Here is a 239,771-nt window from a genome sequence, read left to right as displayed (position 1 = left end):
TGTGGGGTTTATTTCGTAATGTATTTCAACCATCCGAATCCTCTATCTTTTAGGTTGTCTCTCAAATATCATGTCTACCAAAATTCACTCAAATTTAAAACTGTATTCACCTATTTTCTTTACTACAAATAAATGTCTTATTGGTTTTCGATTTGTCTATTTCTTTATTTTTTATTTTTGCAAAAGATGATCTATGAATGATATTCTAAAAGATGGATGGTTCGGATCATTAAAATACATTACGGAATGAGCCTCATCATTTTTCTCCTTTTATATACCTGTATTTATTTCCGATTCTTAATTCTTCTTGATTTTTTTTACTTCATTCAAACTTAAATGCAAATAGTAACCAACTTCTCTTGTCCTTTACTTTGACAGGCAAGATATTGACATATGTACTAAATCATCAATGAGGAAAATTGTATACGGATTTGATATGTCTAGCATTATTGAGATAAAATAGGGCTGTGCCCAGTAAATCTGTACAAAATAGTCTGTACGTGGAAACACATAAAAGGTTGAAGAGCTTACCATTTTTAAGAGGAGGGAAGAGAATAAAAAAGAGAGAAAAATGCTAACGAGATTCTCTTAGAGTAAATTTTTTTACCATTTAATAGTTTAACGTTAATTTCTATATTAATATTATAAAATATTGTGCTAAAAACACAAAAAAACTAAAAGTCCACCAAAAATTTTATTTTTAAAAAAGTCTTATAAGCATTTCTCTTAACGTGGATGGATTAGCATTATTTGCAAGTCGGTAGGCATGAAGCCCAAAAAGGAGCTGCAAAACAAAGGCACGTTTTAACTCTTTTATCATAATGAATGATCATGCACTTGTTGTGCCGATGACATGATTGATGAAATGGACAAAATCAAATTCGTTGAATTTAATTTTATTAGGGTTAGTCGGCAATCTTAGACATGTAAGAAAGTAAGGGCATATTTGGTACTCTATTTGAATACTATTTTTTAAATTAAAAAACACTTTTCAAGTTTTAGGTCTTAAAAACTTATTTGGTATGACTCAAAACTAAACTCAAAACTAATTTAAACACATTAAAAGTGATTTTTTAGAGTTTTTAAACTTAAAATCCTTTTTTTTCTTTTTTTTCTTTTTTCTCCTTTCTCTCTACCCCTCTCACTCCGAATCTCTCTCTTTTCTTCTTTCTTTACATTTTTTTTTTTATTTTAGAAAAACTAATGAAAATAGCTTGAAAACTTTGAGTTTTAATCAAAATGACAAAAATGTGTTGTGAGTGAATAATACTAAGAATGACTTTTCAGAATAAAAATATTATTGTTGTTAAAAGTGAACAGTAATATGAGTGTTTAGTTAAAACTCAATTTTTTTCCTTCTTTCTCACTCCTCTGGTCCACTCTCTTCTTTCTTCTTTATCTCTCCCCTCTATCTCTTTATCTCCTTTGATCCTCTCTCTTTCGTTCTTTCCTTCTCTCTCATATTTCTCCCACTCCTGCGACTTCTCTCTTTGATCTTTTTAACCACTTCAAGTTTTAAGATTTAAAAGTTTTAAATCTTATATCAAACAAAATTTTAAATCTTAAAGAAAATTGTGTTTTTTTAAATAATGCTTCTGAAAAGTATTTAGAGAAACGATAAATTTTTTTGAATATGACACCGAACGGACCATAAAACATCTTGTCAATATTATATTAATAAAGTATTTTAAAAACATTGACTAAACAGCGGATTTTAATCTTGGAATAATAGATGGCGACTCCAAAACTATGTGAATCACACGCTTCGAGTCCCTTCAACAACCATCACTGTTGTAGATGCACGCGGGGTGGGCTATAGTAATATGGGAGTGGCAACAGTGCAAGTGGCGATCCCGGGCTCCACCTAAGCTAGCTAGCTACACAAAAATAGTGATTTACAAAACATTAATTTAACTACATGAGAAATGCAATTATAATTAACTTAATTAGTTTAAGAGAAATATTAAAGAAACACTCTTAAAAGTGCGATTCTTTATGAATTTTCTGTTACCTTTTTTTTTTTTTGCATAATATTTTATAATGTTGGCATGATAATTGACGTCAAACTTTGAGGTGTCAAAAAGTCCATAAAGAGTTTTACTTTAAGAGAGTCTCCTTAGTACTTCTCTTAGTTTGATTAGCATTACCTAAAAGCTGTCTTAATTTTTTTTTTGAAAACAAAATGTTTAGGGAAGGGGAAGGGTACGATATCTTATTTCAAGGACAGGTCATACCACAAGTCTTTTTCAAAACTTACAAAAAGATCTTAGCTCCTTTTTTTTTTTTTTTTTAGTTTTTATAAATCGCCCACCACAAAAAAATTGTCTGCAGCGAAACTCGCTAAAGACTATCTTAATCACTAAAATAGAAATGCTAAGGAAACTCTTTCAAAAGTGAAACTCTATATGAACTCTTTGCCAATTCGTGTTTTAGCACACTGTTTTTTGTAACGTTGGCCGGAAATTGACGTTAAGCTGTGAGATGACAGAGAGTTTATGAAGAGTCTCACTTTAAAAGAATATCTTAATATTTTTCTTACTAGAAAATAACACATGCATTGCAATTTGCACACACTCGTATGTGAGAAATTGACAAAAGATCTTCGAGGTTCCTAATTACTTTTTAGGACCACTTTATAGTTTATACTTGAGTTATCTCAATGATCTAATGGACCACTGAAGTGACCAAACTTAATCCTGTGAATTGATCTTGTTTGAGAGGCTTTGAAACTATCTTCTTGTTTCCAACTCTCAACTAATTATGCCCTAATCGCACTTGCGGCCGAGATTGTTTGTTATACGAACGTACAGAGGGTACCGTTATATTAGCACAGCTATAATGATCTAATAGTTCAAATCACTATTATTAATTACGCAAACACATCTTTAATTGCTAAATTAACATAATTTAACGATCCAGACAACAATTGCACGAGAAAATTCCTCTCGACATTGTACAATTATGTGGTGTGCTACGCACACATTTCTTGGATTATTATTATTATTTTTTATCTAATTACTTCCTGTATTACTAAATCAAGATAATTTTGTTGATCTGACGGTTCAAATGGTGATTGCCAGGTGCCAGCTAATGGCTATTGGTTGTAGGGGACTATAGGAATAGTAGCACAAGTATGATGCTTCAATAATCAGCAATGTTTTTTTATGCATTATTGAGTACAAATAGAGAGAGCGACTCTTTACGCAATGAAAATGTTGCTCTTTTATGATCAAAATGTCATTGATTTGAGTTGTAGAAATAGTTTATTTGCAAAGCAAGCTAAGGTTGCGTACAACAAACCTTCCTCCTCCGACCCTTGTAAAGCAGAGATCCTTATAAGTTTGGGATCCTCTTTTATTGGATGCACGTAGAAAGTACAGGAACCGGCGGACCGCGCCGTCCTTGGAACATAGGATTGACCCGTGTCTAAACAATGTGTGGGGACTAGGGATACTCCCTGTTTTCCATCTGACAGGTTGGGGTTCTTGGTTTATCAGATAGCCCTTCACTTTAAGGACAAGAGCCAGCTTCATTCCACTTCGTCTCAACAATTTTGAACCATACAACACACACACACACTTGGGCGTAGAGAGGAATGAGAGGGATCCACCATCTTCCATAAATCACAGAATGAGTTCAGTGAACTCAATTGTCAGTTTCACTGGTGATTTGTTGGGTGAATGGACGCGGTTGTAGCTGTTAGATTGACGAGTTCATCTTTTTTTTTAATGTTTCAATTTATCATAATCAGTTGAGTTTGCGTCAGCATGATAGTTTTAAATGCCAAGTCTGTACATGCTAACTATCACTTAAGTTAACACCGTTTTATACGCTAGATTGACGAGTTCATCGTTCTTTAGTGCAATATAAGTTCTTCATAATCTATTGCATTTTGTCTAACACAACAGTTTAAACAATCACTTTTGCACGGTAGTCCTTAAGTAAGAACATAATCGTAGCCGTTAGATGGATGAGTTCATCACTATCTAACTATCTATTCGTGTTGGACTATATGGTTCAATAATTGGTTACACCAAGACAGAAATAGATCTCTTGGTTGGATAAAGTGGTGATACTATCTTGTTACCTCCAATAAGAGAGAACAAAATACTAAATAACATTATACTTTATGTATGTTGTACTAAATAAATCTCACATTGCCATTTCCATACATGCAGTTTGGAATTTAGGCATAATGTATGACACTACAAGATATTTACGCATTTTTTGATGACGTTATTAGAAGAAAGCGTTTTCAGATAATAAAAAAGTATTTTGTTGCGACATGTGACAAAATAAAAAAGTGCTTCTAAATTATAAAAGAATTTATTTGTGCTGGCTGAAGAAATAACTCTTCTTCAGAAGTGACTTGGAATTTTAAGAAAACATTTGTTGTGCTTCCAATAAACATGCTTCTAACAAATCACTTATGAGCATAAGTATTTCTTAGACAAACACTTGCACCATGTTAGGGATTACAGACTTGTTTGGAATTACTTTTAAAATGATTGAAACTTCTTTTAATGAAATTATTTTTTGAACCAATTTTTATAAAAATGCAAGTAAATCTTATAAAAACACTTGAAGTGCTTTTGGAACCCAAAAATATTTTCTTCTTAACGCGCTTTTAGTTATTTTAAAAGCACTTCCAAACGAGCCCTACTTATAGAAGGGCTAAAGCAACTTATGGAAATCCAAAAGGCTTCTACCTACATTTGGAAGAAAACTTGAAGAGCTTATGAATCATAAAAAAAAGCGATTTATGGAGAAGCACTTGCCGTGTGCTTATTTCATTGAAGCACTAAAGAAAAAGAACCAAATTCATAGTTTGGGCTTTAAACCGGGCTTCGAAATTACAATTGCGCGTCATGATAACCATCCGAAACCCAACAATGTTGGCCCAGACACTTTGATGGGCTCATTCCGGTCTAATATTTTATATAAAAGCCCACGGTAATTGCCGTCAACTTTTCCAAAAGGAGAGATTTTTTAAAAAAGAAAACTAATAAAAAATATTTGAAAATTTTAAATTTTAATGATGAAGGAGAAATAGAAGGTAAAAATAAATAGTACAAAGATTGTTATTTTACGTAAAAATATGATTTTTTTATTAAAATAAACAGTATTCTTTCAAATGAATCAGAGCTGGACACACTGAGCATCCACAATCCGACAACAAAAATCTCTCTCTCCGTCACAGAGCTCGACCTCCGAGTGCTCCGCTTACACAGAGAGAGAGAGAGAGAGGGAGACGACGCCGTTTTGTCACTGAAATTAGGGTTGTGTGTGTGTGTGTGTGGGTGGGTGGGTGTCTCTGCAGCTAAAACCCTAGAATTTTTGTTTATTCTCCTCTCGAATTTGCTAAAACCCTAGAATTTTTGTTTATTCTCCTCTCGAATTTGCTTTCCCTGAGCTTTTAGGGTTTATGCGATGCTGCAAAAGATAAGAAATTGGGTAATTAAAGAGGAATTGGAGGAGTAGATATGTGTTAGTCTCTGGTTCTGGGTTTGAAGTGAGTTTATTGGGGTTTTTCTGTGAGAGAAATTGATGGAAGGGGGAAGGAGAATCTCTGCGAGTCCTCGGCCTTGTAACGGTAGGAGGGTGGTGGCAAAGAAACGACCTCGTATTGGTGGGGTTGATGGGTTCGTCAACAGCGTTAAGAAGCTTCAGAGGCGCGAAATCAGCTCCAAGCGCGACCGTGCTTTCACTATGAGCGATGCCCAAGAGAGGTTTCGCAATATTCGCCTCCAGGTACTGTCTCTATCTTTGAATTGTTTATTTATTTAATGGAAGGAAAGCTTGGGGCTTTGATGCTTTTTTACCTGTTATGTTTGGTTCAATGGTTTTGATTTAATTCGAAAACCAAAACTAAGTAATGGGTTTTTGTTGATAAGTTATTAGGATGCTAGATCCTCTCACAAAACTTAAAAAAAAAGGGGTTTTTGCTATGATTTTTTTGCATTTTTAGCTTAATTTTGATTGATCTTTCTGCTAGCTGTTAAGAAATGGATTTACTTTGTCAAGTTCCCTAGCAGAAAATCCTCCCCGTGGCATTCAATCAGCATAAACGTACTTATGCTTCTGTATTCGTGTGTGTGAATGTTTTAGTTAAAACTTCCTGATAAGTTTGGGCTAATGCGTCCTTTATTCATGTGAGGTTCTTACCATCAAATTTGTAGTGCCATGAGTAGTTGTTCCGGGTCCATGTCGTGTTACTAATGCCAACACTTGAAAGCATTCTGTATAAAGAAGCACAACGATGCAGTAAGGAAGTTTTGAGTTTCAAGATTGGTGTTTTGAATTTGTGCTGTCTAGTTGTCTCATTTTATTGTGTACACATGCATTTGAACTATGAGTGGAATTTTTTTTTACTTGCGGTGTTAGTGCGTGTCTGCAAAACCTAATTTCTGTTTGTCATGATATTTGGATGCATAGGAGGAATATGATACACATGATCCGAAAGGTCATTGTGCCATGGTTCTGCCTTTCCTGCGAAAGAGGTCCAAAATTATTGAAATTGTAGCAGCACGTGACATTGTGTTTGCCCTTGCACAGTCTGGTGTTTGTGCAGCTTTTAGCCGAGGTAGTAGCTGTATTATCTGTATTTCTGATCTTATATTACATGCACTAGTCTTATAACCTATAAATGTTTGAAAAAAGGGAATATGTAATGTTTATATTGTTGTATGCAGAAACCAACCAGAGAATATGCTTTCTGAATGTCAGTCCTGATGAAGTGATAAGAAGCTTGTTTTACAATAAAAACAATGACTCACTTATCACTGTCTCGGTTTATGCTTCAGACAACTTCAGTTCTTTGAAATGCAGAAGCACAAGGATTGAGTAAGTAAAATTTCTCCACTCTCCCCCCTTCATTCTAGACACACAGAAAAGGAAAGGAAGTTCAAAAGAAACAACAGTGTAGTTGTCCCAATTTACTTCCATCTTCTCTTATTTCTTTCTGAATATTCTGTCAAATTGTATGATCCAGATACATACGAAGGGGTAAACCAGATGCTGGATTTGCTCTTTTTGAATCCGAGTCACTGAAATGGCCTGGTTTTGTAGAGTTCGATGATGTAAATGGGAAGGTTCTTACTTATTCTGCACAGGATAGGTAAATATCTTATCGGTATTTGTTTTTAATACACTATTGTCTTCTTGATTTGATTTACCTTCCTTATGCTTCTATATTGTTACCAGTATATACAAGGTGTTTGATCTGAAAAACTATACAATGTTGTACTCCATATCGGATAAGCATGTCCAAGAGATTAAGATCAGGTAAGCTTAGTTTGGACGCCTCTTCTTCTTAAACGTGTGTGTGTGGCCACACACTCGCACTAGTGGTGGTTTATGCGTTTGGTTTTCCTTTTGTTATTGCTTAGTGGACATTTATGTTGCTTTTGTTTTCCAATTTTTCTTTTGTTTCTGTTACAGTCCTGGGATCATGCTGTTGATTTTTACTAAAGCTAGCAGTCATGTTCCTCTTAAGATTCTGTCTATAGAGGATGGTACTGTTCTCAAATCCTTTAACCATCTCCTTCATCGGAATAAGAAGGTGGATTTCATTGAACAGTTCAACGAGAAGCTTCTTGTAAAGCAAGAAAATGAGAACCTTCAAATTCTTGATGTGAGGACTTTCTTGATATCTTGCAGAAGTACTATAATTTATTCATTTGGATTTACCCGTCTGACTGCTATCATATGTAGGTTCGCAATTTTGAGATGACAGAAGTAAGCAGAACTCAATTCATGACCCCATCAGCCTTCATATTTCTATATGAGAATCAGTTATTCTTGACGTTTCGGAATCGAACAGTGGCTGTTTGGAACTTTAGAGGAGAACTTGTGACTTCATTTGAGGATCATCTTTTGTGGCATCCCGACTGCAATACCAATAACATATATATTACTAGTGACCAGGATCTTATTATTTCTTACTGCAAGGCTGATTCTGATGATCCATTGTCGGAAGGAAATGGTAAAGTTGTTTTTTGCCTTACTACCAATATCTAGTCTGATCTTGGGCTATCCACCACTGGATCACCTTTGGAGATCTAATTGGATGGAGGGTCCATTATGTCTTTGGATCTCTAACGGTGTTTGCATCTCTTGCAGCCGGATCCATCAATATCAGCAATATCTTGACTGGAAAATGCCTTGCTAAGATAAGAGCAACCAACAACGCTGAAAAAGCATGCATTTGTAGTGGTGAGGCTTGTGGCAGCAGTTGCAAATCGAAGAAGCGGTCCCTTTCCTCCCGAATTAGGAGTACAGTTGCAGAAGCCTTGGAAGACATTACTGCCCTCTTCTACGACGAAGAGCGCAACGAGATCTACACGGGCAATAGGCTCGGTCTAGTTCACGTATGGTCTAACTAATTGTTTCTCCGAGTTTATTCTCCATGTCCATTAGATTCTTTCTTGGTCTTCTAGACGTTTGAATTGATCTCGCTGCCCCCCACTGCAACAACTCCCTAGAAATGCACCATAAATTCACTCTTGTACCCTTAATCCCTTTGTTTTACCTGAAATCCGATTTCTTTCCTCGTGTCTGTTGAGCTTGAGACTTCTTGTACCCTTTATCTCTTAGTTTTACCTGAATTCCGAATTCTTTCACGTTGGTGTAATATAAATGTAGAATTGAGTTTGCCTCGGTCCTTCATACGCTCTTTTATGTCTAATTTTCGGCACTCTTTTATCTAACTGCACTCTTTTAACTCATTACTTTCCTTTTGGACTGTTCTTACAACAATTATTGGTACAATAAAAGGAAACCTAATGAAAATAGCTTGAAAACTTTGAATTTTAATCAAAATGACAAAAATGTGTTGTAAGTGAATAGTATAAGGAGTGATTTTTTAGAATAAAAATATCGTTACTGTTAAAAGTGAACGGTACTAGAAATGTTTCGTTAAGATTTCTATAAATGGAGCTGGAAATGTTAGGAAGTGGAATTGGTGTGACCACATGGACATGGCACAGCTACCTCGCTTTTCCCTACCTTTTTCTGAGAGGAATGGCTTTGTGCTAAGGAAGTGGAGTTGGTGTGAACACTTTACATGGATTAGAAGGCTCGCAATAACCAATCAAGCGTCATATGGAAATACCAAGGCATGAGTATGAGTGGACCGGCAGCTTTACGATTTGCCAACCGAAGGTCCCTTTGAGAAGCTCGTGCTACTTCAGCAGCACCACTCATTTACAACAATTTATGGCCCCGTTTGCGATTACTTTTGTAGAAGCACTTCTGGTCGCAAGAGCTTTTGATGAAAGCATACTGAGATTTTACAAAAACTCGATTATTTTCAAAAAATACTTGAAAATGTTTTTTGGAAGATGTCGGACCTGTTTGAAAGTGCTTCTCTAATAATTTTTTTGTTCATAAGTGATTAGAATGATAGCGCGTTTATTAGAAGAATATTTTATAAAAATGTAAATACTTTATGGATAAGCGCCTGACATATAAGTCATTTCAAGTATTTTTTACAATTGAAAATACTTCTTTTTTTCATGTCAAACATCGTCAAAAATGTTTTTGGTAGTTTAAGTTTATGAGTTATTTTGAAAGTGCTTTTAAAATGACTAGAAACATTTTTAGAAAGTGTTTTTGGATTTCAAAAGTAGTGTAGTGAAATGTTTGTGGGTTTCAAAAGCACTTGAAGTGCTTTGTAGAAGAAGCACATAAACTAGCTATGTGCTTCACTTTAAGTGCTTTTTAATTCACCGTCTTTTTGCTAAGAATTGATTTAAAAGATATTTTTACTAAACACGTTTTCTATTATTTTAAAAATAATTTCAAATGAATACTTAATTATTTTAAAAACACTTCCAAATAATTTGATCCTTGCAATTAGTCCTTTTATTCGAAAGCACTTTTAATTTTTCCGTCCAAACGGCGGTGGCCCCATATAGGCGTCTTCTTCGTGCCACCTGTTGTGCGTGACAACATATGCAACATTCGTCCAGAGGTGATGACAATAAAGGACGAGAGAGAATTCGAGTTGTTAGTGATATGGGAAACGGAGTCGTTTCGTCCTGTATGTTGGAACTTAATTGCAGCAAAACGAATTATAAAATATTTCTTTCCTTTCGGAAACAAGTTCCTCTTTTTATTCTTGTCCTTGAAGTTTCTAAGCAACACGACACGAGCTGCATGTGATATGCGGAATGAGAAACCAAGTGGCGGTAGCTTTTGGAAATTCCCCTCATGTTGGGATGCCTTTCTCATTCTTTTTTATTTATTTGATCACGGTTAAATCACGTTAATATTTTATATTTTTATTATTTTTTATCTTGTTATTTCTATTAAAAAATTAATATAAAATGTTAACGTGACTTAACCGTGATCACATAACATAAGAGAGGATGAAAATGATACCCAAACAAGAGAGCAGACAATCTACCTCTATTTCCAACCCAAAAACATGGAAAGAAAAAGTTAAAAATAAAATAATAATTAAATAAAACAATTACATTACTCGATTTTCACTTTGATTCTTTGTGATCTTGTTAGTTATTACATTGTCATTAAATACTGTTTAGTTTGGGTTTGAAGTCAAGTCCTAATCATAAAAAAACAGATAAATCAATTTAATACATGGAATCCAATGGGGGTAAAGTAATATGCAACTACCACCATGCCATCTAGTTTTCTTTTAACAATTTTAGACATGCAGCGGCATTTGGTAGACTGGATGAAATAAGATATAATTAATTAAAATTGATTTGAGTTCAGTTTGTTATTTGTTGTGTGACATAATGGGTTACCAATTCAAAATAGAGTAAGTTATCTAACATATCATTTATACGTAAGTTACAAGTCATTGCCAATCCAATCTTCTTCCTAAGGCCGAACCACATTCAACCCATCAAACGGGGGCGTAGGACTTTGCTTGCTAAATAAACAAGACTACAAGACTAAAAATGAGTACTCCTATTTGAATCACATCTACAAATCACATGATTCACGTCTCATTTTCAACATATATGAAGTTCACATCTATTAAAGTAGTAAACACATTTCCATGCCACACGCGGTGTTTGTGTCAATGATGCAACAATATATGACAAGAAAGTTATACATGTCAATCGTATCAGTGATATCGAACGTTTCAATGCTATTAGACGTACGTCATGGAAGCTAAATTATTTCAAAAACTCGATAAGTGTCTTAGTACAAAAATGAAAAAATACCGTAAGACATATCTTTTTCTTATTTATACGATGACATGTGAAATACCGACTTTGAATACCGAGTACTTGAAAAAATCTGTCGGCACGAAAGTGCTACAACTAACATTATTCTAAAAAAAAATCAAACATGCTAACAATTGAAATGAAAGTGACTAAAGTGAAAAAAGTAAAGGAAAGTTAAGGAAGGAAAAAAGCCCGCAGGAAAAAGAAGGTGGAGGGAGAGCGTGAGAGGTACGCGAGCGGAGGACAAGTAGTACTATCCAATTCCAATCCGCCACAAAGATGTGTTGGATTTTCGTTCAACAAGCAACAGCAATCAAGGCGGTGTCTTTATTTCTACAAGTCTTGTGTGTTGCATTGCAGCTACGAGCTAGCTAACTACACGGATAGAGAGAGTGAAAGAGACGACTGAGAGATTCAGACGCTCCTCCTGCTCCTCCTCCTCCTGCTGCTGCATTCGCCGTTTGAGCTCACAGTCTCTCACTCGCAGTCCTGCTCGCTCTCGGATCTCTCAGGCTGAAGGGTAGACATTGGCTGTTACGTTTTGTTGTTACTATTTTAGTTTTCGATTTCGATTTTTTTTGAATTTTTGGTTTGATTTGGTTTTGACATCAATGAAGTGCGAATGAAATGAATTGAATCGAATTTATTTGATATTGCGATGTATTGTTCTTGAGATGTTTGGTGAGATTAGGAATGATTGGTTTGGTTTGTGAGTTTTCTAGATCTGCATTTCAACTGCGGAAATTTATAGTATATGAAATTAAATGCTCAAGTTACAGCTGAGTTTCGATCGAAAAAGAAATATGTTTCAAGTGAATTTTGGTATTTTTGAGCAATGATTTTGATATGGATAAGCAATGTACGACTGTGATTGCATTTCTGAGTCTGAGAAGGATATTTTCATGGTGTTTTTATTCCTTTTCAGATACAATTAGTTTGAATTTCGGGTTGTCGGTGCGTCTACGCCTTACCAGAATCTGCACTTGTGCAGCATAAAAGTTGCTACATTTTAGCAGCCTCGGCACAAACTCTCTGTCTCTACTCAGTTAAAGATGGAGGCGGAAATTGATGCTGGTACACCCTTGGACTACGCTGAATTTCAGATTTTTCCGTCCCAGAACAGGTTAGGTTCTCGCCTTTTGGTAAATTTTGTATTGGATCATAAAAATTTATTCTTTCTGTATATACTAGTGCGTTAGCAAAATTGCAACGAACTTTACAAAACCTTTGATCTTCACCTTAACTAGAATGGGTTTGTGGAGATATGATTCGATGAAAAATTCAAAATGTCCATGAAAGTGATTACTTTTATTTGTGGTTTGCTTCACTAATGTGTTGGGGGATGGTCTAGGTATGAGGCCCTTGTTTCCAGTGGCAGAGAAGTGGAAAAGTTAGCAGGTGGGGCACTTGAACCGTTGTTGCCACATTTTCCGGAAGTAAGTGAATTGCATTGCAAGGGATCAAATGCTAACCTCACACTCCGACTTCCTAAAAGCCTGCATGGTGCTGCCTGGTTCACGAAATCAACTTTAACCAGGTTTTAAACACTAATGTTTCTTTTTTCTTGTCTCTTTATCTTCAGTTTAATTATCCATTTTATTTCCTGATACACAAATTGTTTTGCTTCATCACAGATTCCTGCAAATTACTGGTTCACCAGACGTAATGCATACCATTACTGCTACTGAAGGAGAAATATCTCAGTTGGAAGAAGCCAAAAAGTTTCATGTTTCTTTATATGGCCAGGTTCCTTCTCCCGTCTTTCAAGATTGATGTTTGAAGGCGTATGGTTTAATAAATATTCCGGTATCCGGCAACTAATGTGTGTGATTTTTATCAACAGCCTGAAGCTGAGATTGCATCATCAGATGCTTCAAAGTATGTCCTTTTAATTCTTCATTTAAGATTACATTTGAGTTGCATCAGCATGACACTATAGGAATTTGTGCTGTCAGGAACGAACTTTTGCGGGCACTGGACTTGAGGCTCACTGCATTAAGAAGGGAATTAACGACCGCTATTGAAAAGGCTTGTCATTCCTCGTTCAACTCTAAAGAGATTTCAAATGTAGCAAACTTTTCTCAACATTTTGGAACAACAGATTTCAGGTAAGGTAGTCACTTAGATTAATAGAAAGGGCACTGGTATTTTAGCTTCTTAGTTGCTCTGAAAGAATCCGTTGTTTGAAGATTTATCTGCTAAATGTTCTTACAAAGTCAGTATCGTGGTGAAAACGCAGGAATACTCTGTTCAAGATTTTAGAACAGTATCAACAAGGCAAGAGTGGTGATCCTCAAAATGATGACAAGTTGGGTAATTTTGGAGATGATAATGTTGAGACAGATGGGAGTGCTCAGATATCTAAGCCAATGAATTTCTCTACACCAGTAAAATATAGTGTTTCGCCTGCAAAAGCTGCCCAGGTTGAGCGACAGAGTTCAACTGAAAGTGGGGAGTCTTCTGAGTCAAGTGACGAGGAGCAAACATCTGCAGAAAGAAGTCGGAGTCTTATGAGAAGTGCCGCACCTAGAAGGTCAGCATCTCCAATGCGGAGGATTCAAATAGGAAGAACTGGGTCACGCAGAGCTGCTGCCTTAACCATTAAGAGCCTCAATTACTTTCCTTCTAGGGAAAAGCCTTTGTCAGAAGAGGGTGAACCTGAACACTCAAACAAGAAATCTGAGAGCAATGCACGAAGGATGAGTGTTCAAGATGCAATTAGTCTTTTCGAAAGCAAACAAAGAGATCAAGCTGCTGTGGATGCTCAAAAAAGGAGCTCGTTAACAAATATCTCTGTGAGTACAAATAAAGCTGTATTAAGAAGATGGAGCTCAGGTTTTGGGGAAACTTCCACCCAAAGTCAATCTGAAATTGCCTCTGGAGACAGTGGTCCAGTGACTTCAAATGATATAAAGAATGGTAAGGTGCCAACATCTTCAGAAGAAATGAAACCAGAGTCTGATCTTTTACCCACAGATCAAAGTACTATTGAAGCTCCTAAACCGGCGGTTAACGAAGGAAGATTTGAGAAAAATTTATCTAGTCCAATTGATACTGAAGCAGACTCTACTATAACTCCGGGAGAGAAAAGTAATAAAAAATCAATAGCTTCAATGGAATGGAGTCAAGAAAGGGAAGCAGAATTGAACCAAATGCTGATGAAAATGATGGAAACTAAACCTGTTAAGCCTGTGAAGCCTGTTAAATCTACAAAGCCTCAAGCTACCAGAAATCAAAGCCTTCCTTCTGAACAGAGAGGTGGCTTTTATGACCACTATAAGGAGAAGAGAGATGAAAAACTACGAGGTGAGAATTCTAGAAGGCGAGCAGAGAAAGAAGCACAATTTAAAGCAATGCAGCGAATTCTTGATGAAAGGAAAGCCGAAATGTCCACTGCAAAGGCGAATGATATTGATAAAAAAGGTGCTACGCAGAAGCCCCAAAAATCAGTTGGAAAAGTATCTCAACCTGCAAATCCTAGAAAGGAAAATGCAAAGCCTTCTGTTACAAAGAAGGCTTCACCTAGAACATCACCTATACCTGCTACACGCAAGTCGTGGCCATCAACACCAACACCGAGAGCCACAGGGGCATCGCCAGCTAGAACTCCTGTTGGGGTTACCAGCACTACCCCGACCCGTCAAAAACCCAAGCCAACACCACCCGGTGCTAAAGTGGAAAGACCCCCACAGCGACAGAGGAATGTGAAGGAATCTGTGATTACTAAAGACAGGAGCTCGAAGGGAGTAAATGAGAAGCAGCAGCAAGCAGTGAAAAAGAGTGGTAAAACAACAAAACCTAAAGTAGTGACAACCTCTGGTGATTATTCTGATATAATTCCAGCAAAGCACAACAAGGTGACCAAGAAAAGCAGTGTAGTGCCAGTGGAATCAAAACCATTTCTTCGGAAGGGTACTCGAACGAGCCCAGGTGTAGTTCCTGTCATTAACAAGACAAGAAATTCTCCTCAATCGGAGGAATCTTTGAGAAACAGCACAAATATTATTGAAACTCAAGAGGATGAGGTGATTGGTAGTGCTTTTGATCCTGTGAGTCAGCATCAAGAGCCAGATATTGTGTCAGTCGGCCTTTCAAATGATGCTGTGGAACCTGAAGCTCTGGTAAATGATAGCCTGATGTGTAGTGAGACACAACATGTTGACCAAGTTTCTCCTGATCGTAATGATGACTTGAAAAATGTTGCAGAATCGTCATTGCAAGTTCAAGCTGAAGAAGAATCAACCATCTCCCCAAGTGCTTGGGTGGAAATAGAGGAGCATCAGGCCATGTCCCCATGTAACGACTCATCTCAAGTAACCACTTCAGCCAATGTTGCACCAGCTGGACTGTCAAGTCCCCGTGTCCGCCATTCTTTATCCCAGATGCTGCAAGAAGAAAGTAACGAACCAGATAATATTGAGTGGGGAAATGCTGAAAATCCTCCTGCTATTGTGTTCCAAAAGGATGCACCAAAAGGATTGAAGAGGCTCTTAAAATTTGCTCGGAAAAGCAAGGGAGATGCCAATTCGACTGGTTGGTCTAGTCCGTCAGTTTTCTCTGAAGGAGAGGATGATGCTGACAGTGTACTCAGAAAGTCTTCGGTTCATACAAGGAAGTATGAACCGTACTCTAGTAAGTTTCCTGCCTTCATTAGAATTCCGTCCTGCCTTTGTCTTTTTTCTTTTGCTCCTTTCCTCCCTTCCTCGCTAACCCTTGCTTTAATTTGTTGTGAAAGCAGATAGTTGACAAAAGCAGATTGTATTTCGTATTGTAGTAGAGAAAAGTTAGATGGTTGGATGTTCTTTTTTTGCTCATGTTATTAATCATTTTGGATTTGTGCATGCAGCTCAATCAAATATTAGCAGATTTGACGGGCAGAGTTCACATAAGTCACAAGAGAATCACAATGCAGCTGCAGGACCTGCAACTAAAGGTTGTCTTTCCACGTGACGAGCAACACAGTATCGTTTTCTATGATTTATTTATTTTCCTGCAAATTTTTTCTACACCTGCATACAGAATTTCTACGCGCCATTTCTAATTCGCTTGATTAAGATTCCAATACTGTCTACTATCTGTGTTTCAGCCGCAACAAGGTCATTCTTCTCTCTTTCAGCGTTTAGGGGCAGCAAACCAAATGAGATGAAGTTTCGCTAATGCTGGAGACTCATGTCGAGTACTGGAGTCGGATTCTTCGAAACTTTCTATTCTTCCTTTACCGTCGTTATAGCATGCATGATGCATTCATCCACATGCAGAGACAAGGGACCGTCCCTATACTTCTGGCATTTCTTTTTTCTTCTTTCCTGTCGTAAAACTTTGTTTCCAGGTCTTTTGTACATGCAATATATGCCCTTGTTCTGTTCTTTTCAGAGATTTAAACAGACCCCTGTTCATAACCCTTATGCTTAAGATGTCAGGCAACTACAGATCGATACATGTCATGTCGATTCGAGTCGATTTTATTTATTCTAGGACGAAGTTGCTTCATAATGTATCCAGTTTCAAGTCTGTAAACTTTGCGTATATTGGCATCAATACGAATGCTTTGTGACAAAGAATGCCTCTAAATAACACAGGAACATGCTAACTCCGTCGTCACCATTTTGCTTGCTCCATGAGCATTTCAAGGCTGCATAGCAATTGGGTTTTCTTGTAAAAAAGAGAGGTGTCACGCGAATTAGTACGAAAAAGAGAGAGACAAGTACTACGAAGAAGGGGAGAGAGAAGAGAGAGAACAAAAGAAAGATTCAGGGGTAAAATTGTAAATGAAAAATAATTAAAAATACAATCACGAAATAATGTAAATAATGTGATGTTGCTGATAATTAATTAATAGGTAACTAATTCCTAAACCATTTTCACACATTTCTCTTGTCATTCAATTTACTTTTGCTAAACGAAGAGTTACTTGTTCAGAAAACAAGTTTTTTAATTTTATATGGGATAATTTTTTCTATTTTTTTAATTTTTATGAAAACATCGATGGTACGAGGGATATTTTATTGATAACGAAAAAAAAAAGTTACACTTAGTCAGGGGGACATAAACCTTACCCCTCATAATGCCAAGAAAAGGAGAAAAACAACTTTGAGTAAGAAAGGGGGACATAAACCTTACCCTCTAGAAATGAAAACAAAAACGATACAAGGGAGGGGGAGACATGAAACCTAACCCTTCTAAGGCTAAACCTAAAAGAAAAATACAATGAAACAATAGGATGAAATTTGACAAAATCATACAACAAACTTACTCAAAGTACAAAACAAAGCTAAACATATTCAACAATTACATGATACATTTTAAGCACTATCCTATTCAGCAACTGTGAAAGAAGAATGCTCCATGGCATGTTTACCAGCAAAGAACCAAGCACAATCCAAAACCCCGTGAAGAATCCAACTCCTAAGCTCACGTAGAACCACCCATCTTCTAGTAAACGGTATCCACCTCCTCCGTCTTTCTCAACTGTTGGTGGCGGTATCACCCCATTTGCGCTGCAATTCTTGTTGAGTGGAGCTCCGCATAGTTCGTTGCCGACGAAGCTAGACTGATCAAGGCTCTGCAACTGAGTGCTTTCTGGAATTCGTCCCGTCAAATTGTTGTAGGATAAGTTCAAGTGACTCAAAAATGTCAAATTCTTCATGCTTGGAGGAATTTCACCATGAAGTTGGTTCATGGAAAAATCGAGAGATTCTAACCGTTCCATATTACCAATCTTTGAAGGAATTCTTCCTGTGAAACGATTATTCGATAAATTGAGCGACTGCAATATGAGGAGGCTGGTAAGTTCTTCAGGGATCTCTCCATACATAAAGTTGCACGAAAGATCCATGCTCTTTACATATTTCAGAATCTTGGTATATTCCACTTCTACCCCTTTCGTTACCAAGATTTCATTCTCTGGAACTGTATAAGGCTCATCAAAAACACTAATGCCAAATAGTGGTGACTGAAATGATTCTGACAAATTAGCCATGGCGCTCAAATTGTGGAAGCATCTCGGTAACGTTCCAGAGAGTTTATTACGTGCAAGGTCCAATATCTGGAGACTTTTCAAATAACAAATTTCAAAAGGAATGTCTCCTTCAAACTCATTTGAACGAAGGTTAAGAACGTTCAACCATGGAAGGCTTTTACCCATCCATATTGGTATGCTTCCGACAAACCCATTTCCACCAAGGTCAACAATTGACAACATGGTACAGTTCTGTAGGGAATGTGGCAATTCTCCGTACAGGTGATTATTGCGCAAGTGCAGCGAATCCAGCTGTTGCAAGTATCCTATGGACACTGGGACATTCCCAGTTAGGTAGTTGTTTACCATATTTAGGAATCCCAAGTCTTGCCAACTCATCCAACAGTCGGGTACTTTTCCAGTGAGAAGATTGTTCCCGAGATGAAGAACATAAAGTTGCTTTGGTTCATCTGGCCTATCACAGAAGAAGTGGAAAACAGATCCAGAAAATGATGAATTGGAAAGATCTAGCCAAAATAATGAGGTGGGAATAATAGGCAATGCACCAGTGAATTGGTTAGAACCAAGATCAACTGTTGAACCAGGAGCAGCAACTATATTTTGAATTTCCCCGTACAATTGGTTGTGAGAGAGATTCAGATAACCTAATTGGGAAGTTAAGTTCCAAAACCAAGTTGGAATAGTACTTGAAATTCCTGTACCAGATAAGCTTAGATATGTTAACTGCGTTTGTGTCTGAAGCCACATTGGCCATTCAGGTCCCAGGTGCCATGAATCCAATTGCAAATTTTCAAGTTGAAAAGGAGGAAGCCAATCTCGACTGGTTTTCAGAGTAAATGAGTTTCCTTTTGCAATGAAATGCTTCAATTTTGTAAGGTTACTAAAAGAAACTTCCGACACCGTACCTTTGAACGAATTAGAAGATATATCCAAATATGTTAGCATTTTAAGTTGACCAATAACTTCTATGAAAGTTCCATTAAACTGATTTCCAGATATGTCTAGTTCTACTAAACTTGACAGGTCTCCTAGGGACATTGGAATCGGACCTGATATTGAATTACCTGAAAGATCCAAGTGCCTTAAACTTTTAAGGTTGCCAATGGAACTCGATACTTCACCACGTAAGGCATTGCGAGAAAGATGTAAGGACTCGAGATTGTTCAAGCTGTACAACCATTCAGGTATGGTAGAATTGAATTTGTTCATCCCGAGATTAAGAGCTGTAAGACCAGTCATATTCTGAATACTGCTTGGAAGTTGTCCTGTAAGTTGATTGGCTTCTAGACTCAATTCAAGGAATTTTTGGTTAAACAACCATTTGGGAATTGGATCAAGACTAATAGAATTGTTTGACAAATCAATTTCCCTCAGAGATGTGATATTCTGTGAAATGCTAGGAATTGGACCTTGGAAACCACAAAAACTGAGATGAAGAGAAACTAGATTTTTAAGACTGAAAACCCATCTCGGCATCAAAGAATAAAAAATATTGAGAGAAAGATCAAGGACGACCAAGGAAGTAAAATTTGGGCTGGGTAGATGGGGAATTTGATCAAGTTCACAATCAGACATATCTAACTCTACCAAAGAAGGGAGCATGTTTGTAACTTGCAACCAGTCAGATGCTTTTCTAAGATTTATAGAACTCAAGTCCAAGTGTTTCAGCTGAGAAAGACCAGAAATCCACTGAAGGTTTTCAACCTTCAGATCGTTAAAACTGAGATTGAGATAACGTAGACTGGAGAGATTTCCTAGTTTATGAGGAATTACTCCATCAAACAATGAGTATCCAAGATTAAGGTGTGTTAAACTTGTCATAGAACCAAAGAAACTAGGAATTTGTGTTGAGAAGCCATTGTTGCTTAGGTCCAAGTAGTTGAGATGCTTTAAACTGAGCAAAGAAGGATTTATCTTACCACTGAAGAAAGAGTCGGAACCCCAATCAGAGTCGGAACTATTAAGGTGCAGCTCGTGGATGTGGCCGGTTATGTGATCACAAACAACTCCTGTCCAACGGCAACAGTCTGAACCTTCGTCTGCAACCCACGACGAAAGCTGATTGGCAGGGTCCTCGAGATCTTGCTTGAACATCAGAAGCGCTTGTCTTTCGCTTTCTTTGCAAAGCGGAGGCCAACAGGGAATTCCATTGCATAAACCAATACTGAAAGTAATGGTTGCAATGGCTAGAACCCTGATTAGTAGTAAAACAACTCTCATGCTTCTCTCCATAAAGTTCTAGTGTATGAAGCAGGTGATGTGTATGAGCAATGAACCATCAGAGTAGTGCTAGCTATATATACTAGGGAGCCTCACTTTTTCTAAACCATCCTCTACGGCATGAGACTGCATTTTCAAAATCGATGCACATCAATGAGAGTAGCAGTCGGACTCACTCTAGGAATCTTGGACAGAAGTTTCATAGATGATAAGATTGATTAAACTAATGTCGTATCATGTAATGACAAATTAAAAGCAAGCTACACATCTAAAAACAAACAAGGAAACTGAAAAATAAACAAAGGCCGGCAATGAGGCTGTTCTTCACGACAGGACCGACAGTAACATATAATGTAATGACAAATTACAAGCAAGCTACACATCTAAAAACAAACAAGGAAACTGAAAAATAAACAAAGGCCGGCAATGAGGTTGTTCTTCACGGCAGGACCGATAGTAACATCTAAATTAAAAAGGTAAATTACATTTTACCCCCTCATCTTTCGGTGTAATTACAACCTTATACAATATTTTAAAAACATTTCAATCTCATACATTTAGTATTATTTTTTTTTAATTTCATACAACTGTTAAAAAATTTGTTAAGTTAACCGTTAACTGATAACGTGGCAGATATGTTTAGTAATCACAAACATCTATAGAGACGGACCCCACTTGGAATTGGGAATCGTCGGTCCTTCAAAAGGTCTTTGAGTGTTGGAAGTGTAACACAAATAGAGATGAAAAGTTAATTTCTTTAATGGATGTGATATTTACTGGGATATGACACCCTAATGCAAAGAGAAATGTAGATTCACTTGATTCATGGACTCTCTGTCATCACATAAAGTTGGTACGAGAATGGACATTAAATGGTGAGATGTCAAAGTTCATGGAGGCTCCAATTTAAGAGAATCCCCTTAGCATTTCTCAAGTGTAAATGAAGGTAAAATTTGTGATGCTTTCTGTAACAGCATCTCCAAAGGAGTTAGCAAAACCTTTTTTTTTTTTAAAGTGTTCTGTGCTAAATCATGTGGCACTTTAATGCAATTTTCCAATAATATAAAATCGCCAACTGTTCATCAAATTCAACACGAACAAAAAAGGATTTAAGCATCAAATGTTGAAATAGATTTCCTTCTCGATGATCACAGCTTAGGAGTAAGTGGCAAACTCGCAATAACAAAGTAGCTTATAGAATTGGACATCAAATTGTCTTTTGAAGGCAAATGTGCATGCATGGAAATAAATCCAATATCGTGGTCGGCACAACTAATAGGTAAATGCAGCATTTCTGACAATCATTGTTGAAGAAGCAATATCATAGTAAAAACTGAAAAGAAAAGGCTGATTTTGAAGAATTTACCTTGTGTAGGCGGAGAACAACGAATGGTACAAACGTCAAAGAAAAGTAAAGCGGAAATGTTTTCCTAATTATAGCTGATGTAGCCCGTGTATTCTGAGGTAAACAAGAATTTGTATCTGGATGAATAACCGAACAAGAAAATATGGACAGATACTCTTCCAACTTTATACAGTCAGATTTTGTTCTCTCAAACAAATAATAAGATAGTGAGGCAATATTAACAGGGCGGCCCAGTCTTCTGGATAAATTCTTGATGAGATATTGACAAGCTCTCAGGACGCATCACAAAATCGGGTCGATCTTGGACTAACGTAAATCTGACTGTGAATCACACAAACGCACAAGAATACAAAGATATATCGTGATTCACCTCAAGTTGGGGCTACGTCCACATTGGTATCCGTTCAGTTTTACTATGTAAATGTGTGGATTACAATACAATGTACAAGCAAGGCAACTCTCCACTGCTCTCCCCCCTAAGTTATTTTTTTTTTTTGAAACCAAGATCCATATCATAAAAAAGCCTACCGAGAGGCAAACAACATAACAATACTAAGCAGTGTCAAGGGATAACCACAACGACCCCTCCACCAAGTAGAGGCGTCACCCCCAGCACCACCATGACCCATTAATGAGGGCAAGGTAATCCGTCATTGTTCAATACATAGACCAACGAAGATGGGGGCCTAACGACCCAAACGACATCACTCATCTCCGTAAAACCAATCGATGCAATCTTGTGAGCCACACCATTAGCAGACCGTGGCACCCAAGACCATCGACAATCAATGAAATCCCCCCCCAACTGTTTAACCCTAGCCAGCATCGGGTAAGCCTCCCAACTACCCATTGACAGCGAGGTAGACAGACATTTAATCGCATCCAGAGAGTCGGATTCCAGAATTACATACCTTACACCCAGCTCTGCACCTAGTCTGCACCCGTGCAACAACGCATAAGCCTCCGCTGCTGCAGCAGAAGGAGCAGTAATAGGATGCTGCGCAGCAGCCACGAACTTATTCTCCATGTCCCTCACAATTAATCCAGCAAAACCCATCTTTGAAGCCTTGGACCAGCTAGCATCCACATTAATCTTCACAAAAGGGTAGGCCGGAGCACACCATCTCGAAACCTGAGAGTTCCTCATGCCGTCACCCCTTCCACTATCCCCAGCCTTTGCCATTGCACCAAAAAACGAGCTCACCGCCGCAGAGACATCAGCCAGGACCTTTAACGGGTTAATGGGCACCCCTTTGAAAATAAAATCACAGCGAGCCTTCCATATGCACCAACAGGTAAAAACAATATAAGATTGTCTCCATATTATATCTCCAGAGTTGCAAAAATTCGGAGAGAAAACCCCCTGAAGCCAGTCCGACCAAGAAGGAAGAGAAAGACGATCCATTTTATAACCCAAAGCCCCTCCAAACCAGATTGGCTCAACCCAAGAGCAGGAAAGGAAAATGTGCTCAATAGTTTCATCATGGCAGCAGCAAATAGGACAATTAGAGGTTTGAGAGGACCTTCGTCGGAACAGTGCATCCCGAGTAGGAAGACAATTGTGAACAGAAAGCCACAAGAAATGCCGCAACTTGGGGGGCACCTCCAGCTTCCAAATCCCCTTCCAAAACGCTTTGGGAACCCCACGAACAGAAGGCCGGCGCAAATCCCTTCTCGCCAGCGATCTTCCTTGCATCCATCTGTATCCCGACTTGACCGAATAAGAGCCGTTCTTACTCATATCCCAGATAAGCCTATCTTTACGACTTAAATCTCCAAGAGGCGTCGCCTCAATAGCCTGCATAGCCTCCCCCGATATGAAAGGCTGTAAAAAGTTAATATTCCACCGCCCCGACTCCGGATAGATAAGTGCACTGACCCTTAAACTGGGAGTAACCGTAACCTGGCCAACCGGCACCGGGTGTCCAAGGGGCAAGGATGGAAGCCACCTATCCTGCCACACCCGCACCTCCTGACCACCCAAAATCTGCCAATGGGAGCCCTCCCTAATCAAGTCCCTGCCACAGATGAGGCTGCTCCACGCCCAAGAGGCCCTCCCACCCTTCTTCGCCTCCCAGATTGAGCTATGTGGAAAATACCGAGCCTTAATCACCTTAGCCCACAGCGAATCCGGTTCCGTGATTAAGCGCCAGCACTGTTTAGCAAGCAGAGCATCATTAAAATCCTGAAAATTTCTGAAGCCTAAACCACCCATGTCTTTTGGCAAACCCAAAACCTCCTTTGAAACCCAGTGAATCTTGTGGGCTCCCTCCTTGCATCCCCACTAAAACCCAGTCACCAGCGCATCCAATTCCTTACAAACAGCGGCTGGGAATTTGAAAATGCACATTGGGTATGCCGGGATAGCTTGGATAACAGCCTTAATTAAAACCTCTTTACCGGCACGGGACAGAGTATTTTGTTTCCACCCTTGAAGCTTTTCCATAACTCTTCCTTTCACATAAGCAAGACCACGCTTTTTCGACCGACCCCATATGGTAGGGACCCCCAAATATGTTCCCGGATTGATTACAACCTTCATACCAAGGGCGTTCCCCATCTGATCAGCATTCACCTTCGGAACATTAGCCCTAAAAAATACACTGGATTTCTCCAAATTGACCTTCTGCCCCGACGCGACACAGAAATTGTCCAGCAGATGTCTCAAATTCCGGCAGTTTTTCATATCAGCCCGCAAAAACAGAAGGGTATCATCCGCAAAGAAGAGGTGAGAAATCACTGGTCCGGAACCACCCATCTTAACACCTTCCAATCTACCTTGGTCAACCGCACCCTGAATCAGCTTGGATAGAACTTCCCCCATCAAAATAAATAGATAAGGAGAAAGAGGATCCCCCTGTCGGAGACCCCGCGAGGGAGCAAAAGACTTCCCAGCCTGCCCATTTAGGAGAACAACGAACTTCACAGATGAAATACACCCATTAATTAGCGATCTCCAGCTACTGCAAAAACCCATTCTTTCCATAACCGCATCCAAAAAGTCCCATTCAACCCTATCATACGCCTTCTGCATATCAAGTTTAATCCCCATTTCAAATCTATTCCGAGCTTTCCTTCCCTTCAGATAATGAAACATCTCATGGGCTATGCCAATACAATCCTGAATTTGTCTACCCGCCACAAAAGCATTCTGAGAAGGAGAGATGATTTTGGGTAACAATACCTTCAACCGGTTAGCAAGAATCTTTGACAGAATTTTGTACGAGTAGTTGCACAGGCTAATCGGCCTGAATTGTGACACAACTTCCGGGTTCGGGACTTTGGGAATCAGCACCACATGAGTCTGATTTATCAAACTCGAACCCGCAGCATCCTGAATCAAATCTCTAACCAAAGCCGAAACACCCTCCCTCACAATCTCCCAATATGTCTGATAAAAGATCCCCTGGAAACCGTCGGGGCCAGGAGCCTTAAGCCCTCCCATATTCCCAGCCGCCGCCTTTATCTCCTCCTCCGTGACTGGTGCAATTAGCGCCTCATTCATTTCTGGCGAGACCGAGGGATTCATGCAATCTAGCAGCGACCCCCAGTTACGATCCCCTGCCGAGCTAAAAACTGAAATGAAGTGATTATCCACCAATTGGCGCACCTTAGCCGGATTCTCCACCCAGTTCCCATTCTCATCCCTAAGCTTCACTATCTTATTTCTTCTTCGCCTCTGAAGGGTTGAAGAGTGAAAAAACTGAGTGTTGGCATCCCCCTCCCTCAACCATTTTACCCTCGATCGCTGGCACCAATAACTCTCCTCTTGGAGTCTTAATTCATCAATCCGCCGAGAAATCTCCCTTATCTCATCATAGTTTGGACCCCAGTCCCGCTGGAGCAAATCTAACTGGGAAAGAAGATCATGGATCCTATTCCCTCGCCCCATAAACTTATTGCGATTCCACCTGCTTAAACGATAACGGCAATCGTTTAAAGATCTCACCCACCTATTCACAGGGCTGCCATTATGCCGCCTATCCCAGCACTGTTCCACCAAATTCTTACACTCTTCCTCCGAGACCCAATACGCCTCAAACCTAAATATCTTCCTTCATTTCTGCCCTTCAATATTAGAAATAAGAATAACTGGGCAGTGGTCTGATGCTAAGACCGTTTCATGCATAACTTAGGCGTTCGGCCAGAGTTGCTGCCACTTTTCATTCGCCATAACCCTGTCTAACCTCTCCTCCACCCAATCCCTTTTTCTCAATCCTCTCCACGTAAAGGCCGGCCCATTGAAACCCAAATCCATCAGCTGGGAGGAAGACAGAAACTCTTCTAAGAACCTTGGCCTGTTGTACAGAACCTCAACACCACCAGACTTCTCATGATCCCACAGGAATTCGTTGAAATCCCCGCCACAAATCCAAGGAATGTCCGTTGGGGTAAAGTGGTTAACCATCCATTCCCAAAACAGATTTTTTTCAACTCTATACGGCGTTCCGTACACCCCCGTAATCCGACTCCAATGCGTTTGCCCTTTAATTTTCATCACAGCATCAATAATATTCTTGGACGAAAAGATAATATTAACCTCCAGATTGTCCTCCCACCACAAACTCAATCCTCCAGAAACTCCAACTGGCGAAACATCAAAGCCATGAACATAACCCAATCTCCTTCTCACCCCTAGAATTCTATGATCTTTCATCTTAGTCTCCGATAAAAAGATCATAGAGGGTCTCTTTTTTCGAATAAGCCCATGGAGAGCCCTGACTGTCGTGTCCGACCCAAGCCCACGACAGTTCCAGAAGATATAACTCATGGCTGGCCTGCGGCTGTTGAAGGCCAGCCGCCACCGCCCCGAGCCCACTTGCCCGCCTTCCGTGTCACCATCCTACCTTTATCTAAATCCGACCCCCCTTCCATTACATCCTGTCTTCCAGTATTCTCACTTATTTCTTCCTTATTTTCCTCCGCCGTACGGTTCACGCTTTCCATCGTTATCCCTCCCTCCTTGCTGTTTAACTTCCTTCCTATCTCTTCCGCCCTACCTTGGCAGTTCTCCTCCGTAACCGGGCCCTTGAGTTTCTTCTGTGGAGCTTGGGTTAGCATCAAATCCTGTGCATCCCCACATCTTTTACTGCCCCAGAGTGGGTCATTACCCTGGACGGACAGAGTATCATTGCCCTCCTGAACATCGCCCGATTGTCCTTCACCAACTGTTTTGATGCTTTCCATTTCAGAGCAGGAAGACGAATCCTCTCCCTCCCCCCGCATTCTTCTACGCCATTTTTTTTATCTGTGCCACGACTCTTAGATGCTCCCCCAGTCTCAATGGTTTGATTGCGCTCCCTTCTTTGTAAGTTTGACATCCCTAATCTATCTTGATTCTGTGCAGACGTGAAGGCCGGTCCGCGCACCGCCCCGGCCTGCCGGCGTTCCCCCCTGCCCACACACTCCACTCTCTTTGGTATCACCACCTCTCTTATCGGCGGCGCCTTAATCCACTCTCCATATGCTACCTCCCCTTCTCCAGACATCTCAGCGGAGCATTCTGTATTGATATGCCCAATCCGTCCACACTTGTAGCAAAAATCTTGAAGCCGTTCATACCGAAATTCCACCCAGGTTTCCTTATTTGACTCCCTTCGAATCCAGCATCCCTTAAATAAAGGCTTCTCCGTATCAACTGAGATTCTTACTCGGACAAAACCACGAGCGTGTCCGGGATCCTCCATGGCTATAAATTCCCCAGCTTCTTTGATTACACGCCGAACATTCTCAACAGATGCTAAGCCTAGCGGAATTCCCCTTATTTGAATCCAAAATGGAACAGCATTCAACTCCAGCTCCTCTAAGGCGAGCTCCGGAGGCCATTTCACGACTGAGAATACCTTCTTCATCACTGCCCAGGGGACCTGCTCAATGATCTTTGAAGCCACATGTTCATCTTTGACCGATATAATAAAGACATTCTCCCTTACCCATTTTATTTCCACCTCACCCAATTCTTTCCAAGCCGCTCTAAGAATATTCCTGACTCCCCATTTGTTCACTGGTTTCAGCGTAAAGACCTTCCCAACCAATTTAACTCCCTGCTCCATAGTGGATAACTCCAGTGTTTGGTTCAGTTGAACCACCAGTTCCTCCACCCCACTAGTCGCCATCACACTGTAACACCACTGCCCCACACTCCCAACCTGAGACGTAGAAAAACCTGTACTTTCTGTAAACAACCTCAGACCACCCTTATAAGCCCCCCAGATACCAGCTGAATTCTTTCTTCAACTCTGCCACATAGTCAACACATCGATAGAATCCTCATAAAAGCAACCAATCAACCAAACTAGAAGGTGGTACGCCACTCCTCCCACTCGCTGACACCCCCACTCCCCAACCAAAGGATCGGAATTATCCCCCCTGCTATAATCACAGGTCTCAAAATAGCAATGGCATCAAAAGTCTCAAAAGCATTGTATTACCTTTCGACCGAACCTACTCATCCATCAGCCTCATTCTTCTCTCAGAGGCTTAGACAATTAAGCAGGAAGGCAAATCTTGTGAATCAAAGCTGGGAAAAAACTAACCTTGTGAACAGGAAGGCGAGGAGCAGAACGAAGCCGAACATAATCAAACCCAAGCTTCAGAGAACTGATCAGACCTTTGGTATCCAGGATTTGAAGGGTGCAAACCCAGCTGGAAACAACCAGATGAAAACAACAATTAAGAGGCCACAGCCGAGACAGAACCTTGATCGGTGATGATTTTTATTGTTTCAAGGGTATCAACTCAGGCGGAAACGGAGCTGTGAGAGACCAGCTGAAACAATACAACTCGAAGATAATGGGCAAAACAGAAATTCCAGCACTCTTTTTAGCCCCCAAAATCCAACGAAACCACCCACTCATACACACACACACATACACACACCCTCAAATGGATCACCCAAAACATTCCTTACTCGGGTCACCCCAGCATCCCCACCACCCTCGAGACGGAATTTTATCAGAATTTGAAACCCCACCCCATTCCACCTACAGACCCATCCCCACAACCCAGACAGAAGACTTTATAATCCCCAACCCATCCACAACGCCCACCCCAGCACCCCCCGAAGAGAGAGTCTCCCTCAATTTATAACCCCCAACACACCCCAGTCCCCCACGAAGAGAGAGTCACCCTAAAATTGAGAAGCCCCACCCCTTGCCGTCACCCTAAACCCTTACATCACCCTCCCTACTACCTACCCGTATGATAGAAACCCACTGCCCCATATAAAATCACCACAGCTGAAGCCCCAAAACACACAGATCCTACAGATCCAAACTGACAGAAGCCAACCCCCCAATCAGATCAGCGCAACATCCCCTGCATCCTTCGTGGGGTAGATCGACCTAGGTTGAAAAGCCCCAATCCCGATCCGTCACCCTAGGCCCTCTCTCCACCAACCTTCCTGCTTCCAGAGACTCAGTTGCCCACCACCCAGTAGATCAAAGCCCACGATCTTGACCTGAAGAGCACATAACAGAGATCGAAATAATCCGTAACCACACGCACAGTGGCGGAACTCACGAAGGAGGAAGCACTCTCACACCAGGAGAGAGGAAGCACTCGTTTGGTCCGTTAGTTCTGTATGAACTAAAGTTCATTCATATTCCGATTCCAGAACATTTAGGTAAACAGCTTCAACAGTAATCTGATTGTGACTCCTTCTCAATCCAATTCCTTCTCAATTCAATTCCTCCTCAATCAAATTCCTCTATTTTGATTACGGTTACGTAAACGCGCCAAAAGTGTGTAGGCAAATGCTAGTTATTGGATTAAGATTCTCTTTCCCCACTAATTTTTCTCCCTTTTTTTCTCTTTTTCTTTCAATGGTCAGGATTGTGTTGATTTCATAAAGTTAAAGAGAGAAAAAAGAAAGAGCGAGCGGAGGGGAAAGGACTCTCACTTTAAGTTGCACAAAGCAGGAGATGGAATTCAGCCTTTAGAATTGAGGACTCACATGGATTGGAATGATGGAGGATGGGCTACTACGAGCCATGGAAGATGGATTACTTGAAGTTCGGGTACGTGTATTTTTTTTCCTCTTGTTTTATAAGGGGAAAGGTGATGGTCATTACTTATTTCTTATGGGCAAGATGGTAATCATGTTTGAAACATTCTGTGTCTTGGAAATGAGATCATTAATATGTAATTTTATTCAGAAGGATTTAATGATGTCCATGTAAATTCAAGTTGCTATGCTGAAGAGCATTTGATGGATTCAAATTAGTTGTAACTGCTGTAACAGGTGACATTGACAGTCCACATTTGCCTTTTCTGAAAAGTCCTACAGTTGGGGAAAAACATTGAAACCATGGATGTATTCAAAATATTGCTTGGCCAAGAGAAATGTTAGTTGCTCTGAAAGAATCCATTGTTTGAAGATTTATCTGCTAAATGTTCTTACAAAGCCAGTATCCTGGTGAAAACGCAGGAATACTCTGTTCAAGATTTTAGAACAGTATCAACAAGGCAAGAGTGGTGATCCTCAAAACGATGACAAGTTGGGTAATTTTGGAGAAATGAAACCAGAGTCTGATCTTTTACCCACATATCAAAGTACTATTGAAGCTCCTCAACTGGCAGTTAACGAAGGAAGATTTGAGAAAAATTTATCTAGTCCAATTGATACTGAAGCAGACTCTACTAGAACTCTGGGAGAGAATAGTAATCGAAAATCAATAGCTTCAATGCAATGGAGTCAAGAAAGGGAAGCAGAATTGAACCAAATGCTGATGAAAATGATGGAAACTAAACCTGTTAAGCCTCTGAAGCCTGTTAACTCTACAAAGCCTCAAGCTACCGGAAATCAAAGCCTTCCTTCTGAACAGAGAGGTGGCTTTTATGACCACTACAAGGAGAAGAGAGATGAAAAACTACGAGGTGAGAATTCTAGAAAGCGAGCAGAGAAAGAAGCACAATTTAAAGCAATGCAGCGAATTCTTGGTGAAAGGAAAGCCGAAATGTCCTCTACAAAGGCGAATGATATTGATAAAAAACGTGCTACGCAGAAGCCGCAGAAATCAGTTGGAAAAGTATCTCAACCTGCAAATCCTAGAGAGGAAAATGCAAAGCCTTCTGTTACAAAGAAGGCTTCTCCTAGAACATCACCCATGCCTGCCACACGCAAGTCGTGGCCATCAACACCAACACGGAGAGCCACAGGGGCATCGCCTGCTAGAACTCCTGTTGGGGTTACCAGCACTACCCCAACCTGTCAAAAACCGAAGCCAACACCACCCAGCGCTATAGTGGAAAGACCCCCACAGCAACAGAGGAATGTGAAGGAATCTGTCATTACTAATGACATGAGCTCGAAGGGAGTAAATGAGAAGCAGCAGCAAGCAGGGAAAAGAGTGGTGAAACAACAAAACCAAAAGTAGTGACAACCTCTGATGATTATTCTGATATAATTCCAGCAAAGCACAACTAGATGACCAAGAAAAGCAGTGTAGTACCAGTGGAATCAAAACCATTTGTTTGGAAGGGCAGTGATTGTGCGCAGTGCCGAGATGGATACTGAAGGTGAGGGAGAGAAAGATGAAGCTCAGAGGACGAAGATGATGGTGAAGTCCTCGTGATGGCTATGTGTATATATGTATGGGTGCGTGTGTGTGTTCTTGTCGAAGAAAAGAGCACCGAGAGGGAGAGAGATAGAAATGAGACAGAGACAGAGCTTGGGGAGAAGAAGAGAAGAGAGAGAGAGAGAGAGGTGAAAGGCTTGGACCCGGGGAACAACAAACAAAAGGTGGGCCCCTTGGGCATACCTATTAAGATCCAAAAACAATTTTAAAAGAGAAATATCTAGCCCAAGATGCAAATTTCACAAAAATACCCTTTTCGTTTCGATAAAATCGGGACAAATTGTTACATCAGTTCACCTTTGTTTATGCAAGCACTTCATCTATTAAAAGAAGAGACCTATGGGCTGACTTTATTACTCTGCGCTCATAAACACAAGTTCCATGGATGGCTATTGGCGATTTCAATGCTATCCTGGGTGCCCACGAGCAGATGGGAGGAGGCAGACTGTCTCAAACTTCCTGCGCTGAGTTTAGTAACATGTCTTACTCTTGTAACTTTACTCACTTGAACACTTCTGGGGCAGCTTTTACATGGTTGGAGGTTTCGTGGTCGCACAGAAAGAGGGTTGGATCGTTCTTTGTGTGATATAAGTTGGTTTGATTCTTGGCCTCACTCTAAATGCATAGCGTTGCCAAAGGTAGTCTTAGATCATAACCCTCTTATCTTTTCTGGTTCAAGAGTTTTGAGTAGTGGTCATCTTGTCGAGACTGTAACTTAGTGTTGGAGGAATACAGTTGCCTATGGTTGTCATATGTTTATCATTCTGCAAAAATTGAAAGCTTTACAAATTGTTTGCTGTCCAATGGAACTTTTCAGTTTTTGGTGATGTCCATAATAGAGTGGCTGATCCTCGGCATAAACTCTCTATGATTCAACAGAGAATCTCAACTGAGGGTATCAATAATGATCTTTTCGAAGAGGAGATTGTCGCCAAGATTACAGTAATTGAGTCTCTTAAAATGCAAGAGGCCTTTTGGAAAGATAGAGCTCATGTTAAGTGGTTGACTGAAGAGGATATAAATTCTTCTTTCTTTCATGCCTATGCTTGTATTAAATCCTCCAGCTCTTGTATCAGTTGTATTCTTGATGGAGATAATCTTCTTACTCATCCGCAGGCAATTGAGAACCATATTGTTAATTTCTATCAGACTTTGTTCGGTTCTTCTTTCACTCCTTCAGGTATTGATGAGGTTTGTGAGATCATTCGGCCAATGGTTACTGATTCTGAAAATGATCTTTTATCTGCATTACCTATTGATGAGGAAATTAAGGAGACATTTTTCTCTTTAAGTGCTTCTAGTACGCCCAGGCCAGGTGCTTTTCCAGGTTTTTTCTATTACCATTGTTGGGATATTGTTGGCTTTGATGTTATTCAATTTGTGAAGCAATTCTTTCAATCGAATTGGTTATACCCTAATGCCAATAGTAATTTCTTGGTTCTGATACCGTAGGTGGAAAATGTTATTTCTATTACCCAATTTAGACCTATTGCTTTGGCAAATTTTCTTTTCTAGATTATTCCCAAAATTTTGGTAGTTTGTCTTTCTCATGTTGTTCAACGCATTATTTCTCCTCAACAAGCTACTTTCATACCTGGGCGACGTATCACAGATTGTATTGTCCTTGTTTTAGAATGTTTCAATGTGCTTGACAAAAAATCTCGTGGTGGAAATATGGGAGTCAAAGTTGATATAGCTAAGGCTTTTTATACTATAGATTGGTCCTTTCTACTCCGGGTGCTTACTAACTTTGGGTTTTCCACTTGTTTTATGGACTGGGTTTCTACTATCTTAAGATCTACTAAATTGTCCATCATAATCAATAGTTCCCCGCATGGTTTTTTTCTCTTGTTCTCGAGGAGTGCGCCAAGGGGATCCTCTCTCTCCGTTACTTTTTTGTCTAGCTGAGGAGGTTATATCAAGGAGTCTGAGTCTTCTCCAACTTGATGGGCTTACTAAGCCAATTTTTGCTCCAAGATGTTGTATCTCTCCTTCTCATGTTCTTTATGCAGATGACTTAATCATTTTCTGTCGAAGTGATGATGCCACATTGCGTAATTTGCAAGGTTTTTTGGATAGATATAGTAGGCCCTCTGGTCAATTTATCAATAAGGCAAAAAGTACTTTCTACTTGGGGCTCTACTTCAAGGCACCGCAACGTTGTGGTTGAGAGTTACTTGGGATTCAAAGAAGGCAAAGTACCATTTGTCTATTTAGGAGTTCCAATCTTTTGTGGCAAGCCTAAGAGGTGTCATCTTCAAGCCTTGGCAGATAAAGCTAAAGCTAATAAGTTAACAGGTTGGAAGGGGAAACTTTTATCTATGGCAGGAATAATTCAACTCATTCAATCAGTTTTTCAGAGTATGCTTTTGCATAGTTTTTCTGTTTATCAGTGGCCTTCTTCCTTGCTGAGGTCTTTTTTGCGATGTGCTCGCAACTTTATATGGTCTAGTGATGTGACCTCTAAGATGATTGTTACCGTTTCCTGGCGTCAGATATGTTCTCCGAAGAATGAGGGTAGTTTGGGATTGTGTGATCTTTACTCTCTAAATACTACAGCTTTCTTAAAGCTTGGATGGGTTATTATTACTTCTGATTCTCCTTGGAGTGTTTATTTTCGAGAACGATTCCAGCTACATGGTCGTTTATATTCTTGTAGTCACAAGCGGTCTTCTATATGGCTTGGTATTAAATCCATTCTCATATCTTGTTTCAGAATCGTCGTTGGGTGATTGGAAATGGTTTTAGTACTTCTCTTTGGGTTGATAAATGGTTGGATATGCCTATTATGGACGGCGTTGGTGCAATTGGGATTGCTCATTCTCTATCTCGTACTAAGGTCTAAAAAACTATTCGTATGGGAAAATAGGTTATTCATTCTATTTTTTCTTCTACTTTTCTTGACCTAGCTAAAGAGATTTTAGAAATGCCTCTTCCGATTGATGAGGACAAGGACATGTTAATTTGGGAAGCTTCTACATCTAGAGTCTTTTCGTTTTCTGATAGTTATGAAATTGTTCGTCATTGATTTCCTGTTAAGAATTGGGCTTCCATTATTTGGCGTCCTTTCATTCCACCTCGCTACTCTATTTTAGTTTGGAAGATTCTTTTCAAAAAGCTCCCAACGAAGAATCAACTTCAACAACGGGGCATTCCGCTGGTTCCAATATGCCAACTATGTTACAAGTATTCTGAATCTATTGATCACTTATTTTTTAGTTGTGAATTTGTACAACGTGCTTGGTGTTGGCTAGCTTCCTAATTTGGCACTACTTTTCCACCTACGGGCTCCGTCTCTGATTTATGGCTTGCTTTTGTCTCAAAGCGGTTTTCTCCACAATTTCGCAATGTCTGGCTAGCTTCAGGATTTTTCTTGCTATTGGCTATTTGGAAGATGCATAACAAAGTGAAGTTTGAAAGTAAACCTTCTTCCTTCTCACGCCTTTGCCGTTCCACCTCGGCCTGGATTAGGCAGGTTGGAGTTCTCACCCCTGGTCATGTACGAGGCATTTTGGATAGGCAACTTTTTGTCTCTCTTGGAATCTTGGCTAAGTCTTATAAAGCTCTTTTTATAGTCCCTGTTCTTTGGCATCCCCCTCATTTTTCTTGGGTCAAAGTGAATACTGATGGCCTTGCTAAAGGTAACTCGGGTCATGCGGCTTGTGGCGGGGTTTTTCGAGATTTTGCGGGCTATTTTCTTGGTGGTTTCTCTGTAAGCTTTAGGTATCGTACTTCTTTCTATGCGGAGCTCCATGCTGTCATCCTTGCTGTGGAATTGGCTCACGCACAAGGTTGGAAAAATCTATGGCTTGAAAGTGACTCTTCTAGCGTGATATCCTGTTTCGCTTTTGGATCATTCTCTCATCCTTGGTCACTCCAGACATGCTAGAACAATTGTATTCTCCGATTACAAAACATGGTTTTCTGTTGCTCTCATACATTTCGAGAAGGGAATGCTGTTGCTGACAAATTAGCCAATTTAGGGCTTCTCTCATCTTCACTTATTTGGCATTCCGCTCCCCCTATAGAGATTCTTCCTCTTCTGCATTCATATTTCTTGGGCATGCCAGCCTACAGGTTTGTCTCATTTTCTTGATGTGTGATTTCCCTTTTCTACCTAATCTTTTTGGATTTCTTTTTTCGTTTTGCAGCTTGTCTTGCAGATTCTTACCTTTTAAGGTTTATAGAGGGGTTTGGGTATATGTCCACCCAATCTATTCTTGTATTTTCTTTTTCAAGAAGGGTATGGTCTATGTCTCCCCTTTTTTTTTTTTTTTTTTTTTCCTGTATTCTCTTTTTCAAAAGGGGTAAGGTGTATGTCCCTCCTCTTTGTATTTCGTTTTTCTTGTTCTATGAGGGGTAACGTTTATGTCCCCCATGACTAGGTGTAACCTAACAATAAATTTACCTCTGTCTACAAAAAAAAAAAAAAAAAAAAAAAAGTGAGGGAGAACAAAAGAAAGATCGAGGGGCAAAATTGTAAATGAAAAATAATTAAAACTACAACCACTAAATAATGTGAACAACGTGATTTTGCTGATAATTAATTAATAGGTTACTAATCCCTAATCCATATTCACGCATTTCTCATGTCATTCAATTTACTTCTGTTGAATGAAGAGTTACTTTTTCAGAAAACAAATCTTTTAATTTTATATGGGATAAATTTTTTATTTTTTATTTTTTAAGAAAACCTCGACGGTACAAGGGATATTTTATTGATAACGAAAAAAAAGTTACACCTAGTCAGGGGGGGACATAAACCTTGCCCTTCATAATGCCAAGAAAAGGAGAAAAACAACATTGAGTAAGAAGGGGGGACATAAACCTTACCCTTCACAATGCCAAGAAAAGGAGAAAAATAACATTGAGTAAGAAGGGCGGACATAAACCTTACCCTTCTAGAAATGAAAACAAAAACGATACAAGGGAGGACATTAAACCTAATCCCTCTAAAGCCAAACCTGAAAGAAAAATACAACGAAACCAAGAGGATGAAATTTGACAAAATCATACAACACAACCATACTGGCATATTTGTCACAGCAAGGAAAATGCTAACAAACTTACTAAAAGTACAAAACAAAGCTAAACATATTCAACAATTACATGATACATTTTAAGCATTATCCTATTCAGCAACTGTGAAAGAAGAATGCTCCATGGCATGTTTACCAACAAAGAACCAAGCACAATCCAAAACCCCGTGAAGAATCCAACTCCCAAGCTCAAGTAGAACCACTCATCTTCAAGTAAACAGTATCCTCCTCTTCCGTCTTGCTCAACTGTCGGTGGCGGTATCACCCCATTTGAGCTGCAATTCTTGTTGAGTGGAGCTCCGCATAGTTTGTTGCCGACGAAGCTAGACTGATCAAGGCTCTGCAGCTGAGTGCTTTCTGGAATTCGTCCCGTCAAATTGTTGTAGGACAAGTTTAAGTGACTCAGAAATGTCAAATTCGTCATGCTTGGAGGAATTTCACCATCAAGTTGGTTCATGGAAAAATCAAGAGATTCTAACCGTGCCATATTACCAATCTTTGAAGGAATTCTTGCGGTGAAGCGATTATTCGATAAATTGAGTGACTGCAATGCGAGGAGGCCAGTAAGCTCTTCAGGGATCTCTCCATACATAAAGTTGCATGAAAGGTCCATGCCTTTTACGAATCCCAGAATCTTGGTATATTCCATTTCTATCCCTTTCGTTACCAAGATTGCATTCTCTGGAACCATTTCCTCATCTCTACCCCAAAAACTACTTGCACAAAATGACTCTGAAAAATTAGCCAAGGCGCTCAAATTGTGGAAGCATCTCGGTATCATTCCTGAGAGTTTGTTATGTGCAAGGTCCAATATCTGGAGACTTTTTAAATAACAAACTTCATTGGGAATGTCTCCTTCAAACTTATTTGAACGAAGGTTAAGAACATGCAACCCTGAAAGGCTTTTCCCTATCCATATTGGTATGCTTCCGAAAAACTCATTGTCACTGAGATCAATAGTTGACAACCTGGTACAGTTTTGTAGGGAAGGTGGCAATTCTCCGTACAAGTGATTATTACGCAAGTGCAGCGATTGCAGCTTGTGCAAGTATCCCATAGACATTGGGACATTCCCAGTTAGGTGATTGTTTTCTAAATTTAGGAATCCCAATGATGGCCAATTCATCCAACAGTCGGGTACTTTTCCAGTGAGAAGATTGTTCCCGAGATGAAGAATATAAAGTAGGTATGGTTCATCCCTCCTACCACAGAAAAAGTGTAAAACAGATCCAGAAAATGATGAATTGGAAAGATCTAGCCAAAATAATGTGGTGGGAACAATAGGCAATGCACCAGTGAATTGGTTAGAACCAAGATCAACTACTGAATGACGAGCAACAACTATATTTTGAATCTTCCCATACAATTGATTGTGAGAGAGATTCAGATGACCTAATTGGGAAGTTAAGTTCCAAAACCAAGTTGGAATAGTACTTGAAATTCCTGTACCAGATAAGCTTAGATCTGTTAACTGCGTTTGTGTCTGAAGCCACATTGGCCATTCAGGTCCCATATGCCATGAATCCAATCGTAATCTTTCAAGTTGAAAAGGAGGAAGCCAATCTCGACTGGTTTTCAGAGTAAACGAGTTTCCTTTTGCAATGAAATGCTTCAATTTTGCAAGGTTACTAAAAGAAACTTCTGACACCACACCTTCGAACGAATTATAAGATATATCCAAATCTGTTAGCATTTTGAGTTTACCAATAACTTCTATGAAAGTTCCATTAAACTGATTTCCAGAAATGTCTAGTTCTACTAAACTTGACAGGTTTCCAAGGGACATTGGAATGGGACCTGATATTGAATTACCTGAAAGATCAAAGTGCCTTAAACTTTTAAGGTTTCCAATGGAACTCGATATTTCACCACGTAAGGCATTGTGAGAAAGAAGTAAAGACTCAAGATTGTTCAAGCTATACAACCATTCAGGTATGGTGGAATTGAATTCGTTCCCCCTGAGATTAAGAGTTGTAAGACCAGTCATATTCTGAATACAGCTTGGAAGTTGTCCTGTAAGTTGATTGGCTTCTAGATTCAATTTCAGGAATTTTTGGTTAAACAACCATTTGGGAATCGGATCAAGACTAATAGAATTGTTTGACAAATCCATTTCCCTCAAAGATGTGATATTCAGTGAAATGCTAGGAATTGGACCTTGGAAACCACAACCACTAAGATAAAGAGAAACTAGATTTTTAAGACTGAAAACCCACCTCGGCATCAAAGAATTAAAACTGTTGAAAGAAAGATCCAGGACGACCAGGGAAGTAAAATTTGTGGTGGGTAAAGGGGAAATTTGATCAACTCCACAACCAGACATATCTAACTCTACCAAAGAAGGGAGCATGTTTGTAACTTGCAACCAGTCAAATGCTTTGCTAAGATCTACAGAACTCAAGTCCAAGTGTTTTAACAGAGAAAGACCAGAAATCCACTGAAGGTTCTCTACCTTTAGATCGTTAAAACTGAGATTGAGATAACGTAGACTGGAGAGATTTCCTAGTTTATGAGGAATTACTCCATCAAACAATGAGTATCCAAGATTAAGATGTGTTAAACTTGTCATAGAACCAAAGAAACTAGGAATTTGTGTTGAGAAGCCATTGTTGCTTAGGTCCAAGTAGTTGAGATACTTTAAACTGAGCAAAGAAGGATTTATCTTACCACCGAAGAAAGAGTCGGAACCCCAATCAGAGTCGGAACTATTAAGGTGCAGCTCGTGGATGTGGCCGGTTATGTGATCACAAACAACTCGTGTCCAACGGCAACAGTCTGAACCTTCGTCTGCAACCCACGACGAAAGCTGTTTGGCAGGGTCCTCGAGATCTTGCTTGAACATCAGAAGTGCTTGTCTTTCGCTTTCTTTGCAAAGCGGAGGCCAACCGGGAATTCCATTGCATAAACCAATACTGAAAGTAATGGTTGCAACGGCTAGAACCCTGATTAGTAGTAAAACAACTCTCATGCTTCTCTCCATAAAGTTCTAGTGTATGAAGCAGGTGATGTGTATGAGCAATGAACCATCCAGAGTAGTGCTAGCTATATATACTAGGGAGCCTCACTTTTTCTAAACCATCCTCTACGGCATGAGACTGCATTTTCAAAATCGATGCACATCAATGAGAGTAGCACTCGGACTCACTCTAGGAATCTTGGACAGAAGTTTCATAGATGATAAGATTGATTAAACTAATGTCGTATCAGGTAATGACAAATTAAAAGCAAGCTACACATCTAAAAACAAACAAGGAAACTGAAAAATAAACAAAGGCCGGCAATGAGGCTGTTCTTCACGACAGGACCGACAGTAACATATAATGTAATGACAAATTACAAGCAAGCTACACATCTAAAAACAAACAAGGAAACTGAAAAATAAACAAAGGCCGGCAATGAGGTTGTTCTTCACGGCAGGACCGATAGTAACATATAAATTAAAAAGGTAAATTACATTTTACCCCCTCATCTTTCGGTGTAATTACAATCTCATACAATATTTTTAAAACATTTCAATCTCATACATTTAGTATTATTTTTTTTAAATTTCATACAACTGTTAAAAAGTCTGTTAAATTAACCGTTAACTGATAACGTGACAAATATGTTTAGTAATCACAAACATGTATAGAGACGGACCCCACTTGGAATTGGGAATCGTCGGTCCTTCAAAAGGTCTTTGAGTGTTGGAAGTGTAACACAAATAGAGATGAAAAGTTAATTTCTTTAATGGATGTGATATTTACTGGGATATGACACCATAATGCAAAGAGAAATGTAGATTCACTTGATTCATGGACTCTCTGTCATCACACAAAGTTGGTACGAGAATAGACATTAAATGGTGAGATGTCAAAGTCCATGGAGGCTCCACTTTAAGAGAATCCCCTTAACATTTCTCAAGTGCAAATGAACGTAAAATTTGTGATGCTTTCTATAACAGCATCTCCAAAGGAGTTAGCAAAATCCTTTTTTTTAAAAGTGTTCTGTGCTAAATCATGTGGCACTTTAATGCAATTTTCCAATAATATAAAATCGCCAACTGTTCATCAAATTCAACACGAACAATAATGCAATTTTCCAATAATATAAAATCCCCAACTGTTCATCAAATTCAACACGAACAAAAAAGGATTTAAGCATCAAATGTTGAAATAGATTTCCTTCTCGATAATCACAGCTTAGGAGTAAGTGGCACGGTAGGAAAACAGCACCTCTGCGTTCATAATATCTGGAAGCAGGGACGGTTTACTAAAACTGAAAGAGCAGATATTGCGCCTGCAAACCAATATTCAAGCTTGTCAAGATTTCTAAGAGGAAGCGATTAATAAGGTGAGAGCAGGAGCCTCCATGATCTAAATGGAAGAAAAGTTGAAAATTGCTGTCAAGATTTTCCTTTGAAAAGAGAGAGAAAAAAAAAACAAAAAAAAAGAAAAAAGAACAGAGAATCCTACATATGAGTAAAAATGCAATGCAATAACCCCAAGTCTGCAGAACATTCCTTTTAAGAGTGAAAAAGTTAGATCTTAGCTCAAGATAGTTGCAAACTCGCAATAACAAAGTAGCTTATAGAATTGGACATCAAATTGTCTTTTGAAGGCAAATGTGCATGCATGGAAATAAATCCAATATCGTGGTCGGCACAACTAATAGGTAAATGCAGCATTTCTGACAATCATTGTTGAAGAAGCAATATCATAGTAAAAACTGAAAAGAAAAGGCTGATTTTGAAGAATTTACCTTGTGTAGGCGGAGAACAACGAATGGTACAAACGTCAAAGAAAAGTAAAGCGGAAATGTTTTCCTAATTATAGCTGATGTAGCCCGTGTATTCTCAGGTAAACAAGAATTTGTATCTGGATGAATAACCGAACAAGAAAATATGGACAGATACTCTTCCAACTTTATACAGTCAGATTTTGTTCTCTCAAACAAATAATAAGATAGTGAGGCAATATTAACAGGGCGGCCCAGTCTTCTGGATAAATTCTTGATGAGATATTGACAAGCTCTGAGGACGCATCACAAAATCGGGTCGATCTTGGACTAACGTAAATCTGACTGTGAATCACACAAACGCACAAGAATACAAAGATATATCGTGATTCACCTCAAGTTGGGGCTACGTCCACATTGGTATCCGTTCAGTTTTACTATGTAAATGTGTGGATTACAATGTACAAGCAAGGCAACTCTCGACTGCTCTACCCCCTAAGTGAGGGTGGGGGAGCCCTTTTATAGAATAAGGGTTTCCTTCCCTCTTACATGAATCATGGGCTAAGTAAAGAAGCCCAAATACCGAGGCCCAATATATGGTACAACATGAGTCCCCCAAGTCTTCAATGAAGAGAGTCTTTTGGTTGGAGAGTGGAGACTTCAAATTCAATCCATGTGCTAGCCAAAGTGACTAGATATTGTCCAGAACCAGTACTCGACATCAGGCGGTGCTCAAAGTGAAGCAATACTCAGCTAGAGGTAGCACACATTGCAAGGTTGCTTGGCTAGAGGCAATGCTCTCGGTGAGGCGGTTGCTCAGCTGGGGGCTATGCTCGTTGCGAGACGGCTCGGCTCGTAGCGTTCCTTGTTGCGAGTATGCACTTGACGTCAACGTGCACTCATTATGAGTTAACTTCTTGATATTACTCGGGTCTGCTTGTCGGGTTCACATATTGGGTCTATGTGTAGGGTCCGCGGATTGGGTCCACACGTAGGATCTTTGAGGCGGGACCATATGTAGGGACATTGAGTTGGGTCCGTGAGTCGAGGTCCGAGCTCATGGTGTCCAAGCTTATGGGTGTCCAATCTCGTAAGTGCTCGAACGAATAGGTGTCTGAGCTCGCAGATGTTTGAACACATAGGTGTCCAAATAAGCAAGTGTCCAAGCAAGTGGGTGTCCAGTCAAATAAGAGGTCATTGTTCGGACTAAATCTTTGACACCATGAGCATGTGGCTCAGTGGTCTATAAGTTGGTAGGCTTCTTTAATTAGTAACAATGTTGATCAATAGAGCTAATTGCTCAATAATTCCTGACAATAAATGACAGTATATGTATGAACGCATAATGAATAAATCAAATTAGTTTGGCAAGGCAAAATATTGTACTATGTGCCTACTACAAATAAATAATTTATTAAGTTGTGTGGTAAATCACATGTTGCATAAGTGACATAGTTAAAGGCAATCACATTGCACTAGGCAGCTGGTTAAGGTTGCACAAATAAATGCCTATTTAAACATGTGTGATGCGACTAGGATTAGTGAAATCCGAGGATTTGGGAAGCATTCATAGCATAAGACAATCTCCAAAGAAGATGTCAAATATGTCAAATAAGATTAAAAGACATTCAAGTATTCTCCAATGGATATGTCATACATGATGTGGCATGTGAGTCATTTGACTCCTTACTTTCTAGTTGCCTTTTTTGATAGCAAACAAATAAGGATTCAAATATATTTAATTTAATTTTTTAATGCATGGATCCCATTAACAACCAATAGAATACAAACTAAAACTAATTTTGATTATTTTTTAATAGTTAATGTAACTCTAGGCCTGATAAAATAATAAAATAAATATTTAACACAACCATTGAAAAATAAGAAGATTTCGTAGTTGTATTTAATTTGCCACATCAACCATCAAATAAAATTTTGATATACTATATTTAACATATCATTTAAAAATGCTCTAATAATCTTAAACCACATGAATGTTGGGACAATGCTCTAATAATCTTAAACCATATAACTTTGCATTGTGGATTGTGTACCGTGGCCTAACAGTGAAAGAGCGAAAATATGTGATGTGGTCAAACTTCCACTTGGGGAATAGTCATTAGTCATGGTAAAGTTGCATTATAGTGACAAGCATGGACGCATACGGTATGTGGTGTTAGTAGCCCGTGCCACGTGGCATATCGTAATAATGATGTGACGAAAGATTATCATCATAATAAAATATTTAAATACACATATATATGTATATTTGTATTGTGTAGTGTGCCATGAGTCAGGTCAAGACAATCATTTAAATAATAGAACTTTGTGTGATGCGTTCGACTTTGCTGATCATGTGCTAAATATCACAAAACAATAAAATAATAAAATATTAAATAAATAATTTGAGATCGTATTGTGTCATCAATATAATAGTTTCAAGTAATCAGCCTATTACACAAAGGAAAAACATGAAAAAAGAAAGTAGAAAAGTAGAAGACATAATACTTGAGCATCTAGCAGAAATAGTAAATTTTTAGAAAAAAAAAAAAAATAAATCGTCTTCCAGATTTAATCGATAAAAGTTATATTATAATTCAAGACAAAGATAAAGTACATAGTTTGTTTACAAATCAAAACGAAGTGCTGCTATAATCCGCAACAACTAGGAATCATTTCCACGTAAAGATACTCAAATTTGACGGCACATCGAACAACCATCAAGCAAAGCAAAATACACCATGTGCTAACACGAAACTAAAACAAAAGGAGGATTAGATATCGAAAATTTTTCATAAGGCATCAATTGACAAAATGCTTCTTAATGTGGTCTTCCAAAAAATGAATGCAGCTCCAAAACACCTTAGAAATCTTTATCACCCCAGTCTTCCTAAATAGAAGCATAAATGGAAAGGATAGCTCCCTAATTTTGCAATAGAAACTGTACCAAAGAATATCAGGCTCCAAAGTCCCTGACTTTTCCTTGGTATAAATCTGTACATTGCAAGTTTAATTCCAACGAAACAAATACGCGTGTAAAGTAGAAGGCATCAACGCTCCATTTATTGCTTTACAATCATCTGAAGTTGCTGACACAATGCCTAAAATATTCAAGACTCAAAGATTTTTCATATAAATAGAACACCTCACCAAAACAATAACCGGGGTTGTGGTATTTGAATCAAGCAGGCAGATGCTTTGCAAGGCTGACCTTGATGACCTGAGGAGCATGCTCAGATGCAACAAGGGCAGGGTCGAGCTTTGACTTTCGTTCATTGTAGGTTTTCACATTATTATCGAACCAGCTGGCTACTTGGGAACCATCGGAAGGTATCGGTATCGTATCATCGGCGATGGCAGCGGCACTTGAAGTAAGTAGAATTGTTATTATCATCAGAGATGCATAAATGAACATGCATGTCGTGTGTCCGGCCATCATTCTCTTTCTTGACGCACAATATATTAAAAGAATTTATGGTCGAAAACTATACAAAAACAATCTAAACTTTTCTGAAATCTCAAATCTACGTTTTTCAGCTTTATTCTACTGATTAGCTAGAGAAGTAGGTTTATTGGTTGTTTATGAATAAATAATACCACAATCCATGATTATAGGATTGACCCAAAATATGTGAGGTTAGACAGCTCTAGCTCTCGCACATGTTGATTTTTAATGGCAGATACGTTTCAGATTCTAAGGCTTTCTCCCTAATATTTTAGGGCTCTCTTGAGAGCTAATTGTATTACCTACTAAAAAAATGCATATCCAGAATTAAAAGTAGTTTAAGACAGTAATAATCCATAACATTGTTGCACCATAGGGAGGGGAGCGAGAAACATTTTTAGCAGGGGCAACCTTACGCTCCAGTTATACTTGAGGAAAAAAAAATTAAGATAGTAGAATATCTTCTATAATCTCATTGCTTTTTTTTTTTCCTCAAATTTCATTAGGTCAACTTGTATGCATTTTTTTTTTCACAATGATCGGTTATTATTATACATATTATTTAGAAATTTCAACGGATCAATTAAAGTACTTAAATATAATAAATTCAAGTTATATATGTCTTTTACTTTATATTTATTTGAAGAAGCGTGAATAATATGATACATATATTCCCTGCCCTTATGTAAGCATTATATATTTTTTTTTCCTTCGCACAAAACTTTAATAAGTAGCAGGCCATCCCATTGAGCCTTAGCTGCCTCCATCCTTATGCACCATTATAGTGTGCTCAGAGGTAGCAACGTTTATAAAAAACGTAAGATTTTGAATAATCATCAGTATAGATGCAAGTGGTAGATTTTCTTGCTAGATATAATCTCTGTTTAATTTATTGTGTCCTATGCTCAAATTCTCCTATGTTTTTTTAGTGTAACTTAGAGTAATAATATCGCTTGTAATAACTAAAGAATTATATAATAATCCTGTACTAATTCTAAAGTAATTCCTTAATAATTAATCTTCTTGGAAATATATAGGTTTGTTGTCTTTGTTGGTATTAATTTCTTTTGTCTCGGCCTTTACATTGATGCCAGTTCAATTATCGCCAAAGACTCATTTGAACCACATTATTGTTTGTCTATTTTGAGGCTTAGCTTAGTTCTCACCTCCATAATATAAATAATATCATTTGTTAAAAAAAAAAAAAAAGATGATGTGGAAGTTATATGACTGATTGATAACGTAGCATATACTAATCTTTATTAATTAATAACATCCTTTTTGTCAACGAAAAGAGGTTGAAAAGACAAATTAGTCTTCTATCACACAAAAAAATTGATGGGCAATAATGTAATTTTACAAGTCCAAATTTTACTGTTTTTTATTGAAGTCTCACCTACAGGTGATGTTAAAATACCACCAATATTACAAAAAAAAAAAAAAACAAAAAAAAAAAACCAAAAGTAGAAACCCCCCACTCCCCCCACATTCTCTCTCCCTCCCTCTCTCATTCTCATTTTCTAAAAAAATGTGTTCATACACAAAAATAGCGTGTTTACCAACCGGAGTTGGAATGAAATGAAAGGGAATCATTCCCTATTGAAGGGATTCCAGTGTTAACTAAAATTTTAGGGAATAAAAAACACATGGGGCCCATCTAAAATCCGGAATCACACTCCGGAAATTCTCGGATTTGGATTCTTAGGAGAGACCTGGTATTTGGATTCCTGGAGAAACTCTTCATCCGGATTCTAACTTTTATACCGAAACGACCCTCATGATTTTTGGCTAATCCGAAAGTACCCCAACAACTTCACCTTTCCAACCCATCACAGAGTCCTGCAATTTCATCTTTATCAACTCACGGTGAGCTCCAAAGGCAATGGCGGTGCAAACAAATACAAAACCACATACAATGATACAAATCAAAACAATCATGAGAATCAAGTTTCTAACAAAACCCAGAATGATAGAGAGATATGCGTTCCTTCGCACCTCTGTTAGAACCAAAGAGGACGGAGAACTTTTTTTTTTTCCCTGAAGACGGAGACCGTCCTGTTTTGAGAACCAGAGAGGGGGTTGACCTCTTTTCTTCTTACTACTTATTGCAATTTATTTTTCTCTTTAATAAATTATTTTATGAAATGTTTTTTTTATTCTTAAAATCAAATAGAGATAGATGTGCTTCTACAGGGTACTAAAATGTAAAAATATTTGCTCTTTGATCTTAACTCCTAACTAAAATGTTATTAAAAATAAATATAGGATAAAATAAAACAAAAAACAGTAAGGGCATTTCAGTAATCTTATTGATTTATATTCCGATTCATGTGAATTAGTAAACAACTTATATGAACTAAAGTTCATTTATACTCCGATTCCAGAACATTTAGGTAAACAGCTTCAACAGTAATCTGATTCTGACTCCTTCTCAATCCAATTCCTTCTCAATTCAATTCATCCTCAATCAAATTCCTCTATTTTGATTACGGTTACGTAAACGCGCCAAAAGTGTGTAGGCAAATGCTAGTTATTGGATTAAGATTCTCTTTCCCCACTAATTTTTCTCCCCTTTTTTCTCTTTTTCTTTCAATGGTCAGGATTGTGTTGATTTCATAAAGTTAAAGAGAGAAAAAAGAAAGAGCGAGCGGAGGGGAAAGGACTCTCACTTTAAGTTGCACAAAGCAGGAGATGGAATTCAGCCTTTAGAATTGAGGACTCACATGGATTGGAATGATGGAGGATGGGCTACTACGAGCCATGGAAGATGGATTACTTGAAGTTCGGGTACGTGTATTTTTTTTCCTCTTGTTTTATAAGGGGAAAGGTGATGGTCATTACTTATTTCTTATGGGCAAGATGGTAATCATGTTTGAAACATTCTGTGTCTTGGAAATGAGATCATTAATATGTAATTTTATTCAGAAGGATTTAATGATGTCCATGTAAATTCAAGTTGCTATGCCGAAGAGCATTTGATGGATTCAAATTAGTTGTAACTGCTGTAACAGGTGACATTGACAGTCCACATTTGCCTTTTCTGAAAAGTCCTACAGTTGGGGAAAAACATTGAAACCATGGATGTATTCAAAATATTGCTTGGCCAAGAGAAATGTTAGTTGCTCTGAAAGAATCCATTGTTTGAAGATTTATCTGCTAAATGTTCTTACAAAGTCAGTATCGTGGTGAAAATGCAGGAATACTCTGTTCAAGATTTTAGAACAGTATCAACAATGCAAGAGTGGTGATCCTCAAAATGATGACAAGTTGGGTAATTTTGGAGAAATGAAACCAGAGTCTGATCTTTTGCCCACAGATCAAAGTACTATTGAAGCTCCTCATCTGGCAGTTAACGAAGGAAGATTTGAGAAAAATTTATCTAGTCCAATTGATACTGAAGCAGACTCTACTAGAACTCTGGGAGAGAATAGTAATCGAAAATCAATAGCTTCAATGCAATGGAGTCAAGAAAGGGAAGCAGAATTGAACCAAATGCTGATGAAAATGATGGAAACTAACCTGTTAAGCCTCTGAAGCCTGTTAAATCTACAAAGCCTCAAGCAACCAGAAATCAAAGCCTTCCTTCTGAACAGAGAGGTGGCTTTTATGACCACTACAAGGAGAAGAGATGAAAAACTACGAGGTGAGAATTCTAGAAAGCGAGCAGAGAAAGAAGCACAATTTAAAGCAATGCAGCGAATTCTTGATGAAAGGAAAGCCGAAATGTCCTCTACAAAGGCGAATGATATTGATAAAAAAGGTGCTACGCAGAAGCCGCAAAAATCTGTTGGAAAAGTATCTCAACCTGCAAATCCTAGAGAGGAAAATGCAAAGCCTTCTGTTACAAAGAAGGCTTCTCCTAGAACATCATCCATGCCTCCTACACGCAAGTCGTGGCCATCAACACCAGCACCGAGAGCCACGGGCATCGCCAACTAGAACTCCTGTTGGGGTTACCAGCACTACCCCGACCCGTCAAAAACCCAAGCCAACACCACCCAGCGCTAAAGTGGAAAGACCCCTACAGCAACAGAGGAATGTGAAGGAATCTGTCATTACTAATGACATGAGCTCGAAGGGAGTAAGTGAAAAGCAGCAGCAAGCAGGGAAAAGAGTGGTGAAACAACAAAACCAAAAGTAGTGACAACCTCTGATGATTATTCTGATATAATTCCAGCAAAGCACAACTAGATGACCAAGAAAAGCAGTGTAGTACCAGTGGAATCAAAACCATTTGTTTGGAAGGGCAGTGATTGTGCGCAGTGCCGAGATGGATACTGAAGGTGAGGGAGAGAAAGATGAAGCTCAGAGGATGAAGATGATGGTGAAGTCCTCGTGATGGCTATGTGTATATATGTATGGGTGCGTGTGTGTGTTCTTGTCGAAGAAAAGAGCACCGAGAGGGAGAGAGATAGAAATGAGACAGAGACAGAGCTTGGGGAGAAGAAGAGAAGAGAGAGAGAGAGAGAGAGGTGAAAGGCTTGGACCCGGGGAACAACAAACAAAAGGTGGGCCCCTTGGGCATACTTATTAAGACCCAAAAACAATTTTAAAAGAGAAATATCTAGCCCAAGATGCAAATTTCATAAAAATACCCTTTTCGTTTCGATAAAATCGGGACAAATTGTTACATCAGTTCACCTTTGTTTATGCAAGCACTTCATCTATTAAAAGAAGAGACCTATGGGCTGACTTTATTACTCTGCGCTCATAAACACAAGTTCCATGGATGGCTATTGGCGATTTCAATGCTATCCTGGGTGCCCACGAGCAGATGGGAGGAGGCAGACTGTCTCAAACTTCCTGCGCTGAGTTTAGTAATATGTCTTACTCTTGTAACTTTACTCACTTGAACACTTCTGGGGCAGCTTTTACATGGTTGGAGGTTTCGTGGTCGCACAGAAAGAGGGTTGGATCGTTCTTTGTGTGATATAAGTTGGTTTGATTCTTGGCCTCACTCTAAATGCATAGCGTTGCCAAAGGTAGTCTTAGATCATAACCCTCTTATCTTTTCTGGTTCAAGAGTTTTGAGTAGTGGTCATCTTGTCGAGACTGTAACTTAGTGTTGGAGGAATACAGTTGCCTATGGTTGTCATATGTTTATCATTCTGCAAAAATTGAAAGCTTTACAAATTGTTTGCTGTCCAATGGAACTTTTCAGTTTTTGGTGATGTCCATAATAGAGTGGCTGATCCTCGGCATAAACTCTCTATGATTCAACAGAGAATCTCAACTGAGGGTATCAATAATGATCTTTTCGAAGAGGAGATTGTCGCCAAGATTACAGTAATTGAGTCTCTTAAAATGCAAGAGGCCTTTTGGAAAGATAGAGCTCATGTTAAGTGGTTGACTGAAGAGGATATAAATTCTTCTTTCTTTCATGCCTATGCTTGTATTAAATCCTCCAGCTCTTGTATCAGTTGTATTCTTGATGGAGATAATCTTCTTACTCATCCGCAGGCAATTGAGAACCATATTGTTAATTTCTATCAGACTTTGTTCGGTTCTTCTTTCACTCCTTCAGGTATTGATGAGGTTTGTGAGATCATTCGGCCAATGGTTACTGATTCTGAAAATGATCTTTTATCTGCATTACCTATTGATGAGGAAATTAAGAAGACATTTTTCTCTTTAAGTGCTTCTAGTACACCCAGGCCAGATGCTTTTCCAAGTTTTTTCTATTACCATTGTTGGGATATTGTTGGCTTTGATGTTATTCAATTTGTGAAGCAATTCTGTCAATCGAATTGGTTATACCCTAATGCCAATAGTAATTTCTTGGTTCTGATACCGTAGATGGAAAATGTTATTTCCATTACCCAATTTAGACCTATTGCTTTGGCAAATTTTCTTTTCTAGATTGTTCCCAAAATTTTGGTAGTTCGTCTTTCTCATGTTGTTCAACGCATTATTTCTCCTCAACAAGCTACTTTCATACCTGGGCGACCTATCACAGATTGTATTGTCCTTGTTTTAGAATGTTTCAATGTGCTTGACAAAAAATCTCGTGGTGGTAATATGGGAGTTAAAGTTGATATAGCTAAGGCTTTTGATACTATAGATTGGTCATTTCTACTCCGGGTACTTTGGGTTTTCCACTTGTTTTATGGACTGGGTTTCTACTATCTTAAGATCTACTAAATTGTCCATCTTAATCAATAGTTCCTCGCATGGTTTTTTCTCTTTTTCTCGAGGAGTGCGCCAAGGGGATCCTCTCTCTCCGTTACTTTTTTGTCTAGCTGAGGAGGTTATATCAAGGAGTCTGAGTCTTCTCCAACTTGATGGGCTTACTAAGCCAATTTTTGCCCCAAGATGTTGTATCTCTCCTTCTCATGTTCTCTATGCAGATGACTTATTCATTTTCTGTCGAAGTGATGGTGCCACATTGCGTAATTTGCAAGGTTTTTTGGATAGATATAGCAGGCCTTCTGGTCAATTTATCAATAAGGCAAAAAGTACTTTCTACTTGGGCTCTACTTCAAGGCACCGCAAAGTTGTGGTTGAGAGTTACTTGGGATTCAAAGAAGGCAAAGTACCATTTGTCTATTTAGGAGTTCCAATCTTTTGTGGCAAGCCTAAGAGGTGTCATCTTCAAGCCTTGGCAGATAAATCTAAAGCTAATAAGTTAACAGGTTGGAAGGGGAAACTTTTATCTATGGCAGGAATAATTCAACTCATTCAATCAGTTTTTCAGAGTATGCTTTTGCATAGTTTTTCTGTTTATCAGTGGCCTTCTTCCTTGCTGAGGTCTTTTTCGCGATGTGCTCGCAACTTTATATGGTCTGGTGATGTGACCTCTAAGAAGATTGTTACCGTTTCTTGGCGTCTATGTGCTCCGAAGAATGAGGGTAGTTTGGGATTGTGTGATCTTTACTCTCTAAATACTACAGCTCTCTTAAAGCTTGGATGGGTTATTATTACTTCTGATTCTCCTTGCCGTGTTTATTTTCGAGAACGATTCCAGCTACATGGTCGTTTATATTCTTGTAGTTACAAGCGATCTTCTATATGGCCTAGTATTAAATCCATTCTTCATATCTTGTTTTAGAATCGTCGTTGGGTGATTGGAAATGGTTTTAGTACTTCTCTTTGGGTTGATAAATGGTTGGATATGCCTATTATGGATGGCGTTGGTGCAACTGAGATTGCTCATTCTCTATCTCGTACTAAGGTCTAAAAAATTATTCGTATGGGAAAATAGGTTTTTTCTTCTACTTTTCTTGACCTAGCTAAAGAGATTTTAGAAATGCCTCTTCCGATTGATGAGGACAAGGACATGTTAATTTGGGAAGCTTTTACATCTGGAGTCTTTTCGTTTTCTGATAGCTACGAAATTGTTCGTCATTGATTTCCTATTAAGAATTGGGCTTCCATTATTTGGCATCCTTTCATTCCACCTTGCTACTCTATTTTAGTTTGGAAGATTCTTTTCAAAAAGCTCCCAATGAAGAATCAACTTCAACAACGGGGCATTCCGCTGGTTCCAATATGCCAACTATGTTACAAGTATTCTGAATCTATTGATCACTTATTTTTTAGTTGTGAATTTGCACAACGTGCTTGGTGTTGGCTAGCTACCCAATTTGGCACTACTTTTCCACCTACGGGCTCTGTCTCTGATTTATGACTTGCTTTTGTCTCAAGGTGGTTTTCTCCACAACTTCGCAATGTCTGGCTAGCTTCAGGATTTTTCTTGCTAATGGCTATTTGGAAGATGCATAACAAAGTCAAGTTTGAAAGTAAACCTTCTTCCTTCTCACGCCTTTGCCGTTCCACCTTGGCTTGGATTAGGCAGGTTGGAGTTCTCACCCTTGGTCATGCGCGAGGTATTTTGGATAGGCAACTTTTAGTCTCTCTTGGAATCTTGGCTAAGGCTTGTAAAGCTCTTTTTATAGTCCCTGTTCTTTGGCATCCCCCTCATTTTTCTTGGGTCAAAGTGAATACTGATGGCCTTGCTAAAGGTAACTCGGGTCATGCGGCTTGTGGCGGGGTTTTCTGAGATTCTGCTGGCTATTTTCTTGGTGGTTTCTCCGTAAGCTTAGGGTATCATACTTCTTTCTATGCGGAGCTCCATGCTGTGGAATTGGCTCACGCACAGGGTTGGCAAAATCTATGGCTTGAAAGTGACTCTTCTAGTGTGATATCCTGTTTCGCTTCTGGATCCTTCTCTCCTCCTTGGTCACTCCAGACACGCTAGAACAATTGTATTCTCTGATTGCAAAACATGGTTTTCCGTTGCCCTCATACATTTCAAGAAGGGAATGCTGTTGCTGACAAATTAGCCAATTTAGGGCTTCTCTCATCTACACTTATTTGGCATTCTGCTCCCCCAATCTTCCTCTTCTGCACTCATATTTCTTGGGCATGCCAGCCTACAGGTTTGTCTCATTTTCTTGATGTGTGATTTCCCTTTTCTACCTAATCTTTTTGGATTTTCTTTTTCATTTTGCAGCTTGTCTAGCAGATTCTTACCTTTTAAGGTTTATAGAGGCGTTTGGGTATATGTCCACCCAATCTATTCTTGTATTTTCTTTTTCAAGAAGGGTATGGTCTATGTCTCCCCCTTTTTTTCCTGTATTTTCTTTTTCAAAAGGGGTAAGGTGTATGTCCTCCCCTCTTTGTATTTCGTTTTTCTTGTTCTATGAGGGGTAATGCTTATGTACTTATGCTGAATGAAGAGTTACTTTTTCAGAAAACAAATCTTTTAATTTTATATGGGATAAATTTTTTATTTTTTAAGAAAACCTTGACGGTACAAGGGATATTTTATTGATAACGAAAAACAAGTTACACCTAGTCAGGGGGGACATAAACCTTACCCTTCATAATGCCAAGAAAAGGAGAAAAACAACATTGAGTAAGAAGGGGGGACATAAACCTTACCCTTCTAGAAACGAAAACAAAACCGATACAAGGGAGGACATTAAACCTAATCCCTCTAAAGCCAAACCTGAAAGAAAAATACAATGAAACAAGAGGATGAAATTTGACAAAATCATACAACACAACCATACTGGCATATTCTTCACAGCAAGGAAAATGCTAACAAACTTACTCAAAGTACAAAACAAAGCTAAACATATTCAACAATTACATGATACATTTTAAGCACTATCCTATTTAGCAACTGTGAAAGAAGAATGCTCCATGGCATGTTTACCAACAAAGAACCAAGCACAATCCAAAACCCCGTGAAGAATCCAACTCCCAAGCTCAAGTAGAACCACTCATCTTCAAGTAAACGGTATCCTCCTCTTCCGTCTTGCTCAACTGTCGGTGGCGGTATCACCCCATTTGAGCTGCAATTCTTGTTGAGTGGAGCTCCGCATAGTTTGTTGCCGACGAAGCTAGACTGATCAAGGCTCTGCAGCTGAGTGCTTTCTGGAATTCGTCCCGTCAAATTGTTGTAGGACAAGTTTAAGTGACTCAGAAATGTCAAATTCGTCATGCTTGGAGGAATTTCACCATCAAGTTGGTTCATGGAAAAATCAAGAGATTCTAACTGTGCCATATTACCAATCTTTGAAGGAATTCTTGCGGTGAAGCGATTATTCGATAAATTGAGTGACTGCAATGCGAGGAGGCCAGTAAGCTCTTCAGGGATTTCTCCATACATAAAGTTGCATGAAAGGTCCATGCCTTTTACGAATCCCAGAATCTTGGTATATTCCATTTCTATCCCTTTCGTTACCAAGATTGCATTCTCTGAAACCATTTCCTCATCTATACCCCAAAAACTACTTGCATAAAATGACTCTGAAAAATTAGCCAAGGCGCTCAAATTGTGGAAGCATCTCGGTATCATTCCTGAGAGTTTGTTATGTGCAAGGTCCAATATCTGGAGACTTTTTAAATAACAAACTTCATTGGGAATGTCTCCTTCAAACTTATTTGAACGAAGGTTAAGAACATGCAACCCTGAAAGGCTTTTCCCTATCCATATTGGTATGCTTCCGAAAAACCCATTCTCACTAAGATCAATAGTTGACAACCTCGTACAGTTTTGTAGGGAAGGTGGCAATTCTCCGTACAGGTGATTATTGCGCAAGTGCAGTGATTGCAGCTTGTGCAAGTATCCCATAGACATTGGGACATTCCCAGTTAGGTGGTTGTTTTCTAAATTTAGGAATCCCAATGATGGCCAATTCATCCAACAGTCGGGTACTTTTCCAGTGAGAAGATTGTTCCCGAGATGAAGAATAGAAAGTAGGTATGGTTCATCCCTCCTACCACAGAAAAAGTGTAAAACAGATCCAGAAAATGATGAATTGGAAAGATCTAGCCAAAATAATGTGGTGGGAACAATAGGCAATGCACCAGTGAATTGGTTAGAACCAAGATCAACTACTGAATCAAGAAAAGCAATTATATTTTGAATCTCCCCGAACAATTGATTGTGAGAGAGATTCAGATACTGTACTTGAAAAGTTAAGTTCCAAAACCAAGTTGGAATAGTACTTGAAATTCCTGTACCAGATAAGCTTAGATATGTTAACTGCATTTGTGTCTGAAGCCACATTGGCCATTCAGGTCCCAGATGCCATGAATCCAATCGTAAACTTTCAAGTTGAAAAGGAGGAAGCCAATCTCGACTGGTTTTCAGAGTAAATGAGTTTCCTTTTGCAATGAAATGCTTCAATTTTGCAAGGTTACTAAAAGAAACTTCCGACACCACACCTTCGAACGAATTATAAGATATATCCAAATCTGTTAGCATTTTGAGTTTACCAATAACTTCTATGAAACTTCCATTAAACTGATTTCCAGATATGTCTAGTTCTACTAAACTTGACAGGTTTCCTAGGGACATTGGAATCGGACCTGATATTGAATTACCTGAAAGATCCAAGTGCCTTAAACTTTTAAGGTTTCCAATGGAACTCGATATTTCACCACGTAAGGCATTGTGAGAAAGAAGTAAGGACTCAAGATTGTTCAAGCTATACAACCATTCAGGTATGGTGGAATTGAATTCGTTCCCCTTGAGATTAAGAGCTGTAAGACCAGTCATATTCTGAATACTGCTTGGAAGTTGTCCTGTAAGTTGATTGGCTTCTAGATTCAATTTCAGGAATTTTTGGTTAAACAACCATTTGGGAATCGGATCAAGACTAATAGAATTGTTTGACAAATCCATTTCCCTCAAAGATGTGATATTCTGTGAAATGCTAGGAATTGGACCTTGGAAACCACAACCACTAAGATGAAGAGAAACTAGATTTTTAAGACTGAAAACCCACCTCAGCATCAAAGAATTAAAACTGTTGAAAGAAAGATCAAGGACGACTAGGGAAGTAAAATTTGTGGTGGGTAAAGGGGGGATTTGATCAACTCCACAACCAGACATATCTAACTCTACCAAAGAAGGGAGCATGTTTGTAACTTGCAACCAGTCAGATGCTTTGCTAAGATCCACAGAACTCAAGTCCAAGTGTTTTAACAGAGAAAGACCAGAAATCCACTGAAGGTTCTCTACCTTCAGACTGGGACCATAGATATTACTGATATTGAGATAGCGTAGACTGGAGAGATTTCCCAGTTTATGAGGAATTACTCCACCAAACGCTGAGTTTCCAAGATTAAGGTGTGTTAAACTTGTCATAGAACCAAAGAAACTAGGAATTTGTGTTATGAATTCATTGTTGCTTAGGTCCAAGTAGTTGAGATGCTTTAAACTGAGCAGAGAAGAATTTATCTTACCACTGAAGAAAGAGTTGGAATGCCAATCAGAGTAGGAACTATTAAGGTGCAGCTCGTGGATGTGGCCGGTTATGTGATCACAGACAACTCCTGTCCAACTGCAACAGTCTGAACCTTCTTCTGCAACCCACGACGAAAGCCGATTAGCAGGGTCCTCGAGATCTTGCTTGAACATCAGAAGTGCTTGTCTTTCGCTTTTTTTGCAAAGCGGAGGCCAACCGGGAATTCCATTGCATAAACCAATACTGAAAGTAATGGTTGCAATAGCTAGAACCCTGATTAGTAGTAAAACAACTCTCATGCTTCTCTCCATAAAGTTTTAGCGTATGAAGTAGGTGATGTGTATGAGCAATGAACCATCGAGAGTAGTGCTAGCTATATATACTAGGGAGCCTCACTTTTTCTAAACCACCCTCTACGGCATGAGATTGAGACCGCATCTTCTAACACATCAATGAGAGTAGCAGTCGGATAGTCTTGGAATCTTTGACAAAAGTTTCATTGATGATAAGATGGAATAATTACTTTCTTTGACTGGTCGGTCCTTCGAATACGTTGTATAGATAAAGATGAAAAATTAATGGACAAAACTTGGCTGTTGCAAAAATCAGCAGCAGCTCCTACTGCTGGCAAATCACAGATGGACATGTTTTCAATTTGTGATTAAAAAATCAATTACTTGGACATGTGTCCATTTGTGATTGGTCAGCCACAGAAGCTACGACTGATTTTTAGCATGTCACATCCCGACCCGGGCTCCACCACATCCCGGGTTCAACTCCACCGTTGCACGATATTGTCCTCTTTGTGTTTCTAGTAGGAGCAACATGATCGAGTTTGGTGGTTCCACACTTCGCACGTACCTAGTTGCAGAGAATTGTGTTGATTGACTTCCACCTTATTAATAAACAACTTATAAAAAGAAAAAAAGAAAGTGGAGCACTAGGAAGTGGGATGAGGCTTGTCTTCCACTGGTGGCCTTAGTGGCTTGGAAATGGGTTGCCACTTGTTGAAGGCAAGAGACGGAAACAAGAAGAAAAGAAAGAAAAGAAAAGAAAACGAAGGGGGTGCCCACTTTGAAAAATGGAATTGGGATGTCTTCCACTTGCGGCAAGTGGTTGGAGAAAAAATGATTGCCTTTTGTTGAAGGCAATACACGGTGAGACAGAAAGCAAGTGAAGAGAAGCGGAGAGCAACATATGGCAGAGGAGGATGGAAGCAGTACAGCAGAAAGAAGCATGCTCCTCTCTTTGAGGAGAAGATCGGAGAGCTCAGCAGGAATAATTCTTGTAAAAAAGGGTTGTCTCTTTCTTTGATTCTTCATGGATAATTTCTTATGTTTTAAGACAAGTATGTATAACTAATTTCTTTTTGCTAGAGTGAGACCGTGAGTCTCAACATGATTACGTAGATTTCTCTTTTAATTGCTTAAGTGTTGTTACATGCTTGCTTTGATATTTTCAATCACCGAATTAAACTATTTATGTGCCTTGATGCTTGATTACCATTAGGATGATTAGAAAAGTCATCAGATGCAATTTTGAACAAATATCACGTTAAAATTGATTATGCTTCTTGTGATTGAGGATTGTAATTTTTCCTAAGGTAAATATCATACTCTTAGGGATTACATGGTTTATCACAAGGAATTTCAACAAGATTAATGAATCACTCATGTTTATATTTAATTCAAATGTCATGGATGAATTGCATGTAGTGGTATGCGTTTTAGCTTGAATGTCACAAGTAAAACTACACAAGGAAAACCCAACCTTCAAAGCATGTGTGTTTTCAATTACTTAAGCAATTGAAAGAGCTACGCAGGAGTGTTGTTGATAAAGGTTGAACTTTAGTGCCTTGTCAATCTAATTTTCTTCATTTATCTCTATTATCTTGAGTTTCTAAATTTATTTGTTTTGTTTAGTTGGATCATTATTTCTATAAGCCAATTACCATTTTAGATATTTGTTTAAGTCAAGCAGAGTAAGATTTAGTTTTGTCAAATTAGTGCAATTCTTAGAGTCAATTAAGTCAAATAATCCAAAAACTCGTAAACTGTTTATACCAGTCCCTGAGGAGATTGACATTGCTTGAGCCATTCTATACTACAAAAACTTGTTCTCTTGCAAGAATTTTCTATGGTTTAACCCTTGTTTTATAGGTGGTAAAATCTTTATGAGATAGCTCCCTAATTTTTGTAATAGAAACTCTAACAATGAATATCAGGCTCCAAAGGCCCTGACTTTTTCTTGGCATAAATATGTACATTGCAAGTTTAATTCCAACGAGACAAATACACATGTAAAGGAAAAGGCATCAATGCTACATGTACTGCTTTACAATCATCTCAAGTTGTTGACACAATGCCTTAAAGATTTTCATATATAAATAGAACACCTCACCAAAACAATAACCGAGGTTGTGATATTTGAATCAAGCAGGCAGATGCTTTGCAAGGATGCCTTCAATATCATCTCATATTCCCGTACTACTGTCGGCAGGATCCACCAGTGCCCCCGTGTGTCAGGCCCTTTCCTTAAAGAGGTCGAGGGGTTTCTGGTCGAACCCGCCCAACCCAAAACTAAGAAGAACCGAACCTGACAGACACATATTTTTCCTCTTTTTCTTATATGTTAAAATGGTTCTTGAATATGGTTAGCAGCGGTATTTGCAAAGAAAGGCGATGTTAACTCTCATGTATATGTTCAATGATTAGATTCGATTGAATACCATTTTCTTGGGATGTAGAGCTGGGTGATGATTCCCTCGTCGTTTTGCATCTTATTGATTAAGATTATAACGTAGAAACCAAAATCAAACAAACATGGATACATATATGAGAATTTACACGAATAGGCAAGGATTTTAAAGATTCGGAATGTAATGAAGACAGGAAAACATGCTTATATGGCTAACAAGATCAAAGAAATTGCAAAAAACAGCAAATAGGGAAAATTACACAACATGGGTATTTCCTAAAACTCCATCATGTTTTCAATTTAAATTTCTCTGGGCATACAAAATGGAGCTTATGGAATGAAGAGTAGAATTATTTCCTTTGCCAGACCCAAAGTGGTTGCAAAAGCTTGAAAACCCACATGCCACTCCTAACAAAATCGAATCGCCAAACGAAAGGAAACCCATTAAACCACATTCCAATTCAACCAAAATTCAAAATTCACCTCAAATTAGATCAACAGAAAGAGAAACAGGGGAAACCCCAAATGCAACAGGATAGAAAAACAGCGGGGGTGGGGAGAGAGAGATATTAGAATGAGTGAGTCGACAAAATTTGAAAGTTTCAGTGAACTCGCGGCTCCCCTTCGACTCGTTGCATCAATAGGATTCGAAGATTCTGGAAATAAAAATTACTGAACGGCCATAAACTCAATTAAATAAAATTCTCAAAATTTCGTATAATATCCATGAACGAATGCTCACAAAAGATGAATAACACATAAATATAAACATTAAAAAAATGAAAAATACCTCAACAGAACAGATGGGCGATAGTTATAAACTATTGGCCTGGAAATAGTTGACAAACTACAACCCCATGTCCATGATGTCAACACTGTCGATGTCATCACCTGAAAAGGTATGTATTATATGTTTGTTAATTTCTACAACTAAAATCAAAATCAAATACCAACATACTTCCTCATGTGTTATGTTTTGCGAAAACTCAAATGAAAATGTACAAAAAAAACATAATTATACAGTAGCAACTCTTCATAGAATTCTTCCTCTATCTCCTCCACTTGTTGACCATGATGTCTGCTTCCATATATTGAGCTCAATTCTTCAGAGCTCGATGAGAGACTAAACCTTTGATGTGGAGGCAGTCCAGCAATAGCATAAGCAACAGCTGCAGCAGCCGCATCTTGCGCGGGAACCTGCTCGAGAAGGTAAACAACGCATGAATACATTTAGGACAGAAAATAAACGTTTATTTTAACCCTGTACCAATCAGCTAAATTTCGCAGTAAGCAAAACATTTTCATTCCCTACTTAACAGTGAATTAACTACGACTGCCAGAATAATAAGCATTGTTCTTAAAATGATACTTATTAAACTTAACCTTCTTAATTAACACGAAACCGCAGATAATCTACCAAACCAAACTGTTATTCAGTATATAAAGCAAAATACACACGCTTGGAACAAACATTTCAAATTATATATCTAATCACACAATTTCAATTCGCTTTTACTCCGAAACAATCGACTTTCACACAACTAAACACTAACCGCATCGAATTGGAGGGCTTAAAAGCTGCATTACGTGCAAAAACTGAAATTTCAATCACCTTGGGGCGAGCAGAAGCACAAGGAAGAAGGCCGAGCGACCTGGCACACCTAATGGAGCTCAGAATCTTCTCGCCGACCTTTGACAAATCCATCGCACCACCTTGGAACAGCAAAAAGGGGACCGAGAACGAAACCCCAGAGCTTTCAGTGCCCTCGCTCAAATGGCCATCGAACATAAACGGATTGACCAAAATGCTGCCGAAGGGAGATAGATTCAGCTGCATTTAAATTCGAACAATGGAAAATGACTAAGCCAATTTTCAATCACTTAAAATTAGATCGAGAGAGAGAGAGAGTATACTGTCTAGATAAAAAAAAAATCAAGCAATCACGATTTTCCTAGAGTTGGGGAAAGCAAAGAGCAGGGAGAAATAAGGAGAAGCCCTCCGGATACCCAAAAAAGGAAACGATTTCTAGGGTTTGATGAGGTGTGCAGGCTGTCGGACTTGTTGAATAAGTGGCCAAGTGGCCATACTTTAGAATTAACAAATAAAAAGGGGAAACATCTTTCCTTGTTTTGGGGAGGAAAAGAGGGAAAATACCTTTGCTTTTTGAAAATGTTTTGGTTCCCTTCACCACCCGTGAGCTTCGGTTTTGGCATAAAAACTAGAGAAAAGAAAGAGTTCTTTCTTTGTAGAGAAAAAGGGAGTGAGAGCTCATTGTTCGGCTGAGAAGAAAAGAGCTCCTTTTGCAGAGAGCAAGGAGAGTTGCAGAGAGCCCAAAAGGAAGAAGAAGCTGCTGCTTTATTTGGTTAGTAATCATCCACTAAAGTAGTTGTTGTTGTAATAGCTTTGAGCTATATGTATAGAGAAGAAATTATTCTTTATATTTCTTCCTCTATTTGTTTCTTTGGTGTATGAGAGCTATTGGGTGTATTGGGTTATTTGGGCTGTGAGATTGCCAACACTTTGTAAACTCCCATTTGGTTGATAGTGGATTATTGGGTGAGCTCCTACTGCTCCGAGGACGTACTCCAGTTACACTGACTGTTGAGGAACCTCGTTAAAATCTTGGTGTCTGTATATTTTTGTTCTTGCATTTTCATTTGATAAATTTCCTGTGGGTTAGCTTGAGTTGGTTCCGCGTGGTTTGGTGCTATCCTAGCACAACAATTGGTATCAGAGCACTGGTTGCTCTTGGGTACTGTCTAATTGCCAAAAATGTCAGACGTGCAAGATGAGAATCCTTTTGGAAGCAGCTCCGGGTTTGCAAGAACTACGGTGCAAAATGCAAAGTTCGAAGTGGAAAAGTTTGATGGCACAAACAACTTCGGGATGTGGCAATGTGAGGTTAAAGATGTGTTGGCTCAACAAGATCTTCTTGCCGCCTTGGGAGAGAAGCCTGAAGCTATGTCGAAACTGGAATGGGAGAAATTAAATTTGTGGGCTTGCTCTTCAATTCGGTTGTGCCTTGCAAAAACTCAGAAGTATTTTGTGATGCGGGAGACTTTGGCAAGTGTGTTGTGGCAAAAATTGGAAGATAAGTATATGACGAAGAGTGCAGAGAACCGGCTACACTTGAAGAAAAAGCTCTACCGCTTCCAATACAAAGAAGGTACAAAAATGATTAGACACCTTGATGCTTTTAATAAGTTGATTGCCGACTTGTTAAATTTAGATGAGGATATTAAGGATGAAGATAAGGCCTTAATATTGTTGAATTCCTTGCCGGACTCTTATGAGCATTTTGTTACCACTATTATGCATGGTAAAGAAACTGTGAAATTTGAAGATGTGTCAAATGCCTTGATGAATTATGAAATGAGGCATAGAGATAAAAATCATGATAGTACCTCTGAAGCTTTATTTGTTAGAGGTAGATCATCGGAGAGGAGATCCTCTTCTAGCAGGAAAAAATCACAGTCTCGACCTAGAGGAAACTCTAAAGGTAGAAAACCTTTGGAAAAGGATGAATGTGCCTTTTGTCGTAATAAGGGCCATTGGAAGAAAGATTGTCCTAGATTGAAGACCAAAGGCAAAGAAAGTTCTGAAGCTAATGTTGCTGAGGTTGAAACAGATTTTTCTGATTTTGCTTTAACCACTTCCTCATCATTTGATTGTGCTACTAAGTGGGTGTTGGATATGGGTTGTACTCATCATATGACTCCTCACAAGGATTGGTTTTCAAGCTTGAAAGAGTTTGATGGCGGTGTTGTGTTCATGGGAGATGACAATCCTTGCACAACAAAAGGGATTGGTACAGTTCGTTTGAAGTTGCATGATGGCATGGTTAAAGAGTTGACAGGTGTTCGGTATGTACCGAATTTGAAGAAAAATCTTATTTCTTTGGGAACTTTGGAAGCCAAGGGCTTCAGGTTTCATTCAGATGGGCAGACATTGAAGGTGACTTATGGTGCACTTGTTGTGATGAAAGCTCCTCGATGTGGCCATTTGTATTTATTGCAAGGAAGCACTGTGACAGGTGAAGCATCTGTAGTCTCAGAAAATATGGGCACATCCGATTCTGATACTACTAGACTGTGGCATATGAGATTAGGCCATGCCGGTGAGAAAGCTCTACAAGGGCTTGTGAAACAAGGTCTTCTAAAAGGTGCCACGACTTGTAAGCTTGATTTCTGTGAGCATTGTGTCTTGGGGAAGCAAACTAGAGTGAAGTTTGGTACTGCTGTACATCAGACGAAGGGCATTCTTGATTATGTGCATTCAGATGTTTGGGGTCCTACAAAGACTCCCTCTTTGAGTGGTAGACATTGGTTCGTGACCTTTGTTGATGATTATTCAAGAAGGTCTTGGGTCTACACTATGAAGCACAAGAGTGAGGTGTTGAGCATTTTCTTGGGTTGGAAGAAAATGGTTGAGAACCAGACTGGGAGAAAGATTAAGATTTTGAGATCGGATAATGGTGGTGAATACACATCCGACCCTTTCTTTAAAGTTTGCAAAGAAGAAGGGATTGTAAGACATTTTAGTGTCCGGGGAACTCCACAACAAAATGGAGTTGCAGAAAGATTGAATCGAACCTTGCTTGAGAAGGTTAGATGCATGTTGTCTCAGTCGGGTTTGAGCAAGTCGTTTTGGGCAGAGGCAGTTACTTATGCATGTCACATCATCAACCGATTACCCTCAGCTGCTGTTCAGGGTAAGACGCCAATGGAGGTATGGACTGGAAAACCTTCTACTGATTATGATTATATTCGTATTTTTGGTTCACCTGCTTATTTTCATGTAACTGAAAATAAACTTGATCCTAGAGCCAAAAAAGCTATCTTTCTTGGTTTTAGTAGTGGTGTCAAAGGTTACAGGTTATGGTGCCCGGAGATGAAGAAACTTGTAATCAGCAGAGATGTGACATTTGATGAAGAAAATATGTTCAGAGACTCTGAAAAGAATGTGAAAGATGTCCAACAGGTGGAGCTTGAGAAAGTTGCCTCTAGTACTTCAAATCCTATTTCCGCTGATGTCGAAGCCACTACAAGTGAAGAAGTGGAAGACCATGAGGATGTTGAAGAAGTTGAACTTGAAGATTCTATTCAAGTTGAAGAGCAAGTTTCACCTCAAGAGTCTATTGCTAAGAACAGAAGAAAAAGACAAATTACCAAGCCAGCTCGGTATAGTGACTATGTTGCTTTTGCTCTTCCTATTATCACTGATGAGATTCCATCCAATTTTGAGGAAGCCATTGAGAGTGAGGAAAAGGAGAAGTGGTGCAATGCCATGGGCGACAAGATGAATTCTCTCATGAAAAACAAGACTTGGGAGTTAGCTAAATTGCCTAAGGGTAAGAAAGCTATTGGTTGCAAATGAGTGTATGCCAAGAAGGAAGATACTGATGAGAAAAGCAATGTGAGATTCAAAGCAAGATTAGTTGCTAAAGGGTATGCACAAAAGGAGGGCATTGACTACAATGAAATATTTTCTCCAGTTGTGAAGCACTCCTCAATTCGTATTATGTTAGCTCTTGTTGCACAATATGATCTTGAGCTTGTGCAACTCGATGTGAAGACGGCTTTCCTACATGGTGATTTGAATGAAGAGATCTATATGTGTCAACCGGATGGGTATAAAGTGAAAGGGAAAGAGAATTTGTTTTGCAAGTTGAAGAAATCACTTTATGGCTTGAAGCAATCTCCAAGACAATGGTATTTGAGGTTTGATAAATTTATGAGAGACCAAAATTATTCTAGAAGTCAATATGATCATTGTGTGTACTTCAAGAAGTTGCAAGATGGGTCTTTCATTTATTTGTTGATATATGTTGATGATATGTTGATTGCCTCAAAGAATGTTGAAGAGATTGAGAAATTGAAGAAGCAAATGAAAAATGAGTTCGAGATGAAGGATCTTGGTGAAGCAAAGAAGATCCTTGGCATGGAGATCACTAGAGACAGAGAGAAAGGTTTGGTATGCTTGAATCAAAGACACTACCTTGAGAAGTTGATTCAGAAGTTTGGAGTTCATGACTCAACCAAACCGGTTAGTACCCCTTTGGCTCCTCATTTTAAATTGAGTTCTCTACAATGTCCTAAAACTGATCAAGAGAAGCTACAAATGAAAAATATACCATATGCAAATTTGGTTGGTAGTTTGATGTATGCAATGGTATGCTCTAGACCGGATATTGCTCATGCAGTTGGCATGGTGAGTCGATATATGCATAATCCTGGTAAAGAGCATTGGAATGCAGCTAAGTGGATATTGAGATATCTCCATGGTACTCGAGACGTTGGTTTATGCTTTGAGAGAGATGACTCTGGTATTGGTCATTTTGCAGCTGGTTATGTTGATTCAGATTATGCAGGTGATCTGGATGGAAGGAAGTCTACTACAGGCTATGTGTTTACTATGGCTAAAGGGCCAGTTTGTTGGAGGTCCATTTTGCAGTCGTCTGTTGCCTTGTCTACTACAGAGGCTGAATATATGGCAGTTGCTGAAGCTATAAAGGAGGCCATTTGGATACATGGGCTGATTAGAGATTTGGGGGTTGATCAGAAGCAGGTGGAGGTGCATTGTGATAGTCAGAGTGCCATTTATTTGGCTAAGTATCAGGTTCATCATGCGAGGACCAAGCACATAGATGTGCGTTATCACTTTGTTCGTGAAGTTGTTGGTGAAGGAGAAATCATTCTCCAGAAGATTCCAACTAAAGACAACCCTGCTGATATGTTGACTAAGGTTGTTGGTGTAGCCAAGTTTGTTCATTGCTTGAACTTGGCTCACATTTTGCCTATATAAAGAAGGCGTTGAGCAGTAGGAGTTTTGGAGCATTTGGCTCGGCATGAGTTGTTCTCTTGCTAGTGATTGGGAGTGATGTTGTGTGTTAATTGTGTTGTTTGGCTTATCATGGCGTTTTTCGGAACTTGGCCAAGGTGGAGATTGTTGAATAAGTGGCCAAGTGGCCATACTTTAGAATTAACAAATAAAAAGGGGAAACATCTTTCCTTGTTTTGGGGAGGAAAAGAGGGAAAAGACCTTTGCTTTTTGAAAATGTTTTGGTTCCCTTCACCACCCGTGAGCTTCGGTTTTGGCATAAAAACTAGAGAAAAGAAAGAGTTCTTTCTTTGTAGAGAAAAAGGGAGTGAGAGCTCATTGTTCGGCTGAGAAGAAAAGAGCTCCTTTTGCAGAGAGCAAGGAGAGTTGCAGAGAGCCCAAAAGGAAGAAGAAGCTGCTGCTTTATTTGGTTAGTAATCATCCACCAAAGTAGTTGTTGTTGTAATAGCTTTGAGCTATATGTATAGAGAAGAAATTATTCTTTATATTTCTTCCTCTATTTGTTTCTTTGGTGTATGAGAGCTATTGGATGTATTGGGTTATTTGGGCTGTGAGATTGCCAACACTTTGTAAACTCCCATTTGGTTGATAGTGGATTATTGGGTGAGCTCCTACTGCTCCGAGGACGTACTCCAGTTACACTGACTGTTGAGGAACCTCGTTAAAATCTTGGTGTTTGTATATTTTTGTTCTTGCATTTTCATTTGATAAATTTCCTGTGGGTTAGCTTGAGTTGGTTCCGCGTGGTTTGGTGCTATCCTAGCACAACAAGACTTGCTGTGGAGTTTTTTTTTCCGAAGCTATGGCTGCGAAATGGAGGCGCGGCCAGGGTTTTTCGCATAAATATATAACCTTTCATAACTAATCAAAAGCTTACAAATGTCAAGTAAGAACATACTCAAAATAATGAATTTCACGGTACATATTTCAATTAACAAACCACAAATAAAGTGGAATTCAAATTGATAAACCGGCAGAGGAAAATGCATTAACATTTTCATGCCATCCGCCTTGATGACAACATTCATGGGTATGAGATTTTATAGAAACAGATAGTGAAATGAGGGAGAAAATACAGTTGCTTCTATTTTGAAGTAGGATTTACACAACTTGTTCAGTCTGCAATTTACCTGTCCAGTCTATAGTGCGTGTGTGTCTTCTTAAGCTCACCATTGTTGATTCCCAGCTCAGTGCAAAGAGCTCACTTGCCTGCCTGGCTTTTCTGATGACGTATCGCGATAATCCTTCAATAAGCCAAGCAAATTATGTTGTTGCAAATGTGTATTTCACTTTCAAGTGAGAATGACTTGACAATTAAATTGTCATAAACCAAATACATCAAACTATTAAATAATTTGGAACAATGCCTTTTAAACCATGAATATTTACTGTGGGGAAATTAGAAGTTGAAATAAGCGGAAAACAACATAGGTAAGAGGAAAAAATTCAAAGAATGTTGTGATCAAAATAAGAACTCGGTTGAAAGTTCAACAGAAAGATCAATGGAAAATGCACTCACATACCAACTTGAAAGAAAACGTAGTGTTGAATGATTGTGCTAGGAATAGAAAAATGTAAACTATATATATAAAGTTACACAGAAAGTGAAGATTTACCTAACAGCAAAGCAAACAGAATACAACTGGAGTTACTGCAAGAGTGACAGAGAGGGAGAGAGATGAAAGATGAGTGAATAGTTAAAGCTATAATTTTTCTTAGCATGTCCTACAAACTGAATTATTTAGCTATCACATTGACATACTTGAAATGAACACTATGCAGAAACGTGCTATTAAAAATAAGAGATGCAATACCACCAAAATCCATGATCATTATCCAAAACTCCAAAGTAAACATAAAATCAAATTAACACCTCTCTATTTCTAATCTCTCTATTTCTGATATTTTATATTGTGATAAGGTTTAAACTAAATAATGGTTTCACCAAAATTTAATAATAAAAGCACGGTAGAAGTTTAACATGAGAGAAGTCATTCCATGCTACAGAGGAAGAAGCACCAATTTTGTACTATTTTTATTGTCAATACAAAGTATGAAGACAAATTTTTAGGGGCATGTTTTCACACAAATTCCTTCTGCAAGCATCCTACATAAGCCCTACTGCATTAGCGCAATCATTTAAGGCAAATATATTATAGTTAATCCAAAAAGAAGTAATTACAAAGATTCTTAACAAATTAGCCATCAAGAGAAGGCCATGCATTAAACAAAAGATCAAAACTCGAAAGCATACACGATATAGCAAATGAAGATCAAAATTACCTATGACTCCTTCAGCGAAATTACCTATGAGCTCACAATAACCAATCAACCTCACTAAATTGATTCTTACAGCGAACACGGCCAATCGCTTCCACTTTGAACTTAAACTCCTTCTCATGCCAAATTCCCCACTACAAAGCTCATGCAGCAATTAGAACAAAAATAGTATAGTATCCCAAAATCCACGAAAAATCTAACAAATTTAACTAACTCCCCAAACAAAAGGTCTCAAATTTCCCAACTGGGTTCTTAGTGAACATGATTATAAAGGGGATTTTGTTTGCATATATTGCACTAAATACTAACCTTTTAAAGCATAAATAAATGCGAAAACGAAATATTACCTTTTATTCAGTAACTGACCTTTCCTTTTTTTGTCTTTATTTACCAACTGGGTTCCCCAGGCTAAAGGTTTCAAGTATATTTCAACATCCGTCTCTGCTTGGTTTTCTCTGTGGGCCGCCACTCCCAGCCGGGCTGTAGCGGTGATCGTCCCAGCTGCTGGAGAAGCAGTGCTGGGCTCTGGCGGAGGGTTTTGAGTTGGCAACCAGGTCAGGGTGGCTTTGGTGGTTAATGGGTTTGGATGGGGCCATCGCGTATAGAGAGGAAAAAAATGATTGCCTGCTTCTGAACAACTGGGTTGTTCTGAATGGCCCCGTCAAGTACCCCAAGCATCCATTTTTCTTGTACCTGCATCACCATGATCAAGCTCTCCTATAACCGCAGCAATTCCCCCAAGCTTGTTCAAATCTGACCCTAAATAATTAAAAAAAAAAAAAATTCAACACAAAAAGGAAAGGTCAGTACCTATGATTCGAGTTCACTCTGCTCAAGGTCACCGACGCTGTTAAGGTTATTCATCATTGCTCGATCACTCTTGTTAATTTTCTTTTTCGTTTCGTTTTGTTTCGGCTTTTCTTTAACAGCGTAGGCACACAAAACCAATCAAATTCATTCACCTACTTTACGCAACAAAAGCATGAATATTTTGTTTCAGATTTCAATCCCAAAAAACAGAACCAGTCAAATTCATTCACCAATTGATGCACAAAGCACACAACTTTGAAACTCAATCCCTATTATTGCACACAAATTCCTGACTTTTAACACAAAACCCACCTCCAATTCCACATAGCAAAAACTGGGCAATCAATAATTTCAATCATAACTAAAACTTTAACACAATTATAACCGAGACAACTCTAATCACATATTACAAAGTTTAAAAATAAAAAAAAAGATCGATAGATAGAAAGTGGATGTACCTGTAATACGGAACTGGCTAAAGTACACAAAGATTTGTGCTTTGCTGCTCAAAATTGTAGAGTGAGAGAGAGAGAAAGTATCCAAAACCAAAATCATATCAGGGTTGAGAATTTGGAATTTATTAGAATTAAGGATCCATTAATACAACTATGCCTCGGTCCAATACTATTTTTTTCATTCGGCCTAAAATAGAACTACGACTCAGTCCAATACAACCATCCCGCAAATAACCCAATGGCAGATTTGTAAAAAAGTGAAATCAAACCCAATTCATTGTTTGGCTGAACAGTGCAGTTGGATTTTCTACTGTAAAGTAATTAGCAAAAATTGCATGCGCAATGTTACGGGTTTTAAAAGCATGTAAATGATACTATTGCTTGCAGACACACAAAAGATCACAGACTGTTGTTTTATTTACGTGCAAAGAAGGTTAGACCAACAAAGTTCTTGTGGCTTTGGATCAACAATAGTACCAACATATAATGAAACATTGTTCTATTTACATGCAATTTTCTATTTATTTACCTTCAGAAAATTAGAATGATAATAAAAATGCTTAAAACTATTCAAAGATCATATGCCAGCTTGAAATTATATATATTGAAACTTAGTTTTGAGTTGGCACTGTTTATTTATAGTGAGCGGGCGGAAATGCCCTTAGTTTCTTCTCTATTCCCCTTTCTCTTGCCTCCTTGGTACAGCAAAATGACAGTTTAGTCCATCTTGGCCATGCGTCTATCAGCGTTGAAGCCGCTGCTTCGACGATGTCTTCTCGATTTTTCTTTCGGTTTCCACTTCTCTCTTACAAATCTCTGCTTTTGTCCCTTTTGAACTAGCCCTCCCTCGCTCTCAATTTCCTCCCCTTCACTGATAATCTGAAACCAATGATACTCAGAGTTCCCTATCACCCAACTCCATTCGAAAACCTTCTTGGAGCGACTTCTCCTCACCAAGCAGCCACTGTGCTCCAAATCTTTCCAGTTGAAATTCCTCTTCTTTACCCGTCCATGTTGAATTTCACATCAACATTGGAATCGAGTTTTCCGACAATTCCGGCGACTTTCTAACTAATATTATATGCATTGTTTATGTTGTAGTATCCAAGATAACTACAGAAGTACGTAGAACCCTACTATGGTTGCATCTTTCTAACTAATGTCATTTTCTGTAGCTTTCTTCCTTGCTTTCGGATTTAGGACTTAACATCCGTGAAGCACATGTCTTCTCGACAACCGATGGCTACTCTTTAGATGTATTTGTGGTGGATGGATGGATGGTCTGTTGAGGTAGTTTTCTTTTACTATGTAACGTGTTTATCGTCATTCACTGTGTATTGGGTTTTGTTTTCCAATTACAGGAGTTCTTTCATCCTTATTGTATCTTTTGTCAATAATTTTAGTTGTTTTCATACATGCCATGCTTTAATCATTAGTCAGTGGATTTTACCTCTTAAATTTCTCTGATAATGGGGATGGTTTCGATGACATCTTTCGAGGATACCAATAAGCAAAGCCATTTAATTGATCAAATTGGGTGTGAAAAATCAAATTTTGGCTATGGTTGAGGTAAACATGAAAAGAGAGTGACAGAACACACACGAATTCTCTTCTATGGATGTTTCCTGACTCCAAATGCATTTATGCGTATTTTAGTCCTTGCTAATTAAGATTTCTGGTTTATCTTCCCTGCACTTTATATTTTTGTACTTTTTTTTTTTCAAAATCTAATGAAGCTAAAAACCCAACTATTCAGACTTTCAAAATTCAATAATAGTATAGAAAATAAGAAACAACCGACCTTTTCTATATGAAACCTCAATAGCACGTTCATAAGCATGTGAAGCTCAATTTTGCTTGCAACTATTAGAAGGCTAAGAGTTAAAGGAATTCAAGTTTCATATAAAACCATTCTCTCTCTCTCTCTCTCTCTCTCTCTCTCTCTCTCTCTCTCTCTCTCTCTCTCTCTCTCTCTCTCTCTCTCTCTCTCTGCATTGGTTTGTTACGTCTGTCTACTTTGCTTTCACTTACCCTTCTCTTTTCCCTTATCAATAAAATTTTTAATGATTGCAATTGTTAAATGTTACCAGGGTGAAAAAGGGATCACCGATTTGAAATCAGCACTTCAAGTAAACATAAGAAAGAGATTTTTTTTGCACAAAGTTGAAAAGGATTTAGCAGCTGTGACGGACTAATTTTTGGAAACGTAGACGAGCATATTCACCTAGGGTGAGTGGACTCTTCTGCTTTTGCTTTTTCTTTTGCTTCTCTTTTCATTCCCTTATGATTTCGAATCTCCCTATGCCTATGGTTGGGATATTATGTCCAATGAGCTTATAATTCGAAAGTTCCCAATATTTGGTCTCTGGATAATTGAATTTGGAAGCATTATACATGTTTGTATTTGAATAAAATTGTAGCAATTGTGAGTGATATAATTCATGTCCTTGGAAGAGATCTTATTATAGTTTTTTCAAAGCTTTGGGACTTTCATATCATGTGGGGTATTTGGAAAATCTGTACATGGAAGTGACCTTTTTTTGGTTTTTCACAAAGATTTGGGGACATTAATATCACTTTCTCATATGGTTCTTTACTAATAAGAATCTGTAGTGTAGGGTATTTGATAAGCATCACAATGGATTCATTTGACATCTAATCTCTCACCTTAACCCCATTGTATTACATCTATATGAATAGCTATGTGATATATTATACAAATACTATCTTTTGTTTCTTATTGAACATAAATATGTAAATAAATTTTGATATGGACGTAAATAGATTTTAATATATTTCACATGTTTAACACAATTTTAAAACCCGTGGGCTCAATTGCTAGTTGAAAAACTAAACTTTGAATTCAAAACAATTTACATGTGGAATAATTTGAAATGCCTCAAAACGTTATCATGATCCAATTGTATACGAAAGGCTATCCAGCTATTGCCAAGAAGTACACTGTCAATGATCCTTCACTATTCATGGTAAGGAACACCAGATACAACTAATGAAACTCCAACGCAGATACATCACCAGCAACATCATCATGTTGCCGTACAATAATACTTGTGAACTTTATCTCCAGATCAAAATCAACTTTAAAACTATCTTTGTTTAATTTGTTCGGTATATCAGAAGTAGCCATATTTCTGAAATCCTGTAGTAAAGCATAGTCGTTTTCCAGAGTTCAACAACACAATACCCATCTCGTGATAATAGTCAGTTTCTGAAAAAATTGCTAAACCGTCTTTCAAATTCAATCGTCAAACGTTATATTGTAACCCAAGACAAAGATAAAGTATATAGTTTGTTTACAAATCAAAACAAAATGCTGCTATAATCTCCAACAACTATGAATCATTTCCACATAATGATACTCAAATTTGACGGCACATCGAATAACCATCAAGCAAAGCAAAATATGCCATGTGCTAACACGAAACTAAAACAAAAGGAGGATTAAATATCGAAAATTTTCCATAAGGCATCAATCAACAAAATGCTTCTTAATGTGGTTGTCCAAGAAATGAATGCAGCTCCAAAACAACTCAGCAAACACCTTAGAAATCTTTATCACCCCAATCTTACTAAATAGAAGCATAAATGGACAGGATAGCTCCCTAATTTTGTAATAGAAACTCTAACAAAGAATATCAGGCTCCAAAGGCCCTGACCTTTCCTTGGCATAAATCTGTACATTCCAAGTTTAATTCCAACGAAACAAATACGCATGTACAGTAAAAGACATCAACGCTACATGTACTGCTTTACAATCATCTCAAGTTGCTGATACAATGCCTAAAATATTCAAGACTCAAAGATTTTCATATAAATAGAACACCTCACCAAGACAATAACCGAGGCTGTGGTATTTGGATCAAGCAGGCAGATGCTTTGCAAGGCTGCCTTCAATATCATCTCATATTCCCATTTCATTTTTTCTATACGATACAATAAACTGTTCAAATTCAGTTCATGTGGAATTGGGGAAAAGAAAAGGTTCAAAACTCTAATCATCCAAATAGAACCTATTATGTTAAAATGGTTCTTGAATATAGTCAGCAGCGGTATTTGCAAAGAAACCCGATGTTAACTCTCATGTATACATTCAACAATTAGATTCAATTGAATACCATTTTCTTGGGATGTAGAGCTGGGTGATGATTCCCTCCTCGTTTTGCGTCTTGTTGATTCAGATTATAACCAAGAAACCAAAATCAAACAAACATAGAAACATATATGAGGATTTACACGACTAGGCAAGGATTTTAAAGATTCGGAATGTAATGAAGAGAGGAAAACATGCTTATATGGCTAACAAGATCAAAGAAATTGCAAAAAACAAATGGGGAAAATTGCAGAACATGGGTATTTCCTAAAACTCCATCACGTTTTCATTTCAAATTTTTCTGGGCATACAAAATGAAGCTAATGGAATGAAGAGTAGAATTATTACCTTTGCCAGACCCAAAGTGGTTGCAAAAGCTTGAAAAACCACATGCCAATCCTAACAAAATTGAATCGACAAACCAAAAGAAACCCATTAAACCCACATTCCAATTCAACCAAAATTCAAACTTCACCTCAAATTAGATCAACAGAAAGTGAAACAGGGGAAAACCCAAATGCAACAGGATAGAAAAACAGGGGGGAGAGAGAGAGAGATTACAATGAGTGAGTTTTTCAAAAGCAGATTGTATTTCATATTGTAGACATAAATCGCAAGAGAAAGAACATATATATCTGCTTATAAAGATATTATAAGCAGATTGTATTTCACATTGTAGCAGATTGTATTCATATTGTAGTAGAAAAGTTAGATGGTTGGACGTTCATTTTTACCTCATGCTAATAATCATTTTGGATTTGTGCATGCAGCTCAATCAAATATTAGCAGATTTGACGGCCAGAATTCACATAAGTCGTAGGAGAACCGCGATGCAGCTGCAGGACCTGCAACTAAAGGTTGTCTTTCCACGTCATGAGTACACATAGTATTGTTTTCTATGACTTAATTATTTTCCTACTAATTTTTTCTACACCTGCATACAGAATTTCTACGTGCCATTTCTAATTCGCTTGATTAAGATTCCAATACTGTCTACTATCTGTGTTTCAGCTGCAACAAGGTCATTCTTCTCTCTTTCAGCGTTTAGGGGTAGCAAGCCAAATGAGATGAAGTTTCGCTATACTGAAGTACTGGAGTCAGATTCTTCAAAACTTTCTATTCTTCCTTCACCGTCGTTGTAGCATGCATGATGCATTCATCCTCACGCAGAGACCAGGGATCGTCCCTATACTTCTGACATTTCTTTTTTCATCTTTCATGTCGTAAAACTTTGTTTGCCGGTCTTTTGTACATGCAATAAATGCCCTTGTTCTGTTCTTTTCAGAGATTTAAACAGACCCCTGTTCTTAACCCTTATGCTTAGGATGTCAAGCAACTACAGACCGATACATATCGAGGCGAGTCGAGTCGGTTTTATTTATTCGAGGAACAAAGTTGCTTCATAATGTATCCAGTTTCAATTTGTGAAAGAGAATGCCTCTAAATAACATAGGAACCATTTTGCTTGCTCCACGAGCATTTCAAAGCTGCATAGCAATTGGGTTTTCTCGTAGAAGAGAGAGGTGTCACGTGAATTAGTACGAAGAAGAGAGAGAGAGAAGTACTGCAAAGAAGGGGAGAGAAAAGAGAGAGAACAAAAGAAAGATCAAGGGTAAAATTGTAAATGAAAAATATTTAAAAATACAACCACAAAATAATGTGAATAATGTGAGTTTGCTGATAATTAATTAATAGGTAACTAATCCCTAACTATTTTCACACATTTCCCATGTCATTCAATTTACTTTTGCTGAATGAAGAGTTACTTGTTCAGAAAATAAATCTTTTAATTTTATATGGGATTATTTTTTGTATTTTTTATTTTTTAAGAAAACCTCGACGGTACGAGGGGTATTTTATTGATAACAAAAACAAAAGTTACACCTAGTCAGGGGGGGACATAAACCTTACCCCTCGTAATGCCAAGAAAAGGAAAAAAAAACAACATTGAGTAAGAAGGGGGGACATAAACCTTACCCCTCTAGAAACGAAAACAAAAACGATACAAGGAAGGGGGATATGAAACCTAACCCTTCTAAAGCCAAACCTGAAAGACAAATACAATGAAAGAAGAGGATGAAATTTGACAAAATCATACAACACAACCATACTGGTATATTCATCACAGCAGATAAAATTCCAACTGACTTACTAAAAGTACAAAACAAAGCTAAACATATTCAACAATTACATGATAAATTTTAAGCACTATCTTATTCAGCAACTGTGAAAGAAGAATGCTCCATGGCATGTTTACCAACAAAGAACCAAGCACAATCCAAAACCCCGTAAAGAATCCAACTCCCAAGCTCACGTAGAACCACTCATCTTCGAGTAAACGGTATCCTCCTCCTCCAAGTTGCTCAACTGTTGGTGGCAGTATCACCCCATTTGCGCTGCAATTCTTGATGAGTGGAGCTCCACATAGTTCGTTGCCGATAAAGCTAGACTGATCAAGGCTCTGTAGCTGAGTGCTTTCCGGAATTCGTCCCGTCAAATTGTTGTAGGACAAGTTTAAGTGACTCAGAAATGTCAAATTCGTCATGCTTGGAGGAATTTCACCATCAAGTTGGTTAATGGAAAAATCGAGAGATTCTAACCGTGCCATATTACCAATTTTTGAAGGAATTCTTCTGGTGAAGCGATTATTCGATAAATTGAGTGACTGCAATGCGAGGAGGCCGGTAAGTTCTTCAGGGATCTCTCCATACATAAAGTTGCATGAAAGATCCATGATCTTTACAAATTTCAGAATCTTGGTATATTCCACTTCTATCCCTTTCGTTACCAAGATTGCCTTCTCTGGAATTTTATAATCATACTCCTCAAGCGCCCCAAGCACTGTTGGCGAAAAGGATTCTGACAAATCAGCCATGGCGCTCAAATTGTGAAAGCATCTCGGTATCGTTCCAGAGAGTTTATTACGTGCAAGGTCCAATATCTGGAGAAATTTCAAACAACAAATTTCAGAAGGAATGTCTCCTTCAAACTCATTCGAACGAAGGTTAAGAATGCTCAACGTTGAAAGGCTTTTACCCATCCATATTGGTATGCTTCCGACAAACCCATTTCCACTAAGGTCCAGAACTGACAACGAGGTATTCTGTAGGGAATGTGGCAATTCTCCGTACAGGTGATTATTGCGCAAGTGCAGCGAATCCAGCTGTTGCAAGTATCCTATGGACACTGGGACATTCCCAGTTAGGTAGTTGTTTTCTAAATTTAGGAATACCAAGTTTTGCCAACTCATCCAACAGTCGGGTACTTTTCCAGTGAGATGATTGTTCCCGAGATAAAGAATATAAAGTTGCTTTGGTTCATCTGGCCTATCACATAAGAAGTGGAAAACAGATCCAGAAAATGATGAAGTGGAAAGATCTAGCATATATAATGAGGTGGGAACAATAGGCAATGCACCAGTGAAATTGTTAGAACTAAGATCAACCACTGAATATGGAGCAACAGATATATTTTGAATCTGCCCATACAACCGATTGTGAGAGAGATTCAGATAGCCTAATTGGGAAGTTAAGTTCCAAAACCAAGTTGGAATAGTACTTGAAATTCCTGTACCAGATAAGCTTAGATCTGTTAACTGCGTTTGTGTCTGAAGCCACATTGGCCATTCAGGTCTCAGATGCCACGAATCCAACTTCAAACTTTCAAGTAGAAAAGGAGGAACCCAATCTCGACTAGTTTTCAGAGTAAACGAGTTTCCTTTTGCAATGAAATGCTTCAATTTTGTAAGGTTACTAAAAGAAACTTCCGACACCACACCTTCGAACGAATTATAAGATATATCCAAATATGTTAGCATTTTGAGTTGACCAATAACTTCTATGAAAGTTCCATTAAACTGATTTCCAAATATGTCTAGTTCTACTAAGCTTGACAGGTTTCCCAAGGACATTGGAATGGGACCTGACATTGAATTACCTGAAAGATCAAAGTGCCTTAAACTTTTAAGGTTTCCTAGGGACATTGGAATGGGACCTGACATTGAATTACCTGAAAGATCAAAGTGCCTTAAACTTTTAAGGTTTCCTAGGGACATTGGAATGGGACCTGATATTGAATTACCTGAAAGATCAAAGTGCCTTAAACTTTTAAGGTTTCCAATGGAACTCGATATTTCACCACGTAAGGCATTGCTAGAAAGAATCAAGGACTTGAGATTGTTCAAGCTACACAGCCATTCAGGTATGGTAGAATTGAATTCGTTCTCCCCGAGATTAAGAGCTGTAAGACCAGTCATATTCTGAATACTACTTGGAAGTTGTCCTGTAAGTTGATTGTATTCTAGACTCAATTCACGGAATTTTTTGTTAAACAACCATTTGGGAATTGGATCAAGACTAATAGAATTGAATGACAAATCAATTCCCCTCAAAGATGTGATATTCTGTGAAATGCTAGGAATTGGACCTTGGAAACCACAACCAATGAGACGAAGAGAAACTAGATTTTTAAGACTGAAAACCCACCTCGGCATCAAAGAATTAAAACTGTTGAAAGAAAGATCAAGGACAACTAGGGAAGTAAAATTTGGGGTGGGTAGAGGGGGAATTTGATCAAGTTCACAACGGGACACATCTAACTCTACCAAAGAAGGGAGCATGTTTGTAACTTGCAACCAGTCTGATGCTTTGCTAAGATTTACAAATCTCAAGTCCAAGTGTTTCAGCAGAGAAAGACCAGAAATCCACTGAAGGTTCTTTACCTTCAGATTGGATCCAGAGGAACTACTGAGATTGAGATAGCGTAGACTAGAGAGATTTCCTAGTTTATGAGGAATTACTCCACCAAACATTGAGTGTCCAAGATTAAGGTGTGTTAAACTTGTCATAGAACCAAAGAAACTAGGAATTTGTGTTCCCAGGAAATAATTTCCACTCATGTCCAAGAAGTTGAGATGCTTTAAACTGAGCAAAGAAGGATTTATCTTACCACCGAAAATAGAGCTGAAATCCCAATCAGAGTAGGAACTATCAAGGTGCAGCTCGTGGATGTGACCGGTTATGTGATCACATACGACTCCTGTCCAACTGCAACAGTCTGAACCTTCTTCTGCAACCCACGATGAAAGCCGATTGGTAGGATCCTCGAGATCTTGCTTGAACATCAGAAGTGCTTGTCTTTCGCTTTCTTTGCAAAGCGGAGGCCAACCGGGAGTTCCATTGCATAAACCAATACTGAAAGTAATGGTCGCAATAGCTAGAACCCTGATTAGTAGTAAAACAACTCTCATGCTTCTCTCCATAAAGTTTTAGTGTATGAAGTAGGTGATGTGTATGAGCAATGAACCATCCAGAGTAGTGCTAGCTATATATACTAGGGAGCCTCACCTTTTCTAAACCATCATCTACGACATAGCACTATGTGGATGCAAATTTCTTCCTCCTTGATCTTGGAAAAAATTGCACCTACAAAATAAATAACCCCTTAGGTCAAGGCCAAGAGCCTCACGCACCTACGATGAATTGGGGGGGGGGGGAGGTTTGGCCGAAGAACATTCGATGCCAAAATTAGAATTTATAGAGAAAAGTGTTTGAGAGTTTTGGATAATTTTAGCAAGAGTGAAGACCTAGGTTTTTAGAGAAAAGTAGGGCATGGCCGGTCCTCTATGGAAAAAGAGTGGCCGGCCCTTTATGTGTTTTTTGGGTGTTATTTGGTGATTTAATTAGCAATTAATATATTAATTGCCTAATTAAAAGGAATGTTTTTTGGGAGGTTATGGAATGAAAGCTTAATTGATTAGCTAAAAGAGGTAAAAGTATATGGAATGAAATAGGTTTTGGGAAGGGAAATTTTATTTAAACCCATCTAACCTATTTCTACACCAACTTACTCTTTGCACCCATTTGATTTTTAACTAAACTATTAATATATCTTTAAACTCAAATTTAATACCTAATATACCCTCATAAACCCAATTCAATATGTGGATTTATTTTTACACCCATTTGATTTTTAGAAGCTAAATTTGATGTGTTTAGACCTAAGTTATTTGCATGGTTTTCCACAACACAAAGCTGATAATTCAATTGTTACCTGCAAGAACTTAAAGATGGTTATTAAGACGTGGATCGAGGAACTTAAAGATCAACCATGGTCCAGAGAGAAAAAAAGCAAATGATCAACCTGCTTTTAACTGGGCATTAGACAACAAACTCGTTAACAAAGTGGATCTCTACCTGCTGCCACAGGCAGCATTCCCAACTGGAGGATTATATTTTAAGAACAAGACGTGGGTGCGAGAAACTAAAGGGATGCATGTTATAATTCACAATAATTATATCCTGGGTTTTGAGAAGAAGATAAAACGCTTCCATGGTTATGATCTATGGCTGGTCGATGATCACGCGGATGAGTCTCCTCGTGGGAGAATATGAGATTGAATGACATGATCAATATTTGTTTCCATAGAAGCTCTGTATCGATGCCCCCAGGAAATGCTTCCTTACGAATTCGTGTGACCTTCGAGCCCGGTGGGTTTTCGTAACAGACTTGAAATGGGAAGGGAATGTGGTTTTCACTTTAGAACCGCAAGAAAGGAGCATAGAGTTTGACTTCTCTCAGTTGTTTGCCAATTCAACCAGTTACTGGGTCCTTTCACACCGGACATTTTTCATCGTTGGATGCTTTCGTTGTTGTTTTAGCGGAAGGTAGGATGCTTTCGTTGTATTTGTTGAAAAAAATTACGGTAAATAACTTCTACTCTCTACAAAATTGAAATCAAACAACAAAAATTTCATAAATTGAGTCATATCTTGGTTGGGGGATTCAAAACTTCAAAATCACCATCCATCAATAAAAAAAACTTATTTTTCTCTATGAGAGCTATTAGGATTTTAGTCAGAATAAACGTAGGATAAATAAAGAGTGATCGTAGGGTTTAATTATAGTGTTTGGGTTTATTGATAAATTTGAGTTTTATTATTGATTTCATTTTGTACTTAATAATAATTATGCAATAGGGTAAAATAGACAATTAATATTTAAAATTTAAATTGGGTGTAAAAAGATGTTAGATGGGTTTAAATAGAATTTCCCTTTTGGGAATTACCTTGTAAAAGGGATTTGATGAGATGGATTTTAAATTATTACATCTTTTGGGCATTTTTGACTTGGTTGAGGGATAATTACCAACTGCTCGCTTGTAGGAATCCTAGTATGCCTCAAGGGTATTTTTGTCCTCTTTTATTCAAAAATCCACGTATCGCCTTGTGATTATTTTTGGCTCCACACACTAGACATAGCACGTTTTCTAAACCATCCTCTACGACATGAGCACTTTTTCTAAACCATCCTCTACGACATCCTCTACGACATGAGCACGTTCTCTAAACCACCCTCTACGGCATGAGATTGAGACACGAGCACTTTTTCTAAACCATCCTCTACAACACGAGCACTTTTTCTAAACCACCCTCTACGGCATGAGATTGAGACACCTCTACGGCATGAGATTGAGACACGAGCACTTTTTCTAAACCATCCTCTACAACACGAGCACTTTTTCTAAACCATCCTCTACAACACGAGCACTTTTTCTAAACCACCCTCTACGGCATGAGATTGAGACATGAGCACTTTTTCCTTTTTCTAAACCATCCTCTACAACACGAGCACTTTTTCTAAACCACCCTCTACGGCATGAGATTGAGACATGAGCACTTTTTCTAAACCATCCTCTACAACACGAGCACTTTTTCTAAACCACCCTCTACGGCATGAGATTGAGACATGAGCACTTTTTCTAAACCATCCTCTACAACACGAGCACTTTTTCTAAACCACCCTCTACGGCATGAGATTGAGACATGAGCACTTTTTCTAAACCACCCTCTACGGCATGAGATTGAGACACGAGCACTTTTTCTAAACCATCCTCTACAACACGAGCACTTTTTCTAAACCACCCTCAACGGCATGAGATTGAGACCGCGTTTTTTTAACGCATCAATGAAAGTAGCAGTCGGACAGAGTCTTGGAATCCTTGACAAAAGTTTAATAGATGATAAGATGGAATAATTACTTTCTTTGAATGGTTGGTCCTTCAAATACGTTGTATTGATAAAGATGAAAAATTAATTTCTTTGATTGATGTGATATGTATTGAGATATAATATTCCTACCTTTACAGGGCGTCAAACAGGTACATGTGCAAGTATAAAGGGTAATACATTTTCCCTTTTTATGTTTTGGTACAATTGCAACCTTATACAATATGTTTATAATATTTCAATGTCATACATTTAGTTATAATTAGAAAAAGTGTTGACGCTTTGCTGCGGGCGTTGACTGTGTTAGTCGCAACAGACATGAATAGTTTCCATGGCACATCCCGATCCTGATATTCCCTGAATACCAAGATAGGCACGTGCTGGCCGACACCCGAGGGTGACGAAAACCATTTATTGAGTGCATATGCTGAAAACAAGGGATAGATAAGGCTTATAAATATAAAAGAATAATGAATATGCATTTAAGGAACGTGTTTAGAGCATACAACTAACTAGAACATTAAAGGAAATAATATAAAATTAAATGAATAAAAGAATGGGTCCTACGTCGAGAGGACTTAAAGATGCCAATGTGGAAGTACCTTGACGCCAGGATTGTGTGCTTCGATTCTAAATCCCGAAGGGGTCGCAAAACAAACATAAGTGAATTATATATATATATATATATATATAAACGTTTATTTTAACCGTGTACCAATCAGCTAAATTTCGCAGTAAGCACAACATTTTCATTCCTTACTTAACAATGAATTAACTACGACTGCCAGATTAATACACATTGTTCTTAAAATGATACTTATTAAACTTAACCTTCTTAATTAACATGAAACCGTAGATAATCTACCAAACCAAACTGTTATTCAGTATATAAAGCAAAATACCCACGCTTGGAACAAACATTTCAAATTATATGATCTAATTACACAATTTCAACTCGCTTTTACTCCAACAATCGACTTTCACACAACTAAACACTAACTGCATCGAATTGGAGGGCTTAAAAGCTGCATTATGTGCAAAAACTGAAATTTCAATCACCTCGGGGTGATCAGAAGCAAACTGAAGAAGGCCGAGCGACCTGGCACACCTAATGGAGCTCAGAATCTTCTCGCCGACCTTTGACAAATCCATCGCACCACCTTGGAACAGCAAAAAGGGGGCCAAGAACGAAACCCCAGAGCTCTCAGTGGCCTCGCTCAAATGGCCATTGAACACAAACGGATTCGCCAAAACGCTGCCAAAGGGAGATAGATTCACCTGCATTTCAATTCGAACCATGGAAAATGACTAACCCAATTTTCAATCACTTAAAATTAGATCGAGAGAGAGAGAGAGAGAGTATACGGTCTAGATAAAAAAAAAATCAAGCAATCACGATTTTCCTAGGGTTGGGGAAAGCAAAGAGCAGGGAGAAATAAGGAGAAGCCCTCAGGATACCCAAAAAAGGAAACGATTTCTAGGGTTTGATGAGGTGTGCAGGCTGTCGGACTTGCTGTGGAGTTTTTTTTCCCGAAGCTATGGCTGCGAAATGAAGGCGCGGCCAGGGTTTTTCGCATAAATATATAACCTTTCATAACTAATCAATAGCTTACAAATGTCAAGTAAGAACATACTCAATATAATGAATTTCGCGGTACATATTTCAATTAACAAACCACAAATAAAGTGGAATTCAAATTGATAAACTGTCAGACGAAAATGCATTAACATTTTCATGCCATCCGCCTTGATGGCAACATTCATGGGTATGAGATTTTATAGAAACAGATGGTGAAATGAGGGAGAAAATAACAAAGAATGTTCATCCTTTTTCAACCAGAAGAGCAATCCAAAAACAAAAACAAAAACAAAAAACAGAGCTAAAAAAGAACCCATCTTTCAGTTTTAGCCCTTTGACACCATTGAAAAAACATTACAATAAAATTTTGGAACTTTATGATTTCTAGACAAATTTTAATAAAAAAAAAAAAAGTAGAAATATGAATCCAAACAACCTCCAATGGATGCGCTAATAGGATCGTCCAATCAACCACCAAATACTTCCAAAGATTATAGTTGAAGTGACTTTGAGGCATTTAAGGTAAGATTTTTGTAGTGTTGTCAGCCAATATTTGTAACATAATTTTGTTCTCTTACATATTATCCAAATAGCAGATGTGTACTATTTTAATATAATAGCAACACATTGCTTACAACTAAAAAAGACAGATTAGACAAATATACAGGTACACCATCATGTAATTTAAAATCATAATAAACAGAACCTGAAATACATCACTACAAACACAACTAAAGAAAATGAAATATTCCCCATTCGGTGGCCAAGAAAACCAAAACCAAGTAAAGAACTTTTTTTCCATAAGAAAATGATGTAGTAAAGCATAGTCGTTTTCCAGAGTTCAACAACACAATACCCAAGCGTATAAGATTTAAGATACTCAGATCCAAATTGAAGATGAATTGACCCATTAAATGAATACCAATCTTCACACATTTGTATACTGACCAATAAAACCATACTTCATACACTATCCATGCAACCGAGGCAATGACTTTGACTGCTAAGGCATCTGAGAACTTCAATTCAACCAGAACCCCGTCGCTTCTTCTGTTTCGGGTTCTTCATATTCCTCTCCTTTGGAGACACTTTCCCCATCTATAAATCTTCACCTAAGCAGGCATAAGCTATCAAATCTGAAACGTAAGATTTCAATCTTTAGCTTCCGAACCAAGAAATTAAAGCTGAACAAAAAAAAAAAAAAACACAAAAAACCAGAATAAAATTGCTAACTAAATATCGAATTCTAACGACGTATTACCTTTTTACCGTTTGAAATCGCCCCCAATCCTTTTCCTAGTGCAATACCTAAAAACCAAAACCACAAACAGAAAACTCATCAGAAACCCTAGATTATCCAAATTTAAAGAGACCCATAGCCCCCAGCTAGTCCAATCCACAAAAAAATCATAAACCAAGCAAAAAATTAAAGAAATCTCATAACTTCCATAAAAAATCAAAGCAAAAACCAGAGAAGCTACATCTGCGAGGAGAGGAAGAGAATGATACCTCACCGGACGTTGGGGGTGGCCCGAGTTGACCGAAATCGACAAAACCTTGCACGATTTCATCGTTGTATGGCAAACTTAAGACGAATTGAAGTTTGATGAGAAGAAGCAGAGGAACTGCGATAGAGAGAGAGAGGGAGAGAGAGAGAGAGAGAGAACTCGAGAGCTCTGTTGCAGTTGCCATCGCAGTGTCGAGGCACTGAAGGCGAAGGAATTGATTTGCAGTATGAAGGGAAACAAACAGGTTAACCTTCCATATCTAGAGAATTGTTCAAAATACAGTTGCTTCTATTTTGAAGTAGGATTTACACAACTTGTTCAGTCTGCAATTTACCTGTCCAGTCTATAGTGCGTGTGTGTCTTCTTAAGCTCACCATTGTTGATTCCCAGCTCAGTGCAAAGAGCTCACTTGCCTGCCTGGCTTTTCTGATGACGTATCGCGATAATCCTTCAATAAGCCAAGCAAATTATGTTGTTGTAAATGTGTATTTCTCTTTCAAGTGAGAATGACTTGACAATTAAATTGTCATAAACCAAATACATCAAACTATTAAATAATTTGGAACAATGCCCTTTAAACCATGAACATTTACTGTGGAGAAATTAGAAGTTGAAATAAGCAGAAAACGACATAGGTAAGAGGAGAAAGTTCAACAGAAAGATCAATGGAAAATGCACTCACATACCAACTTTAAAGAAAACGTAGTGTTGAATGATTGTGCTAGGAATAGAAAAATGTAAACTATATATATAACGTTCCATAGAAAGTGAAGATTTACCTATAGAATGGTAACAGCAAAGCAAACAGAATACAACTGGAGTTACTGCAAGAGTGACAGAGAGGAAGAGAGATGAAAGATGAGTGAATAGTTAAAGCTATAATTTTTCTTAGCATGTCCTACAAACTGAATTATTTAGCTATCACATTGACATGCTTGAAATGAACACTATGCAGAAACGTGCTATTAAAAATAAGAGATGCAATACCACCAAAATCCATGATCATTATCCAAAACTCCAAAGTAAACATAAAATCAAATTAACACCTCTCTATTTCTAATCTCTTTCCCTGATATTTTATATTGTGATAAGGTTTAAACTAAATAATGGTTTCACCAAAATTTAATAATAAAAGCACGGTAGAAGTTTAACATGAGAGAAGTCATTCCATGCTACAGAGGAAGAAGCACCAATTTTGTACTATTTTTATTGTCAATACAAAGTATGAAGACAAATTTTTAGGGTACATGTTTTCACAGAAATTCCTTCTGCAAGCATCCTACAAAAGCCCTACTGCATTAGCGCATTCATTTAAGGCAAATATATTATAGTTAATCCAAAAAGAAGAAGTAATTACAAAGATTCTTAACAAATTAGCCATCAAGAGAAGGTCATGCATTAAACAAAAGATCAAAACTCGAAAGCATACACGATATAGCAAATGAAGATCAAAATTACCTATGACTCCTTCAGCGAAATTACCTATGAGCTCACAATAACCAAGCAACCTCACTAAATTGATTCTTACAGTGAACACGGCCAATCACTTCCACTTTGACCTTAAACTCCTTCTCATGCCAAATTCCCCACTACAAAGCTCATGCAGCAATTAGAACAAAAATAGTATAGTATCCCAAAATCCATGAAAAATCTAACAAATTTAACTAACTCCCCAAACAAAAGGTCTCAAATTTCCCAACTGGGTTCTTAGTGAACATGATTATATAGGGGATTTTGTTTGCATATATTGCACTAATACTAACCTTTTAAAGCATAAATAAATGCGAAAACGAAATATTACCTTTTATTCAGTAACTGACCTTTCCTTTTTTTGTCTTTATTTACCAACTGGGTTCCCCAGGCTAAAGGTTTCAAGTATATTTCAACATCCGTCTCTGCTTGGTTTTCTCTGTGGGCCGCCTCTCCGAGCCGGGCTGTAGCGGTGATCGTCCTAGCTGCTGGAGAAGCAGTGCTGGGCTCTGGCGGAGGGTTTTGAGTCGGCAAACTGGTCAGGGTGGCTTTGGTGGTTAATGGGTTTCGATGGGCCATCGCGTATAGAGAGGCAAAAAAATGATTGCCTGCTTCTGAACAACTGGGTTGTTCTGAATGGCCCCGTCAAGTACCCCAAGCATCCATTTTTCTTGTACCTGCATCACCATAATCAAGCTCTCCTATAACCGCAGCAATTCCCCCAAGCTTGTTCAAATCTGACCCTAAATCATTAAAAAAATAAATAATTCAACATAAAAAGAAAAGGTCAGTACCTATGATTCGAGTTCACTCTGCTCAGGGTCACCGACACTGTTAAGGTTATTCATCATTGCTCGATCACTCTTGTTAATTTTCTTTTTCGTATCGTTTTGTTTCGGCTTTTCTTTAACAGCGTAGGCACACAAAACCAATCAAATTCATTCACCTACTTACGCAACAAAAGCATGAATATTTTGTTTCAGATTTCAATCCCAAAAAAACAGAACCAGTCAAATTCATTCACCAATTGATGCACAAAGCACACAACTTTGAAACTCAATCCCTATTATTGCACACAAATTCTTTGACTTTTAACACAAAACCCACCTCCAATTCACAATAGCAAAAACTGGGCAATCAATAATTTCAATCCTAACTAAAACTTTAACACAATTATAACCGAGACAACTCCAATCACATACTACAAAAGTTTAAAAAAAAAAAAAAAAAAAAAAAAAAAAGATAGAAAGTGGATGTACCTGTAATACGGAACTGACTGAAGAACACAAAGATTTGTGCTTTGCTGCTCAAATTTGTAGAGTGATAGAGAGAAAGCACCCAAAGCCAAATTCATATCAGGGTTGAGAATTTGGAATTTATTAGAACTAGGGATCCATTAGTAGAACTATGCCTCAGTCCAATACAACTATCCCGCAAATAACTCAATGGCAGATTTGTAAAAAAGTGAAATCAAACCCAATTCATTGTTTTGTTGAACAGTGCAATTGGATTTTCTACTTTAAAGTAATTAGCAAAAATTACATGAGCAATGTTACGTTTTTAAAAGCATTTAAATGACACTATTGCTTGCATACACAAAAGATCACAGACCGTTGTATTATTTACGTGCAAAAAAGATTAGACCAACAAAGTTCTTGTGGCTTTGGATCAACGATAGTACCAACACATTATGAAACATTGTTCTATTTACATGCAATTTTTCTATTTATTTACCTTCAGAAAATTAGAATGATAATAAAAATGCTTAAAACTATTCAAAGATCATATGCCAGCTTGAAATTATATATACCGAAACTCAGTTTTTAGTTTTCCTGTTCCCTTGCCTCCTTGGTACAGCGAAATGACAGTTTTGTCCATCTTGGTCACGCGTCTATCAGTTGAAGCCTCTGCTTCGACGATGTCTTCTCGATTTTTCTTTCGGTTTCCACTTCTCTCTCACAAATCTCTGCTTCTGTCCCTTTCGAACTAGCCCTCCCTCGCTCTCAATTTCCTCCCCTTCACCGATCATCTGAAACCAATGATACTCAGAGTTCCCCATCACCGAACTCCATTAGAAAACCTTCTGGAGCGACTTCTCCTCACCAAGCAGCCACTGTGCTCCAGATCTTTCCAGTTGAAATTCCTCTTCTTCACCCTTCCATGTTGAATTTCACATCAACATTGGAATCAAGTTTTTTGACGATTCCGGCGACGCCCACCATCGAGGTTAGTCTAAAGGGATTCTTATCTTATAGCTGTATTGCATGTTAAAATCTGTTTCGAAATTGTGATTTAATAAAATTAAGCTTTAGAAAAAATTTCATGATTTTGTCTAATTGAATTTAAGGATTAATTTTTTATTTATTAATGTTCTGGGTTTGTTGGGGGGAGGGGGGTTTTGAATGTGATGTACAGAACTTGGTTGCACGGACTACACCCCAGAGATTAGCCACGGGGTGTTGGTTGAATTGGCCGAACACATAAAGGAATTACAGAAGACAAAGTCTGTTCATGATACTTTGAGCATCCGGTAGTTTTCTACTTTGGTTAATTGGTCACATTTTATTTAGGTCCTAGAAAGATTGGGAGGTTTATGAGATATGTATTTGTGCAGGATAAAGCTTTGGATGCTTTAGCAATTGAGGACAAGAAAAGGCAATACGCTGCTGCAGAGAACTATCTAAAAGATGTATTGCATTCAGCTTTAGCCACTTTAGAGTAATGTACCACTAGACTTTTGTTATATGATTGTGTCTGTAAAACTGTGCAGTTTTGTTTGCATTATTAAAGAACTGGTAGATCAAACTCCAACAGGGTATTAACAGGGCTTACTTGATTCAATGAGTGTGAAAGTTTTGAGTTTTGAAGAAGCAGAGGAGGAGAGTTGTTTACCAAACAACATTATCCATGTATTAGGATGTTCATTCCTTTGTACCGAAAAAGAAATTACAAAAGTTGCTACTTCTCTCTTAGTGATTAAGTTTGAGTTGGATGCTTATTAGTGCGTTGGTTCTTCTATAATTGTATTTCTAGTGGTTGACTGTCATTCATGTTTTATGGTTCTCCATCAGATGTTTTTGTGTCTAGAGTCTAGACTCTAAACACAATGGCACCTCAATACAGTAAGCTTGGGTATTAAATATAATTGTCAGGAGACGTATTGGAAGAGTTCTTTGTCATTATAATTTCTTTCGTTTAATATAAAGTTATAAGTCTATAGCCTTCAAATTCTGAGATAAGTGGAAAATGAATTTAAGGGTAGCTGTAGACTATTCAGTGCATTTGATACATATATTATATGCATTGTTTATGTTGTAGGATCCAAGATAACTGCAGAAGTACGTAGAACCATACTATGGTCGCATCTTTGTAACTAATGTCATTTTTTGTAGCTTTCTTCCTTGCTTTCGGATTTAGGACTTAGCATCCGTGAAGCACATGTCTTCTCGACAACCGATGGCTACTCTTTAGATGTATTTGTGGTGGATGGATGGATGGTCTGTTGAGGTAGTTTTCTTTTACTATGTAACGTGTTTATCGTCATTCACTGTGTATAAGGTTTTGTTTTCCATTTACAGGAGTTCTTTTATCCTTATTGTATCTTTTGTCAATAATTTTAGTTGTTTTCATACATGCCATGCTTTAATCATTAGTCAGTGGATTTTACCTCTTTAATTTCTCTGATAATGGGGATGGTTTCGATGACATCTTTCGAGGATACCAATAAGCAAAGCCATTTAATTGATCAAATTGGGTGTGAAAAATCAAATTTTGGCTATGGTTGAGGTAAACATGAACAGAGAGTGACAGAACACACACGCATTCTCTTCTATGGATGTTTCCTGACTCCAAATGCTTTTATGCGTATTTTAGTTCTTGCTAATTAAGATTCGTGGTTTATCTTCCCTGCACTTTATATTTTTGTACTTTTTTTTTTTCAAAATCTAATGAAGCTAAAAACCCAACTATTCAGACTTTCAAAATTCAATAATAGTATACAAAATAAGAAACAGCTGACCTTTTCTATATGAAACCTCAATAGCACGTTCATAGCATGTGAACCTCAATTTTGCTTGCATCTATTAGAAGGCTAAGAGTTAAGGGAATTCAAGTTTCATATAAAACCATTCTCTCCCTCTCTCTCTCTCTCTCTCTCTCTCTCTCTCTCTCTCTCTCTCTCTGCATTGGTCTGTTACGTCTGTCTACTTTGCTTTTACTTACCCTTCTCTTTTCCCTTATCAATAAAATTTTTACTGATTGCAATTGTTAAATGTTACCAGGGTGAGAAAGGGATCACCGATTTGAAATCAGCACTTCAAGTAAACATAAGAAAGAGATTTTTTTTGCACAAAGTTGAAAAGGATTTAGCAGCTGTGACGGACTAATTTTTGGAAACGTAGACGAGCATATTCACCTAGGGTGAGTGGACTCTTCTGCTTTTGCTTTTTCTTTATTTCGAATCTCCCTATGCCTATGGTTGGGATATTATGTCCAATGAGCTTATAATTCGAATGTTCCCAATATTTGGTCTCTGGATAATTGAATCTGGAAGCATTATACATGTTTGTATTTGAATAAAATTGTAGCAATTGTGAGTGATATAATTCATGTCCTTGGAAGAGATCTTATTATAGTTTTTTCAAAGCTTTGGGACTTTCATATCATGTGGGGTATTTAGAAAACCTGTACTTGGAAGTGACCTTTTTATGTTTTTTCTCAAAGATTTGGGACATTAATATCACTTTCTCATATGGTTCTTTACTATGATTTCAGCTGCAGAACCGCGATGCAGCTCAATAAAAAATTATCGTTTTCTATGATTTTTTCTTTTCGTGCAAATTTTTTCTACACCTGCGTACATAATTTCAACGCACCATTTCTAATTCGCTTGATTAAGATTCCAATACTCTCTTCTATCTGTGTTTCAGCTGCAACAAGGTCATTCTTCTCTCTTTCAGCATTTAGGGGCAGCAAACCAAATGAGATGAAGTTCGCTAATGCTAGAGACTCGTAGAGTACCGGAGTCAGATTCTGCAAAACTTTCTATTCATCCACACGCAGAGACTAGGGACCGTCCCTATACTTCTGGCATTTCTTTTTTCTTCTTTCCTGTCGTAAAACTTTGTTTCCGGGTCTTTTGTACATGCAATATATGCCCTTGTTCTGTTATTTTCAGAGATTTAAACAGACCCCTGTTCTTAACCCTTATGCTTAGGATGTCAAGCAACTACAGATCGATACATGTCGAGTTGAGTCGATTTTATTTATTCTAGGAACAAAGTTGCTTCATAATGTATCCAGTTTCAAGTATGTAAACTTTGCGTATATTGGCATCAATACGAATGCTTTGTGACAGAGAATGCCTCTAAATAGCATAGGAACATGCTAACTCCATCGTCACCATTTTGCTTGCTCCACGAGCATTTCAAAGCTGCGTAGCAATTGGGTTTTCTCGTAGAAGAGAGGGAGAGAAGTACTGCGAAGAAGAAGGGGGAGAGAAGAGAGGGAACAAAAGAAAGATCGAGAGGTAAATTGTAAATGAAAAATAATTAAAAATACCACCACTAAATAATGTGAATAATGTAAGTTTGCTGAAAATTAATTAACAGGTAACTAATTCCTAAACCATTTTCACATATTTCTCATGTCATTCAATTTACTTTTGCTGAAAGAAGAGTTACTTGTTCAGAAAATAAGTATTTTAATTTTATATAGGATAGTTTTTCTATTTTTTAATTTTTAAGAAAACCTCGACGGTACGAGAGATATTTTATTGATAACGAAAAAAAAAGTTACACCTAGTTATGGGGGGACATAAACCTTACCCCTCGTAATGGTAGGAAAAGGAGAAAAACAACATTGAGTAAGAAGGGGGGACAAAAACCTTACCCTTCTAGAAACAAAAACAAAAACTGATACAAATGAGGGGGGACATGAAACCTAATCCCTCTAAAGTCAAACCTAAAAGAAAAATACAAGGAAACAAGAGGATGAAATTTGACAAAATCATACAACACAACCATACTAGCATATTCGTCACAGCAAGGAAAATGCCAACAAACTTGCTCAAAGTACAAAACAAAACTAAACATATTCAACAATTACATGATATATTTTAAGCACTATCCTATTCAGCAACTGTGAAAGAAGAATGCTCCATGGCATGTTTACCAGCAAAGAACCAAGCACAATCCAAAACCCCGTGAAGAATCCAACTCCCAAGCTCACGTAGAACCACTCGTCTTTGAGTAAACGGTATCCTCCTCCTCTGTCTTGCTCAACTGTTGGTGGCGGTATCACCCCATTTGCGCTGCAATTCTTGTTGAGTGGAGCTCCGCAGAGTTCATTGCCGACGAAGCTAGACGAATCAAGGCTCTGCAGCTGAGTGCTTTCCGGAATTCGTCCCGTCAAATTGTTGTAGGACAAGTTTAAGTGACTCAGAAATGTCAAATTCGTCATGCTTGGAGGAATTTCACCATCAAGTTGGTTCATGGAAAAATCGAGAGATTCTAACCGTGCCATAGTACCAAGCTTTGAAGAAATTCTTCCGGTGAAGCAATTATTTGATAAATTGAGTGACTGCAATGCGAGGAGGTCGGTAAGTTCTTCAGGGATCTCTCCATGCATAAAGTTGCATGAAAGATCCATGCTTTTTACAAATTTCAGAATCTTGGTATATTCCATTTCTATCCCTTTCGTTACCACTATAGAAGCCTCAACAGAAGAATTAATCATAAACATTGTTGGCCAAAAGGATTCTGACAAATCAGCCATGGCGCTCAAATTGTGGAAGCATTTCGGTGTCGTTCCAGAGAGTTTATTATGTGCAAGGTCCAATATCTGGAGACTTTTCAGATAACAAATTTCAGAAGGAATGTCTCCTTCAAACTCATTCGAACGAAGGTTAAGAACGTTCAAACTTGAAAGGCTTTTACCCATCCATATTGGTATGCTTCCGACAAACCCATTTCCACCAAGGTCAACAACTGACAACATGGTACAGTTTTGTAGGGAATTTGGCAATTCTCCGTACAGGTGATTATTGCGCAAGTGCAGCGATCCCAGTGTTTGCAAGTATCCCAAAGACATTGGGACATTCCCAGTTAGGTGGTTGTTTTCTAAGTTTAGGGCTCGCAAGTATTGCCAACTCATCCAACAGTCGGGTACTTTTCCAGTGAGAAGATTGTTCCCGAGATGAAGAATAGAAAGTTGCTTTGGTTCTTCCAGCCTATCACAGAAGAAGTGGAAAATAGATCCAGAAAATGATGAATTGGAAAGATCTAGCAAATATAATGAGGTGGGAACAATAGGCAATGCACCAGTGAATTGGTTAGAACCAAGATCAACTACTGAAACAGGAGCAGCAACTATATTTTGAATGTCTCCATACAATTGGTTGTGAGAGAGATTCAGATAACTTAATTGGAATGTTAAGTTCCAAAACCAAGTTGGAATAGTACTTGAAATTCCTGTACCAGATAAGCTTAGATCTGTTAATTGTGTTTGTGTCTGAAGCCACATTGGCCATTCAGGTCCCAGATGCCATGAATCCAATCGTAAACTTTCAAGTTGAAAAGGAGGAAGCCAATCTCGACTGGTTTTCAGAGTAAGTGAGTTTCCGTTTGCAATGAAATGCTTCAATTTTGTAAGGTTACTAAAAGAAACTTTTGACACCTCACCTTCGAACGAATTATAAGATATATCCAAATCTGTTAGCATTTTGAGTTTACCAATAACTTCTATAAAAGTTCCATTAAACTGATTTCCAGATATGTCTAGTTCTACTAAGCTTGACAGGTTTCCTAGGGATATTGGAATGGGACCTGATATTGAATTACCTGAAAGATCAAAGTGCCTTAAACTTTTAAGGTTTCCAATGGAACTCGATATTTCACCACGTAAGGCATTGCGAGAAAGAAGTAAGGACTCGAGATTATTCAAGCTATACAACCATTCAGGTATGGTAGAATTGAAGTTGTTCCACCCGAGATTAAGAGCTGTAAGACCAATCATATTCTGAATACTGCTTGGAAGTTGTCCGGTAATATAATTGTATGACAAATCAATCTCCCTCAAAGATGTGATATTCTGTGAAATGCTAGGAATTGGACCTCGGAAATCACAACCGGTGAGACGAAGAGAAACTAGATTTTTAATACTGAAAACCCACCTCGGCATCAAAGAATTAAAACTGTTGTCAGAAAGATCAAGGACGACCAGGGAAGTAAAATTTATGGTGGGTAGAGGGGGAGTTTGATGAAGTTGACAATTGGACATATCTAACTCTACCAAAGAAGGGAGCATGTTTGTAACTTGCAACCAGTCAAATGCTTTGCTAAGATCTACATGGCTCAAGTCCAAGTGTTTTAGCAGAGAAAGACCAGAAATCCACTGAAGGTTGTCAACCTTCAGACTGTAACTAATGAGATTGAGATAGAGTAGACTGGAGAGATTTCCTAGTTTATGAGGAATTACTCCTTCAAACGATGAGTATCCAAGATTAAGGTGTGTTAAACTTGTCATAGAACCAAAGAAACTAGGAATTCGTGTTGTCCAGAAATCATTGTTACTCAAGTCTAAGTAGTTGAGATGCTTTAAACTGAGCAAAGAAGGATTTATCTTACCACCGAAGGAAGATTCCAAATAAGGTTCGGAATTATTAAGGTGCAGCTCATGGATGTGGCCGGTTATGTGATCACAGACGACTCCTGTCCAACTGCAACAGTCTGAACCTTCTTCTGCAACCCACGAAGAAAGCCGATTGGCAGGATCCTCAAGATCTTGCTTGAACATCAGAAGTGCTTGTCTTTCGCTTTCTTTGCAAAGCGGAGGCCAACCGGGAATTCCATTGCATAAACCAATACTGAAAGTAATGGTTGCAATAGTTAGAACCCTGATTAGTAGTAAAACAACTCTCATGCTTCTCTCCATAAAGTTTTAGTGTATGAAGTAGGTGATGTGTACGAGCAATGAACCATCCAGAGTAGTGCTAGCTATTTATACTAGGGAGCCTCTCTTTTTCTAAACCATCCTCGATTACATGAGCACTTAAGAGCACGATCACATGAGCACTTTTTCTAAACCATCCTCGATTACATGAGCACTTAAGAGCACTTTTTCTAAACCATCCTCGATTACATGAGCACTTACGAGCACTTTTTCTAAACCAGCACTTTTCCTAAACCATCCTCTACGACATGAGCACTTACAAGCACTCTTTCTAAACTATCCTCTACGACATGAGCGCTTATGAGCACTTTTTCTAAACCATCCTCGATTACATGAGCACTTAAGAGCACTTTTTCTAAACCATCCTCGATTACATGAGCACTTACGAGCACTTTTTCTAAACCATCCTCTACGACATGAGCACTTACGAGCACTCTTTCTAAACCATCCTCTATGACATGAGCGCTTATGAGCACTTTTTCTAAACCATCCTCGATTACATGAGCACTTACAGCACTTTTTCTAAACCATCCTCTACGACATAAGCACTTATGAGCACTTTTTATAAGGAAAGGATCCTCGCCGGATCCCTTCCAGCCGGATCCTCCGGAACCCAAAGATTGCCGACAAGGCTTGCCTCTAGCAGAGCCATCGCATCTTCTTCCCCTTCCTCGAATAGGGCCGCGAAGCCACGAACGCAACCTTGCTTCCAAAATTGGACCGCGAAGTCATCAATCCCAACTACGATCCCGTCGATGCCGTCATCTTCTCCACATCGGCGACCCTTTCAAGCCTCTTGCTATCAACACCATCGCCGCTGCAGCAGAGAATTCCATGGCCGCTGCTGCCATAGCTGCTGCTTCTCAATCGAGATGGACTCAATCCCGTCTAGATGTGTTCTGACCGTTCGATTTTATTTTTAACTAATAGGATTGAAGGATCCTCCGGATCCGGAGAGGATCCAATCCCCTTTTTCTAAACCATCCTCTACGACATGAGCACTTTTTCTAAACCACCCACTACACATGAGATTGAGACCGCATTTTCTAACACATGAATGAGAGTAGCAGTCGGACAGGGTCTAGGAATCTTTGTCAAAAGTTTCATAGATGATAAGATGGAATAATTACTTTCATTGAATGGTCGGTCCTTCAAATACGTTGTATTGATAAAGATGAAAAATTAATTTCTTTGATTGATATGATATTTATTGGGATATCATATTCCTACCTAAACTGGGCGCCAAACAAGTAAAAAGGGTACCTCTTTAAGTTTTGGTACAATTGCAACCTCATATAATATCCTTAAAGTATTTAAGTGTCATACATTTACTTATAACTAGAAAATGTGCCCATGCTTTATTGCGGGCGTCAACTGTAGTAGTCGCAACAAGTATGAATAGTTTCCACACAAAGCAACTAAAAGAACGTAGTACCTAAGAACCAATGAAGTCAAACTTTGCATGCCATATGGATAGCTATAAGAAACATTCATTTGTAGGTCGTATTATGCCATCAATATAATAGTTTCAAGTAATCAACCTACTACATGGAGGAAAAACATAGAAAAATGAAAGTAGAAAAGTAGAAGACATAATACTTGAGCATCTCGTGGGAATAGTAGTAAGTTTCTGAAAAAATTGCTAAACCGTCTTACAAATTCAATCGTCAAACGTTATATTGTAACCCAAGACAAAGATAAAGTATATGGTTTGTTTACAAATCAAAACAAAATGTTGCAATAATCTGCAACAACTATGAATCATTTCCACATAATGATACTCAAATTTGACAGCACATTGAATAACCATCAAGCAAAGCAAAATATGTCATGTGCTAACACGAAACTAAAACAAAAGGAGGATTAAATATTGAAAATTTTCCATAAGGCATCAATCAACAAAATGCTTCTTAATGTGGTCGTCCAAGAAATGAATGCAGCTCCAAAACAACTCAGAAAACACCTTAGAAATCTTTATCACCCCAATCTTACTAAATAGAAGCATAAATGGACAGGATAGCACCCTAATTTTTTAACAGAAACTCTAACAAAGAATATCAGGCTCCAAAGGCCCTGACAAGTTTAATTCTAACGAAACAAATATGCATGTACAGTAAAAGACATCAACGCTACATGCACTGCTTTACAATCATCTCAAGTTGTTGATACAATGCCTAAAATATTCAAGACTCAAAGATTTTCATATAAATAGAACACCTCACCAAAACAATAACCAAGGCCGTGGTATTTGGATCAAGCAGGCAGATGCTTTGCAAGGCTGCCTTCAATATCATCTCATATTCCCTTTTCATTTTTTCTATATGATACAATAAACCGTTCAAATTGAGTTCATGTGGAATTGGGGAAAAGAAAAGGTTCAAAACTCTAATCATCCAAATAGAACCTATTATGTTAAAATGGTTCTTGATTATAGTCAGCAGCGGTATTTGCAAAGAAACACGATGTTAACTCTCAAGTATACATTCAACAATTAGATTCAATTGAATACCATTTTCTTGGGATGTAGAGCTGGGTGACGATTCTCTCCTCGTTTTGCGTCTTGTTGATTCAGATTATAACCAAGAAACCAAAATCAAACAAACATAGAAACATATATGAGAATTCACACGAATAGGGAAGGATTTTAAAGATTCGGAATGTAATGAAGAGAGGAAAACATGCTTATATGGCTAATAAGATCAAAGAAATTGCAAAAAACAAATGGGGAAAATTGCAGAACATGGGTATTTCCTAAAACTCCATCATGTTTTCAATTCAATTTTTTCTGGGCATACAAAATGAAGCTTATGGAATGAAGAGTAGAATTATTACCTTTGCCAGACCCAAAGTGGTTGCAAAAGCATGAAAAACCACATGCCAATCCTAACAAAATCGAATCAACAAACCCATTAAACCCACATTCCAATTCAACCAAAATTCAAAATTCACCTCAAATTAGATCAACAGAAAGAGAAACAGGGGAAAACCCAAATGCATGATGTCGACACTGTCGATGTCATCACCTGAAAAGGTATGTATTATATGTTTGTTAATTTCTACAACTAAAATCAAAATCAAATACCAACAAACTTCCTCATGCGTTATGTTTTGCAAAAATTCAAATGACAATGTATAAAAAAACATAATTATACAGTAGCAACTCTTCATAGAATTCTTCCTCTATCTCCTCCACTTGTTGACCATGATGTCTGCTTCCATATATTGAGCTCAATTCTTCACAGCTCGATGAGAGACTAAACCTTTGATGTGGAGGCAGTCCAGCAATAGCATAAGCAACAGCTGCAGCAGCAGCATCTTGCGCGGGAACCTGCTCGAGAAGGTAAACAACGCATGAATACATTTAGGACAGAAAATAAACGTTTATTTTAACCCTGCACCAATCAGCTAAATTTCGCAGTAAGCACAACATTTTCATTCCCTACTTAACAGTGAATTAACTACGACTGCCAGATTAATAAGCATTGTTCTTAAAATGATACTTATTAAACTTAACCTTCTTAATTAACACGAAACCGCAGTTAATCTACCAAACCAAACTGTTATTCAGTATATAAAGCAAAATACACACGCTTGGAACAAACATTTCAAATTATATGATCTAATTACACAATTTCAACTCGCTTTTACTCCGAAACAATCGACTTTCACACAACTAAACACTAACCGCATCGAATTGGAGGCCTTAAAAGCTGCATTACGTGCAAAAACTGAAATTTCAATCACCTCGGGGCGATCAGAAGCACAAGGAAGAAGGCCGAGCGACCTGGCACACCTAATGGAGCTCAGAATCTTCTCGCCGACCTTTGACAAATCCATCGCACCACCTTGGAACAGCAAAAAGGGGACCAAGAACGAAACCCCGGAGCTCTCAGTGCCCTCGCTCAAATCGCCATTGAACACAAACGATTCGCCAAAACGCTGCCGAAGGTAAATACATTCAGCTGCATTTCAATTCGAACCATGGAAAATGACCAACCCAATTTCAGAGCAACCAGGAAGAGAATAAAATCCCCTAAAATCCCCAAGAGCAGAGAAAGAAGTCACCGAAATTGAATCGAATGGAGAGAACCAACCACCGGGAGATGAGGAAAGTGGCAAGCCAAGGAGAGGGACCAAGTATGAGTGAGTTTTGGGCTGTGGGTTTCGGATTTCTTGTTCAGGGAAAGCAAAGAGCAGGGAGAAATACAGGAGGATCCCTCCGGATACCCAAAAAAGTAAACGATTTCTAAGGCTTGATGAGGTGTGCAGGCTGTCGAACTTGCTGTGGAGTGTTTTTTTTTTTTCGAAGCCATGGACACAGTGAAATTTTTTATTTTGTTTTTTGTTTTTTGTTTTATTTATTTATTAAAGAGTGTGATTAGTTTTTAAAATTTTAAAAAGAGTATAAATTAATGATGATGCGACAATTTCTCTTAATAATTACATATTTTATCTTAATATTACATAATTACTGTTTTGTCCTACTTATATAAATATTATGTATCAAAATGAGGATAAAATAGAAAAAATAGAGATATGATTGTTATTTTCTCAAAATAAAATTACTATTTTACCCTCCTTATGTAAGTATTGTGTATCAAAAGTGAGGATAAAATAGAAAAAAAAAGTGATAAAAAGTTGACAAGGAAGGTTCTCTTAATAATAGTATAGATAACGTTTCATATTGATAAACTAGCAGAGGAAATGCATTAACATTTTCATGCCATCCGTCTTGATGACAATATTCATGAGTTTGAGATTTTATAGAAATAGATAGTGAAATGAGAGAGAAAATAATAAAAATGCTCATCCTTTTTCAACCAGAAGAGCAATCCAAAAACAAAAACAAAAAATAGAACTAAAAAAGAATCCATCTCTCAGTTTTAGCTCTTTGACACAATCGAAAAAACATTACAATAAAATTTTGGAAATTGAAACTTATCATTCTTCGGAAGCATCTTTATGATTTCTAAACATTTTAAAAAAAAAAAAAAAAAAGTAAAAATATGAATCCAAACAACCTTCAATGGATACACTAATAGAATCGTTCAATCAACCACCAAATACTTTCAAAGATTATAACCTCTGTTACATGCTTCTCCGACCCACCCCCATCCCCAAAAGGGGGGGGGGAGAAAAAGGAAGGCAAAAATCAAAATTTGCCTCTGCCTTTGGTTACTGAAAGTTTAAACTAAAACATTGTCTTGATTTGAAATCCGTCAAGGGCTATAGCTATCCCCTAAACTACCACGTTACCTAAAATTCTTTTCTTAGCAACCTAGAAAACCACTAAACAACCACCATTCCAACAAATCTCACAAAAAACTCAAGAAAGAACAATGCAAAGAATAATAGAAAAATATTGAAAGACACGATTTACCTGAATGTTCACAATAAAGAAGAATTCTCACCTATCATGCGCCGCATATTTCTGCAAAACAAAAAATATGAGTCTCGTTTTAATCACCACTTCTTAACAACTATTCAGTAAAGATCAAACAATCATGCCATAAAACAAATTTGAGAAGAAAAAAAAGGGAACTAAATTAAGTTGAGTAGGGTAAATAATTGATGTGACTTTGAGGCATTTAAGGTAAGATTTTTGTATAGTGTTGTCAGCCCAGATTTGTAACATAATTTTGTTATGTTAGACTATCTCCAAATGAGATGTCAAATATGTCAAATAGGATTAAAAGACATTTAAGTGTTTTCTAATGGATATGTCATATATGATGTGGCATGTGAGAAGTCATTTGACTCCTTGCTTTCTAGTTGCATTTTTTGACAGCAAACAAAGAAGGAGTTAAATATATTTAATTGAATTTTTTAATACATGCGTCCTATTAACAACCAATAGAATAAAAACTACAATTAATTTTGATTATTTCTTTATAATTAATGTAACTCTAGGCCCAATAAACTGATAAAATAAATATTTGACACATCCATTAGAAAATAAGATAATTTAGCACTTGTATTTAATTTGCCACATCAGCCATCAAATAAAATTTTGACATATTACAACAAAAAATGACAGATTAGACAAGTATATACACGATCATGTAATTTAAAATCACAATAAACATAACCTGAATTACATCGCTAAAAACACGGTATCGTTCTCTTTGATTTATTTATTTTCCTGCAAATTTTTCTACACCTGCATACAGAATTTCAACGCGCCATTTCTAATTCGCTTGATTAAGAGTCCAATACTCTCTACTACCCGTGTTTCAGCTGCAACAAGGTCATTCTTCTCTCTTTCAGCATTTAGGGGAAGCAAACCAAATGAGATGAAGTTTCACTAATGCTGGATACTCATGTAGAGTACTGGAGTCGGATTCTGCGAAACTTTCTATTCTTCCTTCACTGTCGTTGTAGCATGCATGATGCATTCATCCACAAGCAGAGACCAGGGACCAGTCCGGCCCTTTACTTCTGGCATTTCTTTTTTCTTCTTTTCCTGCCTTAATACTTTGTTTCTGGGTCTTTTGTACATGCAATTTATGCCCTTGTCCTGCACTTCCCAGAGAATTAAACAGAGCCCTCTTCTAAACCCTTATGCTTAGGATGTCAAGCAACTACATATCGGTACATGTCGAATCGATTCATTTTATATATTCTAGGAACAACAAAGGTGCTTCATAACGTATCCAATTTCAAATCTGTAAACTTTACGTATATTGGCATCAATATGAATGCCGGAGAATGCCTCTCTTATCTAAATGGCAGAAAAATAAAATGAAAGAAAGGATGAACAAAGTTCAATCAAGAAACAAATAATGGAATCTATGGCTAATGGAGAGCAAGAAAGAAAACATTGAGTAGAAAGAGCAGAAGGGTGTCACGTGAATTAGTACGAATAAGATAGAGAAGTAATCGTACAAAGAAGGGGAGAGAGAACAAAAGAAAGATCGAGAGGCAAAAATGTAAATAAAAAAACCAATTAAAAATACAACCATGAAATAATGCAAGTTTTGCTAATAATTAATTAACAGATGACTATTCCTTAAACTATTTTTACACATTTCCATGTCATTCAATTTATTTTTGCTGAATGAAAGGTACTTGTTCCGAGAACAAGTCTTTTAATTTTACATGGGATAATATTTTTGTAAAACAAAGTAAAAAACAACTACAATCAAACAAAAGGATGAAATTTGAGAAAAACATACCATTCAACCATACTGGCTTATTCGTCACAGCAAAGGAAATGCCAACAACAACAAGCTCACTCAAAGTACAAAACAAAGCTAAACATATTCAACAATTATACGATACAGTTAAAGCACTATCCTATCCTGAAAGAAGAATGCTCCATGGCATGTTTACCAGCAAAGAACCAAGCACAATCCAAAACCCCGTGGAGAGTCTAAGTCCCAAGGTCACGTAGAACCACTTGTCTTTGAGTAAATGGTATCCTCCACCTCCATCCTGCTCAACTGTTTGTGGCTTAATCACCCCATTCACGTTGGAATTCTTGTTGGGCGGAGGTCCGCAGATTTTGTTGTTGACGAAGCTAGACTGATCAAGGCTCTGCAGCTGAGTGCTTTCCGGAATTCTTCCCGTCAAATTGTTATAGGTCAAGTTCAAGCGACTTAGAAATGTCAAATTCATCATGCTCGAAGGAATTTCGCCATGGAGTTTGTTCGTGGACAAATTGAGAGATTCTAACCATCTCATGTTACCAATCTTTGAAGGAATTATTCCGGTGAAGCGATATTTGGATAAGTTGAATGACTGCAATGCGAGGAGGCTTGTAAGTTCTTCATTGAGATCTTGCTTGAACATTAGAAGTGCTTGTCTTTCGCTTTCTTTCCAAAGTGGAGGCCAACGGAGATTTCCATTGCATAAACTAATACGGATAGTAATGGTTGCAATAGCTAGAAACCTGATTAGTAGTAAAACAACTCTCGTGCTTCTCTCCATATAGTTTTAGTGTATGAAGTAGGTGATGTGTATGAGCAATGAGCTATCCAGAGTAATGCTAGCTATATAAACTAGGGAGCCTCACCTTTTTCTAAACCATCCTTTACGGATGAGCACTTTCTACGGCATGAGCAGTTTGGATCTAAACCATCCTCTACGGCATGAGACCATATTTTCAAAATCGATGCACATCAATAACAGTAGCTGTCGGACGGACTCTTGGAATCTTTGACAAAAGTTTCATTAGATGATAAGATGGATTAAACTAGTTATTTTGACTCTCAGACACAATATTTGTTAGATTAAAGTTTAGAATAAAGAGCCGATGGGGTTTGAACACACGCCATGGTGCAAGAGTCACACTCCTCTCCACCATTGTGGTAGAGTGCCACTTGTATGACAATTTGTTAAATTTAATCAGTCTTGAAGACAAGTTGTTTCTGAGGTGTAAGATTCTTACAAGAAAAATCAATTTCTTGAGACAAAAAGAAAAAAAAAACACAGAAGAGAGGAATAAGGAGAAACATAACAAGTTTTTACAACAGTTAAGTGTTGGCTATGTAGGAGAAAAACTAGATTTTGAAGTCTGAAAATCCATCTAGCTAGGCATTGAAGAAGTAAATGTGTTCTCAGAACGATCACTGATGTCAAGTGAAGTAAGATTTGTGATGCTTTTCTAATATCTTCAAAGTTCATATCTGTGAGACCATATTTTCTACCTTTTTGGGCAGTGATTCGCGTGGCAATCTGATTCTCGCCTCAATTCAGATCATGTTTATTCTGATGATCCATATGAGTAGAGAGATCCGAAATGCACAACAGCAATCTGTCAACTTTGGGTGGCAACCGAAAGGAGTGCCAAGGCCGGCCCTGAGAATTTGGGGGTTCTATTCGGTGGGGCCCTAGAATTTTCTAACCGCCGACAGTTTGTACATTGATATGTATAAAAAAAAATCTGCTAAATACATGAAACATGTCTATTTCTACATCAAGAATCTTAATTTAAAATTTAATATCAAATATTAAAATGGCCCCTATCTTTTATTACGTACCTCTACAAATTCTTCAAGGTTAGGTTTAGACTTTTATGTTTGACATTAGAGAGGTTAAGTTTATATCCCTGACTTTTATTTGTATTTTTCTTAATTTAATTTTTAGAGGCATAAAATTTATGTCCCTCCTTTTTTTTTTTTGTATTCTTTCTCTTGTATTATGAGAGAGAATGCTTTTAGCTCATGACTAGGCGTAACTTTGTTTCTCAATATCAATAAAATTCTCTTTATACGGCCAAGGTTTTAATAAAAAAAAAAAATTAATAAAAGAGTCTTGAGGGGGAAAGGAAGTAATGGGGTGGGGTTGGCTGGTTAATTAGTGTCTTATAATTAATAATAATTTGATTCCAGATTTACAAGTCACTGATATCAAATTTACACTTATATTTTTCAACACATATCAATGTGTTACATGTAATACTGTACGTAATGCATAGGCTTTCTCAGTTAACCTCACCTAAATAGGTAAAAAATAATTTCCTATATATTTTCTAACAATGCTACTGAGGAAGAAGCCATTTGGAACCCTGAATATTGCCAAGGCTGATGAAAGGTTTTGCTTCTGCGTCGCTTAGTTTTCTGGTGTAGCGTGCTTGACCGGTTATATTTGACCCTTGACCCCAATTGTTGTACTCTCCATAGAACAAATTGCTGCAAAAATACCACATAAATCAAATTAATATACATGGATTCCAAGAATAATAAAGCACTTAATAAAAAAATTTGGGCAAAAAAATGGGAAAGAATTTGCTTACGATTCACGTTCAGGGTGGCCAAAATCACTCCACCGTTCAGGGTGGACAATATCCGCTATGTTGGTGTAGGCAACCACCACGTTGGGGCTGCTTCCCCAAGCCCTACCCAAATATGTCCGACGAGCATACGTGGTGCCAGTTATTTTGCAATGCACAAACGAAAATCCACTATCCTCCGAGGCACTGTCCCTTTGTTGTGCCGTTATCACTGTCAAATTCCGTTCTACGACATGTATCTCAGTGTTCTGCACCAAAGTATCACACTATACATGAGAAGAGGATTGAAAATATAACATGGGTGGGTCGACGATAAACTTATACTTCTAAATATAACTTCAACAAATAAAAGGCACGTCATAATTATTTAAGTTGATTATGTAACTCTACGTTGCACTGTGACGTTCAACCTAAAAATTTCTCATGGACTTTAATTACGTACCAAGTAGAGGGATTTTCCTTTTCCAAATATGAAATCTACAGTGCCTTGAATAAAGCAGTCTTTGAACAAATGCAACCCCTTGTAATCATAAAGGGTGTCCTGATATCCAATCATTTTGCAATTGTAGAAGGCTGCCTTGTTCCCGGATATCTGCAATGCAACTGCCTGTGCACCCTCTCTTATTCCATCCGGCTCCGGCGCTGAATTCTACAACAAAACAAAAAAAATCCCTACATCAATCTATTAATTTTTAATTACCATCAAAATGACGCTGTAAATGTGAGTTTGGATAAGAGGAATGCTAAGGGGACTCTCTCAAAAGTGAGACTCTCAATGCCCAACACTATAAATACGATAGTGCTATTCATACACCCTCTTTTATCTCCCAAAACATCCTTATTAATTTTTTATCATTGATATTTTTAATTCATTTGATCCGACGGTCGAAAATTAAGAGGGGTAAATAAAAATGGGTGTGTAGATACCACTACCGTAAAACATTGTACGGAAAGTATGAGGTGATAAAAAGTCTATGAAGAGCTTCACTTTTGAGAGAGTCCTCTTATATAGTACTTTTCTTGGAGAATTACATACTATAATAACAAGATTAACAGCCTTAAAATAGTCTGATTCCACGATCAATGTGCCACTATACACAGTGCCATACTTCTGCGCAGTGCCATCAAATGTAATATTTGGCATACTTTTTGGCGATCCATATAACGTAACAAAGGGTTTGTTATGTGGAATTGTGATTTTCTCGTTGTACACTCCTCCTTTGATGTACACAAACACGCGTTTTGTGTTCCCGGCCGGAATGCTATTGATGGCGTCGGTGATGGTCTTGAAGTTTCCACCTCCATCTTGCATGACCTTGATGACCTGGGGAGCATGCTCAGCTGCAACAAGGGCAGGGTCAAGCGTTGACTTTCGTTCATTGTAGGTTTTCACATTATTATCGAACCAGCTAGCTACTTGGGAACTATCGGAAGGTATCGGTATCGTATCCTCGGCGATGGCAGCGGTACTTGAAGTGAGTAGAATTGTTATTATCATCAGAGATGCATGAATGAACATGCATGGCGTTTTTCCGGCCATCTTTCTCCTTCTTGACGCACAATATATTAAAAAAAAGTTAAGTTTTGCTCGAAAACTATACAAAAACAATCTAAACTTTTCTGGAATCTCAAATCTACGTTTTCAGCTTTATTCTACTGATTAGCTAGAGCAGTAGGTTGATGGTTGTTTATGAATGAATAATACCACAATCCATGATTATAGGATTGACCCAAAATATGTGAGGTTAGAGAGCTCTAGCTCTCGCACATGTTAATTTTTAATGGCAATTATACGTTTCAGATTCCAAGGCTTTCTCCCTAATATTTTAGGGCTCTCTTGAGAGCTAATTATATTACCTACTAAAAAAATGCATAGCCAAAATTAAAAGTAGCTAAAGACAGTAATTAATAATCCATAACATTGTTGCACCATAGGAAGGGGAGCGAGAAACATTTTTAGTGGGGGTAACCTTAGCCTCCAGTTATACTTGAGAAAAAAAAAAATTAAGATAGTAGAATATCTTCTATAATCTCATTGCTTTTTTTTTTCCTCAAATTTCATTAGGCCAACTTGTATGCATTTTTTTTTCACAATGATCGCTTATTATTATACATATTATTTGGAAATCTCAACTAATCAATTAAAGTACTTAAATATAATAAATTCAAGTTTTTTTTTTTTTTTTTAATTCAAGTACGATATTCATTTCATAACGGGAACAACGTACAATCAGAGAAAGGGTGCTAACAGTAGGCCTTAATAAAAACATTCCCGGGAAACAACCCGAATGAAGGGAAAAAGAGTATTCCGGACCAACAAACTTAATAATTAAAACTATCCTCCAAAACAAGTTCAGAAATTATATCAGGAGGGTCCTCAAACCAAGAGACGGGATGCTCCAAAGTTAAACTAAATCTAGCTAACCGATGAGCCATTGTATTGGCGTCTCTTCGCACAAAGTTAGCTTTCCACAGTTGGAAAGATTGCAGGATCCGTCTTGTGTCATCCATCAAATGCCCAAATGGCCCATGATTGGCCGCCAAATTATTTTGAATTGCAGCTATCACCAAAAGTGCATCTCCTTCCAATATCACATGTTCAATCTGCCATTAGTGAGCAAATAAAGCAGCTTCACGAGCAGCTGCAATCTCCGCAAGCAAAGATGATGCAATACCAGTCAACTTCAAAGCCGTAGCTGCTATAAAATCCCCAGCCGCATTCCTGACGATCACGCCAACGCCTCCCACTGCCTCTAACACACTAATATTGTTCCCAGCTTGATAATTATCACTTGCCAAATCCGTTAGTTTTGGAGCTTTCTCAAAAAATACCTCGATATTAGTTAGAGTTGGTTAATCATATTTAAATTCATTATGTTTGTACCTTATAGGAAATTAGCGCATTAACATCAGCCATTTCTTTTCCTGCCATATTTTAAAAGTTCTTCGTCAACTCCGCTCTTCCTTTCCGTATCCTCTCTCTCTACAATTCCCTTTTTATTCTCGTAAGAATCCTAATAATATTTCTTCCTCAATTTATGTCTCCATTTGTTTTTCGAGCAGGAGCTAGCATGCTTTGGAGCTCACTATATATACACACACACACACACTCATGCTCTGAATGTGAAGTACTTTCTCTTCTCTCAAAAATCATCTACTTCTTATTAGTCACTCTTTTACATTCATTTGCAAAACACAGTAACTAATGCAGAATCAAACATTCAAGTAGAAGAATTAATTGTTGTCTTTCACTTTATATTTATTTGAAGAAGCATGAATAATATGATACATATATTATCTGCCCTTATGTAAGCATCATTTTTTTTTCCTTCGCACAAAACTTTAATAAGTAGGGGGCCGTCTCATTGAGCCTTAGCTGCCTCCATCCTTATGCACTATTATAGTGTGCTGAGAGGTAGCAACGTTTATAAAAAAAAAAGGTATGATTCTCCTTAATTTATTGTGTCCTATGCTCAAATTCTCCTAGATTTTTTTAGTGTAACTTAGAGTAATAATATCGTTTGTAATAACTAAAGAAATATATAATTATCGTGTACTAATTTTGAAGTAATTCCTTAATAATTAATCTTTTTGGAAATATATAGGTTTGTTGTCTCTGTTGATATTAATTTCTTTTGTCTCAGCCTTTACAGTGATGCCAAAAACAAAATCCAGAACTCTTAACTTGTCATAGATTTGTTTTGGTTTAGCTATATATGATATGCATAATACACATAGGGAGTTGATTATTTCACACTATTTCAGCTTCTTACACACACCTTTATTTCTAATTATCGGATTAAACAAATCAAACCGAAAAAAGATCATTAAATAGTGTGTAAAAGCTAAAAATGGTATATGTCTATCATTTCTCTATGTATTTACAGTCCCCTTCTAAAGGATGCCTTGTGCCCCCCATTATATAAATTTTTTCAACCATTCATACCGTCTATATTTTAATCTACCATTTACAGGTCATCTTTGTAAAAAATTAGACAATCCAAAATTATTAACATATATATCCAATTGTAGTGAAGAAAATCGACAAATTTGATGCTTCAAAGAAACACTTAAATAACTACCAGTTAACGAAAGGTCATATGTGTTCCGACTTATGTAACTTTTGGTAGAAATGATCATTAAGAGAATAATTAAAAGATCAATGGTTTGATCATTAAAATACAATGTAGAGTGGCCCTAAGCTTAATTGATGCCTCAATTGATATATGTTGCGGATTATTTACCTACCTAATTTCTTGAAAATGGATATTTTCAAGGAGGATGGATATATTAGTCTAGAATCTGAACCAGTATTTGATATTATCATTTCTCTTTCGTGTAGCTATTAAAAAGTTCAAGCTTTTTATGAGATACATCGATAACACTTTGAAAATGCAAGAAATTCTTATTTTCTGCAAATTGAAAGGGTAGTTATAAGAAGGGAGTTTTAACGAAAAGCTCGCGGTACTGTTCACTTTAACGAAAAACCACATTTTTACACTAAAAAGTCAATCATGGTACTATTCACTTTACCCTTTATTTTGTCCTTATCATGAAAACTCAAAGTTTTCAAGTCATTTTCATTAGTTTTTCTTTATAAGAATGCTAACCAGTCCACAAAGTCGAATATATGTGCATATATAAGCGGATTCTATACAAAGTAAGGTACGATATTAGTTTTATACACTGCTAGCTCATGATATACGTACATTTTGCATGAGGCATGCATGCGTGTGGCTTACTCAATGGCACCCAGATATATACATAGAAAAATCAACTATTTCCCTAGGCCTAACGGTATTATTAGTAGTGTATCGTATACTATATATAAAACTACACTTTTAGATTTGGAGGAGGAAGCAGCCATTTGGAACCCTGAATATAGCCAAGGCTAATGAAACGCTTGGCTTGTTCGTCCGTCAGCTCTTTGCTCAAATTTCTCTTATTATTCTTACTTGAACCTGGACCCATGCACTTGTACTCTCCGTAGGACACAGTTCTGCAATATCAAATAACTTATTAATTAATTTCAAAAATTAATTATACGAAAATGCTTAATTTTGTTTTAATTAACATAATCTGCTCACTTGTCGCGTTCGGAGTGGTTATCGTTGCTCCATCCGGCAGGGTTTACCACCTTGGTCATGTTGGTGTATGCATACACCACCTGGGGTCTGGCCCTCCAAGCCCTTCCCAAGTATGTGCCAATGCCTGTCCCAGTTATCTTGCAGTGAACAAATGAGTATCCAGTGTCCTCCGAATCTGAGTCCCTTGCCTGTGCTGTTATCACCGTTATTCCATTATCCCCCAGCACATGCAACTCAGTGTTCTGCACCCATTAATTATGTTGCATTATTAATCACCAACCATCAAAAGTTCAAAACCATGACTTGACAAACAAAAAGATTAACTATATGTTAACCCACCCAAATAATGTTTTGGGACGGGGACGGGGAACAATCATGTGGATTCCATTGTTAATATGATGAGACTCAAATAATCCCCACTTGACTAATGTTGTTCCTATATATGACATGATCTCATACATAATTTTTCAATGGAAGAAAAAGATAATTGTATAAGTTAATCATATGTAAACTTTTTCTCACAACATGTACATGAAATACATTGCTACAGTCAGACTCTGCCAGGTAATAAGGTTAAAATCAACGGCTCTATTTAGGAATTATAGGTTATATTGGGAGGCAGTAATTACCAAATAGAGAGACTTTCCACTTCCCCAAATGAAATCCACAGTGCCTTCAATGTAGCAGTCCTTGAACAAATGATTGCCCCTGTCATCACAAAGGGTGTCCTGAAACCCAAACAGCTTGCAATTGTACAAGGCTGCTTTGTTCCCCGACACCCTCAATGCCACTGCCTGCGCTCCCACTCTTTTCCCATCTGGCCTTGGTGAAGAGTTCTACACAAACCATTCCACCAAAATGTTAACCAAAAATAATTATATAACGGTAATATCACGTGATATGACTTAAACAGCTTACTTTAATATTAAGATTAGCAGCAACAAAGTAGTCGGATTCTGCAATAACTGTGGCACTGTTTACAGTTCCATACTTCTGGGCCGTGCCATCAAATGTCAAAATTGGCATATTCGTTGGAGAACCATATAATGTCACAAATGGTTTATTTCGCGGAATCGTAATTTTTTCTTTGTACTCTCCTGTTCCAATGTACACAATGACACGTTTGGTATTCCCGGCCGGAATGCTATTAATGGCGTCGGTGACGGTCTTGAAGTTTCCTTTTCCATCTTGCATGACCTTGATGACTTTTTGACCAGCCTCGGCCGTCACAACGGCAGGGTCAAGCGTTTTCTGCCGCTGTGTGTACGGCTTCACATTGTTATTGAACCACGTGTTGACTTGGGAAAGGGCGGCTGGTACCGGTGTATTGTCGTCCGCCATGGCAATGGTGGCAGAGAGGAGAATTGTCATGATTAAAGCTGCATGGACGCCCATGCATTTGTTTTTTCCGGCCATTTTATTTTTTGGTTTTGTTTTTTTGGTGCTATTGATTAGAGTGGTGGAAGGTTTTGATTTTATAGTCCACAAAGCATGAGGTACTTTAAGGCAAAGTGTAAGATTAGAGGGGTTATTAACCCAAAATATGGGAGACTTGGATAACTTTTCGGATAGTTTGATTCGTCCTTTGGGGTTTATGTTTGTTGGGATTTCAAATCCACCCTTTGTATTAACGAAATAAAAAACCACTAGCTATAGAAGCGAAACTCGTCCCTATTATTTGGGAAAGAACATGGATAGCCTAATTATTTGGGAAAGAACATGGATAGCCTAATTATGGTTCTATGATTGATATATTTACCGCAACATTCTTAAAACTCGACTCACTTTACATCTTAAAATTCTTTATATTCAAACTCAACCCTCTTGAAGTACTCTCTCTCTCTCTCTCTCTCTCTCTCTCTCTCTCCGTCCAAGAAACATTAGAACAACCTATATGGCGCTAATATATCGTCCATATTATAGGGGATTAAAATTCAATTAGTTAAAGTCCTATATACACTTCTCTATTTTCAGGGGTGGTGTGCTGAAAACGGAGGGATGGAGGAATTCGTGGGTCTTAAACTGATTCTTTTACGACTCAATTATTATTATTTTTTCCACATATTAGTAGAGATTATGCTTCTATTAATTTGGTGCCGAAAAAGCATTAACCATTCAGCCATGTATTACTTGGTAACAGACACACTTCTAACAGAGCCAATTGTTCAGAATTCTAGAAATAGGTAAACCACAAATCCATATAATTTGAATACAAGAAATTTGTCAGCCCGTCTAGCCCATTAATATGGTTAGCCCACTGTGAGACTTAACACATCTCTCACATGTAGACGATATCGTTTGTTAAAAAAAAAAAATTAATCTTATCTTAAATTGGGTATGATCTAACATTGAATCTATTTTGGAACCTAAATTGGTTTCTTGGTTTGTGAGAAGTCCCTCAAAGAATTGAAGGGCTAGTTTGTTTTAAATTGAACGGCTAGTTCTTATTTAAGTTAATAAGATGACAGGTGTAGGGTGTTCAAATGCCTCAACGAAAGACTCTGATTGTAACACTGCAACTGGAACTGGTAAGACCTTTGTCTTCGAGCTCCGCTGCAGATAAGAATCAATGGGCAAGGACCAAAAACCCTATCATTGACATATATACATACATATATATATATATATACATACATATATATATATATATATATTAAACCGTCTATACTTTGTTGGAGGAGCTTAAGATGAGTTCAAATTTGACGAATACAAGACAAAAATTGTTACTTAATAATATAAAAAAATTATTTATTTTATAATCAAATGACTTAGTGGCAAATAATACCATCCTTAATGGGTTTATCAACATTGCATAAATAGTTTTAAAATAAATTTGATGTGGAAATTAAATAGTATTTCTGTGACATCCCACATCGCCCAGGGGAGCGATCCTTAAATGTATATTCTCATCCCTACCTAGCACGAGGCCTTTTGGGAGCTCACTGGCTTCGGGTTCCGTAGGAACTCCGAAGTTAAGCGAGAAGGGGGCTAGAGCAATCCCATGATGGGTGACCCACTGGGAAGTTGCTCGTGAGTTCCCAAAAACAAAACCGTGAGGGAATGGTAAGCCCAAAGCGGACAATATCATGCTACGGTGGTGGAGCGGGCCCGGGAAGTGGTCCGGCCCGGGCCGGGATGTGACAAATTGGTATCAGAGCCAATCCCTGGCCGGAAATGTGCCGACGAGGACGTCGGGCCCCTAAGGGGGGTGGATTGTGACATCCCACATCGCCCAGGGGAGCGATCCTTAAATGTATATTCCCATCCCTACCTAGCATGAGGCCTTTTGGGAGCTCACTGACTTCGGATTCCGTAGGAACTCCGAAGTTAAGCGAGAAGGGGGCTAGAGCAATCCCATGATGGGTGACCCACTGGGAAGTTGCTCGTGAGTTCCCAAAAACAAAACCGTGAGGGAATGGTAAGCCCAAAGCGGATAATATCGTGCTACGGTGGTGGAGCGGGCCCGGGAAGTGGTCCGGCCCGGGCCGGGATGTGACAATTTCTTTATTATTTATTTAGAAATTGAAAGAGTATTTCTTTATTATTCTAAACTTTTTTTTTTCCGAGAACAAAAAAGAAATCAAGTATTTCATCAAAATAAAAAAATTAAAATTAAAATTATTTTCCCCTTTGATTGCCACTTCCAGATCCAAATGTACGTTGAAATAGCCGTCGATACAGAAACCGGAATTGCACATTGCTTCCAGGTCCAGACAGATCAAGGGAGAGACTGAGTATATATTATTATGCCTAAAAATCACAGAGGTGTAATTAGATCACGTTCTGAACCGGCTTTGAACCCTAGTCGACTCAGAGACAAATCTTTGGCTCCTTCTACGTCACTTGCCGCCAATCCCAACGATATTGATACATTCTATGATCAGGGTAAGTTTCATTTCCACACACATTATTCAACGTTCATGCATGCATGCATAATCCCACAATATTCACGTACACATTTTTCAAAATTAATTTCCTTGTTATTTTCCTAGTACTAGGTTTTGCAGTAATTCATATTATGTTCATCATAGAATGGTTAACGAAAGCTTACATGTCATGGCATTTTCGTTTTTTATCATTAGGGCTGGAAAATTCAAACTCATAACATCTTTCAACGTTAATTGTGGAAGATAATACACTAGATCAACATTTGCTTAACGATTCATATTTGTATCGTTTGAATAGATCAACTAATTCATGTTATAAAGGTTTTTGAATTTGGTTTTAAGCTATAGTAATTTTTTCCATCTATTGAGAGTGAATCTCACATCAGGGAAAGAATGGACAAAATATATATATGCTCATAAGTACTTGGCCTACTTCTTATATTGCCAATTGTTTTTATGATGAAACCTCAACTTTCTTTTTAGTATCAGAGCAGTTTGTGTCACATCCCGGCCTGGGCGGGACCACTTCCCGGGCCTGCTCCATCACCGTAGCACGATATTGTCCGCTTTGGGCCCCGACCACGCCCTCATGGTTTTGTTTTTGGGAAAGGTCTCGCACTAGGTAAGGATGGGAATATACATTTAATGATCACTCCCTGGGCAATGTGGGATGTCATAATCCACCCCCCTTAGGGGCCCGACGTCCTCGTCGGCACACACGCGACCAGGGTTAGGCTCTGATACCAATTGTCACATCCCGGCCTGGGCGGGACCACTTCCCGGGCCTGCTCCACCACCGTAGCACGATATTGTCCGCTTTGGGCCCCAACCACACGGTTTTGTTTTTGGGAACTCACGAGCAACTTCCCAGTGGGTCACCCATCATGGGATTGCTCTAGCCCCCTTCTCGCTTAACTTCGAAGTTCCTACGGAACCCGAAGCCAGTGAGCTCCCAAAAGGCCTCGCGCTAGGTAGGGATGAGAATATACATTTAAGGATCACTTCCCTGGGCAATGTGGGATGTCACAGGTTGTCCCACGGTAAAGCTCAAAGGCCACACGTACGTCGCCCGATTTGTGTTATCCACGTGCTAAGCTTACAAATTCGTCACACGTGAGAGACCATGTTTAGGGTATCAATTCTACATTAATTGCAGAAAGAAGGGACACTGAATGTGCTTATAAGTAATTGGATTACTCTCGTATTACCATTTAATTTTATGGTGGAACCAACTTTCTTCACCATTCATCATGTGTTTGGCAATAAATTTTTATTTGAGTAAATCGCAATGGGCAATTAATTAGGAAAAAAACTTCTTCCAAAACACCATAATAGCATACATAAGATTAGCCGTGGCTAATCAAAATCCACGGTTGGTGAACCGTGAGCATGAACCCGAGGCTACTGCCCCTTTTTGTAGTAGTGTCTCTAGCTCATTTTTGTTCAACAATTTGGTTTTGATTTAATTCTATAAACCCCAGGTTGCATTCTTTCTGATGTGTTTATAATTAATCTTTTGAATGTATGTTTCCCCACTACAATTGTGTAGAGGAATCAGCTGATACAAGTTGCAAAGATTCAGAAGTTAGATGCTATGATGATGAAGATGCATCCTGGATATCATGGTTCTGCAATCAGAAAGGAAATGAATTCTTTTGTGAAGTCGACGACGATTACATCCTCGATGATTTCAACCGTTCAGGTTTAAGAAACCATGTAACGTTCTATGATTATGCACTGGATTTAATTTTGGACGTTGAGTCTTCCAATGGTAAGAATCAGATAAGTCCATCAACCAAAATTACTTTGATGAAGATTTCAGCTGCCATTACAGTACGAAGCTATTAAGTTCTTATGTAATTTCCAATGAGATCAACAGATGGGTTCACTGATGAGGAACAGAACAATCTGATCGAATCCGCGGCGGAGATGCTCTATGGTTTAATACATGCCAGATACATAGCAACTAACAAAGGATTGTCTGCAATGGTAAGGTGTTTACAAAATACATATTAATTGGTTTATTTTCGTTCAAAATATTAGGTGTCACACCCCGAAATACTGTTGGTGTTTCGGAGTGTGGCATTAGACTTGAGGCTTGCTAATTTGTGCAATTCAGTTCGAGAAGTACAGGAACTATGATTTTGGCAGATGTCCAAGAGTTAACTGCAATAAACAACGTTGTTTGCCTGTTGGTCAGTCAGACATCCCAAGATTAAGCACTGTACAAATCTACTGTCCCAAGTGTGAAGACATTTATCCCCCTCAATCCAGACACCAAGAACGTATCCTTATGTATGACTTTGTAGATGACATGACGAGTGCTTCTACTATACGTCTATGAATATCTAAGAATAGTATACATTGCCTTTTAAGTGCCTCATATCCACCTGTTAAATTTCATGCGATTCTTAAGTGCATATTCCGTTGTAAAATTCAGATGTCTGCCATACATGGCGTAAACTAGAATTTTCGATTACGCCAATTTTGTTTTGTTCTGGAGCAGTTTTTCAATGTTTGCCTTGACAACAATCTCAGAAATTGATGGAGCATACTTTGGAACCACATTTCCTCACCTTTTCTTCTTGACCTACGGGCATCTTAAGCCGCAGAAGGCGATTCAGAACTATGTTCCGAGAATATACGGCTTCAAAGTCTGCAACGAATAATGAATCTTGCTTCTCTTGGTGAAGAAAATATAAAGGGGTCCAAGCAAGCACTGTTGTTGCCTTGTAGGAAAAGAAACAGGGTCAGTTCACTAGTTTTACTTGGTTTTAGGTTGTAGATCAATGATTCTTTTGCAATTATGTGTAAAATTTCATTTCATCAGTTTTAAGTTTAACTAGACGCCAAGATAGCAGTATCTTAAACTAATCACGAGATGTCACGTGAAAAAGTTAAAACACAATGACTGCGCATGACATCGAAATTGTACAAGTTTCTCTCCATCAATCATGGGTTCTTGCCCAAAATTTGCTGAAAGGAAACTAGAGGCTAAATATACACCAGAAAGAGGTAAACTTAATTACTGGCTGACGACACTGCAGTACAGATACCTGTTGCCACCATTTGTAGGGCTAATAGCTGTTACAAAATAAACTACAGACTAGCTTGGTATCACTTTCACCATTACAGTGAAAAGAATGTTATCATAAGGATCACCATGCTTCGCTCAGTTTCTCAAAGTTACGACGGGTGCTCAGAATGCTTTCAGTGACGGCGTTTTCTTCGGATTGCAACCTGCTAATTTCAGTACCCTTGGCCGCATCCTCTGACATTAGCACCACCAGTTGATCCTGCAAGTCCTTAATCTGCTTAGCAACCCCACTGATTTTTTCATTATGTTTCTTTCTTTCTTGAGTTTGCTCAGCAATCTGAATTTCAACTTCCTTTGACTTGTCCTGAAGCTGCCCCAACTGAACTTTCATTTCTAGCAAAGAGTTCAGACGGTCACGTACTCCCTTGACATCAAATCCAAACGTTTCTAAATCACCTAGTTCTTGGAAGCTGCTATCAAAGAAGTCGTCAGGAACCTCAATGTTCAACTTGGAGGTCTTCTCAACCAAAGAGGCAAAGGTTAGCATCTTTGCAATGGCTAATGATTCACGACTAAGCTCTCCACACTTAACTAAAGGATAAAAATGTGGTTTTTGCGGATATCTTCTAAATGCATCCATAGATTCAACTTTTTGCCAAATTTCAGGATAAGATTTCACAAATGGCGAATCTGGACTGTCTTGTTGCTCAATGTTAACAGTGACACCAGTTTCAACTTGTGTACCTGTAACCTCATTTTGTTGGTTATCAGTCTCGGCTGGGTTACCTACAACAGACTCGACAAAATCAAAATAACTAGTCAAAGGAATCTATTGAAAATTTTCACATTTGCTTACTTGAGCCCTCTGTAGGTTTGACAGAATACATTTCACTTGTGCACAACAAAAAGGGTTGATCATGAGCAGATGCCTTTTCGGATATTCCAGTCACAGCCACCTGAAGTTCTTTTGTCAAGCAACCCATTGGAGAATCAACAGTTTCCACCTGTCTCACTGCATCTTGATAACATGGAAATTTCATACAAACAAGACAAAAGTAGATAGGAAAAATAAGTACTACCAAATGAGGGCAAAAGGAAAAAGGATAAATAAGTACTGTTGTTTTGCTCCGCATCGGCCCCATCTGTGACACCAGTTTCAACTTGTCTTCCATTAACCTCGTTTTGTTGGTTCGGAGTCCCATCAAGGTTACCTAGAACACAATCTTGAGATTAGTCAAACTTGCTACGGGAAAAGGAACCCATGGATTCAATTTTTTTCCAAAAACCAAAGGTGGACTGTCGTGTTTCTCCACCTCACCTGTGACACTAATTTCAACTTGTCTTCCATTAACCTCATTTTGTTGGCTGGCAGTCCCAGCAGGGTTACCTAGGAAACAAACTTGATGTTAGTCAAAGAGCTACAGGCAAAGGAATCCACTGAATTTTCATCACAATATCTTACTTGTACCACCTATGGTTTTTACAGAATGCATTTCATTTATGCACAGTGATAAAGGTTGATCATGAGCAGATGTCTTTGGCAATACTCCAGTCACAGCCACCTGACCTTCTTGTGTCAAGTTATCCATTGTCGAATTCACAGTTTCCATCTCTCTCATTGCTTCTTCAGAACCTGAAAATGAATAAGACAAGTACTTCCATAGGGGGGAAACAAGGAAAAAGTACATCCCTATTATGTTTAGTCTAACATTTCTCTTGGCCTAGCAATAGTTTGAATACATCCATGGTTTCAATGTTTTTCCCCTACTGTAGAATTTTCAGAAAAGGCAAATGTGGACTGTCAACGTCACCTGTTACGCCAGTTTCAACCTGTTGTCTGACCTCACTTTGTTGTTTGGAAATCCCAGCAGGGTTACCTATAACACAACATTGACGTTATTCAAACAACTATAGCCAAAGAAATTCCTTCAAAATATTCTTGATAGCTTACTTGAGCCCACTGTAATACTTGTAATGCCTTTATCGATATCCATTGCAGAATGTACAGCTTCCTCTTTGACCATTGCATCTTCAGAACCTGAGATTTTGACAAAGTAAGAGCAGAGCAGTGATGGGAAGGGGAAAGTAAGAAGCATTCAAATTAAATTACACACTAGTTCCTGTAATTAGTTTTTATGAACTTAAGGTTCTTCAGGTTGTGATGTGTCATACCTTTATCTTTTGCAACTTGAGTCTCAGTCGATTCAAATTGAGCAACAACTCCAGTTCCATCGTGCTTCTCACCTGCCAAAGTAGAAATTATTTAGGCTACAGTGTTCTATTCCACTGTGCTTAGTGGATTTTTGGGGTTGTTAGCCTCCCATACCTTTCAAATCCAACCTTGTGATCATAGACAATTCGAATATATCATTCGAGCAATCCGCAGCCATAGATCCACCGCCATTATGTTCCTCGCCTGCACATGCTAGCACACATTAGATTTTGAAATAATTACAGATCTACAGAATGCTGTAGGTTTGACATATACACACCTTCAACAAGCAATGCAGTCAGTTTTCCATTCCCTTCTACTGCACTGCTCACTCCATCTTCATTCTGTCCAACCCCCTGAATGAGTTAAGAACAAGCATCGTGATGAATAAAACTAAATTACAAGCAAATAAATCCCAATATGGTACCTCCAAATCCATAACTTTTCAAGAGATTATTGGACAGCTGAAACCTTCGAATTAATTATAGATAAAAAAACAACACTTCATATTTATGTCTAATAAATGTCTTTCAACAAACAAGAGAAACATCTCTTTGTTTTGAACAGAAAAGTCTTACATTGTCATATTGGTCGTGCATTGGAATTTACGCAAAAGCTTAATGTAGGTTACAGTTCCGAACTTCCGATATGTAGAGACAAATGAAAGAAGCATAGCATACTGGCTTCAGATATAAATACCTCCATACGGAGCAGACATGATGCTTCAGCATGAGATCCCCCTGTTGCTTCAGACTCTGACTTGATACCAGAAGATTCAGTGTTGTCCATTACATGCTCATCTCCAACATTTACTTCACCGGTCTTTTCGATTTCACTGCTTTTCTTGCCTGCAATAGTTTATACACATTTATTTTATGTGGATTATCCAATGAACCTATTAGCATAGAAATATCATGTAATGTTAAAAGTTTCTTATGTCTTACTCTAGGCCATCGGATATCAGCTTGAGATATTCATGGTTTACCCTTGCTTTCAAAATTATTGCTTGATTGTGTGGACCTATCGTGTATATGTCTGTTTCTGAGGGCTATTGATTTTTTTACCATGCAATTTCAGTGGTCTGCCCCTCCTATCATGTCCTACTCTAGGTCACGGGATATCACTTTGAGGTTTCCGTGGTTTACCTTTTCTTTTGAAATGAGTTAATGCTTGATCATCTAGTCCTCTAACCTTCTGTTTCGCAATCTTCTGCAAAAGCAAATAACGCATTTTAATCAGGACCAGTAGGTTTTAGAAGAACAAAATCAGAGGAAAAATAGTGCACGGCTTTCTTTGTATAGCACTTCTACTTTCAAATAATGAAGATGAAAGATTTGATCCCAATTATCCTTGAATGGACCTAAAAGAAGGCAAGCCGCTTGGACTGCTTACTCAAGCAAAATGAATGAATACAGAGGCCTCCGAGAATATGAACCTAACCTTAATCTTGGAATATTTCCATCAGGCATTATTATGCCATACAAACAATAGAGGCAACAGAGGCCTATTTTTGTTGTTTTCCTATTAAATATCATGCAGAGATGAAAACTGAGTAGTTTTATGTACTGACATGTCCCCGGTGATGAGCACTAGTTAACCCTGCCCTTGGAATTACTTGAGTCGGTGAGTGTTGCCCGTATAGTTTTAAGTAGTTTTGATAATACTCACCGACTCAAGTACTTTAACCAATACTGAGTGAACCAACACACTTCTCAGTGATTACAGGGCATCTTGAGTAAAATGCATAGAATAGAGCAAGTTAATGAGGTTAGAAAGGGAAGACTGGAATCATGAATTTGTATACCACAAAGGAACATTCAGCTATAGGAGAATAAATAATTAAATACCAACAACATTTTTCAAAGAGTTCACTTACCAAAACATTAATAACTGGGGATTCTTTGTTTAGAGTTTTAACCAGCGTTCTCCTTGCAAATGGTTTCTCCAAAGATAAGGAGTCATCTGAATGCCCACCTTTTAACTTCTTGTAAAGACTTAAAATTGTTGCATCATCTTTAGGTTGCAGAGACATTTTCAATTTCTTTTTGGTCTTTCCATAAGGTAATTTATCCGTGCAAGGACTCAAGGGCTTCGATTGAATTTTCACTGAGATCCTAGAACAAGGTGTTTTCTTTCGAAGTGGTGTACCTACGTCAGAGTTTCCGAAACTCTCACATGATTGTAATTCATAATCACGTTTGGAACTCTGACATGAATGCTTTGATTGTGCTTCAGACCCCCTTCTAAAGTGAAATTCCTGAAAAGAACCGCCAGAATTTTAGTCACACACAACTAATTTGAATCCATCAAATGCTCTTTAGCATAGCAACTTGAATGTACAAGGACATCGTTAAATCTTTCTGAATAAAATTACATATTAATGATCTCATTTCCAAGACACACAATGTTTCAAACATGATTACCATCTTGCGCATAAGAAACAAGTAATGACCATCACCTTTCCACTTATAAAACAAGAGGAAAAAATACACATACCCGAACTTCAGTAATCCATCTTCCATGGCTCATAGTAGCCCATCCTCCATCATTCCAATCCATGTGAGTCCTCAATTCTGAAAGGCTGAATTCCTTCTCCTGCCTCGTGCAACTTAAAGTGACCGCATACTTGTTTCCTTTAAGAACTTTTGTAATATCTCCGACCCACCAACCCATGTCATGGAATGCATCCACTTTATCCAACAAGCTAAAATCTCTTTCGGTCGAATTTGGAGGCTGAGGCCGAATCTGATGGCCACGTACAACAATTTTAACATCACTGTCGTTTGATTTCTTATATTGAAGCAAGAAAGAGTCGATCCCCAGTTGACCAAGATAAATTGCTGGAAACCAAGCATAAAATAGTCTTTCTTCGTCCGGATTCATTTCAACTGCTGTCCCAGGGCTGAAATTTGATACCATCATCATCTATGAAACAATTGTGAAAAATATCAGTTTCTGTCTATGACAATTGACAACCATATATAGCAAAAGAAAATTTTCTATCCTCTCCCAAAATTAGAAGAAAGTCAGATTCATTGCAAAAGAGATCAATACAAGCATTCAAGGTAGAGAAATACAACATTAGCCAAGATATGATGAAACTTGGGGACCAAAACAAGCAATCAAGGTGGAGACAAACTTATTTTTTAAAGTAAAAAAGGGGAATTTAAAAGCAAAACAACAGAGGGCAGAGCCAAATATGTACAAACCCATGTCAGAAATCTTCAAAAAAAAAAAAAAAATCATAAATAAACACACAAAAAACCCCTTGCAACCATAAACCTTGAAAAATCATGCATCAGAAAACAAAACCCACATGCATTACCAAAAACCCAGAACCAGTACCTCCTTTTTGGCTCGGACCCAAACGCCGTCCGCCAAATCCCAGTGAGAACGCAATTCGGACCGCCGCACCACAAGCAGATCAGGCGGGTACATGAACCCCACCGTGTACTCATCCTCCTCGCGCTTGATTACAACCCCGGGCCACCACGCGTCGAGGTGAAAGGCGTCGACTTTGTCGCCGGGCTCGAAGGGCCTGTCGACATTGTCGTCCGGAGGCACCGGCCGGATTTGACCCATCTCGACAAACTCCGTCAGGGGCTTGTCCGGGTCGTCGTCGGAGAGCAGAGTCTCGTACTGGACCACAGCCTTGGTTGGTGAGAAGGAGTTACTGCTGCCGTCAGAAAAGCTCTTCCTTTTCTTCTTCGTCGCCGGAATCAGGGGCTTCGAGTCGATGATTTTGGCGGGGAACCATGCGCCCTTGAAGCCATCTTCAAGGCTGCAAACTTCCACCTTTGAATCCTTGATCAAATGGGTTGCTGATTGACTTTTCTTGACCACCATTTTCAGTTGTCTTCCGTCACTTTCCCAAGAAAATAATCACGGTGTGGGAGAAAGTGGCAGAGTGGGACTGATAGTCCTCTCTCCTCCGCTCGCTCTCTGTTTAATCTCTCTCCAACTTTATGAAATCAACACAATCCTGACCGTTGAAAGAAAAAGAGCAAAAAGGGGAGAAAAATTAGGGGGTGGTGGGGGAAGGGAATCTTAATCCGATAATTAGTATCTGCTAAGTTATCAATCAGTCAAAAAGGTTTTGATTTGTTGCGGGTGTGGGGGAAGATAAAAAGTTCTCATTTTACGTCATATAATTTCGGCATCATCTTTTTATTTTTATTTTTACAAATAGTATTATTTATATTATAAAGATACGAAGTAAGATAAATCTTACAATAAACGAACAATAATATAATTCAAATTCGTTTTGAACGGTAATTGAACCTAAATAGTATGTGCTAGGGGCACCTCCTAATTTTGTTGAGGTTCCTTTTTTTCCCTTCTTGTCACATCCCGGCCCGGGGCGGATCACTTCCCGGGCCTGCTCCACCACCATAGCACGATATTGTCCGTTTTGGGTTTACCATTCCCTCATGGTTTTGTTTTTGGTAACTCACGAGCAACTTCCCAGTGGGTCACCCATCATGGGATTGTTATAGCCCCCTTCTCGCTTAACTTCGGAGTTCCTAAGAACCCGAAGCCAGTGAGCTCCCAAAAGGCCTCGTGCTAGGTAAGGATGGGAATATACATTTAAGAATCACTCCCCTGAGCGATGTGGGATGTTACACTCCTAGTTTGAATTTGTCAATTTTGTTACTGTAGTTTAGTAGTTGTGATTCTTGTCATTTTCGTGAGACCTCACATGAAGATTTCAACGAATGAGGAGAGAAATTTTTTTTTATCTTTTTGTCATTTTTGTTGTCTATAATAAAAACATTTAGTAGACCGTTTCCTTTCCTTAAGTTATTGTGCATCTATTCACTCTCATTTCTCTTAACATCGCATTCTACTGGTCGAGATTGAACCTAATCACTTTGAAAATGAAAACCGTCAGAAAAATTGAGGTAGCGAGTAGAGAGATCAAACAAGCGCGATAATTCAAGAGTGCTTTTCACCACTGTCTCTTAGACTTTAACTTATTCTAACTCTTTTTTACTCTAATTTCTCAATTATATATTTATATAGTTTACTATTTTAAAGGTCCCCTATATGGCCAGTACTTCTCATTTGTCAAGGAATTGACACCAATTGGGAGTGTCCTTAAATTGAAGGGACAAAATCAGCACAACTGAAACTAAGGTATCAAAAATCATTAACGCTTGTGTCTAATAATATTTCTCTTCATTTGTAAGTGATAGGTTTTAGGTTCGACACGCTCACCAAAAACAAATTTGAATCATATTATGCTAGTTCATTATGAGATTAAACTCACTTCCTCTTTTAATTTCAATTATATAGTTTGTTCAAAAAAACCAATAAGCTTTTTTTTTTTTTCTTTTTTCTTTCAAGCGTAGGTCTTCGTCGTGTATGCAGAGCAAACAAGGAAGGCGTTTTGGGCTCTGGGAAGTTTGGGCAACGTCCTGTAGCCCATCACCCAATTATGAAAGATTCTACACAATTTTGTTAATGCATAAATAAAGGAAAAATTGGCTTTGATTTCAGTAACATATAAAATATTCAGAAATATTCCAATTCATTACGATTCTCTATACAAAGTGTCATAATATAATTTGATGAAAATTTTTTGTTCAAGTTTTTAATTGTATTATTACACTTTTTTTATGGAGCCATATTTTCGGAACACTAAAAAATCTCTTATATAAAAAGAAAAATACTATTTTATCTAACTTGATTAACTCCATAGCTGCTCACGCTAGAAAAGATAAACGACTATAAGGAACCAGAATGTCTTTTAGTTGAATCAATCATATGTGTGAAGAACGTTGCAACCACTTCAAATTTGTTTTTTATGTCAAATTTGTTTTTTTATGTCTGGTGTATGATACTTAATGTATCAAACCGTGTTTTTGACACAATGAAAAATTTATCGTGTATTTGATGTTTGAGGGTATAATTCAGCATAAAACCAGGACGGTGTATTCAATTGGGAATTTGAGAGATTTTAATGAATTTATAAATCCAATGATTTTTAGGAAGTTTAACTGATTAGTAGATATTCTATGTAAAATTTTGATTTAATTCTCTCGAAATCTCAAGAGGAAATGTGAGATTTATGGATGCTTAAAATACACGATAAAATCTCTCCAATTCCCTCTAATTCCTCAACTTTTCCAAATTCTTTAAATTCTAATTCTAATTGAATACACCTGAAATGTTATAAACTTCTTTAAAATTCTAATTGAATACACCCGAATTTCTAAGAATTTTAATAAACTATCTTAAAATCTTGATTGAATACATATTAAATTTCTGATAATCACTTAAAATTCTGATTATGTACCTCTAAATTTATTAAAAAAAATAAAATCTCTCGAAATCTCAATTAAATACTTAACATTGGAGGTCGTTGCTCCGTTGTGATTGGTCAAATTGAATTCCACTTCCTCTCTCTCTCTCTTCCCCTCGCATTTCACGTCACCTTCCTCCCAAAGTCACGAGCCACTCCACCAGTCCACCATTTCACCAAGTCAATAAAAGCCTTCTCCTTTTGCAACCCCTCTCCCTCCCCACCATTTCCTTCTTCCTCAATCCCTTCTCTCTCATCGCCTTCCGATCACAACAATCTCTCCCAATCCAATTCAATTCAGTTCCGGCATGCCGTTGCTGGTAGACTGCTCCGGCTGCAACACGCCGCTGCAGCTGCCGCCCGGCGCTAGGACGATCCGCTGCCCCCTGTGCCAGGCATTCACCCGCATCGCCGACTCCCGCACTCTTCCACCTCCGCCCTACTCTTCCTCCTCCTCCTCATCTAACCACAACCCTCCTCCGCCCTCCACTTCTCCCTACAACGACGCGCCGCCGGTGCCTCCTCCGTCGGTGCACGGGCGGAAGCGAGCTGTGATATGTGCCGTGTCGTACAAGCGGTCCCGTCACGAGCTCAAGGGATGCATTAACGACGCCAAGTGTATGAAGTACTTGCTGGTCAACAAGTTCAGCTTTCCAGAATCCTCCATTCTCATGCTCACCGGTAACCTCTTTCTCTTCCCATTTCTTTAACGCTTGATGTTGCGTGTGGATTGAATTGTATGGTTAATATCTGTTTAATTAAGACTTTAATTTATGGGTCAGCGAAGACTAGTTCTTGCGTTCTTAATTTCCACATTTATGGTCCGCAATCGTTGAATTGTTCTAAATTTGCTGCAAAGCATCGATCTTTTTGTTTCTTTTTTTTTTTTTTTTTTTGGCAAAGTGGGTGTTTTTCTGTAGATTTTAATGATATCTACATTGTGAATAATTATGCAATTACCATTTAAGTAATCAATTAAGTATGGTTAATAACAAATTGAGAATTGAGAATTCAAAATTATTACTTTGGTGTATCTAAATTTTATCATGTTTTGATGAACTGAGTTTTTGAACATTTGCATTATGACTGTGCCATGTTACTGTTGTTCCACATATTGTGAAATGGTAGGAAAAAGTTAAAAGCTTGCTTTAGTAATGCAATCGGGTTTCTTTAGAACGTCGTTATGTTAATGTTCGTGTGTATTGCTTGCAGAAGAAGAAGCAGATCCTTATAGGCACCCAACCAAGCAAAATATGAGAATGGCGCTGTTTTGGCTTGTGCAAGGTTGTCAAGCAGGGGATTCTTTGGTGTTTCATTATTCTGGTCATGGATCACAACAGAGGAACTACACCGGGGATGAGGTGGATGGATTTGATGAAACGCTATGTCCTACGGATTTTGAGACTCAGGGGATGATTGTCGATGATGAGATCAATGCAACAATTGTCAAACCTCTTCCCACCGGGGCTAGGCTTCATGCAATTGTGGATGCTTGCCACAGTGGTACTGTGCTAGATTTACCATTTCTCTGTAGGATGGACAGGTAACTCTAGCTTGATATTTTGTTATGTATCTGTGCATAATGTTACTCCCACAATCTGTTTTGTGCTTATCATTGCTCTGTGTACTTTTTCATTTATTCATTGTGATATTGAATGTAGGAACGGGAAGTACGTATGGGAGGATCATCGCCCTAGATCAGGTGTTTGGAAAGGAACAAATGGTGGAGAGGTCATTTCCTTTAGTGGCTGTGATGATGATCAAACCTCTGCTGATACCTCAGTAAAGTCTTGGACAAAATCTTAAACTGTTATGTATGCTAGACTAGCAATGTCTCCTTTTCTGACATAGGGCTGTTCAAAGAAACAAAGCTAATGCGGCCACGTGTGCAGGCTTTGTCAAAGATTACTTCGACTGGTGCCATGACTTATGCTTTCATCCAAGCCATCGAGCGTGGACATGGAAATACATATGGTAACATGTTGAATGCAATGCGATCTACCATCCGTAACACAGACAATGATGTTGGAGGTGGTATTGTGACATCTCTTATCTCCATGCTTTTGAAAGGAGGGAGTCTTGGCGGGTTACGACAGGTATTATTTTTGCACTCGTTTTGACCGTATTCAAAATGCGAAAATGCGTGAGCAATTAAACGCTCCCATAAAATTAGATTTTTGATAAACTTGATCTTAAATCAATTAAGGTCTGGTTTGGTATTGCTGTGTTTTGAAAAAAAAAACTGTTTCTGCTGTGATGTGAGAATAAGCAGCTGTGAAATAAAGCAGTAGGGTGTTTAGTAAACTTTTTTTTGTAAAAGTGCTTTTGAAAAAAAAAAAAAAGTAGTATTATAGTGTTTGGTAAACTTTTATGTAAAACAGATGTGAAAAAAAGCTGGTTTTTCAAAGCTGAGTTTGGTAACTTCTTATTTTTGGCTTTTTTTCACCAAAAACTGTGAAAAAAAGCTGAAGCTGAATATTTACCAAACACAAAAACAACTTCCAACTTTTTTTTATACCAGCTTTTTTCAGAATCACCTCAGTACCAAACCAGGCCTAAGTTGGTTTCGGTTAGCATCTTTAACTCTGCTTTGAACAATCTTTTGTGCAGGAACCACAGCTAACCGCCAATGAACCATTTGATGTGTATAAGAAGCCTTTCTCCTTGTAGTTATTGAAGCAGGATTTCCCTATTATTGCTCAAAATCATTCATTAATTGTGCCCCGGCCTCCTATTCGTGTGTACACTTCTCAGAGAAACCCAATTTTGTATCTGCTTGTGTTTAATTCTATTGTTTACCGATCTATGTTTCCGTGTTCTTGGATGATGCTCGATGGCTGTTAGGCGTGCTGTGTAGATCCGATATCAAATAAACCCTAACCGATAAAATCTGTATCTGAAACTTCCTTGCATTGGAACAAGAACAAGCTACACCAAGTAAACAACGTAAACAGCCTCCCGACGAAAATTCACACCTAATTAGTCTTTTTTCTGTCAAGATTCAAAATCCTATGTCTTTAATGTCCACAAATAGAGTCAAAGGCTTAGTCATTTCAAATTATTCGACATCTAAATAGCTTCGAATAAGCCCGCGACATGTTTTTAACATAAATATGTTCGAACAGAAAAGAATTGAAGAACAAGATGTAAAGTATTGTAGCATAAAACGAAGAAGCAAAAAGCATCTAAAAAACATAGAAGAACAGATATGTTCGAATCTTAACCAAACTAACAGGAGAAGTTGGAGATTTGGAATATTTAAAGTCCCATGATTTGCGGTTGATGATCACAACATCTTCTCTTCCCGTTTCCCCCCAGACTCTCTCACCATGTCGATGCCTGTACAATGCTCGAACTGCCACAAAAAGGTGCAGCTACTACGGCCAGGCGAAGCCCCCGTCTACCGCCCCATATGCCGGGTTGCCACCTATACAGCCCCGTACTCGTATTCCCACCACTGCCCGCCTCATCAACCGCCCCTCCTCACCCTGCCTCCACCCCCGTACAGCCAAATACCACCAGGGACACCTATGTTGGCTCGAGGATGCAAACGAGCTGTGATATGCGCTGTGTTGTATAAGGACTCCAAGCATGAGCGTAAGGGCTGGATCAATGATGCAAAATGTGTGAAGTACTTGCTTGTCAATCGGTTCCACTTCCCGGATTCCTCCATTCTCATGCTCACCGGTAACTTCTCAACCTGGTAATTTGATATTAAACATATTTTCCTAGAAACTGAACAGGCTGAGAGTTACTTGCAGAAGAAGAAACTGACCCAAATCAGCATCCTACCAAACAAAACATGATAAGGGCTCTGCATTGGCTTGTGCAAGGTTGCCAACCAGGAGACTCCTCGGTGTTCCATTATTCCGGTCATGGAAAAAGAAAGAGGAACTACGCCGGGGATGAGGTGGATGGATATGACGAAAACTTGTGTCCCGTGGATTTCAAGAGTCGGGGACCGATTTCAGACGATGAGATCAATGCAATGATTGTAAGACCTCTTCCTCGTGGGGTTAAGCTTCACGCCTTTATGGATGCTTGCCATAGCGGTACTGCTCTAGATTTAGCATTCCTTTGCAGGATCGACAGGTAACTAAGCCGAGTTTTAAATTTTGTTGCTAAAATCTACGGTTGTGATTTTCACAATCCAGTTTTCTCCTCGTGTGCTCTTCCCTTATTCAATCCAAAGGATGAGAAAATGAGAGTGCACAAATCACCACTCAAAATCTAATGTTGGCAAGTTGTACTCAAGAGTTTAGCATAATTTATGGATGCAGAAGTGGGACATACGTATGGGAGGATCACCGCCCTCCATCGGGTGTTTGGAAAGGAGCAAATGGCGGGAAGGTCATACGCCTTAGCGGCTGTGATGATCATCAGACCTCTGCTGATGCTTCAGTACTTCAAAATTCTAAGACAACATCTTAATTTCTTAAACTATTTGTTGTATTAAAATGTGACTAATAAACAGATGGGGTTATTGTTCATTTGTCTGCACAGAATCTGTCGACGACTACTCCAACTGGTGTCATGACTTTTTCTTTCATCCAAGCCATCGAGCATGGACATGGAACCACATACGGCAGCATCATGAGGGCGATAAGATCTACCATTCTCAACACGGAGAATGAAGGCCGTGATACCTCAACGTCTTCTCCGAGTCTTGCTGGCAGGTTGACACAGGTAACTAAATATGATCGTCATTGCTTCTGAATTAGTTCGGAGGCATAAGAAATGTTCCGTTTATTGAACTTTCCTTTGTCATTTCTTTTGCAGGAACCGCAGATAACATCAAGTAAAATGCTTAAGCGGAAGAAGAAATTCTCCCTGTGATTTTCGTCATCTGTTTTCGTTCTCCTGTTCTGTATACGGAAATGTGAAAGTCCAAATTTCCTAAGCACCAGCAAAATCACAGGCTTAATAACAAGGAAAATGTAACGCATATTTATCACTTCCATTACAATATTATGCTGAAATCATCCTCATTTTTCTGTTATCCTCATGATCTGCCGTTTCGCAGTACCACGAGCGGCTTTCCATCAACTGCCTGCACTGCCTCTGGTACCTTGCATTGTCCTTCTTCGCCATCTTCTCGTATACCTGCAAAATGCATTCGCATCACATCTCTTAGTTTTCCGTTCCATTTCAAACTAAACTAATACAACAAAACTGAATCGTCCGCAACTGCAAATGGTCACGCAGTGAGTGAGACTGCAGACCTTTTTCTCATTTGGAGGTAGTTGGCACCACATTCGACCGAGTTGCTTACTCGTTTCACCAAACCAAGAGGATTTTGCAAAACTCCAACTCTCCAAGTCGCCATCACAAAAAAGGAAAAAGAAAAAAAAACGTAGGAAGTGCATGCCCTAATGGGGCAACTATGCCTTCATGGGACATTATTTAACATGATATTAGAGTGGGGTTGATTGTGAGTTATGTGGGTTCGGGTCATGCCTAAGTTACCAAATTTAATGTAACACCATATTTCCGCGTTAATGTCCAATGTGAGATTGATTCCACATGTAACCTATTATGTAATAATCTCATGTAAGGGGTGTATTATATATAAGTCTCACATTCAGAAATTTAGAAGACTAAAAATATTTTGTAATAAAACTCACCACCTAGTAATATGTGATAATTGAGATATTTCTTAATAAAACTCTAACATTTAACAATAAATAATTAAGTTCGAACAATATCGATTAAGAGTAATTCAATGCTCCGTTTCTACACTCAATTTTGACACAATAATTGGCCAAATTAGATTATTAATTTAATGTGCAAAGTTCAAATCTTGTTCTCCAATAATGGTTTGGAATCAGGAAAAAAAAAATAATGGTTTGGAAAGCAAATTCCAATTTCAGTACCATTTACCTAATTTAACGACATCAAGTTGCCACAATGATTGACCAAAAAAATGTTCACACAATGACACATAAGATAGACCCATCAAAGTTGATATATTTTACTCAAGCCCCTCCCAAAATAAAACACTTACTATTCAGTCCCATCCCCTGTTAAAAGTGTTGAGCTGCTGCTTTATCCAAAGTTTTCAACTTTAAGACATGGTTACACCAATCGGAGTTGCAGCAGCAGCAACGGCACCCCAAGCTACGACTGGTCCGCTAACGTGCGCACTGGGTTCGTCCTGTCAAGGTCATTGCACTCGTTACCCGCCTCCCCCCTCCGTCTCTTCATCTGCGTGCAAGTGGATTTTCGTTAAGTTTAACGGTTAATCGAAATTTGCAGGGCTCAGAGGAAGTCTGGGACCGGCTCGCAGTTTGCAATGGCCAAAGAAACAGGTTCGCCTGTTTCGAAATTTTTTAAATTTTATTTTCGTACAAGCAGAAATGGGTTTCCGTTGGTTTCTGAGAATTTTGAAGAAAATGTTTGAAAATTTGATTTCGTTTTATATAAAATTTTAATTTGGGATTTGATGCTGTCAAAGCAGAGAAAATGCAGAAGGAAAGTCGGTGCCGTCGATATTAGGGCACAATTTGAGCTGAAGCCTCCTCCATATCCACTGGTAAGTAAGCTTTTTCTTTGCATATGAAGTTTCTTATATATAAATACAAGCTGGTTTTGTGTAGCTAATCACTGTTTTACCAGTGGGTTTTGACTCATTTCCATAAAGTTACAAGCTTTCATCCTTTATTAACCATATTGAGATAGTAAAATTCGGGTACTCGTATAAGAAACTGTACTTTGAGTAGCTATATATTGAGAATTCTAGCTAGTTTAGCTGGAAATGATCCGTAAAATTCAGGTACTTGTTCGCTTTGTATGACAATGCTGTGTAAATTTGACACTTTGTTTTGATGTTTGGTTTTGAGCAGGATGCATTGGAGCCGCATATGAGCAAGGAGACGTTAGAGTATCACTGGGGGAAGCACCATAGGGGTTATGTGGATAACCTAAACAAGTTGATAGCAGGAACAGAACTAGGTGAATTGTCATTGGAAGATGTCATACTTGCTACATACAACAAGGGGGATATGCTCCCACCTTTCAATCAAGCAGCGCAGGTATGCTGTCCGCAACATGGATTTCTGTAACGATTTTGAATTGTTTTAGTTGATTATATTCTGGAAGTGTGGAGAAGTGCATCTCAAGTTACACATTTTAAGCTTATATTCGGTATTGGTAAATTTACAACTACTTGAATGTTAAGGTAGATAATGATTAATCCACCTGATGCGTTTTTTGCAATTTCAAGTTTATAATGTTTTGTTGTGCATCAATGCCATATTGTTAACTACTCACTCCTTTTTTGGCCTGTTTGCAGATCTGGAACCATGACTTCTTCTGGGAATCCATGAAACCAGGTGGCGGGGGAAAACCATCCGGGGAACTTCTGGAACTAATTAATAGAGACTTTGGTTCTTTTGAGAGATTGATTGACGATTTAAGGTCAGCTGCAACTACACAGTTGGGTTCTGGCTGGGCTTGGCTTGCATGTGAGCAGTTGTCTTCCCACCGTGACACTTCATATTATTTGCTTTAAGATTAATGTTCCTCTCCATGCTGAATTTTGCGTAAACTAATATATGTATTGCCTTTTCCAGATAAAGCAAATAGACTTGATGTTGGAAATGCAGTAAATCCTAAGCCATCTGATGAAGACAAGAAGCTTGTAGTGGTGAAGAGTCCTAATGCCGTTAACCCACTTATTTGGGATTATTCTGTGAGTAAAGATGAGTACTGTACTACTCTATAGTCTTTAGGAAATCTTACCATTCACATTAAGACTTTTCTTTCTTGTGTGTAATGAGTTTTCATATTGATTTCTGCAGCCGCTCCTTACTATCGATGTTTGGGAGGTATTAGACATTTACATGTTTCTTCCCATATGGAAATAGTTATATTGCTCAGTTCATTTGGGAAAAGCCATTACTAACAGATTTAAATTGCTTTTGTTTCAACAGCATGCTTACTACCTCGATTTTCAGGTGAGTCTCTGTTTATTGAACATTTGAACTTCCGTCTTGTGATTTGGGACCTATGCATTCTGTCTTATACCAATGCATCTAACAACCACATCTTTGATTCTTCCCTCAGAACCGGCAAGCAGATTACTTATCAATCTTCATGGAGAAACTCGTATCGTGGGAAGCAGTCAGTTCTAGGCTTGAAATAGCAAAGACTCGAGCTACTGAAAGAGAGGAAGAAGAGGAAAGGAAGAAGAGAGAGGAGGCGGAGAAAACATCAGACGGTGAAGTTCCAGAGATATATGTGGACAACAAGAGCGATGACTCAGAGACCGAATGAGTTCAGTTTATTTGCAGTCTAGATAATCCGGGAACAGTTACAGGCTCGTTGCCTTCCGAATGTAATAGAGGTGATCTGAGTTTAGGCGGCATGTGCCAAATTTTGTGTATCCATGAGGAATGAGTTGATAGAATGTAGGGCACGATTTAGCAAAAAGTAATACCACACGTTGTTGATTTTTCTCAAGGAAATTTTTGGCAGTGCAAAAGTCATAAGGGAACATGTATATTTCTCTGTGGTTTTTTACAATCTATAGAGCTGTTCATGTACATTTTCTTTTCTCCATAAACTAACTACAGCTTTTATCCGCATCATCGTAAGGGAGAAGTCTTGAGAGATAAGAGGCCATCCAGAGGAGAGATTTTGTCGATGCTTGGTGGTCCGAAGATCTCCCAGAATCGAAGTGTCTCGTCTCCGCCAGCTGATACCACAGTTAACCCATCGGGGCTCTGCACCGAAAATCAATCAAAAGAAACCAAATTAGATGCTTCTGAAGATATTTCACGTCAACTACCATTTGCACTCACGCGATAAGTGCTAAATAGGAAAATCGAGATATATTCCCAGATGTATGGGATGAATAAGCTTTACGGGTTGTCAAACCTGGGAAACATGGAGGATTCTGGACGTATGGCGATTCAAGTTTCCGACATTCGCCATAGAAGGATACCTCCAAATGCACAGCTGATTCTTGATGAGCTCGCTTCGACTATAGCCATGGGCACTCAGAATCTCCTTGTGGTGCCTGTTCCACTCCAGTCCACAGACCTGGATAAACAACGTGAACTCATTGCAGGTAACAAGAGACCGAAAAGAAAAAAAAACACGAAAAGCTCACAAAACGGAGACCGAATTCTATAACTTGCCTGAGCATTGGTTTCAATGGTTTTAATGCAGGTTCCCTTTTTTGTATTCCATAACTTAATACACCCATCTTCTGTGCCTCCACCAGAGGCAAGCACCTCAGACTGATATGGACACCATGCGAGGGCCTTGACTGCAGCACTATGCTCTCTAAACCGAAACAAGAAACGACTCGAGTTCATTTTCGATGAGTCCCAGATATACAGAAGATTATCATTGCCTCCGCTTGCCAGTACATTGCCTCCTTCTGACCATTTCAAACCACACACTTCTTCTTTATGCGCCTGCAATCTGGAAGCCACAATGCTCCCTGCTCTGACTGCCAAAACAGTTAACAAAAAATATGTGAATTGTTGCAATAAGATGAATGTGAAACAATAATTTTGACCTACCATCATGGTTGATGATGGATGTGTCGCGGCTGCCGGAAGTTAAAACGTGACCATTCCACGCAACAGTGGCTATCCTGTCCTTGTGGTTTTCAAACCTCCTAACCTGCGTGTCAAACAGATGAACCAAATGCTCGAAAACAATGGAAAAACTTGAAACTCATGAGAGGGTGTTTGAGAGAGATTTTACAATCTTGGAAGTCTCAGCATCCCAAAGTTGGAGCTTGGAACGCCTATATCCAACGGCTAAAGTTTTAGCATTTTCAGACCAGGCTACACTGGTTGGGAAATCACTTGGATCATCAACATGCAGCAGTTTGTGCACTTCGCGGTTCATCGAGTTCCAGAGGAACAAATCGCTCCCCAGAGCAACTGCAAGAATACTGTTCTTCCCCCAATCCATGACGCTGGAATAAAAGTCATTTTTTATGTTTACTGCATCCAGAACCCTAGCTTCCCCCTGCAGCATTCGCACTCAATTAGATCAAAGTTCAAGAAATATAGACCATTTGATAACGTTTGACAACCATTTCGTTTTTAGTACCTTAGGCAATCTTCGAGGCTGAACATTTTTAACACTACTGTCCAATTCCCTTGCTTCATCCTGTCGCATCAGATCAACAGAACGGATCGGCTTTCGGTTTGATTTGGGACTTCCCCTAAAAACCAGCATCCTAAATGGATTCCCATCCGAATCCAAAGTCAGTTTGTCCTCTAAGCTCCGTCTGTATACGTCCTGCAGAGACCCAACAAGTTCGAGAACTGTTTACAAGAAAACTCAGCAGACCCAAATCTTGAAATTCATCAGAAGTTAGATGCAACACTCAAACAGAAGTAAAAACTACAGAACAACAAAACCCACAAACAATTTACCAGAAAACAAAGAAAAAAACTAAAAACTGGTAGAATTGGAGCAGGCCCAAATCTTGATATTCAGAAGCTAAATGCAACTTTCAAATTTAAGTAAAAACTAAACCCCCATAAAACCCAGAAGTCCCAAAAAGACAAAGAAAGAAACTTAAAACTGAAGAATTGAAAGCAATGTGGATTCATACATTGAAATTCGAATTTCGGGTCGGCGTTGTTCTGTTGGTCAATAAACTGCGGGCTTGATCAAGATCCATCAAACTCCTACTGGGTATAAACCGATCTCCCTGAATTTGCAGATGCATAAACAAAACCCAAAATTCGAGAACACCAAATCAGAAACCAAATGTCGAAAAAACAACAACGCATGGATGAACGGCGGAGAAAGGTAAAATCTTGATGGAGACAAAGGGTAATGGATGATTCGTACCGGAAAATCGAATTGGGCAATGGGGCTGGTTTGGAGGCGAGTAGGGGAGCACCAATCCGACTGAAGTTCCTGCATTTTTTTATTTGTGTTGCTGGCGAATTGGTGATGTAAAGAATATACAAACTCCTTCTTTACTTGGCAATAAAGAAGAAGATGAAGATGATGAAGGAAGAAGATGCAAAAGAAAATATCTTTGTCCGCAGAAACGATATCTCCCGCCAAATAGTTTTATATACGGGAGCAAATCCAACCGTTGCTTCTGTTGAGAAGACGACTCAGAGAAAGATTGGGGCCCACTTGGGTTTAATTGGGGCCTCTAAAGTTTAAATCAATTTTTATTACGTACTGCTGAGTGGTTCGAAAAATCAATAATTATATTTTGCATATTAGTATTTAATGAGTTGTTGTTATTAGATTTTGTATAAAATTTGAATCACTGAATGATATGTATAGTCGAACTCATTTCTTATTGTCACAAAGATCTCGAATTTTCAGGGTTTGTATAGTTTTTCTTACATTTTCGTTCTTATACTTTCGTTATGTTTACCATTTAATTCATTTTCTCAACTAAGTTAAACTTTTCATTCATTTTTGTGCATATCTTCTCATTTGAAAAACCCAACTTGGAAAAAAAAAAAATTTGACGAATTAGACTAATTAGCAGTGCAAACAAAATGAAACTACATCACTACAAGGACAAAAATGCTAGGAAAAAGGATACGTTTATGCTATCCACACAACCACTTTTACTTTTCACACATTTTTCTTAATTTTGGCCGTTAAATCAAATAAAGTAAAGAAAATCAATGACAAAAATTTAACAAAGGTGAGTGAGAAATAAAAATGATATGCGAATAGCATTTTTCAAAGTATAAGAACGAAAGTGAAAATTCGAGTAAATTACAATGACTATTAGTGCAATTTAGCCAAATTAAAAAGCTCCCACCTTTTTTCACGAAAAAGTCATCATTTCCCCAGTTCTGCTCAGGGAAGAAGAGAAGGCCTGGCATGAGAAAGAAGAGCCTGTCAAATTAGCCAGGGATGCCTGCCTGGCCTAACAGGAGTTTTCCTCACACAAACAAGTGGAGTTCGTCTCTCTAGGTAGAGCAGGCAAGTCATCCTTGGCTACCAAACAAGGCTTTAACTCTCATGCAAGACCTCTCTTCCTCTTCACTTCTCACCCGGTATTCGCCTGTTAAGTGATTGGTCGTAAGCTCGAATCTTTCTCGCTAAGACTTCGTAAACTCACTACAATGTTGAGATGAGGATGCAAAGATCGTTGTTTGAACTCTCTATTTATAGCCCTGTAAAACGAACCAAAATAATTTCAGTGCCATTCTTTTTTATTATTTCATATATGTGTGTCTGCACCATTTGGCTGTCACCAGGGAATATATTCTTTGGAGCAAAAGGGAAGATCATGGAGGTCAATCTGGCAGCCAACTTGATCAAAAATATGTCTTCACTCATATATAATGCAATTTTTTTCTTGCCTCAACGAGACTCATTGCCAGTTTGCCATTTTAGGCCAGAGGAGTGTTATGCTGCTTTTGGCTTTTGGCTTTTTAATGCAGAGAAAAGCATCTTTGAGCTGCTTTTGCGATTGAGATGATTCTAGGAAGTGGGCAACATCACCAACTTACTTGAAATGCCACATCTTGAAAAGAGTCAATGCCTTGGCCACTAACAAAAATTTTGTTCTTGTTGACTGGTTTTTTGAGGCCTCATCACTTGATCCTTTTGGTTAAAAGGACTCCCTTCTTCTTACCTTGATGGAGATATGATTGCTCAGAGTTTATGCAGAAGCAAACAATTTGAAAGGTTTAGAAGTGATTTAAAATGATTGAAAAGTGTTTTGCACTTGAAGTGCATTTGAAAGAATCATCAGTTATATGATTCTTGCCGAAAACACTTCAAAAGCTTTTGGATTCCTAAACAACTTTCACCCAAAAAAAAAAGAGCACATCCATTACGTAAGAAATATGCAAGAAACATAAAGCTAACGTAATGTGATATGACAATATTAACCATTTTGTTTTTAATTTTTCGATTATGTGATTGTGTTACCTCCATTTTATTTACATCGAGAAATGGTCTTTGAGTTAAAAACGTGTGAGTATTGATTTCTAAGCTTATTATAATGCAAAGCGATGATCATTTTGATTAATTCCGTTAAAACTTCTATTCAATCTTTTCCCTGTAAACCCTTATTTTGGATAAAATTCGATATAAGTGCCAACAGAGTTAGCAAAAAAGACTATTGTCTACATTATAATAAGTTCAGGGACCAATGATCTAATTAAGCTAAAGTTCAAGGACCAAATATCTAATTGAGCTAAGATTTATGGACCAAAGCTCCAATTAAGCTAAACATTGGGCACCATTGCTCCAATAAAACTCAACAGCCAACAAAACTCTCCACCCAACCCACCATCGTCAGCCGCTCGACTCCGTCGTCGACTTCCACCTTCCTCCTCATCGCCAGTTACCGCGTCTCAACGGTTTGCGTTGGCTTTGAAATATGAGAGAAAGCACCAGAGAGAAAGAAAAGCTGCAGCCGGTGGATTTGAAGCCAAAGTGACACTGCTCTTCACTTTCTTCACTGAAAATCTAGTGCATGAACTCGCATGTCGACTAGCAAACCATTTTTCAGTCTCGCTTAATTTTAACTATGGATCGAGAGAGAGGATACGAACTCAGGGCCTCCTATAAAAATTACAACTATTGTTGTCAATATCACTTTTGTATTCTTATACGATCACTTTGTCGTGGTCATAAACCATTCCAACTAATTAAAATTTGAAAATTGCAATGTTTATTAATAAACTAGGCATTAAAAAGTTCACGAGTTCAATTAATGTCTAGGTTGTTTTGTGAAAGTCAAGTAAACACCTTCAAATTCATGTCTTCATAACTTTTTCCCCCTTCCTAGTGTAATTTCTATGCTAAATTCTTTTAGGTATAGTAGCTCTTATGATAGACTAACTTCAACTGTTGGGTTAAAATTCAAATTTTAAAATTTAAACTCGCCTAAATCTTCTTCAATCATTGAGCTAAAAAAATTGTGGGTTCAAACTTATTTTTATGCCAAATTTTATCCAGAAAATAAGCCAAGATTAGTGATTGGAATCCAATACTATGACTCAGTTGCTGATGATGTTGGCTACTTATAGAAGAAGGATGATTCTCTCATCTCCTAATCTCTCTCTTCTTCCCTCTTATCTCCTCTTACTTGAACAATCACGATTAATTCATATTAACATCTTATATTGATTTTAAACAAAGTATCAAAGGAGGAGATAAAAAAATAATGAGAATAGAAGAGAGAATTCTCCTCTCTCGCGGAAAGCCAAATGACTTTAGTACGGCAACAGTGACCTACAGCAAAACGAAAAGTAAGAAGCGAACGGCAGCCGCATGATTTTCTTTCAATCCACGCGGTTCAATCTTAAATTTTCATCATCAGCCCATAAAAGTCGGAATCCAATCAAAGACAAGCGGATAAACACGTCAAAAACCCAAAATACCCCTACAAATTCCGTAAAACTTCAAATTTGAGCCGCATTCTTCCTCTCAACCCCAAGCGGCCAAGCCGCAAGCCCAAACACACCGACCGCCCGATCCCAAATATATAATATCCCCAAAACCAAAAACCTCAAAAAACCAGACACACACGCACACAGACCTCTCCGAATCGCACTCAATCCGACAGCCACCGAGAGAGAGGGCTATGGAGGAGCAACAGGAGCACGAGGTTTACGGCGCCGAGATCCCCAACGACGACGGCGAGGACGTCGACATGTCGTCCAGGGCCGACGGGGTCGACGACGACCAAGACTACAACGACGACCCTAACTCCAAGGTACTCCCTCAATCAATCTAGCCTCTTAAATCTGGTGCTCTAGCTTTTTGTTTGGCTCGGTTGGGCTGATTCGGGTCGGGTTCTGGTTTCAATGTGGTGTAGGAGCTGGAGGACATGAAGAAGCGGCTGAAAGAGATAGAGGAAGAGGCTGGAGCTCTCCGCGACATGCAGGCCAAGGTCGAGAAGGAGATGGGCGCTGTTCAAGGTATCGGATTTTACTTTTCTGTTTTAAATTTTATTTATTTTGAGTGTTTTGGTGGTGATTTCTTGAGCTAGGGTTAGGCTGCATTGGGTTTTTTGGTGGGTTTGAATTGGAACTTAATGATGACTGTGTAGGTAATGCTAGGTCAAAATCCGCTATGTTGTCCCTTTGTGATTGTGTTTGGGGAATGCTGATTCACAAAAGCTTAAAATAATGAAAAGATTTGATTTTTTTTCGAATCATGATGCGTCTAACTGGTCCATGTTGTTAGTTGTCGCCGATTGAATGGATACGGTACCCGAATTGGAATTTTATTGATTATTCTGGGTACATTCACGCGTGCTGAGACCCATGTTGTTAGTTGTCGCTGGTTTAATGGATGGAGTGCTTGAATTAGAAGGTGTTTGGTTTTGTACAATTGGATTTTGGTAATTTTGTTCTGGGTACATGCACGAGTGCTGTCTTTAATGGTTCACTAGGGTTTTTCGTCATTGTCCTTTTATGTAGGCTAGCATATAGAACAGGAAAGTTTTAGTGATAAGTATCTGTCTGACCAAGGTTGTCCGTTGTTAAATGTATAAAGTTCCTGATTCTGATGGTTATTCATTTTAAATTATTGGGTTTTGTAGATTTTGTTCCGTATATTTGTATGCCTGTTGTTTTGAATGGTTTTACTAGTAGTTATTGTCCTTTTATGCAAGCTAGATTGGTCCTTCTGTGTAACTATTACTATCTGAACTCATTTTCAATCTGCACAGTATGCTAGTGTTGTCTATTTGTACATCCCTGGTCTTCCTCTGTTGGTCAGCCCATCCAGGGCACTGTTGAGTTATACATACATGATACATTCATTGGTTCTCAAAAGAATCTTTCTGTCGCACAGTAGGCTAACATGATGTGTATAAGTAGTATTTCGGAACTGTTCATGTTTGTAATCGATGAAACATGATACCCCCAATCAAATTTTACTCTAGGTTTAATGCTTCAAGTAATGATATCTATCAGAATAGCTAATACTTTTTGTTCTCAAATTTTACTCTAGGTTTAATGCTTCAAGTAATGATATCAATCAGTACAGCTAATACTTTTTGTTTTATGTGTTTTGATTGTGAATGAAGATTCCTCGAGTGGTTCTGCGTCTCAGGCTGAGAAGGAGGAGGTGGATTCTAGATCCATCTATGTTGGTAATGTGAGGCTCAACAATGCTTTCTCTTTTTCATTTTAATTTGGACCTTTTTATATAATGGATATGTGTTTTCATGCTCTGCTCTCTGTCTCTATCTATTTACATATGTCAAATTTATTTTGGAGGGATCAAATATTTCAAACTTTATATCGAGTTCGAGTTTAGGATATTACTGAGTTTATCGTAGGAGAGATTTCCATTTTTGCTTTTGGTGTTCCCTAGGACAGGGCTGTCCACAGAGTTTGTTTTCTGTCCTTTTCTTGCACTTACTAGGTGACTTTTATTTTTATTTAGACTTTGTTTTCCATTTTTTGCCTGTAATCTACAAATTATTGAGGTTTTTTAGTGTGTTTAAGTTCTCGTTTGAGATTTAAATCAAGTAGCCACCTGCTGTCCACAGCCATGCTAATCTTGAAAGAATAGCTAGTTTGGATAATTTCTGGTTTAGATATAGTTGGGTCAGTTGACTTAAACTGTAACAAAGATATAGTTGGATCAGTTGACTTAAACTGTAACAAATACTTAATATTAGTTCAATGTACTTTATAAGCTGCAGTCTCAAGTTTTAGTATGCTTTCCCAAGTTTTTGACTTAGTTCATCTGCACTAGGGATTTTTTTTTTTATTTTTTTATTTTTAAATTATTACCATGTGATATTTGCTGTGCTCTTTGGAAGCATTATGGCCAAGAGTGAGAACCTATTGTTTGACTTCACCCTCAGGTTGATTATGCATGTACTCCTGAGGAAGTCCAGCAGCATTTTCAGTCTTGTGGAACCGTTAACAGAGTTACAATTTTGACCGACAAGTTTGGTCAACCAAAAGGATTTGCTTATGTTGAGTTTGTTGAAGTTGAGGCTGTTCAGAATGCTCTCCTGTTAAATGAATCAGAATTGCATGGCCGTCAATTGAAGGTACTTGATTTTTTTTTCTTTCTTGTTTTATGTATAGGTCTCTATACTTATTTGAATACTGATTTTTTAGTCGATCAATTGGGTAACAGTGATTGGTTTTGGTATATTAACAGGTCTCTGCTAAGCGTACAAACGTTCCTGGACTGAAACAGTATCGAGGAAGGCGCCCCAGCCCATTTTCTCGATCTCGGAGGCCTTTCATACCTGCTGCGCCCTTCTATCCTGGGTTTGGTTATGGGTAAGCACATTGCACAATGATCTCCTTTTCTACTTTTGTTGCTTTTTAAGGAAGTCAAAAGAGGCATGGAAGTTTGGAAAATAATAAGTTGTCTCCAGCAAAAGGCCAGCCTATATTGATTGTGCTTAAACCGATAATATGTTGTTTTTTGGAAAATAATATGTTGTCTCTAGCAAAAGGGAAAAAAAAGGTGAAAATGCTTAAACCGCCAAAACTGGAAACTAAAACGACCTTAAAGACTAGGCGATTCCTCATAGGCTACACTGTTCTCCTGTATCAAGTTGTCAATATTGCAGCTTGATTAAGTTTATTGAAATTTTGTTGAAGTTACTTCGTTAGTTGCATTGCTTGAGAGTTGTAGCTTTGTTTTTGTTTCTCTCGCTTACTTTGAGAAACTTTGCTTGAGCTCTTCATATTGTGACATGCCATTGACCTGATTTTTCTTTTGTTCAGGAGGGTTCCGAGGTTCAGGCGGCCCATGCGATACCGACCATACTAATGATGTATCACATCCCCAGGTGGCCACATTGTGCGAAAGGTCATGTATGTTTGATTATGGTCCTATATCATACCAACGACGAATTTAGATTGCTAGGTGGCTGCACTGTATGAGGGCCATTTATGTTTTATTACGGTGGTATCTATAGTTTTGGGAACTGGAGAAAAGAAGTTGAACAAACCATTTGCATGGTAAAGGCCGACTCAAATCGTTCTCGAATTTGTAGTGCACAAAAAGGGTTTAGTTTATGTGTGGAGGGGGATGAGAGAAGACTGATGTGCAAATGCTGTATCAGAGACGATTCCTTTTTACAGATTTCTGTGCTTAGATTTGTAGTTTTAATTCGTAACATTGAAGGATCTCCTATGCCAAAGAATTGTTATTGCATTCAATTTTATGATTCGAGTAGTGAAATATAACTCTGAATCGTCTTTTTTTGGTCAAAAATGTAGTTGTTGATTAAGCAGCGGATTAAGTCTTTCTTGCCTGATCAAAAAAAGTTTCGGGGAGGGGAAGCTACCCCATCTCAGGTCTTGGCAAGCCTTTCCTTTTTTTAACAAATCACCTATCAAGAATGATTGTCGCCGGGACTTGAACTTATGCCTTGATCTAGCAAACAGAATAATCTTTACCAATTCTAGTTAGCAATGGATTGAGTCTTTCTTGGGTGGTTAAACTTGGTATACTTATAAGATGTTGCTGTAAAATGAAAACATTTACCAAAGACAAAATTCTTAAATGGGTCGTAGCTCTAACATGGTAGTACAATTTTACTATAAGTTTATGAATCTGGATCCTCTTTGTGAGGATTCGTGAATCGTGTCCGTTCATGGTATATCGTGCAGTTAGTTTTTGTCAAATATGAGTTCAATTTTAAATATAAAAAAATTAAAATGATTTCTGACTGTACGATATACGATGAATAGACACGATTTAAGAATTCAGAGAGGATCCTCATTCTAAGTTAATATCTGAACAATTATGACTTTAAATTATGCGCCAATGACAAATTTTGTTTACAAGACTTTGCGTGCGGGTGAATCTCTTAATCAATTGAGTTATATAAGTCTCGTGCTGGTTCAAAGTTGCGGCGGAGAGTTCAAACTCTTGTATGGAGAGGAGCATATCAGCTCAGACAATGTAGCTGCTCCCACGACGTCTGCATGTTCGAAATGAGTGTAGATACAAACAAAACAACATCAGTTGGGATCTCAAACTTGAAGAATTGTTTAATTTGTTTTGATGAAATTGTAAGAATGGTAGCTCGGAAGTGGACAATAATGAACACAAAAAAAATAATATGTGAGCTCAGAAGTGGACAATTAATGAACACAAATAAAAGGATTTTTATTTTAGAGTAAACTGTTGATTTCTCATATAAATTTTTTACTTTAACTTTTGATTTATCCCTAAACTTTTTTATTGGAAAAATCACGGTCTTGAATTATTATTTTTGGCCGATTTTACTTCTACAGTTAATTTTATATAGATTTCATCTAAATTAAAATTAACTCTTATCACATGCACACCACATGATTCTCTTTTGAGGACAAAAACATCAATTCGCTAGACCTTTAAATACAAAAACTATAGAATCACACAGATTTGCATGGGTCAACATTTTATAAATCTAGGGTCTTTAAAAGTAACCGAACTATCATCACATGTTGTGTATATGCTTCCATTTAACATAAATTTATCCTTAGTTTTCTAATTGAAAAGTTTAGGGAGAGAAATCGAAAGTGAAGTGAAAGTTTAGTGGAAAATCGGTAGTTTATTCTTTATTTTCCGAGATAATGTGACTCTTTTTGGGTCCATTAACAAAATCAGAACTCTGTCAATCCGTCTTCTCTTGACCTCAACAGACTAACTAGAGTTCATGGATGGAACAAAGAAATCACGACAAAGGACTACAGAATACATCCCTCGACGATCCTTTGTCGTCATCCGAAATTGACACAGAGGAATATACGATGTAACCCTTTGTCGTCCCCCGAAATTTCAGATGAAAAAACCATTTGGTAAGACTTACTCGACAACAACAACAACAAGAAGGAGGAGGGAATTAATGGGTACGACTGAGCGCTCTACCCAAAGCAGTGCAATGGAGGAGTCAACTTTGGTTAACTCTCGACGGCTCCCACTGTTAGTACATTTTCTTTGCTTCACTTTTGCCCGCTTGCTCGTTTTCCATACTTCGCCATGCATGCATATATGTCTGTATGCTGTGATTTTGTTCTCATATTTCTGGGTAGTTATGTGGGAAGCTCTCTTCTTCCCTTTCATATTTTGTTCTTTCAAAATCAGCTGGGAAAAAACATCTGCCTTCTGTTTAGAACCCGTTGTCTCGACGCAAAATAATCCTAAAATGTTGGATTGTGGGGGTGTTGTGGAGGAATTATAGAGTGAAAAAAAATAGAAAATGAAAATAGTTCCGCAGGGACGACGACGCCACCTACACTGAGGGAAACGACATCGCAGCCGTCGGCGACGGCGGCGAGGATGTCGAGTTCGTAGCAGTCGGCGCTCCAGCAGACATTGTACGCGGCGAGCCAGAGTCCCTTGGCATACACGAGAGTAGACGTGTGAGTCCCGTGACGGTCGGAGTCTCTAGGGGAGCGGTACTCCGTGTGGTCTCATTCATCTTGCCGTTAGTGGATTCGAAGCCGGCGGAGAAGAAACACGCGCCGATGAGCTTGCGGTTACACAGGTTGGCCGGAAAGTCCTTCCTGGCAACCCAGCTGCCTTTCCATTTGGTGGGAATAATCCATGTCTCTAATTAGTAGTCCAAATTAATGGTTATTTATAATTGTATTTACCATATGCAGAAATCGTTGAGGTTTTGGGGAAGAGATAGAGAGGGGCGGCAGCCTCATAGCAGGAGTGAAGCTATGGGGGCTAACTGCTAAGGACGGGGAATCATCGGGGAGGGAGGTGGGAGGTGGTCATGGGGTATTTTTCTTTCTTCAGGTTTTTTTTTTTTTTTTTTTTGTTATACTAAATGAAGTTTTTAATTCCAGCAGTATAACAATGAAATATTTGTCAAATTTTGGGTGGAATTACCATGTGATCATGTCATAGTATTGTACGTCCTAATCATTTTTTGGTTTTGTGACATTTTAACTTGATTAGATAAGCCGTTGTGGAATTCAATTAGTGCATGTTTGATATCGCTTTTAAAATTTCTGTGCAATAAATATAGGAAAAATGTAATATGTACATACATATATGGAAGAAATGACGAATGAAGAAGGGTGAAGAAACAATTAATAGTATGTATATCATACGGGGTCTTAGATAAGCTCATGTTCTTTAGTTGGCTAGCAAATGTGCTTGCATTGTGGGCAGATATCCTTTATGTAAATTTCACATCCATTATGTATACCATTCGCAGCAGCAGCACTAGGGTGGAGGGTGGTCATTACAATTCTCTACCGTCAGAACACAAATGTATATTCTTTCTCCTCACCATGCTAGGAGTCCTCCTCCAGGTGAAGCATGCGACTGGAGATACGCCGTCTCCATTTGTCACAGACCACAACACTATTGTGATATTGATTGCTGATTTATTCACTTACGCGGGGGCATTGGCGACTGTCAAGATATTCCAAGCTTCCAACAATACAGAGATATGTGAATTGATGAACAAACTCAGCCTCTTGTGCGGAACTCTTGCATTGATTCTAATGGTGCTCATCCTCGTTCCAAATTTTGGTTGGTTTACTCTCGCATGTTGGGTCATATATTTTGCGATAATTGTGACCAAGTCCTACCAAACCCTAAAAGACTCTGTAATGCAGCTGTTCGTTATGTCCATCATAAAATGAAGGCAGGTGTTCGTCATGTCTGTGACAGAATGAAGGCAGGTGTTCGTTATGTCTGTGACAGAATGAAGGCAGCAATTTGTTATGTCCGTGACAAAATGAAGGAGCTGATGATCATATCGAAGGGCACCAAAGAACCCCAAAACCAGAATGGGATGCTTTAGTTATATGGTGATTGTATTACGTAAATGCATTCGTCTCATGAATTTCTAGGCATGTGCCTTTTGGTAATGTGGAAATAATTATTTCGTTTCCTTTTGATTAAATTAGAAAAAAATACCTTACCAACCGTGTAAAAACAAAACAAAACAAAACAAAACACTTGAAAGCTCAGTCGAGAAAAAGCCGTGCCAACAAATCATCTGCAACTGTTCTCACAACTTCGATAGAGAACGGCAGAAAGAATACGAAACTGAAACGTCATTCCCAGATCAAGCCTCCATCTCCTGCCACATCAAAACTCCTATATTATTCAATTCTTTTCCTTTGCTTCCATGGCAGGAGAGAAGGATTCGATAGTCCAAAGTAGGGAATATTAGGCTTGTCAGGTTTCGAAAAAGCTTTTGAAAGTTACAGGTCGAAAGATGTTGATATCATCGAAAAATCCGCTATTTTAATGACGATGAAGAAGATGAAGAAGACGGAGAAAATGAGAAGATAAAAGGGAAAAAAGGCCGGAGAAAATGAGGGAGAAGAGAGATTACATATAAAACAAAAGATCCAGAGGATCTCGCCGGATTCTCTTTGCGAGAATTCTGGAAATCTTCCGAACGAGTTCATCGCGGTCAAAAATTATTGTAAATTTTTTATTTAAAATTGAATATAAACAGTACTTGACAAAAACTGATCGTACGATATACGATGAACATATATGATTAGAAAATCCTCGGAATCCTCACAAAGAGGATCGATTCTCTCTCAAAAATGATTACTATATTAAGTACAACATTATATCAAAATGTCAAAATTAACAACAACAATAAAAAAAGACAACAAAATATTTTTTAATCGAGAAGCTAAACCTGACATGAAATAACATCTCAAATAATACATCGGTACTCTTCAGAGAGTACCCAACTTGCTTACCATACTATGTGACCCAATAAAATTATAACACCTGTTCATTTTATACTCCTCTTGACTATTGCAATCCTTGTAACCAAACACCAGCTCTCGCTTTTGAACATATGACCGAACACCCATCTTCTTCTTCCCCTTTCCTATGCCATCGCAGAGCTGGCCACCCATCCCTTCCTCCAACCTCTCCTACGTCGACTACCCACAACTCCCCTCCAACCTCTTGGTCGGTCCAACCCCAAATCCCTCATGTTCTTTTCGGTGGAAGCCATGGGAGCACCTCTGCACCTGCCCACTCACCGGTTGCGACTCGCCACCACCTTCCTCTTCTTGCTGCCATGGTCGCATCTGGAAAGAAGAGGATGGATTGAAGACGGGGTCGACGAGGTTGGTTAGAGGAGGAGTGGTGGGTGGGGTTGATAGAGAAGGGAAGCCGGAAGAGGAGACGTGTAAGTGGTTGCCGGACGAGAGGAGTAGATGGGGTTGAGATATCGGCCGCCGACGACAGTGAAGGAGAGCAAGGGTCAGCAAAGGTGGCTGAGGGAGGAAGAACATGTTTGGATTCTAGAATATTGATTGCTTCAGTTGTAGTTAAATATAGGTAGGACAGGTGTCTTTATTTGATTGCTCCACATAGGATGATCAGTATAAAGGATCCTGAATGGCGAGGACTCAATTATTGTTCTTTATAAAATACAAAAATAAACCTCCAGAATACTTGAGTACTCACTGTTCAGGATAACTTTGCTGACTATCCTATGTAGCTCACTAAATTAATGACACGTGTAAAATAAACTATCATCTAGGGAAAGAGATCATCTCTGAATCTCTCTCTTCAAAATCTAGGGATCAAATGATTTGAACCTTTAAAATTTGATCCAATAGCTAAAAACAAAGAAATTAGTAAAAAAATTTAAAAGTTATAATGATTTTTTGTCGTTAGATCAAATTTTAAAAGTCCAGATCATTTCATCCTTGAACTTCAGAGGGAGAGATCTATGCTTAGCTAATTCTTTCGCTGAGCACAACAAAATGAAGAGGAATTTTTATCATGGTCATACAATCAATTTAGTTATCTGGACCTAGCTCGATATCAGTAGATGGTTACGTGCTTGTCTGAGAGGAAATGGGCGGGGCAACTCGACCGTAGGGAAGGTCCGCGAGCGGGGGAGCGGAATTGAGAGCGAAAGATGAGTGAAAGAATGACAGACAGGCGAGAGAATGACTACATTAACTGTACATAGAACTGAGGAGACGATCTCTTTTGTACCAGCTATCTAACAAACCAATTATCCTCTTTATCGAAATCCAAACACCGTTTGTTTCGGGGTTTTAGGTTGAGATCGTGACGTTTGTTTCGGGGTTTGGTTCTCAGAAAAGGGAAGAAGAAGACGGTGGGGTTGAGATTCTCATGTTCTAGCAAGGGAGAAGAGTAGCAGATTTGATAAAATTTTAATAAAAAAACATTTAATAATTAATTAAAAAATATTTGAAACGGCTGTCAAATTTGGCAGCAGGAGATATTGAGAACTGTCTATTCATATCCAGCTCCTGCCACATCAAAACTCTCCTACGTCGACCCTACCGAGATCTCCCCTCCAACCTCTTGAAACTTCATGCCCATATCAAGCCTCCAGCTCCTGCTACAACAAAACTCCCGTATTATTCAGTTCTTTAACCTTTGCTTATGGCAAAGGGACTCAAGGAATTGAACTATCGAGCGTCTAAGCGCAATATTTATATAGTCTGGGGATTTTTGGGAGGTACAGGTGGGTTGATGTTGATGTTGATATCATCGAAAAAGACGCATCTTTTCTATTCAACTGAAGGCGGAGAAGAAGAAGAAGACAGACGAAAAAAGACGGAAAAGTATTCAACTGAAGACGGAGAAGAAGAAGAAAGACAGACGAAAAAAGACGGAAAAGTGAGAAGATCAAGAAAAAGGCCGGAGAAATTGAGGAAGAGGAGAGGTCTAGTAAGAGAGATTATAATTAAAAAAAAAATTAGGGTTTTTTTTATTAGTACATACACTCCACGTTAACACTTATTATTAGATGACTTGTGAAAGAGAATTTATCAGATATAAACAAAAATTAACCTTTAAATTAAAAAATGTGAATTTTTATAAAAGCGTTCAAATATATCTTAAATGTACTTAAATAGATAAAAATACCTCTCAATTTCTACGTATAATTAGTTGTTAACTAAAATACTTTTTGTGCTATAATCAAGTATTGTTGATCCATGAAATTAAAGACTATGGCGGTGATTGATTCTGTTGGCAAATACGGCATAGAAAAATTGGCCTGATCATGTTCAGCTTGGACTAACAAAATTCATAAACATGCACAACGAAATTGTCATCTTCACTATACATATGTTCAACTTCAAACTAAATTCTATGTCCTTGTAACAGATTTATGGTTCCCGGCAAAAAATAATTCATGCATAGCGTATACTGCAGATATCAAAAATCCAAGGATTATCTTTTTTGTCAAATTTAAATGATTGTATGTACATCTAAAATAATAATAAGATGGTCAAAACTCCGACCTGAGCTATGCAACAACAAGATCCCCTTTGTCGGCGTTTGAGTTGTCTCCTAAAAGGTTTATAAAAAAATGGTTTTTGGGTTTTAAATGGTGTACCCAAGGGGCCCACCCCAGATATCTATCCCTTGTTTTCAGCATTTGCACTCAATAAATGGCTTTCGTCACCCTCAGGTGTTGGCCAGCACGTGCGTATCCTGATATTCAGGGAATATCGGGATCGGGGCGTGTCACTCCACATAAACGGCTATAACAACATACTTGCATTAAACTTAAACTAGTCTAGACAAATTCATGATTTATTGAAAAAAAAAAATTCAAAGAAAAAAAATTGATAACATCATATAAGTCGACACTTCGGGTTTACTTCTTTTGTTAGGTCTCAACTTCAAAATATTTATTCACTACACCTAAATATAATAAAAGTTCTACAAAGTAGGAGAAAATTTTCATTATAACCGGAACACGGATGGTACACCACGTTTTTTTTTTTTTATAAGTGGTGGAAAATTGTTTTTTTAAGTTATTAACTTTTTAACACACATATCATACTATTTGTATAATGACACATGATGTACTATCCCGTGTTCCGGTCACATTAAAAATCTCTCACAAAGTAGGATGAAGCGGAACGGAATTCCTACAAGTTTGTTTACAATGGCCATTTGAACCACATTTTGAACACTTTCGAGTTGATTTTCCTTCTCCACGTCATGGGATCCTCTTTTCTTTGCGCCTACCATATCTTCTTCGTGTAATCGATGGTAGGACAATTATTTCACGCACATCATCAGTTACTATTCAATCAATCTGATCACCAACTGGCCATATAGCTTTTACATATGCAATGACTAAAGAGTTTATGGTATAATAATGGGAAGACATATGATAACATGAAATTTGTCAGCGTCTACATGCAGCACAAGCATGTGAGCAAAGTAGTTGGTCAAGATCAAATTGTCAGCGTGTGCAACTCTTTTCCTCTAAATTCACAACTTCAATATAAGATCTATCGCATACATGGAATAAGAAAAAGTAAAACAATATGCAAGCAAACAAGTAATTGAATAAACAGATAGTTGCAACCACAAGATCTAACAAAAAACAAAAATTACTAAACTAGTGTTGCACAAATTGTTTTCGTATAAAAGATTCTTAATATCTGATGAACTGCTCCAGACGATACAAAAATCAAACTGTCGGATTAAGCAAACAAAATGCAAGAAAAATCTGTTTTAACCATGTAAACAAAATCTGGGATAATATACTGTTGATTTAACCATGTAAAAGATGCATTAGGTCCCTTTTGTAGGTTCTTAATATACTAATTTTGTTAACTATCGTATTAAGCAACCAAAAATCTGCTTTAAACATGTTTTGCCAGATTTTGTTTGCATTAAGAAGGAAGAAACTACAGGGCCAATTCAAATAGTCTAACATTATCACTCTACTTAAAAACAGTGAGTGTGACAATGCCGCACTGGGCTAAATAGTCATTTTGAGATTGGGGTCTGTTTAGGCCGGCCCGGCCCATACTCGTTGCTTTCGATTCAGGATCGCTCCCAAAATCTGGGTGCTTTCCGATTGAAACTGTTGATATTTAATGGCGTCCTGCACAGAGAGTGATGACACAGCCGATACTCCACCCCCGTAAGCAAACCCACCTTCTTCCTTTCCCCTTTCTGTTCAATTCATCACTAAAGTTTCTGCCTTTCCTTCTGATTCCTCCACTTTCTCGGCTGCCAAACACATCTTAGTTAATTTCTTAAATTTTACCCATTTGATTGCAACAGAGAACGAACTCGTCCGATTGATTGATTTGTGCTTGTAATTTCAGGACAAACAGTATTTACAAGGACCCAGATGACGGCCGGCAGCGATTCTTGCTCGAATTGGAGTTCGTCCAGTGCCTCGCAAATCCCACCTACATTCACTGTATGTGTGTGTGTATATATATCTCTTACTATTTGGATTTTTTTTTTTTCCTTTAAGTTTGTCCTTGCATTTGATTCCCTGCAGCTTACATTTTGTATATGTAATGTAGATTTGGCTCAGAATCGTTACTTTGAGGATGAGGCTTTCATTGGGTACTTGAAACATCTTCAGTATTGGCAGCGTCCCGAGTATACGAGATTTATAATGTAAGCGGAAACCCGTCTCGTGTGATAACTTTGTGGTCGTTTTGAGTTGATTGAATGGTCTTACATTGTTTTCTGAGGTTTTAATTTCTGTCCCTAGACATGTTTTCTTGTAATTGTTCAGGTATCCTCATTGCCTGTTTTTTCTTGAGCAACTTCAAAATGCGAACTTTCGCGCTGCAATGGCACATCCCGGAAACAAGGTCAGTCTCTGTATGCATTTTCTCCCTTGAAATTTTAATTCTTTGGAACTGTATGTTGAAGCCAGCAGCATATTCATCTGGTTTTTCTTTTTATTTCTAGGAATTGGCACATAGGCAGCAATTCTACTTCTGGAAGAACTATAGGAACAACCGTTTGAAACGTATATTACCGAGAACCCTCCCTGAACCTGTTCCTGCACTTCCACCACCTGCACCACCTCAGCAAGCTGTGCCTCCCGTTCCACCTGTGCCGGCTAATTCTGTTTCTGTTACAGCAACTGCTCCAGCCCCTTCTCCTATGCAGTATGCTATGCCCCCTGGGTCTGCTCCAAAAGTTGAACCGAGGAGTGGTGGGGTTGATCGACGAAAGAGGAAGTATGTTAATTAACTTTTTATAGTTTTTTTAATTGTTATTCTGGAAGCACATGGTTTCTGCAATTTTTAACCAAAAGACCATACTAGATCAGTTTCCTGATTTATGCATGTGGTTATTACTATAGGAAAGACGGTTAACTTGACAATATAATAACAGCAATGGAAAATAAATCAGGCGAGGTAAGTTTTAATTTCTTGGTCTTCAGGCTTGTGAGATTAGCATTATGACAATCTATAGTATTCACCGCTTCTGCATTTCTCTCTCGTTGCTTTGATAGTGATTAGCTAATTCACAAAATCTTTCTGCTCTATGAAATTATTGGTTAGCGGTAGCATTCAGTGACCAGTTATCACATTCCGCATACTCCATCTGATTATGTAATTTTCACTGCCAGCTGAAAATTGGGAGGAGAATGGAAAAGAACCAAAGAAGTTTCTGTTTCTTCTTTTCTTTCGTTTTGTCTTTTTTCTTGGGGTGGGATTGGGTGTTAAAATACCACAAGGGAGTGGAAATAGTAGATGGGGCAACTTTGAATTGCTTATCAAGTAGCTACCAGGTGTTGTGAACATATCATATCGCTCCTAATTGTTTGTGGTTTTTTGTTATAGTCTTTGTTCCCCCTCCCACCTATACATGGCAATGATGATGTGCTCTTGTTAAACTACACCTCTCAGGGTGAGAACAGCTACTCTACAGTTGTTCTTTGAGCAGATCTAGTAAAAAATCTGAGCCATTTTGGTGAGAGTGACTTATAAGATGCTTATTTCATTGATCTCAAAGCTGTACTAGTTTAATGTTTTCAAGTAGATGGTCACCTTAATTTTTGTCTGGCCTACACGACGGGAAAATTGTGCTGTAAGGGATTCTTTGTATCAATTTTTTTTGCATTACTTTCATTTCAATCAAAGTATATTCGCAACTATTCTGTCACTGTATTTTAGTGCAATGGTATGTTTACCCTATTGGCTGACCATTTGAGATTATGGATGGTCTGTGATTTTCATTATCCGGTGGCAGAATCTTGGCACTTTTAAGACTTAATGTATTTTGAAATCATGGAAAGAATGGCCTTTGGCTGGGATAAGTTATCTTATTCATTATATTTCAGTCTTTTAGTACTTGTTTTGAAAATTGTCGTTGATTGTAGGAGAATGGTCAAGAACTGAAGGTGCAGCGGTTTCCATCTTTCAAAGAGATTCTGACGATATGATGTTAGAATCTTTGAGGGCACTTATGAGCACATGTGAGTTTGGTTGGTGAGATCGTGACGTTATATCACAGAGCTTTGAGAAGACCATCTGGTATTTTCTTTTATAGCTTGGAAGACAGTTTTGTTTATGCCCTCTACTAGTTTCGATTGAGTTGAAGATCTGTTTAGGTGCCTTGCTAAAGGCCTAACTCAAAACTGCCCTTCGATCGGTTGTCAATCTTTACTGGTAGAGTAAAATGTACTTTGCTTTGGATTGATCAGAACGATTTTTCTCCGAATTTGAACTCCATGATGATACGATGGCTAAGTGGTATACATCATTATTTGCCTTCAAGCATCTGATGAAGACTAATTACATGAAAATCTGATTTCATGAGTCATATTGGCTTGGGATTTGTATGCAAGTTAATAGCGTTTACCGCTCGAGATTTTGAGTTTGATTCCCCCTCTTTTGTGTAAAGAGATGGATGTTCTTTAGGTGCTAGCAAAGTAGACAAAGTTTCAAGAAGAGAGAAAGCGAACGTTTCATGAATCTTATTGTTTGTGCCTGTTTTGTTAAGGAAATCACCAAAGCTTGGACCTTTTCGGTCTCCAATTTTTACCAAAAGATTTGCGATGAATGCTCAGTCGCACATTATAACATTAAAGCATGCTATTCACGTATTTTGGTACCAAGCAAGTTCTCTTTCCAAATTCAGTCATAAAGCGCTGAGACCGAGCTTTTTCATATTTTAACAAAATAAATATAATTCGGATACTGCACGACATCTTTTAAATTTGAGAACTTTAACGAAAAGCTTTCGATACTGTTTATTTTAATGAAAAATCATATTTTTACACTAAAAAATTAATCATGTACTATTCATTTTACCTTTTATTTTGCCTTTATTGTTAAAATTTAAAATTTTCAAACATTTTTCATTAATTTTCCTTTTAAATTTCAAGCAAATAAAAAAGGATAAAAATCAAAAATCAAAACCAACCCGTTATACAGTCACCTTCCATTTCAATCATATCTCTCTCCACGTCATCACCAAAACGCGGCGAAACGTCGGTCCAAATGAGTGACCTAGCTTATTCCAAACCACAGGTAGAAACAAAGAGATAAAAAAGCTTATTCCAATATTTTAACAAAATAATTACAATTCAGATACTGCACGACACCTTTTAAATTTCAAGCAAATAAAAAAAGGATAAAAGTCAAAAATCAAAACTAACACGTTATACAGTCACGGATCGGGATCCTCTCCTTAGCAAAGGATGAGGATTCTCCTGATCAAGTTCATCAGTCCATTGAAATTTTATTTAACGGGTATAATTATTATAACTTTTAGAGAGGTTCCATGTTTGTAACCGTTGGATAAAATTTCAACTGCCCGATGAGCTTGATCAGGAGGATCCTCACCCTTTGCTCAGGAGAGGATCCTGATCCATACGGTCACCTTCCATTTCAATCAAGGATCATCTCCGGATCCCTTTTACCAAATTCTTTAATACGGACTCTTTAAATTTGATTTAATGGCTAAAAACAAGGATCTCCTTTAAAAGTTTTAATAACTTTAATCGTTAAATCAAATTTCAAGGATCCGAATTAAAGAATTTTATGGATTTGGTAGAAAAGTCCGAAGACGATTCCTTTCCTTTCAATCATCTCTCTCCACGTCATCACCAAAACGCGGCGAAACGCGGTCCAAACTAGTAGCCTAGCGCGCGGCGTCCCGAGGAGGTTGTTTTCCACCAGGCAAAATTTCATTGGCCGTCACCCATCTCCCTCCCATTCAAATTAAAATATAATGTAATTTTAATTAATGCCATGCACATAATTTCACCTGCTGGCTTTCCTTGACTGCTCACTACATTGACGGTTATGCCATTCATCTCATGACTCACCAAACATCAGATCCGAGTGGCTTTTTCGTAAATCACCACTGTTCTTGTTAGCCATTTGCTTGACCAAGCTCTTCAATCTTATCCCTATAAATCCTCATTAGTGTATCCATCTAAGCATATACACACAGCACTAATCCCTCTCTCTCTCTCTCTCTAAAATCAGTGGCAGCTCTGCTTTCATTTTCTACTCCTCTTCCCTATATATACTCACCAACCACTTCACCCTTTGCCCAACTCGCAGTCTTCGTTTTTGACTGGCTCACTTACCCCATTTCACCATTTTTACCACAACCCAAGTTACTTTCCTACAAATTTGGAGTTTTTCTGGTGCTTTGAGCATTTCCCATCACATCATTTTTTCTGGGTTTTCTCTGTTTTCGAGTTTGATCAGCAGCCATGAACGCCCTCGCCGCAACAAGCCGCAATTTCAAAAACGCCGCGCGTATTCTCGGACTCGATGCGAAGATTGAGAAGAGTCTCTTGATCCCCTTCAGAGAGATCAAGGTTGTCCATCAGCTGCTTTTTCTGTCTTTTTTTTTTGTTTAAAGTTAATGTTTTGATTATTTCTGTTTGTTTCTTGAGAAAGTTCTGAACTTTGTGTGTGTATGTGTTGATTAGGTGGAGTGCACAATCCCTAAGGACGACGGAAGCTTGGTGTCGTACGTAGGATTCAGAGTGCAACATGATAATGCACGTGGACCAATGAAGGGAGGGATCAGATATCATCCTGAGGTGACGATGATGTCTTAATTTGGTTTTTGTATTTTGTTTTTCTTGTTTTTTCTTAATTTGGTTTTTGTATTTTGTTTTTCTTGTTTTTTCTTGATCCATTTGTTTTTTGGAGATAAAGCTGAATACTTTTATCATCATATTTAGCTTTTCGGTCCAAGTAGCGAGGGATGGGTGGGGTAACGTGTTAGGATTATGATACGTTCAGGGTTCGATTCTCTTCAGTAATGAAAACAAGGAGTTGAACTTTGTTTCTGAAATTTTGGGTACTAATCGAACTGTTATAATTAATTAGAGAATAGATTTGCATAAATATGTTAAGAACAAGTGTAATGATGCATTTGCGTTACCTGTAATTGTGTTTTTGGCTTCTAATTGGTTTGGCTAACCTGTTCATATGCAATCACACAAGAAAACATCGGTATAGATTAGCGAAATGTATGTTCTGTTGGTGAATTCTGTATTGAATTTGTTGTTGGTTTGTTTCTTAAAGGTTGATCCGGATGAAGTGAATGCCCTGGCTCAGCTGATGACCTGGAAGACTGCTGTGGCAGACATTCCATATGGTGGAGCCAAGGGTGGAATCGGATGCACCCCCAGGGACTTAAGTATGAGCGAGTTGGAGCGTCTGACTCGCGTCTTCACTCAGAAAATCCATGATCTCATTGGAATTCATACTGATGTTCCCGCACCCGATATGGGCACCAATGCACAGACCATGGCATGGATTTTGGATGAGTACTCCAAATTTCATGGTCACTCACCAGCTGTTGTCACTGGAAAGCCCATAGTAAGTATTCAACACTGAGAAAATTAAGCTGAAAATCGGTTTCCTAGAATTGAATCAAATATATGTCACTGGAACTGTCTAAGTTTTCTCGTGTGTTTGGGATTTTAGGATCTTGGGGGATCACTAGGTAGGGAGGCTGCAACTGGTCGCGGTGTTGTTTTTGGAACAGAAGCTTTACTTGCAGAATATGGGAAGTCATGCAAGGGCTTGACTTTTGTTATTCAGGTATGTATGCACGTTTGATGCTGTCATGTTTGTTAAGAAGTTTCGGTAATGATGTAAACAAGTTGAGTTTTGGGTAAACTTTTATAGGGTTTCGGAAATGTGGGATCCTGGGCAGCAAAGCTTATACATGAGAAAGGTGGTAAGGTCATTGCTGTAAGTGACATTAGTGGTGCAGTTAAGAACCCGAATGGGCTTGATATCATTGAGTTGGTTAAGCACAAGGAAAGCACTGGGAGTTTGTTAAATTTCAGTGGCGGAGATAACATGGATCCTAATGAGATACTTATACACGAATGTGATGTTCTCATCCCTTCTGCTTTAGGTGGAGTTCTGAACAGGTTTGAGCTTTTTCCGACAACATCACTGCTTTCATTGTTTCTTGTACAATGTTGCATATATTGGCTGCATAATCACTGTCATAGATTAATTTGTTCTAATCATCTTATTGTAAAGGGAAAATGCTTCATATGTGAGAGCAAAATTCATTGTTGAGGCAGCAAATCACCCTACCGATCCAGAAGCTGATGAGGTACTATTACCTTTTCATTCTTCCGGGATTTTGAATACGGAAAAAGATAGTTCCAGTTCTGAAATGATTTTTTATTGATGCAGATTTTATCCAAGAAAGGGATTATCATACTGCCAGACATATACGCAAATGCTGGTGGTGTGACTGTTAGCTACTTTGAGTGGGTTCAGGTGACTGACAGGACTTTAGCTCGATTTTTCTAAGTTGCATTTGAATTTTAGAGACATAATTTTAACATGCTGAAATTCGACTTATTTTGTTGCAGAACATTCAAGGGTTTATGTGGGAGGAAGAGAAAGTGAATAACGAGCTTCAGAGGTACATGACTCGGGCGTTTCATAACATCAAGAGCATGTGCAAGACCTATGATTGTAATCTCAGAATGGGTGCCTTCACATTGGGTGTAAACCGGGTTGCGCGCGCCACCAACTTAAGGGGTTGGGAAGCATAAGGAGCTTCTTCTGTTAGCCTGTTGCATTTCTTTTTTTCCCCCTTTACATATATAGTCATAGTTGAAGAAGGCAGATTTGAAGCCATTCTTAGTTAACCTCCAAATTTCTAGGCTCTTTTTTTCGGCAGTAACTGTTTGCATTCAGAATTTGTATTTGATTAGAGGGATTGATTTATTAAGGAAAAAAAACTCTGATTTTTCTTGTTCCAATGTGTCTTAAATGATAAAATTGCTAGTTTCTGTTATTATACTCCTATCAGTAGTGCTTATGGTAAATAGTTCCATGTGATATTTAATCTCGAGAAGAGATTTGAGCGCATTTTTCTTTCCCTGCACGCCCTTGTTTATTTCTAATATTTGGATTGAATTAGATCAAAGAAGAATTAATGGACAAAAATAAACATAAGTGTCGCAAAGGGGTGTGCGGAAATTATTTCCCCTTTCCAAGGAGTGATTTCTTTGACAGTCATTTTTTGGCAATTTTTATCTTTGACAGTCATTTTTGGCAATTTTTACTTGTTCTTCAAAGTGCACGGGGTTAAAGCAGATGCAGCAAAAAGGCTGCCCATAACTTCACTGACAAAAATATGAGAGGGAGGATAAGCTTTCAAATTTCAAAGCATGGGCTTTCCTCCCCACTTTCTGCAATTCTATCTACAATTTCATTTGCAAAAGGGGAAGAAATCAAGAAGCTGAAGAACCAAATCAATAAGAACAAAAAGAAGAAAGAAAAAAAAAAATTCTCTCAGATAGGGCTATGGCTTCAATTGCCATTTCTGCTTCACTGCAAACAGTTTGCAGCTCACATCAAGTCACAAAACAGCCCCAATCGAAACCAAGAGCTCGCTCTTTGGGGACGAAAGAAGCAACACGTGTTGTTGCTCTGAATGTGGAAGCAAATAGTTTGAACGTATCTGCACAAGAGAAATCTGCTTTACACATCCAAAAACACAAGGCAGAGGATGCTGCTGACTCCAAATCAAAGGATGGTCTCGGGGGCGCAGAGTTGTCCGCTGTGAAATTCAGGGATGAGAGGTGGAAGAATGGGACATGGGATCTGAATATGTTTTCTAAAAATGGCAAGATGGATTGGGATGGCATCATTCTAGCAGGTTTGTAATTTATTCAGTTTGAGTTGTAATTTTTCTGTGCTTCTGTTCGATTTAATCCAAATATAAAATTCGATTAGAATATCGTTGATTTTGTATGTGTTGGCACTGCAGAAGCAAAAAGGAGGAAGTTCCTTGAGCTTCACCCGGAAGCATCTACGAACGATGACCCGGTAGTGTTTAGGAGCTCCATCATACCATGGTGGGCATGGATGATGAGATCTTATCTCCCGGAGGCTGAGCTGATCAACGGTTGTTTCCGATCACCCATCACTTCACACACTCACACTTCTCTGTTATTAGAATTACATATCTCTTGCCGCACGCATTGCTTTATCAAACGTCACATGAACTTATGCACCCAATTTCAATTTTTGTTGCTTTGTAATTAGGTCGAGCGGCAATGGTGGGATTCTTCATGGCATATGTTGTAGATGCCTTAACGGGGCTCGGGGTTGTGGGGCAAACTGGAAACTTCATCTGCAAGGCAGGGTTTTTCGTGACAGTCATTGCTATAACACTCATTAGGCGAACACAAGATGTCGGAAACCTTAGGAAGCTCGCCGATGAAACTACCTCCTACGACAAGCAATGGCAAGCTTCGTGGCAACATCAAAACGATCAAACTGGAAAAAAGATATAAATCTGCCTTCCAAAAGAAAATCTGTATTATCTTAATTAGAAGCGCTTCTGCTTATCCATTTATATGCTTTTTTAGTTCCTGTCCATTTTATGGACATACGATGACACGATCGAATCATCCTTCACTTAAATATTAGTTCCAAATAGGTATAACTTATTCTACTCTTTCCTATCTTCATTTTGATATATTATGGGTCGAATTTAGTTAAGAAAAGATTGAATTACGAAACTTTGAAAATTGCCTAAAGAGTTTTTAACTGAATGACCAAAATGATGGATGGTGGACAATCTCAAAGATTATTTCTATTGATTTTCAATTTCAGGGATCAAAGTGATGAGTTATGCAAATCTCAGGAATCATTTTAACTATTTAGTCTAAAAATAATTAGAAAGAGAGTTATACACAACTCACTCTGCAATTAGATTTGACTTATGAGTAAACTATCAATTTTCCCTTAAACTTTCACTTAGCTTTCGATTTTGCTGCTAAACTTTTTAATTGGAAAATGAAGAACTTAAAACTTTTTTTTTTTTTTTTGCCGATTTCCTCCTACCGTTAGTTTTTTTTATAGATTTCATCCAAATTAACGTTAACTCTTATTATGTGCACACTGTGTGACTTTCCTAGGGATATCAATTATTTTAAAGACTACCTTCAGATGTTGTGCACATGCTTCTATTTAACATAAATTTGGATGGAAATAATGAAAAACTAACATCAGGGGGGAAATCGCCTAAAAAAATTAGTTTGAGTCCTTAATTTTCCAATTGAAAGGTTTATGGAGGAAATCGAAAGATAAGTAAAAGTTCAAAGGAAAAATCGACAATTTATTCTTCGACGTAGATACCAAATTAGATTAACTCATTAAGTAGTTTAGCCCACCTTTTCTACTCCTTTTAATGTAAATTTGTGGTTGTAAAAAAAAAAAAAAAACTGTCGGCAAGTAGACTGTAGAAGGCTGGAGATAATGGTTCACCCAATAACACTTTCAAATTGTGATTTTCTTTTCTTTTCTTTTTTTTTAATTTTATTTTATAAATGATAGATTTTGTTAGATTAATTATTAAATGGTTCAAACATCTATTATTATGCAAGAACTTAATGCATTTTCATTACTACATTACAAATTTTTTTTAAACGTTCAAAATATAGAGTGGTACATGATATATCATTATATAAATAAACGAACACTAAGAAAATAAACTTTTTCCGCGTATTTAATAACAGATGATGTCGTGTTCCGGCACACTAAATTTTTAGTACTTGCCCAAGTTAATAGCACGACGAACTTGTTCACTTTTTGCGCGAGAGAGAAATGGAGGCCCTGATCGCCTCGTACGGAAACTCATCGTCGTCGGCCTCAAACTCCAAGTCACCGGTTCCACCTCCAGATCTGAACAACTCTCAAAACCCGGCCCCAGCTCTGCCTCCGCCACCTCTACCACTTCGCGAAAGCGCCAATTCCTTGGGTAACCTCCAATTCCCATCAACTTTCTCTCTTTTTTTACTTTCTATTGAGACAGCTTTTCATCAAGTTGCCAACCAAGTGTTTGGTCCTCTGAAGGATTTCTGGACTTGTCACTAAGCGATCGGCCGAGCAGAGTCAGGAACTTCCCTCACGTCAAAGGGAACTACGTAGTATATGTATACATCCCAGGTAATCAAATTCTCGAAATTTCAGCTCGATTAGCAAAAATGCGATCGCTTTGCAGTTAGATTTTGCTTGTTCAATTGTGTACTTTCAGTTTATATACCGCCAGCACCGAGGAAAGAGATGGCCTTGTTTTTGAACAAGCTAGCTTCTCTGGTACCTGGTCTCCATGCCGTTGACGTTAACGTCCCGCTTGACGATCTGCGGAATGACAAGCACAAGCTCGAACAAGTTGCTTTAGGTAGAAAATTGCATATAAGTCTGGGAAGAACTGTCCCGGTTCGGGTGAACCAGATTGATTCCTTGGTGACAATGCTGCGGCAGAAGCTTCAAATTCAGAGGCGGTATATGGTTACATTTACATGAACTTTAGTACTGTTATTTAACACAACGCTGCAAGCCTGCAACTTTTTTGTACCCGATTGTCGATTTTTGGTTTTCAATACATTTTATTGTGGTGAAACAGATATTGGATTGATTTTAGCAAATGGGAAGTTTTTGTTAACGATGATCAGACCCGGACCTTTGTGTCGATAGAAGTCATTGCTGCTGGGTTAGCTGAGGTATGATTTAGTAACTGTCTAATTTCATGGGCTTTGAAACTTCGATATCTGCTTTTTAGCTTACGGATTGTTCAGTGCTAGATACGCTTGTAACATGAAAAGTGAAAATGGACAAGAATGTCTGATATATTCATGGTTCTCATGCTGGTTGGTCCGGCATAAATTATGCGCCAAATTATTATGTGAGAGTAAGCCTTCACTATGTGCATTGAAACATAGGAAAGCTTAAACCATGGTTAGCGATAGCTTCTGTCAAATTTGGTTTTGTGGAAGGTAGGTTGGTACGAGCAACAAAAGGGAAAATATTGGAGGAATCTGATTCACCTCTGATATGCTGGAGGAGTAAAAGGAGAGAATTGGTAAGGGCTTGTAACGAGTTGGGCTACTTCTCATATTGCCAATTGGTTTTATGGTGGAAGACTTGGAACCCCAACTTTCTTCTTCAAGGTATCAGATCAGGTTGGTCCACATGTGAAGACCAATGGTCACACGTGCGTTACGTCACCCAATTTGTGTTGTCCACGTGTTTGACTTAAAAATTCGTTACACGTTAGGGGGTATGTGAGGATGTGAAGGTATAAGAGTCCCACATCGGTAAAAGAAGAAACCTAACAAGAGCTTATAAGATATTGGACGACCCCCCATATTGCCATTTTGTTTAGTGGAACCCCAACTTCCTTCAATAACATGGTTACTCGAAGCATACTTGTTTTTCATGTTAATACATGCTTGAGTTAGGTTTCATTGTCAAATCACTGCCGTCACAGTGCTATAAGTCTGAGAGTTCTCAATTTCTATTGATTTCAGATAACAAGGCAGATTCAAGCTGTCAATGAGGTGTATAAGCTTCACAATCTTCCGGAATTCTACAAGGTTAGCATTTTTGTGCTTTACCGATCTCAAGCAATAATTGGAGCAAATGAATGTGCATTAATATTACTCAAAAAACTAATTCACTTCATGGGGTGTCGTTCATTGCAGGTTCCACGCCCTCATATATCGGTAGCTTGGGCATTGGGTGACATAAGCAATCCCCTGAAGAAAGTGTTTGAAGGAGAAAGAAGAAGATCTGCAGTTGGAAGATCATTACAGAAAAGTATTTTTACCAGTAAATTCAACGGCATCGAATGTAGGGTTGGGAATAAAATACACAAAATATGCAAATTTTCTGAAGAATAATGTAATTGTTAAGTTGTTAACTATAGAGTGAAATATGTGTGAAAATATTGCAGAGTGGTGAATATGTATGGAAGGTTGTACTTCCAAGTACTACTCGTTTTTGTATACGATTTTAGCTTCACCTCTACCTGCTGAGATTCTTTGCTGGTATGGTTAACGACCTCCCCCCAATGGCCATTTCGGCGATGTATTGGTTGTAGATTCTCGCGTCCTTGAGGCGAAGAGTGACATTACTGATCCTCCCTGAAAGAAAAATTCTCTTCCACCACCAGGTATGCCTCTCTGTCGATGGTGGAGGCGTTGGCATTGAGACCGCTTGTAATTTTGTCGGTGGCGATAAATCTCCTGCATGTTGCGGAGAGCAATGGTGCCACCACCAAGCCTTACAGGCCAGAACAACGTGTTGGAGTCGTTGATTGTGGAGTCATCCGGGTCAGCTAAAAATCCAGTTATTCTTGGTGTGCCGTCAAAATTTACCTGTGGAGATGAACTTTATGCGGAGGCTGCCGTCGGCGTTGGTGAGACTTGGTTCCCCTTCCCCACCGTTGGATCTTCAAGGTCAGTGGATTCAAATAGCAGGCGCGGGTGTTGGTCGATCAGGCGGGGTGCTAAGGTAGTTTGTAGCTAACGTTATGGCCCTTGGACGCCACACCCAATCCATGACCATGAACGCATCCCAGGCCAGGTGGGGACAGACAATGCAGGTCGTGGAACATATGCACTATTGGCCATCACTACTTCGAACTTTGCGGAATGGCTCCCGGCCTCCGCTCCGGTGAATTTGAGAAACCCCTGGAGCTGGCAGGCCATCCAAATCTCCATCGTCTGTGTAGCGCAAGTATTTTCTGTTTAGGTAGGCTTGATTTCACCACCACAAATCCTGGCGAAATTGGCATTTTCACTCTCTTCGAGCAACAAAAGGAAAAAGGGGAAGATGTTGCACAAAGGAAGAAACCTTTCAATTTATTAAGATGTCTAGCCTTTTTCCTGAACTATTGATGTATATACAAGTTCTTGGTTACATAACGACTCAGAAGACGATGTATGTATTGCATTGCATCAAAAGAGAGGAGAAAAATAAAAAGTTTCTAAGTGGTAGGGCAACAACAAATTATGGCGTTGCACTTCTAATCGAAGGGATCAATCCGAGGGTCGTGTTCACTTGCCATCGCCATTCCAGTGCAAAGGCATGTAGGACACATTACCTGCCAAATTACAGACACAATGTAAGAAATAGTTGACATTTGGAAATCACCCCTCAAAAATTTGCTACCAAATTATCCTAAACTTCATTTCCGGTGCGCTTTTTTTCTTCCAAAATGTTTTTCGCGTGCCCAACAAACACAAGTATCATTCACCAAACATGCGAGTCAGCAATTCCAAGTTATACGATGAGCCAAGTACAACTAAGTGGCAGGCAAGAAGAGAAATTTCGTATGCAATAAACATTCAATGACATTTTTATATGTCTAACCTTTCCCGCTCCTGAGCAGTTCGAACATCTTTCGGTTTTAGGCAGTGAGAGGGGCTGACTTCTGCCATCAACTGTTGATACTGGTTCGGTAAGAACAAGGGTTCCAGTGCTTGAGCAGCGAGCACAAGCAAGATATCCTGCATAAGTATCGAATACACTGATCAAGAATATAGAGAAGGTAGACCAGACAATAACAGGTAGCGAATTCAAAGCAATTAACCGTAATGGACATATTCTGGCTCAAGATGCAACCCTAGATTTAGTAGATTCATTTGGTCCAACCCAAGTAGTTGACATACGAAGCCAATACAAACATCTCGTTCTTATATATTTAAAGGTATTGCAAAACATATAACTAAAAGTGAGAAATATAGGACAATATCATACCAGTTCCAACACAATATTTGCATCTTTTTTGCTCCTGCTGTTTCACATTGTTTATTTCAACTACCATCAATGCTGAGATCACTCCGACTGCTCCTCCTGAGAACGACGCCACAATGGGATCAACTTGGCTGCAGTTTGAAAGCATAGCAGGTCAATAAGCGAAACTGGTAACAGCATAGTATCAACATCATTTAGCTGCTTCATGTCAAGATAGATGACATCCTCCATTTTTCCAATGTGTAAAACTTGAGGATTCTCATAAAATTTGACTATATCGGTTCCCAAAAGTAAAATTTACTACTTTTGGTTCCTACATAGGAACTATTGAATTAAAAGATTCATATCAAGATAGATTATACAAAATTTCAAAACAATAATTACTAGAGAACGGGAGGGTTAAAAGCCCGAAACACAAGCCATACCTCAACTGCAACGGCAGATGCATATTTACTATAAAATCTTTATATGATGTGCCTCCTATCCCCAGCTTCAACTCCAGCTGGAAGAAGTAAAGATATTTGTAGGCAAAGAGTTAGAAACATAACCGAATCCAAACTATACTTATTTGATATGTTTCCTTATTTTTTGATTTGCAAATTCAGAAACATATTGTCAAACCAGTAAAAGAAAATCAGAAAACGTTGGCCAGCATACTCTTCGAGACAAAATGTAATGTTTATGAATAACTGTTAAAACTAATTACAAAGTTAAAGCGTAAAGAACTTACAGAGGGTGATATGAGGCCACCGAAAAGTATAAACCCCGCAATAATTGAATAACAGATAGCATAATACTGCTTAAGGTTGTCTGAACTCTGCAAGCAATACATTCACAATTTTCATATGAATCAACAAAAGGCTATATAAAAATGTCGGGGAAATGAAATAGCCAAGGTTACTGAAACGGTGAAACCTTTATTAACCATGAACATACATGTGTTCGTAGGGGCAAGCAGCTTACCAGGGGAGGCAAAAATGGAATGAAAGACGGAAAACTAGGAAGTTCGTTTTCTTGGTCTAACGTTCCAAGCTCTGCGCTTTTAATCCTTTGTTGTATCCGCAGCCTGCGAACCTACACAGATTGAAGCTTATAAGGCAACCAACATACTCACAATTTGACAAAGCACATTTCTGGCAAGAAAAATTATAACGAGTCTGTCTGAAATGGCAATCATATGCAACAACATGCTAAGACGAAGAAAGTGGGCTCACCTCTTCCATATGCAAGAAAATCTTGTTTCGTCGGCTTCGAATATTATCTTTGATCTCCTGCAACTCCATTTTGGCAAAGTCCTGCACCATTTCAGGCCCCTCTATAATACAAAATCTGCATAATTAAGCATGTAAAATAAGATTGAATAATTACAAGCTTTTGACCAAAAAAAATACTAAAAAATAAATAAAAATTACAGGCTACAAAGCAATCCGTATCATTGGTGGGGTTAATTAACATCAACAGCAAATCAATCACATGGGTTTTTCACAGAAAGTTACAAACTTTTGAGGACCAGTAAACTGTCTGCAATCAGATAAATTTCAAAGTGCAAAGTAACAAACCAAATCTTGGAACTTTGAATTTCCACTTTCTGTTAATTTCCTAGAGAGCGAGAGTGAGAGTGAAGGAGAGAGTACCCGGCAGGGTTTGTATCGGCGGCGGGATTAGGATCAGAGTCGACAGACGGACCGAAAGAGGAGGAGTCGGGGTCGGACGCCATCGCCATGGATCTCCATTTGGAGCTGCTTGTTGATTTGGGGCTTCTTGCGTAGCTGAATCCGGAGCGGCTGGAGCTATGCAATTTGTACGGGCAGTACCGATTTAGCGGGAAGGAAACGGCCAAAAGTCGGCCGGAACAGAGCATCTCTCTCTGTCTCTGTAAAACACCAGATAGCAGAGCTCTCTGTTTATCTGAAAAATTGCGATCGTACAAATGGAGACGATCACGAAAGCAAATCTTGAAACACTGTTAATGTGCAGAACACTTGTCAATTACCTAAGACTATGGGAGAGAGATGGCGCGATCGGCAAAAGAATAAATAATGGAGGGAAGTGGGTGATTCTTGTTTCTCTCAGCTTTTTTAATTTATTACTATTTTTATTAGAAAACATAATTTTTAGTGGATCTAGTGTCGTTAGATTCGAGTTAGTGTTCATGCGTGTAGTACGCTTCGGTGCATATTAAAACATTATATGTAATTGATCAATCCGATAATCCCACTAATAACGTTATTTGAGACATTGTTCTAAAAATCTTCATCTTGTGTCGCTTAGATTCAGTTTAAGTACTAGGTTACTGGTCATTACTCGAATTATTTCTTAGGTGTTTGAAGATTAAAAAATAATACTTAGACTTACTTAAGCATCTGCCTAAACCGATCTAGACATTTGCTTCGGTCGCCTTGACACCCACCTAGGTCATCCAGACTCACGACTCTCACTTACATTCATTTTTTTTTTTTTTTGCATTTTATTTTTATTCAATAAATTGTAGGAGGTTTATTGAATGCTTAGATAAACACTCATTATATATTTGTTCTTCATATTTTCAAAATATTCATTTTAATTTAATTAAATCAGTCTAGTCCACCTAGAAACCCGTCTAGCGGTCTAGGCACTAGATTCCAGCTCACCGCCTAATTACCGTCTAACGTTTTTTAAATACTTGATTTGAGAGTTTTACTTGTCTCATGCAAACAATTGTACGTTCTACTTAAATTAAAAATCATGAATCGAAATGATACGTGGTCATTCATGTATGGTGTGACTCAATTTTAATGGTTGACTCAATTAATTTTTTACATTTTTTATCATGCGTCCAAAATTATACAAATTCTTTGCATTTTTTCTCTATTCTACTGAGTGAACATAACAGCTATAAATTTCGTTAAATTCCAAGAGATTTCCCAATGGGGCAATTTCCTATTTATTTTAAGAGAAATACTTAGGAGACTCTCTTAAAAGTGAGACTCTTTATAGATTCTCTGCCCTTTCATATTTTTTGCACAATATTTTATAACGCTATATAAAATCTCATCTTAACAGAGTCCCTCGAACCTTTCTCTTATTCTAAACAAGAAGGGAAATGACAAAACATGAGAAATCGATCATTTTCGTTATCTAATAGTGTCTCTATTTTTCTCTGGTGTTGTGTGTTTCGTGTAACAAAATGAAAATGACTATCATCAATCATCATGGATTCATGGTTTTATTCTCATATCTATTTTATGTGGATAAATAGAAAAAAGAGATAATTGTAATTTTCATTTTTGTTCTTTTTTTATTTATTTTTTAGATATTTGTAATTAAATTTGTCCAATATTTCATGACCATGGAATATTGTTTGGTCTAAAATGCAATTCCATAAATGTTGTCTTCTTCCTAGTCTTTTTCTGAGTTTTGAGACCTTGGATTCGACATGGAATTAATATAAATCGGTTATAAACGCCAAAAAAGTCTCATCAACATTTGAAACAGCGACGAAAGCATTTAAAAAACCAAAAGATATGTCAGTTTTTCAACAAACGATATTATGTACTCAGAACGGGAGTTGCTTTAATCTTCTAATAAGTTAGCAGTAATGTGGTTCAAATCTGCTTTTAATAAAAATCAAACTTAAGACACCTCTCACCAAATTATTGCCATTTTGAGACTATGGTGCTTGGATTTGAAATCAAACTTTGGGTAAGGTACCATGTTTTGTGTTTTAAGTTTCGAGTCTCTAGTTAATAATTTACGGTGTCCAAATAATCACCACATATGTTGAGAGCATCCATTAATTCGGAATTTAATTTGAAATTTATGTTTTAATTTAGAGATGACTCTAACAATCAACTATTGACAATTAGTTCTCTTTGTATGAATCTTATTTTAATGGGAACTTGATGGGTTAATCCGCTAGCTATCATGGTGCGCACATAAACAATGTTTTACTAGATGTCTAAACAATTAATGTGCCTCATCGCATTTTACAAAGAATCATCTAGCTCTAGGTCAAACTTTCGAGTCGATTACACATTTTTGGTCTAGGGTTCGACTCTTGGATTCGAGTCATGGACATGAGTTGCAATTCTATAGTCCTAGGTTTGAGGGGAAGATATCCTCTTGGGATCTCTCCCACCAAAGCCACTCAATCCATTAATTCGATCCTTTAAAATTTGATTTAACGGCTACAAATATGAAATCCCCTTAAAAGTTATAATAATTTTAGCCGTTGAATCAATTTTCAAATGTTCGAATTAATGAATTGGATGACTTTGGTGTAAGAGATCCGGAAATGATCTCTTCGCAGGTTTGAGTACCAATTAAGTTCATCTTACCTAGTTAATGAATGTACATTACATTTTTTGATATTGTATCACGACGCAATTAGTCAAACAAAAAGACAGATAGAAAGAACTGATGGATACCAAAGTCTTGAGTACATCGCTCATGTCTTCGGATTCAACATATCGGGCCGGGTTCAGCCGTTCGAGCTCACTAGTACATGTCACGGGGCTCACATTTGATATTCAAATTCATCATATTTTATCCAACGGCGGCATCTGACGACCCCAAAACTGCGGCTACGCTCCCTTCTGTTTTACAAACCCTAGCAAAACCTCCCCTTATAAATACCATCACATCCGCCGCAGGAGCCACCAAATGCTCCTTTCTCTTCACTTTCACACACTTATCCTCTCACAGAGACGGTAGGGAATCCAGTTGCTTCTCCGTTCCAGAAAGCTTTCCTTGTCCATATTTTTACACCATCGCCTCTGTTTTTTTATTTATTTACTTAATAATTTGAGCAATTTCATTTATCCCTGCTATGCATATTTCAGATATTCAGCTTGTATTTTATCAAAAAAAATCAAAGTCTATGGGGTTTTTTTTTTAGAAAAAAAAAAAAAAAATTGTTAGATGAGGCCGGTGATGATTTATACATATTTTGCCTACATTGCTTGATTATCTCATATTGTTGAGATAGTGATAAAACTCAAATGTATCTGAGGCCCGCCTTCCTCTCCCTGGGACGAAGAACAACCTTTTATTTTTTTGTTATTTTAATTTTGGGTTAAATGTGATAAACTTGTATTAAAATATACAAAATCCAATTATTTTCATAAAAATAAATAAATAAATGGTTAAGAAGAACTGCAATGAGCTACACCTGATGGATTGTTAAAGTTGAGAAAATAAAATTGTTTAAAAACTCTTTATGTTGCGCACATATTGGATAATGGTGATGTTATTCACATTTTTTTTTTAACTTTTCATATACCCATTTTAATTTTTGTCCATCTAATTAAATAAATTAAAAAATATTAAAGGAAAAAAAATTAATAAACAGTGTATAGAAAGTAAAAATAAGAACATGGATAATCATCTATTGGACAAACAGACAATGGGTGAACTATGAACATATAGAAAATAATTTTTTACAAGATTTTTTACGGTGCTTTAATTAAAATGTCTGCAATATCATATAGAAAGGAGAATGGATAGATATCTCAGCTATAAAATAAAAGTTAGATAGATGAAGTGAAAGAGTGCATTGGATGTATAGTGCGACCTACGTAACCATTAAAATTCAAAGAAAATTTTTGTTGGACGACAATAAGGCCAACAATACTTATGGCACACGATGTTGGGTCAAGCATCAATACATGCAAAAAATAAAGTGTAATAGATATGAGAATACTTTGTTAGATGTGTAGGCCCACGAGAAAGGACGTGAAAAGAACTAGAATATCCAAAATAAAATAGGAGTAGCTGCAGTTGATGATAAGATGAGAGAAAATTGGTTAAGCTAATTTGGACACGTGAACTGAATACTATAGATGCTTGGTTAGAATATGCGATTATGAGACAGATAATCAGGCAAAAGTGGTAGAGGGAAACCTATGAGTACTTTGAAAGAGATTTTAAAAATAGACATGGAATATTTGGAGCTAACGAATGAGAGATTTTTCAGTGTGACCAATAGATAGGATGGTACATCATTTGTCACTATAAAATGATGAGATATGTGTACAAATGATGAGATATGTGTACTTAAAAATTAATAACTTAAAACATAAAATCTAACACGATAGCGTTCTAAAATTCATAAAAACAACCCTATTTAATGAAGTAATGCTTTGTTATTGTCGTATACTGAATATAACTTGAAATTGCCTCAAAATAATTGTAATGTGTTTTAAAAACATGCAATCACCATCTTCGTTACCAACTTGAATATCCCATCGTTTCGTCTCTATCATTCACAGATTTGATGCTTCTGCTGGTTCAAACCACAATTCTCTTATACATGATTGTACATTTTTTTTATAATAAATGAATGATTATTTTAAAAGAAAATCAAAAGAAGCAACAAACAACAAGAAGGCAGTAAAGGCCAAGTTAAAAACACATAATGCTGTAAACAACAGCAGCAACCTAACAACTACCAGTAACAAGGGGAGAACAACTACATAGGAATTCTCCATTCTTAAAAAATAGGCACATTTGCAGTAGAGAGCGAAATCTGCAAATAACATAACCGCAAACGTATAGAGTTCACAATGATTTTAAGACAACAATGGAGTTGAGGTGCCCATTTTTGAATCTCCGGTTGGTTAGCTCTCTTGTGCACATTTGAATTATTATGTCAGATGTAGGGCGTTAAGACCATTAATTTTTTTTCAGAGCAGGCATGATCGCAGTTGTTGCACTTCTTACCAACTCAACATTTACACAGACTAATAGCAAGAATTTTAAAGTACTAGGACTAGTGCAGCGGTGGTTGATGAAAATATATAAATATATACAGGATTAAAGATATGGTGACACACACTTTTATCACAATTTCGCACACATTTTATAAGATTCACTTCGTAATGTATTTTAACGATTCGGACTAGTCTATAGTTTAGTGCATTTTAAGGCCTCATTTGCGTGGATAACTAATATGTTTCAAGGCTACACCCATATGAATGTTTAACAAATGAACACACTTATCTTAAACACACTAACAAATTGATTGATATCATTGCATTCCATAAATATGTTTGTCCAAGAATGATGAAGCTTTTTTCATTCTCTGAGATTACCATTTCGTTTACTTTGCATTTTTGGATAGTCTTTTACTTCATTTTTTTTTATTTCTTACAATTGTCATCACAACCAACAAACAAGTCAGAGGTAAATAATATTAGGACTAGACTATAAAGGGGCAGTCTATCCTATGCATTGCAGTTACCTATCTAACGGATTTTATCAAGTAGTTGGAGGGCATATATGAAGAGCAACTCCAACCTTCAAAGGGATAGCACCCAAGTCATTCATAGAGACTCACTGGAGTTCAAAAGGTCAGCTAACCCCCTTCCCCTAAGTTGGTCCACCCCCTGCCTAGGCTATATATGTTTTGATGAAAGATTTTCAAGTCCCAAAGAATTGAGCTCAAATTATTAAAGAATAAATTACTAAAATTAGATAAGAGAAATTAAAAATATCTTTCAAGCATTACAAAGAGATATGAGAGAAATTTACAAATTCCTTACTCGTGCCTTGTAATCCCTCACTCAAACATAACCATAGTGTTTTAGGGAATTAACAGGTTATCCACGCAAGAAGTTGACTGGACTCTGAACTAAGAGAAACGTTTTATTATGTCTGAAATACAGATGATATACCATATGTTATTATGTAACTGATAGAGAATTTTATTTTCTAAATTGTTAAATTGTTAATACAAATATATTACTAATTGTATAATAACATGTAATATACTATCTTATTTCTGACGCATTAAAAAGTGACTCCCGAACCAAAGTTAAATTAGCACATTACCAAGTTATGATTGTTTCACCAGCCCACAGCTAATCAAATTCATTGCTCTGTCAGTAAAACAAGCCATTTGCAGAAGAAAACGTGACTCTGTTTTGACCAGTTGAAGCGCAAGCAGGTGGCAAAAGATGAGTAGGCGAATAAATAAATATTCCAACATTAATGCTTTTATGGTGTAAAATTAAATTACCCATATATTAGGGTTAACAAGATGGATCATCTCCATAGCTTTCAAGTCCACGCATCTCTCTATATATAGTACTCAGCCAGCAACTTCATCACCTTAATCATTCCTCTCTCTTTTTGCTTTTAAATTTGTATTGGTTACAGAGAGAGAAGTTGGTAAGCTAAGCTAAGGTTATAATATTATCCATGGAGGAGGTGATGATGGACGTCGTTCTGGTGTCTTTGGGGCTTATCTTTTTCCTGGTATGGTGGCGCTACTGCAGGTCAGTTGTTGGTGGCGGGCCTAAGAACCTGCCGCCTGGGCCGCCAGGGTGGCCGATAGTGGGAAACCTAATCCAAGTCATCCTCCAACGTCGGCACTTCATCTACGTCGTCCGCGACCTGCGTGCAAAGTACGGACCAATCTTCACCATGCAGATGGGGCAGCGGACTCTCATAATCGTCACCAGCTCCGACCTCATCCACGAGGCCCTCGTCCAGAGAGGTCCCGAGTTCGCGTCCCGCCCTGCTGACTCCCCCATCCGCCTCCTGTTCAGCGTCGGAAAGTGTGCAATCAACTCTGCAGAGTACGGTCCTTTCTGGCGTACCTTGCGGAGAAACTTCGTCACCGAGCTGATCAACCCGGCGAGGATAAGGCAGTGTAGCTGGATCAGAAACTGGGCTATCAAATCCCACATGGACAGGCTGATAAAATCCGACGATGGCATCGTCAATGTGATGAGCGAGTGCCGGCTCACCATCTGTAGTATCCTCATATGCTTGTGCTTTGGGGCGAAGATCTCCGATGAGAAGATAAAGACGATCGAGAGCGTGTTGAAAGACGTTATGATGATGACAACTCCAAAGCTCCCCGATTTCCTGCCGGTGCTGACTCCTTTGTTTCGCCGGCAGGTCAGGGAAGCGAAGGAGCTGAGGAGGAGGCAGTTGGAGTGTTTGGTTCCACTCGTTAGAGACAGAAAAGCATTTGTTCTTCAAAGTGATAATGTTGAGGATGAAAAAGTTAATAAGATAATGGTGAGTCCAAAGGGTGCTGCTTACATTGACTCCTTGTTTGAGCTGGAGGTGCCTGTAAGAGGGAAAGACCGCGGACGCAGGCGGTTGGAAGAGGAGGAGCTCGTGACGCTAGTCTCCGAAGTCATCAATGCTGGTACGGATACGAGTGCTACGGCGATAGAGTGGGCTTTGCTTCATTTGGTGACGGACCAAAAAATTCAAGAGAAGCTCTACAAGGAAATCGTTGATTGTGTAGGGACAGATCGCAGTCCCTACACAAATGAACAAAAGCCGCACGAAGAGGTGATCACTGAGAGTGACGTGGAAAAAATGAGCTACCTTTCCGCGGTGGTGAAAGAAACATTCCGGCGGCACCCCCCGAGCCACTTCGTCCTGTCACACGCAGCCTTGGAGAACACGGAGCTCGGCGGATACACTGTGCCCGCAGATGCGAGCGTGGAGTTTTACACTGCATGGGTGACTGAAGATCCCGATATGTGGGAGGACCCGGGTGAGTTCCGACCGGAGAGGTTCTTAGAGGGAGGAGACGGGGTTGACGTGGATGTGACCGGGACCAAAGGGGTGAAGATGGTGCCGTTTGGCGCTGGCAGGCGGATCTGCCCCGCGTGGACGTTAGGGACTTTGCATATCAACTTGCTGCTTGCTCGGATGGTGCATGCTTTTAAATGGTTGCCGGTTCTAGATGCGCCGCCGGACCCGACTGAGACATTTGCTTTTACAGTTGTCATGAAGAACCCTCTCAAGGCCATCATTGTGCCTAGGTCGTTCATGTCATCCACCAAGATCTAATGTTTCAAGACCAGGATTAATTAGCTTGGTTTATATTAATTAATTATAGTTATTACAAGGCAGGGTTGTTTACTTTAGTTTATTCATAATTATGCTCTAAATTTATGAGGAAAAACTGTACAAGTTGGAATTATAAGGACTGTAAGACGGATGTGATACGATGAATTTGTATTCTTATTAATATTTAAATCGTATGTTTTCTTGTTTCTGATAAAAATTAAACAAAATCCTATGTTTTCTTTTGCTCTTGCAGGCTAAAAGTGAGGAGAAAATCTCAGTAGATTCAGAGCACTTTTAAGTTTGTAGCAGTGTTGTCTGTCGATCACTTGCTTTGTCTTTTAGAAACTAGGGTAAACGAAATGATATAGAAGTTGATGATTGAAGTATGACTTAAGTTTTGATATACTCGTGCTTATTCATATTGATGACATATCATTTAATTTGTAAATTTAGTCTCCCTAACATTATCCTTAGAAACTATAGTTGCTTAGCATTTACTCGTAATAAAGTTACTTTGTGAATTTGGTAGTGCAATGAAATAGGAATATTGAGAGGAATGAATCGAACGCGGAACTTTGAATGCATGAGTTTATGTGTTTAATTAACAAAGTTACATGTTATTTCAGTAAAGAAATAGAAAGTATAAAAAAGGGGTAAAGTATGAATACCAACCAAATATATATATATATATATATATATATATACTTTTTTTTTTGGACAAACTAAGTTTCTTTTTCATTAAACAAAGAGACTGGTACAAGTAAAATAGAGCCCAAAGGGCATCACACAACCGAAATACAAGCCTAGCAAAAAAAAGTAAACACAACACAAAGCCCAAAAGGCATAGCTGAAAAACAACAGAAACCCTAAAATTAAAGAGGAAACCAACAGCCACCACCAAATCTGACGTGCCTCCATCGGAAGGCCATCACCACCAAAAAACGAACCACAAAGAACAACTGGATCAATGAAAAATAGGGGTGAGCGAGCCACCAGCGCAGTGAGTGTCGTTGATCCAGTTGCTCTTGTGGTTCGTTTTTTGGTGGTGGTGGCCTTCCGATGGAGGCGCATCAAATTTGGTGGTGGTTGCCAGTTTCCTCTTTAATTTTAGCGTTTATGTTGTTTTTCAGCCATACCTTTTGGGCTTTATGTTGTATTTACTTTTTCTTGTTGGACTTGTATTTCCAACCAAATAGTTTGAGTGATTGTAAATCAGACTCGACCTTTTAGTAATCAAGTGCAAGGAGCCAAACCGGAAAAAGATTGAGGTCACGCTATAAAACTGTGCCAATCCAAGAGGTTTAAAAGTTCTTAAAAGGGATGCAAACATTATATTCAGCACATTACGTAATTTTTGACATTATTTGGAAACAAATCTATTAAATTTTTTTACTTGATCAAAAAGTTGGAAAAACATATTACCGAAACATAAAAGTCCGGGAAAGAAATGGTGGCCCATTAAAGCCCATTTGTTTTTCAAAACGATAACTGTTCGATTAGGCTGATAATATAGGCCCGTTGAAATCCCCGTGTTTCCCTCAAAACCCTAGCCCTCTCTTTCCCTATAAAACGATGGCGAACGCCCGCTTTCCAGTCAACCCAGCAACGCCTCCAGCGCCATTTTTTTTTAGCAGAAATCCAATTTATGGTAGCAAAAGTTTATGAGAGAGAGAAAGAGATTGGCGGTGATGACCCAATGAAATTCAAGCTCAACAGACCGGATTGTAGGCCTTCTCTTTTCAAGAGAAGGTTTGCGTGTCGACAACCCCGCTGAACTGAGCCTTCTCTTTCTCATTTCTTTTTTTTTTCTCTATTTTATTTACCAGAAAATTTTATGATTTGGTTGGTTTTTATTTGTATTTAATTTGTTTTCAATTGTTTTTTAATTTAATTTAATTTTGGTGGGAAAGTGAAGGAAAGGGGGACTGCTATGAGGATACCAAGCTCCCTCTTCTGATTAAGGTTGAGGAAACTTGCCGGCAGAATCGAACCTAATAATTATCAGCCACCACTGAGTATTTCTCCCCTTTTTCCCACCTTAATTATTATTTTTTCTTTTTTGTTTTTTAATCAAAGTTTTGATCTTTTTATTTATTTATAATAATTTTGAATTTAGTTGTGGGAATGATGGATTGGGATGAAGCAATCAAATTATCCAACACTTGATCTGAGATATTTGTTATCGAGTGATGCTAACTGATGTACTTCTGAATCTGAATTATTAATTTAGATTGGTTTATATTATATTTGTGATTGTTTTGATGGTTTATAAATAAAAATTCGTCAGGTGATGAAAAATGGAATAATCTTAGGACACCTTCCTACACAGCAATGATCTTGCTGTGGATGAGAACAGCTTTCCATTCTGATGATGATTTGTTATTTAAATCTTGAAGAAAATTTTAAAAGAAAATTAATAAAAAGGGTTTTGAAAATTTTGAGTTTTAACGATAAGAATAAAATAAATAGTGAAATGAATAGTATTATGATTGATTTTTTTAGTGTAAAAATATGGTTTTTAGTTAAATGAACAGTGTCGTGAACTTTTCGTTAACTTCAAATTTTAAATTTATTCGTGTGTTTGTTTGTTTGTTTATGATTTAAACTTATATGACAAGCTTTATCAATTTTAAAACATAATACAAAATATTTGACATTTATTTCCCTTTTTTTACCATACTAATGGAGAAGGCTATCTCCAAATAATTGGATATTATTTTGATTTTGAATTTTGTGTATTGTGGACCGTTAGATGTCAGGGTCGCATCTTATGACAGTGAAATATATCCGTTAGTTTGATTGCTGCAAAAATTGATGGAATAATAAAAAAATTTGAAACTGGCCACTTTGTACGGTATTTTTTATTATTTATAAGTGACAAATTTTAAGTTTATTTATGTTAAATACGAATTTGAATTTTATTATTATTAATCTTTTGAAATGTTAAACCTATCTTCTTTTTTTAGTGTAGATAATATTATTTGTTCAAACAAAAAAAATAAAAATTTTGAAATTGAGAGACTTTCATGCTTTGATTAGAAATTGCGATTATAGGATGGGGACGGAAGATATGAAATGAGATTTTAAGAAAAGACGTAAAGTGCTTTGGAATTAACGAAAAACTTGATACAAAATCAGGTTCAATTGTGTTTGAAGATTCATACAAACGACTTTACTTGCTTTTTTGTAGAGACTTTCATGCTAGAATTGGATCCTCTCCTGAGCTCAAGGAGAGGATCTTTTTGACCAAGGATATTGGACCGTTGGATTTTTATCTAACGGTTATAATTATTATAACTTTAAAAAAACTCTTTATTTATAATTTTAAAATTATAATAATTATAGACGTTGTATAAAAGTTCATCGGTCAAAGATCCTTGATCAGGAGGAGAGGATCCTCTTCTTAGGCATAAGAGAGGATCCAATTCTTTCCATGCTAATGGTTTACCAAAGGCATTAATGCTAGGAAGAAAATTTATTACATAGTTAAACAACTAATGTGACGTCACTTATTAGTGGCACTGTAACATGCATGCATCTGTCTCGTAAAAAATTGTTAGAAAGACTAAATTTGAAAATTAAATAATATGTCATCAATAAAAATAAATATGTAATAAATCAATCATTAACTTTCATATGTCTATTAATTTATTTTCTTTAGCATTACCAGTTCTATAAAATTGCTCGATTTCTTATTGGATTGAGAGTGTGGGACGACACCCGTTTCACCCAAGTCCTTCTCTTGGACTGGGCTTCGAGGCCATCAGCTTCTCAATGATTCTTCTTTTGGGCTGCTATCAATTGTGTCTTCTCTTGAAGTCGGCATGTGCATCAGAGAAAAATTGCTCAAACACCACTATGTTCTGAATTAAAAATACACTTTTATCATATATTTGTACCATCATTTTTATATGAGAAAAAATTTGCTCGAACTCTAGTCCATTCTGGATTCTGGCAATACTTGCACTTATGGATGTGTCCGTTTTACAGTGGCCCAAAGTTGACAGTCGCTTAAGCTATTTGTTGAAACTTGCCATATTGTGCTACTAGTTCACATTCAATGATGTAACATAAGTGGATGAAATTAATGTTTAATATTTCAGTGAAATAGAGTTATGAAATAGATATTTATGTATACAAGACAAGCGTTCTGTAACATCACGTCACGGTGTATCTGTAGTGCAAAGAAATGAAAAGTATTAACTGTGCTTATGGTGCGGTATGTGGATCACTAGGCCCATTTGGTCCTTGACGAATGCGGCACAGTGGGGACGTCCCCACAGTAACCTGTATAGCCAACTAAACCCTAATACGAGCTTTAGCATGCGCAGATTTCTGGCGCATGCACTAGCATTGCTCTCTACATTCCAGACAAATCCAACCTATCGGGTAACACATTTTTTCCGATTGTCTATATATATATATATATAATTATGATAGTTTAAAGTATGGGATATTTCGAACTTTTAACCATCTGATCTTAAATTTTGTGTTTATTTTGATCAAAGATCGAATGAATAAAAAACCTGAAGTATTTGATATTCTGAAACATCGAGGAAAATCTCATACTTCCAATTATATATCTAATTTCCTCATTGAGTTTAACATTTGCTGCAATCCTTTTTTCCCAGATTCTCCAAACAAAGTTGAATGTGGTCCAATAATTGTACGCGTTACTGTATAGCCTAAGGATATTTTCAGTGTAGTGCACCCTCAGATTCTCATTAGAAACTCGAGAACCATTGATCTGACGTGCACGTGTCATGATTAAGACACTCTCTTTGAGAAGGATCCGGACGAGTTGAATCTTTAACTTCATCCAAATGACTCAAACCTCAGAAGGTGGAGGTTAGATAGAGTTAGATGTGGCATGGGAGCCACTACTCCACCATAAATAAGAAGAGAGGCCAAATGTCCGTTTAGCTTCTCTCAACTTAAAGCAAATTGCAATAATTGTTATAAAGGTTCTAAAAAACGTTAAACGCTAGTCAGATTGCGAGCAAGGATCTATCTAGTCCCTAGGGGTTTAGGTGAAGGCTTAGGTGAGCTAGGCATGCGCCTAGGCAGATCTAGGCAAACACCTAGACATGTCTATGAGTTCTTTCTTAATTTTCAAACACATAGGGATTAATTCGGATAATGATCAGCCGCTTAACGCCTAGGCAAGGCCTAAGTGGCGCTAGATGAAATTTTTTAAAGAGTAATGCTATTCATACCATGTTTTTGTACCACATTCTTATACCACCTTAGGTGGCATTTGATGTAAACAGCCACATCATTTGAATTAATCAGATTTTTAAATTTAGTTCATTATTTAATAAACTAATAATTAAGAAAAACTAGTTAATTAAATGATAATTATGGTATACGAGGAGTCTTTCTCCTTCATTTCGTTAGGCTTTGCAAATTTTTCAAATGATGTGGCTGTCCACATCAGATGTCACCTAAGGTGGTATAGAAATGTGGTATAAAAATATGGTATGAATATCAATGGTGTTGTTGGTTTGCAAGCTTACGTAGCCAGGTATACCCATTTTCCAACATAAAACTGATATATTCATTGAACTTAATATATTCTCTAATACATATGAGCATAACATACAATAATACAGATACACTTATGAAAGAATGTGTCAATAAGTAAATTTTATGTGTCGAAATAGTTTTATTATCTCTACTCTTACATTTTTCTATTTCACGAGAAACCGAAAGGGTACTCCACTATGATGATCATCACACATGTTGTCTTTGTAACATGATAGTGCATGATCAACTTGAACAACAGCTACCGAATTATTTCTGCCTCCTTGAATCAGTTGTAGGGTTATTCATTGGAAATGCGGTGGTGGGAATTATAATCTGTCCTTGTAATGCTTTTTTGATGGGTAAAATTATCCCATATGCCGACCTTGGAGCCACATAATTGTCTGACTTATTTGAAATCGAGTGTTAAATAATGTCACGGGAGTGCAAGTGCGTGCCATTGTGCACATCACATCAAACTCCATTATAAATACCCACTTACCTGCATGCAGAAAAACCTATCTCACATAATACACCAGAATTCACACAACCTAACCTAAAATGCAGCTCAACTTTTTTCACTTCACGCTCTTCCTTTTTCTTTTGATCGCTGCTGCTTCTTGTTCTAGGGAAATGTCCTCAAGGAAGAACGAGGAGACCCCAAGTAGCGGTAGCGGTTCGGCACACGGGCCGAACTGGGGATATAATTGGGGGTGGAGTGCGACCCCGAGTGGGGGATCGGGTTATGGGTCGGGATCCGGGAGGTCACCAACTGGATTTGGTAGGGGGTACGGTTATGGGTTTGGTTCTGGGGGTGGACATGGCTCTGGGTCAGGCTATGGGTCCGGGGGTGGTGGAGCTCATGGCGGAGGCTATGGGTCTGGGGGTGGCGGAGCTCATGGTGGCAGCTATGGGTCTGGGGGTGGTTATGGAAGTTCGGGCGGTGGTGGTGGAGCTGGTGGCGGTGGAGGGACAAACAACCACGGCTGATGAGATAATTGGCTGAGAGTTAGGGTTTCATGAACCCCAGGCCAGTTTCAAGTGTGTACTATATGATAAGCATATTATGTAACTTGCTAGAGATACATGCATATAAGCTTTTAATAAATTTTACGCGACTTTGACAAATAATATTAGCATTGCTTGTATATTTATTATTTCGTGTAGTAGTTTATCGTTTGATGTGTTGCCATCTCTCTCTGGCTTATGGTTTTAATTTAGCAGATAACAACGTGAGTTTGTAAAACGTTTGCATCACAACCCTAATCATCGTTATTTCAATATATTGATATTTCTCTTCTCAATATTGAAAGAACGTTTCAAGTTTGACTCATTTATTTTTCATATACTTCATGTTAAATCTTCTTTTACATAACAGTGCTTGTTAGGATCAGGGTGGTGGGTGGGAAAAAAACGTAGATGACTTGTATGGGATTGAAGCCTGTTAGGTTATCTAAAGATGGCCCCTGTCACTCATATGTGCAGATGGCTTGATCCTCTTTTTTTAAGCTTCTATGGATCAAGAACAATGAGCAAATTTATGAGAAATCAAATCATCTTAAAAGTGATCATGTCGTCTTATGTCACAAAAATCTCCGCATCTAGTACTCATACAAGTTAACAAGAGCATAAATAATAATAGAAAAATTAAAAACGAAAGAATTATCAAACGGATCCTAACCGAGCATGAATTGGGCACCTTACACAAATTTAGAAGAGCATGAATTGGGCTCTAAGTAAGAAAAGCTTTTAACTTGTTGCTTCTGCTGACACCATATAGGCCATTCAACTATACACACTCAAAAAACTCCAATGGGGCTTTGAGCCCATATGGCCCAAAACTTCAAAAAACAACCTATATATGTTGATTAAACCAAATGCAGAAGAAACCCACATACATTGTCCCCAAACTTTTCCAACACCAAAAAGTGCTTAAACAGCAAGCTGCTTTTGATGGGTGGATTCATCTTCATCAAAGGAGCAGTGAAGCTTCAAACGTCTTGCCAAATCCACAGGAGAATCTGCAAATTGTAGAGGATATTGCAGCAGCATTTCTCTCTGAAGGTAAGTGCAGTAGGTGTAATACGTCGCCGGCGTCACGTTCATTTGGAACCCTAATCCGAACAAGAAGTCCACCTCAAGAAGGTTCATCTCTTGCGTGCTGATCCCTCCAACTCTGGCATAAAATGCATTGTTGTAGTAACTGCAAGAAGCAAATGTAGATAAGAGTAATTAGTTATATTTTCTAAGTTCTAACCAAATATTTTGAATAATTGTAGTGATTAATTAGAGCTAGGGAGACTCAATCTGGAGACTCAATCTGGAGACTAAATTTTGGAAACCAAATAATATAAAAGTTGATAATTGGTTTATTACTTAAACGTTGAAAGATGTACTCATTTTTATTGGTGACACATTATTTGGTTTATTACTTAAACGTTGAAATACGTGCTCATCTTCAAATTTAATCTTCCTAGCATTACTCTTATTACTGTTATATTGGACCACTATCTGGGTTTGTATAGGACCAAAGATTACCTTATAACTTAAGGCATCATATATGGCTCTGATGAGAAGCAAAAACAGGTGGATTTTGTTAACTTTTGGCGAACTATACAAACATCAACATGGCCTTTGATTGAGATGTCGTTAGCATCGATAATGATGCCAGCTGACGCTTTTTCTCGTGAGTTTTGCGATGAGAAAACGTGCACACCGTCGGATAATCTTACTAATTCACGTGTAATACTAGAACAACGACGTAACCGAAAAATTACAGGCATGGACAGCAACACCACATAAAAGACGGGAGGCATTCACATGGCCATTGCTGTCCTCCTTTTTGGCGGTGGTTGCTTCCAAACGGCGATGCCATTACTAATTATGAACTAATTTTGTAATTATGTGACAGAATTAAGAAGAAGAAGAGAATACAGAACTGTGATCACAAACTTTGAACGTGCAAAATTACCCAATTTTCCACCAAAATACACTTTAATTTTCTACTTAAAATATTGAGATGCAATTTCCTAAAGAACCATATCCAGAAGAAAAAAATTATGTAAAAACAGAGAGATCATAAGAGTATTAATTCAACAAATTTCAGGTTTAAAAAGCTTGAATCTTGAAACACAAATAACAAAACCCAGTTCAACAAGTAAAAAAATTAGTAAAAACTTGATTAATTTGAGCTAGATGAACTAGCCCTAGTTAAGTAAATAAAACCCAGTTCAACAAGTAAACAAATTAGCATTGCCCACACAGAGAAAAAATTAAACTTTTTATTAAATTGAGCTAGTTTATTTAACCCATCTGATTAACTAGACAAAACCCAGAATTAGAAATCTGAATATCTCACCAAAAAGACAATCTTTGAACGAATCAGAGCAAAAGAAAACAACCCAAATCAAGAAATAGAAAAAAAAAGGGAAAAGAAAAGAAAGCTTACATGTCGTCCATGAACTTTGCAGAGACCAAGACGCTGGTGATGAGCAAGCGGTGAACGCTGAAAGAATCAATGGGCAGCAATGGCTGCATCTGGGTGAAACGGTCGAGATATACGTAGGCGACGACGAAGCAAGATGGGCTGCAGTCGGCGTACTTGAAGATCCTCTGCAGGTAGCTGTGGATTGAAATGGTGGGCGTGGTCAGGGAGTGGAAGACCGACAGCTTCTGCGTCGGCTCTAACCGCCGGTTCAGGTCATTGGAGTTGGAAACCCGCTCGAGGACGGAGGACATGAAGGCTATTATTCTTGGCATGGATTCTGGGCTCGTCGTCGACGTCTCGAGCTGCTCAGCCATTGTTGCGTTTAATTTGCTCTGTATTTTTTTTTTCCCGTTGGTTTCTTTTCTTTTCTTTTTTTTCTGTTGGCTGCTTCGTATATATAGGCTTTCCTTTCTGATATTATTTTATTTTTTATTTTGCTATGTGTTACTTGTATGAAGGGTTACATTTTCCTAATTAACTTTGGTTTAGAGAAAGATTCAAGGAATAACAATTCTATTAGGAAAAATAAAACCAAATCCTTAGAGAAAAAGGACAATATGAAACTAAACAATTTTTAAATGGAAAGAAAATACACAAATTTTAAAAAGGAAACATGTTTGTTCCAAAATCAAGTTTTAGAGAAAATGAAAATTGTTTGCTCACAAAATCATTAATGTACCTAATGATCCTTTTGCAGTATTTTTTAGAATATCAAGCCGTATTTTCGGTACACTGAAAAATTTCTTAGTAAATGAGTGTAAAACTATATATAGTAATCCCTTTATTTCTGAACCAAATCCAAGAAGTAAAGGTGAAGACACAGACCAACTTCCTATGAAATTCCTGCTGCAATAATTTCAGAATAGGACTTTCTTTTCCACTATTGTTAATTGGTATGAACTTTTAATCATCACGTCACCCACATTGCCAGCTTTCCTTGCCAAGCAAACAATATATATACATATATATATACACACATATATACATATACACTATATATATATATATTATATTACAAAATTAATCTTGTCCTTCATATAATTTAAAGTGTGATTTGCAGTAAGTAAAATCCTAGCTAACTTATTCACCTTTTGGCTATTTGCAACATATCAGATCGGAGTATCAGACCGTGCGTCGCCTCTCTCTCTCTCTGCTGGTTTTTTATTGCTTGACAGCTTTGTTTCTTGTATGAATTACGGTTCCCTTTTCTAAAAGAATTAAAATTTTAAAACAGCTATTTATTTCCTTGGTTGACAGCTTTGTTTCTTGAATTGGCACTTGGCAGTACACAAAAGTCTCTATGGCCTCTCTGATGGCAGTATATGTCATGGCATGATTCGCGTCTGAAATATAGTACCGAATACGTTTTAAAAAAATGACAGTCGTCTGAAGTTATCTGTACATATTGAACTTTAAAAATTCAACCAAAAAAAAAAACTTTAAGAAAAAATAGTCCTAATATTGTTCACAATCATTAAACCGGCTACAGGATGACTGAAATGTTGGTTTTGTTGGTTAGGGTTAATAAATCGGGGTAATAATAAGTAATAATTAACCGGCAAACTAATGATTATTGCAGCTAATTAATCAGCTTGTTGCTTTCTCTGTAGACCCAGTCCAACTATATGCACGATGGAGCATGATCTAATGATTTAGTGATGTGAAATATTAATTTGTTGAATAAAGAAGAAAGTGTAGGTGATATTACAGCAAATATTTTGGTCAAATATGCTCTCGTGCTCCTAAGCATACTGCTGGCACTTGCTTGCTAGCTCACTCATCTGTGTTATCCTATCTGCATTGACCGTGCTCTCACGTTTCCTTATTCTAAATGTTTGATTCTCAGTTTTGATTTTTATCTCATCTTTACAGCCGATTCTGAGGGTATGCAAGTGGTGGTGCTACCACATAGAGCTCCTAATTCGAGAGGAGCCTTCGATTTACAATTTTATTTTATCTGTATATAAATTATATGTATTTAAAGGTGCACTAATTAACTATATTAAGCTCTTAGCGATAGCGCAAGTTTTCTCGTACTTCTTATTTTTGTATCTAGCCACTACACCATGCTTTATTTTATGTATTTTCTTTTGTGCTATATCAATTTATACACAATAAAAAAAAATATAAAAATATAATAGCAACAAAAAATTTCGACCTTATAAGAGCCTCCATTTGAGTCTCGCACAAGGCTCTCAAAATCTCGGGACTGTCCTATGTTTACTTATCTAGAATAGGTATTGGAAGGAACTATTTTATTTTTTTGATTTTCGATTTTGGTATTGACAATCACATGCAGAATAAAAAAGTATATGAGCTTTACGCAATGTTCTATCATTTATTAAATGAAAAATCATGAACTAGATTGATTAGGAAAGAGACAGATTTTCATGTAACAGTTTCACCACCATCGTGGCATTATAAATCACTACTAAAATGTCATGTGGAGAGAGTCTATGCATGACTTTTTACTAATAGTCCAGAATGCCATAATAACGATGAACTTGTTCTAGGTAAATCTTTCGCATTAGGGACTCATAAATGGGCAAACAGTAGATATACATGGGACGCAAGGCAAGCATATGTCCCCTTCAGTCTTCACCTCCCATGTGTTGGTTGTGTTCTCATGTGTGATCCAGAGCCAACCACCTAATCCAAATACAAAACACACATAATCTAATACCTACTTAATACACAATTAATTGAGATTTAACATCTGATTAATTACTGTTCTAGCTAATTACTTAATTACTGAACTGACACCTATTTCTCTCTCTAGATTTACAACTTTGCTTCCGTATCTCTGTTTATGGCAAGGGAGTGGAAGTCGCGTAGCTTATAATACGACACCGTACTTACCCAACTTATATATGCCCTCCCACTCCCTGACTTCCAGCATTTCGGTTTGCTCATGCTCACCTGTAAAGTATATAGGTATGTAATGCATGTTACTACTTACCAACTCTCTCCGTTTACCCTAAGGAACTTTTATATTCTAGGGTAATTCCTTACCCATATATTCCATGCATACTCTATCAAAGCGGGGACATCGGTAATGAGCTTTTCGAACAAAAAGAACTTGCATACTCCACGTTTCTGCAACACTCATCACGTGAGGTCACTTGATGAGTGCTACTGAGACCTGGCTCACGTGATGAGTGCTAGAGAGGCACCGGGGGTATGAAAGCCATCAAAAGCAAGTTTTACTCATTTGCGTAGAAGCTGCATGTATTGGGAACTCAAGCTTGAATTAGTGCGACTCCCGAGAAAAGATTGCATAGGATTGGTTTCTAATAAGAAAAAGAAGCTTACCTGGAACAGGTAAGAGTGCCAATAACATATATTAACAAAACCAATTGCCAGACAGAAACCTTAACACAAAAGTGAAGACACCAGCTCTTCACTTCCAAATTTAGCCAATAGTAGATGAGGCAACACACGCAAAAGTACAAATTACTTATAGATCCAGGCTCACTCATACCATACTTTACTCGACAAAGTACGCGGAAGCTGGTTACACGTCAAATATATGGACAAAAGCATCTATCTATGAACAATAACGGCTACGGTTTGCCTTTAGAGACATTACCAAATAGATTAGCCGTAGCATCGGATTGGATCATTGCATCCTTTCTCAGCAGATTGACCAAAACCAAAACGTCCCCCTTTTGCAAGGTACTGCTGATGGTACTCCTCCGCTCTGTAGAACTTCTTGGCAGGAAGGATCTCTGTGACAATCTTTCGGTTCAATTTCTTCTGGTGTTGTTCCAGAGATTCTCGTGCTGCCTTCTCTTGCTCAGGTGTGTAGAAGTATATTCCGGATCTGTATTGTGTCCCGACATCGCCCCCCTGCCCATTATAGATGGATAACTGTTATGGTTCCTCGAGTCATAAGACAGATATAATATTTTGGATCACACTCAAATAAGAACAATCAAATATCACATAGTAGCCACTTAGTACGGTCTAGTGGTATTCCTCTTCACTTGTAAGTGAAAGGTCTTAGGTTCGATTCTCACCAAAGGCGAATTTGAACCACATTATTGCTAGCCCATTGTGAGGCTAAGCCCACCCCTTCTCCCTTAGTGTAGATAATATCGTTTATTAAAAAAATAAAAAATTATCACATAGTAGAATTTTTATTTACGAGAATAACTAGGACGAATATATGAATATAACATTCGCTTAAGGATGTGAATACGAGAGACGACAAAAGATATTGACATGCAATAAGACAAAGACGAATTTTGGGTTAATTGAATAAGAGTTTGATAACGTGAAACAAGGAATCATAAACAAGCCAAGTCCTGCAAATAATAATGTCCAGTCAATCCTAGCTTATACAATGATCTTCAATAATGAAACTGAGATCTCATTGACCAACGCTGCTATATGCAACTCATTGAAGTCCTGTTCAAGAACTTGTTCTGCTAATTTTATCATTCCCTTCTTTGGTAACTTGAACCCTCATGCAAAGTACTGGAACTGGCCACGTATTTTGGTAACTTACCATTACAAAGAAAGTAGTTAAGAGAATTAATAGCAAAAGAGCATCCTTTTTTTCAATATTTTGATAGGGGAAACTGAACTTAGAGACCAACAGGACTATGCCTTAAGCCCTTAACCACGTCGGATATCCACTCATACAATGTCATGTACGTTCTTAATAAAATCCAAAATAAACCTATTTACTATTCCTTTGTGTTCCCCGATGCTTTCTTTAACAGAAGAGGACTATACCATTAGCAGAAATCTTGTAAGCAGTTAAAACTTGAAAGATAATAGTTCAGGAGAATTCTATCAACAGGTCAAGATAACATCATTGATTGCCCGAAATGGAAATTGTGCACCCTACTTCCTAATTTCATCCTCTAACAGGCTTCCAATTTAACACCAGTCTATGCCATCTATTCTCAATAATCTAAACGACCTCAAGTAACTGTATGAACTCAAAGCAAAATTCCAGCAGAAACCATACCGAACTGAACATAACATAAACATAAAAATTGTATTTGCTCATCGATTTTTTAATAAACATGATTTTTACTCATGCTACTAACTTACCATGAATTCAAAAAGAAAGAAGCCAAATTCCTAAAGTGAAAGCTTTTAACAATCAACAATGGGACATCGACTGAAGTAACTGCAAGAGAGCTTCTTAGACAAAGTTCCAATCATATTCTTCACTACAGTATTCAGAGAGTAGACATTCTTATGAAAACATTCACTCCTATTTCACAATAGAAGAAAGCCTAAACGTAAAGCAGTACTCATAACAGGAACATCTAGACAGCGACGTTCAAACATTTGAATTCTCAGTAGTCACTTGCTTAAAAAGATATAGCTTCTCAACTATGATAACAAATTGACAACAGTTAAACAAATGACCAAAGTAGGACTAACTATAGCAATACAAGAAGTTGAATAGTCAATCAAAATCTCCTTTTGTTTGATGTGCTGATTGGAATGCGATTGATAAGTAACTTACAGAGAGCCAAACCTCAATTTCTTCAAAAACCTCAGTAAATCAGGTAGCAAAACAAATCAATCTCAAACTGATACACAATCTTATTAGTTGCGGAAAAAGAAAACCCAAAATTTATCAATCAAAGTTTATCCAAAATTCATCAATAAACACAGACGATTATCAACCCAAAGCAATCAAATTTCACAAAAAATGGTCCAACCCACACGAAATTATCAAAATTTGGAGCAACCCACCTGGCGATTGAGCGTGGTTGGGTCGTGCCTGGACCAGAAAAGATCGAGCAGGCTCTCAAAGCTGCACTCTTTAGGGTCGTACTGCACTCTCACGACCTCCGAGTGCTGGGTGGTGCCGGTACACACGTCCTCATAACTCGGGTTGTGCAGAAACCCCTGGCTGTACCCAACCTCCGTCTTCGTCACGCCGGGCACTCGCTGAAACGCCAGCTCGACACCCCAGAAGCACCCAGCTCCGAACTGGGCGAACTGCTGACCCGGAGCCGGAACGTCATCGTCGGGGCCCTGGGCGATGGCGGAGGATTCGGAGTTGGAGTCGGCGGTCTTGGGGCCGAAGCCGAGCTTGTTGAGGATGTTCATTTGGGGGGTCCGGAAGGAGATGGTCCGGTGGGTTTGCGGGAAATTGGAGGCGGGTTTGGGTCGGAGCTTAGAGAGAGAAAGAAAGGGGTTACAGAGAGAGAATTTGGGGGCGGTTGCCGTGGTGGCGGTGGAGATGAGTGGTGACGCGGTGGAGATGGTGGCTAAGGTTTTGAGCATTTTTGGGTGTGACGTGTCGCTGCTGGACTAAAATGGGAGTTTCGTCTTTCGTTACGTTTCTTCTGTTTATTATATTATTATATTATTTCTTTATTTTTATTTTTTTTGTTGAATATCTTTTTTATTTCTTCATAATTTTATTTTCATCCAAAAATTAAAAAAAAAACAAAAAAAAAAGAAAAGAATATGCCCATACGCTGATATACACACCATGCTCTTGGATAATGAATATTATTTTATGTTCCAGGAAAATAAATAACAAGATTTCTTCAATTTATATGTATTTTTTTAATTAATTTGGTTTAATTTGGTATGTTATTTTCTAGGAATTGTGTCGCGCCTTCCGGGAGCTTGGCGGGTAGTTTAACTTTATCTTGAGAAGAGATTCTCTCTTGGGATCTCTTTCATCAATGTCATTGTATTAAGTGATCAGGATCTTTCAAATTTCATTAAAAAACTCATTTATTTTGATTTCTTAAAAATTATAATAATTATAAACCGTTGGATAAAATTTAAAACATACAGATCACTTGATCCGATAATCATGATAAAATACTCATTTACCCATATCAGGTGGGACCACGGGAGGATAAGAATCGAAAATGACCACCCTTTGTGAGCATTACTTTCACATTTTTAAATTAATTGATCTATATTAAAGGTCTAAACTTTGATTAATAGAAGCTAATTAATTGCTGATTTTTTTGGGGTGTGAACTACACAATATTTACAAAGATATTGCTACAATTAAAAACTATTTCAACTACTACGACTCATTTGGAACTACCTTTAAAATAATTGAAAATACTTTTAGTAAAATTGATTGGGTTTCAAAAGTATTTGCACTTAAAGTACTTTTTAGAATTGCAGGAAGCACTTGAAGTGCATTTTAATAATCTACTTATATTTTTACTAAGGATTGGTGTAAAAAAATATTTTCACAAAAAACGCTTGCATTTTAAAAGCATTTTCAAACGAGCTCATAAAAAAATTAAAATTTAATACTCAAGTATGTATCTATGTCATTGTATTAGCGTAAATCGAATCTATATAAAATCTGCTCCAAGTAAATAAAAATTGAGTGACGCACAGCTGATTATACTTTTTTTATTCTACCATTTATCAATAGATTACTTACATGTTGGAACATTAAAAGTCAAAGCTTTTCCTTGATCATTTGATGTAACCTAAGTTGGTTTAAGCAAAATGACAGGTTGTTGTGGTGGTTAATACAGCTACAGCCACATACAAGATGATAATAAAACAATTACTGTTAATTTTGACCCGTTTCTTTTGCGTAGACTGTAAGAAATGAAAGTTACTTTAATATCTCAATTGCCTCTCAAAATTCTTCTTTTCCTGATATGGAAATGAACAAGCAGAAATTGGCTTTGTGCATGTCGACTTTCATCAGCAGCGAGACCTTATAAGTTATATGTACTCTAATTTTATGAATAATCATGATTTGTACGTAATAAATTTAGATTTAGCTATAATCTCCCTTAGTTATTTTTCATTATTTAGCTGTAAATCATAATCTAATTGTAAACAAATTTTAAACTTTGAGAAATTAAGAGGAAACTTAAGAATGTATCGAAACCTGTAGCTGCTAGCCTGCTATATATTCATATGTAATATACTAATATGTATATAATTTCATCACAAATACAAATACAAAACTCAAATTGTCAATATAATTTCGTCACAAATACAAAATCTCAAATTGTCACTTCCATATATAGCGTGACAGCAATAAGACCAAAGATGGCCAGCACAAAGGCATTAGGTCCACAGTTGATGAAAGCAGATGAGGTGGGACTGTTGCTCTTAGTAGTAGGGTTTGGAAGATCCCCTTGGCCGGAACCAGTTCCTGCCTCTGGCGCACCGGCCGGCTCATAAGCCTGGTTGTTTTCTACTTCTGCTACGAGCTTCATCCCTCCCAAACAATACAGCTTGCTCCCACTCACAAAGTACCAGTCACCAGGTTTTGTCAATGTAACAGTTGTGTTTCCTCCCGTATATGTCTTTATAACTTTTGTTGTGTTGCAAACATCAAAACTTTCTTTGGTCACTTGACTCACACTGTTAGATGATGAGTACTGAAAAGCTGTAAAAATAAACAAAAAATTAAAAAGAAATTAAACGGAAGTAAGTTACCTAATGAATTTTTATATTATTTGCTTGAAATCGGTTCGTTATTCATCAAAGTTTTGTTTTCTCAAAGCCACAAAAGTAAACAAGAGTTTTCCCAATGACCAAAAGTAAACGAGAGTTTATATAGCTAGAAGACGTAGAACAAAAAATCGTGTATTTGCATTAACCTTTTGGGGAGGTTATTCAAGAATTGCTCGTATTGTTATTCAACAGAAAATAAGCTCTTTGGTTTCGATCTGAGTCATGGGATAATGTATGTATACTTACATAGCGCATCGCCAACTTTGAATGTCTTGTTGTTGGACCATGAATTGAGGTCAGTGCTTATGTCCCAGCCGGAGGTGTCCCCAACTGTGTAAACTGTGGCGGAGCTTGTCAATGCAAATCCAAGAACAAGAAGAACACAAACTAGAATTTGAGGCAGCTTTGCCATTTTTAATTTGTGAGATGAGACATAATAAGAAAGAAGTTTCATTTATAGGTATATTGTGTACGAGGATTGGTGAATAATTAGATGACCTAACTTCAACTGTGAGAAGTGAATTGCATTTCTTGCTTAATTCCTTGATTATCTATTAAAATATTATAGATACTATTTCGATCTCATTATTTTTATTTGATTGTAGGAGAACAATAATCTGCCTTTAACTAATCATCAAGTACTTAATTAAACTTTGTCATAGGGTCTTGATTGGTAGATGATGATTTAACCAACTTTTGTACTCAAATTTGGGTTTAAAAATCAATATATATTCCCCACGAGGAAGTTGGTGAGCAGTTCAAGACCTCCATCTCCAAATCCTCTTTTTGGTGACCTTGGCAAAAGACTTCGAGACACATATGTAGGCATGTTTGTGCTACAAGAAATTGAGATGGGAAATAAAATTGCTTGTATAACAAACACTCAAACAAGTCTTGCAGCTTTCATATTTCATATGACTATGAGAGAAAGTGTTCTTCATAAACCCTAGTTTTTTTCTCTGCCCCATTGACAATTTGATACTTTAATTTTTCTTTTTTTTTTTTTCACCAGTCCATGAATGTGGGGATGTACGTATCAACTAGGGACCCTCAATTATTTGATTTGAAACAGAAGCAGCAACCAAATGACAAATTATATGATGATCCTCAAGCTGAATTCCCAATTCTCACGATGATGCAAAAGTGGGAAACTGTCTTTTATTGAGGACGATCTTCTGCCATCAATAAAATATATTCTATCCCATCTCTGTCCAAGGTCCAACTAAAAGCACACTATTGTCTCTTTTTGAGATAAGTATGTAAACATATGGCCACCAGGGGCAGATCCATCTTGGGGGTAAGGTGGGTCAGCTGATCCTTCAAACTCAGAAATCTTTTATAAAAAAGTTAGGTGTTGTCTTTTGAAAATCGGAGATGTTCTTGAAAGCTATCTTCTAATTGCTCAACGAATTGCCTCTATGGGTACTGAGTAGGGTAGCTGCTAGCCTCATGCCTTTATATTTGTATGTGTTGCTATGGCCATATGTCGATAAACCGACTCGGTATATGTTGGCATTGGTCGGCATGCTTGCTTAAAAGTTATCGGTATATGTTGACATCAGTCAACATCCTTACCCTCGAATGTTATTGGTGTAAGAAGTAATTGAAAAACAAGTTACTAGGATCACAGATAAAACATAAATAGTTACAATAAACCAATCAAACAATTAAGGGGAAATAAACTTATCTTCCAAAGCAGAGGAAGAAGAAGCCATGACTGCTAGGGTTTCAAAAGGAGTCCTCTACACTCAAGCAGCTGAGCGTCTGAGAGTCCTTGCTATCAAATAGGGTTTTTAGCACAAGATAGGATAATGATGTGAGTGCAGGGACCTCCTAATATGTCCTAATATATAGACACTTATCTCTTTAATCTGGCCTATTAATTGATTAAAGGGATATGCCAAATCAATTAGGATTTCATTACAGTCCTAAATGTTAACAAATTCTTTGTCAACTAATTAAGGTTTTCATAATTAATTGCACTAAATAAGGACTCCTAAATCTAACCAAATAAGGCTCCATAATTTTGTCAACTATTAACTCGGATTGACCAAGTTACTTGTATGTCAAGAAATAGTGAGCACATGTTCTTTGACACTCACAACTTACAACTGGCATCTATCGACATCGACAGTGTGCAATATGACTTGGGATACACAAACAGTGTAGAAAGTGTTTGTTTGCGTAGAAAGAGTAAAGCCCATAGCTATATGTCATTCATACTATCATTATTTTTTTTTTGATAAACTTCATACTATCATTATTTATGTTCTATTCATTAGTGTTATCATTAGGTATATTTATTTTTGGATGAGGATCCTCCAGAATTTGAGCCCTATAATACACCAGTTTTTTTCAACAATTCAAGAATGTAAGAATGCATATATCAACTCGGTGGTGTTTTGAAACAGAAGCAGCACCAAAATGACAAATTGCTGATTCCCATATTCCAGTATATGGGGCAACAGGATGGGTACAAGTTAGGATCCACGCGAGTTCAGTTTTGAGTTTCAAATTTCCCATGATATTGCAAAAGTGAGAAACTGTATTTTAGTGAAGCGGTTCAATAAATTGCATCCTATCCTTGTCCAAATTCCAAGAAAAGCACGATGTTGTCTCTTTGTAAAAGTAGTACCAAAATTTAGGGATTTGAATGCATAAGGTGCAATTGTGCAGGATTCCTGATCTGCTTGGATGAAAAACAAAAAAAAATATATATGAAGAAGCTATGGCTATCTAGCTAAGGTGTAAAGCCTAGCTAGAGTCAAGGAATAAAACATAAATTCCATAAAATAAAGTAAAAGGCTACTACATATCCAACGACAAATCCACAAGATTCATCGTATCAAGTTGGATCCATGTGCCCTTCGGTGCGTTTTTGTTGGATTTGCCCCCCAACAGAAAGGGTATAAGTGCTATCACCCTGAAACTTAACATATGTATGTGACTATGGATGTTACTTTTTTTTTTTAATCAGAGTATTTTTATTCTTCGATCCCATCACCTTCAGATCACCAGAGGGAGAACACTAGTGGTGATCATAGTTATCTTGGGTGGTTAGAAGTACCAGAGGATGTGACATGTAGTTCAGGCAGAGCATGTGTTAACGACAAGGATGAAAATGGGACACCAGTCTCTCGGCAAGGAACTGCCGAGTGATACAGGACTTCAACTGCTGCCTGCTGAGACAGGTGTGGGCCATCGGCAAGGTCCTGCTAAGGAAGCTACAACAATCCAGCATCTAGTTGCTGGCGAACTAAGTACATCAGGGGAAGAAGTACCATCTGCTGAACCCACATCATCCTCTCTCTATCTAGCTCGATAGTGCCATTCAATGTGTCTTCTTTGAATATCCCTAAGGTAAGTACTACAGATGCTCATGTAACTAATCCAAATAATGTTGTAAGTACATATAAGTTACCACCAAGGCAAAATCATGGTGTTCCTCCTGAAAGGTTTTCTACTGAAGGAAAAGTAAAGTATCCAATAACAAATTATGTGTCATGCAAGAACCTTGCGCCTAAATGCCAAGCATGGGTGAATAATGTGCAAGCAATCCAAGTACCAACCCGAGTTGAGGAGGCCTTGAAGGATCCTAAATGGGCCGCTGCAATGGATGAAGAGATGATGACACTACATAAGAATGATACATGGGAAGTGATGGAACTACTGAAAGGAAAAAAAACAGTTGGGTGTAAATGGGTCTTTACAATTAAATATAAGGCCGACAGATCAATAGACATGTATAAAGCAAGGTTAATAGCAAAAGGTTATAGTCAAACGTATGATATTGATTACCAGGAAACTTTTTCCCCAGTAGCCAAGATGAATATAGTACGTGTTCTTATTTCATTAGCTGCAAATTTGAATTGGCCACTGAAACAGTTTGATGTAAAAAATGCTTTCTTTCATGGGCATTTGGAAGAAGAAGTACATATGGATTTTCTTCCGGGATATAATGTTGGAGGGAAAACCAGAATGTGTAGGTTGCAAAAGTCACTTTATGGGCTTAAGCAATCGCCTCGTGCATGGTTTAGTAGATTTACTCAAGTCATGAGAAGGAATGGATATTACCAGAGTCACTCCGACCACACGTTGTTTGTAAAACAGAGAAGTGGCAAAGTGACAGTTTTAATTATTTACGTGGAGGACATGATGATAACAGGTGATGATTCGGAATTGATGGTAAAACTGGAAAAGAGTCTTGCCGCTGAATTTGAGATGAAAAATTTGGGAGATTTAAAATATTTCCTTGGAGTAAAAGTGGCTCGTTCGTCTAAAGGTATTTTCTTGTCTCAACGTAAATATGTTCTGGATTTATTGAAGGAGACATGTATGCTTAGATGTAAACCCGTGGACACTCCTGTTGTTGAGAAACCTTATTTATGGATTTATCCAAATCAGAAACCAGTTGACAAACGCAGATATCAGAGACTGGTAGGGAGACTAATTTATTTGTCTCACACTCGTCCAGATATTGCCTATGCAGTGAGTGTGGTGAGTCAGGTTATGCACTCACCAAGTGTGGATCACATGACTGCAGTTATGCGAATTTTGGGGTATTTGAAGTCTACTCTGAGGAAGGGAATTTTGTATGAACATCATAGCCATATGAGGATTGAGGGATTTACTAATGTCGAATGGGCAAGAGATATGACTGATAGGCGTTCTACGTCCGGGTATTTTACATTTGTTGGAGGTAATTTGGTTAATTGGCGAAGTAAGAAACAAAAGGTGGTGTCACGGTCTTCCGCGGAAGCCGAATTCAGAGGCATGGTGCATGGAGTGTGTGAGATCCCTTGGCTATGAAAGTTGCTATGGGGTCTCCGCTTTAAGCAAAAAGAGGCGTTGAATTTGTATTGTGACAATAAGTCAACGAGAGAAATAGCACAGAATCCAATACAGCACGATATGACTAAGCATGTTGAGGTTGATCGATATTTTATTAAAGAGAAGCTTGAGAATAATGTGGTGTCAATACCGTTCGTTAGCTCAGAAGAACAACTTGCAAATATTTTTACTCATGTTGTGTGTAGTAGGAGCTTCAATGACTCACTTATCAAGTTGGGCATGTGTGATATCTATGCACCAACTTGAGGGGGAGTATTGGTGTGAGTCAATATTTAAGGAAGAGGAATGTAAATATTGTGTAAATATTAGAGTCATGTTTTAGGAAGGATATATTTGTGTCCTTTATTGTTTCCTTATGTAACAAGGATTGTATGTACTTATATTGAGAATTATGGAATACATGAAAATTAAGCCATAAAATTCTACATGGTATCAGAGTCAGGGAGCGGACCCATAATGTAGTGCCACGTAATGGGTGGGTCCCCTTGGCCCCGCACGATGATTGTGGGTCCTTTAGTCCCGCATGTAAGGTGAGATTCCTTGGCTCCACGTGGTTGACAATGTGTGGATCTCCCACGTGTGGCCCACTAATTGGGTCTCACGTGATGGGGCATGTTGAATCCTATATCGGTCGTATAAGAATGAGAAGTAATAGTTTAAATACCATAACCCCACTCTAACTAATACCGAGGCTTTTGGTGATAAAACCCGACACCTGACAGATTGTGTAGGTGGTAATTACCAAGTTGGGGAAAATATAGGTGTTGTTGGAAGTAGGCATTCGGCCTGTCTTTCTAATAATTCAACACTTTTTAGGTACGCGGGAAAATGCCTTGACAAAATAACTCAAAAGGAATGATGCATAGTTGGTAGCCAAAGTGACGTGTGAAATTTCATATTGTCTAGTGTATGCATTGCTCCCACTATTTGTTATGTACCTGAAAACTTTTAATGTTCCGTTGATGTTCTTATTAAGCATGGTTGCTATGAGACAAACTTAACTCGAAAAATTAACCCAACCTTTTTTTCTTTCACGCAAGAAACCCCCCAAAATCCCAGCCTTCGTCGCCGACTCCTTCCTCTGGTTAGGGTTGGCAGGCATCCCCTTGTTGCTACCCTTTTTCATTTTTCTTTCTAGCCAGCTACCCACGCCTTCAAGTTTTCCTCTTTCCCCCTCCGCCTCTTTCTCTCTTGCTGCATCCCAGCCCGCTACCCACACCCTCAAGTCTTCCCCTTTCAAGCTTTCATTTCCATTTCCTTTTTCTCCTCCTCTTTTGTTTTTATTTTTTTTCCTGCAGTGCTTTATTTCTAATTTACTTTTGGCTTTCTTTGAGTTTTGTCTCAATTTTCTTGGGCTTTGTCTCAATTCCCTGAGCTTGTCTCAGATCGGAACCTTCAAACCGATGCTTCTTTCCATCGCTTATCATCAACTACCGACCACTGCTATTTGGCCCCGAGTGCTTCTCCTCGGCAACGTGCTTGGATTTTGGGTGGCTGTTAAAGTGCATTTTGCACTATTTGGTAGGATTATGGGAGCTTTCACTGCACTGGTGACTCGCTCACCCCCATTTTTCGTTGATCCAGTTGCTTTATTTGGTTCGTTTTCTTGGTGGTGGTGGCCTTGCGATAGAGGTGTGTCAAATTTGGTGGTGGCTACTAGCTTCCTCTTTAATTTTAGGGTTTTCGTTATTTTTCAGTTAGGCCTTTTTGGGCTTTTATGTTATATTTGCTTTTTATTGCTGGGCTTGTATTTAAGTTGTGGGATACCTTTTGAGCTTTCTTGTCCTTGTACTAGTCTTTTTATTTAATGGAATGAAAGTAACTTACTTTGACCCCAAAAAAAAAAAAAAAAAAAAAAACTGGGAAAATTAACTCAAAGAGGCTGATGAATAGTTACTAGCTAAGGCAACTAGCCAAATGATGTGTAAACTTTCATCTTGTCTTCAACAAGAAATTTTTTTAGATCCAACGACTCAAGATATCATTACATAGGAAGATGAGACCTTGATAATTGAGAAATGCTAAAGAGACTCTCAAATTGGGACACTTCATAAACTTTTTACCATCTCATATTTTTGGCACATTGTTCTATAATGTTGGCACGGTAATGGTGCCACAAAGATGAGGTTACAGAAAATCTGTAAAGATACCCACTTTTGAAAAAAATTTCTTGGCATTATCGTTGTGTCACTCTTTTCTCTTCTCATCCGGAGTCAAGCTCGAAGACTACCGGAATTTAATGAGAAAATGCCAGTGACATTAAAATTTATGTTTTTTAATCAAAACAGCTGCAACAAAAAACCACAACCCTTTCAAGAACCGGTGAAATTAAAATTTGTGTTTTTAAATCAAAACAGCTGCAACAAAAAAGCACAACCCTTTCAAATTTGTGTTTTTAAATCAAAACAGCTGCAACAAAAAAGCACAACCCTTTCAAGAAACTATGAGCCCGAAATTGAGGGACAAGTGTATCTCATCCAATAACTAATAACACATGTGACCTATCTGCATGCATGGCCAAGTACATGGTGGATCTGCTTTCCATATATGACAAATTCCTACTTTCCCACAGTTTTACGACTTTCCCAATCTCCTCAACATTCATACCTCACAAATGAACAAATACCTAGTTTATTTCTTTCGTTTTGTAGGCCCAGGAAATCTCTGGATAGACACGAGAAACCAATTAACCAAACATTGAGAAAGTGCTTTTGGACCTGCTTTTGATAAATAAAATACTATCGCCCACGTCAAAATGCAACTGATTTGATAGTTTTGTGTCTCAAATATCTCGCTTGTTAGATTGGGTATAGGATGATATCAGAGAGATCGTCTACTAAATCATATTTGGTAGAGTCCATAATACTATAATTGATCGTTAAATCTTTTGTTTATTTAAAAAATTATCCAACCAATAATCACATTATGGGATTTATAAAACATAATTTAAAAATATAAAAATACAGTCTACCTGATATTTTTCCTTGGTACAAGCAAAAGGGTCCAATTAGTCTGTCTTTATATAAATGTACAGCCAATGGAAACTTAATAGTGACACAATCTTTTTCTATATAAACCCTAGCTATTCTTGCATCTTGCACCAAACCATCATCTCACAATTATCTTCTTCTCTTTGCATTCTGTACTTTTCTAGCTGAGGAAAGTTAGGGTTCCGCAGAAATAAGATGGACGACGAAAAAAGTTCAAGCTCATTTTCAATGGGGAAGAGTGCACAAGAGAGAGGCTTGCCATATGTGCCTGGGTGCTATGTGATTCCAACATCACATCGTCCAACTTTGACCCCAGATGTTGCCACTGTTCCGACCATTGATTTTGGAAGACTGAAACAAGGCCCTGATGAACGAGAACTTGTTATTGAAGAAATTAGAAATGTTTGTCGTCAGTTAGGGTTCTTCCAAGTAAGTGTACTAAACACGCTCTTACAAATTTTTTTCATGCAAAATTAAAATATGGGTTAGTCTATTCTACCCATTAAAAATAAAAGGATTACAAAAATTTTGTAATGCAGTCACGTACTATGCAAAACAATCTATTCTAGCAATATAATAATACATCTACAATGCGAACATCAACTTTGTTACAGTAATAATAGTTGATGATCTTCATGTTCATCTCATTAGGTCGTGAACCATGGCATCTGTCAAACTGTGTTGGATGAGGCTCTTCGGTCGGCATCGGCGTTTTTCAATTTGCCGGGTTCAGAGAAGGCAAAGTTCATGTCTAATGATGTTCACAACCCAGTGAGGTACGGGACGAGCTTGAAGGATGGACTTGATAAGATTCAGTTTTGGAGGGCTTTTCTCAAACATTATGCTCACCCGTTGGCAGATTGGATCAATTACTGGCCTAACAATCCTTCTAATTACAGGTACGTATCTACAAGGTTCATTGTCTTAATTATTTGCTCTCACGCATGTCCCTCTTATCTATTGCTTTGCTATTTCGGAAAAGTATAAAAGAACAAGGTAGAGAAAAAACATCTGTTGCCGACTATATTTATAACCACAGATACATCTTTTTTAATAAGACCATGCATGGTATTCAGCTAAATTGTAGTCTTGTCCAATTTTGTCAACCTTTGATAAATCCTTAATTTGGGCAGTTGTCGCTCTTCATTTTTTGGCAAATCACATCAAGGGTTGGTTTGGTAATATTGTTGTGCTTTAAAAAAAACTGTTTCTATTGTGCTGTGAGAATAAGCAGCTGTGAAATAAAGCAACATAATGTACGGTTAACTTTTTTATAAAAGTGCTTTTGGAAAGAAAAAAAAAGTGATATTATAGTGTTTGGTAAACTTTTATGTAAAACAGCTGTGACTGTGTAAAATGAGCAAAAAGGATATAATACTAGATGTGCAATTAATTTAATTTTCTTAACAAATAAAGGTGAATTACTAAATATACTTTATTTTAAAAAGAAAAATATGTATAAACTTTATCTTAAACATATAATCCAATGTTTAACAAGAAATCATAATCCAACATTCAACATATAATCCAACATTTATAATATCTATTTACTATACAACTATTACTCTTTATCTTTTCTTTTATTATGGAATCATAATTTTTTATAATATATTCTTCTCCAAGGTTCGGTTCTCCTCTTTTGCAAAACCTGTATTTTCTTTCCTCTTCCGCCGCTCACTCCTTCTCTCATCCTTCTCTCTCTGTCTTTCTCTGCCATATCCTAAGGAAGGCTAGGTCGTTGACAAATTCCACTCCTTTATCGAAGACCACCACCGCAGCAACACCAATCGCAATCCCTCAAACACAATCCTTGCTCTCTCGACAGAGATTTGGGATAAGTCGTGGGAGAGTTCCCTCCGTGTTAGTGGCTTCGTCGTCAACAATATTGCCCACAACTACCACCACTTGGTCATCTTCCACTCGCCGCCCTCGTTTTGGAGCTTTCAACATGTCTTCAACTCCTTCTGGGTCCAACCCAAGTGGCCCTTCGTCTTCACTCGTGGAAGATGGATGAACTCCGATTTCAGGACTTACCGTTGGTGTTAACGGTGAAGGCGTCGAGGCTTTCCCGTTGAGATTTTGGGTGTCAAGAAGAAGGGTGAAAATCTAGCATTCTTTGTTTAACCTAGATTTTGACAAAGCCCAGAAATCCGACGAAGAGGCCTCGAATTTAGACAAAACCCAGAAATCCGACGAACCTCCCGCCACTTCTGTCCCAGAAATTCGAAGAAACTCAGAGTCAGAGAAGACGAAAAAGAGACGTGGCAAGGTCGGCGATGAAGTCGATGAGTATAATGTATAATTTATTTAATTGCCAAAGATCATTTTGGGTATTGGAAAATTTCATTAAAGGCATCAGCGCTTCTTGCGAAATCAGTTTGCCCTAAAGATGGGCAAGCAAGCAATGGGCCGCAATCACCTGAACTTGCATGTTGTATATGTGTTAATCGTGGCACTTTTTTTTCTGGAACATAGTTTATTACTTTTTATTTGTTTTATCATTATTAATTATTAGTTATATGATTGCAATATTGTTGTAGGGAAACAATGGGCAAGTATAGCTCAGAAGTGAAGAAACTGAGCATGGAGATAACAGAAGCAATCACTGAGAGTCTAGGGATAGGTCCAAACTACATAAGCAAGAAAATGGAAGATGGAATGCAAGTCATTACAGTCAACTGCTACCCACCGTGCCCTAATCCTGAAATTGCACTAGGGTTGCCACCCCATTCAGATTACAGCTGCTTAACCATTGTTCTTCAGAGCTGCCCAGGGCTTGAAATCATGCACACCGGAGACAGCAAATGGAAGCAAGTCCCACAGCTTCATGGTGCTCTCCAAGTCCATGTGGGTGACCATTTTGAAGTACTAAGCAATGGATTGTACAAGAGTGTTGTGCACCGGGCCACGTTGAACCGTGACAGGACAAGAATCTCCATTGCTAGCCTGCATAGTTTGGGATTGGAGGAGAAGATGGGCACTGCCAAAGAGCTTGTGAGTGAAGAGAATCCTGGGAGGTACAGCGAAAGCAGCTTCAAAGATTTTCTGAATTTTCTTGCCAACAATGATCTAGCAGAAGGGAAGAGCTTCATTAACACACTCAAAGTTGATGAAAACAATAATTATCTTAAGCTAGCTAGTGCTCTTTTTTTGTCTGTTAATTACTAGTTTAAATTTTCTTCTCTGTTTTTGGACAAGAGTACTTCAGTAATTTTAGAACAAATTGTAAGTCTCTTAACATGTAGAAGGGAACTGGATAGCAGATTCAAGGGTTCAGCTGGTTTGTGATGTGGCTGGCTAGAAGTACCACTCCTAGCATAGTTTGTTGGCTCTAATATTATGGTTATTTCTTTTCTTTGCATGTAGCCCGGCAAGGCATGTCCTAGCTAGGAATGACATTGTAATTTTTAAAATATGAGGTATGAAATTATGGTTCGGCTTATGGTTGAAGTAGTTTTATGTAATTTACCCAATAAACAATATTGATCTAACTTTTGCAACAGGTGATAAATTTTTTTAAGGGTTAATAAAGCTTATTATAACTTTTCTTTTGTCGAAGAGCTTATGAATAAAGATTATTAAATGGAGTTGTAATTTTGTTTTGCTTTGACAAAACGAATTATGTTTTAGATGAATGTCTATGGTTAAGAAGGTTTCTTAAATCTCCAGTATAAAAATTCCCAATACGTGTAAGAGTGCACAACAACTTTTTTTTTTCAAAATGTCAATAACAATTTTCTTAATATATAAGTATAAAACAACTAGTCATCAGATTTGTGAGCATCACTATTTGACATAGATAATAATTAATTAATAACCCTACTTCCTAAGTTGGGTATAATGACAACCTCAAATTCAGGAAGTAGAGATCCAAATAGAGAACATTTTAGTCTTTGAGGGGGCGTTTGTTTGCCCTCACTAAGTTGGACTGGACTGGACTGGACTAGCTATTAGTCCAATACTGTGTTTGTTCCATGCTGGGACTAACATTAATGAGACTAAAAGGGACTAGCATGGACAAAACCCTTCACTAAGAGGTCTTAGCGAGACCCCCCAATAACCATGGGACTAGCTAAGACTATCCTCTCTTTCTCGTCCTCGTCATGCTCAATGACCACTCCCGACAGACTCCTCATCATCTTCAGTCACCTAGATCAATCATTAACTTTCCGACTCTCTTTCAGATCCATTTCACAACCAACTTTCATATAAAATATACCAAATTGAAGCTGGGAGTGACAAAACTACGATTTTACCTGAATTGAGGCCAAAATGTGGTCGAATGTGGCCGGAAAATGGCCTGGAAGTCTCGGCCTGTTTGGGCTTCTTCAAATCCATGACAGATTCGAGCATTCAAAGCTAAGATCTCGGTCTAGGGATGGTGATGAATTTTTTGGCGGTGCTAACTTCATCCAATTTAACGAGGGTTGGCCGGAAAATACATCGGGAAACCTGCAACTCGTCGGGAAAATTGGAGTTGTGAGGTTCCATTCGAACAATGCATTGCTAGAGAGGGAGGGGGGACAGAGAAATAGAGATTGGAATCAATAAGGAGTTTGACCAGGAATGAGAAAGAGACATGAATTGAGAGGTCTAAGAGGAAAAAAAGAGGGAGAGGGTGGGACGATGAGAGAAGAGGAAAAGAGTGGGACAGAAATGGTAGGAAAAGATGAAGAAAAAGATAAGATCATAATAAAATATTAATAATTTATATATTAAATAATATAATATTAGAATTTGTTATTATCCAGCTTCTTAGTCCAATACTGCACCAAACGCTTCATTAAGTTAGTCCAATTTAGTCTAGTCTAAGCCAGTCCAGCTTAGTCCTTGAAGCTAATTCAGTCCGAGATAGTCCGGTGCAACAAACGCCCTCTGAATTCCTTACTATACTACTAGGTCCATCTATATATATATATATATAAAGATAGAGAGACTAGTGGATGCATGTGCACGTGAAACAAAATAAAATAATGACATAATATTTCAGTCAAAATATCCAACAAACTAGTTCTGATCCCAAAACTTAGCCGACTGTCTTGACCTAACCTTTTGTTTGCTCTCTCGTGTCTCACACTTGATAATTAGTGAAATAATTTCGACAAAAAAAAAAAGCTAATTAGTGAAAGAAACTAGTACGTACACACGGTTTCAAGAGAATAATTAAGATGCATAGATCGGCAAGCTGGAGCCGGGTAGCGGATGAGTACTTCATGCACTCAACTTCGTCGTGAGCCGGCCGGGAAGGGGCCGTCAGGGCTGCGAGTGTCGGTGTCATTTGATCAAGGCGGAGATCAGTTGCCCATACACGATCCTGTAGCTGAGTTGGCCAAGAAGGAGAGGCCTCGCGTTAAGTTTTCGGAGAATGCATGCATGTCAATATCCCCTTTGTGCTTCTTCTATGTGGCCGTTTTGTTATTTGGTTTTTCTCTAATCCAGGTAATTAATTACAAATAAATAAATATATCGTAAATGTTTATCATTCTAGAGTAACATTTGTCACTTGTCTCTAAGAGGAGTCACATTTTTATTTGGGTGATTTTGTATAAAATTGGTAAAAAGTTACAGTAACAATATTTATGTTAATTATATGTAGGTCAATCATGTTTTGTAATACTTAAATATACTTAAATATATTTAAGATAAACAAAAACTGTCATTACAGCTGATACCCACTTCAATTAATGACACCCCATTTCTCATATTTTATTTTATTTTATTTATATTTTGAAATAGATCAATACAGATTCAGAGCAATGTCTTGTTCTAGTTCTAGTTTTATTGAATTCAAACACTGCGGTGTCTATTTCCTAGTTTCGTATTTCACTCACACACCTCCTATGCTTCACACCTTGCGCAATTCCTATTTTAACATTTAAATTCAGACACTGCAATGCAGTGTCATTTCCTAATTCTGTTTTTCACATTCTGGTTCAGACACTGTGTTGTAGACACATACTCTTTCTCATCTTCTTCCTGCATCAGAGAGAGCTAGAAAGCCTCGATTTCTCCCTCTCCTCATATTCAAATTTACCGAATTCAACTCAGATTCTGGGATTGAAATTTCGGCTAAATTCTTTCCGATCTTACAATGGCAGGACCTTCGAGACCATTCGATCAGACCCAGATTTCTTCCTCTCCGTCCTCCGAGCATCATCACTGCATGTCAGAATTCAAAACTCTCTATTACTCTTGTACAACAGAACTAATGATATCGGATGATAATAATTTACGACTCAGAAGAGTAAACCATACGATTTAAGGAGACGTCTCTTGAGTCAAGAAGCAATATAGCCAGCTAGAAAAGTCAACAAGAAGCGTGTTCAAAACCTTGAAAATTAGGCAGCTTTTGTTTGTTTTTTTTTTTTTTTCTTCTTCTTTTCATCATCTTGTCAATCTTCTATGCAAATTAATTTACTCATTATTCTTTACACGCTTAAAATGACAAAGCAAAATAACACGAATTGACTTAAATGGTAAAATTGTGTCGAACGAGCTTTTCTTACATATCAAGCAAAACTTCATAACTGAAAATAATTAGTGGTAGAATCTTGTGTTACTTTCATTCTAATTTTATTCTCGACATATTGACTATTGAGATACAAAATTTCATTTTAAAAGTTATGATTTATAAGTTTAGCTATCAAGTTTTGACGGAGTGATCAATCATTCAGATGAAAAAATATTCAATGACACTCTTTTGAGTCTTTTCGATTACAAATTATAATTAAAAGTCAAATTTTGAGATAAAGCATCTGACTACATCATTTATAAAAACACTTATCATAAAAGTATAAGATTTCATGTATTTTGATCAAATCCAATTTTAAACTAATCTCATCTGATATGAAAACCATCATAATTAAATAATTCATAACGGGTCGAAGAGTATATTCAAACTAAAGAGACAATAGAATATCTGGCCCACGGGACATGCCCAACACAGAGTTGACAGCGTCTTTGGCTCCAAATTTACGTGTTTAGTGTAAACCGAACTTTTCGGTTTCATCATCGCTTCGTCATTTTTTCCAGTTCTATTTTCCTCCTCTCGCTCCGTCAATCTTTTCCTTCCTAAAATCTGACCTGGTCCAGATTCTGTTCTTCCTGGACCGGTCGAGTTTTAAGCAGATCAACGACTCACAGTCATGAATCCTGAATAGTAAGCTCCCGATCTCTTTCCCCTTTCACTTTTGTTTCCAATTACGCAAACTTTTGCCCCTCTTTGCATCTGAGTATTTTTGTACCGTTCAAATGTTTGGAAATGAAAGTGGGTCTTTTTTTTTACTACTTTTCTTTGATTTCGGCGAAAGCAGATTGAAGGTTTGATCTTTTCTTTAGATCCGTGATGATTTGATGCTGAATTGTAATGGGTTTGTGGTCAATTTTGAAACCCTTTTGAAAAATTGTTAATTTTGTTGGAATTCTGTTTGTTTGCTTGTGAAAATTAAGAAACTGAAAACCCAAAATATCGGATTTGTAGTTGATTTCATTTTTGTTTGTCTCAGCTTTTAATTTTGATTACTGAATAAAAAAAGAAGCATTGAATTATCTTAAGATCATAAATTGTAGCTTGGATCATGGTGTGGAGGTTAATCGGTCAACTAAGATCTTGATGGTCAGCTAGTTTTTGGGCTCAGTGAATGCATATTTACTAAATATAAATTACTGTGGTTAAACCAACAGGGTTAATTGTTAGTTTGCGACTGAACCTGTTGAATCCAGATTTGAAGTATTGCTAATGAATGATTATGTTGGAATGTTATTTACTGCAGTGATTACTTGTTTAAACTTTTGCTGATTGGAGACTCTGGGGTTGGAAAATCATGTCTTCTTCTGAGGTTTGCAGTAAGTTGTTCATACTTTTTGATTAAATTTATACGGATCTTTTTGCATGATTCATTGTTTGCATTACTGCCTCTCCTGTTATAGCGAACTGCTTAATTTATACCTCTTTTGTTTTGATCAAATGAAATAAATACTTACTCCCGTGGAAATTATAAAACCCATTGTCGAAAGCAAATAAAATGTATGCTTTGTTTCTTGAATCAAGCCGTTGGGGTTAGCTCAAGCGGTGAGGGAGGGTAGGTAGTGGGTTACGATTAGGATAGGTCCAGGGTTTAAACCCCTCCAATGTAAGTTGTAACCATAGAACTAATACTATGAATCGTATTGATTTACTCAAAATATTCAGTTAGTATAATAACATATTCATGGTTTTCTCTATCATATAATACCTATTATTGAATGTGACATTCTGTGCAGGTGTGTATACTTACTCCCATGAAAATTATTATTTGTTTTGATCAACTTTGAGATTCCCAACTGACTTTTCAATTTAGATTTTCTTGTTCCTGAGCTTCTGAAGCATAGTGTAATATGGTTAATCATTTCTGGAGCTGACTTCATCAATATCAGTGCTGACCTTTTATCTCTATCTATATGATGCAGGACGATTCATATCTGGACAGCTACATTAGCACAATAGGAGTTGATTTTGTAAGTTCATATTCGGGATCTGAATAATGTTATAGAAGATTTGACTGTTGATTATTTTTCTTGTCCTTTCTCTGTAGAAAATTCGCACAGTGGAGCAGGATGAGAAGACCATTAAACTTCAAATTGTGAGACTCTCTCTCTCTCTCTCTCTCTCTCTCTCTCTCTCTCCCTCCCTCCCTCTCTGAAATATGGTACTGCATGGGCATTTAAGCTATTTAGCAGTTAAAGAATACCTTTACTCACATATCTGAACGTTGATGTCAAAGTCTTGTGGCTGGTTGTTTTAATCATTTAGTCTTTTAAGAGTGGGCGCTATTTTCCTTCTTTATTTGTGTCCTTTTTCTCGAATCATATGTGTGTTCTCTTGTTAAAGAGTTGTGTTACTGGTTTGTTGTGCCTTTTCAATTGTTTGTTCAATTACATTCAACTACTTTAGTAGAACTTCTTGTTGCATGAGCTTGTTTATGTGTTTACACTTTGTTGATTGTATTATGATCAAATATGTATCGTGGGAATGGAACACTTATTCTGGCATTATTATTGAGCTGAAACTTAGTTCTGGTGCATATTTCATAATGTTCTTATCGTATGAAACACTGTTGTTTAGTCAATCTAACTATAAGACTTATCTGTCATATTTGTCTTTGCCTCCCTGGACATGTAGTGGGACACTGCTGGACAAGAACGTTTTAGGACAATTACTAGTAGCTACTACCGTGGGGCACATGGAATTATAGTAAGTTTGCTGTTCTTCATTTGTTTTATGTTTCATTGTTGCGGTCACGGTTTTCCTTGAGGTTGTGTACTGTGGATTCTGTTTATTAATGTTGGTGTATGTTGCAGATAGTTTATGATGTGACAGACCAAGAGAGCTTCAACAATGTTAAGCAATGGTTAAATGAAATTGACCGTTATGCTAGCGAGAATGTAAACAAGCTTCTTGTAGGCAACAAGGCCGATCTCACTGCTAACAAAGTTGTGTCTTATGAAACAGCTAAGGTGAAAATTTTGTGAACCTCCCCTTGGTTTCTGTTTCCATATTTTTGTTTAATGGATTCTCCTTATTGACTCATTGGTAGTTTAACAGGCATTTGCGGATGAGATTGGGATCCCTTTCATGGAGACCAGTGCAAAAAATGCTACCAATGTGGAGCAGGCTTTCATGGCAATGGCTGCTGAAATCAAGAATAGGTACTTTTCCATATGTCTGTGTGTGTTTTCCTTGCTCCGTATTTTATAAGATAAAAGGTTCAATTGGGCACAAGTCGTGCACAGTTTCTGCGTCTTTGAGTTCAAAGATTTATCACTGGCCTATCGGTATTCACTTATTTCTTTCACGACATAATGCAGGATGGCAAGTCAGCCAATGAACAATGCAAGGCCGCCAACAGTGCAGATCCGCGGACAACCCGTCAACCAGAAATCTGGCTGCTGCTCATCTTAGTTCGATTCTGTTGCTGATCTTATGTGGCAGGAGTGCCGCGTAGGAGAAGGCTTCTCGTCATTCTTATGTAAACCGTAGGGGACTGTTTGTGCATTCTTAAACAATATATCGTGACTTTGCTCGTCAGTAATTCCATTCTTTATAGTCTTTTAACTGGTATGTACAAATGATGTCTGCTGCTCAGCTACATTTCAAATTTATCTGGTTTCTTCTGTTTAAAGTGACTCGTTGAATTGTTCATGTGGATGCTTAGAGGAAATTTGTACGTTTCTGATGTTATTATATGGCAACTAGCCAAGTTATACAATCTTGAAATAGACCACTCCATGAGACCATATTTTTTCTTCAAATGTCCCTTAATTATAAAGTGTAGATTTATCCCAATTATTTTTGTCAATTTACTGGGCAAATGATAAGGCATACGAGACAGAAGTAGTGCTCAAGCGCTAATTAGTTAGTAAGATAGTACGGTGCTAATTTCTTGTTTAAACTCACTCTACAAACTTGTTTTACAATTCAAATCGTTAAATTTGAGGTTTTCATTCAAACATCATCCTTGAAAGTTTGGGAATCATATCACATTTTGATCAATATCGTGAGCATTTTATTAGTCAACAATATTGTGTGTTAATGGTTTGGTCATAATTGAATAACTAAACACCTATTTGAGTGTGCTTTTGCCGGGATAATATTTCAGTATTTGAATTTAAATAATGATCTTTTCATATCATGAAACTTACACCCCAAACTAAAAGTCAGTGCCCTAAACTAAGAAAGATTATCTTATTTAAGTTCATGTCATCTGAGTTGAGAAGGAAAAGTAGCAAAAAATAAAATAAAATTCGTTTGGCCAAAATTGCTCCAAACAATATAAATTCTGCAGAATTATGACTGACTTAATGCGATGAAGGGGACATAGGCCCTTTTTGAATCTCACAGTTCGGAGCTCAAGGACCAGACAATTCGGACCATTCAAATCGAATTTGACAGTTCGATTAACTCAATTTGTTGGTCCACCTCACAAACCAGGGGCTACGATTTCTCTTCAACACAAATCAAGGATCCGGATTTCCTGATCTTTAGGCTTCGGACAGTAAGGCCTGAAGAGATCCAAATTCTAATGAAGGCATTTCATTTCATCATAAACATAGTATAAAAAAGTGGGACTCAAAAAAACCCTTTCCGCATTTTACAATTGTGAACCTCCCTCCATGAGTGATTCGACTGAATCAACTTAATTCATTATTCTCGTAATTCTTCTATCTTAAGCTTGCTGTGAATCAAAACTGTTAAAAAATAAAAAAATTATAAGATGTAAAAAGTAATTTTCTATGTGACTCTGATGGCACCAGAAGAAGAAGAAGGAGACAAGTTTGCCCCCTGAGAGGGCTGAGGCTGCCCAATTTTAAGCTCTAAAGCATCTTTCTCAGCTGCTGACGTCATGCTGCTGATCCGGCCGGCTGCCATGGATGGACTGCTTGGGAGGGACCTTGGTGATGATGGGATTCCAGAAGGGTGAGAAATGACAGGTGCACTAGTTGGAGAGTTACCATGGTTTTTGATCATGTGGTGGTAACTTGGTCTGTAAAAGTGCATCATTGGGGCGTATGAGACATTTCCTGGAATTCCCATCTGTTCAAACATGAGCAAAATCATCATCCATAAGTTTGGCACTTTGTTTTAGAAAAATTAACTTCAAATGGAAACAAACACATTTCACTTCATATTTCTTCTAATTCTCCTTCTCATAGGTTAGAGTATTTTCAAATATATAGTCTTGTAATATTGTGAGAAAACTTCATTTCATGGTGAAAGTACTTTAAAATATCATTTTAAAGAAACAAACTCATAGATCAAACTGTAATTGCAACCGACTATTGCACCTGACATTAACAATTGATTGGTGAGTGATTTTTGTTCTTTCTATTGTGCGGTTCTTGAAGTATTTCTCGCTAACAGTAACAGTTGTCACGGGGATTACACTGATAGAGTAACACTCAAAACTAGGTTCGCATACAATCATGGGGAAAAGGCAAAAGGGTTCTTACCATAAATGGCATGGCAGGGTAATTTGGAAGAGTGCAAATTGGAGACAATGGAGGAGCTGGGGGGCCATCCAAGCACAGATGTGGGAATCTGTCAAGAATCTGAGTTGGAACGTTGCTAGCCGGTGGCGAGTTATTGCCTGTATTGATTTTCAGTTGCCTAGTTTTAGAGCTGCTAGCCTGTGGTGAAGTTTCAGCAGCTGACTTTGTAGGTGTAACTGAGGAATCTTGAGGACCCTGATCCTGCAAATCCAATCAAAATCCAGTCATTGTTATGAATTAATAAGAACTGCCTCTACCATATTGTTAAAGAAATTTGCATAAACAGGACCGGTCACAACCTTTTAATCAAAAGACGTATATAAGTTAATTAGGGTTTAGTGCTTCTCTATTGTTAGACAGTGCCATCTCAATTTTACTTCCGATAGAAATTCATAATATGTTCTATCCGTGCAATGCATATTTTCTCGGAAACTGTGCAGTACTTGTTTGACGTGGGGGAGGGAGAATTACATAGAGTTCTCTAAAGTGCATGTCAAAGAGGCTTGATCTGCGTTTCCTCTTATCATTTGTAGCTTGCCTGAGGAAATACTTCTGTGCATGACTAGCAACCTGGGTTGGGGTTCTTGTGGTCACAAAGTTTCTTGCTATTCCTCTCCAATCACCTTTCCCAAGCTTCTTCAAACCAGCTAGAAATACTCTATGCTCTTCCTCAGTCCATGGCCTCCCTGAAAATATTCATTTCAAATTCACTCAAAACCAAACCTGAAGAATCTAGATGCAATTACGCTAATTTACAGAAAAGGAATTTGAACTTGAGTGCAAAACTAGCAGACATACTATCTTGGCCAACTGATTTAACCTAAACTAGGTCTCCAGAAATAAAAGGGTAATTTTGGAGATGCCATTAAAGAAGATCTACGTATACAAATAATCAACGTAATACAAAGAAGAAAAACACCAATGAAGAACAATGCAGTCACACATGCATTCCTTTAACATCACAAAAGGCAATTAAATCAAAGAGCAAACAGAAAACCTAGACAATAAAATCAGTTGGAATTGATGAAATTATCAACAATAAAAATAGACCTTTTTTTCTCTCATGGGCGGCCTTGTGTCTCTTGTTATGAATGAGGCCATCGGAGAGGTAGCCAGCATCGTGATCAGCCCCAACAGCGTTGTTGTTGTGGTCTCCGTTGCCGTCTGTATGCAGATTCCCCATGCTGTAACTCTTCTTCATAGAATCCTCCTGGTTTTCCAAAATGTTCACGCCGAAAAGCTTCAAGCAAAACCCTTTATTTACATGGCTGTGGTTGCACGTCCTCGAGTTGTGGCCATTGTGACCACAATGCGAACACTTTCGTGCCGATTCCTTCACCATAATTTGCAACCCTTTTCTCGTGGAGATCAATCCGCAAATCTTCTAGTAAAAATAACAAAGAAGATGATGGATTTGATTGCTTAGATATTGATTTGTTTTGGGTGAAAAGAAAAAAGAATATTAGTTTTTCTCTCTTACGTGCAAAGGAAGGTCTATACAAGTATTTATGGGGCTTTTGGTTTCCTTTTCTATAATAAGTCTATAACAATCAAACACACGTAATTTTACTTTTTCCTTCACCACTAAGCTCACTTAATCCCTTTACTAATTTTCCCTACAAAAACTACGAAAAAACAGATGTGAAAGTTGAATCAAGGGTTGTGATTGTTTCGGTGGCCGGTGAACTATAACCTAAGCCGTTGGATTTATGGTTTGAAATTGGTTGATTTTTTTTACTTTAATGGGTAACTGGCACGTGGAAATGCACTTCCAGTCCTATGTGAAGCTGGTCTTACGCGATTGTCTGTGCTTCTCTGGAAAGTCGGTGCGCGTCCCTGGTCCTTGCTGCTAATTTTATCTTTTTACCCAAAAATAAAGGAGAAAAAGAGAAGAAGAAAAAAGAAGAAATAACTTGTACAGCTTTTTTTTTTGTTGATTTAGGTTAACTAATTTGGGAGATAAATATTAACAGCTAATATGGATTTTAGCTCGAGTCCACCCTGTGAAATTCTAGAGCAAGGTAAAAAGCTACCTGTTTCCGTATGTTGTTGGGACTCAGAGATTACAATTGGACGGTCAGGATTTGTTGATATTTGATTAAGCTTCAACTTACAAGCAATCAGGTCCGTTTATATGTAACGAAAGGCAGGGCGGTAAATCTGATCAACAAAAAGGGAGGTGTGGTAAAGCTTGCTCAAATGTGGTTAATCTGCTTATCATTCTAGTTATTTAGACTCAAGCGATAAGCTTGCTTAATTATATAAAGCTGGCCATTTGTTACTTGGATGCCAAGAAAATGACTTACAGATAACATAAAACACATAATAAGAGTCAGTTCTGAAGTTAAAAAGAAATTAGACACATAGTATGAATGATATGGATTTTTAGTCAAAATGGTTTCTAAGATTTGCATAACACATAATTTTGGTCCCTGAGATTTAAAATCAATAGAAGTGGTCCATGAGATTGTCCACCATTCATTATTTTGGTTATTCTGTTAAAAAACTCCGTTAAGTTGAGGGTATGACACATAACTTGGTCTCTGAGATTTGCATAAAACATAATTTTAGTCTCTGAGATTTGCATAACACATAACTTTAGTCCCTAAGATTGTCCACCATCCATCATTTTGGTCATTTCATTAAAAAGCTCAGGGACCACTTAACAAAGTTTTTTAATGGAATGATCAAAATAATGGATGGTGAACAATTTCAGGGACCACTCCTATTGATTTTAAATCTCAAGGATCAAAGTTATGTGTTATAAAAATCTCAGGAACCATTTTGTATACAAAATTCACTTATCATCTTTTTTTAAGAACCTAGGCAATACAATTTTATTGATATGAAAAAAGAAATTACTTCTAGAGAGGGGACATCAATTTTACTTCTCACAAAGCAAGAAAAATAAAATACAATAAAAGAGAGGATATAAACATTTCCCTTCTTGAAAAAGAAAATACAAGAAAAATAAGGGAACATAAATCTTATCCCTCTTGAAAAAGAAAACAAAAGAATGGGGGAAAGAGAATAACCTGAGAAACAAAAAGGAAAATCCAAAAGGATTGGGTAAAAAAGAAAATCACTCATCAAGAATGACAGGCATTACCAATAAATTTGTATGCAGAAAAGAAAAATCTCTATAGGAGAAGCGGCATGTCAAACAAGAGAAGAATGGAGAGACCCTAAATTGGTTAATTTGTTAGCAACCACATTCTTTTCTCGAAATGTATGAAGCAACGAAAAACCATGTGTTGCAAACGAGAAATACAGTTTTTCCAACGAGTATGGAGCAACCAAGGAGGATAAAAAAAAAAATTAGAAGCAAAGTAACATGTCACACTAAAAAGTCACTTTCAAGCATAAATTTTGTCAATCCAGCGCATGAGCTAACTCCACAACAAGGATGACAACATAAAATTCTGCATAGAAAGAAGAAAATTCCTTATCAATTGGCATAACACGATTTAATTGTAAGTAAACCTAAAAAAACTTGGTTGCAAGTCCCTAATTTTGACCAAAAAATTAGAGTTTTAAGGCTTGAGCTTAGATTCTTCCCGTCCAACAAAATTAAGTGAGATTTGTATATGAACGGGTTAAAATGCTCTTGAACTGAAACACACAAGACACCAAATATACCGATCGACTTGAACATATGATATGACCAAACGCTATGAAGCCCTTGAAAATAAATTTATAGGTATAACTTCTATGGTGCTACTATTTTAGGCTGACATCTAAATCGTCTTCCTCTTAAGATATTTGACTTTAAAGTATGTTTAAATTAATAGCTTGCTAATCGGTTTGAACGATTATCGAGTTAACCTGATATTAATTGCAACTGAAGGATATATACTTTTTCTTTTGCTGGTATTTAAAAGAGATATTACTATAATATCAATATTCGGAATAGAATCTTATTGTGGACTAAAAACGAAAAATCTTGACAATTAATAATATATATCTTTCATAATTAAGTAATTTTCTGTCCAAAAGATAGTAACCAAACAATGAAAAACAATTCAATGTGCCTATAAATACGGGACGGTATATCACATGTTATTATATAATTGAAGAGAAATTAGTTTTTTCAAGTGTCCATCTAATTGTATAATAACATGTGACGTACCATGCTTTATATTTCGCAGACTACTATCTACTAATAAACTTGCAGTCAAAGGAACAACAATTGTGGATTTCTTTTGCTCTGAGTGTGCTATAGCAAAGAATCACAAGTTGCCCTTTGGTTCTTCCACATCATCAACTACTCATAACTTAGAATTGTTACATTGTGATTTGTGGTGTCCTGCTCCTGTAACTTCAGTGAGTGGATTTAAGTACTATCTCCTCATAGTTGATGATTTCAGCAAGTATAGTTGGATGCTTCCTTTAAAGGTCAAGTCTCAAGTGTATTATACTTTTGTACTCTTAAAAAACTATGTAGAAAACACAATTGGAAATACAATCAAAACTGTACGTTCTAATTCAGGGGGTGAGTTTACAAGTCTATCTTTTAAATCTTATCTTCAAACTCATGGCATTCTTCATCAATTAAGCTGTCCACACACACCAGAACAAAATGGTTGTGTGGAAAGGAAATATCGTCATCTAGTTGAGACAGCTAGAACTTTATTAGTTTAATCCCATGTTCCTCACCAATACTGGGTTGAAGCCTTCACAACTACACTATATCTCATTAACAGATTGCCAATCTTTGGGATTTCACAATCACCTTAGGAGTTATTATTTCATACAGTTCCAAATTACTCAAGGCTTAAAGTCTTTGGTTGTTTGTGCTTTCCATGGTTAAAACCTTATGTGTCCTCCAAACTTAATGGGAAAAGTAAAAGATGTATTTTCTTGGAATATAGCCTATAACATAAAGGTTATAAATGTCTGGATGTAGAAACACAAAGGGTTTATATTTCAAGACATGTAGTCTTTGATGAGGTTACATTTCCCTTTCATGATTCTCATCACCATGTGTCTTCTGTTTCTACCCCTACATCTCAGCCTATTGATTTGGAGTTTTCTCTACCTTTATACATTTCATCTAATGCTCCATCTTGTGCTTCAACTTCTCATCCAGCTTGTGTTGAACCTAACTCCACTCATTCAATTGTGCCAAGTGATACCACAAAATCTAATCATCTTTCTATGCAACAAGTTCCACATATGCAAGAAGTTCAAAATGTACACCCCATGATCACAAGGTCTAAGAATGGCATTTATAAACCAAAAGCATTCAGTACAACTAAACATCATCTTCCTTCTTCCATTGAAGTGATTCCAACAACATATCTGCAAGTTTCAAAATATGCAAATTGGAGGTTAGCAATGCAAAATGAATTCAATGTTCTTCAGTCTACAGGTACTTGGACTCTTGTCCCTCATACATCCTCTCAGAATGTTGTTGACTGCAAATGGGTATTTAGAATTAAAAGAACCCTGATGGTTCAATTGAAAGATACAAACCCTGCTTGTTGCCAAAGGCTTTCATCAAAAAGAAGGTTTAGATTATAAAGAAACTTTTAGCCCTGTAGCTAAACCTGTCACTATTAGAATCTTATTAACATTTGATGTGCAATTCAACTGGTTCCTTAATCAGTTAGATATTAGCAATGATTTCCTTCATGGGGATTTAAAAGAAGAAGTGTTCATGGTGCAGCCTCTTGGGTTTCAAGATCCATATCTTCCAAATCATGTGTGTAAGCTCAAGAAATCTTTGTATGGTCTTAAACAAGCCCCTAGGGTATTGTTTGATAAGTTGTTTCAGGTTCTCAAATCTCTTGGTTTTACTCAATCATCTTCTGATGCCTCTCTGCTTGTTCTTAAAGTTCCAACCTTGGTCATTGTACTGGTTTATGTTGATGATATTCTCATCAGTGGTCCTAATGCTTCTCTCTGCCAACAACTTATTCAACAGTTGAGTACCTTATTTCCAATTAAAGACCTAAGACCCTTACACTATTTTTTGGGCTTGGAAGTTCACAGAACCAAAGACAATCTTTTTCTGCATCAAGGCAAGTACTTACTTGATCTCTTACAAAATACTAATATGGATGGAGCTAAACCATGTTGTACACCCCTCAGTTCTGCAAAGTTGGATCACAATGGTGAATTGTTACCTAATCCCACTGAATATCGATCTTTAGTTGGTGGTCTGCAATACCTTACTTGGACCATACCTGATATTTCTTTTGCTGTAAATCAGGTATGCTGGTTTATGCATGCCCCAATAGTTAAACATATGCAAGCAACGAAGAGGATTTTAAGATTCTTCAAGAGCACTATATCTCAGGGTCTTTTGTTCAAACAAAGTCCTTTACATCTTTCTGCCTACTCGAATGCAGACTGGGCTGGCTGCACATTTGATAGAAGATCCACTAGTGGGTTTTGTGTCTTTTTGGGTTCTAACTTGATTAGTTGGTGTGCAAAGAAACAAAACACAGTGGCTCGTTCATCCACTGAGGTAAAGTATAGGTCTTTGGCTCAAACTGCAGCAGAGATTACTTGGATATGCAAAGTGTTGAAAGATTTTGGTTTTCCCATGACTGCTAAACCCACTCTCTGGTGTGATAACATTTCAACCATATCTCTTGCTTCTAATCCTATTTTTCATGCTCGTACTAAGCATGTTGAAATAGATTATCACTATATCTGGGAATTGGTTCTTGCCAACTTAATCAAAGTCCAATATGTGTGCAGTCAGGATCAAATTGTTGATATTCATACAAAGTCCTTGTCAAAATCAATATTTCAGTTTCTACAATCCAAGCTCTCACTTGGAATCTTGCTTTCTTCCAAGTTTGGCTTTGAGGGGGTGTAAAGATGAAGATGCCAAGTCATAACAACATATGGTTATTAGTTTGTTATAGGTGTGTTGTAAATTATTTTGTTTTGGCTTGGTAGAGAGAGAATCTGTTTTGGTTAGTTAGAAAGAGAGAATAGATAAAGGCTATATATTAGTGGTTGTATTCTTAATTTGTTAATTAATGAGAACATACTTTTCTTAATCTCTAAGAAAAGCTTTCAGAGAAAGTCTTGAGTTTCTATACTGAGACCATCAAGCTTGATATTTTTTTCACTAAAAGTAGAAGATATTAATTATTAACCGTCGGATTTACTTGTATTTCTATGGAGATTACGATAACTTATTTCAATTAGGCAGCAGGAAATTATTATAACAAAATCATCAAAATTAAGGTAATAGAATTGAATTTTAAAGCTCTAACTACAACACATGCATATACTCAATACAATAATCATCTGACGGTCAAATATTATTCATGTAATATATGTATTTAATACGTTCATCATCTGACGGTTAAAATGATCATTGTATTAAATATATATAAGTATTGTAGCCCTGTGCCACTGTCAACTAGTTTTGGTTATTTTGGAGAAAGTTTTATACAATGCAACGAGTCACCTCTACATTTCAAATTAAACTATTTGTAACATACTTGATATCATATCTTTAACAGAGATGAGACTTGTTTGTATTGTTGGCAATTTGACATCTGTGATAGAGGTGAGACTCACTTAAGACCGAGATAGAGCCATGATTTTTTTTTTCTCAGTGAACACTGTGGACTAAACGACATAACTTGTCATAAGAGCCTCCTAATATTGTTTCCCACATCCTCAACTAAAATATATATACATATTACAAATATAAAGGCATAAATGAAATCATAATGACAAAATTCGACGGTACGAGTAAACTTAACAAATATACACCTATTTTTGAGAAAAGATCGATAGCTTATTAAGAGTATCAAAAGAGTTGCAAAAATCCATTACAATACTGCTTCTTCAAATAATAAATCAGAGCCACATGAAGGCTAAGATAGGGGTGACAAAAGGGTTACAAAATGGTATCAAAAGGATTACAGAATCCATTACAACCTGCTTCTTCAAATCTTTTTGGCTGATTCCAAAAGGGATGACAATACCAGTATTGACTCTCTTGACCAAAAAGTAACGGAGGAGATGAATATTCCTATCTGAAGGGTTACAAAATCCGCTACAATACTGCTTCAATAACTCAAGTCGTTCTAGAGGAGGTCTCGATCGAGCAATGAGAATTAGGCAAACAAAATTTTGAATCCAGTTATGGTGAAAAACATGTTTTTCGATAAGTCAAATTTTGTTTCAAAAGAGGATCGATTATTATCGTTGGTTTATCCGTTTTCAACATGAATATTTTGAAACAAGTAATCTTATATAATACAAATTCTTTTACCATTTGCAAACCTACACAGAAAGTTGTCGCTTAACCTTTTTTAACCCTTCATCTTTTGTATGGCTTCTGCAAGGAAATTGTTATTAGCACTCCAAAAGTTTCATTTTATACTCCTTACAAGTGTATTTTACTTTCTAATTATAGAAAGTTTAGAGTACTAAGTGAGATTTTTGAACAATTTCATTTCTGTAATACCTTTAATTGGAGATATAAAATACTTTAAAATGTATATTTTATTTTCACGAATAGCTCTTCCGTTGAGGAAATGCAAAATACCATATTAATCAGAAAATGTAGACAAAAATGTAAATTTACATGTTCATCCACTCATCCACATCTTTAAGATGCACATATCACTTTTGCCAATACACATCTTCACCGTATTAATTTGATAATAAAATTTACACATCTCTATGATTTTTTGCAGACTAACAAAAAAGTTCAAAGGATCAATCTCAAAAACCCCAACAAAACTTTAGGGAGGGGCATCTATTTCATTACGATCGCTTAGACGATGCCATCATGGCGACACGTACTCCACAGTGCCACATAGCATATCATCGTCATCACTTAGTCGAATCAAACCAAATATGATCAAGAATCCAGCAAAAGTCAAAAGAAAAATATAATTAAAAACACAAACCTTTTTTTTTTTCTTGCAGGAAGTTAAAAATCACAAATTAAACAAGTTCTCAGTCCCCAAATATTCAGCTCATTACCAGAGAAAGAGAGACATACATTTAATTAATAAAATAAACAGAGACACACTCACTCGTACAACAAAATACACTTGAAATTACAGAGACAGAGGACAATCAATGCACTGCCCTATTTATGTTAAAGTCTAATTTTTATTATTATTGTAGCCGTACGATATCTACCTTAAAACTCCTCACCACGGGATCAAACTGCATGGACACATATATATGGTGGTATGTACACAGATTAGGGAGTCTGATGTTGACCAGAGGTATGCTGGTGACCATGCTCGGCCCTGTCCTTCATCTCCCTCGCCTTCCCAGCCAGTTTGTGACGAGCCGAGTCCAGCTGGTCCGCGCCAGGTAGCTGCTTCCCGGTCACGTATCTGTAGATCCATGTCAACACCGTCACCGAAGCCACACCAAACCCACCGGATGTCAAGAACCCCATTATTATGAGGGAAAGGGTGATCACGGCCGGGACAAGAACCGGGCTGAATATGACCATCAGGGGGGTGGCTATGGTCAAAGCTATGACCGTGCCAGCAAGGACCAACCCAGAGAGCACGAAAAGGGAACCACCGACGGCCACAGCGGTGGTCGTCATGGCGACTTGGTAGGACTTCTGGTGCTGATGCTGCATGCCTTGTTAACCGCCCTGGAAATGATGGGATTGCTGGTAGCCGTGTGTATCAGCCATTTTTTTTTCCCGAGGTGGGTGGATCGAGGAAATGTTTGAGTGTGAATACGAGAATCTGTATGGGGAGAGTGATGGGTTGAAGAATAATTTAAATGGTATGAAGAAATGTGGTGGGAAGAGGGGGTGCCTATGTGAGGGTGGGTTTTTTTTTTTGGTGGGGGGGTGGGATTTTAGGAATCAGCAATCATCATCGATGTTTTATTTCAAGTTGGGCTACCTCAAATTTGTTTTCAGTTTAATTAGTCTCAGCCCAAGTCAAAGCCAAATGTCTTATTGGGCTGAACTGATGATTACCCATTATTTAGTTTCAGCGGAAGGCCAACCCAACTATTGGACTGAACTGATCAATACCCTATAAACAGTTTCAGCCCAATTAGATGATGATGGTCATGAGTCCATTAATCACCAAGCCTAATAGTAGGTTTAGTGAGTTTAGTTAAAACTATCACTGACATTTAGTACTACAGTCTAGTGGCATTCTTCTTCACTTGTAAATAAGATATCTTAGATTCAGTTCTCGCCAAAAGTGAATTTGAACCACATTATTGTTAGTCTATTATGAGGTTTTACCCACTCCTTCACCCTCTAATATTGTTTGTTAAACTAAAAAACTAGAATATACCCATTTGCTAGTATCTTGTAGGGAAACTAAAGGACCTCTTTGTCCATATAAGAAACAAACAAAAGGGAAAGAAATATACACCAACACCAAGTTTTGAAACCAACACCTATCAATTCACAAACAACCTGACCACCACATTTAAATTTCAATTTCTATCATTTGTTTGCATTGTATAACATTTATACGAAAATAATAATTTTCACCTCTGTATACTCTTCATTTTTTACTTCTTCCGAAGCCTTTGGAGTTTGAGGCTCTGCGCGTGGAGTCGACCTGCTCCATACAAGGCCAGCTCTGGCGATGCGCTGCATCAACTATTTGCAAGGCCATCACGTCCTGGTCTCCATAAAAATAAAAAATAAAAAATAAATGCCCAAGGGCTTGGGGCTGTCACTTTTTACTGGTATTATTGTCCGAACGCCCATAGATGGCCGAAACATGAACCTCCCCACCTGCCAACCCATAAACCCTAATTCACAAGCACTTCGAATCATTTTCATGAGATCCGAAGGATTCCGTGATATTATGATACATTGTGCGGTCAGTTTTCATTAGGTACTATTTATTTAATTTTAAATTTTTAATAATTTCTGATCGCACGTTCTACGATGTATGAACACAATCACGGATTCCCCAAATCCTTAGGAAAAGGATTTTCCCTTAAAGCGTGCTCTGCGGGTTGCTCTTTGATATGTTCATTCTGATTCCACAAAAAATCCCAAAAGTGGTAAATGGAATCCACATGTTTGAGATTGACCGGATAACGTCGACTTGGTATTCCCTATCAAATGATAATTATTGGATCAGTGACTTGGTTTTGGGGATTGGTGTGGACAAGATTGTTGCTTGATATCCTGCCAATCCATGGATATATTGATTTATTTTACTTGATGACTTGATGTTCGTTGGCACTGGATTGTGGCCTTTGGAGATTGGAAGGGAAGCAGATTCTCTGCCCTTCCACTTTTCGTGTCTTTCTATTTTGTGTGGTCACGATTAAACCACGTTAATATTTTATATTACTATTCAATTTTGTCTTGTTATCTCTATAAAAAACAATATAAAATGTTAACGTAGCTTAATAGTGAACACACAAAACAAGAGGGCAAGGGAGACACGAAAGTGGAAGGGCAGAGAATCTGCCTCCAACTGAAAGATCCGCAACACTTTAATCTTATGAAGGAAGACCGCGATTGATCTGTTGAGGATTTTGGTTCTTTGTTTAGGTTAGGGTTTTTGGTGGGTGATAGAAAGAATAATTTAGGATTCAATCCAGTAAAAAAAATTTTGAAAAAAGACACAGGTTAATTAGTAGAGAACTTATATAATTATTGTGTTGAATAGAATTTTTTTTCAGAATATTTCATTTTTTTTCTTTAAAAAATGGACTACTAGTGATTTTGCAACAACAATCTATCATTTTCAGATTTCGAAAGACTTAAGTTAGTTGTAAACCACCTCCGACCTTATAAGTTGTAAAGGGCAGTTAATCGATGCTTCTGAATGGGAACACTCGGTGGAAAACTTTTCTCGAGGAACTTGACAGCTTCTTACTGAGCACTTTGGAAGAACTTAACCACCACAATGATATCGATCAGGAAAGGTAAAGGCTTAAAGCTGTTTTACTTTTTGATCGAGTCTTTCTTCTTTTCTTATTTGCATTTGATTCCCTTCACTTGAAAAGTTTAGTAAACGAAACTCATAAAAAAAATATTATTATTATTAGAAAGAGTGAAGAGTTTTGAATTTGAACCACATAGATAGAAACTCATTTTAATTTGGTGTGTGTTTTATAGGCGCTTAAGAGATTTTTTTTTTTAGTATGAATTGGTTGTTTTATGCTATTATATGATCGAAAACCTTTTTTTTCAAATGTCCAACCTATTTTGTAAGTCAGGCTATTTAATTGTTACACCTTTATCCTTCCCATTTTTCTGGGCGCTTCCAAATTTGTGTTTTGGGTAGGCTTATTTTATAACATTATCATATTCTTTTTCAAATTCACTTCTTAATCTTTGACCTGTTAATCCTAGTAGCTTCATCATATACCCATTACATGTACTTTCTTCAAAAGTTTTTCCCGCTTTACTAGCTAAATAATTTTCTGTTTCTTTACTGCCTTTCTTAAGATAAAGATTTTCTTTATATTCTTCCATTAAGCGATATTTTCTGAAAGCTCTTCAATTTGATCTAAAATTGTCGTAATAATTTTTGTTTTATACTGAACATCTATTCTATTGACTAAATCCGGTCTTCTCATCATTACTCTAATCTGTTGCTCAATTTGTAAGAGCTGCTCTAAAAGGCTTTCTTTCATATCGATATATATGTATTGGTGGTGGCTTAGGCATGTAGTTTGGTGGTTGAATAGGGGTTGTTCCATATGTTGATTTGTGTGTTGTGACTATCTTCAGATCATTTCATTGTGTTCGAGTTTTCTGCAAATGTAAAGTTGGAATTGGCTCTAAGTTAAGGTTTCCCCATATTAAGTATCATATTTATTCTTTATATTGTTGGAAAATTAGTTATTATTTTATTACTGTTTATGGTTTTCTTGTGAGCCAAGGATATTAATCAGAGTTTCTTGTCCGTTAAGGATTAGGGTTTTGCTTTAATTTTCACTATATATAGTAGTGATTGTGTTAGTTTATTTAATTAAGTTAGTCACAATGTAGCCTTTGGGGATCCTATATCCGTTTCAGCATTCTCGATTGTTTAAAAATATTCTTGTTAATTTTGTTCATCGCGAACTCTGATATTCAACTTGGTATCAGAGCCAAGTTCGATCCTTCGGGATTTAATCTGCTTGTGTCTGGTATCAATTTGTCCGTCACTCCTTTATCTCTTCCGCTTCTTCGTTGTCGGTTTGCTTTATTGTGGTGCTTGAGTTGTATAGGATTTGTGTTTCTATTAAAAAAAGAAAAAAAAGAAAAAAAGGTATGTAGAAGATGTAATCTCTTTGATTCATGTAGTCTTCTTGACAATTTCATTTAATAAAGTTTATTATATTCAGTTTGTTTGTTTGTTTGTTGTGTACTTTGATATTTAACTCGATATCTCTTTTCTGTGATGACGTATTGTTGAATTTTGATATTTTTTAGCAACAATATTATCTCTTCTTTTCCAAGGTTAGGCTTAGAACCACAATGATTATAAATTTCTTTCATCAAAAAGTCCTTAATCTACGTGTGGTTTGCATGCATTGGTGCCTGAAGAAGATATGCATAATCAGTTAAGCTCCGTCGAATGGACGAAGTTCAACTGAATTTCGCTAATCAGTTTGAATTAATTAACTAAGTGGTGTTAATTTGTAATGATGGCCAACTTGAAATCGGATTCACCAACCCCCTAATCGTCTAACTCGGATGAATAATCAGAGATAAAGCTCCTATCCTTTCGTAGCACCGCAAATACTTCTCAAAAGTGAGATTATCTATAAATTTTTGTTACCTAATAATTTAACGTTAATTTTTATATTAATATTATAAAATATTATGTAAAAAAATATAACGTGGTAAAAAGTCTAAAAAAAATTTAGAATGTTAAGAAAGTCTCTTTAGCATTTCTATTTTATCAAATCGAAAAGATGCTTATCCGACCCTAATAAATGATGCATTGAAATGTGTTGCATGCAATAGTGAATCGTTATGCATATCATTTTACTATCCAACTAGTGGCGACACTGTGCAATGTGTCACACATTCAAGGATAAAATTAATGTGCTTAATGATTTGAGTCTGTTTCCAAATGGACGCCCCACTCAGCTAGCCACTAATTGACGAGAAATTTTTAGTTGTAATGGGAACACGGTTTTTATATAAGTGGTGAAATTTTTTAATTTTTAAGTTATTAACTTTTTAACACATATAATTCATCATTTATATAGAAACACGTGATGTACCAACTCGTGTGACGGTCACACTAAAAAATCTCTCCTAATTGACAAATAGTTACGTATAGATTTATAACAAATGCTATTTTGGATATATAAAGGCATAAATATCATTATAATTTGTTGAAAATTATTACACACGAGACTGTCATAAAAGAATGAGGATCCTCTCCGGATCCTTTTTGTGAGGATTTAAGGATCCTTTAATCGTGTCTGTTCGTCATAAATCATGTTGTCAGCTTTCGTCATATACTATTTGTATTCAATTTTAAATATAAAATTTAAAGTGATTTCTGACTGCATGATGTATGATGAATGAACATGATTAGAGAATCTCCGGAATCCTCACAAAGAGGATTCGGAGAGGATCCTCATTCATCATAAAATAACAAGAAAGTTTGTTCTTTGAATAAAATCCTGGAGCTTTTCAACGAGTTGCACATATCAAGAAATTTTTCAATCTGTCGAGAACACAATTTGATATACTAAGTATGATAATAGATGTAATTGAAAAAAAAAAATTCAAGTATTCAATCACTTGGTGTACCAAATTGTGTTTCCAATTTTGCCCTCACTTTTGAATACACAATATTGACATGAGGAGGGTAAAATAGTAATTTTGTACCTTTTGGCAAAATGCCAATCATATCCCTATTTTTCCTATTTTACCTTCTTTTTTTTCTTTTTCTTTTTAACAAAATGACCATCATATCCTTATTTTTCCTATTTTACCCTCACTTTTGATATATAATATTTACATGAGGAGGACAAAAAACAGTAATTATATAATATTAAGATAAAATATGCATTTATTAAGAGAAATTATATCATCATCATTTTTTCATACTCTTTTTAAAATTGAAAATACTAATCACACTCCTTAATAAAAAACAAAAAACAAAAAACAAAATGAAATTGTTCACACACACAGTGTGTGCTCATTGGCTAGTATATATAACAATAACATGTTTCCTAAAGGGAATATAATCTCTACTAATTAATAAAACATTCATTATTAACCAAAATCCTATGAAATTACCAGTTTAACCCTTCAATTAAAATAGTACATGAATAAGAAATATGGGGCATAAATGTAATTTCACAAAACCAAATTTTGCTGTTTTTTTTTTTTCAAAGCCTCATCTACATGTAATCCTAACATATCTCTAATTAAAAAAATAAAAAAAACTTCCCACTACCATATTCTCTATCACTCTCTTCCTCTCTCCTTCTATTTCAAAAACAAAAATAAAAAAATTTCTCACACACTTTGTGTGTGCCCATATGCTAGTTAGAAATAAGGAAAGTAAAGCAGGGGAAAAACATAAACCGAAATTAAGAAGTAAATTATTCTCGTGCAAATAGTTTAGCCAAAAAGATTCCTCCAGTGATCTTCCAACAATTTCCTCATTTTGCTTGCATTATATATGTTAGTGTCGCTATAATAAATAACTAGCATATGGGCACACACAAAGTGTGTGAGAAAATTTGTTATTTTTGTTTTTTAAATAGAAAGGAAGAAAGTGATAGACAATGTGGGAGTGGGAAGTTTTTTATTTTTTTATTTTTTATTTTTTTTGTTTTTTAATTAGAGATATGTTAGGATTATATGTAAATGAGGCTTTGAAAACAAACAGCAAAATTTGGTTATGTGAAATTACATTTCTACCCCATTTTCTTATTCATGTTCTGTTTTAATTGAAGGATTAAACTGATAATTTCATAGAATTTTGATTGACAATGAATATCTTATTAATTAGTAAAGATAAATTACATTATGTGTCGCTATATAAAACCAAACCCCTCTGTTTTGTTCAATTATATAAAACAAGGAGTGTACGGACTAAAGGAAGATTAGATTATGTTGTAAGAAAAATCCCTTGTATAATACCAGTTTTGAGCCATGCCTATGAACTTTTGTTCAAATCTAATGTGTTAATCGTGTTTCTTATTTTTATTAAAGCTCATAAACATGTTCTAATGATATTAATTATTATCTTCAATAGTAAGGCTTTCATAAATATTTAAAGTTCCATCACTTTTAGTTGAATAAAAATTTCCATGCAATACAAAGAATTTTTTTTTTTTTCTCTCATTAATCACTTAATGGCCCCGTTAGCCTAGATTTATGGCTCCGTCACGGTCACTTGGTTCCTCTTCAATTCAAGTCACATGATCACACACGTTAATTTCATATTTTGTTGTCGCATGAGCATTTATGTTGCAAGAACTTTTTCTCCAGTAACACAAGAAAGATTATGGGCTTGTTTGAAAGTATTTTTATATTGACTAAAAACACTTTTTGTGAAATTGAATTTGAGTTCCAAAAGCACTTTAAGCACTTTTTAGAAGAAACATCATATATGTGCTTATTACAGGAACCACTTAAAGTTATTTTTCATGATCCACTTGGATTTTTACTAATGATTAGTTTAAAAAACATTTCCACCAAAAACGCTTTCAGTCATTTTAAAGGGTTTAGTCCTTGTAAATATACATTTAAAAAGTTCAAATTGCTTCCATATGAAATTTTTTTTTATTCTGATTACCAAAAAAAAACCAAAAAAAAAAGCCTTTACTCTGTTTTGTTTTTTCTATCAAATAAGTCATTGATAAAATAATTAATTACTAGCTAGGAATTTTAGCTGCATGTTTATATTCTACCAAACTTCAATATAATATATATGCACGTCAACTTCATAATCTCCAAAGTAAACCAATATACACTGACAGTAACATTCTCTGATTAAACCGCAGAATACAATATGATTTTAAGGTGTGAACTGGGCATCAGACCAGTATCAAATCCTTTTCATATGCTTAAGTTTTTCCTCATTTCTGATTTAGTTGGGAGGCTTGCATTCATTTATGGGCGACCAGCAACATCAAGGTCAAACATTCAAAGGTGTATGAAGTCTTCCAACCTAGAAATTTGGGGCATATAAACCTTAATTAATTGATTTCACTTTCTTTAGATAGCCCCAGTATATTGACGAATACTTTGCACAATATGCTGGAATATTAAACTAATTAAGAAGACTATTAAGGATTGGAAAATGATATAGAAAGAATCAAACAATAGATATGAAATTGACGTCTTTCATTTTGATGTGAAAATAATTCAACAATGTTCGAGGAATTCATCATGTTTATACTTTATCTGAAACAATGATACTTAAATTGGTGTATGATGATAGACGGTTAGAAATCGCAAAGAGAGTTGTTTATAAGTTTTCTCTTTTAGTCGTAGAAAGATGCTAAACCGTACTCCAAAATCATCACTAGCCAAAGCGTAACAAATTGAAAAATTAGCAAGTCAGAGTACCTTCACCTACCATATGTCCTTATTTTGCTTACTTGCTCTTCCAACTATACTATATTATATGCAAGGTCCAACCTAATGATTCAATTAAGATTACTAATAGTTTATACCACGACTATGTTAATGGTTGTAATTAAGAAATTCGAGATTGAATTAATTTAAGAACACATGTTAAATTTAATAATAATAAGAGTAATTTAGCTACACCAATTTAAAAATTAAAAAGTAGGAAACTCGCTTGTACCTAAATGGACAAACGAAAAAGAAATGGACAAATTTGAAAAGCTTGGAACTGGGAAGGGATACATGAGTGAGTGGCGGACGCAGAGACAGCGATGCATGAGGGTTGGTTGGGATGCAAAAGGCAAAATTTGATCCCAATTTGTATGTGGGTTCACATTTTTCTTATATATTATACTATTTCGTATACAATTAGCAACAGAGCTGGGTGGGATTTCTCTCAAAATTTGTGGCTTCACATTTTTTTTATAATTATTCTTTCATGTACAATTAGCAACGGTTGGGTGGGACATCTCGGAAAAAAAAAAGGGGAATTTAGAATGCCCCACTCTTTTTTAACATTTTTTTAATTAAACTTTTATGTCTTTTAAAGATTTGATCAAAACGTCTAGACTAATAGCCACCTAAGCATTTTTAAAAGTTTTTATTTACATATCATTAGTTTATTTCTTTTAAGTGAAAAATATTATATGTTGATTTCCCACTTTATTTTTTGAGTTGATGCAAGTTTTTTTTACGTGTCAGAATTTATGCCCCTTTTTAAGGGATATATTAATGCTATTAACTATTAAATCCTCAAAATTATCTGTCCCTTTTTAAGGGATTATTAATGGATATTAACTATTAAATCATCAATATTATCTCCTGGATTTTGAATTTTGAACATTTTTTTTAATTTTTTAATTTTTTAATTTTTAATTTTTAATTTTTTTGTGTGTTGCAGCTCACTTTGACTTGTATATTATCTGTACCTCATGCTGGTTATCTCCGGCATAGATTTGCAGAACTTGAGGTACGTTTCATGGTTCAACAAGTATACCTAATAATTAGTTATGCTGCTTTAAGGAATGGTGTAACCATAAGAATATTGGTTCAAGTAGAGCATTAAGGATTTTCTAATGGAGAAGAATCCATCATTGGTTCATTTTAGTGCTAAAAGAAGAACTCTTGCTTTGTATGTTGTATCTTTACGATTACTATGCCATTTGAACACTACAAACATCTTGATTCTTTGGAAGAAAAAAAAAACATCTTGATTCTTTTTCCCAAATAAGGAGTCTCTCAAAACGGATTCATGAGGAACAAAGAGGAGGTTCCATTAAGAAGAGGATTGCATATATGGTTAATGTGTGTTTCTCCGTCTATCCATATGCCTAATTTGAATTGTACCCATGTCATGTTGAAACGTACCAATATTGGCTTGAGACATACCAATGCCAATTTGAAACGTACTGATACTGATATAAATGTATCCATACCAATTTGAAACATATCAATATTGGCTTAAAACATACCAATGCCAAATTGAAATGTCCCGCTATTGATAAAAATGTACCCATGCCAAATTGAAACGTACCAACATATTGGGTAGAAATGTACCAATGCCAAATTGAAACATACCTTTTAACATCTACCATTAGACTCTATTTTCCAAATGTACTATGGTAAGGATCCTCAAATGTACATTGCTAAATTGAAACGTACCTAGTACCATCTACCACTAGAATCTATTTTCCAAATGTACCATGGTATGGATACTCAAATCAAGAGGTGCATAAAATGAAAATACAAAGGAAATGAATACAACGACGAGGGAGAACGGAAAAGTGTCAATTGACCTGAGTAAAGAATGGCACGAAAAGATTGTTGAATGGTCGTGGAAGAAGATGGCAGATGTATATATCACGTTAGAAGTAGAAATAGATAAAATTTGAATAGTTCTTAGATTTTTAAAACATATGTCTGCTAGATTCTAGGAGATTTGGAATATTAATATAATAATTATTAATTAAAATCGTGTAATTTTGAATTAATAAAATTACTTATAATACATGTGGCATCTAAAATGTAGGAAAATGTTTAATAAAAAATCTAAAAGCTATAGATGTTTAATCTAACAAATAGCACAATGAGGCATCTAATTCTAAATGCGGCAAATAAAAAAAAAAAAAAATCGCCCCCATTTGTTTGTGGCTTCACATATATATATATATTTTTTATAATTATTATTTCATATACAGTTAGCAACCGTTGGGTGGGATATCTCAGCAAAAATTTTTGGCTGCCTTCAAATTTTCTTTATTATTATTTAATATACAATCAGCAACAATTTCTGTCACAACTATAATTAACTCGTTGAGTCGTGAAGCATGAAATTGTAACTAAGTATGCTGCATTAAATTAATTAGTTGTATGAATAAATCAAAAGAGTCAAAAATATAAAGTCACCTCATTCTAAAATCACATTAAGCATGTCCCAATCCTCCGAATTAGTAGCTTAGCCAACCTATAATACGTATACCGCAAACCACAACTTGTCATTTCTCAAGTTTAATTAGCCAACAAAAAAAAAAAAAAAAAAAACTATGGGTATCTATACTGCTCAATCGAGCCACTGTTCGATAGTGATATCAAAGGACTAGCTTTAGGTGTACTTTTTCTTATCTTCAATAATGTTGTTGTACGGTAAACTGAGGTTTTGAAGCCTCTAGTAAGAATGATCGGTGAAATCAACCTTCCTTGCCTTTAACTTAAAGGTTTTAATTATTGACTTTTTCATATACATGCATTAAAATATAGAGCTTTTGAAAGGAAATCATCACCGTACATGATTTTTCAAAAGAGTTCATTTCACTTACACCTTGTGAAAAGTGACGTCTTTTCAGTAAACTCTTTCAGGTATTAGAAATACATCAGCATCCGTGATTTTGAAAATTACGTCCACCTTCATACATAAATAATAAAAAAAATTATTTTACCAAATAAAAATAATAAAAGAATTCAAATAAAAGTTACATGAAAGATTAATCTTTTTTTTAACGTCACAATTGAACATTACAGCTTTTTAAACTAATAGATTTGATGGTCAAATAAAAATTTTAGAAAATTTTAAAAGACTTTTTAAAGTAATAGATTTTATACGATTGTAGAATCTGTACAACATTCAAATAGATTTTTAAGGATTATTATGGATTTTGATTAAAGATTTGAAAGGATTTTGAGAACTTTCTTGTCATTTAAAAAAATATAGTTTTAAATAGAAAATAGGATTAAAATAAAAAACTGTAAAAAAAAGTAGGGAATTGTTATTGGCACTCCAAAAATCTCATTCTACGCTCCAACCTTTCTATATTTGGAAAGAAAAATACACTTATGAGGGTGTAGAATGAGATTTTTAGAGTGCCAATAACACTTTCTAAAAAGTAATGAAGAACTTTGCCCAGACCTTCGAACTCAAAGATGATGTCGAAGCAATTTGAATTTGGTCGTCTTCCTGATTCTAGTGGATCTTACAACTCAAAGGTGATGTCGAATTGAATATACAAGGTGGTGATGACGAAGATTGAATATACAATAGTAGAAGAGGGACTAGAGGGATGAGAGAGGGTGGGTCGGATAAAGTTAACGTGGAAAGAGAGCAGCCGCTTGAAATGAAATCCCAGGCGTGGAGGTGAGATTCTCTATTGCCTTTTCTATGCATATCAATACTCTCAATTCTACAAAATCCTTAATTCAAATAAATCTTTTAAAATGTATGACTTTTTGAATACCTATATATTTGTATTCACTTATTAAAAGTTTTTTAAAAGCCTAGTTGATTACACATGGATTTCGATGCATGCTTTTAAATCATGTTAAACTCTACTTTAACTACACTATAATTTCAAAATCTTTTAAAATTCTCCTATAAGATTATAATTAACTACACCATGATTCTACAATCTTTTAAAATCCTCCTAAATCTTAATTTGAGTTGCACAGTCATCCGTAAGAGTGGAATGATTCAGCAAACAAGTTGTTGCAATGAAGAAATTTTTCATTGTGATCGGATCACAAATGGTACACCACTTGATTTTATATAAGTGATAGAAAATTTTATTTTTTAAATTATTAATTTTTTAACACATATTTTAGTATCTGTATAATAACACATATCTTCATGTTCCAGTCACACTTTGCAATGAACTATATTTCAGGTTGGTGCGGTCACGGGCCTCTTCTGTTCATTAGGCCTCTGAATTATCCTCTTTTTGGGATTAGCCCAATGAGACAAATCTAATCATATTTATTTATTTATTCAGACAATCTTTTGTCTGATCACTCGTTAAATATTCAAATTACTTTTCTCTCATTAGAATTTCAAAAAAAAAAAAAAAAAAAAAAAATCATGTGGTAAGATTATGGGTGGTTACGTTCGTTATTTCTCAAAATTTTAATAAAACCATATATCTAAATTAAGTAAAATTACAAAAACAATTAAAACAATACAAAAGAGCTTTTAACAGAAAAAGACAAGTAAATTGTAGTATATTTGATTAATTAAGTGAAAGGAGACAAAGTTATATTAAATTTAAATAAGCAACCCTAGTTTTAGCATATATATAATATATGTATATATTCTAGCAAGATATGGGTAGATATTAATCTCAACAACACAAAAAAGAAATGAGGTATTGTTGCATAAATATATGTCATCTATGGGCGGAACTAAGTTAGCTAAGGTCCTTTTTACTAGGTTATCTCCACTTCAACGACAAGGTATAATATTTTCAGTGTATACGAAGTTAAATTTGATTTTTAACTTTTAACTTAGATGCCTTAAACCAATTTTAGAGTTAAATAAGTCTCACTTTTAACTCTAGAGTTATATTCAAGTCAAATATGAATTCTAAAAATTCTGATGCATTAAAAAGAGCCTTAGAGATTTTATTGTATTAGACGAAAGGATATTAGTCTCTTACTAATTTTCTCATCACGGTTACACTGAAGATTTTGTCTCCTTTCACCCATAATTTTGTATTATGCACTTTGCAATTTGACTAGTTGTTCTTCATGATGTAAGTTGCAAGATCATCAATTTTATATTATCCATTATAGAACATTGCAATCCTAGAATTACAAACACATTAAAAGTTCAAAAGAGAAATAAAGAGAAAAGATTTTCGGTTAACACGGTGATCTCACAGATGCATACAGGTTATGATCAACTGTTAAATCCGTGAGTAATTTTTTCTTAGGACAATACGTGTCTAATAGTGTGTCTCTACAGTTAGTTCTCAGTTTCACAACGCATGCAGAGACTAACTACAGATAAAGACTAAACATGAGTTGTTCTCACCGTACACAGACCTAGCGCACCGCCTACGGAAGGCACCTTGACATCAGTGTGTATATAGAAACCGGCAGCCCCAATGGCACACGTGACAGAAGAAACCCCCCCAACCAATTTGGCCACTTGTGACTTTGCAATTTCCTTTCATATTATGTCAGAAAAGAGAGAAAAGGAAAGGCAGAAAATTCGCAGAGGTTTTCGAAAAGTATTTTCTAAAAGACAATCATTAAGAAAATAGAAAAAGATACTTTTTTTTTTTTTGGTAAGAAAACAGATATTTATCTGAGTCTTTCTGTTGACAAATTTTTAGTTGATCATGTACCTCATGAAGAATCAGAAAATAGAAAAAAGATATTTATTTGGTTTTTTTGGTCAGAAAAAAGATATTTATCTGAGTCTTTTTCGTTGACAAATTTGCACTCGATCACTCACTATATGAAGTTTATTTTTACGTTTTATAATAAGAAATTGTTATTAGCATTTCAAAAATCTCATTTTATACTCCTTACAAGTGTATTTTTCTTTATAATTATAGAAAGCTTGGAGTACCAAATAAGATTTTTGAAGTACTAATAACAATTTCCTTATAATATGGTAAAGAGTGACATGGTTGTATATCCTAGTTTTAAGTGTGTTAATAAAAAAATAAATACACATATTAATTGATTGAAATTCTAACACAATGTCTTCGGATACCAAAATATCTTTGCCTCCCCGACTTCTATATATACCCCTTCATACCTTCGCTTCCATAATTCGTGAATCAACTTCTCAATTCCACTCTTTCTTCAACTTCTCAATTCCACTCTCTCTCTCTCTCTCTCTTCCTCCCTCTCTCTCATTTCTGTTTTCGTTAGCCAAAGTCATCCAAATTAAGGATACTGCTAACAAGCAAAGATGGAAGAACAAGCTCAGCACTACACAAGCTGCTGCTCATTGACGATGAGTAATATTAGCAGTCCACATGTGATGCCGTGCTTAACAGAACAATGGGGAAATTTACCCTTCCAAGTCGACGATTCTGAGGACATGATCGTCTACAACTCCCTTCGTGATGCTTTTAGCCTCGGATGGTCTCCCGACCACACTTTTCCCTTCCAAGTCGACGATTGGGAGGACATGATCAACTACAACTCAGACGCTTTTAGCATCGGCTGGTCTCCCGACCACACCTTGGAATGCATCAAACCCGAACAAGCGTATGATCTTGATCATCTTTTTGATCAATATCATGATCAGCTGCCACCTGATCTTTTCACTCAATCTCAACCCCACGATTTTGATGTTTCCATTAATGGAAACAAACCCTCACAAACCCCAGTACTCCCACCTGATACTGATATTCCTCCGTTGGATCATGACGATCGTGATCAAAATCAAGTACAAGTAGGAGATGCAGTAGCTGAACAAGAGGAAGTGAATGTGAATGTCCCGAAATTACAAAAGTCGGGGGTGGCGAGAGGGAAGCATTATCGAGGGGTGAGGCAGAGGCCGTGGGGGAAATTCGCGGCAGAGATTCGTGACCCGGCTAAGAATGGGGCCAGAGTGTGGCTTGGTACCTACGAGACTTCCGAGGAAGCTGCTTTGGCTTACGACCGCGCTGCCTTTCGCATTCGTGGCTCCAAGGCTCTGCTCAATTTTCCTCACCGGATTGGGTTGAATGAGCCTCCGCCTGTTCGAGTCACCGGCAAGCGAAAAGAGCCAGAGCAAGAGGCCGCCGCCAGCAGTAGCACTTCTTCTTCTTCTTCAGCGACGCCAACGGCGGCCACCAAGAGGTTCAAATTAGACAAGTCGGTCTCCTCGTCAGCAGATCATGATGATCAAGCAAATGTGTGTCACACAAGGCAAAAGAATAATACCTCATATATGCTGCCACTTGGCGAGCAACTATTGGTTAGCTAATCATCATCTGTGACCTTAAATGTAATATATATGGTGGTTAATGCGGACTTGCAATTGTTACTACAACGATCGATTGATCATTAATTACAATTGCAAATCACTAAATCACGCGCTTGTTTATTCTGTTAATTAATTTACTGTGTGTGCGAGATTGGTCATTGAAATTGCAATGCAATGACTAATGTAGAACAAATTATTGAAACAACTGAGGAATAATTTGACAGACGTAAAATTAATAGCAACGCCAAACAGTAACTATTCATGATAAATTAAAAAAAAAAAAAAAAAAAAAAAAGTTGATGAGGAGTCATTGTAATATTTTTGTGTGCATTCTGAATCCCATCATCACCAAGAAATGATGGCAATAACGAAAGTCACGAGCCCACATTTTTAAAAATGGCTGTATGATTTGAGTACTTTAATTACCTAACCAAATAAATTGGCAAATATTAATGTACTCACAGATTCCAGCATGCAATAGACAAGTGTAAAGCCACAACTGATAAAATCATAGAAGTAGGGCTGCCGGTGCAGTATCTATCGATCACAAGGCCCACAATCCATCGGGGGAATAGACATTCGGGATTTGTCATCTTCATCTTTGTCTCCCACAGATCCAAATCGGCCGTCAGGGTGGGTAGAATATATTTCTCCACACACTCATATATATACGCATTATTTTTAAATTATTTTGTAATTAAAATATCCTTTTAGTAACTTCAGCTATTTGGTCAAAGTCTTGATAGAGGACCATGTTATTTTAACCAAAAAAACGTTAGATGTTTAGTCTGAAGAGAAAAATAGTCATGACAAGCTGAATCGAGACACGTAGCTTCGACAAGTCTTATTATTGGATACTGTTGGCTTACCATTCGCGCGCATCCCATTCTCGAGAGAAAGGGACGAATTCATTCTTTCACTAAATACCAATCCCTTTGCCCAATAAAAAGATATTTAGTTTAAGATTATCAAACGTGGGTGTACATTTAGTAATCAAAGAAACAAGAAAAAATTTCCTTTTACGTAACAGTTTGCTTCTTTATAGAACCTCATGCTTCAAGATCGGCATGCCTTTTCGAACATGGTTTTGATTTTTCAAAACACGGTTCATTTAAAGTTTAGGAGTTTGCAATTAAATTGGCTAAGATTTTTTAGTTCGTATGTTTAAATTTCCTATTCTCATTATTACTTATATCATAGAAGAAAGAAAAAAACTTAAAATTTACCTTTTAACTCTTTCATTAACTCAAAATTAACTTGAGGTTTTAATCGCAATTACACAAAGTCTTAAACGATGCATGTGTCTACAATCTATAAATCATCAAGGGTAGTGACTTTTACATTCTCGTTTTATCTCTACGTACTTTTCTTATTTTTTTTCTTTATTTTTTTAATTTATTCAAATCAAAAGTTGAACAAATTGGAGGATTAGGGTTTTATAGAATTTTCAAGGGTGATGTCAAATTTTAAACATATTAAATTTTACAGCCTACGTGATATTTTGATATCTTTTAAAATTTTGCTCTCCACCTGACATGTCAAATTAAACTATTTTTATTTATTTATTAAACTGTTATAATAAATATGTTAATACACAAAACAATAATATAGAGGAAAATATTTTAGAGATTTGATTTAATTAGTGATTTCATATTATTTGATTTGATTTGGTATAGATTTCCTTATCATGTGGACAAAGAATTGTTTTGATTTATTTCTTAGTATTACTCCTTCGTAATCTTTTAAATACCTCCTTATGGAGAATAATAAAGTATTGAAGTAGTATTTGAGAATTGTGAGATTGTAAAGAATTTTAAATTTCTCTTAAATCCCTTATTTTCAACTTGGTATCAGATTGTGATTTACTAAGGTTTCGGAAAGATAGGCATTAGTTTTAGCATAAGATTTTCTGCATGTATGGCTTACTTAATGCGTGGTTCCAAGGGGGTGTTGAATTTATAAAGTTTCAAATAGGATCTTATTTCCTTCTAGGCCAAA

General features: G+C 37.4%; 32 protein-coding genes, 5 long non-coding RNA genes, 5 other non-coding genes and 3 pseudogenes across 74 annotated transcripts; 25 read left to right on the top strand and 20 right to left on the bottom strand.

Annotated features, from left to right (window-relative positions):
- The first annotated feature begins 5,082 nt into the window (after positions 1 to 5,082).
- LOC137719580 (uncharacterized) lies at positions 5,083 to 8,662 on the top strand. 2 transcript variants are annotated; one of them, XM_068458619.2, is made up of 8 exons: positions 5,083 to 5,751; positions 6,436 to 6,583; positions 6,693 to 6,843; positions 6,992 to 7,117; positions 7,204 to 7,284; positions 7,441 to 7,633; positions 7,714 to 7,984; positions 8,122 to 8,662. In XM_068458619.2, exons 1-8 carry the CDS (start codon positions 5,548 to 5,550, stop codon positions 8,382 to 8,384), a joined length of 1,437 nt encoding a protein of 478 aa, XP_068314720.1. In that variant the 5' UTR covers positions 5,083 to 5,547; the 3' UTR covers positions 8,385 to 8,662. The 2 variants fall into 2 exon arrangements, with proteins under 2 accessions (XP_068314720.1, XP_068314721.1); XM_068458620.2 differs by lacking the exon at positions 7,204 to 7,284 and having other exon boundaries at positions 5,113 to 5,751.
- A 2,663-nt stretch (positions 8,663 to 11,325) lies between these two features.
- On the top strand, positions 11,326 to 16,759 carry LOC137719576 (uncharacterized). 6 transcript variants are annotated; one of them, XR_015962125.1, is made up of 10 exons: positions 11,412 to 11,721; positions 12,127 to 12,324; positions 12,553 to 12,738; positions 12,836 to 12,947; positions 13,045 to 13,079; positions 13,157 to 13,309; positions 13,441 to 15,322; positions 15,408 to 15,833; positions 16,048 to 16,134; positions 16,288 to 16,759. XR_015962125.1 is itself a non-coding variant. In XM_088693320.1 (9 exons), the coding sequence occupies exons 2-9, from the start codon at positions 12,254 to 12,256 to the stop codon at positions 16,356 to 16,358; spliced, it is 3,108 nt and encodes a 1,035-aa protein (XP_088549446.1). In that variant the 5' UTR covers positions 11,326 to 11,721; positions 12,193 to 12,253; the 3' UTR covers positions 16,359 to 16,759. The 6 variants fall into 6 exon arrangements, 5 of the variants coding, with proteins under 5 accessions (XP_088549446.1, XP_068314711.2, XP_088549451.1 ...); XM_088693320.1 differs by having other exon boundaries at positions 11,326 to 11,721; positions 12,193 to 12,324; positions 13,441 to 15,833; XM_068458610.2 differs by having other exon boundaries at positions 11,326 to 11,721; positions 13,441 to 15,833.
- A 429-nt stretch (positions 16,760 to 17,188) lies between these two features.
- Positions 17,189 to 20,446, bottom strand: LOC137721182 (receptor-like protein EIX2). The gene has a single exon (XM_088693314.1). It carries the CDS (start codon positions 20,410 to 20,412, stop codon positions 17,473 to 17,475), a length of 2,940 nt encoding a protein of 979 aa, XP_088549440.1. The 5' UTR covers positions 20,413 to 20,446; the 3' UTR covers positions 17,189 to 17,472.
- An 11,283-nt stretch (positions 20,447 to 31,729) lies between these two features.
- Positions 31,730 to 35,233, top strand: LOC137721178 (uncharacterized). The gene is made up of 5 exons (XM_088688868.1): positions 31,730 to 31,885; positions 32,125 to 32,712; positions 33,738 to 33,923; positions 34,061 to 34,183; positions 34,670 to 35,233. The coding sequence occupies exons 1-5, from the start codon at positions 31,730 to 31,732 to the stop codon at positions 35,231 to 35,233; spliced, it is 1,617 nt and encodes a 538-aa protein (XP_088544994.1).
- An 889-nt stretch (positions 35,234 to 36,122) lies between these two features.
- Positions 36,123 to 39,545, bottom strand: LOC148699000 (receptor-like protein EIX2). The gene is made up of 2 exons (XM_088693310.1): positions 36,242 to 39,545; positions 36,123 to 36,178 (listed from the first exon to the last, which is right to left on the bottom strand). Exon 1 carries the CDS (start codon positions 39,361 to 39,363, stop codon positions 36,433 to 36,435), a length of 2,931 nt encoding a protein of 976 aa, XP_088549436.1. The 5' UTR covers positions 39,364 to 39,545; the 3' UTR covers positions 36,123 to 36,178; positions 36,242 to 36,432.
- Positions 39,546 to 53,290: 13,745 nt separating this feature from the next.
- Positions 53,291 to 56,644, bottom strand: LOC137719574 (receptor-like protein EIX2). 2 transcript variants are annotated; one of them, XM_088693307.1, is made up of 2 exons: positions 56,245 to 56,644; positions 53,291 to 55,221 (listed from the first exon to the last, which is right to left on the bottom strand). In XM_088693307.1, the coding sequence occupies exons 1-2, from the start codon at positions 56,555 to 56,557 to the stop codon at positions 53,618 to 53,620; spliced, it is 1,917 nt and encodes a 638-aa protein (XP_088549433.1). In that variant the 5' UTR covers positions 56,558 to 56,644; the 3' UTR covers positions 53,291 to 53,617. The 2 variants fall into 2 exon arrangements, with proteins under 2 accessions (XP_088549433.1, XP_088549430.1); XM_088693304.1 differs by having other exon boundaries at positions 53,291 to 56,644.
- A 1,816-nt stretch (positions 56,645 to 58,460) lies between these two features.
- LOC137719571 (uncharacterized) lies at positions 58,461 to 69,507 on the bottom strand. 10 transcript variants are annotated; one of them, XR_015962065.1, is made up of 7 exons: positions 69,333 to 69,507; positions 68,092 to 68,823; positions 67,401 to 67,435; positions 66,915 to 67,028; positions 60,497 to 60,774; positions 59,965 to 60,140; positions 58,461 to 59,834 (listed from the first exon to the last, which is right to left on the bottom strand). XR_015962065.1 is itself a non-coding variant. In XM_088693289.1 (7 exons), the coding sequence occupies exons 5-7, from the start codon at positions 60,730 to 60,732 to the stop codon at positions 59,831 to 59,833; spliced, it is 357 nt and encodes a 118-aa protein (XP_088549415.1). In that variant the 5' UTR covers positions 60,733 to 60,774; positions 66,915 to 67,028; positions 67,401 to 67,435; positions 68,068 to 68,823; positions 69,333 to 69,505; the 3' UTR covers positions 58,461 to 59,830. The 10 variants fall into 10 exon arrangements, 1 of the variants encoding a protein (XP_088549415.1); XR_015962052.1 differs by lacking the exon at positions 67,401 to 67,435 and having other exon boundaries at positions 58,461 to 59,599; positions 59,734 to 59,834; positions 60,556 to 60,774; positions 68,068 to 68,823; positions 69,333 to 69,504; XM_088693289.1 differs by having other exon boundaries at positions 60,556 to 60,774; positions 68,068 to 68,823; positions 69,333 to 69,505.
- Positions 69,508 to 70,042: 535 nt separating this feature from the next.
- LOC148698999 (uncharacterized) lies at positions 70,043 to 71,796 on the top strand. The gene is made up of 2 exons (XR_015952555.1): positions 70,043 to 70,619; positions 71,420 to 71,796. It is a non-coding gene; the product is annotated as an uncharacterized LOC148698999 (long non-coding RNA).
- Positions 71,797 to 72,973: 1,177 nt separating this feature from the next.
- Positions 72,974 to 74,006, bottom strand: LOC137719573 (uncharacterized). Its single transcript, XR_015952545.1, has 2 exons — positions 73,789 to 74,006; positions 72,974 to 73,515 (listed from the first exon to the last, which is right to left on the bottom strand). It is a non-coding gene; the product is annotated as an uncharacterized LOC137719573 (long non-coding RNA).
- Positions 74,007 to 75,368: 1,362 nt separating this feature from the next.
- LOC148698998 (receptor-like protein EIX2) lies at positions 75,369 to 78,763 on the bottom strand. Its single transcript, XM_088693285.1, has one exon. The coding sequence runs from the start codon at positions 78,698 to 78,700 to the stop codon at positions 75,611 to 75,613; it is 3,090 nt and encodes a 1,029-aa protein (XP_088549411.1). The 5' UTR covers positions 78,701 to 78,763; the 3' UTR covers positions 75,369 to 75,610.
- Positions 78,764 to 86,793: 8,030 nt separating this feature from the next.
- LOC148698997 (uncharacterized) lies at positions 86,794 to 87,670 on the bottom strand. The gene is made up of 2 exons (XR_015962087.1): positions 87,263 to 87,670; positions 86,794 to 86,949 (listed from the first exon to the last, which is right to left on the bottom strand). It is a non-coding gene; the product is annotated as an uncharacterized LOC148698997 (long non-coding RNA).
- Positions 87,671 to 87,770: 100 nt separating this feature from the next.
- Positions 87,771 to 91,363, top strand: LOC137720897 (uncharacterized). Of its 3 annotated transcripts, XR_015962086.1 has the most exons (6): positions 87,771 to 88,229; positions 88,419 to 88,533; positions 88,618 to 88,721; positions 89,396 to 89,510; positions 90,284 to 90,422; positions 90,932 to 91,363. It is a non-coding gene; the product is annotated as an uncharacterized LOC137720897 (long non-coding RNA). The 3 variants fall into 3 exon arrangements; XR_015962081.1 differs by lacking the exon at positions 87,771 to 88,229 and having other exon boundaries at positions 88,238 to 88,533; XR_015962083.1 differs by lacking the exon at positions 87,771 to 88,229 and having other exon boundaries at positions 88,239 to 88,533; positions 88,618 to 88,692.
- Positions 91,364 to 91,805: 442 nt separating this feature from the next.
- Positions 91,806 to 96,089, bottom strand: LOC137720993 (receptor-like protein EIX1). The gene has a single exon (XM_088693281.1). The coding sequence runs from the start codon at positions 94,932 to 94,934 to the stop codon at positions 92,088 to 92,090; it is 2,847 nt and encodes a 948-aa protein (XP_088549407.1). The 5' UTR covers positions 94,935 to 96,089; the 3' UTR covers positions 91,806 to 92,087.
- A 726-nt stretch (positions 96,090 to 96,815) lies between these two features.
- On the bottom strand, positions 96,816 to 99,250 carry LOC148698996 (uncharacterized). 4 transcript variants are annotated; one of them, XR_015962038.1, is made up of 3 exons: positions 98,697 to 99,239; positions 97,785 to 98,280; positions 96,816 to 97,511 (listed from the first exon to the last, which is right to left on the bottom strand). It is a non-coding gene; the product is annotated as an uncharacterized LOC148698996 (long non-coding RNA). The 4 variants fall into 4 exon arrangements; XR_015962042.1 differs by having other exon boundaries at positions 97,128 to 97,975; positions 98,105 to 98,280; positions 98,638 to 99,240; XR_015962036.1 differs by having other exon boundaries at positions 97,128 to 97,975; positions 98,105 to 98,280; positions 98,697 to 99,234.
- A 2,856-nt stretch (positions 99,251 to 102,106) lies between these two features.
- On the bottom strand, positions 102,107 to 102,939 carry LOC148698995 (uncharacterized). Its single transcript, XM_088678278.1, is given in 2 exon segments — positions 102,107 to 102,254; positions 102,256 to 102,939. Coding segments are annotated over 2 exon segments (675 nt in total). The 5' UTR covers positions 102,882 to 102,939; the 3' UTR covers positions 102,107 to 102,205.
- Positions 102,940 to 104,237: 1,298 nt separating this feature from the next.
- On the bottom strand, positions 104,238 to 106,340 carry LOC137719371 (putative pectinesterase 63). Its single transcript, XM_068458417.2, has 4 exons — positions 105,722 to 106,340; positions 105,128 to 105,334; positions 104,689 to 104,933; positions 104,238 to 104,584 (listed from the first exon to the last, which is right to left on the bottom strand). The coding sequence occupies exons 1-4, from the start codon at positions 106,223 to 106,225 to the stop codon at positions 104,434 to 104,436; spliced, it is 1,107 nt and encodes a 368-aa protein (XP_068314518.2). The 5' UTR covers positions 106,226 to 106,340; the 3' UTR covers positions 104,238 to 104,433.
- A 2,958-nt stretch (positions 106,341 to 109,298) lies between these two features.
- LOC137721357 (putative pectinesterase 63) lies at positions 109,299 to 111,215 on the bottom strand. The gene is made up of 4 exons (XM_068460454.2): positions 110,691 to 111,215; positions 110,402 to 110,608; positions 109,773 to 110,014; positions 109,299 to 109,684 (listed from the first exon to the last, which is right to left on the bottom strand). Exons 1-4 carry the CDS (start codon positions 111,186 to 111,188, stop codon positions 109,519 to 109,521), a joined length of 1,113 nt encoding a protein of 370 aa, XP_068316555.2. The 5' UTR covers positions 111,189 to 111,215; the 3' UTR covers positions 109,299 to 109,518.
- A 1,126-nt stretch (positions 111,216 to 112,341) lies between these two features.
- Positions 112,342 to 116,438, top strand: LOC137721550 (casein kinase II subunit beta-1-like; annotated as a pseudogene).
- A 222-nt stretch (positions 116,439 to 116,660) lies between these two features.
- LOC137720722 (uncharacterized) lies at positions 116,661 to 122,894 on the bottom strand. Of its 8 annotated transcripts, none has more exons than XM_068459829.2 (15): positions 122,254 to 122,894; positions 121,405 to 121,833; positions 120,785 to 121,165; positions 120,054 to 120,117; positions 119,608 to 119,756; positions 119,189 to 119,264; positions 119,023 to 119,112; positions 118,869 to 118,940; positions 118,648 to 118,734; positions 118,508 to 118,573; positions 118,159 to 118,329; positions 118,015 to 118,083; positions 117,812 to 117,907; positions 117,553 to 117,714; positions 116,661 to 117,482 (listed from the first exon to the last, which is right to left on the bottom strand). In XM_068459829.2, exons 1-15 carry the CDS (start codon positions 122,752 to 122,754, stop codon positions 116,818 to 116,820), a joined length of 3,078 nt encoding a protein of 1,025 aa, XP_068315930.2. In that variant the 5' UTR covers positions 122,755 to 122,894; the 3' UTR covers positions 116,661 to 116,817. The 8 variants fall into 8 exon arrangements, with proteins under 8 accessions (XP_068315930.2, XP_068315933.2, XP_068315931.2 ...); XM_068459832.2 differs by having other exon boundaries at positions 116,661 to 117,440; XM_068459830.2 differs by having other exon boundaries at positions 117,553 to 117,708.
- A 2,388-nt stretch (positions 122,895 to 125,282) lies between these two features.
- On the top strand, positions 125,283 to 128,018 carry LOC137720905 (metacaspase-1-like). The gene is made up of 5 exons (XM_068460026.2): positions 125,283 to 125,893; positions 126,425 to 126,755; positions 126,874 to 126,994; positions 127,105 to 127,308; positions 127,823 to 128,018. The coding sequence occupies exons 1-5, from the start codon at positions 125,521 to 125,523 to the stop codon at positions 127,880 to 127,882; spliced, it is 1,089 nt and encodes a 362-aa protein (XP_068316127.2). The 5' UTR covers positions 125,283 to 125,520; the 3' UTR covers positions 127,883 to 128,018.
- Positions 128,019 to 128,367: 349 nt separating this feature from the next.
- Positions 128,368 to 130,217, top strand: LOC137721177 (metacaspase-1-like; annotated as a pseudogene). The gene is made up of 5 exons (XR_015962022.1): positions 128,368 to 128,899; positions 128,974 to 129,304; positions 129,493 to 129,613; positions 129,716 to 129,898; positions 129,992 to 130,217. The product of XR_015962022.1 is annotated as a metacaspase-1-like (transcript).
- Positions 130,218 to 131,224: 1,007 nt separating this feature from the next.
- Positions 131,225 to 133,677, top strand: LOC137720653 (superoxide dismutase [Fe], chloroplastic). Of its 2 annotated transcripts, XM_068459741.2 has the most exons (9): positions 131,228 to 131,374; positions 131,468 to 131,520; positions 131,670 to 131,744; positions 132,055 to 132,243; positions 132,504 to 132,675; positions 132,784 to 132,902; positions 133,012 to 133,038; positions 133,144 to 133,167; positions 133,277 to 133,677. In XM_068459741.2, exons 1-9 carry the CDS (start codon positions 131,284 to 131,286, stop codon positions 133,484 to 133,486), a joined length of 960 nt encoding a protein of 319 aa, XP_068315842.2. In that variant the 5' UTR covers positions 131,228 to 131,283; the 3' UTR covers positions 133,487 to 133,677. The 2 variants fall into 2 exon arrangements, with proteins under 2 accessions (XP_088549399.1, XP_068315842.2); XM_088693273.1 differs by lacking the exon at positions 133,012 to 133,038 and having other exon boundaries at positions 131,225 to 131,374.
- On the bottom strand, positions 133,678 to 136,331 carry LOC137721175 (cell division cycle 20.5, cofactor of APC complex-like). The gene is made up of 8 exons (XM_068460281.2): positions 136,037 to 136,331; positions 135,795 to 135,893; positions 135,284 to 135,475; positions 134,930 to 135,199; positions 134,743 to 134,845; positions 134,353 to 134,669; positions 134,090 to 134,254; positions 133,678 to 133,935 (listed from the first exon to the last, which is right to left on the bottom strand). Exons 1-8 carry the CDS (start codon positions 136,109 to 136,111, stop codon positions 133,798 to 133,800), a joined length of 1,359 nt encoding a protein of 452 aa, XP_068316382.2. The 5' UTR covers positions 136,112 to 136,331; the 3' UTR covers positions 133,678 to 133,797.
- Positions 136,332 to 139,599: 3,268 nt separating this feature from the next.
- LOC137720389 (polyadenylate-binding protein 1) lies at positions 139,600 to 143,355 on the top strand. The gene is made up of 6 exons (XM_068459454.2): positions 139,600 to 139,898; positions 140,001 to 140,103; positions 141,219 to 141,289; positions 142,008 to 142,199; positions 142,313 to 142,437; positions 142,891 to 143,355. The coding sequence occupies exons 1-6, from the start codon at positions 139,767 to 139,769 to the stop codon at positions 142,934 to 142,936; spliced, it is 669 nt and encodes a 222-aa protein (XP_068315555.1). The 5' UTR covers positions 139,600 to 139,766; the 3' UTR covers positions 142,937 to 143,355.
- A 1,649-nt stretch (positions 143,356 to 145,004) lies between these two features.
- LOC148698994 (uncharacterized) lies at positions 145,005 to 146,924 on the top strand. Its single transcript, XM_088688842.1, has 4 exons — positions 145,005 to 145,081; positions 145,377 to 145,646; positions 146,331 to 146,738; positions 146,825 to 146,924. Exons 1-4 carry the CDS (start codon positions 145,005 to 145,007, stop codon positions 146,922 to 146,924), a joined length of 855 nt encoding a protein of 284 aa, XP_088544968.1.
- Positions 146,925 to 151,905: 4,981 nt separating this feature from the next.
- On the top strand, positions 151,906 to 154,845 carry LOC137721404 (mediator of RNA polymerase II transcription subunit 31-like). 3 transcript variants are annotated; one of them, XM_068460499.2, is made up of 7 exons: positions 151,906 to 152,036; positions 152,224 to 152,321; positions 152,431 to 152,527; positions 152,649 to 152,727; positions 152,828 to 153,102; positions 153,228 to 153,282; positions 154,251 to 154,845. In XM_068460499.2, the coding sequence occupies exons 1-6, from the start codon at positions 151,990 to 151,992 to the stop codon at positions 153,238 to 153,240; spliced, it is 609 nt and encodes a 202-aa protein (XP_068316600.2). In that variant the 5' UTR covers positions 151,906 to 151,989; the 3' UTR covers positions 153,241 to 153,282; positions 154,251 to 154,845. The 3 variants fall into 3 exon arrangements, with proteins under 3 accessions (XP_068316600.2, XP_088549361.1, XP_068316599.2); XM_088693235.1 differs by having other exon boundaries at positions 153,228 to 153,277; positions 154,251 to 154,386; XM_068460498.2 differs by lacking the exon at positions 153,228 to 153,282.
- A 1,442-nt stretch (positions 154,846 to 156,287) lies between these two features.
- LOC137720203 (glutamate dehydrogenase 2) lies at positions 156,288 to 159,172 on the top strand. Its single transcript, XM_068459241.2, has 8 exons — positions 156,288 to 156,707; positions 156,822 to 156,935; positions 157,426 to 157,722; positions 157,831 to 157,947; positions 158,035 to 158,285; positions 158,401 to 158,476; positions 158,560 to 158,646; positions 158,742 to 159,172. Exons 1-8 carry the CDS (start codon positions 156,600 to 156,602, stop codon positions 158,925 to 158,927), a joined length of 1,236 nt encoding a protein of 411 aa, XP_068315342.2. The 5' UTR covers positions 156,288 to 156,599; the 3' UTR covers positions 158,928 to 159,172.
- Positions 159,173 to 159,455: 283 nt separating this feature from the next.
- On the top strand, positions 159,456 to 160,862 carry LOC137720204 (light-harvesting complex-like protein 3 isotype 1, chloroplastic). Its single transcript, XM_068459242.2, has 3 exons — positions 159,456 to 160,039; positions 160,151 to 160,288; positions 160,429 to 160,862. Exons 1-3 carry the CDS (start codon positions 159,685 to 159,687, stop codon positions 160,677 to 160,679), a joined length of 744 nt encoding a protein of 247 aa, XP_068315343.2. The 5' UTR covers positions 159,456 to 159,684; the 3' UTR covers positions 160,680 to 160,862.
- A 1,060-nt stretch (positions 160,863 to 161,922) lies between these two features.
- Positions 161,923 to 164,199, top strand: LOC137720996 (uncharacterized). Its single transcript, XM_068460125.2, has 6 exons — positions 161,923 to 162,148; positions 162,244 to 162,336; positions 162,425 to 162,674; positions 162,797 to 162,893; positions 163,701 to 163,766; positions 163,875 to 164,199. Exons 1-6 carry the CDS (start codon positions 161,995 to 161,997, stop codon positions 164,070 to 164,072), a joined length of 858 nt encoding a protein of 285 aa, XP_068316226.2. The 5' UTR covers positions 161,923 to 161,994; the 3' UTR covers positions 164,073 to 164,199.
- Positions 164,200 to 165,009: 810 nt separating this feature from the next.
- LOC137720466 (protein ORANGE, chloroplastic) lies at positions 165,010 to 168,120 on the bottom strand. The gene is made up of 8 exons (XM_068459534.2): positions 167,565 to 168,120; positions 167,145 to 167,259; positions 166,894 to 167,004; positions 166,661 to 166,747; positions 166,356 to 166,432; positions 165,934 to 166,061; positions 165,547 to 165,683; positions 165,010 to 165,277 (listed from the first exon to the last, which is right to left on the bottom strand). Exons 1-8 carry the CDS (start codon positions 167,789 to 167,791, stop codon positions 165,200 to 165,202), a joined length of 960 nt encoding a protein of 319 aa, XP_068315635.2. The 5' UTR covers positions 167,792 to 168,120; the 3' UTR covers positions 165,010 to 165,199.
- A 2,710-nt stretch (positions 168,121 to 170,830) lies between these two features.
- Positions 170,831 to 170,926, top strand: LOC137721616 (small nucleolar RNA SNORD34). Its single transcript, XR_011066686.1, has one exon. It is a non-coding gene; the product is annotated as a small nucleolar RNA SNORD34 (small nucleolar RNA).
- Positions 170,927 to 173,966: 3,040 nt separating this feature from the next.
- LOC137719542 (cytochrome P450 77A3-like) lies at positions 173,967 to 175,952 on the top strand. Its single transcript, XM_068458580.2, has one exon. It carries the CDS (start codon positions 174,109 to 174,111, stop codon positions 175,723 to 175,725), a length of 1,617 nt encoding a protein of 538 aa, XP_068314681.2. The 5' UTR covers positions 173,967 to 174,108; the 3' UTR covers positions 175,726 to 175,952.
- Positions 175,953 to 177,402: 1,450 nt separating this feature from the next.
- On the top strand, positions 177,403 to 177,510 carry LOC137721621 (small nucleolar RNA Z107/R87). The gene has a single exon (XR_011066691.1). It is a non-coding gene; the product is annotated as a small nucleolar RNA Z107/R87 (small nucleolar RNA).
- A 135-nt stretch (positions 177,511 to 177,645) lies between these two features.
- Positions 177,646 to 177,744, top strand: LOC137721593 (small nucleolar RNA R30/Z108). The gene has a single exon (XR_011066665.2). It is a non-coding gene; the product is annotated as a small nucleolar RNA R30/Z108 (small nucleolar RNA).
- Positions 177,745 to 177,853: 109 nt separating this feature from the next.
- Positions 177,854 to 177,942, top strand: LOC137721622 (small nucleolar RNA snoR31). The gene has a single exon (XR_011066692.2). It is a non-coding gene; the product is annotated as a small nucleolar RNA snoR31 (small nucleolar RNA).
- A 62-nt stretch (positions 177,943 to 178,004) lies between these two features.
- Positions 178,005 to 178,101, top strand: LOC137721620 (small nucleolar RNA snoR31/Z110/Z27). The gene has a single exon (XR_011066690.1). It is a non-coding gene; the product is annotated as a small nucleolar RNA snoR31/Z110/Z27 (small nucleolar RNA).
- Positions 178,102 to 181,759: 3,658 nt separating this feature from the next.
- Positions 181,760 to 182,379, top strand: LOC148698993 (uncharacterized). The gene has a single exon (XM_088693227.1). The coding sequence runs from the start codon at positions 181,810 to 181,812 to the stop codon at positions 182,236 to 182,238; it is 429 nt and encodes a 142-aa protein (XP_088549353.1). The 5' UTR covers positions 181,760 to 181,809; the 3' UTR covers positions 182,239 to 182,379.
- Positions 182,380 to 182,895: 516 nt separating this feature from the next.
- Positions 182,896 to 185,099, bottom strand: LOC137721575 (cyclin-U4-1-like). The gene is made up of 2 exons (XM_068460668.2): positions 184,697 to 185,099; positions 182,896 to 183,451 (listed from the first exon to the last, which is right to left on the bottom strand). Exons 1-2 carry the CDS (start codon positions 185,047 to 185,049, stop codon positions 183,181 to 183,183), a joined length of 624 nt encoding a protein of 207 aa, XP_068316769.2. The 5' UTR covers positions 185,050 to 185,099; the 3' UTR covers positions 182,896 to 183,180.
- Positions 185,100 to 188,107: 3,008 nt separating this feature from the next.
- Positions 188,108 to 191,057, bottom strand: LOC137720904 (peptide methionine sulfoxide reductase A1). The gene is made up of 2 exons (XM_068460025.2): positions 190,457 to 191,057; positions 188,108 to 188,584 (listed from the first exon to the last, which is right to left on the bottom strand). The coding sequence occupies exons 1-2, from the start codon at positions 190,991 to 190,993 to the stop codon at positions 188,333 to 188,335; spliced, it is 789 nt and encodes a 262-aa protein (XP_068316126.1). The 5' UTR covers positions 190,994 to 191,057; the 3' UTR covers positions 188,108 to 188,332.
- Positions 191,058 to 192,584: 1,527 nt separating this feature from the next.
- Positions 192,585 to 193,586, bottom strand: LOC137720903 (mavicyanin). The gene is made up of 2 exons (XM_068460024.2): positions 193,415 to 193,586; positions 192,585 to 193,100 (listed from the first exon to the last, which is right to left on the bottom strand). Exons 1-2 carry the CDS (start codon positions 193,578 to 193,580, stop codon positions 192,712 to 192,714), a joined length of 555 nt encoding a protein of 184 aa, XP_068316125.1. The 5' UTR covers positions 193,581 to 193,586; the 3' UTR covers positions 192,585 to 192,711.
- A 7,618-nt stretch (positions 193,587 to 201,204) lies between these two features.
- Positions 201,205 to 204,177, top strand: LOC137721172 (flavanone 3-dioxygenase 3 pseudogene; annotated as a pseudogene).
- Positions 204,178 to 207,882: 3,705 nt separating this feature from the next.
- Positions 207,883 to 211,271, top strand: LOC137720594 (GTP-binding protein YPTM2). The gene is made up of 8 exons (XM_068459684.2): positions 207,883 to 208,168; positions 208,782 to 208,854; positions 209,458 to 209,505; positions 209,583 to 209,630; positions 210,170 to 210,241; positions 210,349 to 210,504; positions 210,593 to 210,696; positions 210,856 to 211,271. The coding sequence occupies exons 1-8, from the start codon at positions 208,155 to 208,157 to the stop codon at positions 210,947 to 210,949; spliced, it is 609 nt and encodes a 202-aa protein (XP_068315785.1). The 5' UTR covers positions 207,883 to 208,154; the 3' UTR covers positions 210,950 to 211,271.
- Positions 211,272 to 212,064: 793 nt separating this feature from the next.
- Positions 212,065 to 214,514, bottom strand: LOC137719567 (putative transcription factor At5g61620). The gene is made up of 4 exons (XM_068458605.2): positions 214,087 to 214,514; positions 213,508 to 213,722; positions 212,998 to 213,237; positions 212,065 to 212,581 (listed from the first exon to the last, which is right to left on the bottom strand). The coding sequence occupies exons 1-4, from the start codon at positions 214,376 to 214,378 to the stop codon at positions 212,279 to 212,281; spliced, it is 1,050 nt and encodes a 349-aa protein (XP_068314706.2). The 5' UTR covers positions 214,379 to 214,514; the 3' UTR covers positions 212,065 to 212,278.
- Positions 214,515 to 222,095: 7,581 nt separating this feature from the next.
- Positions 222,096 to 222,786, bottom strand: LOC137721171 (oleosin 1). Its single transcript, XM_068460279.2, is given in 1 exon segment — positions 222,096 to 222,786. A coding segment is annotated over 1 exon segment (453 nt). The 5' UTR covers positions 222,683 to 222,786; the 3' UTR covers positions 222,096 to 222,229.
- A 13,729-nt stretch (positions 222,787 to 236,515) lies between these two features.
- LOC137721402 (ethylene-responsive transcription factor 2-like) lies at positions 236,516 to 237,937 on the top strand. The gene has a single exon (XM_068460496.2). It carries the CDS (start codon positions 236,769 to 236,771, stop codon positions 237,771 to 237,773), a length of 1,005 nt encoding a protein of 334 aa, XP_068316597.2. The 5' UTR covers positions 236,516 to 236,768; the 3' UTR covers positions 237,774 to 237,937.
- Positions 237,938 to 239,771: the final 1,834 nt, after the last annotated feature.

This window comes from Pyrus communis, chromosome 1, assembly GCF_041283825.1.
Source record: "Pyrus communis isolate YQ-2024b chromosome 1, ASM4128382v1, whole genome shotgun sequence".
NCBI lineage: Eukaryota > Viridiplantae > Streptophyta > Magnoliopsida > Rosales > Rosaceae > Pyrus > Pyrus communis.
The sequence above is the reverse complement of the archived record's forward strand: the minus strand, read 5'-3'. Positions and strand labels throughout refer to the sequence as shown.

Excerpts from the sequence above, each read along its gene's own strand:
- LOC137721178 (XM_088688868.1), top strand. The coding sequence starts at position 31,730 with ATGGCTATTGGCGATTTCAATGCTATCCTGGGTGCCCACGAGCAGATG. Across the intron at positions 32,713-33,737 it reads GGGATATTGTTGGCTTTGAT|TGGCCTTCTTCCTTGCTGAG; the intron begins GTTATTCAATTT and ends TCTGTTTATCAG. Across the intron at positions 34,184-34,669 it reads ATTCTCTATCTCGTACTAAG|CGGTTTTCTCCACAATTTCG; the intron begins GTCTAAAAAACT and ends TTTGTCTCAAAG.
- LOC137720903 (XM_068460024.2), bottom strand. The coding sequence starts at position 193,580 with ATGGCAAAGCTGCCTCAAATTCTAGTTTGTGTTCTTCTTGTTCTTGGA. Across the intron at positions 193,101-193,414 it reads CAAAGTTGGCGATGCGCTAT|CTTTTCAGTACTCATCATCT; the intron begins GTAAGTATACAT and ends TTATTTTTACAG.
- LOC137720203 (XM_068459241.2), top strand. The coding sequence starts at position 156,600 with ATGAACGCCCTCGCCGCAACAAGCCGCAATTTCAAAAACGCCGCGCGT. Across the intron at positions 157,723-157,830 it reads TTGTCACTGGAAAGCCCATA|GATCTTGGGGGATCACTAGG; the intron begins GTAAGTATTCAA and ends TTGGGATTTTAG. Across the intron at positions 158,286-158,400 it reads TTAGGTGGAGTTCTGAACAG|GGAAAATGCTTCATATGTGA; the intron begins GTTTGAGCTTTT and ends CTTATTGTAAAG.
- LOC137720722 (XM_068459829.2), bottom strand. The coding sequence starts at position 122,754 with ATGGTGGTCAAGAAAAGTCAATCAGCAACCCATTTGATCAAGGATTCA. Across the intron at positions 121,834-122,253 it reads GGGTCCGAGCCAAAAAGGAG|ATGATGATGGTATCAAATTT; the intron begins GTACTGGTTCTG and ends ATTGTTTCATAG. Across the intron at positions 118,084-118,158 it reads AAAAACCATAGGTGGTACAA|GTAACCCTGCTGGGACTGCC; the intron begins GTAAGATATTGT and ends TTTGTTTCCTAG.
- LOC137720389 (XM_068459454.2), top strand. The coding sequence starts at position 139,767 with ATGGAGGAGCAACAGGAGCACGAGGTTTACGGCGCCGAGATCCCCAAC. Across the intron at positions 139,899-140,000 it reads ACGACGACCCTAACTCCAAG|GAGCTGGAGGACATGAAGAA; the intron begins GTACTCCCTCAA and ends AATGTGGTGTAG. Across the intron at positions 140,104-141,218 it reads GGAGATGGGCGCTGTTCAAG|ATTCCTCGAGTGGTTCTGCG; the intron begins GTATCGGATTTT and ends TTGTGAATGAAG.
- LOC137721402 (XM_068460496.2), top strand. The coding sequence starts at position 236,769 with ATGGAAGAACAAGCTCAGCACTACACAAGCTGCTGCTCATTGACGATG.
- LOC137719574 (XM_088693304.1), bottom strand. The coding sequence starts at position 56,557 with ATGGAGAGAAGCATGAGAGTTGTTTTACTACTAATCAGGGTTCTAGCT.
- LOC137720466 (XM_068459534.2), bottom strand. The coding sequence starts at position 167,791 with ATGCTCTGTTCCGGCCGACTTTTGGCCGTTTCCTTCCCGCTAAATCGG. Across the intron at positions 166,748-166,893 it reads TTCCATTTTTGCCTCCCCTG|AGTTCAGACAACCTTAAGCA; the intron begins GTAAGCTGCTTG and ends TATTGCTTGCAG. Across the intron at positions 165,278-165,546 it reads ACTGCTCAGGAGCGGGAAAG|GTAATGTGTCCTACATGCCT; the intron begins GTTAGACATATA and ends GTAATTTGGCAG.
- LOC137721575 (XM_068460668.2), bottom strand. The coding sequence starts at position 185,049 with ATGGCTGAGCAGCTCGAGACGTCGACGACGAGCCCAGAATCCATGCCA. Across the intron at positions 183,452-184,696 it reads GCAAAGTTCATGGACGACAT|TTACTACAACAATGCATTTT; the intron begins GTAAGCTTTCTT and ends TGCTTCTTGCAG.
- LOC137720653 (XM_068459741.2), top strand. The coding sequence starts at position 131,284 with ATGGTTACACCAATCGGAGTTGCAGCAGCAGCAACGGCACCCCAAGCT. Across the intron at positions 132,676-132,783 it reads TGGCTGGGCTTGGCTTGCAT|ATAAAGCAAATAGACTTGAT; the intron begins GTGAGCAGTTGT and ends TGCCTTTTCCAG. Across the intron at positions 132,903-133,011 it reads CACTTATTTGGGATTATTCT|CCGCTCCTTACTATCGATGT; the intron begins GTGAGTAAAGAT and ends TGATTTCTGCAG.
- LOC137720904 (XM_068460025.2), bottom strand. The coding sequence starts at position 190,993 with ATGCTCAAAACCTTAGCCACCATCTCCACCGCGTCACCACTCATCTCC. Across the intron at positions 188,585-190,456 it reads CAACCACGCTCAATCGCCAG|GGGGGCGATGTCGGGACACA; the intron begins GTGGGTTGCTCC and ends TATAATGGGCAG.
- LOC137721404 (XM_068460498.2), top strand. The coding sequence starts at position 151,990 with ATGGCGTCCTGCACAGAGAGTGATGACACAGCCGATACTCCACCCCC. Across the intron at positions 152,322-152,430 it reads AAATCCCACCTACATTCACT|ATTTGGCTCAGAATCGTTAC; the intron begins GTATGTGTGTGT and ends TATGTAATGTAG. Across the intron at positions 152,728-152,827 it reads TGGCACATCCCGGAAACAAG|GAATTGGCACATAGGCAGCA; the intron begins GTCAGTCTCTGT and ends TTTTATTTCTAG.
- LOC137719571 (XM_088693289.1), bottom strand. The coding sequence starts at position 60,732 with ATGTTCGATGGCCATTTGAGCGAGGGCACTGAAAGCTCTGGGGTTTCG. Across the intron at positions 60,141-60,555 it reads GTGCTTCTGCTCGCCCCAAG|GTTCCCGCGCAAGATGCGGC; the intron begins GTGATTGAAATT and ends CTTCTCGAGCAG.
- LOC137719567 (XM_068458605.2), bottom strand. The coding sequence starts at position 214,378 with ATGGTGAAGGAATCGGCACGAAAGTGTTCGCATTGTGGTCACAATGGC. Across the intron at positions 213,723-214,086 it reads CGCCCATGAGAGAAAAAAAG|GGAGGCCATGGACTGAGGAA; the intron begins GTCTATTTTTAT and ends GAATATTTTCAG. Across the intron at positions 213,238-213,507 it reads TGCACTTTAGAGAACTCTAT|GATCAGGGTCCTCAAGATTC; the intron begins GTAATTCTCCCT and ends TTGGATTTGCAG.
- LOC137719542 (XM_068458580.2), top strand. The coding sequence starts at position 174,109 with ATGGAGGAGGTGATGATGGACGTCGTTCTGGTGTCTTTGGGGCTTATC.
- LOC148699000 (XM_088693310.1), bottom strand. The coding sequence starts at position 39,363 with ATGGAGAGAAGCATGAGAGTTGTTTTACTACTAATCAGGGTTCTAGCC.
- LOC137720996 (XM_068460125.2), top strand. The coding sequence starts at position 161,995 with ATGGAGGCCCTGATCGCCTCGTACGGAAACTCATCGTCGTCGGCCTCA. Across the intron at positions 162,337-162,424 it reads AGTATATGTATACATCCCAG|TTTATATACCGCCAGCACCG; the intron begins GTAATCAAATTC and ends GTGTACTTTCAG. Across the intron at positions 162,894-163,700 it reads TTGCTGCTGGGTTAGCTGAG|ATAACAAGGCAGATTCAAGC; the intron begins GTATGATTTAGT and ends TATTGATTTCAG.
- LOC148698994 (XM_088688842.1), top strand. The coding sequence starts at position 145,005 with ATGGGTACGACTGAGCGCTCTACCCAAAGCAGTGCAATGGAGGAGTCA. Across the intron at positions 145,082-145,376 it reads AACTCTCGACGGCTCCCACT|GGACGACGACGCCACCTACA; the intron begins GTTAGTACATTT and ends ATAGTTCCGCAG. Across the intron at positions 146,739-146,824 it reads AAAGACTCTGTAATGCAGCT|AATGAAGGCAGCAATTTGTT; the intron begins GTTCGTTATGTC and ends TGTCTGTGACAG.
- LOC137720993 (XM_088693281.1), bottom strand. The coding sequence starts at position 94,934 with ATGGAGAGAAGCATGAGAGTTGTTTTACTACTAATCAGGGTTCTAACT.
- LOC137721175 (XM_068460281.2), bottom strand. The coding sequence starts at position 136,111 with ATGCAGGAACTTCAGTCGGATTGGTGCTCCCCTACTCGCCTCCAAACC. Across the intron at positions 134,846-134,929 it reads ATGCTGAGACTTCCAAGATT|GTTAGGAGGTTTGAAAACCA; the intron begins GTAAAATCTCTC and ends TTTGACACGCAG. Across the intron at positions 134,670-134,742 it reads ATCCATCATCAACCATGATG|TCAGAGCAGGGAGCATTGTG; the intron begins GTAGGTCAAAAT and ends CTGTTTTGGCAG.
- LOC148698998 (XM_088693285.1), bottom strand. The coding sequence starts at position 78,700 with ATGGAGAGAAGCATGAGAGTTGTTTTACTACTAATCAGGGTTCTAGCT.
- LOC137720204 (XM_068459242.2), top strand. The coding sequence starts at position 159,685 with ATGGCTTCAATTGCCATTTCTGCTTCACTGCAAACAGTTTGCAGCTCA. Across the intron at positions 160,040-160,150 it reads GGATGGCATCATTCTAGCAG|AAGCAAAAAGGAGGAAGTTC; the intron begins GTTTGTAATTTA and ends TTGGCACTGCAG. Across the intron at positions 160,289-160,428 it reads GGAGGCTGAGCTGATCAACG|GTCGAGCGGCAATGGTGGGA; the intron begins GTTGTTTCCGAT and ends CTTTGTAATTAG.
- LOC137720594 (XM_068459684.2), top strand. Across the intron at positions 209,506-209,582 it reads GCACAATAGGAGTTGATTTT|AAAATTCGCACAGTGGAGCA; the intron begins GTAAGTTCATAT and ends CTTTCTCTGTAG. Across the intron at positions 209,631-210,169 it reads AGACCATTAAACTTCAAATT|TGGGACACTGCTGGACAAGA; the intron begins GTGAGACTCTCT and ends CTGGACATGTAG.
- LOC137719371 (XM_068458417.2), bottom strand. The coding sequence starts at position 106,225 with ATGGCCGGAAAAACGCCATGCATGTTCATTCATGCATCTCTGATGATA. Across the intron at positions 104,934-105,127 it reads AAGGAAAATCCCTCTACTTG|AACACTGAGATACATGTCGT; the intron begins GTACGTAATTAA and ends ACTTTGGTGCAG. Across the intron at positions 104,585-104,688 it reads GGCCACCCTGAACGTGAATC|CAATTTGTTCTATGGAGAGT; the intron begins GTAAGCAAATTC and ends GTATTTTTGCAG.
- LOC137719576 (XM_088693320.1), top strand. The coding sequence starts at position 12,254 with ATGGAGGCGGAAATTGATGCTGGTACACCCTTGGACTACGCTGAATTT. Across the intron at positions 12,948-13,044 it reads ATGTTTCTTTATATGGCCAG|CCTGAAGCTGAGATTGCATC; the intron begins GTTCCTTCTCCC and ends TTTTATCAACAG. Across the intron at positions 16,135-16,287 it reads TGCAGGACCTGCAACTAAAG|CCGCAACAAGGTCATTCTTC; the intron begins GTTGTCTTTCCA and ends TCTGTGTTTCAG.
- LOC137719580 (XM_068458619.2), top strand. The coding sequence starts at position 5,548 with ATGGAAGGGGGAAGGAGAATCTCTGCGAGTCCTCGGCCTTGTAACGGT. Across the intron at positions 6,584-6,692 it reads TTGTGCAGCTTTTAGCCGAG|AAACCAACCAGAGAATATGC; the intron begins GTAGTAGCTGTA and ends TGTTGTATGCAG. Across the intron at positions 7,118-7,203 it reads ACTTATTCTGCACAGGATAG|TATATACAAGGTGTTTGATC; the intron begins GTAAATATCTTA and ends TATTGTTACCAG.
- LOC137721182 (XM_088693314.1), bottom strand. The coding sequence starts at position 20,412 with ATGGAGAGAAGCATGAGAGTTGTTTTACTACTAATCAGGGTTCTAGCC.
- LOC148698993 (XM_088693227.1), top strand. The coding sequence starts at position 181,810 with ATGCAGCTCAACTTTTTTCACTTCACGCTCTTCCTTTTTCTTTTGATC.
- LOC137720905 (XM_068460026.2), top strand. The coding sequence starts at position 125,521 with ATGCCGTTGCTGGTAGACTGCTCCGGCTGCAACACGCCGCTGCAGCTG. Across the intron at positions 126,995-127,104 it reads AAACCTCTGCTGATACCTCA|GCTTTGTCAAAGATTACTTC; the intron begins GTAAAGTCTTGG and ends CCACGTGTGCAG. Across the intron at positions 127,309-127,822 it reads GTCTTGGCGGGTTACGACAG|GAACCACAGCTAACCGCCAA; the intron begins GTATTATTTTTG and ends TCTTTTGTGCAG.
- LOC137721357 (XM_068460454.2), bottom strand. The coding sequence starts at position 111,188 with ATGGCCGGAAAAAACAAATGCATGGGCGTCCATGCAGCTTTAATCATG. Across the intron at positions 110,609-110,690 it reads CTGCTAATCTTAATATTAAA|AACTCTTCACCAAGGCCAGA; the intron begins GTAAGCTGTTTA and ends TGGTTTGTGTAG. Across the intron at positions 109,685-109,772 it reads AACCACTCCGAACGCGACAA|AACTGTGTCCTACGGAGAGT; the intron begins GTGAGCAGATTA and ends TTGATATTGCAG.